The 288,358-nt window shown below is 36.3% G+C and overlaps 4 protein-coding genes across 4 annotated transcripts in view; 2 read left to right on the top strand and 2 right to left on the bottom strand.

Annotated features, from left to right (window-relative positions):
- Positions 1 to 94,204, bottom strand: part of ast (single-strand DNA endonuclease protein asteroid) — a 97,107-nt gene extending 2,903 nt beyond the window's left edge. The window contains exons 1-14 of the mRNA XM_090390156.1: positions 94,148 to 94,204; positions 85,069 to 85,244; positions 76,741 to 78,822; positions 40,942 to 41,005; positions 34,769 to 34,951; positions 32,883 to 33,056; positions 23,855 to 23,926; positions 20,577 to 20,654; positions 17,341 to 17,421; positions 9,723 to 9,818; positions 6,159 to 6,218; positions 4,064 to 4,197; positions 3,410 to 3,516; positions 2,643 to 2,776 (exon numbers count right to left, since the gene is read on the bottom strand). Coding sequence (XP_090246282.1) covers positions 2,643 to 2,776; positions 3,410 to 3,516; positions 4,064 to 4,197; positions 6,159 to 6,218; positions 9,723 to 9,818; positions 17,341 to 17,421; positions 20,577 to 20,654; positions 23,855 to 23,926; positions 32,883 to 33,056; positions 34,769 to 34,951; positions 40,942 to 41,005; positions 76,741 to 78,822; positions 85,069 to 85,229 — 3,426 coding nt within the window. The 5' untranslated portion in view covers positions 85,230 to 85,244; positions 94,148 to 94,204. The remainder of the gene's footprint in view (positions 1 to 2,642; positions 2,777 to 3,409; positions 3,517 to 4,063; positions 4,198 to 6,158; positions 6,219 to 9,722; positions 9,819 to 17,340; positions 17,422 to 20,576; positions 20,655 to 23,854; positions 23,927 to 32,882; positions 33,057 to 34,768; positions 34,952 to 40,941; positions 41,006 to 76,740; positions 78,823 to 85,068; positions 85,245 to 94,147) is intronic.
- Positions 89,268 to 89,717, top strand: LOC150090040 (zinc finger MYM-type protein 5-like). The gene has a single exon (XM_090390155.1). The coding sequence runs from the start codon at positions 89,268 to 89,270 to the stop codon at positions 89,715 to 89,717; it is 450 nt and encodes a 149-aa protein (XP_090246281.1).
- Positions 94,205 to 103,716: 9,512 nt separating the features above from the next.
- LOC150090038 (high mobility group protein 20A-like) lies at positions 103,717 to 104,906 on the top strand. Its single transcript, XM_090368948.1, has one exon. It carries the CDS (start codon positions 103,877 to 103,879, stop codon positions 104,837 to 104,839), a length of 963 nt encoding a protein of 320 aa, XP_090225074.1. The 5' UTR covers positions 103,717 to 103,876; the 3' UTR covers positions 104,840 to 104,906.
- Positions 104,907 to 143,138: 38,232 nt separating this feature from the next.
- LOC150090037 (snake venom 5'-nucleotidase-like) lies at positions 143,139 to 286,292 on the bottom strand. Its single transcript, XM_090390154.1, has 13 exons — positions 286,118 to 286,292; positions 270,569 to 270,655; positions 263,681 to 263,820; positions 256,643 to 256,768; positions 241,842 to 241,967; positions 226,293 to 226,458; positions 217,535 to 217,630; positions 208,393 to 208,560; positions 188,701 to 188,873; positions 172,217 to 172,294; positions 166,802 to 166,929; positions 155,777 to 155,942; positions 143,139 to 143,264 (listed from the first exon to the last, which is right to left on the bottom strand). The coding sequence occupies exons 1-13, from the start codon at positions 286,290 to 286,292 to the stop codon at positions 143,139 to 143,141; spliced, it is 1,755 nt and encodes a 584-aa protein (XP_090246280.1).
- Positions 286,293 to 288,358: the final 2,066 nt, after the last annotated feature.

Below are 288,358 nucleotides of genomic sequence, written 5' to 3'. Positions count from 1 at the left end.
TACTGATGGTAAATTACAATCTTCGATCTCCAATATGGAACCATAAACTGAACACAATGCTGTGAAGAAAAATAATAATAATAAAAATAAATAATTGCTCCGTTTAACAAAATTCTTATTAATGTGATCATAATATCAAAAATTATAAAATGAAAATGAATGACTGTTAAAATAACCTTTTTCACTTTATGGCAGAATTGCAATATGTGTCACAGTGGATGATAAAATTGCAGCAAATTGCGATTTCGTTATCTAATGTTACGCATATTAATAATGCAGTTCCATTCATCTCACTAAAGTGTTTCTTCAGCCTTTATGGTGATTGTTGATACGAAGCTTTCGAGGACACACACTGCGTTCAATCATACGTAAGTCATCTTCCTAAGCAAATGTGGTATTTGCCGAGGAAGAAGAGTAATCTTTCGAAGCTGGAGTAATTCTCAAGTGGCAGAATGCAATAATCTCCATCCAAAAGCAGCTTTTTCATATTAGTAATGCACTTGTTAGCGTATTTCTTGAGGAGAATAAGAAGTTAAGCTGACGTTGCGTGAAAAACTAATTGTTTATGAAAGTCCTTCATAAAATGAATACTCTTTTTGAAGAAAATACTTCCCTGTTACACTGTAAATATTCAACTATCTCATCTGTTTTGCGATGTAAGCAGATAACTAATTAGAAACAGAAATTGGCTTTCTGTTTCGAAAGCAATAATGTTCTAATGAATTCATTTTAATTACGTGTTTAATGCTGATAATCACAAATTATTAAGAAAACAAAAGAGTTCTTCGATGCTACCTAACAAAAACATTTTTAAGCAATTTAAACCTTTCTTGTAATACAAAAATGTTAGCCAACTACCCGAGACCATTATGGCCTGAAATAATTTACAAATTTTACAGTAATTAACTTTTTTTTTAAATTTAAAATGCAGAGGTAGTTTGTAATTATGTATAAAAAGTTTAAGATATATCTTCGAAGGTTTATTAAATTGTTATAAATCCAAAATTTCTACACAATTTGACTCTGTCAGCGTTTTTTATTTTGGAATTTTGACTGTCACTGCTTTAAACTGCTGGCGTTTTCGAATGTCTGTATTTTGATTTTCAGCAATTTGAAACTAAAATAATCTTTTCTTTTCAAAACTTAACTACTAAAAGGATATTGTGGAATGATAAGGTCATCCAATGTTGATCATAGTGGATGTGAAATTCAACAAACTAAACAAATTAGCGCGCCACCTCAGTACTATAGGCTGAAAAACGTACAATAAGTTGCTAAGCCCCTATACTCCCTCCGTTTGAGATATGCTAATTGCTCCCTAATTGAAAAAGGACCGGAAGAATTCTAACAGTTTTCGATAAGATTTGAACCAAGATCACTTAAATACAAAAAAAAAACAAAACAAACAGCTGATGAAATAAAAATTAAGCTGTATAGTATTTGCTGATTGCGATTGTTTTTAATGGTTTATTATGTTGTTAAAGTTCTGTTAAGCCTGTTTTGTAATTTTTTATTCACTACTGTAGTTAAACAGAAATAAAAGCAGAAAACGTTTTGGATAAAACTCCATACACAGAAAACAAATAATGGTATGCGACCACCCATACTATAATACCTTCAAGAACAAAGTTGAAGAATTACTCAGAAACACTGATAGTAACACGACAACCTACTTCAGATTTCGGCAAATTTCAGTAACGAAAAAGGTGTATGAAAGAACTGCTATCAATATTTCATATTTCATTAACTTAAGATAAAATTAGATTAAAATTAAATTAGTTCCATGGTATCGAGGGGTCATAACCCGGTCAACTGGCAGAACAATAATAAATATTATTACCATTTCACCTTACCCAAATCCGTATGTATATTTTGTCTGTAGAAGTGTGTGTTCGTGGACCACTTTGCATGTTGTGTAGCTTGAAACCAGGAAAAACAAAGAGAAAAAATCTTATCCCGCCCCGTCTGAGATCGGGAGCATCGATTTCAGATGACTTTAGAAATTACTCTAGTCGTAGTTAATATTTGAATCCAGACCTCTCCGGACCGTAAACTGGTAGAATATTGCCATTTAGCCTCAAGACTTGATATAACATTGAAAAGCATTTGATATCCTTTTTTCACAACTTGGTATAACATCACCAGCACTTGATGTCCTTATGTAGCAGTCTTAGTTTGATAGCCAAGCTTAATTTTAGGTAATGTCTTTTTATGACAGGATCCAGAGAGGAACCTGAAATGTCGCCTTTGAATAAAATTTAGGGTATTAGGCCACAGGTACTTAATAAACTAACTTTGAACTATTCACGAGGTATAAGAGTGTTTCGTTATATTTAATCCATTATATTATATACAGAAATAAATAATATGCTACACCATATGTTACAAAATTCAAGAAAAAAAACACAACTATCTTTAAAAACAGATTACAGGTGAGAGGACTGACCTGGGCTGAGATTAGTTTCCTTCAAGCCATAACCAATTCGTTGATGTTGCATGCGTATACCTTACCTACTCACGTTCATGTTATATTATTACTTACTTTATTAAAATAATGATTACTGTTATTTTAAAACAAACTTTAATAACTTAAATAAGTGACATTATTAATACATAAAGTTTGTCAAAACAATTTCACTTACATTTGCATTGTTTTCTTGTCGAGCCTTTTTAGCGATATTTGCTACATAGTTTATGACTGGGGCAATATCAGTTGGACCGTAAAGTTGTACTTGGCGCAAGCAACTTTTATATGCTGCTAATATGCCCTGAACACCTATATAAAATAATTTAAGCCTTCAGATAAATTCTGTTGGAACAATACAAAGAGTTAATAATATGCTAAAGATTTTACATTTCTAACTATATGGTGTTCCAAAAGTGCTGCTGCAGGTTTGAAATTGTAGTCATTTAATGTCCCTTTTGGAGACAAGCAACTACATAAATCAAATCTTTAAATATAACTTATGGTATATTAGAGTTTTTGTTGTAGGGTTTTAGGTTCATCAGCAATTTAGGCCATATTGCACAGTATATAATACGTCTGTAAATTGCGCGTACCCCTAATGAAATATTTAATAATATTTTGTTCATATACTGTATATATTGTACAGTACACAAAATATACAAATCGCACATTTTCCAATGGATTACCTTTATTTTCATTGGTAGTTCAAATTATTGTTTGAACTTGCCTTTTTTATTACGATTATAATGGATATAACTTTATGGGCCATAACCTAGTACAAATAACTTAATAAAAACAGTATGTTACGTAATTTCTAATACGCGTTTAAATGAAAATCGACATATGACTGCCTTTGATTGATTATCTTGTTAATATTTTAACTTTTTTGTCGATTTTATATAACTAGTTAATATTATCTTTTTAATACTTAAAACGACGTACCTGAACAGCAAGGGCTACCTGCATCCAAATTTAAAGGGAAGCTGTGCGAGAGCTCAAATGATGGTGGAATTCTGGCACCAAAACCAAGAGATGGAAACATCTTGTAGCTGGAGCAATAAAAACACACAAAAATTTTTTTATTAATTATGTTAATTTTAACTTGCATTTAAAAGTAACATAATGAAAAAATGCACTTGTTAACAGTGCATATGTAGACGAACACATTTATCTGTTTGCAACAGGTTGCAGTACTACTTGGTGATTTTTGGACGTTCGTACTTTCTGAATTCATCTTCTTATTTCAATATTTCTTCAAAGAATTTTTGAACCTGCTAAAGATGCTCACAGATGTAGATACAGTACTCAACAAAATTAACAGAAGATGTAGAAAACGTGGTGTAAGGTGGTAAATCGATTTCTATTGGATACTCGGAATTTGCATTCCAGCACGTCTATTATATCAAATATTTCACCAAAAAATATTCATGAATAACATTTTGTTCTGTTAATTTTGTCGAGCAGTGTATTTCTTAATTATTTTATAATTACATGTATGTTCTTACTACAAATAGCATTTAACAATTTATTCGCAATGTTACTTCCCTGTTGCTAATAAATTTAATGTCTATATTCTGTACATCTAGCTATGATTACCTGTCATAATCCTGAAGAATTTCTCCAAGGCTCTGTAAAATCTTTATGTAGTCATTTGGCTCGGAGCCATGAATATAATGCAATGAAGTTGGTAGCGATGGTTGACCATTAGATGCCGTAAAATCGATAGCGACCTGAATTAAAAAACAAAGCATATATAAAATGAAAACATGGGATTATCACAAGGAAATCATTCGAATTATTTCAAAAACGAAGTTCATATGATCCTCCAAACATTTTGATCTCTGTTTAACATAAACAAACTCAACATCCATAATTGGGAAACAAAAACCATTTTGAAAAGTGATTATTTACAAATAAACTTTTATAGAAGTATAGAAAAAGGGAGGCACACAGTTATATATAAGCATAGTACAAAGTAGGACCACGCATGGGGCCAAGGAGTATAATGTGAAGTGCTCGGGAATCAAACAGATTTTTTTTTTTTTTTTTGGTAGTTGTTGGCGCATCGGCTTCTGTGGCCATATTGCACCTCCCAAGGTTTTTGCAGTACTTTGATCCAAGCCCGAGGCGGGAATCGAACCCGCGACCTTTGGGTTGCCGGGCAGGTACTTTACCCACTCGGCTAGCCAGGTCGGCTTGTCAAACAGCAGGTTTCCAACAGTTTTAACATATCATTTGTCAATGTGAACTATACTTCCGGCCTGGAAGTGAGTATTTTAAGCACTTTTGAAATTTTGGGACTATTAGAAACACAATGCTAAATTTTTTGTAGTAAATAAAAAATAATTATGTGAGCAGTTCTTACGTGGTCAGCAATATTTAAAGGATCTTTATCTTGAAATAGAAACATTCTCTATTCCCAAACATGTTTAAGAAATCCTTTCTTTATTATTATTATTCTTCAACTCATTTTGGAAGAATCTGGTTTAATTTACTGGAGGAATTTCTTGTCCAGACCCTTTCTTACCCGAGGCTGTAGCCAGTTGATGTTAGACAGAGGTACAGAGTTTTCCCCTAAGAGATATTTAGGATTTTCATCCTGCAAATCAGCTGCTGAACACGGACATACGGTGATCATCGTAAGGGCATTCCTTTGCGGTCTGAGGAGATGAGACATATAATCTGCTAATTTATTTATTTTTATTAAATCTGTGTATTACACCATGTTAAACAAGTATGTACACTTTACACAACTAGTTGGCCAGGAGGTAACAAATATCGGATCCCCTTCATTTTCTATTATGGAATAAGAAGCCTTAATATGAAACTCTTTTACTGACTCTCCCGCAGAAATCTGTTATATAACATGTTAATAAGCTTTTTTAGTGTGTATCTCCTCTGCAAATTTTATTTTTCTGACAATAAAGATTTACTTATATACATGAATCAACATTGTTCATTATTAATATCGATTAGAATTCAGAGAAACGATCGAAAATTCCAAAAAAAAATTAATTATTAATCATTTAACTACAGAAATTCTATAAAGAAACAAATACATCACTGAAGTTACAATCTGATGCAGGTGATCCAGCTCCACATTACGCCTCCTCCGATCATTAGGTAAGGAAAAAGAAGTGCCTTGGGTTTAATGATATCAACAGCTGATTACAGACATCTTCATATTTTTTTGGTTCTTATCTGTGCATCACAAGTGAGGAAAACTTATTGTGCAGGGTTTTTATAATGTTGTAGCATCCTGTAGATAGAGATTAGTGTTAGTATGACCTTGGCGATCAGGAGTTCATCTCCCGGCACATTTGCCATAGCTAAGACTGTACGTTTCTGTAGCCTCTGGGTCCTGTATGTTTTCTGTTAGCCAGATTATTAACTGTCTCACAGCATTCGCAATATGGTTCCGAGCACTGTCTTATGAAAAGAAAGGGTTATGCAACCATTGAAGAGAAGAAAGGACAGGTAAATAATGGTTCAGAACGTAACGTCAACCCTTGAGGTTACGTTGAATAAAAACAAGTGGTGGTCAGTATTGACATCTTTCACTATGGAGTCGCCACATACAGATGTCTTTTTGTTATCCCAAAACTGAACTTTGAATCATTACTAAAGTAAAAAAGAAATATCCCAACGTTTTCACAGTTTACTCTAACTTTAAAAAAATGATAATACTCACCGAGAAATTAAGTTGAGTTCCTCCTAAGATGTAATCAAGAAAGCTGTAAAGTTTTGTAACCTGGAGTAAAATAAAAAAAGAATAAGCATTTTTATACCCGATAATAACCGGTTATTATATGGCGGAGAAAATACTGTGAATAACAACTAAATTAATAATTAATTAAGCTAAATTTGATGTCGCCCCCTCCAAAACAAAAACATAAAAATACCCCATTCCTCAATAACCCTTCTTAAGGACAAGCTTCGCCCCATCCTTATTACTAAATACTGCAATTCAAATCGATCTATATAGCAATGGTGGTGCAATTCTGAGAGTGCCCATTGTGATTTTCAAACTGTGAATCGCTACCACAGTTTGAGAATCTCTGCCATAAGACATGATGCTTTGCGGTAAAATTCCTCAATCTGTATGCAAAAACAGCTTGATGAAAGCAATGATATTGAAGAGGGAATAAAGGATACGATGTTGAAATTTGCTGATGATGTAAAGGTCGGAAGGATGGTTAATAACGAAGATCATCTTTAAATTGATTTGACCAGGCTTCATGGATGGTCGGAGAAATGTAAGTTACGTTTTAAATCTGCTAAATGCAAGAGGTTGTTTACATTTGGGAAACAGAAACCCAAGAGTAACTAGGTAGGGTAAAGCTGAAAACTCAACAAATGGTAACAGTTGTTGAGTTTTAGGAGCATCAGTGACTAAGGCCATATTGCTCCGTGTATAGTGTCTGTAAATTGCGTGTGTTCTGATGTCGATTTTCTGTTTGCTGGACGAAAAACTATGCTACGGTTGCCTGAGACCAACTGACTCAGCCACATTGTGAAAAATGCTCATAAAAATTCCTCACGTCATCGACGGGATTCGAACTGGGATCTTTTCCATCCGGTACAGGAACGACGGCGATCCTACCAACAGTGTTACACACAAGGGCGGGCTTACATGCTTTAGAAATAACTACGTTTATCACGATTCAACTTAAAGTTACTAATGAATAACAACTGCGCGGGTAGCAAGGGTGAGAGGAAAAAAGGGGTGCGCTTACGAAGAAGGTTTAAGTTCTGCAAGTTGCAGCATCTGGAGACTAGGCCCCTGCGAGGTGATCTGATCGAGGTGTATAAGGCCTTGAAGGTTTGAGTAGGCTCAATGCTGACGGGATACCTCCGCTTGCTCAGATTAAGAACCTGACGTGACACAGATTCAAATCGAGGAAAGACAGTTGTAGGATAGATGTGCGGAAGTTTGTCTTTAGCCAGCGGGTAGTTGATTGCTCGAACAGACTTCCATTTGCTGTTGTGGAAGTTGATAGCTTAAACAAATTTAAGGCTGAACTAGATAAACATTTGGAGTGACCGGACGAGTGAAATAGGAAGGGTTTTTTTTTTTTTTTGTGCTGATGCTGTGTGATGCCTGCTTTCTTGCATCACATGCCTGAACTAATGCTAATTAGGAGAAACCAGTGAGCGACTGCCACACCACAAATATTATCAAAAGCTCATCACATAATATATTACAAGTTTAATATCAGCAAATGTGCTGCTTTCATAATTGAGAACCTGGTTGTTCTACCATTCTACACTTATACTTTGCAACAGGATTTAAAGGTATCGACACTCTCTCTCTCGTTACCGGGCATAAAAGGCCCGGATTCGAATCCCGTCGATGACGCGAGGAACTTTTATGGGCTCTTTTCACTATGTGGCTGAGTTAGTCAGTCTCAGGAGTAGATAGCAAGGTTTCCCCCCCCCCCCCCCCGAAAATCTGGTTTTTCGTCCATCAAAGCAGTCAAATCGACCAGAGAACACACGCAATTTACAGACACAATACACATCGGTAATTGAAGTAACTTCCTGGGTGACCCTAATAAAGAGTTTTTTTTAATGAATAACAAGTGAATCTCTTGTTAATTTGAATTAGCAATCTTGTATTGAACGATAAATAAATGTATCGAACGTAAACGAGCAGCCAAAGCGGTGTGTGGAAGAAATGCGATTGAAAATGTAACTTTCGTTACGTATGTAAATAATACCTCTTATTGGGTGGCGTTGGTTCAATGCAGCAATTTATTAAACAAGCGGGGATATATCAACGAAGGTATTGATACAGTTTGGGAAAATAAAGTTACTCTGCGTTATGTTTTTGCTATCTGGAGACACTTTTGTCCCTCTAGTGCAAATGGTAACAGAGCTTTGGCTTAGATTCTTTGGAACTGAGTTACTATGATGGAGACAAATAGCTCAGAAAGCAGTAACAGCTTTGAGTTTGTAAAGAATAACAGTTTGCATGAATGATAAAATGCAGTAAAACCGTCAACGTAGACAGCATTGTTTACCGTGGGTTGGATGGAGTTCTGTGATGGAGTTTATTTTTACTGTGAAAAGCGTGACACAGAATGGATCCTTATGGAACTCCCTCCTACAGGAAAAACACTCGGGAGAGTGTAGATCCTAAACGGACTTGAAAATGGGATTAGAAGGAAAGTTTTAATAAAGAAAAGACGGTTACCCCTAAGACCAAAGTTATGAAGGTCTTGTAATATGTCAAATCGCTAGCATGTATCGTCTAAAGAGGGTAAGTCCAAGCTCTGTCACTCTCGCTGGAGAGTAAAGAAGAGTAACATAGGGTAGAGCATTATTTTCTGAAACTATTTCAATACCTGTGTTGAAATAGTACCACGCTTCTTTACTAAATTTATTCTTCTTTACGTTTGCACAGCTCTATGCAAGCATAATGTATGTTGTTGTTGTTTGGTTTTTAGGAGCATTAGCAACTAAGGCCATGTTGCTCCGGGAATATGCGGTAGTCATTCCCTGACTTTTCCGCATCCTCTGTATTTGGTGGTCACGGGCTCGAACCCTGGTCTAATCAAGAAGCGTGTGCTACGCACTGCTGCTCCTGCCCACCTGGCTACGCAGCCCCCAAACATAACGTATGCCATGTATCCCTATGGGAATTTTAAAAAATTCCCATAGGGATACTGTACATGGCATAATACAGCCCACAGGGAACGAAAGGGAACACATATTTCAAAATTTTATAGTTTCGTTTTTATAAGAAGAACTAACAAAACTTACTTTACAAGAAGTCAGAGTTATAATTCCAGAATTTTTGTAAAATCTACCTCTTTTCTCCTTTTTTTTATTGTTTATACATGGAAAGTTTACCTGAAATAGAAATGCAGTTATTTCTGTTTGTTTTATCCAAAGAGTTATAAAGAATACAACTTCATATGTTATGAACATTATTTATTACTGAGTGTAAGGTTATCGGGAAAGGGGAGGGAAGCATTGTGCAGCATCAAATGTAAAATTAATGAAGGGAAAAAAAATTTTGATTTTAAGAGATATCCAATGTCACAAATATGACCTTCAAGGAATTTTTGTGTTAACCCAAACAAGAATGTGTAATGAACGTACTATGAATAAGGCCACGAAAAAGAGGGTAGGGGAGGTATGCTGGATACGACACGGAATGGAGGACAAAGTGTTGGTATTATATTAAGGAACTTAAAAATTTACAAAACCCCAAAGATCATACGCAGTATACTATTTATAGTAAACTTACCTCTTTGTTTTGGGCTGCTATGATTTCATTTATACTCGTAGCACATTCGCCGATCAGATCATGAGCGGTAAAAGTATCATAATCGTAGCACGTTATCTGAAATTATATTCTTTCTTATTCAAATAAATGTTATGCATACAGAATAACACTAACAAAAGAATGATGCTATGCTTCGTTATAATATATCAAGAAAAGGTCTACATTCTACAACTATGTGTATCGTATCACAGTAAAGAAGGATTCATATATTTTTATCCATAATAATATTTTAATAAAATACTATTAAGTATTTAGTAAAACACAATTTACCCCAAGAGTTGTCAAAACTTGGTTTTTTTAGCGCTAACACCAAGGCAACTAACGTCAAGAGGCATCATTGTAGTCCACACAGGTTGCACAGTTGGTACAATCGCTATCCTCCTCACACGGGGTGGCAAAGACCTGAGTTCGAATCCCGTCGATGACGTGAGGAATTTTTATAGGCCTTTATCACAACATAGCTTGGTTAGTTGGTCTCAGGCGAAGTAGCATGGTTTTTTCTCCCGGAAATCCGAGTTTTCGTCCAGCAAACAGGCAAATATACCATAGAACACACGTAATTTACAGATATAATATATATATACGGCGCAATATGGCCGAAGTTGCTGATGCTCAACTCTACAACAAACAAACAAACAACGTCAATGTATCGTGTCAGTAAATTGCGTGCATTTTATAGTATATATATATATTTATATATATAGAATCCAAATATTCCAGAGTTAAATTGTAAAATATATAAAATTATTAAGTGTTACAAATATATAAAATTATAAAATTATTAAGTGCTACATATAGGATATATTTATATATATATATATAATCTTTATTGTCTACAAAAGGATGTATACAATGTACCCTTCACAGCAGGAATGCCAGGGGCTGGTGGACAAAGCCCTTGAGGACGGGGCCCACATCGAGATTCGGGTTCATCCCCCAGGGCCAACAATATAATAAGTTTCAGTTAAATTATTCACAATATATTCATAAAGATATACAGTATTTTTTACATTATATACAATATTATACAGACATATTTTTTAAATTTATTATACTGCCCACATAACTGTGCAGTTTACCTGGTTGAGTTTAGGCCATCAAGGATCTCTCTCTCCGGTATTTACGATTCTTAGGAAATTTGTAGAGATCGCCGTCGATTGCTTGGACTGTGATAAGCATCTGCATGGGGAGAAAACGGTCGCTAAGGGCTAGTCTATTATGGTTGGCTATAAGTGTGGGTTGAGGTCCGGGTTGAGGGATTCTCCAGCTGCACAGTTCCCATATGTTTGGCTCCGAGATTATTCCAGTGGTCATTTTGGCAGTTAGGATGAGGCGTCTTTCCATTATAAGATTTGGCAGTCTAGCAAAGTTTAGTGGAATTGCCATCGCAGTTGTTCTTTGCTGGGGTGGACGATGATGTTTATGTGTGATCGAACGAAGGAGCCAGTATTCGGAGGAGTACACGAGCTTGATATTCGTGGGGGCCGCAGATGCCTATATTTCTGAGGCGTATAACACGACGGAGTATACAGAGGTGTATACGTACCGCCGAGTCGCATCCAGATCCTTAACGTGGAGTAGTTGTTGTTTGGTAGTCCGGCGCATTTTGCAGAATTTTGTCATGAGCTTGTCAATGTGGGGGTTGAAGGTCAATTTGCAGTACCACTGGAAAGACAATGCCATCTAGAGAAGCTTGCACTTCAGTGGGTTGGTGCTGCAAAGAAAAGACAATTTGAGCTGATTTAGCAGGATTAATAAGTAGTCCAAATTGATGGAGTTAGGATCCTAAGTCGTGTAACTTTCAATTGATCTTTTCATTAATGTTTGAGATATGTTAGCCGGGGTTAATCTGGGTGTGTGGCTTAATATCGTTAGCATAGCAGATTATGTCTTATCTTTGTTGCACAAACGGAATAATGACTGCAGTAAATAATGCTCCGGAGAGGACTCGGCCTTGGAGAACTCCCGCAGTGATTTTTCTTCAGATTATATCTTGCTCCGTTGTAAGAAGAATGATTCTGTCAGAAAGCACGGTTGTGAAAAACCACAACATGTCACCTTTTATATGGAAATAATTTTCTAGGAGATGAACGAGCGAGAGAATGCTGATTGAGTCGAAGGCAGCTTCCAGGTCGACGTACGTGAAAAAAAACCGAGTTGTGGAAGGGGAAAAAACTGCGCAGCTCTCACCTGAAACCGAATAACTCTGCCAAAATGCCCAAAAGCCTATAAAAATTCCACCCGTCGAGATGAATTTCGAATCCAGGCCTTTTTCACACTATGCTGCTCGCGAGGTGGCAGTAATGAATTTTTAATTATTGTAAATTTGTAAATGGCTGATAAATGATTTATAACCACTGTTACTACATTCAGTGTATAGTTATTATGTATATTTCTTGTTATATTGTATTACAAAACATTTATTAAGAAAATACTAAAAAGATCTTGAAAAGTAAAGAATTTATTTTTATTTTTATTTTAATTGCTTACCAATAGTGGAACATCTGCATCACGTCTTACTGTCAATCTTATTTCAAATGGTCTCCACACTGGATTTTGATTACATTTTATAACCTACAAATTGTTATAATATTAATCAATAATAACAACTGTCCATAAATTGTACTCCTATGAAAATAGAGTTGAGAAATACAAGGTGTATGTCGTGATAATACTTGATATCAAAAAATGTTTTAAAAAGATGGTCAACAATAAATAGAGATTGAAATCAGTTTGGGTGTACCTTTTTCTGAATAATGAATTAGCTATAATATTATATACTTATTTTTTCAAAAATACTGGACGACTGGGGTATCGGGGAAAGCTGCGAGAGAGAAGAGAGAGAGAGAGAGAGAGAGAGAGAGAGAGAGAGAGAGAGAGAGAGAGAGAGAGAGAGAGAGAGAGATCTAAATTTTTTGGGACGGATGTTAAATATAAAACTTGTAAAGGTGGCTGAAACTTTTATTGCAATTTCAAATTACTTCAGCATTTCCTGAATGTTTACCTTTTGTGCCCCTCTAAAATAAATAGGACCCTTTGTTGACATACACGAGATGTGGCAATAAAGTTCCCAGACTGGCGCAATAAAAAGAACACAAAGTGAAGGAGCTCAAAAAATGGCTTTATTTTTATTCAAAATAATCATCACCTGCTTGAATGCACTTAATACACCGTTCTAAAAGTTTCTGAAGAGTCAGCGAAGGCGTTCAAAGAAATAATGTTCCGTTTTCCTTTATGACCTTAACATAAATAATTTGAAGGCAGTTTTCACCTTGAAAAAGTGAGGAAGTCCACTGTCCTAGATCAAAAGAGCAGGGTTTATCTGTACATATTTCGTCAGCAATATCTTCACAACAAGTGCAGAATGGACGAGGGCACTGTCGTGCAACAAGAACCAGATGCCTTTCTCTCAAAATTGCGGCCTCATCTAGGAAATGCGCTTCAATGGTGTTTGAAGCACATCTACGTAGAAAGTAGTATTGACTCTCTCTCTCCAGTTCAGGTAAAACTTTGTTGTGAATCATCATGTTTGTCGAAAAACATGATCCTGGACGAAACACTTTTTGGGCATTGGTGATGATTTTGAGACATCCAACACTCATTTCCAGTGACAAAATACAGTTGAGGAAATTAGGATTGTCTTCACAAGTCTGGATCAAGTCTTCGCATGATGACACTTCGTTACTTATGCTCATGAAGCTGTGTGGCACAAATTTTGCACACACCTTCCTTTTCCCTATGGTGGTACAGAGATGCTCCAGTAGGACAATCTCTGTACCACCAGCTGTTGGAGGAAGTTTGAACAACAACATACCACTTCCGTTTATTTTCAAACTCATTGAACATGACCGTAACAGCGCCAGTACTAGAATTATATTACCACACCCCGTTTATGAGTAATTATAGAATTAACACTTTAACCATTATTATAGGTGATATTGTGTCTTACTCTTACAGGACTTGAGACCTTGTTGATGTGTCACACGCTGCTTATCCGTTAGAGTTTTGTGAGATGGCAGACATTTCCTATTGTATCTATGGAAGTTACGGTAGCCTGTGGAATTTTATCATGATTTTACCCCGCAGTTACGTGAACTGTATTAATAGATAATTTGGTTGCTTTATTGAAACACCCCTTTTTATGTTTCAGAGTCAAGGCTAGGTTTGAGCTCTGAGAACAACAGATATGGCCTCTAGCTGTCCATGATATCATACAAGCATTTCAAGTATAGGTGGACTTAAATATAATTTTAATTTATGATAGTAAATATAAACGTATTACGACCACCAGTTTAAATGAAAAACCCCAGTTTGCGAGAAGAAAAACCATGCAACCCTCTCCCAAGGGAAAACAATTTCCCGTCATGACCGAGTCAGTTGGTTACAGCGTGAAAATTCTTTCTGTTGGTTGCCCATAAAAATTCTTTCTGTGTTGACGGAATTTGAACCCCACTTCTACACAGTTTAGAAGGTAGAGCGACTGTAACACCATGTACACCCGGCACAAACAGCTGCAACTTCTTGAATATCTGCCATGAATTCCTCAAATGCCAATCTCCGGGTAATTCACCAATATTATCTTCGATCCTTATAAAACTCAGTCCTGTCTTATTTTCACAAAACAGAGCCTACCGCTCCTAAGCTCATCTTCCATGACACTCAAATTTCTAGAAAAGATCACATATCTATATTGAGGATTGTCCTGACTTCTAGTCACTCTTAACATAAGCACATCACAAATGTTGCTTCCTATACATCCACATTGCCTGAAAAACTTTTCTCTCTCTCTCTCTCTCTCTCTCTCTCTCTCTCTCTCTCTCTCTCTCTCTCTCTCTCTCTTCATTTGTCCATTCTATTTCTGCTTATCCTTCACACGTTGCCCTCGTGGGTAGCACAGTTCGCACAATCTACATCCTCCCCACACCGGGTGGAAAAGACACCAGTTCGCGTCCCGTCGATAGCATGAGAAATTTTTATGGGTCTTTTTCACAATGTTGCTGAGTTACTTGGTCTCAGGTGAGGGTAGCATGATTTGTTTTTACTCGGGTTTTTTTTTTGTCCAGCAAACAGAAAAATCTACTACGAAATACACCTAATTTACAGACAGTATAATACGGAGCAATATGGCCTTAGTCGCTGATGCTCCTGAAACCCAACCACAACAATAACCTTCACACATATTTCCTGAACATTAAAATTTAAAGAAATTCGTACCTAATATCAAAAAGTATCTTCAGCCTTCGGCCCATACACAGTACTAATACATCGATGAGCTAAAATATTATAACCAGCGAGTCGTTATGCAAATCGAAGCTACTGCAGGTGAACTACGGTGCGTGCTCGGATCGGGATATGGTATAAAAGACACCTGATACTGAGCTCCGTTAATTAGTGTTACTCTTGTTATTCAGATGGGAAAGGCAGCGAACTTAAACGAGTTTGATAAAAGCCATATTGTAACGGCCAGACGACTGGGTCAGAGCATATCCGAAACAGCATGGCTGGTCGGTTGTTCACGGTCAGCCGTGGTTAATACCTACCGAAAGTGGTTCGAGGAGGGAAACCCACAAACCGCCGGGGAGGTGTTGGACGATCACAGGTCATCGATGCTCGAGGTGAGCGAAGGCTCTCCCGGATGGTACGTAGCAACGGAAGGGCGCCTGTGGCGCAACTCGCCGGTAATTGGAATGCTGGTGACGGGAGTAATGTGTCACAACACACAGTACATCGAACTCTGCTTAAAATGGGGCTGCGTAGCCGCAGGCCGCTAACCACAGTGCCCAGTGCCCGTGCTAACCACAGTTCACTGACGACAGCGCCTACAATGGGCACGCGTGCATCGAAACTGGACCTTGAGAGATTGGAAGAAGATCGTCTGGTCCGATGAATCACGTTTTCTGTTGCACCATATGGACGGCAGGGTACTGGGGAAGTGACGGCGCCTGGATGCACCATGGGACGAAAACAAGCCGGTAGCGGCGGTGGCATGCTTTGGGCGATGTTCTGCTGGGATACCCTGGGTAGGGCCAGTCATCCATGTGCCGGGCACTCTAACGTCTACCACCCCTAAACATCAAATACCAAATACTCCTAAACATCATTGTCTGCGTGGTAGCACAGTGGTATCGTTACCGTCCTCCCCACACTTGGTGGAAAAGGCCCGGGTTCGAATCCAGTCGATGATGCGAGGAACTTCAGTGGGCTGCTTTTTTCACTCCGTGGCTGAGTTAGTCGGTCTCAGGTTTTTTCTCTCAGAAACTGGGGTTTTTTCGTCCAGCAAACAGGCAAATCGACCAGAGAACACTCGCAATTTACAAACAAAATAAATATATGGGTAGATGTAATCATTTACGGGTGATCCTAACATCTTTTTTTTTTTTTTTTTTTTTTTTTTTACCTAAACATCATTGCTGACCAGGTACACCCTTTCATGGTAACAGTCTTCCCCTCTGGCGGTGCCGTCTTTCAGCAGGATAATGAGCCATGCCACACCGCCCGGATTGTTCGAGACTGGTTCGCGGAACATGAGGAAGACTTCAGGTATTGTTCTGGCCTCCAAATACCCCAGACGTCAATCCCATCGAGCATCTGTGGTTTGTGTTGAAACAGCAACTCCGATCTGCAGCGTCTCAACCACGGACTTTACAGGAGTTAAAGGATCTGCTGGTTACGTGTTGGTACCAGATACCATAAGACACATTTAGAAATCCTGTAGTGTCCATGCCTCGCCAGGTACGAACTGTTTTGGCTGGAAGCAGAGGACCAACATCATATTAGGTTAGGTGGTCATAATGTTTTGGCTCATCGGTGTAGATTCTAACACCTTTCGTGTTTGAAGTTTTCATCAAAATATATATATATATATATAATTTCATTTCTTATTTAATTCCAAGTTTATCGTATGTAGTGGTGAAAAGGTTTGTTTGTTTTTTTTTTAATGAATTATCTCATTCATAACAGAAACATGGCCAGTTTGCTATAGCACATTAAGCATCCTTTAGGCTTGATGAGAAGAGTTCCAAAACGTCGCTAATACACATGCATGGGTTATTAGCTATAATTATGTAGCAATGACACAGTTTTTTTTTTGGTGACTTAAGCATACGGCTCAATTATGTAACATTTATTATTTAGGTGTGTGTAAGCGTCAAAGCAAATAAGGCTATGAGGTATTAGTGACTATAATGGAGCGCATTCTTCGGCCAGCTTGTTATTTGCTTGATAAACTCGAGTTTTCTGGGAGAAAAAAAAAAAAAAAAACACGAAACCTTCGCCTAAAACTAAGTGACTTAGTTTTGTTGTGAAAAAATAAATAAATAAATAATATCCCATAAAATATTCCTCGCGCTTGTTTTGGTTGATTTTCGTTTTAAGTCTCGTGACTATTTAAAAAAAAAAAAAAATTAGCCGCACAGACAGTTATATTACTAGGAACTAATTACAAAACAAATGTAATTCTCAATCTTTGCATTTGGAGAAAATGTCTACCTACGTTACTGTCAAAAAAAAAAAAATGGATGATAAAACAAAAGTGCAGTACATACTAAAAAAAAAAAAAATCCTAGGCGTATTCACATACCTCACTCCGATATATTAGTTTCCATGAACCATCCACATACTTCCTTAGCTCCAGGAATGGATCGGACAGCCCAAAGAAATCCTGTAATAATCAAATAAGAAATTCACTTTTCATATAGTTTTCCCTATGTTAACTAAATTCATTTTTATTCAAGTGAAACGCTTACACATTTTTTAATACGTTATTTACAGAATTGTATTAATAAGTATAAATTGAATTAACACTAAATATTAGTATTAAAATTAATTAGAATTAAAGTAAAATTTTAATTAAATTAAATTAAAATTAAATTAATATCAACTAAGGAGCTTCGCCCCCTACTCCGTTGCCCTCGCTTCTTTTGGTAAAATAAAATACTTACCGAACTTTCGACTCTGTGTGTGTCTCTTCCTCAGCTACGAATACATAAATACGTTACTATATTTATATAATATCGGTGTAGATACACCATAAACAACTCTTAAAGAAAACTACGATCGTAGTGTGAAAGGCATCATTTCATCTGTATTGTGCTCATCCTTCAAAATGAGTTACCATGTATTGCACTACCACGAATAAGTAACGCTTCACTAATTGAGAAGACTATTGTCACTTATTCTCGGTGGGCACCACCACCCATACGGCACCGTTTCAAAGCTAGTTGGCGTTTCATCGGTGGGTGTCTATGGTGTATCTATACCTTTATTATATAGATATAGAATCTTAAACTCTTAAAATATTATGCCTTGTTCCATTTAGTTTATTTAAATAAATATGTTACATATGGAAATCAAGAATGGTACCGCCTGGCCAGGTTAGATAAAAATAGTGCGTGACCACGCTTAAACAGAAGCTTGTTTTACCACAGTAAAACAAGCTTCTGTTACGTAATTTTGTATTTACCACATAACCCGCATCTCTCTTCTCCCATTGGTTGAATAAATATTATTAGGAGGATTTGGTTGGTTGTTTAAGGATTTTATGGCGCATTAGCGTCTAAGGCTATAATGCGCCAAGTCAATCATTAGGAGGAAAATTATTTTAATACATATATAGAAAGGTATATTAGAAGAATTTACATTTACTAACAATTCTGATTAACTTTTTTTTTCTTTATTACTGTTATGTTTTTGTGTTTTTTTTTTTTTTTTTTTTTTTGGCTGGAAAATGTCAGTCTAATTAACATTTCAATTGACTGGAAAGATCACTTCAGACTGGAATCTACAGAGTGAAAAAATCTATCAAGTTGTGCTCCTCCCTAACCTTCCGTGGGCTACAATTATGGTTAAATGTGATAGTTATTTCAGTTAGTTGGGTAAGCATTCGCTGACAACTTCATGCTATCCACACCTAAAGTTATGCTGAATATAATCAGATATACACTGGTGGTTCGAAATGAGACAAGACAGTAGGTTCTACGGCAGTCTTACCTGCTTTCACTGTTTCTGCTTCTCTATCAAGAGAGTTCAGCAATTTCTCTGCAGAACGTTTTGCCATCTACTTAGCTCACCTAGATTCTCAAACCAGCGCACAGTATATCATCTATACCGATTCTTTAAGTTCTATCAACTCAATGTAGAATGAAACCCCTGCTGAAACAAATCAGATCTAAACTGATCCAGATACAAAACAAACAACATACAGTGATATTCTACTGTATCTCAGCTCAAGAAATTGTTCTCCATACTGGACACTTGTTATGACAAACCAGAGTTCCCGCTGTACAAGATGTCAATACATTTTTACTACACCACATTTCTGTTCTATCTCAGTTACGAGTACAACACCGCTGTGTTCTCGCTTTGTTTTATTTGTTCTTGTTTCCCCATATGAAAGCTGAACAAGAGGTTCTAGGACAGGAAATTTGAAACACTTTTACAGTGAATCAAAGCTACAGATGCGACACTAAGGGGCATTTCAAAAAATAAAAAACCCAAAGTTTGCAAGAGGTGCATCGAAGCAAATCCAAGGCATTCTGAAAGAAAATATCACCACAATGGCTCTCTGTTCAAGAGAATTCCAAAAATCCAGAGGAAAAAATGTACTTCATGGAATTCTGTGAAATATTCTCACCCATCTTGGAAGTGTATTATTATAAAACTCAATTATATTGAGTTTGAAATGTTCTTTTGTTGTTGTTGTTATTTGGTTTTTAGGAGCATTAGCAACTAAGGCCATATTGCTCCGGGGATAAGCGGTGGTCATTCCCTGACCTTTCCGCATCCTCCGTATTTGGTGGTCACGGGCGCGAACCCCGGTCTAATCAAGAAGCGTGTGCTACGCACTGCCACTCGTGCCCACCTGGCTACGGAGGCGCCAAATGTTCTTTTCTTTTCATGAATAAATGAAAAGAAAAGAACATTTCAAAAGAACATCATGACTACCCAAAATTGAGTCCAATTCTGCATAATTCAGGTTATTAATAAGGCGTATGGTTACCCCCAGTACTAACAGCCAAAGAACACTCACAATCAGTCCTCCACAAGAGCAAATCTTAGTGCGTGGATGGAAGGTTCTGAGAGGAGATCGACAATTTCGTCTCCATTTCGTTTCCCAAAACCATTCGAGATGTTTAATCTGATTCATATTCGGAGATCTCGTTGGCCATTCCATCCAAAGAATATCTTCATTTTGAAGGAATTCACCTACGACTGTAGTTCCTTTCCTGAAGAGGCGCCTCCGTAGCCAGGTGGGAAGGAGCAGCAGCGCGTAGCACACGATTCTTGATTAGACTGGGGTTCGAGCCCGTCACCACCAAATACGGAGGATGCGGAAAGGTCAGGGAATTACCACCGCATATTCCCGGAGCAATATGGCCTTAGTTGCTAATGCTCCTAAAAACCAAATAACAAACAAAGAAACAAACAAACCTTTTCTGAAGCTAGGGGGTTTTCTCGACGTTGTAGCCAGATGGTTCTTGGCCGATCTGGACCTCTTTTAGAGAAATATTTGTTTGATGTCGTTGGCATAACCTTGAAATTACCATTCTTGACATGTTTAAAGTCTAGTCATCTCAGCTTGCGACTGCCTTCCAATAGCTATTCACTACTCGGAATCTTCCAATCGTCTTGTACCGTTATATTGGGATTTATCGTGTTATATTTCATCAGTACGTCTCGAAATTCATGCAAAATTTTCCGCAGTTATGTATAAAAAAATAAATTTGATTGTAATTTTTAATTTTTGGACACCAGTGAGTTATTTTATTCATATTGCTTTTTTTCATATTGCTTTAAAAAATTTAGACTTTTTCATACCTTCTTATCCAGAGCTGCAGCTTTGAAGCTCAAGTTGATTACGAGATTCTCTTCATGAACAATTTCTTCTGCTGCGATCTTCAATGAAAAATCCCCAAAAAAAAAAATTGATGCGTGAAGACATTATTCATTCAAAAGCAACTAATATTCTGCCAAATGAAATAAAATATACAGTGGAATCATTGCTAACACTATCGATATTATCTCTAGTTCCGTTATTTGCCGCTATGCTCTGACAGCGCCCAATTTCACCTTTTCAAACGCGATACTGCAATTATTTATTTTTATTATACCCTTCTTATTAATTTATTATTTATTAGTATTTTTGGTTGCATTTATTTTGTCACGCATGCATGTATTTTTTATCTCATTTTGCACATATTGCATTTTATATAACCTTCTTGGTGTAAAACGTTCTTGTGCTTATGTGATGTATAATTCTGTATGTAGGAATCTAGGGGTGTGAAAGCTTTTTTTTGGCGGGGAGAAGGGATATGATAAAAATCTAATTCAGCGTTGGAGAGAGAGACTGGCTTCCCAATTAATAAAATTAAGATACCAATTAAACGCAGATTAATACGCAGTTACATGAGAACGCGACATATGTAATGCTTGGTTCCCCCTTATTCCTTTGAGACTATATTTTGTGTTTTAAAATTGTGAACCAATAATTGCGATCACCTAGAATTTGAAGACCCTCACAGGGAAGGTTGCGCCCAGGATTGCCATCTCACGAAAGCCTAGTCGCAGGGGGAAGAGGAGGGGAAGAATGAGGGCCATTTGACTTATGCCTCAAGCTAAAAAGGCCTCCAATGGTTTTTCAAATAGAAATTTGCTAGATGAAAAAAAAATTCCAACTTTTTATAGGAAACATATAAAGAATATTTGATCTTAATTTTTATTACAAGCATTTTTGTTATCTTACACTCTCCCGGTTCCATTTATATTCGGTTAGCCTAGACTGTACAGTGTACTACACTGGCATAAAGATTAAAAGTAAACTATACCACAAACATTGGCGAAACCACAAAGTATATGGAGGTAGCAAGATGTCACAAATCATAAAGCACTTTTGATGACCAATTAAACTCAATTCATCAGCAAACCCAAGAAAATTATACGTGTTTGTCGCTGTGATGTACAGTGTAATTTTTTAGTTCTCAGATAAAGATTTCTCTGGAAGTTTATTAAAAATGAAGCTGTTAATTAAAATGGCATTATTTATACCAATAACGTATCATCCTATGGGATGGGTGGTGTTCTGCAACAGGGCTTTAAACTCAGAGGGTGCTGAAAAGGAAACCTTCCTTTTGTTACACCAGAACAGCTGGTGCAATGAGTTTTCAGCTGGCACTGACTGTAACGTTCTGGTATGAGAAGTGTTCAAGGAAATACAATTATAAAGGATGAAGGGAAGGGTTTAATTTTTTTAAAGGAGATTATAATGGTCTTCGATACCATCAAATCAAGCGGAGTATCTGAAATTCCTAACGGATACATACACTAAATGGAGGACGTGTGAGAAAATAGTTCTACAGAGTGTCTCAAAAGTCTGGAACTATAGAAAGTCGGTTAAAATTAATACAGAATTAAAATTAATTGTCTGTTCTTTTAGTTTTGAGTTTCTGTAAATGATGATGTCAAGTTTACAAAGGTTTGTAGAGATTATTCTTACTTGATAGAAACCCAGTAACACAGAGCAGTTGAAAAATGAAAAGTGCCTCTCTAGCAAACAAACAATGTTCAGGTCGTCACAGAAACTCTGAAGAATCTTGGAATCGTAATGCCGAAATTTTATGCGAGTCCTAAAAAGTCACCGAGGCGTGCTAGTTCGGAACTTCGAATACCAGAAGTACTATCCAAGATGTCATTATTTCACATTCTGAAGAACAAAAAATTTAACCCATATAAACTGCAGATATTGCAAAACCTCGTGGAAAATGATCTTGACCGGCGATTGGAAATGTGTGAATGGTTTCGCGACAACTTTATTACATGGTGTGCTGTTTTCGGATGAAGCAAATTTGTATATAAATGAAAAAGCTACCAAACAGCCACAGAAACTGGTAGAGAAGATAACCTACATTGGTTTTCCGAAAACAAAAAGTAAGAAATCTTTTAGACATCACACCATTAGAGAATAATGGTGTGTTGTTGTGTAGCATTTGTGATACAAAAGGCATTGGTCCATTCACTTTACTGGCACTGCGTGAAGAAAGCAATTTATAAATGCTTGGAGACAAATTGATGCCAGAGGTTGACATCCTTGGAGGCAAACCAGAATGGTTCACGCAAGACGGTGCTCTACCACACTACACTCTAAATGGAATATTTTCAGGATGATAGATGGGTAGGAGGGGGACTAGTAGAGCGGGCTCCAAATCACCTGATTTAAATCCACTTCACTTGACTTTTTGTAGATACGCTCAGTTGCAAATTTACAAACTGAACATTTCTAATACAAATCATCTTCAAAAAAAAATTGAAGAAGTCTGCAAATCCATTACAGCCAACATGCTGCGAATGGTTCAAAGCAACATGAAGTTTCGAATGAAAACGTGTGTCGAGACAAAGGGCGGACATACAGAGCCAATTTTTGTCTTGCTGTATAAGCTTGCTGGTCTGCGTGCGTAGCACAGTGGTATCGTCACCACGTTACAATAAGCTTGCTTTCTTCCATCATATGCCACTACTAATACTAATACTAAGACTGCAAATAAACCTGGAATCCTAACGGTTCCAGACTTTTCGTATACCCTGTAGATGTTGCTCACCTTTTCAGTAAGGATATCGACTTCGTTGAAAGGACACAAAATGTGGGCAACAAGAGCTCTTGGTACTTCAAAAAAAAAGTACCAAGTTTGATAAACAGGCAAATTTTGGAAAATTTAATTTTCTCTTTCTAGAATGACGGAAATAAGGGGATATATTCAAATTAAGGAAAAATAATTGTAGACCGAATATGAGAAAATTTGGCTTTAGTTAAAGCGTAATCAACTGTTGGAACAAGTTACTAGCTAACCGTGCAGGGGAAGAGAATTTATATAATATATAAAGAGGAATAAAATAAATACAGAGGAGGTAGATAAAAAATGACACTAGGTGGATATTCTATTTCATATAATTTTTATTTTATGTATATATTTATTTAATTTTTTTATGGCAGATGACCTAAGGGGTATGGTTTTTTTTGCATTGTTCTGCCATTTTAATGTTAATATTAACACTAATCGGAGAATAATTATTTACATACATGACTGTAATGTATTTATACTTACTGAAATGGTGCTTTTTAAATTATCGTTGTTTTCTGAAATGAGGCAAGAAGTAAACGGTGAGCCAGACACTATCTAGAATAATACAAGAATCATTATATTAAAAAAATTCAATAAAAATAGCATAATAAGTTCTATTAGATGAATTGTATATTAGTTTCAAAAACAAAAGGAACAAGCATAACTTTCTGAAAGGAAAATAGATTGGTATATCAAGCTTTGACAAATACCATAATGCTATAACGCGAACGTAGTCAAAAGGACGTGATAATTCATTACAAAAATATTTTCTGAGACATTTGCTTAAGACATACCATATTGCTTCCAACTTTGTTATTATTATTTTTTTGTTTTTGTTTTTGATTTTCTTTGATGTTCTTATTAGTAAAATTCGTCAGAAGCTGGATAGTTCAGTTCCTCTTCAAAAGATGATTCCAGCGTCATCTTTTTGCTCTCTCAATTTTTTAAATCAATTTTATCGATGCTAAAACCTCTAAAATATATTAAGGGGCAAATTGTCATGAGCAACTGGATCAATTATACAGAATTAGAAATAAAACGATATAAATATCATTTTAGACGAATTGAATAATTATTTCCTAAACAGAAATCACACAGGTAAAAGTTGTACCTCTCACCTGCAACAGAATATAAAAGCTATCCAAAGCTCGAATTAATATAATTGAGTGAGTGCCAATATTGCAAATCATGGTTTATCTTGTGAAGTATATTCATTCTATAAGCTTTTCTGGTGGGGGAGAAGAGTTTTTCAACATCAATTTTTAATTAATTTAGAATGACTCTTGTTTTAGCTAGGAATATCCATTGTAGATAACTGAATTATTTATATTAAATTATAAAGGATAAGTAATGTCTCTACTGTCTTCGGAGTTGGCACAGTGATTATAATCGTTGTTTTCTTCCACATCGTTTATAAAAGCTTGGATTCGAATCTCATTTCGTGGGAAGACTTTATGGACTTTTACACTGTAGCGAGTTATTTGGTCTCGGGAGAGAGTTTTTGGTTTTTCATCCGGCAATTATAGATATGATATACTGATACCCCGTGGCCTTAATTTCACTCAGCACAAATTCCATGTCTTTACAATGGTATCTTCTACTGTGAGATTACACAATGATGCACCCTCACTGGTAGCAAGTGGTTGTGATCATCGTTGTTCCATACTGGGTGGAAAAGGCCTGGGTTCGAATTCAGTCAATGATGCGAAGAATTTTTATCGGCTTTTTTACAACGTGGCTCAATTAGTCGGTCTCAAGTGAGAATTGCATGGTTTTTCCTCCCGGAAACTCAGGCTCTTCGTCCAACAAATAGAAAACTGACCAAAGAATACACGTATAAGCAATTGCAGACTCAATATACTGAGGCCTCGTAGCCTTGGTTGCTTTGGCGCTTAACACACCACCACTGTACGTGATCCTAAGCTTCTGTTCTGGAAGTAAATATTCTTGATAAGAGTACAATGTTTATCCCAGGATAATCCTCCATGACTCTCAATCAAAAGTTTCATATAGGATTTCTTTTGATATTGTGTGCTGCTTTCCCAGGATTTTGTTTTGTTTACCATCACTATTATTTAAAAGTTATGTTGCAACAGATTAGTAACGCATATAAGTGCTACTGGTGCTATGCATCTGCAGATTTATCGCTAACTGGCATTAAATCCATGAATAAGTGAGGTCTTAACTAGTTCTGGTTGTCGGTAGGCCCGAAAGCATCTTCCTCTTTGAGTACCAAATGTTTTATAAGGTATGATTTTTATTTTTCTTCTCTGAGAAAGGGGTCTAGGTGATCAATTATTTTATTTATTTTTTTATATTAGAACTAGGACTATGAATAGGACTATTTTTCGTAGGAAACTTAAATTTGGGATGGTTTGACAATATAAAATTTCATGCAAATCCGTTCTTCAGGAGTCAAGTTATCACAAGCGGATGCACGGATACGACGGACGGACATGGGGAAACAATTGGTGCTTTATGCAAATATACGGTATGTAAACGGACTTAAAAATAGTTTTTGTTGTAATCCCAGTGTCCTAGATTCCTGTAATCCTCTCAACAATATAAAAAAGGAGATGAATACGATTTTGTTATTTTTGCAAAAAATGATTTTATATGGTCACTTTTTTCCTCAGTAATTTGTTTGTTTTGAATTAAAATTTAAGCGATGTTTGCATAATAAAACTTGTTTATTCATAAATTAAACACTATGAAAACAGTAAACAAATAAACATTTTTTTTTTTTTTTCAATTTTTGTTTTCGTATTAACCGAGGAAAACACTAAGATGCGGTTCAAACTTGAAGATCGTTCTTTCGGTAGGACTTAAAATAACATCAATTTTAAGTTGGTAATACGGCAGTATTATTTTATCAGTGCTAACTTATCAACATATAATTGACAAATCATGAAATTCATAAACGAGATACATCATTTATACGAAGAGAATTTGAAATGGCAGTGGTGTAGTGTTAAAATTTTCTGTATTTAATGTACAGTATAGCGTAGTCCTTGAGATTGTCACAGACATTCTCTCAGATTTGCCACACAAGCTGTACTTGCTATCTGGCAGTCTAAAACGCTAATGAAACTGATATTCGGGTGACACTCAAGTCAAGTGGACCCAATTTCGGAGACGTCAGGACGGTCTGTGACAGCCAAATCCTCTGCTTGCACCTTCACGATAGTGGGACTGTTAGCAATCCTGGGTATAACCTCCATGCTCAAGCACATGGTGGTGACCACCCAGGTGTGAACCAACGTAAGCAGGGGTCGAGGTGTGGCGCCCACACAACACCACACGGAAGAATGCTGCCCCTCTGTATTACATGGCAGTACTAGGTGGTAGATGACTCTCATCAACAGGTGCAATACCACCACTTTGCTTATTGGAGGGTTGAAGTGGTGGAACCCATATTTAGTCTCCAGAGCTAAGTTCTTGTCAACCCTTCCCCCATCTCTTCCCTCATGCAGTATGATTGATGACTTTTGAGGTTATGATGAACATCGTGGCGAGATCCAATCTTCCTTACATTTCGAGGGTACAGCTCTAAAACGGTGTTCGCAGGCCGGCCGCTAGTTAGTACACTGGACCGAACCTATTGGTAACTGTCTAGGAAGCTTCCGGATCAGCTAGTGTATAATCTTGCTAGTGTATAATCTATTTTGCCAGATAGTGAGTGGAGGGAGTCCGAGTAGTGCGTATGCGGGGGACATTGTCGAGGCCACGTTATGTCAAGGATCTGGGTATATTCTTACCACGTGTACGCCATATCCAAAAATTTCATTACTTCATACAGCATGTCCCACCCACTTTTTCTTACTATTGAATAACACTATGAATTGTCAAACTAATAAAGTAAGCTTATCTGCGAAAAGATCTAAACCTCCCAAACATTTCCTAATTCATTTCACAAATATACGTGGTCTGAATTCTAATCTCAACGATGTCCATTTCCACTTGCAGTCTGCCAAACCTCATGTACTTTTTCTGACAGAATCTCAGTTATCGGTTGATTCAACTACTGCTCATCTCATATGCCCAAATTATTCGCAGTATGATTCCTTTCGCCTCAAAGGTGGTACTTGTGCATATGTCCGTTCTGATATTCCCTGTCAGAGACTTGGTAAATTTGAATCTCCTCTTTTCGATCTTCTCTGGCTTAAAATCTCTCTACCTGATTGTGTAAAATTCATCTGTTGTCTCTCTACCATTCTCCCAACTGCACTAATCACTTGGAGCTCTTTGACTTCCTCTCTTTGCAACTTGACTTTCTCCAGGCCGACTTTCCTAACAGTGAGGTAATTTTCCTTGGTGATTTTAATGTTCACAACTCCAGCTGGCTTCCGTTTTCTAGTCACAGTGACCCAGCTGGTCGAGATGCTGAGCCTTTGGCAATTACTAATGACTTTGACAGATTGTTCATTTACCTACAAGAATACCGGACAATCCTAACCATACAGCCAACACACTTGATCTTTTTCTTACAAACAGCCCTTCTAAGTATACGGTCGAAGTGAGAGGTCCTTTAGGCACCTCAGATCACAACTTGGTGATTGTCTCTACTCCAATGAAGCCTTTATCTCATGGCTATTCCCAACATCGTGTTGTTTGGCATTACAAGAATGCAAAATGGGATTACCTGCGAGATTTCTTTTCTTCTTTTCCTTGGTCGGATTACTGTTTCAAAACTTCTGATGTCAACGTTTGCTCAGATCGTGTCAGTGAAATTATTCTTGCAGGAATGGAATCCTTTATCCCACACTCCACTTTAAAATCTCGCCTTTATCTAAACCTTGGTTTTCCAAAAAATATGCTAAGGCTGATCAAGAGAAGAACGTTGCATATCGTTATTGGTTTGTTTCTAATTCTTCAGTTTCATTTTCTGCCTACATCAAAGCTCGCAACAATTGTAAAGCAGTTATTAATCAGCCCAAACTAGAGTTTGAACAGGCTAAGAGTAGAAAACTTGCTTCTTGCCCTAATGGTAGCCGAGCATTCTGGTCTCTTGCCAGAGCTATTGGCCGCAACTTTTGCCCATCTCTGATCCCACCTCTGTCCAAACCAGATGGTTCTGTTGTCACTTCAGCCAAGGATAAAGGTGATCTGCTAGCATCCCATTTTTCTTCCGACTCATGTGTTAATAATCTTGGTAAAACACCTCCCACCGTTCCCAACACGCTCCATTCAATGCCTCCTGTGGTCTTCCGTCAAAAGGATGTCAGAAGGATTTTGACGAACCTTGATGCTAAGAATGCTCCAGGTCCTGATGGTATTTCTCCACTTGTTCTCAAAACCTGTGCTCCTGAATTTACTCTTATTCTTTGCCGCCTTTTTTCACTTTCTTATTCCAAAGGTGTTTTTACTTCTGCTTGGAAATTTGCTCATATCCAGCCAGTTCCTAAAAAGGGTGACAAATCCCTCCCATCCAATTATCGTCCCATTGCAATTACTTCTACTCTTTCTAAAGTAATGAAGAAATCAATTAACCGCCAACTCTTAAACTACCTAGAAACCTTCCGTCTGATCAACGATCGCCAGTATGGATTCCGTCGGTGTCGATCCACTGGTGATATTCTGGCTTATGTTACCCATTTATGGACTAATTCAATGGAAAAGTTCGGTGAAACCAAGCATTTGCTCTTGACATCTCAAAGGCTTTCGATTGTGTTTGGCATAAAGGTCTTCTAAACAGGCTTCCATCTTATGGTTTGTCAACTGTTTTTTTATAATTGGTTATCCAGTTTTGTCTCTGACTGCTCACTGAGGGTGATGGTAGATGGCTCTCTGTCTTCTAACTTCTCCACTAATGCCGGTTTCCCCAAGGTTCAGTTCTTTCCCCCACTCTTTTCCTCTTGTATATTAATGACCTTCTTCCATTGACTAGAAATCCTATCCATAGTTTTGCCGATGACTGCACATTGCATTTCACTTTCCATTTTGAGAAACCTCGCCCTGCTCAATCAGTTTCAACTTCTGGAATATCCGCTACCAATTCCTTAAATGCCGATCTCCCAGTAATTCTCCAGTGGGGCAAAGACAACTTAGTTGATTTCAATCCTTCTAAAACTCAGTCTTGTCTTGTATCTCGCAAAAAGGATTCTTCTGCTCCTATGCTTATCTTTGATGACACTCCAATTTCTAGGTAAAATGATATATCTCTTTTGGGGATTACCCTGACTTCTAACCTCTCTTGGCACAAGCACATTACAAATATTACTTCCTCTGCATCTAAAAAACTCGGTTTCTCTTACGCTCTCGGCGTTACTTTTCTGTCAAACAGCTGTTAACTCTGTATAAATCGCAAATCCGCCCTACCATGTACTATTGTTCCAACATCTGGTGTGATGTTCCCAAAACCTCTCTCAGGCTTCTAGATTCCGTTCAGAAGAGGGCAGTTAGGTTAATTAATGATTTATCTCTAACAGAGTCTCTCCAGTCGCTGTCTCATAGACGTACTGTTTCTGCTGCATACCAATGTGAACAAATATCTTCTTTCGTCTTCTCAACTTCCAACCCAAGCACGGTACTAAGTACTATAGGTTCTAATGCCTCTCGTGTTTGGGGTTTACATAAAAAATAATAATAAAATAAAAATAACACTTCAAATAGTAACCACCAAGTGTTTTGCAATTTCAGTAATGTCTTTTTTTTTTTAAATGACACGCCCTAAAGTAAATAATCAGTTGTGTGAATGAGGAAAGATGGACACGGTCACCGCGCAGTCATCCAATATTTGGGAGAAAAAAGGGACTACCGTCAACGGCAATTCATGAAGAAATGGTTACAACGTTAGGGGGAGGATGGCCCTTCCTCTTCCATGGTTAAAAAGTGATCAGCTGAATTTTAACGAGGAAGGGAGCGCCTGGAAGATGACCCACGCAGTGGAAGACCTGCAATGTTCATCACTCCAGAAGTTGTTGACAGTGTGCATGATCTGGCGATGAGTGATGAACGAGTGACAGTTCGGTACATTGCCATCGTCTTGGGCATCTCATCTACATACCACATAATAATAGGGGTGCTCGCTATGAAAAATATGTCAGCACGATGGGTCCCAAAGTTGTTGACAGCAGATCAAACATGCACAACAATTGTCAAGTAAAGTGAATATTTGCATCGTTTTCAAGCAGATGCAGAAAATTTCCTTGCAAGGTTTGTAACTATGGATGAGACGTGGGTCCATCGCTTTCACACAGACACAAAGGAGCGGCCGAAACACGGTTCTTCTCATTCCTCCAAATAAAGCCAAGTAGATTCTTTCTACAGGCAAGATATGGCATCGGTTTTTTTTGGATGTTGATGAAGTGTTGCTAGTGGATTACATTCAAAAAGGCCAGAGAGTGACAGGGGCATATTACGCAGACCTGTCAGGCGATTGCGTGAAAACATGAAAGACAAATGATAAGGAAAACTCAGCAAAGGGGCCTTGTTTCACCAGAACAACGCACCAGCTTATACAAGTCTGCCATTGCCATGGCTGCACTGCTTGAGTGAGGCTTTGAAATCTTGGACCATCCCCCATATTCATCAGATCTAGCATCATTAGGCTTTTACCTATTTACTAATTTGAAAAAATACCCGGCTGGCATCCAGTTTTCCTTAACAATGACATCACTGCTGCAGCGGAATCATTCCTGAAGGCCCAAGAGTAAACGTTCTTTGCAGTTAGAATCCTGGAATCTGGCGATGCGGTTCAAACTTAAAGATCGCATTGCAGCATCAGTGATAAAAGTGTATTGACTCCAAAGGGAACTATGTTGAAAAGTACCGTGTTACCAGACCTCTTAAATAAATATCCCGTTGTTTTTTACCATTTTTCAAAGGTACGCTATTTTTTTAAAAGTTTTTCGTAGATTCCGCAAATGATTCCGATGGACTGTTTCAACTGTTTCTTTAGATCCAGGAAGAGAAATGAACTGGAAAGACTGAAACCTTGAGCAATACGGAAAATCGAAGACTTTGACCGGCATACCCTTCCAGAAATTGCGTGGTCACATTATCGATTAGTCATCATGAGGCCACACCACATATTCAAGTATGCCAGATTTGCTACTGTAAATTTCCCACAACACTTAGTTTCCAAAACACACACACACACACACACACACACACACAATGGAAATGATGTAGGTTTTGTTCTGAAGGGAAGGAAGGGTATTGATGTACATCATTTTAGTGATGTCAAAGATCCGTGTTACTTTGCTGTTTAAGAGAAGAGGACAATAGCCTTAAAGACGACATCAAGTACAAATCGTTTGCAAACCTGAGATAGTCCTCACAATATAATAATATTAGAGTGAACTGTGGTATCTAAAATTTTCAAATCTCCAGCTCTAATCTGCACTACTCCAAAATATGTGGTGTGCGCTTCAGAGAGCGAACTACTTAAAGGTAAACTGCGGCTATTATCAATCCACTGCAGGATGGAAGCCTCCTCAACGATTCGTTTTGAGGGAAATGGACCATAATCTGCCACGCTGGTCCAGTGCGGATTAGCAGATCGACCGTATTTAGTAGTCAGGGACTTGAAGCCCGGTCTACTCAAAGAACGCGTGCTACTGCCCTCCCGCTCCTGATCACTTGACTTGGAGGCTTTGTCTTTCAAACTACTTAATAAGCCACAAATACACACACTGGCCCAAAAAAAAAATTAACCTTTGTATTAAGACAGTCACACACAGAACGAATGCAAATAGATGCAAACAAAACTGTGACGCGGTGTGATGACGAGTTGCCTCGTTGAGCATAAAGACTACACAGGCTGTTTGATTGCAGCAATCTGAAATCAGAATGGGAAAAAAAGGGGAGCTATCAGACTTTGAAAAAGGTCTTATCGTGGGTGCATTTTTAACAGGAGACACGACTCAAGAAACGAAAGACATAACTGGTTTCTCGAAAACATCCATTTGAAAGGTTTTTAATGATTGGAAAGCAAGTGGTTCTTCCGCATCTCAAAGGCGTAACTGTAGCAGAGAAAATAATACTTTAAGAGGCGAAGGCATCGTAATCTAAGGAGGACTGTACGGAAAAATAGGACATGCAGCAAATAACATCTGAATTTAACAAGCCCAGACCCGTATCATGTGCAAAGAATTAAAAAAAAATTGGGTATTGGCAGTTTTTGCCTGGTTATTCGAAGCCACTTGTTCCAGAGGAAAAAGAGAAAAATCTACTCGCAGTGGTGCCGACCGACAACGTCGTGATGGGACAGTGGAACAATGGAAGAAAATCATGTCGTCAGAAGAGTCATAATACAATTTGTTTTGCACTGATCGCAGGCAGAGAGTGTGGCGAAAACCTTACAAAGCGATGGAACCTGCTTGCCTTGTTAAGATGGTAATTCGTGACAAAGCAAAACTTCATATAAGAAATTTTGCTTTGTCATGAATTTCAAGTAACTGTGGAGAACACTTGATAACTCTCCCCAGTTGTGAATATTGTACACATAGAGGTGTAACTACAAATTCGATTTCAAAAATTTAATTTAACAATAAATTAAAATAAGTACCTGACCAAGTGTACACGTCATAAAACCAAATAAGATTCCGTTTGGTTCTTCATTGCTGTAGACATCATAGACCAAAAATTTCAATTTCTGCAGCTGTGCAAAATGATAATCTACTTGAAGTGGAGTAGAAAACTGTGGATCTAAAGAGGTTTTCATTTCTTCTGTACTTCCATCCTTAAAAAAAAAAAGTATCATCATATAAATGCACACAGAGAACACAAAATATCAATTAAACTTTTTTTTATATGAAAACCCAATGCACGAGAGAGCAGGTGGTGAAAAGGGTAGGTGTACTTAATAAAGTATTACTCGGTATATCCCCACGACCAAAAGGAAAAACGGGAAGGGATTCAATGTCATTTGTAAACAACTATAATCATGAAATTGCTACATCTATAATGGTTAATTGCAAATTTAGTGAAATATAATATCGTGATAGCATTTTTAAAAACGATATGAAAATAATCAACGTTTAACAGGAATCGTACTTACGTATGATTAGTAATCTTAAAAATAGAGATTATTCGATTGCATTTAATACAAGTTCATAAAATCAGTCAGACTGTTCATTACACTTTTAGAATACATTATCGGAGCTATCGGCAGTTGTCCAACCTTGAGATAGCACACATCGTTGGAATTTATGAAACTACAATATCAGACAGAGATGTGATAAATAAATGTTCAAATTATTTTTACGGCACCTAAGCTGTCATTCCTATCTGTATTGTGTATTTATCTGTTGAAGATTTATCGTATTTTGAGAAAATTTGCATATTTTGCTGGCTAAATAAACCGAAATAACTCATTGGGAAAAATCCTATTCGCTCCTATGTCTCATGAGATGTATGTTAAGTGCCAAAGAAACCAAGGTTACGAGGCATCAGTACATTGCATGGATTCTTCTGTCGGTTTGACTCTTTGCTCGAAAAACTTGTTTACCGGAGATAAAAACCATGCCGAGACCGACCATGTTGTGAAAAAAGCTCATAAAAATTCTTAGCGTCGTTGGCGGGATTCTGACTCAAGGCCTTTTTCCAGCTGGTTTTGGAGGATGGTGGTTGTAACCACTGTGTTACCAACTAGAACATATGCCTCACCATTTCTTCCCTCTGGTGGGGCATGGGCATGCCTCACTGAAAAATTGGGGGTCACCTACCCTATCGACCCTCTTCTTCCTATTTCACCCACCAGCCTTCATTCTCCCCTCCCAGCACTTTTTCTTGCACAGCGTATAGCCCTACACGTCCAAATTTAAAATACACCAAAAAAATTTCGCCCAACCTTTTAGGCACTTTAGAAACAGGCTTTCAGCGTCAAACCGCATATTAGTGCTTTAATGTAAGTGATTTAAAATCAACCGCGGTCGTTCCAATTTTATTTTAGGTCCTAGCCACTAAAATCCCAGGAAAGTAAGTGGCAGGACCTGCCAGAGTACAATTGACTCAATGGTAACACCCGGCTAGCCTCCACGTGGCGAGGTATGGACAACGTCTGGTCCCATTAGGGGCCTGGCGGCCAATAAGCCGGATAAACAATGGGCACAACATATAACACTACTCATGACCCACACACTTCTAAATCTCTGGCTTTGACAGGGTACTGTCACCGATACATAGAACATTCGCGGAGATGGGAGAAATCCCAGGAGCCGCTAGACCCTCAATATACCTCATACCTCATACCTCACACACAGCAACAACTATCCGAAGCTATCTGCAGAAAAAACAAAACAAAAAAAAAAGATTTTCATCCAGCCTTTTCTTGGGGAAACTACAATTAATTTCACGTATGTGCAATAAACAGTCATCTAGTCATTCACATAACTTGCACCTTTCAAAATCTTGCAATTTTTTTCCTATAATGTGATGTGCCAACCTGCTTACCTTCCATATCCCATTTTCTTCTACGCATAACACGACAAAAGGATCTGATTTTGATGTCCGATCCTCAGGAATACCATCGCACCATATTCTTAATTGAACCCGACTGAAGCTAACAAGCAGCGATTCTGTATTAGGAAGTGCATAAGCTGCATCAAAAGAAGTTCTCGCTTGTGCATCAGCCATCTATAAAAAAAAAAAAAAAAAAATAGGGTACTTAATTTAAATGTAATGCAGGTGTAAAATATAGATCTTACAAATAAAATAGAAATATTTGTTTTGCTAAAATAAATCCAGGAAGGGCGATGGAAAGGGAGTTATTAAATTTAACAATAGTAAGTATTAAGATTGGATATTTAATTTTAATGTAAATAAGGTTAAAGTTTGAAGAAACACTGGATTTGGGGATGGGAAAGTTATATACATATCTGTTAAAATAGCGGCTAAACGGAAACAAATAATTTCGAATAATATAAGAGAGCTAACAGGGACAGCAGCCAGGAATAGGAAGGGGTGCCATTTGCGAACGGGGCGAGTAAGGAGTTGTTGAGGGCAAGAACAATAGAACTGTGAAACTGGATTATGAAGCGTCTCTTTTGGTCTAAGACACTGTTAGGAAGTAAACAGGAAATTAGTGGATGTCCAGTGTTCGTGTCAAAATAAAACTGGCGTCAGGGTGACTGATATTTTGGAAAGTTCGCCATATTTAGCAGAGAAAGTGTGGTGAACACGAAACTATGTGTTTTGGAGAAGACCGGCAAACACGAGAAGATCATACTGCCATGTGAAAAACATTAAGAAATTTTTAGAGAAGGGTTGGCTTGTGCATAAGGGAGAGGATTGTGGTCAGATGTTTTAGCAAATAGAAAGGAATGAAAAATTAAACAGAGTATGGGGATTGGTTACGAGTCCTTGTGGGAGGCGTTCTAAACTTGAGGGAAAAAAAGAAAAGTTCTAAGGGAGATTTTGTCTAAGAGAAAAGTCGTGAGTTGTGGGTTGCAGTGGAAGTAGATCTTTTTTTGGTGATCGGAGTTCACAAATCGTGGTAGCAAGATGAAGAAGAAAACAGGGGGGGGGGGGTGAGAGAAAAGGGAAACATATGCGTTTAAAGTTTAAGGTTAAGGTAAATGTGCAAGAAAGGAAGCCTGTTCGCCCTGGAATGCAGTCATTGGGTTTCGTGCCCAGCAACGAAATCGCAAGCTGTACCTCCGAAGTTATGTCGTGTAAGAGACTACACTTGTGTCTAGGGTCCGGCCCATTGAGAAATAGCCAGTTGTGCAGATATGTGGGCCAAAAAAAGAAAGAAATCAAGTCTACCACTTAAGGAAAGCAGAGTGCCCAAGAAATAGAAGAAAGCCTGTCTGCCACGAAGGAAGCCTGAACGCGAGGAAATTGGAAGTAGCAGCCATTTCGGAACGTAAGTCTTTTCCTGTTTTTTTTTTTTTTTTTTTTTTTTTTATTGAACCCCGAGCTCATGGACTCATAATCTAAACTCTGTAAGAAATTGAGTGATAGTTCTTTATAAATAAAATTCCGTTTGTAATAGGCAAGTTAGTTACTAAGGTTGAGATAAACTGTAATAAATGTTAATGATTATGAAATAACTTAAGGGTGATACAGGGGTAATGAAAAGAGAGAAATAGTATAAAGGAATTAGTAAGAAAATATATAGATAGGGGTAGTACTCTGAGGATATGTTAACCTACATCATTAATTTATACCAGATGCCAACACATGATAACATAACAGGTGAGGTGTGGAGAGAAAGAAATTTTATTATTGAGAAACCTCTTGAGTAAAGGGGGTAACTAAGATGATAACTAGAGAGTAACAAAGGTAGAATGAGTGATCTATAGTGGATATTACTGATGTAAGAGGATACCTGTTGTAATACATGTCCTGTGTTAAAGGTTAGAAAAAATAATAAGAGTAATAAGAGAGGAAAAAAAGGGTTTACTGATGCAAATTATAAAAATTGGTAATGGAAAGGAATGATTAGGTAATCAGTGATGATTCATAATAAGTAAGATGTAACGGATACAAAGTTTTGTTGATAATTTGTAATTTGTAAATGGAGAATAGTTGATGAGGGAGAGACAGTGTATTGTACTAGTATGGTTCTTATATATGGAAATTGATATGCATGTATTTTTTTTTTTTTTTTTGTAAATGTTGTATATAATGTTCATTTAAGGTTTGAAATTTAAAAAAAAAAAGTGTCTTTAATGTTCTGCTAACACCCGCTTTACACACCCTAGAATCTAGAGATTTCTAAGAATATTTCTGAGAATTGCAGTAAATATTTGTGTTTTGTGGCCTCCTAACGACTTCAGTAGGGTGGAGGTCAAATCCAATCAAATCTCAATCAATCGAAAATTTAAAAAAAAAATAAAATAAATAAATAAAAGGGCACTCACACACCCCATCCCCATGCATGTATTATAGTAGAATCTCCTAAATTCGGTATTTTCTGGACATACCAGATTTTTTAAAACTTCTGGTATTTCGAAAGTTATACATATAGTTTAAGTATTCAGGGATAATTCGTATTAAGAATTCTATAGTCGGGTAGCTTTGGTGAGCAGATAGCATAATTTAATGCAGTCACATGATCCGACAAATTTTAATTTTATCCATGTGAATTTTGGAGGTGCTTTTGATTGCATAATAAAATAAGTATGCTTTTTTTTTTGCTAATTGAATAATCTAAGAATATTGTCGGAAATCATATTTCAATATTTTTATTAGCGATAATCCCAAGCAATATTGGTTGGTTGTTATAGGGTTTTAGTGATAGTTGTAGCGTTTTATAGGTGCATCGCATCAGTAATTTAGGCCATATTGTTGTTCCTGTTGGGTTTTAGGAGCATTAGCGACTAAGGCCATATTGCTCCGTACATGCTGGCTGTAAACTGCGTGTTCTGTGGCTGATTTTCTGTTTGCTGGACGAAAAACCCGAGTTCCGGGAAAAAAAAACCATGCTGCCCTCTCCTGAGACCGACTAACTCAGCAAGGAAATTGGAAGTAGCTACGTCGTGAAAAAGCCCCATAGAAATTCCTCACATCATTGATAGAGCTCGAACTGGAGTCTTTTCCACCCGGTGTGAAGAGGACGAGTCTACCACCTGTGCTACCTACGAGGGCAGGTCATGTTGCACCGTGTGTATTATGTCTGTAAATCGTGTGTGTGTGTTCTATGGTCGATTTGCTGTTTTCTAGTTTTTCCTCCCGGAAAATCCGATTTAAGAGAGAAAAAACCGCTACTCTCGCCTAATACCGACTAACTCAGCCACGTTGTTAAAAAGACCCATAAAAAAGTCCTCACGTCATTGACGGGATCTGAACTCAGGTCTTTTCCACTGGGTGAGGAGGACGGCGATTATAACAAGTACGCTACCCACGAAGGCGAAGCTGTGATACCACGCGCGATTGGTCAGGTGAACAGCATAGCATGCTTATATGAGAAATGAAGGTGTTGGTTGGGATCCCGGTTCTGGTATGGGTGTTGCGTTTGTTTAATTTTTTTTTCTTTCATTTTAATGTGAGGAATGAACAAATGTTGCGATATGATTTCAGCAATCGAATAGCCTTAAAAAGTAACCACATACTATTATACTTTGAACTAATATTGAAAATGTCTCGCAAAATGAATGATGTATACTGTATATATTGCAAACATAGTAACAATAATGTATAATTTAGGAAATACAGTGTTTTCAATTAAAAGGTACTAAGACCTACACATCTCGCCTATTTTATGGGCCATTTATCGTCTGAATTTTATTTTATTTATTTATTTATTATTATTATTAATTTGTTTATTTTTATTATTTATTATTATTATTTATTTTTATTTTTATTTTTATTTTTATTATTTATTTATAAGTCAAGGCAATCTATTTCCCCCTGTGCCCTTGTACAGCATGACTACCCCTAGAAAAATATTCAAAAAGTATCGGATTTATAAGGTTCCATTATAATTAGCACTAGTATTTACTAATTACATTGTTACAGTGTTAACTGAAATTACAAACCTTACTTCTTTGCCGTATCACATGAAGAAGAATGGTACTTTCTCAGTTCCGCGTGAGTAGCTCAGTGGCTGTATTTGCTCTTTTTCCAAATTTGGCAAAAAATATATAGGGCGAGTTGTCGGTTGTCATCTAAATGAGAGGAGTTTTCAGTTTTATTTCGGTTTTTTTTTTTTTTTCATACCAACAGTTTCCCTTTTGGGGTACTGCATTGTTTATTTCACGGAAACTCTAATTTATCATGATTTACCACCAAACAAGCAAACCAATAGTAGAATGAATGCAATTTGCACACATGATATATAGTATTATATGCAGGGGTGGTCCCAGGTGGGGACTAAAAGGACTATAGCTTCCCCTCATGATCAGAATAATGTGTATTTTTGTACTGATACATAATGATTAAAGCTTAATGAATGCTCGCAACACTACTTTATCCCCCCTCCTTTTAGAAAATCCTGGGACTGTCCTGATTATATCTCATCGGCTTCTTCAACTCTTATTCTAAACCAGCGTTCCTCAACTTTTACGTACCATGTGACCAGCGGCTCATTTAGATCAGTTGGGTTCCAAGGTGAGTTGGGATTCGGATGCCTGCTGTTACAAAATTTAGCGTACTGTATTTAAAACGTAAGTAACAATTATAATAATATGAAAAATAATAAAGTCGGCAACTTGGCCATATTGCGCGTCTTCACGGACCGATTTGGATGTTATGCGGGCTTAACCCCCCCCCCCCCTGGAATCAGCTAATTACAGCTTCGATTGAAGAAGACTTCAGAAATCTCTTCACTTTTCGCCGGGAATCGAACCCACATCTTCCCAAACGAGTAACAAGGGGCGAAACCGATATATTATCATGGACGACAGCATAAGAATAAGCAAACGTGCCTAGTATGAATAAAAATTTTACTAGGTATATGTCTGCTTATTTTCATTTATTGTTTTATTATTTTTAACCATTGATAACGCCAAAGCCAATTATTTATAGTCTTACAATAATAAGTAGCAGTCCGCACTGTGTATTCTCGATGTGATTCATATTCGACGACTATGCTGGTCATAGCAGAATGCTGAATATCACTGGACTCCTCTGTTTACTATTCCAGCACAATTAGCATGCTGACAACCGCGGCATTATCATCTTGGAAGAGTGAGTCGCTGTCCGGGTACATTATGGAACGAACTTGGTTCTTAAGGACGTCCTTAAACGTCCTTAAGAACCAAACTCCAAAATAAAGAAATTGTGTAAGCCATACTAAGGAAACTCCACTGCTGCCAGCGGCCTGTACAGAAAAGAACAAGAAGGATTTGGGATCTACTGCATGTCCGCCAGAGCTAAACAATGTGAACCGTATTTCGTCTGACCACATAACATTTTCCCAGTGCTGTATCAACCACTGCTGTCCTTCTCAGCACCATTACGAACGGATTCGTGTGTTCCGCTCACACACACACGAGAGGCTTGCGAATTGCCATAGAAAAGATTCCTGCTGCAGACATCTTGCGGTCGTGTGGGTTGAGTTGTGGGAGGGGGGGGGATATCTTCTAACTAAATTCTTCTCTTTACTGGTGTTGTTCCATAGTTGATACAGTGGAAGATTTCATAAACACCATTTGCGTCCATACATGGGCCAACTCAGATGTTCTTAGTAACGATGCTTCCACCGTTCGATTACCTATTGTCATTCCTCTCGTCAGGTCGATGTCGCTTGCCATGCCCATGGTACCCATTCAATGACACGCCAACATGACAGTGAAGCTCTTCTTACGGTCTGTCGTATCATAATATCCGCATCATGAGCGATTTCCTTTGACTACTAGGGTGGCATGACAAAATCCGAGAGTTATATTCTCCAGTAAATTGGTAGGGCATATTATATTATAAAACTTTGAATACAGAAAAATAATTTAAAAAACCTCTAAATTGAAATGAATTAATTCTGCAGATTTGCTGTGTATATTACGTGAAATTAATACGACCATTTAAATATTTAAATTTATCTTATATGCTGACAAAAGAGATCGTTGTTTAAGCACTATCGCACAATATGAAAAAAACGTTGATTAATTATTTAAGCAATGGATAACGAAAATTTTAGCGCAGTTCTTGCGACATTCTTTTATCATGCCTAAGTAACTTACGTTTGCTTCTGTTGTGGCTGTACAAGCGGCTGTTATGGCCTTTAATATTTCATTATATACATCACTGTAATTTTAATCAAATATTTTAATTTTACGTTTTATCGTAACTTTCGAACGCTGGCATGTTTTCATTTGTTTACAAAGTATTAAAGTGTTGGCGTGTTTTCATTTGTTTACGAAGTGCGAAAATGCAGTTATGATCATTCAGCGTGATCGCGTTGATTCGTTTGAATCAAATAAGGTGTAAATCAGGCGTAACGTAGCCCAATAGTCAACGAGAGTACAATAATACAGATGTTTAAACCTGGGTTCAAGCCCCCTACATCATAGTAATCTTGTAAACCCCAGAGAATAAACAGAAAATTTATTTAAATGTTAGTGGGTTTAAGCTTTTTGATATTTCGGACGATCATGTGTTTATACCAGTGTGCAAAATACAATAAAGTTAAGCAACAAATCGAAGTATACTTCACAAAAACTCCATTACGATGTAAAATAAATTATTAATAATAATATAAGAAATTTTGGAATATAAATAGAAATTTTGGTGGTCATAAATAAAAAAAGCTTAACATAAAAATATGTAAATGCTTTGAGGTAATCTACAATGCAAATAAGGAACATGCCTATCAATGCTTTTCCAAATTGATTTATACATATATGGCTCCTGCATCCCCAACTTACCAGTCAATATTCTTATTCCTGAAGTACTGTCTCTGAATGGCTAGATAGGCTAGTTTCAAATATAATCTGAAAATTCATCCTGCTGACTAATTTAACATGGTACCATTGCGCCATGGTGTCATTTCTGGGAAAATATTCATTCTTGAAATATCTGAAAAATCCTCTCCAGATATTTTTGTGTACCACACGTATCCATCAAACTTCATGCATACATTTAACATACACTGCTCGACAAATTGACAGAACACGTAGAAAACGTTGTGTAACCAGAGGCGGACTGGCCATCGTCATCATTAGCTATATGGTACAAGGAAGCCTGAGGCTTTTGCTGCATCAGCCAAAAAAAAAAAAAAAAAAAATTTCTGAGTTACCCTGAGAGAGAGAGAGAGAGAGAGAGAGAGAGAGAGAGAGAGAGAGAGAGAGAGAGAGAGAGAGAGAGAGTCAGAAGTAGAAGGGAATCACCAAGGATCTCCATATATACTCTGACCTCTAATATATTCTATTTGTTTTCCCCGGTAAGAATTTTTGACCTAGTCCGCCTCTGAGATGGAGCGGGAGAAAATTGGTATGGTGGTGCACCACAGAATAACGATGGAATGAGGAGACAGCTATAAACTTCTGACATTTATAAGGGTTGTATAAGAATTACCAAAAAAGGTCACATTACAGAAGTTGATACAAGATGACAATATGGTCACGGGACATCAGTATGGCATATAATTCCCTCCAACGGCTAAACAGGCCTGACAGCAGTGAACCATGCTCGATATAAGGGTGTCTATAAGATTCTGTGGCAACAAATCCCATTATTCCACCAGAGCAGACCTTAGCTCATCACGCGACTGAGGAGTTGGCTGTCGGCGTGCAATCGATCAAGGGCGTCTGACACATGTTCGATCGGATTTAAGCTGGTGATCGAGTTGACCACATCAGTCGTTGGATATCTTCAGTTTCAAGATATTCCTCCACTACTTGAGCTCTACGTGCAGTGGTGTTGTCCTGCATGAAAAGAAAATCTGGGCCATCTGCACTCTTTAAAAGTCGTACATAGGGTTCGAGAATTTGTTCTCGGTACCTCTGCGCAGTTACAGTACTCCTATCAAAAACATGAAGAATGGATGTCGAATAATATAAAGAATAATATAAACGACGATGACCTGCCATCGTGAGGTATGGTGTGGTGTGATGTGGTCACAACCCATATTTTTATAGTGATGAATAATTTACATAATATGCGGCTCTGTAAGGTGGCAGATCGAATTTCCGTTGACGGATTTACATTATGTGAAGTCTCTTGATGTCTTTGAAGTCCTTTTACTATTTTAGAGGACTTCATACGATTGGAAACACTAACAACAGCTCATCAGACCACTTTTCCAACTGATGGTTCAATGAAGCTGTAGACTTTAAAAAAACGTTGGTTAACAAAATTAGAAGTTCATGAAATAGAAATTTAGGAATTGATGTTGAAAAGCTCTGGGAGGGCAGGGAATATCTGGAACAGATACTGACCGAAATACAATTTTGAAAACATAGTCTTTGAAAACATATTTTTGAAAACGTCCCAAGGCCAATAAACAGGGTTACAAGAAGTCATTAGATTTGACTACCAATCCCTAGAACTCCCCAATTTTTATAATGTATCCTTGTTTAGGTGATTCATAAGAACTGTAAAGAAATTATCACGTTCCTGAGACTAGTTTTTCGAGATCAATATTTGCACATCATATAACGAGCTCTGTCCCAGCGATCACCGATGATATATTCACTTACTACTACTATGAGTTCATTAATGTGAACGTGAGTGGATTAAGTAGGGTACGACAAATATGGCTTGGAACAGCAGAACAAACTTTGCCTTCATAACGAGTTGCCCTGGTATTGTACTGGTTTCAAACAATTGTGTATAAACTAGCAGAGAGATTATCCTCTTGAATATTTTAAAAATTATCTTTTTTTTTTTATCGCTAAACGGTTAATTTGTTATTCAGCCATTCTCTCATCGTTTAAATAAATGGCAGATTAACCTTTTCGTGATGTCAGTTGTTCGAAAGAAATGCAATATCAGGGCAACTCGTTGTGAAGACAAAGTTTGTTCTGCAGTCAACATTAAGACCAATGCATTAACTAAAATTACTAAATAGTTCAAATCGTCCTGGCTGCAGAAGGATAGGATGTGTCCCCTATTTCTCTATATAATATAATAATAATTTTATTTGTATTTCATTTTTATTATCTATTTTATTATTATTTTATTAGTCGGCCTCAGGCGCAGATGCATGGTTTTATCTTCCGAAAAGTGAGTTTTCCCTCGAGTAAACAGGCAAATCGACCATAGATCATACGCAATTTACAGACACTATACTGATGCCTCATAGCCTCAGTTGCTTTGGTGCGCGCGCACACACACACACACACACACACACACACACACACACACACACACACACACACACACACACTGATGCCTCATAGCCTCAGTTGCTTTGGTGCGCACACACACACACACACACACACACACACTGATGCCTCATAGCCTCAGTTGCTTTGGTGCGCACACACACACACACACACACACACACACACACACACACACACACACACACTGATATTCTTTGTTAGATAATACAACTTTAATTGAGTTTGCTAACAAAAAAATCAGGTTTTCTCACCACTTGTGCTGTTGTATTAGAGGACTTCATTCACCCAACTGGAAAGACTAACAATAGCATTCTTTTATAAATATTGTAATTTTGGGGATCTCAGCAAAACAAGTCAAAATTGCTTTTCTTTACCCACTGCTGCTCCTGCCCACCTGGCTACAGAGGCGCCAGTTATCCTAAGAGAGAGAGAGAGAGAGAGAGAGAGAGAGAGAGACGATGATATCCAGCTAAGAACCGTGGGTGTGCCAAACCCATACTCACCAGATGTGAGCCCCTGGGGTTAAATATGCTGCACATATGTATCAACCTACATCAATAAATCCAGAAATCATTATACAATGACGTGCTAGGTGAAAGTGATTACCGGTATATGATGATTTTTTGAATAATCCTGCATCTAGAGGGAGGCAGGATACGACTTGTAATAGTTTAGATTTGAAAAATAAATAAACTCAGTCAGCAAAAAGACGCGACAAACTGGGCAGTTCCTCAACCGCAAAAATTATTGTTTGTATATTATTAAATTTTACATTATTACATTATTAAAAAATCATCTAGACAAGATTGCAGTAATAGTTAAGACACAGCATGGGTTTGTTAAAGGGAAGTCTTGTCTGACCAATTTGATTGGATACTATGATGTGGTCACAAAGGAACTGAATGCCAAAAATAATTTTGATATCATATACTTGAAATTCAGGAAAGCTTTTGATACTGTTAGACGTGGAAGACTGCTGTACAAATTGGAGAGTATGGCATTAAGGATAAGTTGCAACAATGGATAAAGGGATGGTTGAGTGAGAGACGACAGAGAGTGGTAATCAATGGACACTGCTCTTCGTGGAAAAATGTTATTAGTGTAGTACCCCGGGGTTCGGTGCTGGGCTCATTGTTGTTTTGTATATTTATCAATGATATTGATGAAGGTATATCAGATTTAATGTCCAAGTTTGAAGATGATACAAAGGTTGGCAGGGTTGTTAACGAAAGTAAAGACAGTATGCTGCTCCATCTGGATCTAGATAAGTTGGGCAAATGGGCTGAAAAGTGGCAACTGAAGTTTAACATTGACAAATGCCAAGTACTATATATGGGTAGAAATAACCGAAAAGAAACGTACCAACTGTGTGGTACTACACTCAGAAAGTGGAAAGTGAAAAAGACCTGGAGGTAATTGTGCAGTCAAACATGAAGTTTGCTGAGCAGTGCAGAGGGGCTGCCAGGGCAGGTCATGGAGTCTTATCAATGATACATAGGAATTTTGCTAGCAGATACAGGGAGGTGATTATCCCGTTATACAAGGCAATGGTCAGGCCACACCTAGAGTACTGTGTACACGTATGGAGGCCTCATTTTAGGAAGGATGTAGTTGCTAGAACGTACAAAGAAGGGCAACAAGATTGGTGAGGGGAACAAAGGGGTGCTCTTACCAAAAAAGGTTTAAGTTCTGCAAATTGCAGCGCCTGGAGAGTAGGCACCTGCGAGGTGATCTGATTGAGGCGTATAAAGCCTTGAATGGGTTGAGCAAGCTGAATGCTGATGGGATTCTTCCTCTTTCTCAGATTAAGAACCTGAGGGGGCACAGATTCAAATTAAGAAAAGACAGATGTAGAATAGATGTGCGGAAATTTGCCTTCAGCTAGCGGGTGATTAATTGCTGGAACAAACTTCCATCTGTCGTTGTGGAAGTTGATAGGTTGAATAAATTTAAGGAGGAACTGGACAGGCATTTGGAGGGAATGGTGTGATTTTTTTTTTTTTTTTTTTTTTGGCTGTGCTGCATAAGCTTGCTTTCTTGCATCGTATGTCTCTACTAATGCTAATGCTAAATAATTCTGAATAAGTTATTTGAAAAGCTCATTACATTATAACTTGTGGCCTCGCGAATTTTTATGCCCTTAGTCTCACAAAAGGTCATGCCTGCCCTGATTAACAATAAAATATACAGTACCAAACACTAATTTTATAAAACAAAACTGTACTTATTGTATATGCATATACAATTTATACTGCCTAGACACGTTATTGGGTCGATGAGCTAATCGCGTTCTCATCCCTGCCCCTTTGGCTTGAATCACAACTCCGATATGAATTGGCAAACAAGTTTGAAAAAGTGAAATAATGAGCATGAGGGACTTTCTGCTATTCATGTAACAAAACTGTATTGATTTCCTTGGGTAACTCATATCCTCATCTTCTTGAGTGAATTGAACAGAACATTGTACTGACAAACGTGTACTTTCAGGTCATCCCACAGATACTCAATGGAAATGAGGTTCGAGGATATAGCTGGTCAGAGCCATATGCTTGAAGTCTTTAATTATATGACTCTGCATATGTTTCTCAAATCACTCCTTCGCACATATTACATGGTAGATGCTTGCATTGCCATCTTGAAAATACCCCTATTTATGACCTCGCGGATAGCACAGTGGAAATGGCCGACTGAGCTAGCCAGGTAGGTAAAGTGCCTGCCAGGCAAACCAAAGGTCGCGGGTTCGAATCCCGCCTTGGATCAGAGTAAAATGCAGAAACTTTGGGGGGTGTATTATGGCCACAAAAGCCGATGCGCCAATAACTAACAAAAAAAAAAAAACAGTGGAAATAATCACCATCTTACTGACACGGAATGGAAACTGTCCGAGTTCGAATTCCGTCATTGGACTTTTTTCACAGCTATGCTGTGAAAAAAGTTTAGGAACAGGTGCATGTTCCGAAAAAAGAATAGGAACAGGTGCATGTGTACTTGCGTGTACACCAATGCTAGGAGTTTGGTAAATACATTTGATGAATTTGAGGTATTGCACAAAACATCAAAGGTAGATATTGTTGGGATTTCAGAGACATGGTGTCACACAGAAATAAGGAATGCAGAACTGGAATTTGGGGAGTACAACGTCTACAGAAAGGATAGACAGGATAGGAAGGGAGGAGGGTTATGCTATTAGTTAAGAAATACATAAAATCCAAGGAAGTGAAGCCAGCCGACATCGCTGGACAGGGCAGTGTCGAGTCAGTTTGGTGTGACATAAGCATTGGGAGATCAAAATTGAGAGTAGGAGTGTGCTACAGGCCTAATGACTCTGATGAGTATAATAAGAAACTGTACAGGGAAATAGAGTGGGCCAGTAAATCATAAAGTCTTATAATGGAGGATTTTAATTTCCCAGATATTGACTGGAATTTGTGGGTTGGTCACACAAACTAGCAAGGCTTTTGTGGATTTATTGGGTGATTGTTTTCTACATCAGCATGTTTGGGAGGTAACTAGAGGGAGTAATACTCTTGATCTGATTATCAGTAGTGATTCTTCATGCATTAAGAATCTGCAAATAAAGGAACCACTAGGTGGCAGTGATCACAGCGTGCTGAAGTGGGATTTACTCAAAGAGGTAACTACATCTACAGAAAGGATAGACAGGATAGGAAGGGAGGAGGGTTATGCTATTAGTTAAGAAATACATAAAATCCAAGGAAGTGAAGCCAGGGGAAAAGGGGAAAAGGGAAGGGTTTTTGCTTTAGTAAAGGCGACTACGATGGTCTGAGACAGTATTTAAATTCTATACAGTGGGACCAACTGATGATGTTACCAACAGCAAATTCAAAATGGGAAGCATTCAAAGAACTTATCTTGGAAGCTACTAGGCTTTACATACCAACTAAGAAATATTGTTCAAGGTTTACGCCTAAATGGATGTCACATGAACTAAAGACATATGACAGAGAAGAAAAATGCATGGGATACATATAAATTAACTAAATTAACATGGGACACAGAAGCCTATGATAGACATCAGCTGATCTGTAACCAAGTTACAAAGGAGGTTAGGCAGGCGAAGGCAGATTACAAGAAATCTTTGGCAAAGGATGCAAAGAAAAACAGCAAAGAGTTCTTTATTTATGTAAACCCTAGAAGGAAGGGGATGAATCAGATTGGTCCACTTGATATCGATGGTTCAACTGTTGATGATCCTGCTCAGGTAGCTAACAAACTAAATGAATATTTTGCATCTACATTCACACATGAGGAGTTATTCAGCGAGGGGAATGCCAGAGGTGTATTCAACTCTGGCAGTAAGCTAGAGAATCTTGTAATAACTGAGAGTAAAGTGGAGGAGAAATTGTTGAAGATAAACACAAGAAAGGCACCTGGGGTGGATGGGATCTATCCAGTTATATTAAAGGAGGCAGCAAAAGAAGTAAGCAAACCCTTAGCCATAATTATGAGAGCTTCTTTGGACTCAGGGGAAGTACCCATAGACTGGAGATGTGCAAATGTGACCCCAATTCACAAAGGAGGATAAAGACTGACACAAGTAAATATAGACCTGTGAGTTCAACTTCTGTTCCAGGAAACTTAATGCAGGCACTGGTTAAAGAAGCACTGCAAGATCATCTAGACAAGACTTCATTTATAGCTCGGACACAGTATGGTTTTGTTAAGGGAGTCTTGCCTGACCAATTTGATTGGATAACCATGATGCAGTCACAAAAGAACTGGATGCAGGGAATAACTTTGATACTATACATTTGGATCTTAGAAAGGCTTTTGATACTGTTGCACATGGAAGACTGCTTCACAAATTGGAGCAGTTGGCATTGGAGGCAAATTGCTGCTATGGAGAAAGGGGTGGTTGAGGGGGAGAAGACAGAGAGTGGTAATCAATGGGCACTGCTCATCGTGGACTAATGTTATTAGTGGAGTCCCTCAGGGCTCAGTGTTGGGTTCATTATTGTTTTCTGTATTTATAAATAATATTGATGATGGTATATCAAGCTTAATGTCCAAGTGTGCGGACGATACAAAGGTTGGCAGGGTTGTTAAGGACACTACTGACGATATCCTGCTGCAACAGGATCTGGATAGGTTGAGCAGATGGGCTGAGAGGTGGCAAATGAAGTTTAACATTGACAAATGTAAAGTACTACATATGGGAAACAGCAACCCCAGAGTAACGTATCAACTCTGTGGTACTACACTGACAGTGGTAGAGAATGAAAAGGACCTGGGGGTAATTGTGCTGGCAAATATGAAGTTCTCTGAGCAGTGCAGACGGGCTGCAAGAGTAGCTCATTGTGTCTTGTCAATGATATACAGGAATTTTTCTAGCAGAGAGAAGGAGGTGATTATTTCCTTGTATAAGGCAATGGTCAGGCCACTCTTTGAGTACTGTATACAGGTCTGGAGGCCTCATTTCAAGAAAGATGGAGAGCTGCTGGAACGAGTACAGAGAAGGGCAACAAGATTAGTGAATGGAACAAAGGGTTGCTCTTACGAAGAAAGGTTTAAGTTTTGCAAATTACAGTGTCTGGAGACTAGGCACCGGCGAGGTGGTCTGATAGAGGTGTATAAAGCCTTGAATGGTTTGAGCATGCTCAGTGCTAATGGGATTCGGCCTCTTGCTCAGAATAATCACCTGAGAGGACATAAATTCAAATTGAGGAAAGACAGATGTAGGACAGATGTGCGAAAATTTGCCTTTAGCCAGCATGTAGTTGGTTGGTGGAACAGACTTCCATCCCTTGTTGTGAAAATTGGTAGTGGAAATTGATAGCCTAAATAAATTTAAGGCTCAGCTGGACAGGTATTTCGAACGAACGGAGGGGTGAATTGGTAGTGTTTTTTTTTTTTTTTTTTTTTTTTTTGGCTGATGCTGCATAAGCTTGCTTTCATGCTTCTTATGCCTCTACTAATTCTAATGCTAAGTTAGTCAATCCCAGACGAATTTTAAATGCTTTTTCCTCCAATAAAATTGTCTTTTTCGTCCAGCACACAGGTAGCTCGACCGTAGAATACACTGATGCCTCTTAGACTTGGTTTCTTTGGCGCTTACGATAGACACACCTTGTTCATCGGGGTAAACATTACTGTGCATGCCTGATCTACGATATTGAAATATGTTGACAATAACGATGCCCTACAGTAGATTAGGAAACTAGATATACCCTGCACCCTTATATCTCTTCCAGGATTATGTACTGTCGCAATATAATAGGATAGTACTAGTGCGGTCTTTTCCATATGACTTCTTCCATCAGTGCTGAAAAGCATAAACCACATTTCTGCGATTTACCGTTTTAGCACAGCACAGTTGGTAGGATCGCTGTCCTCCCCACACGGGGTGGAAAAGACCCGAGTTCGAGTGCAGTAGAAGATAGGAGGAAATTTTATAAGCCTTTTTAACAACGTGGCTGCGTTAGTCGGTCTCATGTGAAGGTAGCTTGGTTTTCCCTCCAGAAAACTCGGTTTTTATTAGTCCAGAAAATCAACCTCAGCACACACACACACACAATTTACAGACAATATACACACGGAGCAATATGGCCTTAGTCGCTGATGCGCTTAAAACTCTCCAACAAACACATAATAATAATAATAGCATTAGCATTAGTAGAGGCATTTGATGCAAGAAAGCAAGCTTATGCAGCATCAGCCAAAAAAAAAAAAAAAAAAAAAAAAAAAAAGTAACATAAATAAATAAAAATAACCACTTCCACTTCACCCCTCTGTTCGTTCGAAATACCTGTCCAGCTGAGCCTTAAACTTATTTAGGCTATCAACTTCCACGACAAGGGATGGAAGTCTGTTCCACCCACCAACCACCCGCTGGCTAAAGGCAAATTTCCGCACATCTATCCTACATCTGTCTTTCCTCAATTTGAATTTATGCCCTCTCAGGTGATTTTTCTGAGCTAGAGGAAGAATCCCATCAGCATTGAGCATGCTCAAACCATTCAAGGCTTTGTACACCTCTATCAGATCACCCCGCTGGTGCCTAGTTTCCAGACACTGTAATTTGCAAAACTCAAGCCTTTCTTCGTAAGAGAACCCCTTTGTCCCATTCACCAATCTAGTTGCCCTTCTCTGTACTCTTTCCAGCAGCTCTACATCCTTCCTGAAATGAGGCCTCCAGGCCTGTATACAGTACTCTAGGTGTGGCCTGACCATTGCCTTATACAAGGGAATAATCACCTCCTTATCCCTGCTAGAAAAATTCCTATATATCATTGACAATACACCATGAGCTACTCTTGCAGCTCGTCTGCACTGCTCAGAGAACTTCATATCTGCCTGCACCACCACCCCCAGGTCCCTTTCATTCTCTACCACTGTCAGTGTAGTACCACAGAGTTGATACGCTGCTCTGGGGTTGCTGTTTCCCATATGTAGTACTTTACATTTGTCAATGTTAAACTTCATTTGCCACCTCGAAGCCCATCTGCTCAACCTTTCCAAATCCTGTTGCAGCAGCATAGTGTCAGTAGTGTCCTTGACAACCCTGCCAACCTTCGTATCGTCTGCAAACTTGGACATTAAGCCTGATATACCATCATCAATATCATTTATAAATACAGAAAACAATAAAGGCCCCAATACTGAACCCTGAGGGACTCCACTAATAACATTAGTCCACGATGAGCAGTGTCCATTGATTACCACTCTCTGTCTTCTCCCCCTCAACCACCCCTTTATCCATAGCAGCAACTTGCCTCCAATGCCACACTGCTCCAATTTGTGCAGCAGTCTTCCATGTGCAACAGTATCAAAAGCCTTTCTAAGATCCAAGTATATAATATCAAAGTTATTCCCTGCATCCAGTTCTTTTGTGACTGCATCATAGTATCCAATCAAATTGGTCAGGCAAGACTTCCCCTTAACAAAACCATGCTGTGTCCTAGCTATAACTGAAGTCTTGTCTAGATGATCCTGCAGTGCTTCTTTCAGCAGTGCCTCCATTAATTTTCCGGGAACAGAAGTTAAACTCACAGGTCTATAATTACTTGTGTCAGCCTTTGATCCCCCTTTGTGAATTGGGGTCACATTTGCACATCTCCAGTCAATGGGTACCTCCCCTGAGTCCAAGGAAGCTCTCATAATTATGGCTAAGGGTTTGCTTACCTCCTTTGCTGCCTCCTTTAATATAACTGGATAGATCCCATCCACCCCAGGTGCCTTTCTTGTGTTTATCTTCAACAATTTCTCCTCCACTTTGCTCTCAGTTATTACAAGATTCTCTAGCTTACTGCTAGAGTTGAATACACCTCTGGCATTCCCCTCGCTGAATAACTCCTCATGTGTGAATGTCGATGCAAAATATTCATTTAGTTTGTTAGCTACCCGAGCAGGGTCATCAACAGTTGACCCATCCATCTCAAGTGGACCAATCTGATTCATCCCCTTCCTTCTAGAGTTTACATAAGTAAAGAACTCTTTGCTGTTTTTCTTCGCATCCCTTGCCAAGGATCTCTCGTAATCTGCCTTCGCCTGCCTAACCTCCTTTGTAACTTGGTTACAGATCAACTTGTATCTATCATAGGCGTCCGTGTCACGTGTTAATTTGTATGTATCCCATGCATTTTTCTTCTCTGCCATATGCCTCATTAGTTCATCTGACAACCATTTAGGCCTAAACCTTGAACAATATTTCTTAGTTGGTATGTAAAGCCTAGTAGCTTCCACGATAAGTTCTTTGAATGCTTCCCATTTTGAATTTGCTGTTGGCAATATCATCAGTTGATCCCACTGTATAGAATTTAAATACTGTCTCAGTCCATTGTAGTCGCCTTTACGAAAGCAATAATCCTTCCCTTTACCCCTAATGGTAGTTACTTCTTTGAGTAACTCCCACTTCAGCACACTGTGATCACTGCCACCAAGTGGTTCATTTATCTGCAGATTCTTAATGCATGAAGAATCACTACTGATAATCAAATCAAGAGTATTACTCCCTCTAGTTGCCTCCCGAACATGCTGATGTAGAAAACAATCATCCAATAAATCCACAAAAGCCTTGCTTCTGTGTGAGTGACCAGCCCCCAAATTCCAGTCAATATCTGGGAAATTAAAATCCCCCATTATAAGACTCTCTGATTTACTGGCCCACTCTATTTCTCCGAACAGTTTCTTATTATACTCATCAGAGTCATTAGGCCTATAGCACACTCCTACTCTCAATTTTGATCGCCCAATGCTTATGTCACACCAAACTGACTCGACACTGCACTGTCCAGCGATGTCGACTGGCTTCACTTCCTTGGATTTTATGTGTTTTTTAACTAATAGCATAACCCCTCCTCCCTTCCTATCCTGTCTATCCTTTCTGTAGACATTGTACTCCCCAAATTCCAGTTCTGCATTTCTTATATCTGTGTGACACCACGTCTCTGAAATCCCCACAATATCTGCCTTTGATGTTTTGAGCAATACCTCAAATTCATCAAATTTATTTACTAAACTCCTAGCATTGGTGTACACACAAGTATACATGCACCTGTTCTTTTTCTTAGCTACCCTAACACAACCCATGTGTTTACTTGTACCCCAATGATTCCCAGCAGTCTCTGAAATATCCTGCATCTTATTTTCCAGGCTGCGGCTCATTCCAATAGAAGCAGTGCAAGAATCACTTTCACCTCTGCCAGTGGCTACTGTTAATCTATTAGTCCTTGTATCCCCCCAATCTAGCAGTTTTCCGACCCACCTAACATTGTCTCGACAGCATCAGCAAACATTCTTGCACCCTTTCTATTTAAGTGTATCCCATCCCTGTAGAAGCAGTCTCTCCTGTTAACAAGTACAGACCAGGCTGAAAAAAATTCTACCCCTTGAGCCCTGCACAATCTTTCCAGGGCCGAATTGATTGACAGGGCTCTCATCATATACTCCCTCCTATCGTGTCTGGGCAGAATTGCAGACACTTTCAATTTCAACCCTAATTCACGGCTTTTTTTCATCAGTGACCTGTACTTGTCAAGTAATTCCGCCGGTCTCCTACTCTTAATGTCATTAGTGCCAACGTGTACAACTATATCACCTTTTGTGCCCTTAAAAGATGATATCCGCTCTACAACGTCATCAACTTTTGCCCCTGGCAGACATACCCTGGTCCTATTCCACCTATCCTTTTTACAAAGCATGTTTCCCGTTTCCCTGACAATAGAGTCACCAACAACTACTAGTTCCTTTGGGACCAGCGCATTCTGCCTTGGGGGTTGCCGCTGTGTTCCGCGATGACCAAGTGCAAGCTCTGGCATTGGTGTGGGCAGCTGAGAGCTTGATGGGCCCATCATACTGAACTCATTCTGAATTAAGCCAATCCAGTTCTGAATTCTGCAAACCATTGCCCCCAGGGACTCACATCTGGTATGGGCTTGGCACACCCAGGGTCCTGAGCTGGAAATCATCATTATTCTCTTTCTTGGTGATTCCCTTCTACTTTTGACTCTCTAACTCGGGAATTTTTTTTTTTTTTTCGGCTGGTGTAACATAAGCCTCAGGCTTCCTTTCAATGTGTAGCTAATAATAATAATAAGGTAGCTTGGACGTTTAATTAAATAAAAATTAACTTATACAAATTATGTTATAATTTTCGGGAGACCATCACATATCGAGGGAGGGAGAGAAACAGAAAATCAACCTCAGAACACACGCAATTTACAGACAATATACACATGGAGCAATATGGCCTTAGTCGCTGATGTGCTTAAAACCCTCCAACAAAGACATACTGAACTCATTTTTGAATTAAGCTAATCCAGTTCTGAATTCTGCAAACCGTTGTCCTAGTTCAATGTGGCTTGAACGATTAATTAAATAAAAATTAACTGAATGCAAATTGTTATAATTCCGAGAGACCTCATTAGAACGACTTTATTTTAAAACTCTTAAATCATCTAAGTTTGGGTTTCCTACATGAAGCTTGGGTCTACGGAAGCTGATTCCCTCTTCCTCTTGACCCATATGGGCTTCTGCTCAGGGGTATAAAATTCCCCCTTGACGCCATTCATAATAAATAAACTGTATCTGCATGATTTATTTCCCCTCTCCCCCTTTTATTCATATAGTAGTCTTGAAAATTTGCATGTCTAGTGTCTAGTGCCGGCTCTGACTGGATAGGCAGTCAACTGAGATAAACTAATTTTTTTTTTTTTTTTACATAAAATATGTATTTAGTCCCTACCTACTAATTTTGATATTGCTACTGCAACAGATAAATTCATAACTTTTCTTAAAGAAAGAATGCTCTCAAGTTGTCCTTGAAAGCTCGCCCTTTTTGATTACTTGTGCCATCGTGTTAACCCTGACCTAATTAAGCCTTTAATACAAATTATCCTTGAAACGTATGTCTCTATTCGTGGTACAACTTATCAATTATGTAACAGAAATAACATTGCTCCAAATCCTTGGCAAAAAGACCGAGTGACAATCCATTTTAAATGAATGTGAATAACAGTTGAATAACAATCTAAATATGGAAAATAAGACAGTTTGGTACGCATACCAAAACTTTGTTAGATCTTATAATTTAATAAGGAAAAAAAAAAAAAAACAGCAAAAGAACGTTAATTGTTAATTATCCTGACAAAATGAAACTATAACAAGTATTTTCATTTGCATGACGACTGTTATTCGTTGGAATACAAATCGTGTTCCAGTAAATATTTTTGTTGATTTTGGCACACCCAGCATGTTCGACCAAAGTTGGCACTATTTCTGTGGGGAAGAGATAAAATAACAATCAATAAATAATGCATGGAGTTAATTTTAAATAACTGAATTGTGTGTTAATATTGACTATACGGTATGCAATGTAGTTCCTTTATTAATTAAGCACATTACACCAAATACTTGATACGTAAAATGATCGCATTTTAAAAGTTTTAAAGAAACAAATTATGTAATAATAGCTTGACGTTAGAATCAGTGACACTGGATGTACATTTGAAGTTTTTGAAAATCAATTTTTTTTTTTTAAATAATCATATAAGTTAGTAGCGCGTTGATAAATTTGCCTGTGGAAAATAAAATGGGCATACATGATCACTATTGATACCAGGAGAAACACGTAGAGAAAATTTTAAATAATGTTTGAAACACTTATTCGAACCTTTATTCTATTTAAAAAATGGTACAAATCACATGCACTATGTTCTGAAAGCTTGCACTATTTGTTTTATTTTAAAAAAGAATATTAATAAATGAACTATCAGTACATAAAAATAACCATTCTCCTTAAAAATGCGGTTGCCTTGGCTATACGCGTCCTGAATTAAGTTAGACTTACTAAGTTATAGTTATTTGGAGAATTTTTAGCAGTCTACTAGCTTTGCCAAAATGCACCAGTTGAATGATTTCTTGTGCAGTATGTCTCATATAAGTGTGTTCACAAGGTTAATGTTTCATTTATGAACCCAGCAATACTCTTGAGAAAAACCGTTCCCTCTGCCTGAGATTAGTTAACTATCCACCAGACTGGAGATACCTTTAAGAATTCTCCAGTCTTCAACTCCGCGACGTGGGCACCTGTACGTGGTGAGGGGACCTCCCAGTGATGCTGCTGGGCTTCCAGATTAGCTTCACTGGGATCTAACACCCATACCTTGGTTCCAGGGTTACATCTTTGGAATCCGGCGTGTGCAGACGTGCGCCGCAACCCGTGCAAACTCGGAAAGGGGATCCTGGTGGTTGAGGGGCCCAGCCTTGATACACCACATCGACAGGTCGTTCTTACTGCTTGGGTCAACTGCGTTCCAATGTCTCCCTCCCTTTAGTCCTGGGACGGGATCAAGGCTTATTGGATACGTGGGTATGGTGCTCCTAAGCGAACTTGGCGTCCCCTCGTAGGGCTCCGTGGTGGGTGAGGTACTTAGGACATCTGAAATTTCTTTCTTAGTCACATGAGTAATTTAAATTCTATTTCTTCTGGGGCCCCAACAAGGCCCCTACCTAACCGATCAGAAGATACCGATAACTGCAGCTCAAAAAGGCCCAGAACTGAGGAGAGACCACCATCTGTGACACCGTTTTTCCTCATTCTCCATTCCACTAGAGAGCAGGCACTCTGGAAAATGGCACCCTTTTTCATCCAGAAAGGATTAGAAGGGTTGACGGGATCTCCAAAATCTGTCAAAAGGCCATGTTCTGGAGACATTTTAGTTGAGGCTGCAAGCCAAAAACATGCACAGCAACTACTGAAAGCCACATCGTTAGGGGGATTACCCATCGTTACTCCCCATAAAACCTTGAATTTCTCATGCGGTGTCATATCAGAGTGGGATCTTCTTCTTGTTTCTGAAGAAGAGATCTGCTCTGAACTTAAAGACCAAGGAGTGACGGCTGTCAAAAGAATATCGATGCGAAAGGATGGGAATCTCATCCCTACCCAAGTTCTCATCGTAACGTTCAACACTCCACGGCCTCCAAGTTCCATAAAAGCAGGCTATTTAAACTGCCCAGTGAGGATTTATATCCCTAACCCACTGAGGTGTTTTAAATGCCAAAAGTATGGCCACTCTCAAACAGCTTGTCGTGGCACCCCTGTCTGTGCTCGCTGTGGCGCTTAAGACCACGAGAGCAAGGAATGTTTAGCTTCTAAGCCAAGTTGTACTAACTGCCAAGGAGAACACCCTGCATACTCTCGAGCATGCCAACGGTGGAAAGATGAGAAGGAAATTCAAAAACTAAAAACAGAGCTAAACATCTCCTATCAGGAGGCCAGAAGACGCATCCAACCTATAAAAAGCGCCAAGCTCTCATACGCCCAGAAAGCTTCTGGGAAAAGTACCATTGGTACTCAGACTGATATGAGTATTCCACCAAGGGAGTCATTTACCCCCATTGCACGCTATTTATTAAGTTCCCAAAAGCCCACCCAAAAATCACAGTCAGCCGCCACTGCTATATCTGTATCTCCTAGTGCTCCACAACTTCCAAAACAGAGTGCTAAAGAAACTCCGAAGAAAGGGGAACAGGTATCTACAATCCAAGAGACAATGGATGTCAAGGATAAGGAGGTACAGGATGTCTGTCCTGGAACTCTTTGCGAAAGAAGAAGAAATGGATACAGGCCAACGTCCAGTCTTTCCAAAGAGTGATAAACCCAGGACTGAGAAAATGAAGCCCTCAGCCCTTCGTAAGCCACCAGACGGACCCAATAAATCAAAATAATGGGTACATTTAAATTTCTCCAATGGAATTGCCGTGGATTTCTTGGAAATGGAGGCTCTCCTGAGTAAGCATGAACCAACTTGCTTTTGCTTACAGGAGACGTATTTAAAGGCAAATGAGGACCCTTACTTACGTAACTGCTGTTATTCACAGAGACAGAGATGGGGATGGACCTGCTCACGGAGGAGTCGCTATCCTTGTGGGTGACCACAACCCCTTTCAAGCTGTGCTTCTTGCCACTAATCTAGAGGCTGTAGCAGTTCGTCTTACAGTAGGGTTCTTTTTAACTGTTTGCTCCATTTATTTGTTATCTGGGAACGACATCGCCCAGGCAGACCTTGATCTCATTAAGCAACTGCCACCCCTTTTCTATTATTAGGGGATTTCAGTGGGCATAAGCCGCAGTGGGGTAGTTCTGACATCAATAGAAGAGGTCGGATTATCGAGCGATTGCTTGAAAACAATGATCTGGCCCTTCATGTAGGATCTAACACCTTTTTCCACACACCTGTACATTTACTGCCATTGATCTTTCCATCTACTCCCCTTCCCTTCTGCCTCTGAGTACATGGGAGGTTGAAGAAAACCTTTATGTTAGTGATCACTTCCCCGTATTATCCACCATTTCAAATGGGAAACGTCACCAGTCGAGGATACCACGTTGGAAGATAGATCACGCCGACTGGAATGCCTTTCGTCATCTGGCAATGTTCAATACCAATATAGCCGGCCAGGAGCCAATTAATGAATCAGTAAAACACATCACAGAAAGTATAGGCCAGGCAGCAGCAGTTGCAATTTCAAGGACATCGTCCTGCTTTCCACGTTTTCCAAAACCATGGTGGAATGGAGAATGCACAGCAGCCAGGAAAGCTCAAAACAAAGCATGGGGAATATTTCGTCGTTACCTCACCACAGATAATTTAATAGCCTTAAAACGTACACGTGCCAAAGCACGGTACATTAGACGTCAGAGCCAAAAGGAATCTTGGATCAAATTTTCATCTTCCCTTACACGGGCTGCCAATCCCAAAGCCATCTGGGACAAAGTTCGGAAAATGAAGGGCAAATACACCTCACACCCTTCATCGATCCAGGAACATAATAGATGTACAATTGCAGATCTAACTGCAATTGCAAATACTCTCGGGGGGACATTCGCTAAAGTGTCTTCAGAAACATCATACCCCCCCCCCCCACAGAGTTCCTTGCGATCAAACAAAGTCAGAAAAACATCACCTGAAGCTGTCCTCTAAAAACTGTGAGGAATACAATCAGCCCTTTAAATAGTGGGAGCTGAAAGCAGCACTCTCACTGTCCAAGGCGAGTGCCGTTGGGCCAAACATCCATTATGAGATGTTTAAACACCTTTCATCAGAATCCATGGATCGTTTGCTCCGTCTCTATAATAGAATCTACACTGAAGAGACATCTCCGGACTCATGGCATATGGCAACCGTCCTTCCCTTTCCAAAACCAGGAAAGGATCCAAAAATACCAAAAATTTACCATCCTATTGCTCTGACAAGCTGCTTGTGCAAGATCCTGGAAAGGATGATCAATGTTCGTCTTTTGTGGTATTTAGGAGCTAACGACCTCCTTTCCAGGATAGTGTAGCTTCCGAAGGAACACGTCAACACTTGACCATTAAATCCGCTTGGAAACATTTACACGTGATGCTTTGTCAGTAATTGTCTCTTCTCTCAGATACCACTGGCCCAGATCTAGTACCAAATTCTGTTATTAAAATGTACACTTCGTACCCTGAAACGTGAGCACCAGGTGTCGGTTTTATTTGATATGGAAAAAGCGTACGACACAGCTTGGAGATATGGAATTTTAAAAGACATATAACTTTGGTCTCAGGGGACACATTGCCCTCTTTATTAAAAACTTCCTTACAGACCGGTCTTTCCAAGTTTGTGTAGGATCCACCTTCTCCTGGCCATTCTGCCAAGAGGGAGTTCCACAAGGATCAGTTTTAAGCGTCACGCTTTTTGCTCTCAAAGTTAACTCTATAACTGAACAACTTCCTCCAACCGTAAACAGTGCCCTCTTTGTAGATTACTTTAGCATCTTTTTGCAGTCATGCAATATGAGGGTCATTGAAAGACAATTGCAGCATGCCATAGACCACGTCAACTCTTGGGAAGTGACTAATGGTTTTAGGTTCTCGGTACAGAAAACTGTCTGTGTACACTTTTGTCACAAAGGGAACCTTCACCCTGAACCAGAACTTAAACTCGGACATCATTCCAGTAGCACCCGAGACAAAATTCTTGGCACTCATTTTCGACAAGTTGACATTTTTACCTTATATTCGTCAACTGCGGACAAAGTGCACGAGGGTTGAATCTTCTACGCTCTATTTCCTCCAATAAATGAGGAGCAGACCGCTCCACTTTACTCAGCCTCTATCGTGCGCTTGTCCGTTCTAAACTAGACTATGGGTCCCAAGTGTACGCATCGGCTAGAAACAGCGTACTTAGATGGCTGAACCCAGTTCACCACCAAGCCATCCGTATTACTACTGGAGCATTTAGAACATCCCCTCTCCAGTTTATATGTTGAAACAACTGAACCACCACTGTCATTTCGACAAAAGCAATTCTTTAAAATAATATCCCTGCCAGACAATCCTACATGGACATCCGTTTTCAAGCCACGATGGGAAAACCTATATAACACTCGTCAGACTGCCAACCGGCCTTTTGGTATACATGTCCAAGAGCTGCTCAGAGAGCTCGACACCATGGTAGACAATGTTGCCCAGTCACCAAGGCAACCACTTCCACCCTGGCATGCTCGCTTACCATCATGCGACTTCTCCCTTAAAAATTGGGGTAAGTCAATAACTCCATCTTCTGTCTACCACCAACTCTACGCTGCCCACCGGGCCGAATATTCCGACTTCATGCCTATCTTCACTGATGGCTCGAAGTCGGAGTTGTCTGTTGGATCTGCTGCTATCTTTCCAGGTCATTCTATATCTGGAGATTCTCCAAGAATGCAGCATATATACAGCTGAGTTGTATGCTAGAGTTAGCCTTGGACCACATTAAAACCCACAGGTATCAAAGGTGTATGGTGTACACTGACTCTCTAAGCACACTGCAGGCTTTATCGGGTATGAGGTATAATCCACATCCATTTGTGACCCGGATTCAGCAGACGCTACTCTCTGAGTGTTCTTTCGACATTCGTTTCTGCTGGATTCCAAGCCACATTGGAATCGTGGGAAATGAACTGGCAGATGCTGTGGCCAGGTCACCAGAACCCCACACTTATTGCCTGTTATTATAATGATTTATGCACCAACATCGAGCCATGATGATGAAGAGGTTGAAGAAATGTACACTGAAATTGAGAGTCTTCTAGATGAGCAGAAAACCCACTACACTATTATTATGGGGGACTTCAATGCTAAGGTTGGAAAAAGGCAAAACAGTGCAGAAAGAGGAACTATAGGAAATTTTGGAATTGGTGAAAGAAATAAAAGAGGTGAAAGACTTGTGGAATTTGCAGAATCTCAAGGAATGTCAGTAATGAACACTTTTTTCAAGAAAAGGGTGAACAGAAAGTGGACATGGAAGAGTCAAAATGGATTAACAACTAATGAAATCGACTTCATCCTCACTAACAGAAGATATATTGAATGATGTTACCGTCCTGAATAAGGTAAATGTTGGAAGTGATCACAGAATGGTAAGATGTACACTTGATATAGATGTAGGAAAGGAAAGGAAAAAACTGACTCGAGTAAATAATACAAAGGTCTTTGAAATAGCAGAGGAGGAGAAAAAGCAGTATGTACTGGAACTTAAGAACAAGTTTGAGCTTCTGCAGACTGCTCAGGACCAAGATATCGACGAGGAATATTACAACTTTCTGAAAGTGATAAAGCCCAAGAAACCTATAGGGAAACAGAAATCCAAAGAAGAAAAAATTAGTCAAGAAACACTTGTCATGATGAACCAAAGACGACAAATGAAGAGCAAGAAAAACACTGACAGGGAGAAAATTGAGTATACTGAGTTATGCAAAGCCATTAGAAAGAGACTCAGAGAGGACATAAGAAGATTTAACTCAAGAAAAGTAGAACAAGCATTAAGGGAAAACAAAGGATTTAAATCAGCAGCCATGAGCAGTAATACAGAAAGACAAATGATACTGAAACTGAAGAATAGCGATGGTGTACTTATAAACAGCAGAGAAGGCATAATTCAAATAGCAGAAGACTACTATAGAGAATTATACAAGGAGCGAGGGAATGATACCAGCAGTGGGGAAGATGGATTGCAAAGTAGCAACACATACGACATACCCGATATTCTTCCTGATGAGGTAGAACATGCATTGAAGAAAATGAAGAATCTGAAAGCCCCGGGGGAAGATGAAGTTACTGTAGAGTTGTTAAAATTGGGAGGAAGAGACATAACACAAAAACTGGCAAGGCTCTTCACAAAGTGCATTAGAAAAGGTGTGATGCCTAAGCAGTGTGGAATAATGCAATCATAGTTTTGCTGCATAAGAAAGGAGATAAATCAGAAATTGGAAATTATAGACCAATTAGCTTGTTATCCCATATCTACAAGTTGTTCACAAGGGTCATTACTAACAGATTAGAAAGAATACTTGATGAGAATCAACCGAAAGAGCAAGCTGGCTTTAGGACAGGATTCTCAACTATGGATCACCTTCACGTAATATCACAGCTAATGGAGAAAGCAAATGAATATAAAACACCATTATGCCTGGCATTTGTGGATTATGAAAAGGCATTTGACTCCATACAGCATAAGGCAATGTTTCGGGCACTGGAAAGACAAGGCATAGATACTCCATATATTATGATTTTGAAGAAAATATATGAGAGTGCTACATCCTTTATTAGACTAGACAAAGACAGTAGCAAATTTAAAATCGAGAAAGGAATTCAACAAGGAGACACAATATCTCCGAAGCTGTTTACTGCTGCCCTTGAGGAAGCTTTCAGAAGATTAGACTGGTCGCAGAAAGGAGTCAATGTGAACGGAGAGTACCTAAACCATTTACGATTTGCAGATGACATTGTGGTCATAAGCCAAGATCCCAAAGAATTAGAGGGAAATCTTAATCAGTTATGCACAGTTAGTAAGGATTTTGGACTAAAGATGAATATGGCTAAAACAAAAGTAATGATGAACAAGTATGCCACGGAAAGGGAAATAATGATTGAAGGAGCAGTAATTGAAAAGGTGGAGTCATATACTTATCTGGGACAAGTTATTAGCTGTAATAATGATAAATGGCTGGAAGTCAAGAGAAGAATAAATTTTGGATGGATAGCATTCAGGAAATATAGTCACATACTGAAGAGCAATATCCCAGTTTGTCTGAAACGTAAAATAATGAACCAATGTATACTCCCCACCATGACTTATGGAAGTGAAACTTGGGCACTCACCAAAAGAATGGAAGAGAAGCTAAGAACTACACAGCGAAGAATGGAACGAATTATATTGGGAATCAGACTGTTAGATAAGAAGAGAAACACATGGATTAGGCAGCTAACTCAAGTAAAGGACATTCTTATCAAAACTAAAGAACTAAAATGGTCTTGGGCAGGACACATAGCTCGAAGACATGATGACAGATGGACTAAGAAAATAACAGAATGGTACCCAAGAGGAGCTAGAAGAAAACCTGGAAGACAAAGGCGGAGATGGATAGATGAAATTCATGAGTTTTTGAGTAGTAAATGGATGGCCAGTGCTCAAAACAGAACTGGAAAGTTGCTGGAGAGGCCTTCATCCTGCAGTGGATTGAAAATGGCTGATGATGATGATGATTCCCCTATACAGACTACAGGCAGCTAATACATGCTAAATTACTGTCTCAATGGCAACAATCTTGGCATGAGCAAGTCACAAACAAGCTCTATCAGATAAAGCCTGTAATCTGACATTGGCAGTCTAGTCTGCGTAGGAATCGCAGAGGGGAAGTTGTTTTAGCTCGCCTCCGCATAGGACAGTCATCTTACACATGCATTTCTGCTGAGGGCAGATGACTCTCCTATGTGTGAGAACTGCCACCTATTTAAGTATACGTCACATTTTAACCGAGTGCCCATGTTTTAGACATGAACGTGATTTTTATTTTACTGCTTTTAGTCATCTGGCTGAGCCTTATACACTCAGTCAGATTTTATCCGACAATGACCATGTGTCTGCTGTTTTTAGCTTTTTAAAATCAGTAAATGTTTTTACTCGTATTTAAAATTGAAATTGTATTGTTATTTCTTTGTTATATTTTTTACTTTTATACCTGTTATATCTCGACATGGTGGCCTAACTAATTAGGTCACTGAATGTTTAACTTTTTATATATGACCTGGATTTGCGCATTATAGCCTTGGTTGCTAATGCGCCAATAAAATCGAAATCAAATCCAGTCTTCAATGAGGTTTGAACCAACCTCTCTAAACACCTGAGCAAATCTTCTTCCATGAATACATGATGAGAGCCTTGTTGATCAATTTGGCACTGGAGAGATTGTGCAAGGCTTATGGTATAGAATTTTTTTCAACATAGACTGTGCTTGTTAACAGGAGAGACTGCTTTTACAGGGATGGGATACACTTAAATAGAAAAGGTGCAAGAGTATTTGCTGATGGTATCGAGGCACTGTTAGATGGGTTAGAAAACTGCTAGCTTGGGGGGAGGGATTCACAGACTAAAAGATTAACAGTAGCCACAGGCAGAGGTGAAAGTGATCCTTGCACTGCTTTGATTAGATTGAGCAGCAGCCTGGAAAGCAAGGTGCTGCGGATTTCAGACTAGTAGGAGTCATCAGGGAACAAGTAAATACATGGGCTGTGTTAGGGTAACTGAAAGTAAGAACAGGTGCATGTACACAAATGCTAGTATAGTAAATAAATATGAACTGCTGGTCAGGACATCAAAGGCAGTATTGTTGGGATATCAGAGACAGTGTGACAGATATAAGGAGTGCAGAATTGAAATATGGGAAGTATAATGTGTACAGAAAGAGAGAAGGGGTTATGCTGTTAAGAAACATAAAATCTAAGGAAGTGCATCCAGTTGATATAGACGGACAATGCAATGCTGAGTCAGTTTGGTGTGACACAAGCTCTGTGAAACAGAAAAAGAGAGTAGGAGTGTATTATAGGCCTAATGCATCTCATGAGTACATCAAACAATTGCACAGAAAAATAGAGTGGGCCAGTAAATCAGAATGTCTTATAATGGGGGATTTTAACTTCCCAGATATTGACTGGAACTCACAGGTTGGTCACTGGCACACTAGCAAGACTTTTGTGGATTTATTGGATGAGTTTTCTACAGCAGCATGTTCAAGAGGCAACCAGAGGAGTTATATTCTTGATCTGATTATCAGCAGTGATTATTCGTGCATAAGAATTTGCAGATAAAGGAACCACTAAGTGGCAGTGATCACAGCGTACTGATGTAGGATTTACTTAAAAACGTAACTACTATCAAGGGTAAAGGGAAGTGTTTTTGCTTTTGTTAAGGTGACTGCAGCGGTCTCAGTTTTTAAATTCTATACAGTGGGACCAACTGATGATGTTACCAACAGCAAATTCTAAATGGGAAGCATTCAAGGATTTAATCTTGGAAGCTACTAGAGTTTTCATACCAACTAAGAAATACTGTTCAAGCCTAAATGGAAGTCAGATGAACTAATGAGACTCATGGCAGAGAAGAAAAATGCATGGGATACATATAAATTATCAGGCAACACAGAAGCCTATGGTAGATATAAGCTAGTCTGTAATCGTCAAAAAGGTGGTTAGGCAAGAAAAGGCACTTTACGAGAAATCTTTGGAAAAGGAATCAAAGAAAATCAGCAAAGATTTCTTTACTTATTTGACATCTAGAAGGAAGGGGATGAATCAGGTTGGTCCACTTGATATGGATGGTTCGACTATTACTGATTCTGCTCAGATAGCTGACAAATTGAACAAGTAATTTGCATCTACATTCACACGAGGAATTCTGTAGAGAAGTGGAGGACAGCTTATTAAACTCTAATGGGGAGAGTAATGATTTTGTAATAACTGAGAGCAAAGTGGAGGAGAAATTGTTGAAGTTAAATTTAAGAAAGGCACCTGGGATCTATCCAATTATATTAAATGAGGTGGCAAAGGAAGTAAGCAAACCCTTGGCCATAATTATGAGGGAGTTCTTGGACTCAGAGGAGGTTTCCACAGACTAGAGATGTGCAAAAATCACAAAGGGGATCAAAGGGTGACACGAAAAATTACAGACCTGTTAGTTTAACTTCTGTTCCAGAGAAAATAATGAGTCACTGGTTAAAGAAGCATTGTAGGATCATCTAGACAAGACTGGAGTAATAATTCAGACACAGCATAGGTTTGTTAAGGTCTCTTCTTGTCTGACCAAACTGATTGGATACTATGATGTGGTTACAAGGGCACTGGTTGCAAAAAATAATTTTGATATATACTTGGATTGCAGGAAAGCTCTTGATACTGTTACACATGGAAGACTACTGTGCAAATTGGAGCAGTATGGCATTAATGGAAAGTTGCTAAAATGGATAAAAGGGTGGTTCAGTGGGAGAAAACAGAGTGGTAATTAATGGACACTGCCCTTCATGGAATAATGTTATTACTGCAGTTCCCCAGGGTTCGGTGTTGGGCTTGTTGTTTTAATAAGTTTATAAGTTTTGACATTATATCAGGCTAAATGTCAAGTTTGCAGATGATACAAGTCGGCAGGACTGTTAATTACAGTATGCTACTGCAGCAGGATCTAGAAAGTTGGCAGATGGGCTGAGAAGTGGCAACTGAAGTTTAAAATTGACAAATGCTAAGTACTGCATATTGGTAAAAGTAACCCCGGCAAAACGTATCAACTGTGTGATACAGAATGAAAAAGATCTGGGGGTAATTGACAGTATGGTACTGCAACAGGATCTAGAAAAGTTTGGCAGGTGGGCTGAGAAGTGGCAATTGAAGTTTAATATTGACAAATGCCAAGTACTGCTCATTGGTAGAAGTAACCCCGGCAAAACGTATCAACTGTGTGGTACTACACTCAGCATGGTAGAGAATGAAAGACTTGGGGATAATTGTGCATTTAGATATGAAGTTTTCTGAGCAGTGAAGGTCATGGAGTCTTGTCAATGATATACAGGATTTTGCTAGTAGGGAAGAGGTGAGCATTCCCTTTTATAAGGCAATGGTCAGGCCACGCCTTGAGTACTGCGTACAGGTCTGGAGGCTTGTTTGTTTGTTGTTGGGTTTTATTGGCGCATTAGCAACTAAGGCTATAATGTGCCAAAACAGGTCTGGAGGCCTCATTTTAGGAAGGATGTAGAGTTTCCAGAAAGAGTACAGAGAAGTGCAACAAGGTTGGTGAGCTGAATGATAGGGTGTTCTTACCAAGAAAGACTAATTCTGCAAATTCAGCATCTGGAGTCTAGGCAGCTGGAGAGGTGATCTGATTGAGGTATACAAGGTCTTGAATGGGTTGAGCAGCCTCAATGCTGATGGGATTCTTCCTCTTGCTGAGATACACTTGAGGGGGCATAAATTCAAACTGAGGAAGGACAGTTGTAGGGTACATGTTCGGAAATTTGCCTTTAGCCAGCGGGTGGTGGTTGACTGCTGAAACAAACTCCATCTGTCGTTGTGGAAGTTGATAGCTTAAATAAATTCAAGGAAGAACTGGACAAACTTTTAGGGCAAATGGATGTGTGAAATGGTAATTTTTTTCTTGGCTGTTGCTGTATAAGCTTGCTTTCTTGCATCATATGCCTCTACTGATGCTAATGCCACTCCATGACTGCCATGCTTTTCAGACACCAATGTAAAGAATCATGAACTCTGGTAAAATATAAGAATTATTTTTTTTATCAAATGAAAATCAAGGACTTGATCTGTAAAGGCACTACAGAAAATGTCAGGCTTGTAAAACTTAATTATGAGAAGGAAATTGTTGGCCAATGGTAAAGAAAATGGAAGTTTTTCATGAATGTGAATAGGGGTTCACATCTGGTGAGTATGGGCTTAGCACACCCAGGGTTCTGAGCTGGATATCATAATTCTTCTCTTTCTTGGTGATTTCCTTATACTTCTCTCTCTCTTCTGAGGGTAACTTGGAAATTTTTTTTTGGCTGGTGCAACATAAGCCTCAGGCTTCCTTGCACCATATGGCTAATAATAATAAGAAGAAAAGAATCAGGTCGGACCCTTGCATAATGAGTACAGAAAGACATAAAAATCTCAGCTGAAGTTGCAGATTGAATTGAACAGGATATTTACATACAGAAGACATTGAATGGTGAGGTGAAACTGAGATTGAAGCTGGTAAGCAACATTTTTTTTAACTTAAAAGTAAGGAAGGTTCCTGGAGTTTTTTAATATCATTAGTAGGGAAAATGATGCAAAAACACAAATTTATATATCAATGCAAAAAAAGAGAAAATTACAAATCTTTTCTGTACACCCCCTTTACCCTTCCATAAAACTACTTCCTACCCGCTTCCAGAACAACATATGGAAGTATGTTCCAAAAATCAATGATTCTCTGGTTGAAAGGCAAATTTTCACACATCTATCCTACGACCATCCTTTTTTCAATTTATATCCTCTTATGTATGATATATGAGAAAGAGTAAAGATGCCATCAGTATTTACATTGCTCAAGCTATTTAAAGCCTTAAACACTCCAATCGAGGGTTGCCTCATAGTTGTCTAGTTTTCAAGTGTTGCAATTTGCACAACTGAAATTTTTCTTTGTCTACGAGTATCCTTTTGTGCCCCTAATTAAGCTTGTTGCTCTTCTCTGCATACATTCCAACAGATCCATATCCTTCATAAAATCAGGCTTCCAGATGTATATGCAATACTCAAGATGCAGTCTAACATTGTTTTATACAATGAGATAATCACCATCTTGTCCCTGTTGGCAGAATTCCTTTATATCATTAAAACAGTCATTAAGTTGTCCTGGCAGTCTGTCTGCACTGATCAAAAACTTCATCAACTGTACCATTATCCATAGTTATTTTTTATACTCCACTACTTTGAGTGTGATCTCAACCACTTGATGTTATTCTGAGATTACTACTATATGTATTCTAGTTTCTTGTCTGTTTATTGTTGGGGTTTAGGCACATCAGTGACTTAGGCAATATTGCACTGTGTACATTATGTCTGCAAATTGTGTGGTCTGTCAACCTGCCTGTTTGTTGGAGAAAATCCCAGGTTTCAGGGAGAAAAACCATGTTACCCTTGCCTGAAACCAGCCATGCTGTGAAAGAGCCCTATACAAATTCGTCAATGGGATTCGAACTCTGGGTCTTTTCTATTCCATGTGGGAAGCATTGCGATTCTACTTACTGTGCTACCTGTGAAAGCATACATATGCAGTACCTTGCATTTATCAACACTACATCTTAATTGACACTTTTCAGCCTGTATGTCTGAATTTGACAGAATAAATTAAGTAATTTTGAGGGGGACGGTAAGCCATTGAACTGTAAGATTTATTATTGGGTCAATAATTATTGCATCATTGGACTCAAGAGAGAGATTCCTCTAGACTGGAGAAGTGCCAATGTACTACCAGTATACAAAGGTGGTTATAATAGCAAAGTGGGTAACTACTGAGTGGTCAGTCTGATTTCAGCTGTAGAGAAAATCGTGGAAACAATGGTTGTGTGTAGTACAGTCATCTAGATAGAAATAGAATTCTGAAGGAAACACAGTTTTGTAAAGGGTAAAGCAGTAACCAAGTGGTTAACTATTTTCCGTCACAAGCTGGATTTAGGAAATAATTTTGACATTTTTTGGATTTTAACCAAGCATTTTATCCCATCCAGCACAATAAGTTTTTACTGTTCACTGTTTAAGCTGAAATGTGTTCAGATTGCAGGAAAGGTATATGGGCTAACTTAAGAAACAGGATCCTTCAAGGATCACTAGTGGGGCTAATGTTGTTTCTGATTTTCCCAAACGAAACTAACTAATACAGTGTCAAAATTTTACAGATGATTTCAAGACTGAGAATAGCTAATAAACTGTGCAAAAAAAACCTGGAGAACAGCAATTCCAAAATAACATGCACTGAGTGGGTTGAATTTAAAAAGTAGATAAAGAAAGAGAAAGTGATTCAGAGGTTACATTACAAGTAGACAAAGTTCATCATTCAGTACAGACCAGTGACAAGGAGGTCATAATCCTATCAATCAATCCTTATCATCACTATAAAATCCCATTGTTAATAAAGGAGGTAGTAGCCTTTGTAAGTTTGTGTTATTTTATCACTTTGAATTTTATCAGTATATTTCATTTTATATTAAATATAGTTTTATCTTTTTTTTAACCTGTATCTTTTTTTTATTATTATTTTTTTTTTTATTAAAGCCTTTAGAGAAGTGCCTGTGTACTACCTGTGTAAATATACAGATGGGTTTATTTATTACATTTATTATGAGTGCCTATTTTCCAAACCCCCACAGCCTATTTGAAGTCCCTCTAACATGTTGGTGTAGGAAATGGTCATCCAGTAAATCCAGAAAGTTCTACTACTGTGTGAATGACTAACCCACAAGTTCCAGTCAATATTTGGATAGTTAAAATTCTCCATTATGGGCCATCCTATTTGACTGTATAGCTGTTCATCATACTCATCACAATCATTTGGTCTATAACATACTCCTAATATAATTTTTTATTTCTTAGTGCTTATTTCACACCAAACTGACTGAACATCATGGTGGCAACCTAATCAACTGAGTGCACTGCCTTCAATTGTGTTTCTTAACCAAAACACAATCCTCCCATCCTTCTGTCCTATCTGTCTTTTTTGTACACATTGTATTCATCACATTCAAATTCTGCATCTGCTTTGTCTGAGTGGCACCATTTCTGATACCCCATAATGTCTGCATTTCACGACTTAACTAATATTTCCTATTAATTGAATTTATGTACTATGCTCTGTTAACTTTAGTGTATAAGATATTAGTATATAAGTGTATTTTCTTGCTGCATGAGGACCCAAAGCAGGCTTTGTAATCCCTGGAATCTTGCCTTACAGGTTGCTGTATGTTCCAATAGAAGCTCTTCAAAACTGAGTGGCACTATAGTATAATACATAATATAAATATAATAGTAATAAAAAAAGAGGCACTGGCCTGGTATCTTGATGCAGAGTCAACAAGTATGATTTAGCTTTATATCTTAGATCTTAACTACTGATAAACACAAGATTTAATATCTCTCTCCAACTATTACTGTAAAGTTACAAAAAACAGAACACATACACAGCAAAAAATACAAAGAACAAACTAAGTAAGTACAGTATCTAGATATCTATAATGTTATATTATTGTATAATGCATTTATCTTAACCTATTTTTTATAGTTTTGGTAATGTTCTGCCTCCCATTGATCTGTCACCTAATTACTGTAAATGCCATGTGTTATATAATTTTTATATAACACATGGCATTTACAGTAATTAGGTGACAGATCAATAGGAGGCAGAACATTACCAAAACTATAAAAAATAGGTTAAGATAAATGCATTATACATGCCTTATAAATCATTTAACATCTCATTCAGCAGAAATGTTGAATGAAATTTTTCATTCAATATTTTTGCTCTACCAGTTTCATCAAAAATCTTGAAGACAATCACTGAAGATCAGTGCCAGATTAAGACACAGCTAGAAGAGCCCTTGCCTGGGGCACCAAAATTTACAAAATTGTGAAAAAAAAAAAAAAAAAAAATTTAATATACAGTAAACCCCCGCTATTCACAGGAGTTACATTCCTGCGAAATGTCGCGAATAACGAAAACGCGAATACTGAGTTATGGCTCCCATAGTAATAAAGGGGTTCCGTTCCAAAGTATGAAATATATAAGAAAAACTAGTCTAAAATTTTGTCTATGTACCTTCATATTATGACTATGTACATAGTGAAATGCAAGCATATATAATCGAAATGAAAATAAGAAACAATTTAATATTAAATGTAATATTTATTAGAAATTTCAAACAAATCTTTCAAACAAGTGCCTTTGCTAGCTAAAAAACTTATCCCGCCAGTGCTATCACCGGTTTCGTTAAAGTGTTGATAAAGGAGTTTTGCCTTTTCACGAATGATGAGTGAACTTAACGGAATTTTATTTTGAGTTCGGTCTTCTATCCACATTTAAAGATTTAAAGCTTTTTCCATTTTTTCTAATTTAACATCACGAGTTACAGAGCAAATTTTTGAAGCAATTATCGCGTTTTCACGGACACTACGGCAGATTTTTTCTTCCAATATTCTGATTGATCGTACCGTTGACTCATTGATTTTATAATGTTTTGCCACTGAGGAGACACTTTCACCATTAGAAATTTTGTCTAATAGCTCAATTTTATTCGCTAATGTCATCACCTTCTTTGATCTTTTCACATTTCCCTTGTTATTCGTAGCGATATTTTTGTAGGGGTTAGAAAGAACTTGTCCACAATAAAGTCACTTTCTTCCGTTAACACACTCGAAAAAGTCTGTTTTACACTGCAAAACGGTAGATTTATCATTTTTGTAAGCATATTAATTTATAAATTGATAAATTTATTCAATTTATAAGCATATAAATTAAAAGCAAACGACGAAACCTTCCATGACAAGCGCATAACACATACTGAACAAGGATTAGCGAGAAACATCCAGGCTTACGATTTTGTCACCCCTCTCCCCCCACCCACTGAGCTCTGTTTTGACTGGGAAAGATAATTTTAGCCACGCCCATGTTTTTTTATGGCGGAAAATATTCACGGCGCTTTAAAATTCACATTTTTTCAGGTTTCATTTTATATTAAATCGCAATCGCGAATACGTGAAACCGCGAATACAGATACTGCAGATAGTGGGGGTTTACTGTATATCCTTAGTAAAAGGGCGTAGAAAAATCTTTCTGGCTAGGGGTACAAAAAATACTGTGGTCTGGCACTGCTGAAGATGCTTTTTAAAAATGTGCAACTGAGCAAATGATTTCCTTGATGTGATCATAATGGATAAGGAATTTTGCTTACTTTTCAACTTATTAAAGAGAATTAATATGATGCCAACATTAACAATTTTATCTGCATGATACTTATATCTACTGGTACCATTAATTACTTTGATATTTTTTGTTCACCTTTCCTCCCCTAAACAATATATTCAAATATCAAAGCGAGCAACAAAATAAAAATACAGAGAGAAAAATACTATGCCTTTCTATGCATTTCGTTTTGAATGGATGGCAGCATAAATTATTTTGCATACAATGTTTGCCATTCTGTATGTTACATCACAAGTGTCAAATTCAGGAGGCTTGTGAATTGCAAAAACACTTCTTGAGGTTGGGACTAATGATGCATAAACAGTTCTTGTGGGGGCCTCACAGGCAGTGTGAGTATGCACACTGCATACCACTGGCATTACTGAGAAAAATATATTACATACTTTCACTTGCACAAAAAAATACACAATCTCACGACCATCAACATTTATTGGTGTTTGTATAAGTTAGGAATTTTATTTACATCTTATATTAGTGCAATGGCTTTATGTATCACTATTTATCATTATTTTCATAAGTTTAACTCTGTTAACCTGTAAAAGCTAGCAACATTTTGGGAGGGTGGCTTGGTTTGGTTTGGTTATGGTTTTTATTGGCACATTAGCTACTAAGGCTATAATGCGCCAAGACCAGGTCATTTATAAAAATTTTTAAATTTTCAGTGACCTAATTAGTTAGGTCACTATGTCAAAAGGTATAACAAATATATAAGAGAAAAATGTAAAAATTTTATATACGAGTAAAAATATTTATTGTTTTTAAAAAGCTAAAAACAGCAGACACATTGTCATTGTCAGATAAAATCTGACTGAGTGTATACGGCTCAGTCAGATGGTTAAAAGCGGTTAAATGGATATTGGTAAAATCTGGACATTCAATTAAAATGTGTCTAATTGATAAAATTGTGCCACAGGACTCACACATAGGAGGGTCATCAGCCCTCAGCAAAAAAGAATGAGTCAAATGACTATGTCCTATGCGGGTCCGGGCAAGAACAACTTTCTCCTTATGATTCCTGCGCAGACTAGACTGCCACGGTTCAATTACAGGCTTCATACGATACAGTTTATTCCCAGTCTGTCCATTCCACAAATCCTGCCATTGGGAATGTACCTTCTGCTGTATTGTTTGCCTGTAGTCTGTATAGGGGACTGACAGGCAGCGATTATTATTGGGGACTGCTGATTTGGCTGCAGTGTCAGCCAAATCATTTCCCCTGGGAGGGTGGCTGTACAAAAAATGTCAAGTGACACAAACAGCCTACCAGTTTGATATGTCTATTGTAGACCTTTACTGCCAAAAAATTAGTTTGACATAAAAACTAATGGAGTTGATGGAATATACCCTGTAATCTTAAGGGAGGCGGCAAGTGAGTGCATTGAACCATTGAGGCTAATTATGCGAGCATCACTAGACTCTGGGGAGATTCCCTTGGATTGGAAAAGTGCAAATGTATCTCCCATACATAAGGTTGGCTCTAAAAGTGAAGTTGGAAATTATCAACCTGTCAGTCTGACTTCAGTAGTAGGGAAAATCATGGAGGCAATGATCAAGGGTGGAATTCAGGATCATTTGGATCGAATTGAAATTCTCAAGGATACTCAGCATGGTTTTGAAAAGGGAAAATCATGTTTAACAAATCTGGTTCGCTATTTCGAAAGGGTCACTCACGTGCTGGATTTAGGGAATATTTTCGACATTGTTTATTTAGATTTCAGCAAAGCTTTTGACTTGGTCCCACATGAGCGGTTGCTTTATAAGCTGGAACAGGTTGGAATCACTGGGAAAATCCTTAGATGGATAGCAAGATGGCTTCAGGGCAGGAGGCAGATGGTTGTGATAAATGGTTATTCCTCAGATTGGGTTGATGTAAGAAGTGTGGTTCCCCAAGGATCAGTATTAGGACTACTGTTGTTTTTAATTTTCATAAACGACATCGACGAACGGATAGAGGGCGTGATGTCTAAATTTACGGATGCTGTTAAAATTGGTAGAGTAGTTAATGATCACTGTCAAGCTGAGCTTCTTCAGAGAGACCTAGATAGACTTCAGGAATGGTCAGAAAAATGGCAGCTATGCTTTAATCCAACAAAGTGTAAGGTATTACACCTGGGAAACAGTAATCCCAAAATAACTTATTCACTTGGTGGAGTTCAACTAAACCCAGTACTGGAGGAAAGGGACTTGGGTGTTACGATACGGTCAGACATGAAATTCTCTGAGCATTGTAAACAGGTTGCAAGGAAAGCCCATGGTGTCCTATTGATGATCTATCGAACTTTTGCAAGTAGAGATAGGGACGTGATAATCCCATTATATAAGGCTTAGGTTAGACCACACTTGGAATACTGTGTTCAAGTATGGAGACCGCACCTAAAGAAAGACATCGAGCTTCTTGAAAGGGTGCAAAGACGGGTAACTCGCCTGGTGAGATTGGCAAAAGGGCGTACTTATGAAGAAAGACTTCGAATATGTGGGTTGCAGAGTTTGGAAACTAGACACCTTAGAGGAGTTTTGATTGAGGTGTTTAAGGCTCTGAGAGGTATCAGTAAAATGAATGAGGATGAAATTTTCAAGATTATAAATGATGCTAGAACTAGGGGACATAAATTCAAGTTACGGGGGGGAAATGTTTAGATTGGACTGCAGGAAGTTTTATTTTAGCCAGCGAGTTATAAATTACTGGAATAAGTTGCCTTCGTGGGTGGTAGAGGCCGACAGTTTAGGAAAATTCAAAGGTCATCTGGATAGCACTTTCGGGTAAGGGAAGCGCATAGGATGATAGGTTTAATTTCCTTTTTTTTTATTAATTATTATTTTTTTTTAATTTATTTATTTTTATCATTGTTTTGCTCGGATTTTATTTTATTTTATTTTATTTTTTTGGCTGGTGCAGCATAAGCCATAGGCTTTCTTGCACCATGCGGCCATTAATAATACTAATAATTTGTTTTGAAAGGAATAAAAGCATGAATATTATTAAACATGAATGATTTTTTAGTTATGTATTGTATATTTTAGTTATATGTATAATTCTACAATTTATGTTGTTTTTTTTGCTGTATCCATGCTTGAGCCAAGCCCTAAAAATCTGTATGGATGGCAATAACTGGTGCAATGAGAGAGAGAGAGAGAGAGAACAATTTACTTCTCTCCAATAAATAATAAGCTGCACTTCTATAATATAAATGTGTAAGATATAAAAGCAAGTGAAGTTACAGCTTTAGTTTGTCAGTAATAAGTTATATACTATATAATTTTTTTTTACAAAATATATCTGAGTCATTTGTGTCAATATGTAGGCAATTAAATAAGAAACAGGATTGAGACAAAACATGTTAAAATTTGAAGCAAATGGTCAGTAATTTACATATCAAAAACTTACAGAAAAACAGTACTTTCATCAACTGAAGAAAGCATTTCGAACTGATTACACAACTGTGTCTCATCTTCAGAATTTGATAACTCTGTAGGCTTCTTTTGTTGTTTAAGTTTATTTTCTTTAGTTGTACTCCTGTTGGAACTATTTTTCTGTTTCTTTTTTTTCTGAAGAAACTGTCTGTCAGTCCTAACTAGGCAATTCTCCGGCAAGCCAAGAAGTAAATGAGATTGTAAACAAGAAAATAAAACAGCAAGAGAAGAATTTCGAACAAACAATTCTGATATGTACAGGTCGGGATAGGGCCTTAAAAGCAGTTCTTTTGTAAGATTATACATTATGGTCCCATTAAAACACTTATGTATCTTTGGGTTTGGAAATGGATTTTCAAGCAATTTATTTAAATACATAGTAAACAAAAGACAAGTTTGTAACTGGCTATAAGAGTGTACAACATTTAACAAGAGAGGTTTTGCATTATTATGCTGTGGTTTCTGGAAGAATTTCTGTAGGTTTTCATATGCTTTTCTTGCATCACTACAAGTAGTTTGACTTATTAATGTATCAATATGGAGTTTATCAACACTGTACTCCTTTTCAACAATCCCTGTTGCCACTGCATGACCACTATTGTTACACTGACAAAACATTGCATTTTTTAATTTTTCTTTCTTTATATTAGCTACTTCTGAATGGGAATATATCACTGTCAAAAGGATTATGCATATCACAAGTGCATTAAAAAAATCTTCAGTTGCTTTTGGAGAAGAGTTTTTCATCCAATAATGTATGGCAATAGCTAATAACTGTAGAATATCAGGAAATTGTGAAACATATTTATCATCTGTACCTAAAACAGCTAATAGCAACTGTCTCTTCAAATTTATTTTCATATTTGCAATGCTTTCTAAGTTTGGCAATTTTCCATACTGAGCAATGTTATGTACAGGCTCAATATGTTCCCTCTGAAAATCTTTATTTTTCCTATCATATTCCTCAATATAATTTAACCTAACTTTTTGTTGTTCATTTGAGATTCCATGTTTCTTCGCTTCTTTATCTTGTAATGTTAAAATTCCATATATTACTTTTCTAATAGGCAAAGAGCAAAAATAACTACTAGGAGCTGTAAAGTTTTCTACTTGGCTCAACAAAAATACACGATGTAGCCCTACAGCATTAAGTAGGAATGGAGGCAATAATGCACGATGAAAGTTCATAGAAAATGACTGTGCTAAAACTTCATCACCATAAGATAATAACTTTGAATTACCAAATGTGACTTGGTCATCATTTATTTTCTCATTAGTCAAGCAGTGGATTAAATTTGTGCTGCATCTATTATAATTATTTACGGTATCATAAATAAGTTTCTGAATATCATCTCTTTTACGTTTCTTTACATGATTAAGTACAAGTTCTACAGCATCTTGCAAACAATGATTCTGCAACCATGCTAATAGGCCAATCATTCTTGTATGTCTCTTGCTAATTTTCAGTTTTTTTGACTTCACTTTAGGAAGATGAATATTTGAGAAGAATGTTTCGAATGTAGAAATTTGAACAAAATCATTTCCAATAAGTGTTCCAAAGAGAGGCAATACTGATTTGTCAATGCCAGAAAAATAAGACAGAAAATTATCAATGAAATATATTTGACAATTAATATAGCTGAACTGCTTTCCTTCTACTTCATTCTGAATAGTAATTTCAACAAAATCTGACCTGATAAATCCGTGTTTAATATCAAATATATAAAAATCACTGTCTTGACTGATAACAGGACACTGAAAATAATTAGCCAATGCCACAATTTCATTATCTGCTTCATAGCTACACTGGGCATGTGAAATGCCCATCTCTTCTACGATGGCTTTAAAAACTTCATGAGCAAGAACTGGAAGCAATTTTTCAGAAGAATTTCCAAATTTTGATATCTGCTGACTAACTGAAAGTCGCTGCCTGTATCGTGCCTGTGTAGTATGAAGTTTTCTCTCTGAAACATCATGTCCACCATCATAAATAATAAATGGCTTAATATTGCATTCTACAAGAGCTGAGAAATATTCCTTGATAGTTGTGGCAAACCTGAAAAGTCAAGAAAACTTATAATTACTAATCACAAAATTGATTAGATAAAAACAACTTAAAATGCTTATTTATACCTACTATATAAATTTATATAGTTTTCAAAATATATAAGAGCAATAAAGCTCAATCCCTCCTACTTTAATACTATTTGTAAAATATAGAGATTAACTCATACCTTTTTATAGGAAATGCTTCGGCCCGACGCTCACATCAAATTAATCCAATTAATACATTATATAAAACTAAATTTATGACACGATATTATGGTTTTAAAATTGTTAATATATAGGGGTTTCTTAAAAATAATCATGTATTCCATTTCCATGATCTACTCACTGCCAAAAGGAAGAGCAAAGCAAAGCTGATGAACATCAACCCACTTAAAACTAAACCATCCAGCAATAACGTCAAATTTACTAAAATATTATAGACTAAACTTCTTAATAAGGGACAAAATTATTTTGGGATGGTCCGCGCTCACAAGAAGTAAAGTGACACTTAGCAATCTGCTTATACTAATAATAAGATTCAATTTAGCGTACCATGACGAGATTATTTTTATTAACCAATGCAAATAATGTTATTTACACATGCGCATAAATTTCGGACTTGTGGACCTTTATGTGCATGTATAAATAACATTATTTGCATTGGTTAATAAAAATAATCTCGTCATGGTACGCTAAATTGAATCTTATTATTAGCATAAAAAGAGAGTGGAGTTAAAAGAGCATGGAGTTAAGAGAGTAGAGAGAAGTTAAGTGTCACTTTACTTCTTGTGAGCACAGACCACCCCAAAATAACTTTGTCCCTCATTAAGAAGTTTAGTCTATAATATTTTAGTAAATTTGACAATTGTCTTCAATTTTCAGTCCATTATTGCTGGATGGTTTAGTTTTTAGTGGGTTGATGTGCATTGGCTTTGCTTTGTTCTGCCTTTTGACAGTGAGTAGATTATGGAAATTGAATACAGGATTATTTTTAAGAAACTCCTATATATTAACAATTTTTAAACCATAATACTGTGTCATAAATTTAGTTTTATATAATGTATTAATTGGATTAATTTGATGTGAGCATCGGGCCGAAGAATTTCCTATAAAAAAGGTATGAGTTAATCTCTATATTTTACAAATTTATATAGTATATAAATTTATAAAATTGTAAAATTTTATATAAATTTTATGACTATAAATTCATTGATTTAGATATCATAAAATATAAATAAATTGCAGTATCATAAAATTTAGATAAATTGTATGACTATAATTATTATAATGAAAGCACTCATCCACTATATCAACAATGAATCTCAAAAGAAACTATTAAATCACTACCATTTTTGTTTCCTATGGGACATCAATATACTGTGTGAAAGGCTATAAGTGGGATGAATAGTCAAATACAAAATTAGACACTTGATTCAAAATAACATGGAGGCAGTCTAATTTTTAAAAATTTTGACTAAAAACATGGCTATACAGGTGAAGGTAAAAAAAAAGTTTTACGTACTTTCCCATCGTGAAATAAATTTTCTGGCGATATGCAGTAAGTGTTTCAGAACAAGTCTGAGGATCAACATGAGTACAAAGTTCCAACTGTACACATGGGATAAAACATTACTGAAGTGTATGTACAAAAGAAAAGAATACAGATGGACTTGGGTGAATGATGAAACCGTAAAATGTGCTAGTCAAGCTTTTCTAAAAAGTCCAAAACAAGTAAACAAAAGGGTCATCCTGTAGATTAGTGTACTCCATCAACAGACAATAGAAAAAATTCTTTCAAAATTATGAGGCCCTACCATTTTGTCCATGTAATGGTCACATCCATCATAGATTTCTAGGAAGTAACCATAAGTGTAATAAGGCTTTGCCTTTTGAACGTAAAATGAGTAAGAATGAAATATTTTCAGCTTTCATGTACTGTATTTAACAATTTTGTACTGTATATGTAAAATGTAGCACATAAAGTATAAATTTAGTGACAGGTACTATCATGTACACATGGTAGAAATCACCTTTATCTAACAGGAGTGATTTCTGTTTAGAATAGCTTAATTAATTTATTTCTTGGAAGATATGATTTTCTTTTCTTTCCAGTTATTTCTAGTGACAAATAAGTAGCTTTCTGATAATTTTACTACAGCTGCATAAGGTTGCCCCAGTTGTCATAAATTTTTGAGATTGGACATTTTATTTTTTGGAACATATCCTCTTGTTATACATTACAGTTACAGCAAAATCACTCCAGATTTATGAACTTTTTCTTGATGAAGAGGTTTCTGCTTAGTTACAGTGCAAATTTACTTGTAGAAGACAAATGAGTGGAGGGGGGGAGAATAATGAATTCTAAGCATGAATTTTAAGTATTACTTCTGTGATTGTGTATTTTTATTTAAACTATATAATATATATATATATTTTTTTTTTTTTTTTAAATACACAATTTCAAAGCTGCTCTAGTCAACTGTAGTGCTATAATGATTTTTTCTCTCAAAAACATTCTTGTGTACTCATATATATTGGTGTCAGGACATACATCCTACACAAATCTTATAGTTACCCCATTTATCATGCTTTTTTTGGGATTGCACATTTAATTTTTTGAAATGCATCCTCTCATTATATCTACAGCAAATCACTCCTCATTTATGAACTTTTGCTCTAAACACAACTTTTCAGGAATGCATGATATTCAGATGTTTCTATAATATAATAAGGCATTCAAGAATATTTATATGTATCTGACTGCATATCTTAAAAGCAAAATATCTATTCACAGAGATTTTTCAGTTAGGTACACATGGTCCTATGTAATATGCAAATAAATTATATTCTTATTGTTTGTTTTAGCTATAAAGAAGAAAAGCTACCAATATATTTTGGTAACTTTTCAGAATTTTTTTGAATAATCATTAAATGAAGTATACTCCCTGTTATGCATGGTATACTTGGCACATTCAATAGCAATTACTAAAAACTGAATGTTCTGAAAATTGCAAAATTTTAACTGATAACAATTTCAGGTGAAGAAATTTAAAGGTGACATATTTGATATATAGGGTGTTTCAAAAGTGATGGTCAATAATTTAAAGGTGAACTGCACAGACTACAATATGCAAAAAAGCCTAGTAAACATAGGTCCTTAAGTGAATCATTTTCGAGATATTGCACATTTCTAGTTGGGATCCACCACTGACTTGTTTGTTTAGGTTAGTTTATGCTTATTCTTTCCCTTTTCCCTCTTTCAATGCTCTGAGATGTAGCAGGCATACTAGTACTTGTCAAAGGATAGTCAACATGGAAAAAGATTGCAGCAATGAAGAGTATGCGGACATGCACTTCATGTATGGTAAAGCCAACAGCAGTGCATTCGAGGCTGCACGTCTGTACCAAGAAGCATTTCCCCGTCGAAGACAGCCCAACAGGCTCACATTCATCAGGGTACATCAACACCTTAGAGAACATGGGCGCTTCGCACATGGAGTACGAGCAGTTAGGCCCAGAAGCATAACACCTGATGTTGAGGAAAGGGTGTTAGAAAGAATAGAACAAAATCCAGGAATTTCGACAAGGAGGGTTGCTTTGCAAGAGTGTGTACTGAGTCATAGCAGTGTGTGGCAAATTTTACATTGCCCTACCATATCCAGTGTGTACAAGGTCTCAGCAATACAGACTATCCTCCCAGAGTGAACTTCTGCCAGTAGATGCAACAACAGAGTGTCCTGAACCCCCAATTTCTAAACAACATTTTGTTCACTGACGAAGCTGGGTTTACTTGTGATGATATTTTTAATTTTCATAACTGTCACATTTGGTATAACGAAAATCCTAATGAAATTCACGGGTCACGACATCAGTAACGTTTCTTATTGAATGTCTGGGCAGGACTACTATGAAACTGTCTAACTGGACCACACTTTCTGCCAAACAGGTGATCTGTACCTTCAGTTCCTGCAGAATGTTCTTGATGATAATAATATTCCACTTCAGCAAAGCCAGAGCATGTGGTTTATGCATGGTGGTGCACTAGCACATTTTTCTGGAGTTGTGACTCTGTATCTAACTAGAAGGTATGGTCAATGGTGGATAGGTAGAGGTGGACCTGTAATGTGGCCTCCCAGATCACCAGACTTAAATCCTATGGATTTTTGTATCTGGGGCCATGTAAAAAGCTTGGTGTACACTTCTGACATTAATACAGTTGAAGAATTGCAGCGTCGGGTTGAAGGAGCCTTTCAGCAAATCAGAAATGACCCAGTAATGCCTGAGGATTCGCAACTCAATGCAGAGAAGACTACAAAGCTGTGTACAGATGCAAGGACAGCATTTTGAACTTTTGTAACATCCTGTAACATGTAACATCTGTAAAATCCTGTGGTGTTGAAACCAAAAATTAAAAATGTATTATCTTATGTTTAATAAAACCACCCTTAGCAAAGGATTCACAGCTTTTTGCTAAACAGAAAATGTGCATTATCTTGAAAACAGTTCACTGGGACTTTTGCTTATTTTAGTTTGCACTTTTCACCTTTAAATTATTGATCACCATTTTTGAAACACTGTATATAAAAAGAGTTGTGAATACCTAGAAAAAGGAGCTGAACCATTCAATAAATTCAAATTTATGGAATAGATGTTTTTAAAAAATACACCAGTTTGGGAGGAAATACCAAATATTACTGATCTCGCCTTATTATTTAGTCAGTTTTCTTTGCATAAAAATTTCATTTTAGAAGAGTTGAAAGATGAAAGCTTAAAGAACTTGTTATGGTTGGTAAGCATTAATTTTTCCAAAGCAGACATCAGAAATCAAAATATTATCTGGCTTCCTCTTTGCCATTCTGACACACAATGGAAATGTTGAAAGAATATATTTCAAATTTCACAAATAATCACATTCTTCTCAAATTACATCTGAGAAAAATCTATAATTCATTTATGATTTTATTTTATAATTTATAACCTACTATCAATCACACTGAAAAATATTTATATATATATTTTTGGGAAATTTATTTTCACTAAATATAGTTTTAACATATCACATTAAACTTACACATTACTAACACATTATACTTATTTTACTAACACATTATATTATTACTAACACAACACATTATACTTAAACGATGCCGTTCTCAGCTATTTTAGAGTTTGCTGCATACATGATGTTCTTGCACTAACTTGTATATTAGAAACTAACTTACATAAAAAATATCAAGCACAATAGTTATTTCTGAAGATCTTACTGCCATTATTAAACTTTTAAAATTATAAGTTGATATTTAAAAAAAAAAGTTTAAATATATTTAAAGTAATAAATAATGTATATTTAATTAATGTAACAGGTTAGCACATTAGCATAATTTTTGTATGTAAATGGATCACTGAAATGGTAAAAATGGCATCATTTTATTGTATCTCATATTGTGAATACCTTCACAACGAGTTACCTGATATTGCACTACCTCAAATAAGCAATGCTTCATCAGCGAAGACTATTGTTACTTATTCTCGGTGGATACCACCACCACCACCCAGATGGCCGTTTCAAGGCTTTTTGGCCTCTCATTAGCAGGTGGACAGGTACCCTGGTGTTGCAATAAGTGACACCCCAGTTACGAGTATAACTTCACGATATGAGAACACCAGATAGTGTGTAACAGTATAAACTGAAAGATATTTTTAGGGCCAAAGCCTCAACTCATGGAGAATTCACTTAACATAACAGGTTAGTGCATTAGCATAATTTTTGTAAGTGAATCACCAAAATGGTGAAAATGGCATCATTTTATTGTATTTCATATTGTGAATACCTTTACAACACATTGCCTAACATTGCACTACTTCACCAGTGGAGAAGAGAATAGTCTTCTCCACTGGTGAAGCGTTGCTTATTCGAGATAGTGCAATAACAGGCAAATCGTGAAGGTATTTACAATATGAGATACAATAAAACGATGCCATTTTCACCATTCTTGTGATTCACTTACGTACAAAAATGATGCTAATGCACTAACCTGTTATGTTAAGTGAATTCTCTGTGAGTTGAGGCTTTGGCCCTAAAAATTTTTTTCAGTTTATACACCACACCATCTGGCATCTCTTATATTGTGAAATTATACTTCAAAACTGGGAGAAGTGTTCTGAGGTTAAAAATTAATTTTAACTTCAGAGCACTTCAAAACAGCTTAAATTATAGCCGATAAATTAAGTTTCCTTCCTTTCTTATACAAACCTGTCATAATCTCCTCCATATCTGCAATCTATCTTAGAGGTGAAATACAGCATATGAATAAGATTATTTCCATCTATAACTACATTTGTATCATGTAGTTTGTGAGGAACCAAAAGTCCAGGATTCAAGTCAAAAAACGTACTCAATCCACGGATTCCCATGTTTAAAACATTTAGCTGAAAAAATAAAATAAAATAAATAATAAATTAACTCAATATAACATACTGATTTTATGTAGTAAGAATTCCTATAACAGAAATCTGCCATATCGCTCACCAGTGAAGAATTACTGAGCAATATGTCAGTGGTAAGTAAAAACAAAAATAACATGTTATTTTTGTTTTTAAACAGGCAATAAAAGAATAAACAGGTAAATAATAATAATAATCATTATCAAAACAAGAAGCTATTTTACATATATAATAATAGCAGAGAGATGTAATATTGGAGTTGAATGGCAATATTCCATATGCAGATAACATAATGTAGCAAGTATGAAGGTAGTGCACTATTGTGCTGGAATTTAAAGTAAAAAATTGACTAAATGGCAGTTGCTGCTCTTTGAAGTACAGGCCGAATGATAATATAAACCACATACTCAACAGTAAAAGACCAAAACAGAGTAATTAAAAATTGAATAGAGTAAGCAAGAAAATAAAGGGAGAGAAGGGAGATACCACCTTTAACAGTGGACTGTCGAGGTTTCAGTGTAGGGAAAAAATTGCATTGGATGTATTTACCTCCAGAGAGCAACTTGATAGCAGCAGCAACAAACAGGCTCCAGTGTTTCTGATGCTCTCAGTTCAATGTTATGCATGTATGGGTTAGAAAAGTTGTGCAGTGCAGGGAGCTGAATATCAGCTACTTTCACTTTTTTCATTATTTTGAATCCTAGAGTATCGCCTAGAATTGGGTACAAATGCTTCTGAAAAGCTCTATATACAGAAGGCATTTCAAAAGTATATGAAAAAAAAAAAAAAAATTTTTTTAAACCATATTCTATAGCCAAAAATGAGGGGAAGGGCACAAAAAGCCATACAAAAGAATACTATGCTTGTACAAACATGCATCCAATTTTGAAGGCTATGGAGCTATCTATGGCTTTATGAATTAAAAAAAAAAAAAAATGCATGAAATTTTGAATGTTAAAAATAAAACAAATAAAAATAAGCAGACATTTACCTAGTATGAATAAACATTTTATTAGGTATATGCTTATTCTTTCTTTAACTATTTTAATTGATTATTTACTTTTTAATTATTTTTATTATTTTTTACCATTCAAAATACCAGTCATGTTTTTAAAATTCAAAAAGCCATGGCTTCATAAATGCTTTGAATCAGATATATGTTTATATGATTTTTATTTTTCTTATTTTATAGCTTAATTTTTTGCATTTGATCAGAAAAACTGCATTTTTAGGAATACACAGACTGAGGCTATCAGCAGCTGCAAGCAGAGGTGAAAGTGATTCTTGCACTGCTTCTGTTGGGATATGGAGCAATCCAGAAAGCAAGGTGTCAGATTACAAAGCCTGCTGGAGGTCCCCCATGGAATTAGCAAATACATGGGACTGTGAGCAGACAATCCCATGTATTTGCATTATGTGGGAGTAGAAATGCATTATAAAGCAAACAACTGTAATAAGTATAAGGAAAAACTAAACAGAGTGGGTTAGTAAATCAAAATGTCTCTTAATGGAAGATTTTAACTTTCCAGATAATCACTGAAACTTGTGGGTTGGTAAGTCCCACAGCAGCAAGACATTTGTAGATTTATTTGATGATCTGTTTTCTACAGCAGCATTTTAGAGAGGCAATGAGACAGAGCAATATTCTTGATCTGATTATCAGCAGCAATTCTTCATGCATTAAGGATATCAGAAAAAAGAATCACTAGGTGGCAGTAATCACAGTGTACTGATGTAGAATTTACTTAAAGATGTAACTACCATCAAGGGCAAAAGGAAAGGCTTTTGCTTTCATGATGGTGACCATGATGGGCTCTAAGAGAGATTCTAAAATCATTCAGTGGGACCAACAGAGAATTCTAAATATAAAGCACTCAGGTAAGTAATCAAAGAAGCTGCTAGAATGTATCACAGAATAAAAATGCATGGGATGATTATAAATTAACAGGAAACACAAAACATGCAGTAAGTACACATTAGTCTGAAATCAAGTCACTAATGTGGTCTTATAATAATCTACCGTAGGCAAGCTAAGGCAGATAATGAAAAGTTAAAAATTCAAAAGAAAAGTAGCAGAGAATTGTTTGTTTATGTTAACTATAAGGAAAAGGATGAACCACATTGGTCCACTAGATATGAATGGAATAACTACTAATGACCATGTTTGGGATCCTGATGAGCTAAATAAATATAGGCATCTATATTCACCTATGAAAAGTTTTAAAGGATAAGAATACCAAAAGTACATTAAGTTATAACTGGGAGCTAAATGATTTTGTGATTATGAGAAGAAAGTGAATAAGCTAAAAAAGCTTGTTGAAGCTAAGAGAAGAAATAAGGCACCTGTAACAGATGGGCTCTACCCAATTATATTAAAAGCAGCAGCAAAGAGGTAAACCTTGCCCATAATTTTGAGGACATCCCTCAGGAGTCCTATGGATTGGAGATGTGCAAATGTCTCCCCAATTCACAAAGGGTGATCACAAGAAGTGAAGTAATTACAGATCAGTCAGCTTGACTCCTGTTTGTTTGTTTGTTGTTTTGGTTTTTAAGGAGCATTAGCAACTAAGGCCATATTGCTCCGGGTTATGCGGTGGTCATTCCCTGACCTTTCCGCATCCTCCGTATTTGGTGGTGACGGGCTCGAACCCCGGTTTAATCAAGAAGCGTGTGCTACGCACTGCAGCTCCTTCCCACCTGGCTACGGAGGCGCCTGCTTGACTCCTGTTTCAGGGAAAATAATGGCATCACTGGTTAAAGAAGTAATGCAGGAGCATCTAGACAGGATACAGTCATACAGACCTCACAGCATGGATTTGATAAGGTGTGATCTTCTCTGACCAATTTTATTGGATACTATGACACAGTAACAAAGGAACTAGATAAACAAAGAAACATCACTTAGATTTCAGAAAAGCTTTTGATAATATTCCACATAAAAAACTGCTGTACAAATTGCAGCAGTGTGGCATTAGGGGAAAGCTACTGCTATGGATAAAGGGATGGAATCAGTGGAAGAAGATAGATAGTGGTTACCAATGGGCACTACTCTTCTTAGACTAACATTATCAGTGATGGCCGCAGAATTCAGTGCTCAGCACATTGCTATTTATAATATTTATTAATGACAATGATGAAGGCACATGAGGCTTAACATTTAAGGTTGCTGATGACAAAGGTTAGCAGGGTGGTTAATGACAATAATCAAGGTATGCTACTCAGGGCCAGTTCTGGTAGGTGTGCAGTGCAGGCATGCATGCATGCAGGCGGCCAAATCCATAGGGTAGCCGATAGTGCACTTTAAAGAATAAAATTAAAATGCAATTTAATATTATTTTAATATAGTGGTCGGCGATGAAATAGCGAACGTGGCATTGTTAATAAATAATATTGTATTCTCTAAAGGCCCATTCACAATGAAAATTAAACATAAAAAAAAAACGTAACAAACGTAAACTTAAGAAGTCACACCAACATTCACAATGGGAGCATAAACATGACCGTAAACATATTTGGTAACCATGGAAACACAATGTGCTCTTCTTTCATACTTCAAAAAATTGATGTTTGCATGATAGAGCTGTGCAGGTTGTGGTTATAAATAATGATGAAGCATACATGTTAGGTGTTTTGTATCAGAAAACTTTAGAAGTGCAAGCACAGGCAATGCTGAGTGTAACATTAAACTTAATCATAAGATGATTAAGTTTAATCATAAAATGTTTAAATCATCAGTCTGGTGCTTTTTATCGCAAGCAGAAGAATGAAAGTGATAAGGGAAAGGAAAAATTACGAGGATCCACGCTGAAATTCGTAAAGTTGAACAAGGGTGACCCGACTGCATCACCGCAATTGCTTCGGAATTCATTTCAGACAGTAAGGACGAAATGGAAGGTGAAAAATCAAAGTGACAAGTTTGAAGTTCGTTTGAAATCGTGCCAAGAAATATCAGTGCCTTGATCAAGCTGTGGTGAGGATAATTTAGAAAATAATAATTGTGTTGAATTCATGGCCGAATATGATATAGGGGTTCCTTTTAGCTGGCCACCAATTTTTAATAATCAGTTATTAGAACTCATAATTCAGAAGGGACCTGTAATGACTCAAAATATGAAATTTCCTAAAGATTACAATGGAAGATCATTTTCTGCGTCGCGATATATGAGACTTTTACCTAATGGTGAAAAGGTTCAAAGAACTTGGTTAATCTATTCTGCAAAATCAAATAGTGTGTTTTGCTTTTGTTGCAAGTTGTTTGCTTTAAAGCAAAACAAAGTAACAGATAGTGAGGGGTTTTCAGATTGGCGACATTTAGTCACTCATTTATCACAGCATGAAACGAGCGTAGAACATATGCAAAATTGTAAAAAGTGGTATGAATTAAAAACACGCCTTGACAACAATTGTACAATCAAGAAAGAACAACAACGGTACTTTGAATCTGAAAAAAGACGATGACAAGTCATTATCGAAAGAATCATTGCAATTGTCCAGTTTTTAGCAGGGCAGTGTTTATCTTTCAGAGGTAAAAATGATAAATTTTATGAAACAAATAATGGAAATTTTTTAAAGACTATAGAAATGTTGGAAAAATTTGACCCCATTATCTCACAGCATGTCAATAACATAACACAATCTCAATCTGCTAAATGTCTTATACCTCATTACTTAAGCCATGCTTTTCAAAATGAAATCATATCTGTTTTAGCAAGTGGAATAAAGCCAACCGTGTGGGTAAAGTGCCTGCCCGACAACCCAAAGGTCGTGAGTTCGAATCCCGCCTCGGGCTTGGATATTATGATGGTGCTGTACTCTCCGGTTGGACTTCATGGCCATGATTATCCATGGATACTGGATGTCCAGTATCAGACACTACAGGGGAAGGTTTCTGTAATTATCTTTTAAGTGAACTCTTAACAGATTATGAATTAAATATTCAAGATATGCTTGGACAAGGGTATGATAACAGGCAAAATATGTGTGGTAAGCATAGTGGTTTGCAGAAAAAAAAAATTAGGAATATAAATCCCAGAGCCTTTTTTGTACCTTGTGCATCTCATTCATTGAATTTAGTTGTAAATGATGCTGCCAAAGTAACATTTGAAACAGTTAATTGTTTTAACATTGTTCAAGAAGTGTACATGTTTTTTTTTCTGCATCCCCTTACAGATGGGATATACTAAATCGTAATATCACTAGATTAACACTGAAATCTGTAAGTGATACAAGATGGGAGAGTAGAATAAAAGCAGTACAACCTCTCAGATTGCAATTAAATGAAGTCTTGAAAAGTTTAAATGACATAATAGATGATAGTTCCAGAGACATGAAAACAAAACATACAGCTCAATGTTTGTTAGATCAGGTTGCGTCTTTCAAGTTCATTTGCTCAGTCGTTATATGGAATGATATTCTGTCAAAAATTGATGTTGTTAGTAAAATGTTGAAGTGCCCTCAATCCAACATAAATGAATCTTTAATGTTTTGAATGAGCCTGTTAAATTTCTAAGTGCAGCCAGATCTAATGAGGCATTTAATAAATATATTAGGTATGCAAAAGTTTTAGCTGCAGAAGTAAATGTAGTGGTAGAATTTCCAGTTGTAAGAAGTAGAACTAAAGTTTGCCATTTTGATTATGAAAGTCCCAATGAACAAATCATAAATCCAAAAGAATTGTTTAGAATACAATTTTATCTAACAATTGTTGATACAGCCTTAAATTCCATTCAGGAAAGGTTTGAAAATCTAAATGAATGTAATAATGTATTTAAATTTCTTTGTGAATTTGGGAATTTTTCTTTGTGAATTTGGACTGAAGAGGAAATTAAAAAATCTTGTTTTGATTTAGATATTTCCCTTCAAATTAATAAAGGAAATACAAGTATTTAGGATATTGATGGTCTTCAGCTCTTCAATGAGCTGATAACATATAGAATTTTGAATTGCAGACCCATTAAAAAAAACTTAACATATATTACAAAACATAACTTGATGTCATCATTTCCTAATCTGTTTATAGCTTTGAGAATTTTTCTGACATTACCAGTTAGTGTAGCATCAAGTGAAAGGGGTTTTTCGAAACTCAAACTTATAAAAACATATATAAGAAGGTCAATGACTCAAGAAAGGTTTAATGATCTAGGACTCTAGGACTTTTATAGAAAAGGAATTGTGTGAAAGTTTAGAATTATCAGATGTTATTGATGAATTGGCAAATAAGAAAGCAAGAAGAATGCAGTTCTCACTTTATGGGTACATTTTGTTACTTCTGTTTTATATATCTTGTACATTTTTGATTTGAATAAAATTAAAATAAATATATAAAATATTTTTATGGATTTTTTTACCCCTGTCAACTATATGGAACTGTCATAATAACATACTAGTAGGCTCCCATGGGTTGGGTTAGATTATGAATCTACTTGCGATCCGTATTGATAGGGGTGGCCAAATATCTCAGCACACAGGCAGCTAACAGCCCAAAACCGGCCCTGATGCTACTACAACAAAATCTAGAAAAATTAGGTAGATGGGCTGAGACAGCAAATGAAGTTTAACACTGACAAATGCAAGGTACTGCCTATGGATAGTAGTAATCCCAGAATAATATATCAACTGTGTGGTACCACACTCAAGATAAAAGTAGAGAATGAAAAAGCACTAAGGATAATTTTGCAGTCAGACATGAAATTATTTGAACAGCACAGATATGCTGCTAGGACACTCGTGGGGTTTTGAAATGATATAAAGGAATTTTTCCAGCATAAATAAGGAAGTTATTATTCCACTGAATGAAGCTATTATAAAGCCATATCATGAATACTGCATACAGCTGTAGAAGCATCGTTTTAGGAAGAAGTTGAGGGAGGACGATTATAGGGTTGCTTGTTGGAACAAACTTAAATAAATTTTTTGTTTATACTCTGGGATCTCATATTCTCTATATCTTTCAAGAGATACAGAGAATCCTTCATTTTTCTCTTAATAGACTTGTTTGAACAGGTTCAGAGAAGAACAGTATTACTGAGGGAAACAAAAGGGAGCTCTTACCAAAGATTTCAGCTCTACAAATTGCACCATCTAAATATAAGGGATGCAGAAATTGTGCTTTTGGCACCTGACAGAGCTTATTGAGTTGTTCAAGCTTTAAATGGACTGAGTAAGTTAAATGCTGATGGCATCTTTACTCTTGCTGAGACGACACATGTAAAGAGAATTAAATTTAAAGTGAGGATTAAAGTTGGGGGAGGACGATTATAGGGTTGCTTGTTGGAACAAACTTAAATACATTTTTTGTTTATACTCCAGGATCTCATATTCTCTATATCTTTCAAGAGATACAGAGAGAACAGAGAATCCTTCATTTTTCTCTTGAAGCATGAAAATATTTTTCGAGATTTTTTAGAATTAGCAAATTTATTAAGAGTATCCAGCTTCTATTTCCATGCAATATAACTTTTTCCTCTTTTCACTTCATGTATCACCTACATATTATTGCTGTTGCTATTTCCTTCTTCCCACACTATATGATATCTAGTCTCATCAGGTGCTCACAGTTTCATCACCATATCCAGCATTATGAGGAGGGCACTTCTAGCACTAGCTGTTAATGGTTGTTTTTGCCCTCTGCAAAATTATACTTTGTGTGTACAAATTTTAATGAATCCTATCTTCAGATTTGCTGACACTTTTTAATAAGCTTCCAAAACCTGTAAGCTTAACTTTCCTAGTGTCTTGGTTCTATGACAGCTATCACCAGGCAAACTTACAAAGCTATTCCACCATTTGTTTCCACAGTTTAGCTCTCAAGTCTGTTTCTCTGATGCCAACTCAATAAGTTTTAATTATGAAGTATTTATCTCTTACCAGCTTTCTCTCATTGTTAATATGTGCCAACTGTGGTTATTCCATATTTTCTATGGAATTCAAAACCTACTGTGGCTTGTCAGCTAGTTTTTATAAATACTATGGCTCATCAATTTCCTGAGTGTCTGACTGGATTCTGAATTCTCTGTACTTTCAAATAATAAAAAAAAAAAAAAAAAAAATTACAGTGGCTTGAGTTCATAAAACTGTTAAAAAGAAGTTAGTTTATACTCCAACATGACCACTGGATCAGAGGAGTTTATAATTAATTATTTTGCCAATGCACACCATCATTAACTGTTTTTAGCAGTGAAGCATGTTTTTAAACTGGAATTTTTCATTCCTATACACCCCTTTTGTCTTGGCTACCTCAGAGTGCAAATATTTTTTGTGATATACTTTTATGTAATAATATTATTGTCTTCCTCTTTTCTAGCCCCATTTTTACATCCATAATTTAATTTAATTTAATACTTTTATAATTGAATACCCTTTTTGTCACTCTTCTGCAACATTCTAATACACTTCATCTCTTATTCCATTTAAATCATTAATTTCATCTTTGATTCCATTTAATTAAACCTGTCAATCCCACAAGTGCTCAACTCTCTCAAATTCCTAGAACCACGTCCGTGCTAATTCTGCCTCGTGACATGACATTATACTGTTCGAAGAGACCATTCACAGATGGATTTGCAGTAGCCACGAAGAAATGAAACTGTACCATTAAATTCTCATTTAGCACAAATCTCCATTTTCCATAAATAAAATACATACATAAAAAAGTGTGGGCTGAATTAGTAAGTTTCACTATAACTTGCTATGTATGTATCTAGTTCATACGTCCATATTTATCATACAAAGCAAACATCGGCTACACGAGAAATTACATTATATATGACAGTGCTTTCTTGCATCATTTGCCAATTAATACTAGAAACTTTCCTTTCTGTGTATACACAAAAAGGTTTAGAATTCATAAGAAAAACAAAATTCAGGTCAAATAAAAGATAAAAACTTACATCTTATATACTCACACTTTGTTACGACTGCTTGTGATGCCAAATACTTCTCATTTGGTAATACAACCACCGAATGACATGACAGCTAATAAAATACATAAATTGAAATTTATGTATTAAATATCGCAATTAATATTAGTCTGTAATAAATATCGGCCATTTTTAGAGTTTTTGAATATATATACGTATAGTTTAATATCAGCTATTCGTTTAAAAACTTCGGAAGCCAATGAATTGCTAAAAACACACTGGTTGAGCAGTTGAAATAGTGGAACTAAGATACATATACATCTTGCTACTCAGCATAAATAACATAAGACATTCGAGAAAACTGTTCCAACCGATTCAGGAAAATTAAAACTTAACCTTAGTGCAGTGCCCGATTGAGGTACGGGTTAGCAGGGCTTTCCCGGGCTCAATTCTTAAAGGGGCGCCAAAAACAGAAGAACAATGAGGGAAAAAAAATATATCCTTAGTAAATATGGGCTTGGCACACCCAGAGTCCTGAGCTGGATATCATAATTCTTCTTTTTCTTGGTGATTCCCTGCTACTTCTCTCTCTCTCTCTCTCTCTCTCTCTCTGGGTAATTGAAAAAAAAAATTTTTTTTGGCTGGTGCAGCATAAGCCTCAGTCTTCCTTGCACCATATGGTTAATATTAATAATAACAATGATAATAAAAATTATCCTTAAGGATAAAAAATATTAAAATTATTTTAAAAGTAAAAGTATCCTTAGTATTAAGTAAAATTTTTTTGCGCTAGGGCAGTGTCGAACCATTTTTCGGGGGCCGAAAAATCGTCCGGCACTAACCTAGTGAGAAAAAACTTGTGAAAAATTGCCTTTTACTGTGTATTACAACATTAGCACCGAAAAATACAACAGAAGGGCCACTCAAATTGTGGATAACATTAATTTCAATCAGCAGAAAATTGAAATTAAAAGTAAATCTAGTGAGTGAATAGCATCTGACCCACAGGGTAATAACATACTAGTATCTATTACTCTGTAGTTAAACTCATAAAAACAGCGAACTCTTTTCCGTTCAGTTAAATTGTACTCTCTCTTATTTCTTATATTTTTATTTTATTCTTCATAATAATGCCAAATACGAAAGGAACAGGTACCAGTAATATTCTGGACAACAGATGCCAAAAGTTTTAAAACTCTAAGAGACAGTTAAAGGATTTTGTAACGTAGTTAGGGAAGGAATCTGGATTTTGTAATATAGTTAGGGAAGGAATCTGTAATATCAAACTGCAACACGGTGCTTAATGATTTTGTAATAATTGAGAGCAAAGTGAAGGAGAACTTGTTGAAGTTAAAATAAGAAAGGCACCCGGCGTGAATGGGATCTATTCAGTTATATTAAAGGAGGCGGCAAAGGAAGTAAGCAAACCCTTAGTCGTAATTATAAAAGAATCCTTGGACTCGGGGGAAGTCCCCACGGACTGGAGATGTACAAATGTATCCCAAATTCACAAACGGATCCAGAAAAAAATGACAGGAGAAGCCCCATTTTTGAATGGGCTGCACCATTTTGTGCACTAGAATGTCGATCATATTAGCATGTGTTGCCAACTGTAGTCAGTTGAAAATAGCTGAGCCACAATGTAAAAATAGATAAATTCCTATGAAAAAAAAACTTTTTTTGTAGCTATAGGGAATTTAAACGATTGGTGTACATTTTCCGAAGAATAATAGGGGGGGGGGGGACGTGTCCTGGCGCCTTACCCCGAATCCACCACTGGGGATATCAAAGAGTGACACGAGTAATTACAGACTTGGTATTTTGACTTCTGTTCCAGAGAAAATAATGGACTCACTGGAAGCATTGCAGGATCAGCTAGACAAGATTGCATTAATAATTCAGGCACAGCATGGGTTTGTTAAGAGGAAGTCTTGTCTGACCAACCAATTTGATTGGATACTATGATGTGCTCACAAAATAATTGAATGCAAAAAAAATTGTTTTGATGTTATATACAGGATGATCCAAAAGTCAATAAACAATTAAAGAATCGGTTTTTCAGTGAATTTTTGACGTATGGTAACGAGATTAGCGCACAAATGCATAGAATTACGTGGGATTTTTTTTCCGAAGAATGTAAAAATTAGTTCCAAATATGTCCACCGGGTGGCGCTGTACCATGAATGAATTCGCGCAAGTGTCTGCTATAAAGGCACTGAAAGAACAACAGCTAAACATAGTGAATGTTTGGGAAAGAAAAAAGACAAAAAGCTAAGCGGTCATGTTATCATTACCGAATAAAGCACTGTTGGTGAAATGTTATCACAGCTGGTGAGATGGGCTGAGATGAGTCCTGCTTAGGGTCCTAAGCTGGACATCATCATTCTTCTCTTTCTTGGTGATTTCCCTCTAGTTTTGACACACACACACTCTCTCTTTCTCAGGGTAAAGTTGAGATTTATTTTCTTTTTTTTTTTTGGCTGGTGCAGCATAAGTCTCAGGCTTCCTTGCACCACATCGCTAATAAAAATAATAATAACTTAACGCTGAATCTGCAGCTTTGCGATCTTTCCGTCAGCTGAAGGATATGTGACGTGATAAAGGATCAATGGCTGTTGCAGGACCAAAGATGATAATTAAGAAATTTGAAACAAACGGTTCGTTGCAAGATCGTCCACGAAGTGGAAGACCATCAACATGTGCTACAACTGCGGCTGCAGTTGCGGTAGACATGGATACCCTAATGGCATCATCATCACATCGAGAAGCAAGCTCTCGTAAAGTTTCACATCGAACTGGCGTCTCATATGGAAGTGTGTGGAGAGCACTAAGAGTAGTCCTCCATAGATATCCGTACAAAATTCAACACCTTCAAGAACTTAGGCGTCCCGATTTTGCAAAGCGGGAAACGTTTGCGTTATGGTTCTTTCAGCGAATAGAAGAACGTGACAACTTGCTGTCAAATGTTTTGTAAACGAATGAAGCCCATTTCATTCTCAATGGCACTGTAAACACAAAAATTGCAGAATTTTGGCGACGAAAAACCCTCGAGCTTACTCCATTGCACCAGTCAAAAGTAACGGTGTGGTGTGGATTCACCTCTTCTTTTGTTATAGGGCCATTTCTCTTTCAGGAAATCAGTGGCTCTGGTTTTGAAACTGTCACTGTCACAGATCAGTGTTATACTGACCTGTTACGAAACTGCGTTATCTCTAACCTGGGGAAAGGCAAGATTTGGATGTTGTGCCATTCATGCAGGATGGAGCACCAACCCATATTGCTTCTCTTGTGAAACAACTGTTAGCATTAGCAAAGGCACATGATGCAAGAAAGCAAGCTTATACAGCATCAGCCAAAAAAACCCCTTATTTCACCCATCCACTCCTACCAAATTTTTGTCAAGTTCTGCTTTGAATCTATTTAAGCTACCAACTTCTACAACGACAGATGGAAGTTTATTCCAGTAATCAACCACCCGCTGGCTAGAGGCAAACTTCCGCACATCTATCCTATAACCGTCTTTCTTCAATTTGAATTTATGGCCTCACAGGCGATTATTCTGAGCAAGAGAAAGAATCCCATCCGCATTGAGCATGCTCAAACCATTCAAGCCTTTATACATCTCAGTCAGATCACCTTCCAGGTGCCTAGTCTCCAGACACTGTAATTTGCAAAACTTAAGCCTTTCTTCGTAAGAGCAACCCTTTGTTCCATTCACTAATCTTGTTGCACTTCTCTGTACTCGTTCCAAACAGCTCTACATCCTTCTTAAAATGAGGCCTCTAGACCTGTATACAGTACTCAAGGTGTGGCCTGACCATTGCCTTATATAAGGGGATAATCACCTCCTTATCCCTGCTAGAAAAATTCCTGTATATCGTTGACAAGACACCGTGAGCTAAACTTGCAGACCGTCTGTACTGCTCAGAAAATTTCATATCGGCCTGCACAATTACCCCCAGGTCCTTTTCATTCTCTACCACTGTCAGTGTGGTACCACAGAGTTGATACGTTACTCTGGGATTACTGCTTCCCATATGTAGTACTTTACATTTGTCAATGTTAAACTTCATTTGCCACCTCTAAGCCCATGTGCTCAACTTTTATAGATCCTGTTGCAGCAGTGTACTGTCATTAGTAACCCTGCCAACCTTCGTAACGCCTGCAAACTTGGACATTAAGCCTGATATATCATTATCAATATCATTTATAAATACAGAAAACAACAATGGACCCAACACTGAACCCTGAGGGTCTCCATTAATAACATTAGTCCACGAAGAGCAGTGTCCATTGATTACCACTCTCTCTCTCTTCTCCCACTCAACCATTTCTTTATCCAAAGCAGCAATTTGCCTCCAATGTCACACTGCTCCAATTTGTGCAGCAGTCTTCCATTTAGTATCAAAGGCTTTTCTAAGATCCTAACATATGAAATCAAAGTTATTCTTTGCATTCAGTTCCTTTGTGACTACATCATAGTACCAAATCAAATTAGTCAGACAACACTACCCCTTAACAAGCTTCCATCTTATGGTTTGCCAACTGTTTTTAGTAATTGGTTATCCAGTTTTCTCTCTGATCACTCACTGAGGGTGATGGTAGATGGTTCTCTGTCTTCTAACTTCTCCACTAATGCAGGTGTCCCCCAAGGTTCAGTTCTTTCCCCCACTCTTTTCCTCTTGTATATTAATGACCTTCTTCCATTGACTGGAAATCCTATCCATAGTTTTGCCGATGATAGCACATTGCATTCCACTTTCCATTTTGAGAAACCTTGTCCTGCTCAATCAGCTTCAACTTCTAGAAAATCTGCTACAAATTCCGTAAATGCCGATCTTCAGGTAATTCTCCAGTGGAGCAAAGACAACTTTGTTGATTTCAACCGTTCTAAAACTGTCTTGTCTTATATCTCGCAAAAAGGATTCTTCTGCTCCTATGCTTATATTTAGTGACATTCCGATTTCTAGGCAAAATGATGTATCTCTTTTGGGGGTTACCCTGACTTCTAATCTCTCTTGGCACAAGCACATTACAAATATTGCTTCCTCTGCATCTAAAAAACTTGGTTTTCTCTTTCGCTCTCGGCGTTACTTTTCTTCCAAACAGCTGCTCACTCTGTTTAAATAGCAAATCCGCCCTGCCATGGAATATTGTTCCCACATCTGGGGTAGTGCCCCCAAAACCTCTCTCAGGCTTCTTGATTCCATTCAGAAGAGGGCAGTTAGGTTAATTAATGATTCATCTCTAACAGAGTCTCTGCACTCGCTTTCTCATAGACGTACTGTTTCTGCTGCATGCCTCTTCTACAGATACTTCCATGGGCACTGTTCTTCTGAATTGATTTTTATAATTCCCGCTCTCTCTTTCAAAACAGTCTGAACACGTGCCGCCACCAGCCAACATCCATTTACTGTCCAACTTCAAACCCACAGAACCAACTTTTCAACTTTCTCATTTATTCATTCAACTGCCGTTTTCTGGAACAACCTTCCTTCATACGTATTTCCTGAAAATTACAATCTACAGAAGTTCAAGTCCAATGTCAACAAATATCTTCTTTCGTCTTCTCAACCTCCAACCCAATCTTCACTTCCTTGCAGAGTCTTTTAAGTCTTGAGTTAACTGACAAGGCTTTCAACATTTAATTCTTCCTATCATGCCTTGGAAGATTTTCAGACATATAGACATTCTGACCTAATTCGAGGCATTTGTTCAGCATGGTCCTATATTTGTCTAATAAATCGTCAGATCGTTTGTGCTTAATATCATTAGTCCCCACATGAATAATAATATTCTCCTTACCTCCCTTAAAATCCGACAATCTCTTGGTAACATCATTAATTGTTGCTCCCGGCAGATATACCCTGGTTCTAATCCACCTATCTTTATTACATAAAAAATTTCTCCTTTCCTTGACAATGCAGTCTCCTAATAGAACTAGACCAGTTTGCACTTGGTTATTCTGCTTTGTGGCCCGAATCGGGAGTGTTCACTTCGTAGCTTACCAGTCTTGAGTCTCTGATGAGCTCCCAATTACATTATTCTTGAAGGCAAGCAAAGAAAAGAATCGCCAGCAGATCTATGATTATCCACTAGGTCGACCTTGGAATACATGCCACAGGTCTGTAAACGATGAAATCGTGATACACCAGGAAATCACCCTCGATTATTTCTGAATGAGTCATGATACCCTGTGAAAGTGTTCAAGGTGGATATTGTCACAACCATTGTTAAATTACCAAATATCACAGTAAGTAGCTTCTAAAAATTTATATTTAAATTTTTAAAAGCTATAAATTTATAAACTGCTATAGCAAAAAAAACTTATATCAAAATAAACTTTACAATATATTAAAGAAATTAATTAAAAGCACTTATCTAACCTCTCTGAATTCTCCCTGCCTTTAAATCCAGGATTATAATGAAGATGCGTCTGCTCACTGCCAACACCTATGCACACCGTCTGCTCACCTATGCCAACACAAGAATGTGTATTCCACAATGAGCTCGGATCTAGCAGAATACCTGTGTATGTTGTTTGCCTTGTAGCTGGAACAGTTTGGATCTGATATGTTTCAGCAGGGGACAGTAATTGTTTACTTCATTCTGCATTGAGTTGATAAAGCTTAAAGAATTGGTATTAATATTTTGCTGTGTTCTGCTTTGAAAATCTAGGTGCTTACGAGCTAAGGGTAGATGGTAAAAAGTTCTGCTGAGAGATTGCTGATCTCTGTTCCGCAGGCTTTCCGGTTATAGTGTGCTTTCCGGATAACTTTCATCAGAGAATAATTTAGATAATCGACTCATGCTATTACTCGACATTCAAAGTGTATTAAATGGTTTCCGGACAAACTCATCACTAACATTAGCATTCCAGGAGACCTGGGTTTCGTATGATCGGCTAGCGATTTAGTTTAGGACAAGAATCTTGTGCCCTCAAGACTCGCTCAGAATTGACACTACGAGCAAGCTCGCAGCATCGAAGATTTGCATTGTGTTCTCACTGAAAAATCTATCTTTATAATGAGATTCAAGAGTGCCGCTTAAACTAGAGTTCTTAACTATTATAAAACGAATTTGTGCTATGAATAGTGTGTAGCAAGAGAATGACTAGGAGGCAGAAGTGAACAAACATAACAGTTTAATGGGCATAAACATCTATGATACAAATGGATGATACAAAAGAACCAAAGCAATGGCTGGTTGCATTCCAGTATTAAAGAGTATGACTCCGTACCTTATTCGCGATGTACTGGAGGTTGTACAATGATAGGCATCTTGCTGTCCGAATATTTAGGTAACTGTGTAAAGTTGGCTTGTATGTTTGCCAATGATTGATAATATTCCATTGAATAGTGACTAGTATCACTAATAGTCAAAGTGTTAGCATGTAAATCTGAGAGGAGGAATGTAAGTAATCATCGACAGTGTAGAGGGAGGGGTAGGTCTTAATGTTGGGTCGTTCCGTTTAATTTGCTATTAAAGTACAAGCAGACTTAACAGAGAACTTCTGCACTCCTCCAGAGTTTGAAGTCTCTATACAGTGTTCCATGTTATATTGCTTTTCTGACAACACTACATCAACATCGACCCTTCTACTGGATCTCTTTCACCGCTCCGCAACAATCAGTCACAACTCCAACAGAACGACGAACAAACTACGAACTACTCCCTAACCAAACAACAACACACTTTCTGCTCTCTCCCAAATATATATATCTCTCTCTCGCGCCCCCTAGGTTTGAATCCTTGTATTGATCAGAGATTAATTTTGTGTGGGGGAAAGAAAACGATTGTCCTGGAAATCTGACCCAATTAAAAATAGAATCTTATGAGTAGAAAGAGGGACTTCGCATCTGCATGCGGTGGCATATCTAGATTCTTCAGCATTAGTCGCTAAATCTCAAATCTCCTATTCGTACCAATCTCCAGATAACAATCACTTCGTAGTTAGGAGGTTCAGGTTTCACCTCAAAGGTATGTTCCTTACTGAGCGATACTCTAATTTCTCCTCCGAGAATCACATTCTTTCCCACCGTCTTTATGAAATCTAACCCTATGACGTTTGTTCGGCTTGATTGAGAGATAGCTTCTTGCTGGGAATAAGCCGAACTCATGACAGTAGGACACCGCTTCGATTGCCGCTTCCCTAGTGTGGCGTCAAGGGGTTCATGTTTGTTCGGATAAAATAGCTTTTGGTAAGGCGTAGTTACTACTCTTTATATATAGTCGTGACTAAAATATAGGGTGACTGTCCTTAAAGGCCTATAGAAGTAAAAATGAGGATATTTTTACAACTCTATTGGCAGAGGAGCAGAAACCGTGAAAGCAGGTGAGACTGCAGCTGCACCAAATCTCTTGTCTTTTGTTGTCTCATAACTTTGATTGTGGATAGAATGAAATTGTGTTATATTTTGGCTTGCTAGAGAATTATTATTCCACTGACCGAAATAACTATCACATTTAATCGTAATGCAGCCCATGGTGAGCTAGGGAGGAGAACATCTTGATAGATTAAAATGCAGCTTATTTTTATATTGAGCAGTTCATTGAGATTGGAAAAGGTATGGCCAAATAGGACGAATTGACAGGCTCCAAGGTTTGGATGGACAGATTATTGATAAAATTTTCCTTCTGAGATGTAATGGTGGTTTGCGAGCTTCTATATACATTTGTATAAGCTTTGAGATGGAGTGGTTCTCACGGCTCCCAACACAATTCTGAGAGCCATGCGCTGGATAGGTTCAAGCCATGCTAGTGCACTCTTCCTGGCAGAGTCATACACTGGAGACCCATAGTCTAGACGCGTTCTAATTAAAAAGCTCGACAGAGATTGAGAAGGCTAGCACGATCAGCAGCCTACTTTTTGGCAGACATTGGTCTAAGAATGCTCATTTTTTTAAGCAGTTGGTTCGGATTTGCTTTATATGTGCTACGAAGTGAAGTTTTTTGTTTAGTTTTAATCCAATGAAGCGCATGGTACTACTGAATGGGATGATATGGTCCTGTAAATATAATTGAGAATGCGGATGTGGATTTCGTTTTTTACAGACATGTATGCTACTTTTTTTTTTGATAGACGATAGCCATTGCAGTTTGCCCATGCAGTGGTTCCATTAATTGTCATTTGGAGTTGTCTTTTTATATATGCCACATCTGGAGAATGACATGATAATGATAGGTCTTCTTCAAAAAGATATCTTTGTACTGAATTCGCAAGGACATTAATTAGTTAATTAAGTCTGAGAGTAAAGTTTTCTCGTATGTCCGTCTAAACATTTTCTAAGATTAGCATTCCTCAGCGAATACCAGATAAGATTTATCACCACATGGAATCCAAGACTGAGTAACTCTGCCAAAATTTGATAAAGTCTGTAATAGTTCATACCCTGATGGTAACTGCCATTGGTGGTTATCCTTTCACTATTTGCAAGGACCAGTGTAATTATGCACATTATTTCAATACTGTATATCAAAATATAAAGTATGCTCCCGTGTTGACAAATCGTTTTTAAAATCTTTGAATTAGATCAGTTGATTCTTTACGTTAGATGGCGCTGGGTGCAGTTGTATAACTTTCTGGTGTTTGTGCTGGTTACGAAGTGAAATTTGCGGTTGAGTTTTGTTTTGATTTGTTAGTGTCTTGGTTTTCGTGTTATGTAATCTCAAATAATGAACGCACTTTTGACTTTAACGTAGTGAACACGGATTACATAATTATTTATTTTACAGATTTGTGCTGTGAAAAGTTACATTATGCAAAACGAAAGTCAGCTAGTTGGAAATGGTGAAGACAATTCTCAGTTAGTGATGACTGCTATGCCGCCACCAGATATGGGCCAGCAGATCCAACAGCTTGACAATAATCATGTGCAAGATGGTGAAACTCATGTTAGTGAAAAGCGTCGAGGTGGTTGGCCAAAAGGGAAGAAAAGAAAGCGGGGGCCTCGCGACATGAATGCACCGAAGCAGCCACTGACGGGATATGTGAGGTTTTTAAATGAAAACCGTGAAAAGGTTCGTGCTGAGCATCCCAGTGCAACGTTTTCTGAAGTGACGAAGCTGTTAGCTGTTGAGTGGAGTAAACTGCAAGTTCAGGAAAAGCAGAGGTATCTAGATGAAGCAGAAAAGGATAAAGAGCGTTATATGAAAGAACTGGAACAGTACCAACAAACGGAAGCGTACAAAATTTTCACTAAAAAACAGCTAGAAAAGAAACGAAAAGATATTGACGATCCAGATGGATCATTCTTCAACAGTGGAGGTTTGGAAATGATCAACGAAGAAGGAATGCGTGAGGATGATGTACCAGGATTCGACATTCCAATATTCACCGAGGAATTTCTTGATCACAATAAAGCACGGGAAGCAGAGCTTAGGCAATTGCGCAAATCCAATACAGAATATGAAGAGCAGAACGCAATTCTAACAAAACACATTGAAAACATGAGAGCTGCTATTGAAAAGCTTGAAGTAGAAACAGTTCAGCAGCGCAATAATAATATGGCACTTCAGCAACATTTAGATAATTTGAGAGCTACACTTACAGCTAGTTTTGCAGCTGTACCATTACCAAATACCAATGATGTACCAACAACAGACACTATTGATGCATATATGGCAAGACTACATAGTATAATTCTGGATTCCCCCCAGGAGAATGATGCACTTATTTCAACTGTAAGAGAAATTGTTAGCAGATTAAATTATCAAGGATAATACCAGTTTGACTTTTTATTATTATTATATCCTCATGTTGATAACATGAATGCATACCTACCCACACGTACATAATTATTTATTGATATTTAAGCATATCTCAAATAATATGACACAGTCATGTGTTAAATGATTGTAATTTTTTTTTTCTTTTGATAAATTGTAGCATTTATGTTAATGCTGCTGGGTGCACAAATGTTTATAAATTTTTTTAGAAACTGTAGTAAGAAAGTTACAGAATCCAAACTGTAATGATTAAAAAAAGAACAACAGAAAAACTGGTTTGAATTGAAATTACTTTGCTTCAGGTGTGAATATGTATTTAATAATAAATGTATTCAGTTTTTAAAGCAATTTTTATTTGTGATTAATATTATTCGGTTGTATATAAACTGTTTGCAGTTATAAACTTTGAGTGGGCACTAATATATAGGTGATCATCCCAGTTTAGCTTCAGCATAAAATATGGTGTGTTGAACATGTTAAAATTTAGTGAGATCTGGTTAAACAAAGACCAAAAATAACAGTTACGAAAGCTAAAATGAAAAATTAATAAAGAAATCGATTTAAAAATAAACACTTAAGTACACCAATTACAAGCAGTTTCAACAGTATTTAGTTCCTCTGGGAAGCTCAATCATGTATAATTAATTGAATTGAATGGTATATTGTTTTATAGTTAACTGTAGTTAGTGTATACACCTCATAAAACTAATTTCATAATAAGTTTTTCTGTTATATATGATTGTGATATTTAAGGAATATAGACAAAAGTTTGGAAATCCTTCAAATGCTTGTTGAAAAAAAATATATATTTATATTATTTATTTCCATTTAAAATTTTTATGGAACATATAGGGTAAATGATATTACACAATGATACCACTACATCGCACTTTTGATAGCTCTGGATGTTTTAGCAATTGCTGATAACTCAGGATAACGATATTTACTTTTACCATCATAAAAGTGTTGCAATGATCATTATTTCTTACCAAAGACAGCAAGTATTTATAATCATATGATCTTGTATATTCTGATATATATAAAATCATATGAACTAATTCAGTATGGCCAAACTATTCAGATATATATAAAATGGTATGAAGTAATGCAGTATGGCCAAAGTAGTAAAGCACTTAAGAAAAAAAAAAAAAATCGTAATATATATACACATTAGCATGTTTTCTGCACAGATGACTTTTCAACAGTGAAGCATAGTTGTAGTAAGAATTTAATTGCATGCAAATTAGTCAATATACACCTGGCCATGTAGAGTATGTGGCAGGGTATTTGACATTTAAGCATTCATGCAATATAATCAATCAATATAATGATGTTTGTAATCATCATATAAGGGAATGTATTTTTGGCAAGGTATATTGGCTGTTGCAGCAATCTCTTTTAGGAATAGGCTTTGGAGGTTGTTTATGGACATGCATGCCATTAGCCAAACAGAAAGTTATACAGTTTTATTTGATAATATATAATAATATATTATCAAATAAAATTATATAATATTTGATTGATAATATATAATAATATGTAATCAAATGTGAAAATATAACTAGTTATACACATTAATAGGTTACATTGTGCAAATTTGTGAAGAAAATAAGGGAAAAGTTCTTTTTTTCCTTCCACATAGATTGGAGGGGTTTGCAACTAGTCATTAAGCGAGAGTATCATCATGAACCATATTTTTTGGCCCCATGCATTGGAATCACCTGCAAGTGAAATGCAGGCACCACTGTCACCTGATTACCAAACTAGGGGACAGGCTGCTGATTGCAGCCCTCTCTCCCATAAGAGATGATTAAAAAAGAGAGAAAATTCCTCCCCCAACAAAAACTATATGCCTCTTACTAAGAATAGTAAGTATTCTTAGTAATGCCACTTGTTCCAGATATGGGTATGACATCACTATTACCTTTGAATAGCAGCTTTTCTCTCTGATTAAATATATAATATTACTACAGTTTATGTGACATAATCTAACCATTTTCATTGTGAGCATGTGATATTCATGTGTGTCAGTTCATGTACCTGTATTTATAGTGACATCAAAGCATGACTAGTCATAGTTAATAAATAAATAAATAAATAAATTTTCTGTTTATACTCCGGGACGACCAAACGGTCAGAGGAGTTCACAAGATATACAGAATACAAGAAACAGCACCGTATTCAGTAGTCACGGGCTTGAACCCCGGTCACTCAAGGCACGTGTACTTATGCACCCGCGCGCCTGACCACTAGGCTACGGCGGCCTCATAGATTAGATTGTGTAAATATTTTTATGTAAATCCCAAACAAGGAAGGTATTAGAATATATAATACTTAGTACCATGCATGGATTGAAGGTTGAGAAGACTGAATACAGTTGCTGGCAGTTGTACAATACATGTGTGTAAATTTACATTTAGCCAGCAGGTGGTTGATTGCTTCTACAAACTTCCATCTGTCTTTGTGGAAGTTTATAGCTAAAATAAATTCAAGGAAGAACTGGACAGGCTTTTGGAGAGAATGGATGGGTGAAAAGGGGATAAAAAAAAAAAAACTTCCCATTTCACCCATCTATTCCCTCCAAAAGCCTGTCTAGTTCTTCCTTGAATTTATTTAAGCTTGCTTTCTTGCATCATTTGCCTTTATTAATGGTAATGCTAACAACTCAGAGAGTCTATTTTATAAGGCACTGCCAGCAGCTCATACAAATATGATAGCTTTCTTGACATTTAAATATATAGGACTAAATCAATAGTTTTGTGAACATTTCTCAGTACACAGAACATCTTTTCACTGCATAACATATCAAATAAACATTTAATTACATGTACCATTGATCTCCCAAAATATACAGTTGCACAAGTTTTGAAATTTGTAGCTCCCCACTCCTTAATAATAGTTTTAGTTGTCCTGCGATATTACATCTTTTAGTGAACTATTTTCAGGGATTGATACTGAAGCACTTAGCCAGTAGTTACCTGAGCATTCAACTAGTTTAATGTTAAATTTAAACTTGAAGTTTGCTGATAATACACAGGCAAGTCAGCAGAGTGGTTAATGATGCAGTGTCCATGAGAGTGTATTCTATCAAGCTGTCAGTATTTGATATGTAAATTGCTCTCATACATTCATATCTGCTAGCCCACTTTATTTGTACTTGTAAATTATTACATTTAATTTGGTCTGCTTTTAAATTTTTTTTTGTAAACAAAATCAAATCCATGTAACTTTGCCCACCAATATTCTCTAACTGGTTATACAGTATTTTGTTTTCATTTCACAATATACTATGAATTATGCTGATGCTGCATAAGCTTGCTTTCTTGCATCATATGCCTCTACTAATGCTAATGAGACTTCATTTTTGTTTGCCATTTAACAGATTCCAGATGAGCAAAAGTGTCTACCGTTCTAGGCAAATCCCATTCCCAAGTGGCATCTGTGAGATAACAGCAATAGGGGTCTATCCTTGCCATAGCACTTTGATTTTTCTGGCAGTTTTTTGTCAGCTGTTCACATAAAGGTAAACAGCTGACAAAAATACAGACATTCATGTTGCATCTGGGTTTCAATAATCTTTTAATTCTAAAAAAGAAGATAAAAATTATTTTTATTATCATTGGTTTCTCTCATTTTTGTTTGATATTTTTTAATTGAGTTTAGCAAATCATAATTAAAAAGTAACTTTCAAAAACTGAAAATTAATTTTTTTTACAATTAAAACCAAAGAGGATCACACACCATGCTAGTGTTCTAGTTGAAACTGAGGGTGCAAGTGATGGAAGGTAAACAATCTCAAGAAGTGAAAAGATTTATGGTGCAATGCATTATATCTAAGCCATAAAAAAATATTGATAACTGAAAAGCTAGTAGTTGGCAACAAAAACAAGATTAAATAGACTTTTTTTTTTTCCAAAAGTTTATCCATCACAAGCAAATATTGGTTCTGGTATTTGGGTGCCACAATTATGAATTTGCTCATCACATGTAATCAGCAATGACCTTAACAATTTGGAAAACCTTTTTGGGAAGTTTTCTAACTTGTTTTTTGGGACTGAACTGATTTGAGCTTAATTTTAAAAAGTTAACTTATCAACTAGAATGGTGTTTCTGCCCATTTCAATTGATTTTATCACCATCTTCCAAGTTTTTGCTAAAATATGACCATGAAATGAGACTGAGTTTCATGTGGTTGGTGGAAGAGGAGGTATCACAGCAAGGATATGATGGCATGTTTATGTTTTTAGTTGCAGCACTTTAAAGGTTTTGTGCTAGCAGCTGTGGTGAATAGAAGTGTATATTATTTTGTATCTGTATAAAAGTAGCTAACCATTATTTAGAGTAAAGCATTAATATCTTAACTTTCTGTGATGGCCAAATCTGCAGGTGAGACACATTTAAAAGCTCACAGGGAAGAAGTAATGTGAAGAGCAAGAATTTCTGATGGCACTAAAGGTTTAAAGAAGATAGAAACAATGTCTATGATGAGCATGAAAGTAATTGTTCACTCACCCATCCTTATTTCTGATTTTCTAAAACAAAATCATGAACATGACAGCTTTTTCTAAAGGTTATGCCATGCATTTTTGTGTGATGAACAGGAAAAACAAAAACTGTTTTTTTCATATATTTCACATCTGTTATGTCAAGGCAAACTAGACAAAATAATGCAGTTTTAAGGAATAGTAACAAATGATGAAAGAGGTATCCGATATCAATGAAAAACAGAGTAAAAGACTAATGGAAAATTCCAATGTCTCTTCCCAAAACACAAAAAAGTATATGTCAAAATCACAGGTGAAGATACTGGTTTCGTTGATGACAACAGCATTATTCTAAAATTCATCTCACAAGGAGTCAACTAAGCTTATTAAACAGAATTCTGAAGTGGTCAAGAGATTTTGAATAATACAAAAAGAGGTGAATTGTGGTATAATGATGGGCTTCTTTCCCACAACAGCATTACAACTCAGAATGCAATTTCTGTGGTATTACTAGCTCAATCAGTCATATTAATCACTAGACTTAGCTTAAAATTACTGGACTGTTTTTAAAAATCAAATCACCCCTCAAAGGATGATAAAGAAGACTTTCAGAATAACGGCACCCTCGGGGATTCAAGGTGCTGAATTAATGAGGCTAAATAAGAAATAGAGAGATTAAGAATGCAATTTTATTAACTGCACATAAACATGTTGACAATCCAGTGTTATATTCTGCCATTAATGTGCTCTTGCTTAGGCCCATTCTATTTTCTTTATTATATCAAGTTTAGTCTGTGTGGGTAGCATAGAGGTATCATCACCATCCTCCCTACACCTGGTGGTAAAGGCCTGAGTTCGAATCCCGTCGATGGCGTAAGGAACTTTTATGGGCTTTTTTCACTCCACGGCTTAGTCAGTCTCAGGTATAGATAGCAAGGTTTTTACCCCAGAAACGGGTTTTTCATCCAGCAAAACAGGCAAATCGACCAGAGAACACACAATTTACAGACACAATACATGTGGGTATGTGAATTAACTTTCCAGGTGATCCTAATGTAATAGTGTGGATTATATCAACTTTTTCGCAAAGCTTTAATATTGTTCTTTTCTTCCCTGTATGAAGTTTATTAACTTTAGGAGCCATAGTGAGGGATTTTTAATTTAAAATAAATGCAAAACAGCTTATAATTCATGCTTTCAGCACTGAAAGACATCTGATCTCAATGTGCCATTAGCTTGAATGTGCTGTTATTTCGACAGTCTACTGTATGATGATTTGTAAGCATTTAAGAATGCAATGCAAGCTCTGGAAATAGATTCCAAAAGAGAAGCTTCAAAAATATTTTGAGCAAAGCCAGCATCATTGGAATAGGTGTACTAGCTTCCAAGATGATTTATTTTGAAGACAGTAATGCTCATTGGTTGCATACATTCATACCTGTTTATTAAAAAAAATTGGTCTCATTACTTTTCAAAGTCATATTTATGACCTTGAAAAGAAATGGCACTTAGTGACAAATAACTACTGTAATACTGTTAAGAAATGGCAAATGAAAATTTTAAATTTTTCTTTTTTCGTAAAAAAACAAGATCTATGTAGATTTTGCATTAGTCATATGGTGCAAGGAAGATCTAAGTTTTTGCTGCACCAGCCAAAAAAAATAAATAATAAATAATAAGTGAAATAGAGATAGAGCTTCTTGAAGTGTCCAAAGACAGGTAACTCATCTGATAAGATTGGCAAAAGGGCATCCATATGAAGAAAGACTTTGAATATGTGGGTTGCACAGCTTGGAAACTAGGTACCTTAGAGGAGACTTGATTGAAGTATTTAATGCTCTGAGAGGCAAAAGTAAAATGAATGAGGATGAAATTTTCACCATTATGAATGATTTGAAAACTAGTGGGGGGGGGCATAAACTGAAGTTACAGGGAGAGATGTTTAGACTGGATTGCAGGCAGTTTTATTTTAGCCAGTGAGTTATAAATTACTGGAATAAGTTACCTAACATGGGTAGTAGAGGCTGACAGTTTGGGAGAATTCAAAGGTCAGCTGGACAGTTAATTATGGGTTGAGGGAAATGTGTAGGTTGTCTGTTTCCTTTTTTTTATTATTTGTAATTTTTTTATTATTATTATTTTACTCTTTTTTTTTTTTTTGGCTGGTGCAGCATAAGCACCAGCTAGAGGCTTCCTTGCACCATATGGCCAATACTAAAGTACTTGTGTCATTCCCACCACCTCACATCAGTCTAGCTGATATTTGAATTTCACCAAGCTGTCAGCCTCAACCACCTATGGAGGCAACTAATTTCAGTAATTAACTTGCTGGTTAAAAAATACTGCCTGCAATCTGGTTTAAATCTCCTCCCACATAATATGAATTTATGGTCCCTAGTTCTAAAATCTACAATGGTGAAAAATTATCCCCCATTCATTTTACTTTCTCCTCCCGGTGCCTTATTGACCTCAGTTAAGTCCTCTCTAAAGTGTCTAGTTACCAACCTCTGTAGTTTACATATTTCAAGTCTTTTGATTGCCTTGTTGAGTGGGATTATGATTTCCCTATCTCCAAGCAAATGGTTGATAAATTATCAATAGGATACTATGGGCCCTCTTTGTCACTTGTCTGTATTACATGGAGAATTTCATGTCTGCCTATATTGTAACCTCCAAATCCTTTTCTTATTCCATTTTTTTTTAAAAATTCAATCCTACTAGTTATTTTGCAGATGCTATTTTCCAGTGTTAATTTAGATGCATTAAAACATAGCTGCCACTTTTCTGACCATTCCTGAAGCCTATCTGAGTTGTCCTGAAGAACTGTTGCTTGGTACCGATCAACTATACTTCTAATCTTTACATCATGCTCTGTATTCCTTCTTCAATGTCATTTAAGAACATTAGAAAACGATTGTTTGTTTGTTTGTTATTTGGTTTTTAGGAGCATTAACAACTAAGGCCATATTGCTCCGGGATATGCGGTGGTCATTCCCTGACCTTTCCGCATCCTCCATATTTGGTGGTGACGGCCTCGAACCCCGGTCTAATCAAGAAGCGTGTGCTATGCACTGCTGCTCCTTCCCACCTGGCTATGGAGGCACCTTTAGAAAACGACAGTGGTCCCCAACACTGCTTTCTGGGGGATCTACATTATAAGTAACCATTAATCACAACCCTCTGTCTCCTGTTTTGCAGCCACCCTGTGGTCATCTAAGGATTTTCTGTGATCCTCTACATGTACCAACTCATACAATAACCTCTCATGTGGAGCTAAGTCAAATGCTTTGCTAAAATCCAGATAAATAATTTAAAAATTTCTTACATCCAGCTCATGAGTTACTATCAAAATAGCTAACCAGGTTGTTTAAATGAGTTTCCCATGCTGCATTTCCTTCAAAATTCCATTTCTGTCTATATGACACTGTAATGCACTCTTGTTCACTGTCCCCACGATTTTCCTTACCACTGAAGTCAGACAGCTTGGCTGGTAGTTACCCATGTCATTCTTAGAACCACCTTTATGTATTGGTGACACATTGGTGCCTCTCTAATCAAAAGGGATCTGTCAAGTCTAGTGATGCCTTCATAATTAATCTTAATGGTTTTGATACACTCTTTGACAGCTTGGCTGGTAGTTACCCATGTCATTCTTAGAACCACCTTTATGTATTGGTGACACATTGGTGCCTCTCTAATCAAAAGGGATCTGTCAAGTCCAGTGATGCCTTCATAATTAATCTTAATGGTTTTGATACACTCTTTTTTTGCCTCCCTAAAAGTTATTGGTATATGTCATTGACTCCAGGAGCTCTGCTCGTGTTTAGGCTTGAACATTTTTCTAATAAACAGTCTTCTGTAATTTCAGTATTCCAATTTCATGCTTCCAAACTTAACTTGCACAGTTTCTCCTGACCATGAAGGGTCTTTCAACTGTAAATATTGATGCAAAGTACTCATTCAATTCATCTGCAATATCATTATGCAAGGGTCTGATCTGATTTGTTCTTTCCTTCTTTGTATTTATATAGGTCAAAAACTCCTTCAACCTGTAGCCAGCAATTTCTCAGTCTTTGTCACTAACCTTTTCTGTGGTGCTATTACAGATCAACTTGTTGCAGTTACAGGGCTTCAGGCACTTTCCACAGCTTTGTAACTTTCCTATGTCACCTTTTTCTGCTCTAAACTGGCTAGCTCATTAATCATCCATCTCAGCATCTGACTCATGATATATATTTTTAATGTTATATATGCAGTCATAGCTTCTATGACTATTGCTGTAAAGGCATGAAAAAATAATGTTAAAGTTCTCTCAAAAACTATATGATTTAATTTCATATCTCAGAGTCTATTAAAGGGCAATAAATAATGTCCTATATTAGGCTTAATATTCCATTGTTCATGTTTCTGCTATTTCACTTATCTGATACAAGTGAAATATAATTGTCATGTCACAAAATGAACAAACTTGCCGACAGAAGTGTCTGTTAAACTTCTGTAATTTTTATAATTTTGCTATTAAATCTAAAGTTGTATTTTTTAAATTTTGGACCACACTCACAAATAAATTCTTCAATGTTATTGCTATCTACTTCCTGCCTGCTAGCTCTGATGTAATTTATGAAATACCACATTAGATCCATCAGTCTTACTCACATTATAATCACTGGGAACTTTAGTCTTCCTTCTCCACAATTTAACAGATCTACCCCAAGTTCTCTAAAACAATTGGCAGTTTTATTTCCACTGGGATTACAAGAGAGTAGCAGTCATTGAACTTTATTTTGCCAATTCAATTTCCTTATTTGACATTTCCAGTGACTGAATTTATTTCAGACCACATTGCAAAAAAAAAAAAAAAAAAAAAAAACTTGCTTTCCCCATTTTCTATAAAAATCCCCTGATTTTTCCTTCTCAATAAATATAAAAATTAATTTCTCATGGATTTTTTAATCTAGCAGTCTGTGCCTTTCAATTAATGCTTTTTTCCTTTGCTCCTTTATTTTTACTTTTTGTAAAAAACTAACAGCAGTTTTTGGAATATGAAATGGAAAAATTACAGGAAATACTTTTATCAAAATGTATTGAATTTCAGCAGTGTGTGTTGAGTAGATGATAAATAAGACATCACTGAAGATCATGTGGATGTGGTGGTCTCAAAGACCTTGTGCATCCAGCTCAGGGTTAAGAAGCCAATGTGCACTAAACAAGCAAGCACGCATTATGTGGGTTAAACAGCACCAGCCGAGAGTGAGAGCAAGCTTTGTTTAGTAATACAACAAAAATTAATTTATGTGGCAGAAACTGCTATAGTTTATTGCAGTTGCAAGGAATTTCTACATCCTTCACATATAGGCCATCATATATTTCTTACTAGTGTGATGATATTTCTGGGGATGTTTTCTACTAATGGTGTGGGAAGAAGATCTTTGACAGTGTTATAGTATATAAATACACGGTCTTTGAGGCTGTCACAGACATTCTCTCAGTTATGCCACTCTGTGCTTGCTAAGTGGGAGTCTAAAATGTTGATTGAACTGATATTCGGGTGACAATCAAGTCAAGTGGACCTAATTTTGGTGAAATCCAGTCAGTTTGTGACAGCCAAATCCTCTGCTTGCACCTTCACGATGGTGGGACTGTTATTAACCCTGAGTATAACCTCCATGTGTAAGTCCTGAAATGGCACCTAGCATACTAGAGGTGACCCCAGGTGCAAACCAAAGTAAACAGGGGTTGGGGTGTGGTGCCCACACCACACGGAGGAATGCTGCCCCCTCTGTATTACCAGGCGATACTAGGTGGTAGATGACTCTCATCAACCGGTACAATACCACAACTTTGCTTATTGGAGGCTTGAAGTGGTGGAACCCATGTTTAGTCCCCAGAGAAAAGCTCTGGTAACCCCCTGCCATCTCTTCCATCATGCAGTATGATTGATACCTTTTGAAATTATGATGGACATCATGGCAAGATCAAATCTTTACATTTTGAAGGTACAGACTATCTAGTGGCCAGCCTGCAAAATGATGTTTGCACGCCAGCTGCTAGATAGTCCACTGGACTGAACCTATTGATAACTCTCTAGGAGGCTTTCAGATCAGCTAGTGTATAATCTCATTTTGTCTGCTCTGCTGGAGTGACTGGAGGGAGTCCAAGTAGTGTGTATGCGAGGGGCATTGCCGAGGCCAAATTATGTCAAGGAGCTGGGTATATTCTTGCCATGTGTATGCCATATCCAAAATTTTCATTACTCCATACAGCATGTCCTCGCCACCTTTTCTTACTTCTAAATACACCATGAATTGTCACACTAATAGAACAAACTTATCTGCAAAAAGATCTAAACCTAGCAAAAACTTCCTCATTCATTTCACAAATATATGTGGTCTCAGTTCTAATCTCAATGATGTCCATTTCCACTTTCAGTCTGCCAAACCCCATGTACTTTTTATGACAGAATTCCAGTTATTAGTTGATTCAACCACTGCTCATCTCAGTTGTCCAAATTATTCACTGTATGATTCCTTTTGCTTCAAAAGTGGTACTTGTGCATGTCAGCTCTGATATTCTGTCAAATACTTAGTAATATGGAGCCTCCTCTTTTCAATCTTGTTGGGTTTAAAATCTCTCTACCACATTCTGTCAAATTCATCTTTAGCCTCTATCATTCTCCCGACTCCATTAATCACTTGAAACTCTGACTTCCTCACTTGGAAACTTGACTTTCTCCAGAACAACTTTCCTAACAGTGAGGAAATTTTCCCTGGTGATTTTAATATTAACAACTCCAGCTGGTTCGCATTTTATAGTCACACGGACCCAGCTGGTCAAGAAGCTGAGGCTTCTGCAATTACTAATGGTCTCACAGATTGTTCATTTACCTACCAGAATACAAGACAATACTAACAGCGCAGACAACACGCTTGACCTAGTAAGTCGAGGTCAGTGGTAATCTAGGCACCTCAGATTACCACTGACTAATTAAGAATTTGGTAATGGTCTCTTATCAAATGGAGTCTTTCTCTCATGGCCATTCTCAACTTTTGTTGTTTGGCATTACAAGAATGCAAATTGGGATGATTTGCGAGATTTCTTTTCTTGGTCAGATTACTGTTTCAAATCTTCTGATGTCACTGTTAGCTCAGATCGTGCCAGTGAAATTATTCTTATAGGCATGAAATTCTCTCTTCTACACTCCACCTTAAAATCTCGTCCGTTATCTAAACTTTGGTTTTCCAATAAATGTGCTCAGGCTGTTCAAGAGAAGACTGACAACAATTCAACAATTGTAAAGCAGTTATTAATCAGTCCCAACTAGATTTTGGACAGGCTAAGAGTAGAAAACTTGCTTCTTATCCAATTGGTAGTCAAGCATTCTGGTCTCTTGCCAAAGCTATTGGTTGAAACTTTTGCCCATCTTGGTCAAAACCAGATGATTCTATTGCCACTTCAGCCAATGATTTATGCTGACCTGCTATCATCCTACTTTTCTTCCAATGTTTGTGTATTGATGATCATGGTAAACCTCCTCCTACCATTCCCAGTACACTGTATTCGACCTCCTAAGGTCTTCCATTAAAAGGATGTCAGGATTTTGAACAATCTTGATGCTAAGAAAGCTCCAGGTCCTGATAGTATTTCTCCAATTGTTCTAAAAACCTGCACTCCAGAACATTCTCCTAAAATGTGTCACCTTTTTTCACTTCCTTATTCCAAAGGTGTTTTCTCTTCTACTTGAAAATTTGTTCATATCCATCTAGTTCCTAAAAAGGGTGACAAATGCCTCCCATCCAATTATTATCCCATCACACTTACTTCTACCCTTTCTAAAGTAATGGAGAAATCAATTAACTGCCAACTCAAACTATCTAGAAAACTTCCATTTCATCAATGATCGTCGGTATGGATTCAGTTATTGTTGATCCACTGGTGATATTCTGGCTTATATTACTAATCTGTGGACAAATTTAATGGAAAAGTTTGGTGAAACTCAAGCAGTTGTTTTTGATTGTGTTTAGCATAAAGGTCTAAATAAGCTTCCATCTTATGGTTTTCCAGCTGTTTTTTTGTAATTGGGTATCGTTTTCCATCTGACTGCTCACTGCAGGTGATAGTAGATGGCTCTCTGCAGTCTAACTTCTCCACTAATTCTGGTGTTCCCCATGGTTCAGTTCTTTCTCCCACTTTTCCTCTTTCATTGACTGGAAACCCTACCTATCCAGAGTTTTGATGATGATAGCACATTGCATTCCACCTTACAGTTTAAGAAACCTTGTGCTGCAAAAACAGCTTCAGCTTCTTGAATATCCATTACCAATTCCTTAAATGCTGATCTCCAGGTAATTCTCCAGTGAGTCAAAGATAACTGTTTATTTCAATCCTTCTAAAACTCAATCCTGTCATAACTCGCAAAAAGAATTCTTCTACTCCTATGCTTATCTTTGATGACACTGATTTCTAGGCAAGATCATATATCTCTATTGGGGATTACCCTGACTTCTAATCTCTCTTGGCATTAGCCTATTACAAATATTGCTTCCTTTGCATCTAAAAAACTGGGTTTTCTCTTTTGCTCTTGGCGTTACTTTCCTTCCAAACAGCTGTTCACAAATTGTAAATCCACCCTACTACTATGGGGATTTACAATTTGTGAACTATGGGATATTATTCTTGCATCTGGGGCAGTACACCCAAAACCTCTCTCTCTCTCTGGCTTCTAGATTCCATTCAAAAGAGGACACTTTGGTTAATTAATGACTCAACTCTAACAGAATCTCTCCACTCTATTTCTCACAGATGTTCTGTTTCTGCTGCATACTTTTTCTATAGATACTTCCATGGGCACTGTTCTTCTGAATTGGCTTTTATAATTCTTGCCCTCTCTTCTAAAGCAGTCCAAACACATGCTACAACCAGTCAACATACTTCTACTGTCCAACTTCAAACTCACAGAATCAACTTTTCTTCTTTCTCATTTATTTATTCAACTTGTTTTCTGGAACAACCTTCCTTCACACGTATTTCCTGAAAATTACAATCTACAGAAGTTCAAGTCTAATGTCAACAAGTATCTACTTTCGTCTCAACCTTCAACCCACGAACGGTACCAAGTACTATAGGTTCTAATACCTCTTGTTTTTGATTTTCATAAAAAAAATAAAAAAGACGTTCTTTCTTCCCAAATGATACCATCAGTGAGAGAGCTGTTCAACAATGGAGTTTTCATTTTTCAAGATGACTGCTCCCTGTGTTACCAAGCAATGGATGATAAGAAGTGTTTTGTCATCCAGAAATGTTAGACACTATCTTGCCCTGGCAATTCACCTGATTTCAGTCTCACTGATAATCCGTGGAAGCAATTAAAAAAAAAAAAAAGTTAACCTAGAATACTCTAATACAAAACAAGAATCGATGGAGACAGTATGAGTACAAAATAAATCATGAAAAAATAATGAAAAAATGAAGACCAAAGATAGTCAAAAAAATTCTGAAAACTTAATTTTATCAACATTATTTATACACAACACAAATAAAGATGCTACTTTAATTTCTAAAATATTCTGCATTCACGGTTCATTCATTCATCTTTCCCACATCCTTCATCGGGCGTCTCCGTAGCCAGGTGGGAAGGAGCAGCAGTGCGTAGCACACGCTTCTTGATTAGACCGGGGTTCGAGCCCGTCACCACCAAATATGGAGGATGTGGAAAGGTCAGAGAATGACCACCGCATATCCCGGAGCAATATGGCCTTAGTTGCTAATGCGCCTAAAAACCAAATAACAACAACATCCTTCACCTACAGCGTTTTTCTTAGTGCTCTTTTTCTCATTACCGATCACTTTAAAGAATATTAATAAAAGTGGTTTGTATGCTAAGGAACATAAGGTTATTGGATTATAAGAGATCATTATATCAGTTAAGTGAAATAGCAGAAACAACAGCTTTCTCAATTGTGCTTCAATACAGTGTTAATGAATCCACTATTTGTTTTATTAAAAAGGGCTAATTTTCTTTAAAAATCAGTTCCCAGTCAGTTGATACCACGCAATATTCTTAGTCTTCCAGGAAGACTAAGAATTTGGGAAGACTCTTCCCAAAACCAAAGACCTCTCGAACCCAAGCAACTATTGTCCCATTTCTCTAAAATGATTAGGGTGTATTTGTTCTGCTGAACTTTCTAACATTTAAAGTTTTATGTTTAAGTAGCATGATATCTTCTTTGGATTACTGGTACGTTCAATGCTTCAAGAATTTTTATACATATAACTTGCATTACTAATTCTTTATTTCTACTGTTTCTATTCTTTAAAATGCAATAGACATCAGGAACTTAACTCACCAGGAATTGCTCATCAGAAACTCACCATTTCTCATCATTTTAAGTATTCAGCATTTGTGGTGAATACTCAAAATTCGTATACAGCAAGCACACTCCAAATTTGCAGATTATATAAAGATCAGAAGGATGGTAAGCGATCACAATCAAGCCATGCTACTTTAAAGTGATCTGGATGGATTACACAAAATGGTTGGTAAAATGAAAATTAGTTTAAATGCCACTAAATGTACCTGGGGAATAATAACTGAAGAAAAGCTGGTCAATGAAAAGAATGTCTTTAGGGTGATAATGATACAGGCAGATTATGAAACTCTCTATGTAGTGTAAACAGATGGCCAGGAAAGCACATTTCTATTATTGAACCTTTGCATATAGGGGAAATAAGGTTATTTGTGTATATAAACTGTGGAACTGCATCAGGAATACTATTCAGGTCTGGTAGGCACATCTGAAAAAAAGACATTGATCCCTTTATGTGAAGGGCAACTAGATTGATGAAACAATGTCCCTGTAAGAAAGGACACCAAGGATATGGTTTGTGGAGATTGCAAATGATACCTGAGGATGAGGATCTGATATGTATATAGGTATGGTCCTGAAGGGATGATTAAAATGAATAAGGGTGACACCTTTTTCCACCTGGGAGCATAAGTATTAACTGAAAGGATGTACCAACAGAATGGATCTCAGAAAGTTTCTTTAGTCAACAAATGGTTGGGTGTTGACAATAAATCAGTGTCAACAAATGGTTGGCTGTAAATTACCAACCAGGATTGATAAAATTGGAAGCTTGGAAACATTCAAAAATGGAATGGAATTGGTACTAATGGGCACTGGGTAGAGCATGGTGGGATAGGGGAAGCTTGTTTTTTTATAGTCGCAGTAAAAGCCCGGCTTCCTTACATCATTTGGCCACTTAAATACTTTCTGTTAGAATTTCTAATTCTTAGATAATTAAATGGCAATATTTCATTATGCTTAATTTTCCACATATAGTAGCAGTTTTGTAGTTGTACCTTTATAAAATAATGCCAGGTAATCATCATCTCAATCATAATAATTAACTACCCAATGTTATTTCAACTTCTAGGAGTGAAAACAATTCTTTGTAATAGGTGAGTAAATAAAAATTAAACATTGCTATTTTTTATTAAAATGTGCATTTATACAAGTAGAGTATTGCAGAGTAACCCCCTGTATAACACAGTACTTCTACAACACGGTTTGAGAATTCCGGCAATCCTGGCACAACACGATACTTATATAACACGGTTTGAGAATTGCGGGAAATCTTGCATAACGTGGTATTTTTGAGCTTTTGTGCTGGGAAAACCCTGCTATATTAGATGTAATTTTCGTTTCCATTCCTTTTTTGTGAATCCTCACTGTTGACTAGCTAGTCATTATTGCCTTCGTGATATTTTTCCAAAGCACATTTCTGGAGGCCAGTACCACAAAACAGTTTGCAGTTTATTGGTCTTTTCTGTTAGTGTAATCAATTATAAATGGGCAGCAAGCTCAATCTTCTTGCATTTGCTATAGTACCGACAGCTGGAATTGTGTGGGTTTCACATTATTGTGGTGAAATGTGTTTCCCCTTCCATGAAATAGTCAATCATATAAAAAAACAAATTTTCAAAAACTCATTACTCTGTATCTCACTTGTGTGTATCGCGTTTGTTGCAAGTTGTGTGTGCCGTGTTTTGTTATTAATTACTTATCATTTTTACTGTTTTAAATTTTACAACCAAAAAAAAAGTCAATGAACACAAATATCAATTAGTATGTACATATTACAATACGTATTAATTAAGCTATGTACGTAAGTGTAAATTTTATTTTTATTTTGCTAACTGGAAAATATTTTTCTGATTTTCATGTATCATTAAACTTTATTAATTGGTAAGGTAAAAGTTAAATTTGTGCTTTATATCTAAGTGGGAGTCCATTGTATTTTGTTAGGTTCTGTGCTATTGAACTTGTGCTTGTTTGAGACCATAAAAAATTGACTTCGAAGCATCCAGAAGGTCGAAATCTAGATGCTGCAGAAGAGATTGTGCTTAGCAATGATGAAGAAGAAAATTAAATGAAAGTGCATTATCTGACATTAAGTATCACAGTTTGTAAGGTAAGATGTTTGTTCAGTTATTACTATTTAAGTTACTACTATTATAAAAATCAAGTTAAAATATTAAGTTATTACTACTATAAAAATTACGTTTCTGATAGTTATAAAAAAAAAGGTGTATTTTTGTTAACTTTTGGAATGTAACCCTCCTTTTAGTAGTGGTCCTTAGTCCCTTATAACACGGTTTCGCATTACATGAGATTTTGTAGGAACCAAACTACCATTTTATACAAGGGTTACCTGTACTCTAAATAGCATTATCAATGTTGCACAGTATTTAATTTTAAGGAACCTCACTGTATATGTTTTAAAAAATATGCAAATGCCTTTGATGCTTTTTATTTCACATCTTGAGGATGTTTAGAGGTTGTGTCAGGTCAAGTTGTATTCCTGATCTGGAATTTCTCCTAGAGAATAGATTTGTGCAACAAAGCTCTGCACTACTATTACAGGCTATTCTGACTGAATATTCTCAAGAGTGTGTGTGTGTTTTGGGGGCAGGGAAAAGTTGTGCAGCCACTGGTTAATTTTTAATGACACTATGCCATTAAAGATTAACTAACGGAAGAAGATAAGCGGAAATTTTATCATCTTTAAAATGATCAGAAAAATCTTGCTGTATACTTGGATGCTGATTAAAGGCAAATCTGGTATCATATTACTTAGCTGGCCAAAGATAGGTTGACTCATTGTTGATCCTTAAATAAAATAATTACTTATAGAGAATTACTCACAGCAAATTATTACACTGATATTTTAAGAATATCTAAGTGATGTGCTGGTTGTTTTAAGGATTTATGGCAAGTGATAGTAACTATCATTACTTTTAAATATATTTCATTCCATATTCATTTGATAAGATGGTAGGCCATTCTTAAAAAAAGTGACCAAAAGAAAATCTCAATGATAAATGGTTATCAAAAGCAATGCACATCATATAACTGAATTAAAATAAGAAAAGTGGTATGTTCTAATAACTGCTCAGTTACTGATGTCTAATCTTCAGAATGAATTGTATCAATTTATTAGAACTAAAATCGAATTCAAACAATTATCTCAATTTCTCTTTACAAGATGCATCCAAGGTATAAGGTCTCCTAATTTATATTTTACAAATATGAATGGCATCATTTATATAATGTGTATTGGTTGTTTGATATGTATTTCATAATAGCACTACGCACACAACAGAAAACTGTTAGTAGCATTCCAAGTGGGGGCATATATGAATAAAGTGAAAATGGAATCAGGTGTTATCATTAGATTTTTGCAATTGAGGTGGATTAGCCCTATTAGTATTCACTGTCAGAAGTGTGAGAATGACACATCAATCAAAACTGAAAATCAGTAATTCTGAGGACATATGTTCTTATGTTGAAGCAGAGTTATGGAGGGGAAGACGATATTTTATGAACTTGAAATATTTGTTAATAAGTATATTTGTGGGATCTGTGCATACGGTTTTGTATGAAAATTTCAAAATGAGCAGTTCCAGTCAGGTGGGTACCCAGGTTCAAAAAGCTAATTATTTCATGTGCCAAGTGATGCTACAATAAATAATGCTTTCACTCTCTTTCCCACAATTGTCATCATGGATGAGACATGGACTATTCAAATGGGAGACTAAGCACATTGATTCATCAAGGCTGACAAATTTCATATTGTTAAAAGTAGAGAGAAAATGGTTAGAATTTTCTGGAATGTTAGTATATCTTTATGCAGTTACAGGAATACAGCAGAAATACTCATATCCTACAAATCATCTTCACTTCCATCACAAAATTATGTGATAAGGTCTGCTTATTTATTAGCAGAAATAATATGGAGCATATATATGAGAGCAAAATAACATAGTCCCAAAGAAGTTCCACATATTTTGCATTTTTTTTTTTTTCCAAAAAAGAAATTTCAATTTTTCTTTCCAACAGCCAGCAGCCAGTGTGAAATCTAGTGAATATGAGATGAGCTCACTTGTTTTCCCTAAAAAATTCTTAGACCTGGGCAGCATAATAGGAGGAAGTGTGCTGCCTATGTCTATGAATTTTTTTTGGGAAAACAAATATGAGCTCTTCTCACACCCGGTGACTTTTGCTTGTTTCTGATGATGTCTCCCTTTGTGGCAGGCATTTACAAGCTGATCAGCAGCATCTAATTACCATTTACCAGTGGACTAAACATATCCCCAAATAATGCTTCCCTACAGCCTTCATGCTTTCAGAGAAAAAGATGCAAAAAATATTTGGAACTTCTCTGGTACAATTTTGCAAACTATGTAAATTTCATTCACTCACATATTATTTCTGTTGAAGAAAATTAAGAGACCATATCACTTGAATGCACCTGTATAGCAGAAACTATAAATCTTAATATTCAGATGTTGTTTTAATTAATACAAAGACAAAAACTAGTACAGAGAAGGATTTTTATTAAACAAGTATTAATATAAAGGAAAACAATCCCTTTGACAGGAAGAAAGATTAACTTATAACACTGTTAAAGTTGCTATATATATATACATTCACATAGTATTACTAAATTAGACAATGAAAAGAAATTCACAATATGTATATTTTCCCTGGCATTAATTCAACATCTATAAACTTAATAATATGAAGTAAAACTATTTCGATGTATATGAATTCAAAACTTTCTAATTTAAAAACACAAATTTGCAAGCCACTATCAGATGGAGTATTAGCACCATAATTGAGTTATATTGTATTTTCATCCTTTGCCAACAGTAAGAATACTGTTCATATTAAACAATCTCAAATTATTAATATCACAATTATAATTTGAATAAAGCACTTCATTTTCATTTTTTCTCTTAACTATTTAAAACAATCATTCAGTAAGAGCTCAGTAATCACAATTTCACTTATTATATACATTTTAATAATTTTTCTGTATTAACAAGTAGATTGTGCAGTAGCATAGATAAAGATGGAAAAGTTATACTGCTATTTTATAATATTATATTATGCAATATCCCATAATTAGAAAACAACTTTGTGTATTATTGCATTTCCTGGATAGTTTTATTGTAATTACATAATTGACATCTGTATATCAGATAAGTATTATTATAAATTATAAAGAGGGGAAAAAAGTGGCCTTAAAATGTAAGTTCACCATGACTTTTATGTCATGACTGGAGTCCAGAAATAAAGACTATTTATCATTTATTATGGAAAAAATAAAACCTGGGAGAAAATGAATATTACTTTTAATAAAGATATTAAAGGGAGAAAAACTGTTATTTGGTTTCTGGAAACAACTTATAGCAACATTTAGAAAGAGATTATTAATGTATATCAAGGTTATAACTTTATATCAGCATAGCTTGTTAATTTAATTACATGCATTTCATTAAGACTAATAAAATCAAGAACCTTTACAGTAATATATACACATATATATACTGTTACTGTAAAAGCCTTGAAATCTGGCAAATCCTACCATTTACCAATTTATCCTACTATTTACCTTGGAATATGATAAATCCTACTATTTACCATTTGCCTTGGTAAAAGCCCAAAATTCAGTTTTGCATCAATGCTATTTGGTAAAAGTCCAAAATATTAATGTTTTACTTTATTTCAGACTATTACTGCTCTGATACACTATCATTTAACAGTTCACATTGATCAAAGCCTGTTTAATAATTGCATTCACAAATTCTATTCCACTAAGACTGAAGTACTGTAAATTAGGGGCTCTGAATATAGTGAATATGTTATACAGGGATAGGAAATATATGCCCCTTATGTCCTTGTTTAAAAATCTGAAAAGTGAATTAAGCAGGAAATTATAATTTCTTCCCTCTTTGCACTGTCTGATTATCTCTTTGCTGATTTTAAAACAGAGGCATGCATAGGAAGGATATGCATTATATTCAGAATACAGCAAATATGTTACCCAGACAACCTTGCAGGGATAGCACATATATTCTCCTATGCCCTTGTTTAAAAATTGGAAAAGAGATGATCGAGCAATGCAAAAAGGAAAGCAATGATAATTTTCTGCTCATTTTTTTTTTTTTTTTTTTACTTTTTAAACAAGGGCAGATATATCTCCTTAAATATTTAAAAAATATTAAGATATATTTGCTATTCCACAGTTGCATGGATAACATATTCACTATATACAGAATAAATGAATACGGTATTCAGTCATTCTATTTATTGTTCATAAATTTATGATTTCTGTTTTTGTTCTACTAGAATTTGTGAAGAAAACTTTCCTAAAAATAAATAACGTTACTTGTTTTGAATTGTTGGTTTTTACAAATCACCTTCTTCATCCTTTTACCAAAATGGACCAGAAATTGCAAGGATTTATCATATGAGAGTGGTAAAAGTCAGAGTGAAAACACTGTGTGTGTGTGTGGGTGGGTGGGTCTGATAACAGTGCAAGGATGGAAGTGGAGTTTACACAAAATGCCAAAAACTAATAGGGGAAGGATAGTTGAAATTGGAAAAGATGGTAGTGAAAGAGAAGGAAAGAATGTAAATATCCTATATGTTACAATGAATTAAGAGAATTAAAGGCTCAATTTAAAAGACAATTAAAGAGGATGGAGCTGTAAAGTACAAAAATTAATGCAAAATAATTAAACCAACAAAAGGAGAACTAGCCAGCATCAGAAATGGGTAGATAAATTTAGCTATAAGTAAAAAAAAAAAAAAAAAAAAAAAGGAAGCAAATATGCAAAAATCTGTTAGCTAAAGTGAATATTATTGATAAATGTCAGGTATTTCATCAGGGGACTACACCTGACCATGTATCAGGAAGTGCATTTTTATATTTGTACATATAAGTGGAGGAGAAGCAAATTAACCCCTTCATGGATTATACCGAGATATCTCGTTTTTAGTTTAAAAAACTATTTGGAACACAAAATATCTCGTGATACACTAATACCCGAAGCAAACGATAATACCTCCAAATTTAAGACTAAAACGCATTATCTCGGGTATTTATCTGGCTAATTTTGCATTAGCCAGGTAAAAATCCCGAGATTTCTCAGGATTTTCTTATGCCTGGCAGCAGACGACTGGCTTTTGTTTTACTTATATTGTACACCAATGGAAGAACAGTAGGGCACGTTCCTGTGCCGCCAGTAAGCAAAATATAATTTACCATCCTAAATGCAGAATACTGAACCCATGAAAATAATTCACAAAAACAATATCGAAAAATATTTCGGTGCCCTCTTGAACTGCCACATGTAAGCAACACTTACCCACCTATCCACTTAGGGTGGCCATGTGTCAGAATGTAGTTAGTTTGCAATTATTGCTTGTGGTGGGAGGTCACTTGATTTTTTAAATTTATTTATATAATGAGTGATGGAGTTTTTCTATTCCTTTATTTTTTAGCTCAAGCGCTAATTTATTTTAAAAATCTGTATAATTTGCACACTTTTTGGCATACACAAGATAACTCGGGATAGCCCAAATGGGTTAATTACTCCCATGTATTTTCTATGAAAAAATTAATAAAAAACACAAAAAACTACACAATGAGTATTTGCATGATGCATACTTTTAATCTGTAAAATAAAAAAAAGTCGATCTGTTACGGCACATTTTCCAGAAAAAAAAAAAACGTTCCCGGAAGGGGTTAAAGAATAAAACAAGGTGAGATAAAGCAGCATTACTCTTTCAGAATATGGTGTCATCATGCAGTGTAAGTAATATAAAAATAAGGATAAAACTAAATTAAAATATGAATAGGTGTTTTCAGAGTATTAAATTGAAGATGGGAAAGGGATAAAGGAGTAACTCTTTTACCCCTTAAAAAAATATAAATAAGTGTTTTTAGAGTATTAAATTTGAGGATGGGGAAGGGATAAAGGAGTAACTCCTTTATCCCTTCCCCATCGTCAATTTAATACATTGACGTATACCATTTGCTTGTTCTAAATTTAATTCAAATTTATATACTTTTTCCACCAAAATTCCAACACCAATATTTTTTTCCAAAATTGCATAAAGTTCTAATTTTTTTTTTACTCTGAAAACACTTATTTTATTTTAGCTTTATCCTTATTTTTTTTACCTTATTTTTATATTACTGACACTGCATAATGACATATTCTGAAAGAGTAATGCTGCTTTATCCCACCTAGTTTTATTCTTTAATTTGCTTCTCTACCACTTATATGGACAAATATAGAAACACAGTTCCTGATACATGGTCAGGTGCAGTCCCCTGATGTATCAATACCTGACCATGTATCAATATTCACTTTAGCTAACATCAGATTTTTGCATTCCCCCTTTTTTTTCGACTTATAACTAAATTTATCCACCCATTTCTGATGCTGGCTAGTTCTCCTTTTGTTGGTTTAATTACTTTACATTAATTATTTTACTTTATAGCTCCCTCCTCTTTAATTGGCTTTTCAATTAAGCTTTTAATTCATTATAACATATAGGATATTCACATTCTTTTCTTCTTTTTCACTACTACTACATCTTTTCTGATTTCTACTATCCTCCAATCAGTTTTTGGCATTTTCTGTAAATTTCACTTCCATCCTTGCACTATTATCAGGCCTGTTAATTCCTACATGCATATATATACTTTTGCATCCTTTACTGCTGCTTTGCACATTCAGGTGCATCTGTCATGTCATCCTTATTTTTATCTATCAACTATCACTTCTTGTTTAAACTCAGTTCTATATTAGGCATTTCATATATATATATTAGTAAATTAATAAGAGGAGTTTACCTCAATATAGTACGTGGAACACTTCCGTATGATACCCTCCAGAAATTAAAACGGAAAAAACGAAAAAATCGACAACTTACCGGTACATTAAAGTAAAATATAAATAATTAAAGTAAAATATAAATAATTAAATAATCAATTTAACACAATTCAAAATCAATTCAAAACAATTAAAATTCAAATTAACGCAATTAAAAGAATCTAACGAATAATTGCGTTAATTTGAATTTTAATTGTTTTGAATTGATTTTGAATTGTGTTAAATTGATTATTTAATTATTTATATTTTACTTTAATTATTTATATTTTACTTTAATGTACCGGTAAGTTGTCGATTTTTTCGTTTTTTCCGTTTTAATTTCTGGAGGGTATCATACGGAAGTGTTCCACGTACTATATTGAGGTAAACTCCTCTTATTAATTTACTAATATTATTATCAACGTAGAACATATTGAGTATTACAGCTCTGATTCATACTATATATATATATATATATACACTGGTGTTCAAAGAAAGTGCATCACCCCTTAAAATTGTAATTGTTGTCCGAATAACGTAAGTATATGGCAATATTTCTTACAGATTGCATCAGATAAGATTGACATGTGTAGGTGATGATTTAATATTGCATGTTGTTACTTTCACCTATATGAGCACGCTCTGCAAGAGTTGGTCATTCCCTGTTTGTCAGGATGGCGAGTAACGTGCAGTTGACACCACAAAGAAAGAGTGCTATTTTTGCTTTATGTGAGGATGTTCTTCCCGTCATATTGCTTGTAGAGTGTCTCATAATCAGTCGACAGTGAGTAGATTTCTTTCCAAATCTCAAGAATACTGGTTCTGCTGATAGGAAAAAAGGAACCAGATGCAAACGAGTCTCTATGCCAAAACAGGACCGCGTTTTGAAGCACTTCCTTAAAAACCGTAAAACTTCTTCGTCTCAGCTGAAAAGAGAATGGGAAGAACATACAGGGGTGGTAGCAAGTGCAGTAACAGTCAGAAGACACCTTTTCAAAAATGGACTTGTAGCCCATTGTCCTAAGAAGCCACTCCTCACACAAAAATAAAAAAGGCCCGATTAATTTGGTGTAAGAAGCATTTCAAATGGACCCCCCGAGCAGTGGAAGTCAGTTATTTTCTCGAATGAGAAGAAATTCAACCTGCATGGCTCTGATGGGAGACAAACAATTCGCCATAGATGTGGTGAAGAATACTATTCAGACTGTATGGTGTCTACAGCAAAATTCCCTACCAGCCAAATGATATGAGGGTGGATTTTGTATTGCAGAGTAGGTCACCTGCAGTTTATAAAAGGTTCCATAAATGCCAATGGGTATCTGGCTATATTTGAAGGCAAATTGCTGCCACCCATTAGAGACCATTTCAACCTGCCAAGTAACTGCATCTTTCAGGATGACTCTGCTCCTTGTCATTGGGTGAAAAGTGTAAGCAGGCACTTGTGTAGTTACTTTAGCTTAATTTCTGTGTTAGACGTTCGACAGTAATGTGTTTAAATTTGTTACAGGAGAAAAATGTTTAAAAGAACGGTCCATTACAACTCTTAGCTGGACAGGAAATAGCCCGGACCTGAATCCTATAGAGAACTGTTGGCATAGTGTGGAATCTGCAGTTGCCAGAAAGAAACCAAAGACTCTTCATGAACTTCAGGAAGCCATAATTCATGTTTGGAACCACAAACTATCAGTTGATTATCTTCAGAAATTGAGGGCTTCTGATCACATTTCAGCCATAATTGTCGTGTTTACCAAAACTGTTGTATAAAGGTTGCAAATACTCATTTTGGAATATTTTGAGAGCACCTGTCAAATATTACTTAGTTTTTGCCTTAACTATTAATAAATATCTTTTGTTTATATTTCCATTTGTAGCATACCATCACAAAAGAGTTAGAAATGTGAAATTCCTAGGTGATGCACCTAGGAATTTGAACACCTGTGTGTGTGTATGTATGTATGTATGTATGTATATATATTGAATATATATATCCAATATATATATAATTCCAATTATATATAAATATACCTTTCATTACAACAATAGGAAATCTGAATTGTTATAATTATTTTAATATTATAAAGAAAACTGCTCATGTAAATAAAAAATATTTACAAACATATATTTTAAATAACCAAATGAGGTAGTTTATCAAAATTACTTTACACTGATGACAAAAAAAAAAAAGTGTGCACAGACCACAGTGATGCTAAACATATGCTCATTATAGCTGAAAAGGTTACAATTTCAAATTGCCACAGTTTATTTACTTCCTGGATGATTTTATATAATTGAATAAGAAACATAAATAACAGAATTTATTACGAAATATACAACTGTTAACCCTGGTATTTGCATTAATCATTTTTTAATGCCAGATGAATTTTGTTCTGAATAATAATGGATAACTATTTTAATTACTCTTTCTAAATGATTTTATACAATTGAATAAGAAACAAATAACAGAATTTATTACAAAATATACATACTGTTAACCCTGGTATTTGCATTAATCATTTTTTAATGCCAGATGAATTTGGTTCTGAATAATAACGGATAACTATTTTAATTGCTCTTTCTAAATGCCAGTTGTGTGCTTATTCCTTTTTTTTTTTTTTTTTTTTTAACATTCATTCATCAAAAGTGGACTACACTTAGAAGTATATTCAGTGATATGATAATTTTTCTTGTGACTAGACTTACTACATCACTTCCAACTTTAACAACAGAAATATATACTAATAGACTATTTCTGAAACAGCAGATAGATAATGGTATAACAGTTTAACAATGTAAGCATAAAAAAATAACAGTTTTATAAAAAAAAAAAAAAAACAACACTACATATCAAAAACTAGAAAAACCACAAACAACAATAAACCTGAGTTTCAAAACCAGCACTGCATGTAAATAGTTAAGTCTGCATAAAATAAATATGTTCATATACAAACTATGGCTAACACTAGATTCATTTTACAGTTTTTGCAACTCACAGTATATTTCTTATCGTATGCAATTAACAATTTTTTAAAAATCCTATAAAAGTTTCATAACTGCCAGGAGCAAAGACTAGCTAGTTAGTGGAATGTTTCCTAACATTAAACTACTGGTAACATGAATCACTTTTTTACAAGTATTAAACTGAAAATTGGCTGCTCTATTCATACCTGATTCAAAGGCATCTCATTTTATATAATTATGTATTAAAAATGCAAAACACATATTAGTTCATAGCAAAATATGTTTCACATTTTATATTATAAACTCGCATTCTACTCTAATAATGATATACATCTTTAATAAGTTTTATTCACCATTCAGGATCACAGTTAATTATTAAGTACAATCTCTCCATTGTGTTTATCTTATGCACAGAACTGTCTTAGTTGCAGATGTTTATTACATCTTTGTTTCAAAGCTATCAAGAAGCATATTTTTAATACTTAAATTACTATCACAGAAAATGTCCTGTAATAACAATACACTTTTATATAATCACAGAATACCTCCTAAGTACTTCAGAAGTTTTCTCAATCAAAAATGAATTCTCAATGGTTTTGTATTCATATTTTTTCCATTTTTTTAAAAAAACATTTTATAGTTTTAACTTGCTTAATTAAGATGAATTCTGATATACAGTATACTTCCATTACAGTGCTTTCTAGGAAACTAGTCCTAAAAAGCACTATAAGGAAGAAAGTGTTATAAAGTGGGACCCTTTTTTTTCTAATATTTTTTAGATAATGATTTTTTCAGTTTTTTTTTTTTTTTGCAACATTTATGATGCAATGGTTTATGCATCAGTTGAAAACATGCACAGTTCATGTATTACTGGCACCTTCAACCTTTTTTTTTTTGCATTCTATTAAAAAAGAATGACAAATGTTTAAGATTTTATTAAGCTAAACTTACTTGAGCATTGTAAACACAATAAATGTAACATTACCATAATAATAATAATAATGGTGTCATTAATGAAATTTATTTATGCCATGTTGAACACACCCACAACCAAAAAAAAGATATTGATTGTACTGTACAAGCAAAGAGTTTTTTCAAAATTTATTCACTGTTTTTTGAAGAAAATGAACATTTATGTATCAAATATAGAAACTAGCAATGAGAAGCAAAGTGGAGAGGTAGAGTACAGTTCTGAATATATCAACAAAACATAGAATAAATGTTCTGCCAAACTGAACTTGCAAAAGTAACACACGATAATACTTGGTTAGACTTAGTGATTTGTTATCTGAGGCTCTTAAGTCTTTAGGTGTTTCTGATTTTGGGACTTAGCAGTCAACATATTAATTTGATAATTTTAAGTTGCAAAATATATAGAGACAAACTGTCTGTCTTGATAAACTGTGTTTAGTTTAACCATTTATTATGGAGAATGAAAAAATGAGTAAATTGTTTCAAATTAAATTTTTAAAAACATTTAAACCATGAAAAAACACAGAAAAACAATTAATGCTGTTGATAGGGTTATATGTAAGACAAGGTACTATTTTGCTCCTATGAATGGACTTCACCACCTCTATACCAAAACAAAAAATAAAATAACATACAAAATCTAAAGAAAACGAACCAAAGCACCACTCACCCATCGGAGTGGGGAGGATGCATGACTTCTCACCTAAAAAGACATGCTCATACCTCAAAAAACAAGAGCTACTAAAAGAAAACCACAGATCCAAAGAATCCCAAGCACTATCTGTATTCAGTTTACCAAGGTGGCATTCTATCTGCATTCATTAAACTGAAAGGGTTAAAACATTATCTTTATGAATACAACAATACCAAAAGGTTGTTATGAATCAGAAAAATGCCAGATTATGGATGCTTGACTGTACATACGTCGAAGCCTAAACAAAATATCAGTTAGTCTAATTGTCTGAAAGGATGACAAAAAGTGCTTTGCTATTAATAGATGTTAAATGAAAATAAAAGACATGTCACATGAGAATTTAAGATGTTTATTAGAGTGTTAACTACATTAAGGTACACTTAATACAGGTCGGCTAAGTTTCAAGGTTCTGGGGGGGGGGGGGAGATAGTTGTTACTGTACGGTTTTAGGTGCATCAACAACTTAAACCATATTGTGCCATGTGTTCATGGGCCAATTTGCATGTTGTACAGGATGAAAAACCAAGAATAACTCACAGGTGAAAATTCTACTCCCTCTGCCTGAGGTCAGCTATAATAGCTTTAACTGAAGAGGACTTTGAAAATTCTTCCAGCCATGGACAGGACTTGAACCCTAACCTCTTCAAATGAATGATAAGTGGCAAAATTACAGACAGAGGACTAGAGATGACAGAGAAAGAAAGGAAAGAAATTACAAGAATTCATGGTGATATAAAAGGTAAAGTTGATATGTCAGTGTCAACTGATATGTGATTTAATAGCAGAAACAAGTTCAAAGAAGCTTTTACAACTTAGGTCTTGGAAGAGAACCAAGAATGTAATGTTCATTCACAGCCCTTTTCTAAAGAATACTATTAGTATGGAGTTAAAATAAGTTTTATTTTAATAGGAAATTTCATCTCCAAACTAATAAGTTTTAATTAGTAATATTACTCTCCTGAAAAAGGATTGTGAATGAGTATTATATTCTCAATTCTTTTTGTTACTGTTGTTAAATCACATATCAATGTAGTAATAGTAACAGTTTTTGACATATAGTTCAAGGAAGTCACAGGCTTTTGCTGCATTGGCTAAAAAAAGAAAGAAAAAACACCACCCAACCAAGTAAATAATAAAACGCAAATTATATACTTTCCTCCTCACACAGTAACTATCCAGTTGACCTTTGAATTTATTCAAACTGTCAGCCTCAACTACTTATGAGGGCAACTTGTTCCAGCTTTCAACGATTCACTGGCTAAAAGAAAACTTCCTACAATCTAATCCAAACCTCAAGCCCTATCACCTGAAATTATAACCCCTAGTTCTGGACGTTTTAGAACAGTGAGAATTCCACCTTCATTCATTTTACTAATCCCTCTCAGAGCCTTGTGAACCTTAATCAGGTCACCTCTGAGGTACCGGGTTGCCAAGCTCTATATCCTACATAATTAGAATCTTTCCTATTTGTAGGCTGAATAGCAATTTTACCTTTTATATTACCATGAAATGTTTTGTAATTTGTTCCTTTCTTTATTTCCTTTCTTTATGTTCTAAGATGGTATTCAGCAGAACCTTGAAACATAGCCACACTGTATTAAGCGTAGATTGATATAGTAACACTTCAATGAACACCTTAAAATAAATTTTCACATCGTATTATAGGGGCTTCTGTTTTCATGTAACTTCTAATCACTTATTCTGACACCATGATGGACTGTTACAACTCTGATATATTATGAAAAAAAAAAAAATTAACATAAAATATAGGAAATTATAGATGTTTGGAACTTCTTGTTACATCAGAATTTAATTTAACCTCTTCTAGTATATATATATATATATAATATATATTCTTACTGTAAATAATGTATGCTTTGTCTTAAAATTTTCCTGCATGCTTCCATCTCTTCCTAACTAATAGTAAATAGAATTTTAATAGATGGCAGCCCATAGCATCAAATAATGGAGGAAGTCAACTGTTGGTCATTGTGGTCCAATTTGGGTTTAAAAAACAAATTTTTTTAACATAACCTGGAATTTAGATCCAGAAGTTTATGAAACTGAATTGAGTGATAAATAAACAGATATAGGGGAAGGTACTACTACTACCAATAAAAATAATATTAAACAATCACAAATTCTTACAAAGCTCCCATGTTTTTTAAAAAATTTGAACTGATTTTTGCAATAATTTTGTCCTAATGCCAGACAACTGAGTCAAAATAAGAACAAATTATTTAAAAGCATTTATTTTTTATTTTTATTTTTTGAAAATTCCATCAAAAAATTTGCTCCACAGAGCCAGCTGGTAGTGGAAAACTTACTGCCATGAGCCCATACACATTTTTGTCAAATTCACTCATGAAAGGATTAAATGAAATTAGACCAAAAGAAATGGGTGTTATACGGACCTCACTTAGTATGACAATTTAGTAGACAAAAAAAAAAATTAAATTAATATAGTCATGTTTTTGACTGTTATAATGCTGAACAAGTGTTTTTCTCTTAATGGCATAAACCACTTGTTCAGTGTTATATATTTAGTCATTTTAATATTTAATCATGTAAGTTTTGTGTGCAGTTATACTGAAATTTGTTAAATACTGTAGACCAGTTTTTTCTAAGAATGGGAAAGAAAAGAAGAAGTGTGTTGTGGTCTTTAAAAATGAAATTAACAAACTAAAAATATTAGAAAGACCAAAATGGAGCGAACTATTGAAAAAAAAGTTGAATGTAATTGGGGTCCACTATACTTGTATTGAAGCATTCATTTTATATTTATCATATTCTAAATTCTTAAAGACTGAAATTCACAAAGCATGCTTTTTCTCATAAGTAGATCCTCTAAGATGACAATATCTTTTTAGATGAAGTGCCATGCATAATGGAACTGTCAAGTGTAAAAAAGCATAACAGATGTAGAAAATGCATTACAGTTATAGAAAAATATCCAATTATTTTTAATGATTAGAAGTAATTTTAGAGATGTCTTGTGAGATGTTTAATGATTAGAAGTAATTTTAGAGATGTCTTAGAGGTGTCTTGCTATCCTAAAGATATAATGTCAAAATTTTAAGGAACAGAAGAGATCATAGCATTTAAACAAAATCAAGGCCTAAAAATACTTGGATGAAAGTAGAATTTACAGAATGAGTACCAAAAAATCACAATAAATAAATAAATTACTAAATGCAATCTCACTAATTAAGAATGTAACTTATAGAACAGTCAGAACCTCTTTTACACAGAAATTTAGTTTTGATTTCTTTTTGCATAGATTACTTCGCGTTATTTCACAACATGCACTTATTAGAAATCACATCTAAAAGAAATCACATGACTGTGTGTGATTATATATATATATTGCAAAAACAGTACAAAAATCACAATCAACAGGCATATATTGTGTATAATTTAGATATTTACACATGAAAAATAACTATGAGGTTATGTATATGAACTCAAAAACAGACCACAAAACTATTTATTTGCCAGTGATTCACAACATTACTTTTATAACTATTGTTCTGTATAATTTTTGTTTGCTTTCATTCTAATTTATATCAGATACTTATCAAGAAAAGCAAATTCACTGTTGTTATTTCATTCATATATTTAGCTATTATACATTATTGGTTATTATGAATAAGTATACTGATGAAGTTAAAAAACTTCAAAAGGAAACAATGAAAGATTTTAGTGATGTATATCAACTACATATACAATCAACACTACTTTATATGTATATAATCACTATGTTATAGTATATCCCACATATTAATTTGAATTAAAAGATCACTTATTCAACCAAATATATAAAATTTTAAATACAATTAAAAAAAATTAAGCACTTATAGATTTTTTTCCCCCTTTTAAGTTGACATGTAATTGTCAACAACAAGGTAATTCACAAAATAAATTATAAACAAGATGACAACAAAATAGCGGGAAATTTTTCTTCCAAGGTACTAATGTTGGGGCAGAGGCATAATAATAAAATTTCCCCATGAAATTTTTAAATGTCTGCCCTGTTATTTAACAACTATATCATACCAAACCATTATCACGACTGCAGTGGAGGAACTAGCAGAAAGGTAATTTCACCTATATGTTGGAGTACACCTTTATATACTATATATAGCTATGAAATTATTACATGCTTTACTAAGCTAACCACTCGCCCAACAAGGAATAAATGTTACAAGTTAACTATATACATTACATACATAAAATTAACAGTAGTGTTCTTGCTTATATATATATATATATATTCTTCTAATGAGCATTTGAAGTGAGTGAAGAGCATAAGCTCATATGTAAAAAAAATGCATACTGTAAAATTTATTACAAAAACGAAACAAGTGTTATTATAATTCATTAAGCAAAAGCGACCTTCAATTCGAGATTTATCTATTCAAGTGGTGAGAAAAATGCATTCTTTGACAACTTAAATAAACAGATTGCAAATAATTGCAAGCTTAAGGATTGTCAAGACAATGTAAGTGAGCTATTATTATTATTATAAAATTTAAGTTGGAGAGTGGTGAAAGGCAAATTTGGCCAAGGAAAGTGAATTAATAAAGTGATTATTAAGAATGTAGGGTTTTAAGAACATAATGCTGGTAGTCAGATTACTAAGAATAATGCCAACACTGGACACTAAATTTAAAATAAGGTTTTTTTAAATGCAGTGTTCAGTGTTGTTCTCATTCCTTGTAATAACAATAAATTCCTTTCAGGAGTTTTTTTTATTATTATACTACCATGCTAATAGTGGATATATCAACATGAAAAGGTATATACTATAGATCTTAAAGATGTGTTTAGATATATAAGCATATTTATCTGATTTTGCACAGCAAAATATTTTTACATTACCATCATACATATCAGAAAATAAGATTATCCTTCATATCCCTTGTTAGAATTGGTTTGACTTGGTATGATGAAAGAAAGAAATGATCCTTATGATGCAATTAATTTAAGCAGAGAAAATTATACAATGACACTAATTAAAAATGTGCCTTGAATGTTTATTACAAATGTTGAGTAGCAAGATATCCAAATTCAATGAAAGGTACTACCTTGAAAGTCAGGTAACTAAAAAGTTGTTTTTAAACTGTGAAAGACAGCATATAAAATAAGTGTGTTTTTCATAGTGTTCATGCATTATCATTAACAGAGAACATAAACTTGGTGAGTAACAAGCAAGAAATAACAGAGGCATTGATAACTGCAGGAAACCCAAAATGTGACACTGTTTACATTCTGGAACTTTGGTTTAAACCTTTTGTGAACATGCACATAAATTTGTAGTTTCAAGGTTCTGTCGATGCAGTATCAGTGTATATGTACAGATTCTCTTGAAGTACTACAAAGACATGATGTCATGTATCAAATGTCTCATAAATATAAAAACAGTAGCTGTTTTTATATTTATGATAGTTTTAAAAATTGAAGCAGGAAAGGGGGTCCCAGAGACAATGTACACTTACACAAGCCAAAATTGAAGAAATTCTCTGGAATTTGTATCTAGAAGTTGAAGAAATAATTAAATAATACACATATAAATGTAAATTGTTGTTGTTGTTGTTGTTATTATTTGGTTTTTAGGAGCATTAGCAACTAAGGCCATATTGCTCCGGGAATATGCGGTGGTCATTCCCTGACCTTTCCGCATCCTCCGTATTTGGTGGTGACGGGCTCGAACCCCGGTCTAATCAAGAAGCATGTGCTACGCACTGCTGCTCCTTCCCACCTGGCTACGGAGGCGCTCCTATAAATGTAGAGGATAATGTTGCTAAGAAAAAATTAATGGCAATGTTAACACTTTCATGATGAGTTCTTATATTTTTATACTTTCTGTATGAAATTTTGATTAATTTTATTTCAAAGCATTTATGTACGTAGTTTTTACAGACTTTTAAATTCCTCAAAAAAAAAAAAAAAAAAAAAAAGCATTCACGAAAGAGTTACCAGAACTTAAGAAAAATAGTTCTCTTGGTTATTAGAATGTAACAGTCAACTAGTATAACATAACAGCCTGTCCATTTTGGAATAGTACTGATGCAACAGACAGAATAGAAAAGAATATCACTAAATTTTGGCATCTGATAAAGTTTTAATATTGAAAAAATATTGATTTTTATTCCTATTCCATAATAAGAATTAAAATCCGATGGCAGCTATTTGAAAAACATTAGTTTTTTTTCACTTCTAACCCTTATTCTATCTATTTAAACTGTGAATAAAAAAATAAAAAACTAATAATTTTAATGATGCAAGATGTTTTCGATATCACTTTTAATTCTACCTCAAAGTTTGATGGCTTTTTGGTGTTTTAAACAAAATATTAATTAATTGTAATTAATTGCCAAAAGTATCCAGACTGGCTGTGTGGGGTACTACCCACATGTAGTATATCAGTGTGTCATTAGATACTGTTAATTCATTGTGAGTTAGTTGGTGAGTTTTGTGCTAATAGGATATTATGCTTTTGGTATTTAAGTGTTTCTGTTCAGTGTGTCTTGCAATTTTTGTAGCCAAGTAAGATGGTGGATGTTAAAGGACAGTGAAATGGCATAAAATCGTATCATAAACTTGGGAAAACAGTTTTGGAGACTTACAAAATGCTTAAAGAAATGTTTGGCAATGAATCTATGGGTAGAATACCAACTTTTCATGGTATTCATGTTTCCAAGGTGGCCAAACTTGTGGTTGCAGATTTTGAGTGCTCAGGCCCATTATCAAGTCAGACTGATGAAAATGTTAAAAGCAGTGCATACAACAATCCATGAGATTAATGATACTTGTGCCATTCTAGGCCTATCGTACAGTACATGGCAATGCATTTTAACTGAAAATTTAAACATGAGGCAGATCTGCAAAATTTGTGCTCCATTTTCTGAGTAATGGACATAAAGAATCAGCTTTCTGCATGCAAGACCTGCATGCACAGGCCAGAAACTTCATATCTAAGGTTATATAACAAATAAGGTTATAAAAGCTTATGGTTATGACCTAGAAACAAAACACCAGTCTTCCCAGTAGGAAAGTACATCATCTCCACGTCTAAAAAAGGCAAGGCAGTTCATATCACACATCAAGAGCATGCTGATTGTTTCTTCAACAATGAGGGAAATATTCATCAGTAGTTTCTTTTGCAAGGCCAACTGTAAATCACCAGTTCTACATTGAGGCCCTAAAGGCATTCAAGGAGGATGTCAGAAGAAAATGCTGAGGCAAGTGGCACACTCAGGATTGGCTTTGTTGGTTCAGCAGTTTTTAGCCAAGAACAAAATGATGATAGTTCGACACCCTTCCTATTCAGGGGGGGAACCCCTGGTGCCATCAGACAACTAACAATAACTGTCCTTATTCTTCTGACCTGGTCTTCATGACTTCTTCCTGTTCCCCAAAGTGAAAATTTAATTAAAAGGATGAAGGTTCAAAGACATTGTGGAGATTGAAGCTGAATCACAGAAAGTATTGGACGGCATCATTAAATAGGAGTTCAGAGATGCTTCATACACTGAGAAGCACTGGGATTGGCATACAAATGCTGAAGGGAACAACACCAACATGTAACTAACATAAGTCTAAATTAATTTTATTGTCCCAGTCCGGAAACTTTTGGTTCGCACCTGGTATATATTCTAAAAGCCATAAGAAGCTGAATTAGATGACACATAAATCACATATAGGTGATTCACAATACCTAGAAATAGAAATTACATTATACTGAATTTAGAAAGTTTTTCTTAGCAAGTAAAAACATATAAAAAAATCTACATTATTAAAGCATATATCTATAATGGCTTTCTGTGAGAACATTTATCCAATTAAACAATTTGCAATAAATCACTTGCTTTTAGTTCATTCAAAATGTATATATGCACAGAAATGACCAAAGTTGAAGTCTGAGGTATTTCATCATGATGTTAAAGAACAGATCCTATCCATTAAATTCTATTTTAACCTAAGCATCTTGAAGAAGAAAAATAAAAAAAAAAACTAAGATTTTGCCAAAAAAAAAAAAAAAAAACCTGAATAATATAGATTTTGTAGATTCCTCTAAAGACAAATCCAGTCTTACTCTTGTGCTGAACAGCTTCAGAGAATGAAATTTCATGCAATACTTTCATGATTTGGTATTCTGATAGATAAAAGCATTAAGTTTATTATATTTATAAATTTTGTAAAAAGAAAGTGCCAAATTCTCATTCTTTCATTCTATTTGAATAATAAAAAAACAGTAAAGTGCAGCCATTATCAACCCACTGCAGGATGGAAGCCTCCTCAACAATTCATGCTGAGGGAAATGGACCATAATCTGCCACGCTGGTCCAGTGCAGGTTGGCAGATCGACCATATTCAGCAGTCAGGGGATTGAACCCCGGTCTACTCAAAGAGCGTGTACTACTGCACTCCCGCTCCTGACCACTCGGCTACGGAGGCCGTATTTGAATAATAAATAACACTAATTACAAACGAATCAATAAAAACTACTATGTGATATGAATTTTGCTATTCAGAAACACTACAAATCTAGAGCACAACTGGCTATTCTTGTGTTTAAGTTTCCTTTCCCTACCCCGGAGAATTTTTCTGTCATGTTTTCTATAAAGTGAAAGAGAGGAAATAAAAGAAAAGGAAATGTAAAAAAAAAAAAAAAAATATGCCTGTTTATGAAATTTAACACAAAAATATTCAGCATGATTACAAAAAAAAAAAAAAAAGTCTAGAATATCTTCAAAAGCTGCAGATCAGCTTATTACTTGTTATTAATGACAGAACATGTACTGGTAACAAAACCCAATCACTGCTCCTTTGGATATTTTATTAAGGTTAATCTGAGCATATGATTCAAGGATAAGACATATATGATTCAAGGATACACATGTAAATAACTGGATTTAGACTAAATAAATAAGACCATAACTTAATAAATAATTGGATGTGCAAAGATAAAACTATTTATGATGATCACTGTAGTCAACTTCAAACATGTCTAAATTTCTTTGTAATACTAGATTTTTTAACAAAAAACAATAAAATAAAGTATAAATTTCAAATCGTGTAGTTCAATATTTCACACAAACAGTGAACTACAGTAGATAGTTAAAATATAAATTTCCTTGATTCTGCACAAATAAATACATTACATTCATAAAATAAATATACATATATATACACACACATAATCTTAGATGAACATTATAAAACTATATAATGTGATTATTCTTATTAATGAAAAACAGATATTTTTTACAGAAATAATTTAATTCGAAAAATACTAGCAAACCACATTCTGTTTTTCTGTTTTAGTAAGACATCAGTCTTGCTATTTTCTGTCTTTCAACTGTACTTTTCTCTCTTTGAATGCCCAAAAGTAATATTGCCTTTAATGCAAAGGAAATTTCTTAAAAGGAAAGAAATTATACTAGTGAGAGATTATAATAGTAATTAGTATTCATATGAACACTAAATAGTGCTACCCAATCAGATGAAGTTTCATTAAAAACCACATTCAAGATTATTCATTACTTTATGATCAAGTACCTTAAGAGTGTATAGTGCTTGGCTATTTTATACTAATGAAAGTATGCTCAATTATGCATGTCTTAGAGCAAACCAGTTTTTTTTAACATTCTTAAATAAATCCTAGTGAAATAATTATGCTGCAGAAAAGATGTGCAGATTTTATCTAAGATTTTAAGATGATTATAAATTTACCTCCAATAATCATTAGTGAGAGAAAAGTTTCACCATTAATATTTAAAAGTGGTGCCAGTTTTTCTCTTTTGTAAAAATTTTAATGAAATACCTGGCCACAAACATATATAATGCAGTTCAGGAAAAATCTTTGCAGGTATGACTAAATTGGATTACCTAAATGCATTTATCTTTGAATTGGCTTTTACAAGATACATTACAAATGGTTGGAATTTATTAGTCATGGTTTTCTGCTGCAGTTTCATTTTGTTCAGTGCTTGATAAAGATAGGTCCTCAAATTCTTCAATTTCTTCAATATCAGAAATCTTTAATTGTCTTTCCTTTTCAAGACGTGCTAAAACCTAGAACAAAAGAATAGAATGTTTCATGAAATAATGCATTAATATCTATAATCTAAGGCAAAACTGCTCATATATTTAAAAAATTATACTTGGTATATTTCTGACTACAGTACACTTAGTACATTTATATATGCAATAAAAATGAGATAAATAATCAAAATGTTTTTTTTTTTTAACTGAAAATTTTTAGTTTTTTCTGAAGAACAATTATATACTTGTCAGTTATTATATTTATGTGTTTTTTAATTGTGATTACATAATACAGTGCAGGACAAATGAAACTCGGCACAAATTTGCTTGTCACTCATTTGGAGAGGGTGTGGATATGAATCCCAGTGGAGACTGGAGGAATTCTTAAGGTTTCTTCAATTGTTATAGTGAGCCAATCTCTGGTGGATGGAGTAACTTTCCCACATCAGTTATTCTGGCTTTTTGAAAATGTGTAGAGACATACTACACTGGCATAATATGGCCTATAACATTGGTGCACCATAGAGCCAATAAGAACAGCAAATCAGCTTTTATTTTCTGAAGGAGAGAGTTAAAAATTTGTCATATACTAAATTTGCATAGAAAATATAAGTTGAAGTTTCAGGAAAATATATTATTTCCCCATCTTCTGAAGATGGGGAAACAGTGATGTTCCAATTGTTCATATTGTAGCATTTCAATAATAAATTACTTAAAATCTACCATATGATATAATAGTGTAATAATATAATAGTGTGATATAATAGTGTAAATATAATTAATTATCTCACGATATCTCATCTTTTAAAATAAATAGCAGATCAACCTTTGGTGATCCCATTTCTTTGAAAGTGGTGCAATACAAAGATAATTAACAGTTAAGGCGAAAAAAGTCAGGTCTGTTGTGAATATTAGGAGTTTGTTCATACTAATATTTGTTCATCAGTATCAATTACTGTTAAAATAGCTGTAGATAGTGCTTAATTACTAAGCATTCTTTAGTGCATTATCTTCTATCCCATGTTCGGAACGCTCAAACAGCAAGCAATTTGTTTGAACTTCACTATCATTTTTATGACACCATTTGCAGTCTCTGTAATCCCTTCATCTGAACAAAACTGTTGTAATGCTACTGGTGTAATACTGTTATTTTAGTTCCACAGTTTTAAGAGTATTACATGGTCATTTGTTAGAATCAGTCATACATGATTATGAAAAGAGTTCCTAGTCCCCACACCAGCAAACTAATCTCATTTGTGTGCAAATGACCATGTGTGTTTGTGTATCCCCCCCAAGCTAGCAGTTTTTCAATCCACTCTACCTTTCTAGAGAGATGGGATATATCTGAACAGAAAGGGTGCAAGAATATTTGCCAATGTTATTAAGGCAGTGTTAGATGGGTAAGAAATTACCAGTTGGGGGGGACAGAGACAGCCATAAGTAGAGGTGGAATTGATTCTTACATTGCATCTATTATGATATGCAGCAGCCTAGAAAGTGTACGGGGGCCCAGGATTACAAGCCTGGGACTACAACTTGCTACTTTCTCACCTTTAAATATAAGCATTTAAAAGTGAGAAATATAGCAGCAGAAAAAAAAAGGCAAAATAACAGATTACTATTCTCCTGGTGGTAAAGATGTCTGGCACAGAGAAATATCCTCTCTTAATCATTGGGAAAGCCCAGAAGCCTTGATGCTATAAAGGTTTTAAGATATTGCCAACTATGTACAGAAAACCAAAAGGCTTGGATGTCATTAAAAATCTACAAGATCAGAGACTTAGATTGCAAGATGAGCAGGGAGAACAGAAAAATTTTGGTGTTTGTAGACAATTGCACTTTTCATTGCCAAGTGAATGGCTTATGTGCAATCACTGTTGAGTACCCTCTGCCTAATATGACAAGTTCTTCAACAACTTGATCAAGGTGTAATCCAATGTTTTAAGAAAACTATCAAAGAATTCTTTAAACAAAATTGTGATATGTCTTGAATACAAAACATAATGTGAAATCAACATGCTGCAGGCAATGCATTTATGTGTTTCAGCATGGGATAAGTTTGATGAAAAAGTGATCAATGCTTCAAACATGCTGGATTTGTCCAACGAATGGAACTTTGGATTCTTCTTCCTCTATTAATTGTGAAGAGCAGTCTGAATAGTGAAGATATTTTTGAGGATGTAAATTATCACCTAAACCTACAGGGAAACATATTCTGGGGACCACACTGAAGGGGATGATGAGAATATTGTGTATTTCAGGATATGCATAAATTTCAGGTTCCAGTACAATTGCAGATGTAATGGAACCTGAAATTTGTAGTGATGAATAGGAGTTGATAAAGGATATTCATCAAGGATTAGAACTTGTAGGTTATTTCTGAAAGTGAATAAATTGCTATTATGCACCTTCATAATTCTCTTTTAAAACATGCTCTGCCATTAAAACAGCACATTACTTTGACAGATCATTTTAAAGTCTGAAACCCATTCCCCTGTCTATGGTTAAGTTTTGATATATATGTATATATACATATACACATGTGCTACTGTAGTAATTACTGTATGTATGTAATTTATAAATTAATCTTACTACACTGTACAACAATCAAGACAATCTTCATTTTCTTGTTTAATACTGTAATACATATTCTGAATTATATTAGACTATATTGTAATAGTAGAATTACATTAAATTTTCAAACTTTTCTTTGTCCTTTTACTGATTTTATGAACTATCAATGTATTTCCCCATGTATAAGACGCACCTTAATTTTGGGGCCGGAAATTTGAAAAAAAAACAAATGTATTACATAAAGCTATTGAACCCAAGTTTTATTCATCATAAAATTCATACAACTCCTCATCACTGTCAAAACTCCCATCCATTAGCTTGTCCTCATCTGTGTCTGATGACGAATCACTGTCTTCATATATTGCCTCGTCCTCAGTTCCATCTATGGCATTTGAAATGCCACACTTATTAAATGACTTGACAACGATCTCAATCTTGATATTATCCCAGGATCTTTTCACCCAGGTACAAACTTCTCCCATAGTTGGTTTCTTCACTCTTCCTGCTGGTGTCAAATTGTCCCCAGAAGACTTCATCCATTGGTTCCATTCATCTCTCATGGCAGCTTTGAAGCATTTGTTAATGCAGACATCAAGTTGTTGGAGCTGGGATGTCAAGCCTCCAGGTATGATGGCAAGTTTTGTTTTTTGCTCTGCAGCAATCTTCTTTGTGTTTTTTGTTGTGTGCCCTGAACTGATCAAGCACCAATAGGGCAGGTTTGCGTAAGAGCCCACCTGGTCTCCTGCTCCAAACTTTCTCAAACCAGATCTTCATCCCATCCTGATCCATCCAACCCTTGTCATGAACGTGGACAATCCCTCCTCGAGGAATGTCTTCTTTTGGCATTGTTTTGCGTTTGAAAATCAGCATAGGAGGCAGCTTGGCTCCGTAGGCACAACAAGCTAGAACAACTGTATAATGGCTCTTTTCATGTCCACTTGCCTTCACAGTTAGTTTTCACCCCCTTCTTATCAACAGTTCTGTTACTTGGGACATCAAATTGAAAGGGGACTTCATCCATATTTGCAATCTGTCCCAACTCAAACTGATGTGTCTTCCGACACTGAATGACAAAACAATGAAATTCAAGGACCTTCTGCTCATAGCTTTCAGGCATCTTTTGGGCAAGTATATCTGGTGCGTGTACACATGCTTAGTCCATTCCGTTTCATGAACCTGAAGCACCAATTGTGTCCTCCTTTGAAATCAGTAACTTCTTTTTCATCAGCAATTCTTCTTGCCTCATGCTGAACCATCTTTGTGGACACAGGAATTCCAATTGCCCTTTGCTCTTCAATCCATATCTTCAATTCCTTCTCTAAATCAGGCCATTTTGCTGACTTGCCTCTCGTGGCCTTCTGCCGTGGCGTTTTCAGTAGGGTTTCTTCTTCCCGTAGCCAGTCTCGGATTGTTTTCTCAGTTGGAGGAGGACCAAACTTACATTCAGCAGCACAATTTCCATTCACTTTTGCAAACTGGATCACTTTTAACTTGAATTCAGCACTGTACGAAAATCTTTTCTGAGCCATTTCTGGGCAGAACATGGCAAAAGATAACCTAATATATCGGTAACAAGTGCAAAACAATGAGCACAAAGACAACAAGCACGAAAAAGCGGGAAATGCAAGTAAAAAAAAAATCTACAACCACTGAATAAGATGCACCCAGGTTTTAGACCCCAAGTTTTTCGAAAAAAGGTGCGTCTTATACATGGGGAAATACGGTAATATCCTTTCAACATAATAGCCATTTTTCTCATTTCTCTGGGAGGTCTCTATAAGGAGTTTCAACTGTGTAAACAAGCACACATTTACTTGCTTATACATGAATTCTAGGAGTATAGAAAATAAATATGAAGAGTTGGTTAAGTCATCAAATGCTGATATTACAGAAATATCAGAAACATGGTGTCACTTTGATACTGGGGATGTAGAATTTGGATAGTGAATACAATGTATATGGAAAAAGCAGACATGACAGGAGGGGCATACTTTTGATTAAGAAGCATACAGATTCAAAAACAGCACAACCAGTAGATAAAACTCAGTCAGCCTAGTGTGACAGAAACAGTAGGCAATTAAAAGGAGAATGCTGTAGGCCAAATTACTGTGGTGAGTATAATGAACAACCATACACAGAAATAGAGTGGACTAGCAAATCAGAAAGCCATTTAATGGGAGATTTTAACTTTCTAGACATTAATTGGAACTTATGAACTGGCAACTCAATCAGTAGCAGAGCATTTCTGGATTTTCTACATGATTACTTTCTACACCAACACATCTTAAAGAGATGACAAAAGAAAGCAATATTCTTAATCTGATTATCAGCAGTAATTCATGATATATCAAGAATAGTAAAGGTGGCAGTAACCATTGCACATTCACGTGGCATTTACTCAAAGAAATAACTACTGATAAGGGTAAAAAGAAGGAAATATGTTATTATTATTAGCCATATGGTGCAAGAAAGCCCGAGGCTTATGCCGCACCAGCCAAATTTCCGCATTACCCTGAGAGAGAATCAGAAATAGAAAGGAATCACCAAGAAAGCAAGGAAGAGAAAAATTATGATATCCAGCTCAGGACCCTGGGTTTGCCAAGCCCATACTCACTGGATGTGAGCCGTTGCAAAGGTGATCATAATGGGCTCAGACTCTTTTCAGTGGAACCAGTTGATATTAAAAAAGGTAAATCCCAAATGAGGAGTGTTCAGGGAAGAAATCATAGAGGCTACTCATAGAAGCATTTTATACCAAATAAGAGAGATTTAATATTTAGGCCAAAATGAATTAAGATGAACTGATGAATTTAGAAGTAGAAAAGAACAATTACATGGGATGATTATAAATTGACATGGTGGGGGAGTAGAAAGTTCTAAACTAGGTACAAACTAATCTGTAATCAAGTTGCTCAAGGGGTTAGGCAAGATAAAGCAGATTATAAGAATTCTAGCTAAGAGCACAAAGAAAAGTAATGAGAAATTCTTTGCTTATGTTAATCCTAGATGGAAAGGGATGATGAATCACACTGGTTTGCTGGATAGGAATGGAATAACTACTGATATCCTGTACAGACCGCTTACACAAATTAAATAAATATTTTGCATTTACATTCATATACAAAGAAGTTTTTAGAGATGAGAATTAGTAGACAGTCTAAAACTGAACAAAGCACCTGCTGCTAGCCAATGGAATCTATACAATTATATTTAAAAAAGCTCCAAAAGAGTAATAACAGTTAGCTATAATAAGGAGAGCACCCTCAGATTCAGAAGAGGTCACTACAGATTGGAAATGTGCAAAAATATTTTCTATGAAGTTTGGTTCCAAGGAGATGAAATGAGTAATTACAGACTTGAAATTCAGACTTCTGTATCAAGGAAAATAATGGAATAATGGCGTCAACAGTTAAAGTAATGCAAGTTTATCTTGGCCAATCTGATTAGCTGCTGAGGTTGTCACAAGGGAATTGGGAAATGTAAAGAATAATTTTAGATCTCATAAAGTCATTGAAATCTACTGTAACCAGTGCAGAGAATTGAAACATGGTTAGTCAGAAGCACGAGAGAGAGAGAGAGAGACTTGAGTCTGCAAATTGCAGCATTCAGAAACAAGGCACCTGTGAAAAGACTTGACTGAAGTGTTTAAAGCATTAAATGGATTGGATAAACTACATCCTCAGGCTTTCTAGGATGATGTGCATATTTTTAATCGAGGACAAAGTTTTAATTGGAAAAAGAGTTTCAAGATAGAGGTGTTAATTGCTTTTAGCCAGAAAGTAATTGGTTGTCGAAACAAACTTCCATCTGGTGTTGTGTAAGTGGGCAGTACAAATAAATTTAAGAAAGGTGTAAACAAATTATTAGAAGAGATGGACCAAAATGTGAATAGCTGTTTTTTTTTTTGGTTAGTTTACTTGCATAATTTTTCACTACTAATGGTACTTTCAAATTGACCTTGTTTCAAATTGAGTTATAGCCTTGCCTTGACTACACTATGTGCTGCAATAGGTTTCTAAACTTTAGCTAGTAAATGTTCTGATCCAGGATATAAATGTAACCTCCAATTTAAGCCAAGTTGTTTTCAGATTACTTTCATAGAAAAATATATCAACTAGTTCATATTCAGCAAGCATAACTATCTGCCTAATATTATCAGAGCCATTATATGTAAATTTAAGAAAGGAATAATTACACTTGCTCCATTTCTTTCTTTGTAAATTTACATAAGGAAGCTCATGACATCCACCATATTTTCTTTTAGAGTCAGAGAGTTGTTGATTGCTGGAACAAGTTGCCATTGCAGGTAGTTGAGGCTGACAGTTTGAATAAATTCAAAGGTCAAATGGATAGTTATCTCTGTGAGGAGGAACACCTAATTTGCATTTTCTTATCTACTTGTTTATTTATTTATTTTTTGCCAGTGCAGCAAAAGCCTGTGGCTTCTTTGCACTAAACAGTGGTGCCTCGCAATTCGACTATAATCTGTCGCCGAATTAGAGTCGAATTGCGGGTCAATATTTTCCATATAAGTTTATGGAAAATTGATTAATTCGTTGTCGGAGAGAAATACACAGTATTATTGACTTTACTATATTCTACCATATAACAAACGAAATTACAAAATACATAATGAGTACATACATTTCATTGAGCCTTAGATGTTGGAAGGATGTTTTATTTATCTTGTTCTACCCTTTTTCTTCTCCTCTTGGCTTGAATGGGGATGAGGAATTGATCAAGGGTGGACTGTCTCTCCCTCTTTTTCAAGATAGCCTTGAAGTGATGCATAGTAGTGTTGTTAAACAAGTCTGTCATTCTAGTTATAACAGTAGTGTTGGGGTGCCATTTTAAACAAGCAGACTGCACCTTCCCCCAATGGAATAAAATTTCTTTAATGACAGCTGTTGGCATCGGCCCTTTTTCCCTGTCTTCTTCTTCTTCAAGTGAAATTTCCTTTTCTCTCTCTTTTGCTTCCTGTTTGCTGAGTGTTTTGAGTTCTTCCACGGTTGGTTCCTCATCGTGATCCTCCACAAGCTCTTCCACATCAGCCTCATCAACTTCTCCTATGTCGAGGTTCTCCGTCGTCGAAATGATTTCTCGCATGGCTGCAGTTGCTTCTGATTCCTCAGCGGCTTGGACTGCATTGCTGTCATCCCGAAAAAAGGAAGGAACGAGTTTCTTCCATGATGCACGAAGGGTCCTCTGTGTCTCTCCCTCCCAGGCAGTTTTAATAAAGGAAATGTCGTGAAGAATATTGAACTCAGCCTTCCAGAACTCCTTCAGTGTCTTATCAGAAGAATGAGTCACGTCAAAAAGCTGTGAAAACAAAGCCTTGGTGTAAAGTTTTTTAAAACAGGCAATTACTTCTTGATCCATGGGTTGGATCAGTGATGTGGTGTTTGGAGGCAAAAACTGGACTTTGATGAAATAGTAATAGTAGTGGCATGTGATGCAAGAAAGCAAGTGTATGAGCTTATGCAGCATCAGCCAAAAAAAAAAAAAAAAAAAAAAAAAAAAATCACACCATTCACTCCAAATGCCTGTCCAGTTCCTCCTTAAATTTATTCAACCTATTAACTTCCACAACGACAGATGGAAGTTTGTTCCAGCAATTAACCACCCGCTGGCTAAAGGCAAATTTCCGCACATCTATTCTACATTTGTCCTTTCTTAATTTGAATTTATGCCCCCTTAGGTTCGTAATCTGAACAAGTGGAAGGATCCCATCAGAATTCAGCGTGCTGAACCCATTCAAGGCCTTATACACCTCAATCAGATCACCGTGCAGGTGCCTAGTCTCCAGCCACTGCAATTTGCAGAACTTAAGCCTCTCTTGATAAGAGGATCCCTTCATTCCCCTCACCAATCTTGTTGCCCTTCTCTGTACATGCTCAAGTAAATCTACATCCTTCCTAAAATGAGGCCTCCAGACCTGTACGCAGTACTCAAGGCGTGGCCTGACCATTGCCTTATACAGAGGTATAATCCCCTCCTTCTCCCTGCTAGCAAAATTCCTATATATCATTGACAAAACCCCATGACCTGCCATGGCAGCCTGTCTGCATTGCTCAGAAAACTTCATATCTGCCTGCACAATTACTCCCAGGTCTTTTTCATTTTCTACCACCTTAAGTGTAGTACCACACAGTTGGTACGTTTCTCTGGGATTACTTCTACCCATATGCAGTACTTTGCATTTGTCAAGGTTAAACTTCAGTTCCCACTTCTTAGCCCATCTGCCCAAATTATCCAGACCCTGTTGCAGTAGCACACTGCCATTACTGTCATTAACAACCCTGTCAACCTTTGTATCATCTGCAAACTTCGACATTAAGCCTGATATACCTTCATCAATATCATTGATAAATATACAAAACAACAGTGGACCTAACACCGAACCCTGTGGGACACCACTAATAACATTAGTCCAAGAAGAGCAGCACCCATTCATTACCACCCTCTGTCTTCTCCCACTTAACCATCCTTTTATCCATTGTAGCAACTTACCCTTAATACCATTCTGCTCCAATTTGTACAATAGTCTTCCATGCGCAACAGTGTCAAAAGCTTTCCTGAAATCCAAATATATGATATCAAAATTATTTTTTGCATCCAGTTCCTTTGTAACCACATCATAATATCCTATCAAATTTGTCAGACAAGACTTTCCCTTAACAAACCCATGCTGTGTCTGAATTATTGCTGCAGTCTTGTCTAGATGATCCTGCAATGCATCTTTAACCAGTTAACCAGTAACTCCATTATTTTACCAGGAACAGAAGTTAAACTAACTGGTCTATAATTACTCGTGTCACCCTTCGATCCCCCTTTGTGGATTGGGGATACATTTGCACATCTTCAGTCCGTGGGAACCTCCCCTGAGTCCAAGGACGCTTTCATAATTATGGCTAAGGGTTTGCTTAGTTGCTTTGCCGCCTCCTTTAATTTAACTGGATAGATCCCATCCACCCCAGGTGCTTTTCTTACGTTTAACTTCAACAATTTCTCTTCCACTTTGCTCTCAGTTAATCCAAAATCATTAAGTATCCTGCTACAATTTGATAACCTTCTGCCATTTTCAAACCTTAATAATTCCTCATGTGTGAATTTAGATGCAAAATACTCATTCAGTTTGTTTGCTATCTGCGCAGGATCATCAACAGTCGAACCATCGATGTCAAGTGGACCAATCTGATTCATCCCCTTCCTTCTAGAGTTTATATAAGTAAAGAAATCCTTGCTGTTTTTCTTAGCATCTTTTGCCAAGGATTTCTCGTAATCTGCCTTCGCCTGCCGAACCTCCTTTGTGACCTGATTACAGATTAACTTATATCTGCCATAGGCTTCTGAGTCGCTTGATAATTTATATGCATCCCATGCATTTTTCTTCTCTGTTACGAGTCTCATTAGTTCATTTGACAACCATTTAGGCCTAAACCTTGAACAATATTTCTTAATAGGTATGAACCTTTTAGTAGCTTCCATGATTAATTCCTTGAATGCTTCCCACTTAGAATTTACTGTTGGTAACATCGTCAGTTGATCCCACTGTACAGAATTTAAAAACTGTCGGAGACCACTGTACTCGCCTTTACGGAAGCAAAAACCCTTTCCTTTACTCCTGATGGTAATTAAATCTTTAAGTAAATCCCACATCAGTACACTGTGATCACTGCCACCTAGTGGTTCTTTTATCTGCAAATTCCTAATACATGAATGATCACTGCTGATAACCAGATCAAGAGTATTTCTTTCTCTGGTTGCCTCTCGAACATGCTGCTGTAAAAAACAATCATCCAATAAATCCACAAAAGTCTGACTAGTGTGTGAGTGACCAACCCACAAGTTCTAGTCACTCAGGAAGTTAAAATCCCCCATTATAAGACATTCCGATTTACTAGCCCACTCTATTTCTCTGTACAATTGTTCATTGTACTCATTCAAGTCATTAGGCCTATAACACACTCCTACTGTTATTTTTGCTTTTGCAGTGCTTATGTCACACCAAACTGACTCAACAGTGCACTGTACATCTATATCAACTGGATGCACTTCTTTTGATTTGAAATCAAAGTCAATTTCAAGAATGTTTGCCAAGTCTTGGGGGTGGGCACTAGCATTGTTAAGAATCAGCAGTGCTTTCAAAGGTAAATTGTTGTCAATGAGGAATTTTTTTACGCTCGGGGCAAACTCCTCAAAAATCCAATCTTTGAAGACTTTCTGGTCTACCCAGGCTTTTGCATTGGATCTCCACATCACTGGCAGTTTGGACTTGATGATTTTCTTCCCAAAGCAGTGAGGATTTTTAGAGTGGTAAACGAGAAGTGGCTTTACTTTAAAGTCTATGCTTGCATTTGCTGCCAATAACATGGTAAGCCTATCTTTCATAGGCTTATGTCCTGGGAGCGTCACTTCTTGCGTGATGTATGTTCGATTTGGTAAGCGCTTCCAAAATAACCCAGTTTCATCCCCGTTAAAAATTTGCTGCGGCAAGTAGCATTCCTTCATGACTAAATCTTCAAATTTTTTCACAAACTCTTCTGCAGCCTTTTTATCTGCACTAGCGCTTCCCCATGTCTGAGAACACTATGGATACCTGTTCTACCTTTGAATCTGTGAAACCACCCGCGACTTGCCTTGAATTCATCAGTTTGATCTGAGATACGTCCTGGAATTTTCTTCTGCAATTCTTCAAAAATTAACCTAGCCTTCTCACAGATCATTGCCTGAGTTACTGGATCTCCTTTCATCTGTCTTTCTCTAATCCAGGTAAGAAGCAGCTTTTCCATTTCTTCATTGATTAAAGATCTGTTTCTGTCAGAAATTTTCATTGCTCCAATGAACACCCTAGCACCTATAATCTTGTCTCTTTGTTGCCAAAAAGTTGACACGGTTGACCTAGGGATGCTATACTCTTGAGCTACATCTGTAATTGTTCTACCTTTCTGCACTTTTTCTATAATTTCTTTCTTCTTTTCTATGCTCAACCAAGTGTGTTTCTTTCCTGAATTATTCCACTGTTCACTTCTCTTTGGACCCATTATCAAATTTCACTCAAAAAATAAATAACTGCCAAAGCATAAAATTTTTTACTTTATGAGAAATGCAGAATTATAAATTAGCACAAACAACTCGAGCAAACGTGAACTCAGACTACGATTATTAACGAGATAATGTTGTCTCATAACTGAGGAAGAACTGACGGCATACCTGTGGCTATCTTTGAGGGCGGCTAACGTAGCTGAACGATTGAGGGATCTATTCCCGCTTTATCTATCATTGGTTAAATGTTACTCCCGCTCTTTAATACCATTGGTTAAAATGTATGAAGCAGCCGTCACTATTTAGTGCTATTTAGTAACGTTAAACGCAGTTACGTAGTCCAGCAAAGAATTCTATTGTGCAATATCATGTAGCGTTTTCGCCGTCCCGCGAAATCCGACTGTCGAATAGCGGTACGTAAAATTGCGAGACTGTCGAATTGTGAGGCACCACCTGTATCACAAATACCATATCAACTTCATTAGAAATATTACATATTATGACACTGAATTTATGTGATAAAGCACAATAAAAGAATAGACATAGTACAAAATTTTGGAAGACTGCTTCATCTGACACTTGCAAAATTCTACCTTAGGCTCAAGTTTGCACTATTCATATTCTACCTCATCAACTACATGTAGATGAGTCTGACAAGATTATGCATCTAAACTTGTTCCCCGACTTAAAGGATATATATATCTTTTTTTTAATGTAAACCCCAAACATGAGAGGTATTGGAACCTATAGTACTTAGTTCCGTGATTGGGTTAGATTAAAGTGATCTTCTTTAATGATACTATGCCCTTAATGGCTAATCCTATTACTACATCAACTTCATTAGAAATATTACACATTATATTGAATTTGTTATATGATAAAGCACAATAAAAGAATAGACATAGTACATTTTGGAAGATTACCTCATCTGACACTTGCAAAATTCTTCCTTCTACCTTAGGCTCAAGTTTGCACTGTTCATATTCTACCTCATCAACTACATGTAGATGAGTCTGACAAGACGATGCATCTAAACTTGTTCCCCGACTTAAAGGATACTTAAAGTGACCCTCTTTAATGATACTATGCCTTTAATGAAAAAATAAAATAAAAAATACATAAATAATAAATGAAAAGTACAAAATATTAAATTCTAGTACATAATTCCTGAATATCACAACAGGATATCAAGAGAATTTAATTTATATGTTGTTCATTTAACAGTTTTAATTTAACAATCTTAAAATGATACAGTAATTTCAGTGTGTTATTTTTAATAAGCTTATATTTATGGTCAGGATAATTAACTGTTTTCAGTGTATGGATTTGGTTGTTTTATAGAAAAGCCTAAGCATCGAGTACTGAAATGCTGATCTTCCCTTGTGATATGAGGCTTTAATCCAACATGCCATACACAACTATAAACATATATCTGTATTAAATTCATATTAATATTTTGATCCCTTCAGTGACAGAGAGTGACTTTCGGCCTTCAAAGATTGAGGTTATGCTCAAATTAGATGCAGCACTGTGATCCATGATTCAATCTAAACAGTTATAACATTTTATTACAAATAGCATAACCACCACTTGCCAGCTCATCACTTAGACTTAGTAATAGTATTCGCCATATAGTGCAAAGAAACCACAGGCTTTTGCTGCACTGGCAAAAAAAAAAAAAAAAAAAAAAAAAAAACAAGCAGATAAGAAAATGCAAGTTATATGCTTCCCTCCTCACACAGGTAATTATCCAGTTGACCTTTAAATTTATTCAAACAGTCAGCCTCAACTACCTGCAATGGCAACTAGTTCCAACAATCAACAACTCACTAGCTAAAAAAAAATTTCTACAATCTAATCTAAACTTCAACTCCAGCAATTTGAATTTATGGCCACTAGTTCTGGAATTCTTTTAACTGAGAATTCCATCATTCATTTTACTAATCCCTCCCAGAGCCTTATAAACCTCAATCAGGTCACCTCTGAGGTGCCTGGTTGCCAAGCTCAGTAAGCCCACATAATCTGAGTCTTTCCTCATATGCTCGCCCTTTGGCCAATCTCACAATGCAAGCTGCCCATCATTGGACCCTTTCAAGAAGCTCAATGTCTTTTATCAGATGAGGTCTCCATATCTGAGCACAGTATTCCAAATGTGGTCTTACAATTGCCTTACACAGTGGGATTATGACCTCCAATCTCTATAGGATAATGTTTGATAAATCATCAATAGGACACCATGGGCTTTCCTGGCTGTCTGTTTACACTGTTCAGAAAACTTCATATTTACCAGTATTGTAACTCCCAGATCCCTTTCCTCCTCCACTGCTTTTAATTCAACCACACCAAGTTTATAATTTTTTGTGGGTTGAAGTGTAAGACCTTGCATTCAGCAGCATTAAAACATAGTTGCCACTTCTCTAACCATCCTTGAAGTCTGTTCAAGTCATCCTGAAGGAGTGCTACTTTGCACAGATCATTAACGACTCTGCCAATCTTTATGTCATCTGCAAATTTTGACACCACACACCTATCCCTTCATTGATGTGATTCAGGAAAATGAGAAACAACAGTGGCTCAAGAACCAATCTTAAAGGGACCCCACTCCTGATGTTACATCAATCTGAAGAATATCCATTAATCATAACCCTCTGCTTTCTGCCCTGCAGCCCCAGCCTGCATCTTAGAATCTTACCAGTAATCCCAACCTGTTCAAGCTTATACAGTAACATCTCATGAGGGACTGAGTCAAATGCTTTACTAAAATCCAAATAAACTATGTTGAAATTATTCCCTAAATCCAACTCATGAGTAGCTATGTCAAAATAGCCTACTAAGTTAGTTAAGCATGATTTACCCTTAACAAAGCCATGTTGTGTGTCCTTCAGAATGCCATATCCCTAATGCCTAAAAGTCCCTGGATTGCACTCTTAATCACTGCCTCTAAAATTTTTCCTAGCACTATCAGACTAACCAGTCTGTAGTTACCCACTTCACTCCTAGAACCACTTTTATGTATTGGTGATACACTGGCACTTCTCCAATCCAGAGGAATCTCAGCTGAATCCAAAGATGCCTCATAATTAACCTCAATGGTTCAATATACTCCCTTATACTCTCCCTCAAAACTACAGGGTACATGCCATCACTCCAGGAGCCTTACTTGCCTTATGCTTAAAAGTTTTTCTGATAAACAATCATCTGTAATTATGACATCACTAATTTCATAGGGCTCAGCCTCACTTGCACACCATCTTCTCAGCATGAAGAGTCTTTCGTCAGTAAAGACCAATGCAAAGTACTTATTCAATTCATCTGCATCATCAGCTGGGTTATCTATGACTTTCCCATACCCAGTCACAACGGTCCGATCTGATTAGCTTTCTTCTTCTTCTTCCTTGTATTCACATAAATGAAAAATTCCTTGTCCCCATTCTTTGCTTTCTTAGCCAATGTTTTCTGATACACAGCCTTGGCCCCCTTAACCTTATTTGTGGTAATATTATAGATCAATTTGTACCTGTTGTAGGTTTCTGTACTTTTTTCATCGCTCTGTAACTGTCCCGTGCTATCTTTTTCTGCTCTATTTGACCAGTCATCCATTTCGGCATCTTCCTCCTGCAATAATTTCTTAAAGATATGTATGAGTTCATGGTTTCAGCGATTTTTGTTTAAAAGAATGACAATTAAAATGTATTAACTATCCCTCGGCAATCCACCCAATTCACAGAGGCCATACAGCACCTTAAACTGTCAAAGTTCCCTCTTCTGAAGTTAAAACCCATGCCTTTACCTTTAACTACTGCAACATCTTTCTTCATCTTCCAACTGACAATTGCACGATCACTTCCTTACAATGATTCTCGTACTTTAAGCCCCATCATGTAATCTGATTCATTAGTAATGATGAGGTCAAGAATATTTTCACCCCTAGTATTTTCTCTAACGTGCTGGTACAAATAATAATTATTTAGTTTATTTAAAAGTTTTTTCCCACGGTGAGTTTCCTTCTCACTTATTCCAATCAATCTGGGGCAGATTAAAGTCACCCATAATATGACATTTACACTTGTCTGCCCATTCCATCTGCATATAAAGACTTGTTGTATTCTTCACATACTACCCACTCTCATTGTTCCTTTGCTTCCAACTAATTCACATCACACAATTTCTATGCTGGCAGACGTAACTTCAGGCTCACCAAAAGCTTTTTTTGCACTCAGGCTGCTTTTGATAAGAAGCATGATCCCTCCACCTCTTCTATCTTCCTTAAATACATTATACGTACTGTAGTGGAACCCATCATCACCAATTTCTGGGTAGCATCACGTTTCTGTTAGCCTTATTATATCAGCATTAGTAGTCCCAATCAGGAATTCAAATTCAGCCATTTTATTGACAACACTCTTTATGGACTTTTTTTCACTTTGTGGCTGAGTTAGTTGGTCTCAGGCACAGATAGCAGGGTTCCCCCCCCCCCTGGAACCCAGGGTTTTTTTGTCCGGCAAGGCAGGCAAATCGACCAGAGAACACATGCTTACAGACACAATACACATGGGTAGATGAATTAACTTTCTTGATAAAGTGACATTACTGTAGACACAGTTGAGACTAAGTAATCTTCTACAGTTTACTACCCAAACCCCCACCCAAAGTTATTTAAGTTTGTATCCCAAGCTTTACCCCCCACCCCACATTTGAAACGTTGCTACCCTCAGAACATCTTATTAACATTGGCTGTTGTGGCAACAAACAAGAATCCATGAGGTTAGTGTAAGCATTACTTTGACCCATATCATCAGATAAACATGGATACTTGATACATTATTCAATGGTCAACCTAGGTTTCTAACAGAGGCCAACATGAAAAAAAATATATATTCACAGTTCCTGTGGTTAGTAAACAAAATAAATGATTTGACATCAAACTCAGTTTATAAGGAAGTTAATATAATTCATTCTTACACTTAGCATTGCCAGGAAAGCCCATGGTGTCCTATCAATGATTTATCAAACAATATCCAGTAGATATAGGGGCGCCTCCGTAGCCAGGTGGGAAGGAGCAGCGGTGCGTTAGCACACGCTTCTTGATTAGACCGGGGTTCGAGCCCGTCACCACCAAATATGGAGGATGCGGAAAGGTCAGGGAATGACCACCGCATATCCCGGAGCAATATGGCCTTAGTTGCTAATGCTCCTAAAAACCAAATAACAACAACAACAACAACAACAGTAGATATAGGGAGATCATAATCCCACTATACAAGCTATTTGTAAGACTGCATCTGGACTATTGTCTTTTTTTCAGATAAGATCTCCATACTTGGACACAATGAGTTAGTAAAATGAAAGTGGAATTTTCACTGTTATAAAGAATTCCAGAACAAGGGGCCATATATTCAATTTACAGGGTAAGTGGTTTAGACTAAACTGTAGGAAGTTTTCTTTTAGCCAGTGAGTTGTTGATTACTGGAACAAGTTGCTTCCACAGGTAGTTGAGCTGACAGTTTGAAGGAATTCAAAGGTCAGCTGGATAGTTACCTACATGAGGAAGGAAGCACAATTTATATTTTCTTATCTACTTTTCTTCTTTTTTTTTTTGGCCACTACAGCTAAAGCCTGTTGCTTCATTGCACTATATGGCTAATACTAATGCTAATATGGTAAATCAACTACTTACCTAAAAACTCAAGGTGCTATCATAACAGCTGGTTTCAGACTTACCGGTCTATTCATATGATAGGTCATCTCTATTAGAAAACTTATGCCCATCAGTGAATAAAATATCAAGTATATGCAAGTGGCAAAGCGATATATGGAAGAAAAACTTTCAATTTAAACATACTAAAAAAAAGTTGTATACTTTTATAACCCATAATATTTTACTGCATTTATCTTACACAGCAAAGTAACGAAGGTTGTGGGCTATATTTAAACACAAGCATTCAAATAATTTTAAGAACTGTATGTATTAAGAAAATTGTGTGTGTGTGTGTGTGTGTGTGTGTGTGTGTGTGTGTGTGTGTGTGTGTGTGTGTGTGTGTGCGCGCGCGTGCGCTCGCTCGCTCAAGTTTATGCTTTAATATGAGCATAAGTCCAAGTCTCAAAGAACAAAATTCACTCTTTCACTTGAAGGACCAAAGGCAGCAAATGAATTTAAAATATGAGAATGCAAATAATGAAGAAAATGGACATCAACAAGGCTGTTGATCTTCATCTCCAATTTTTTTATTTATCTCCACTTCATTTGTAGGAGCAAAATGCCCCCAAGGCAGAAAATGAATGCAAAGATGTATACAATTTTCAAAGTATATCAATAACTGCTTTGAAATATAACTACGTCTTTTTTTTTTTTTTTTTTTTTTTTTTTTTTGTTAGTTGTTGGTGCATCGGCTTCTGTGGCCATAATGCACCTCCCAAAGTTTTTGCATTTTACTGTGATCCAAGCCTGAGGCGGGATTCGAACTCGCGACGTTTGGGTTGCCAGGCAGGCACTTTACCCACCTGGCTAGCCCAGTCTGCCTAACCACATGTCTATTACTTTGCTGTGTAGGGCAAACACAGCCAAGTATTATGGGTTAAAAGTACACAATTTTTATTATTTTTTTCATACCACTTGCCTATTCAGACATGATACATTATTCAGTGGTCAGCCTTGTTTTCTGACAGAGACTCCCACTGGATGATGAGCGGCCAGTGTGAAAAAAATACATATTCACAGATTTACGTAATAAGGTTTCTTGCTTTCTCTACACAAAACCAGGGACTCTTATGGCTCTGTATTAATTTAATGAATATTAAATTTTTATGTGATGATGCTCTAATTTGATATCTTGTAGTTAGTAAATAAACACAAAATAAATGACTTGATACTAAACTCAGTTTGTAAGAAAATTAATATAATTCATCCTTAAACTTAGTGTCAACATTACAGTAAACAAACAAACTAAAATCAACAAACCTTTTGCTTCTGCAGAGTTCAAAATCGCAATTCAAAGAAAGATCCTTAACAACCTAGTGGCAACATGAATATCCAATGCCTCTCCAGTGTTCTTTAATAGTTTCAAAGAAAAAACCCATTTGGCAACAGAAGTTCATTTACGATATGAGTAACATGGGCAATAAACACCTTCAGTAGCCAGACGATTTTCCATCAGACACAATTTCAAATAATAATAATGCGAGATTGAATCTCCCTGCAGATACTCTAAGCACCTATCATGATGTAGCACTCATAGTAATCAATAGCAAAACACTGGCACTTTCCATGGTTGGGATAATTTTTTCCTCCCAATGTTTGTCGCTTGATATCTAAACAGAATAAGAACCACTAATATTCACTGCAGTTTATTCTGGTAGCAGCAGTAGTAGTAGTAACGGAGGTATGAGTGCTAGAAAGCAAGTGTATGAGCTTATGTAGCAACAGCCAAAAAAAAAAAAAAAAAAAAAATGTTCACACATCCATTCCCTCTAGTCTGTCTTCCCTCAATCCATTCCCTCAAGTTTGTCTAGTTCCTCCTTGAATTTATTCAAGCTATCGACTTCCACAACAACAGATGGAAGTTTATTCCAACAATTAACCACCTGGTGGCTAAAGGCAAATTTCTGCACATCTATTCTACAACTGTCTTTCCTCAATTAGAATTTACGACCCCTCAGGTTCATAATCTGAGAAAGCGGAAGAATTCCATCAGAATTCAGCGTGCTCAACCATTCAAGGCCTTATACACCTTAATCAGATCACCTCACAGGTGCCTAGTCTCCAGATGCTGCAATCTGCAGAACTTAAGCCTTTCCTGGTAAGAGGACCTCTTCGTTCCCCTTCCCTGTACACGCTCAAGCAACTCTACATCCTTCCTAAAATGAGGCCTCCAGACCTGTACACAGTACTCAAGCCGTGGCCTGACCATTGCCTTATACAAGGGGACAATCTCCCCTTATCTAGAGTAGGAGTGTGTTATAGGCCTAATGACTTGAATGAGTACAATGAACAATTGTACAGAGAAATAGTGGGCTAGAAAATCAGAATGTCTTATAATGGGGGATTTTAACTTCCCAAATATTGACTGGAACTTGTGGGCTGGTCACTCACACACTAGTCAGACTTTTGTGGATTTATTGGATGATTGTTTTCTGCAGCAGCATGTTTGAGAGGCAACTAGAGAGAGTAATACCCTTGATCCGGTTATCAGCAGTGATCATTCGGGTATTAAGAATTTGCAAATAAAGGAACCACTAGGTGGCAGTGATCACAGTGTACTGATGTGGGATTTACTTAAAGATTTAATTACCATCAGGGGTAAAGGAAATGGTTTTTGCTTCCGTAAAGGTGAGTACAGTGGTCTCAGAAAGTTTTTAAATTTTTGTACTGTGGGATCAACTGACGATGTTACCAACAGTAAATTCTAAGCGGGAAGCATTCAAGGAATTAATCGTGGATGCTACTAAAAGTTTCATACCTATTAAGAAATATTGTTCAAGGTTTAAGCCTAAATGGTTATCAAATGAACTAATGAGACTCGTAACAGGGAAAAAAAAATGCATGGGATGCACATAAATTATCAAGCGACTGAGAAGCCTATGGCAGATATAAGCTAGTCTGTAATCAGGTCACAAAGGAGGTTAGGAAGGCAAAGGCAGATTACGAGAAATCCTTGGCAAAAGATGCTAAGAAAAACAGCAAGGATTTCTTTACTTATATAAACTCTAAAAGGAAGGGGATGAATCTGATTGGTCCACTTGACATCGATGGTTCGACTGTTGATGATCCTGCTCAGATAGCAAACAAACTGAATGAGTATTTTGCATCTACATTCACACATGAGGAATTATTAAGGTTTGAAAATGGCAGAAGGTTATCAAATTGTAGCAGGATACTTAATGATTTTGTAATAACTGAGAGCAAAGTGGAGGAGAAATTGTTGAAGTTAAACATAAGAAAAGCACCTGGGGTGGATGGGATCTATCCAGTTATATTAAAGGAGGCGCAAAGCAACTAAGCAAACCCTTAGCCATAATTATGAGCATCCTTGGACTCAGGGGAGGTTCCCACAGACTGGAGATGTGGAAATGTATCCCAAATTCACAAAGGGGGATCGAAGGGTGACACGAGTAATTACAGACCAGTTAGTTTAACTTCTGTTCCAGGTAAAATAATGGAGTCACTGGTTAAAGATGCATTGCAGGATCATCTAGACAAGACTGCAGCAATAATTCAGACACAGTATGGATTTGTTAAGGGAAAGCTTTGTCTGACAAATTTGATTGGTTATTATGATGTGGTTACAAAGGAACTGGAAGCAAAATATAATTTTGATATCATATACTTGGATTTCAGGAAAGCTTTTGACACTGTTGCGCATGGAAGACTATTGTACAAATTGGAGCAGAATGGTTGAGTGGGAGAAGACAAAGGTTAGTAATCAATGGGTGCTGCTCTTCTTGGACTAATGGTATTAGTGGAGTCCCACAGGGTTCAGTGTTGGGTCCACTGTTGTTTTGTATATTTATCAATGATATTGAAGGTATATCAGGCTTAATGTCGAAGTTTGCAGACGATACAAAGGTTGGCAGGGTTGTAAATGACAGTAATGGCAGTGTGCTACTGCAACAGGATCTGGATAATTTGGGCAGATGGGCTAAGAAGTGGCAACTGAAGTTTAACCTTGACAAATGCAAAGTACTGCATATGGGTAGAAGTAACCCCAGAGAAATGTACCAACTGTGTGGTACTACACTTAAGGTGGTAGAAAATGAAAAAGACCTGGGAGTAATTGTGCAGTGAGATATGAAGTTTTCTGAGCAATGCAGACAGGCTGCAAGGGCAGGTCATGGGGTTTTGTCAAAGATATATAGGAATTTTGCTAGCAGGGAAAAGGAGGTGATTATCCCTCTGTATAAGGCAATGGTCAGGCCACGCCTTGAGTACTGCGTACAGGTCTGGAGGCCTCATTTTAGGAAGGATGTAGATTTACTTGAGCGTGTACAGAGAAGGGCAACAAGATTGGTGAGGGGAATGAAGGGATCCTCTTATCAAGAGAGGCTTAAGTTCTGCAAATTGCAGTGGCTGGAGACTAGGCACCTGCGGGGTGATCTGATTGAGGTGTATAAGGCCCTGAATGGGTTGAGCAAGCTGAATTCTGATGGGATCCTTCCACTTGTTCAGATTACGAACCTAAGGGGGCATAAATTCAAATTAAGAAAGGACAGATGTAAAACAGATGTGCGTAAATTTGCGTTTAGCCAGCAGGTGGTTAATTGCTGGAACAAACTTCCATCTGTCGTTGTGGAAGTTGATAGGTTGAATAAATTTAAGGAGGAACTGGACAGGCATTTGGAGGGAATGGTGTGATTTTTTTTTTTTTTTTGGCTGATCCTGCATAAGCTCATACACTTGCTTTCTTGCATCACATGCCACTACTACTACTATCCCTTTAACAAAATTCCTGTATATCACTGACAAGATACCATGAGCTAATCTTGCAGCCTGTCTACATTGCTTAAAAAAAATTCATATTTGACTGCACAATTACTCCCAGACCTTTTTTATTTTCTACCATCCTAAGTGTAGTACCACATAATTGGTACATTTCTCTGGGGTTATTTCTACTCATATGCAGTACTTTGAATTTGTAAATGCTAAAACTTCAGTTGCCACTTCTCAATCCATCTGCTCAAATTTTCTAGATCCTGTTGCAGTAGCATACTGCCATTACTATCATTAACAACCCTGCCAACCTTTGTATCATCTGCAAACTTTGACAATAAGCCTGATATACCTTCATCAATATCATTGATAAATATACAAAACAACAGTGGGCCCAACACCGAACCTTGGGGGACTCCACTAATAACAGTCCATGAAGAGCAGCGTCCACTGATTACCATTCTGTCTTCTTCCACTCAACCACCCTTTTATCCATTGTAGCAACTTGCCCTTAATGCTATACTGTTCCAATTTATACAGTAGTCTTCCATGCGCAACAGTGTCAAAAGCTTTTCTGAAATCCAAATATATGATATCAAAATTATTTTTTGCACCCAGTTCCTTTGCAACCACACTATTGTGCAGTACTGAAATGCTGCATATAGTGGTCATTAGTGAGTGCACAAATTGCATATTTGTGGCCATGTCCTTTTGGCCATCCATGAGATGAGGATCAGTGGTAATTATTATTATTTTTTTTTTGTTTTCCTATTTTAATTTCTGTTTAATGCAAACTTCACATCCTCCTTCACACATTATACAAACATAGAACACAGATAATAACTTGTGCAGCCACTTTCCACACAGATTATAATGTGTACAACCACTTTCGGCTACTTCTGATATGTGATATCAAAAGTAGCTGATAGTGATATCAAAGGAAGCTTCCTTGCTTTGATATGGTACAGTGTGCCATTTTAGATAGTAATTTTTTTTTTTTTTTTTTTTTATTATTAGTACTACTATTTAAGTAATTCTGCAGGGAATCCTCATTTAAATTAATCATCACACAACAGAGTTAGGATTCTTATCTTAATTTTAACATATTTATTTATTTTTTAATGTTATTTTTTGTAAGCAGATATTGGTAAGATTCAATTTATTCTTTGATACATTTGTGGGCAATGTATATATACCCTTTAGGGTGGGGTTTATATACATTATAAACTCAAGAAACAGTGCTGTTTCTTGAGTTTGGTTTCATTTTACTATGTCTAATTCCATTTTTACCCCTCATTTGATGTCATTACTTATTTCAGTCTAAGTGTCTGGATTTCTTCCGGGGAAGGGTCAATACCATAGACAAATTTATTAATTGTTCTGTTTGCAGAAAGGTGTATATATTTTAAACAATAATTATTGTTCTTTGCATCTTCAATTACAGATTGTTTTCAATATTGAAAACAGAGCCATTTTGATAAAAATGCTTCATAAATATGCTTACATAAATAAATAAAGGTCATACCTCCTAGAAAGGCATACTAAGCTCTGTCGATGCTTTGAACGAGGATGAATAGCTCCTGTTAAAATATGAATTGCATGAAAATGATTCTGTACTGCGGTACATAATTCTGGACTTTCCTCTTCTGTTAGCTATTAAGAATAAATAAAGCTCTGCATGAGACAGCTATTATTTCATAGGCTGTAATTTATGATAAATAAGATATAAACTTCATCAGGATCAACTGTTTAATTACACATCTTAATTAATATGCATCACATATTTCAGATAATATAGCTTCTTCCTTTAGAATGCAACACACCACACCACAATAGGTCAAAGTTTTGCTCTGTTTGTCTCACACAGTCTTGAACTAACCCTTGTATCCTATGATATCCCCAACTTATGATATCATCTCCTATTTCTGGAAAGAGAGCTTACCTGTGTTAAACTACTTTTATTTTATTATCAAATCTATGGGACCAAATATATTGTCAGTGTGCAATCCAAAAATTTATTTAAATTAACATGGGAAATTTTTTTTTGATAGCTATCTAGGATGAAATGTGATTACAGATGCTTGCCAAATTAGTAACCTTGTAATTTATATGATAGCATGCCTACCAACTTTTAGAAATCAGAATTCAGAAAACTTTTAATACAGATCCATATTAAATTAAAAATAATAATAATGAATAGTTAATACATGCCATTATGAAATGCAATCAATTTATAATGATTCTATTCATTTATGTTCTAAAAGTACTTTAGAATTTTTAAAAAATTCTATTATTTTTTTTTCTTTTTTGTTGCATTTTTTTTTCTTTTTAGGTGCATTTCCATTTATCTATGCACATAAGCACCTACTGTCTTCACCATGTCCATTCAACTCTCTGTTTATCTGCAAGTAACAACTCGACTCTCAGTGGATGGATTTTCATGGAATTTTTTACATTTAGTTCTTTTAAAATTTTTTATATTTAGTTCTTTTAGTTCTGGGACGGCCATGCCCAGATCGAAAAGCTAATAGTAATCATTGCTTTGGACAGCAACAAAACTAAGCACAGAATGCACACTGTATTTCTTGTAATCATCTAACATTACAGAAGATATTAGTATTCTTTTAAAGTTATAGTAAACTCTTGATTTACTGGACTTCAGATCCACTAAATCAGGAGTAACTGGCCTCAGAGAACAACTATATTACATGGCCATGGTAAATTATCTTCTACTAACTGTACTATGTAAAAACCAATAAAGTCAAGTAAATAAAAGCCTGTTTTTTTATTGTTTAACTTTATTTCAGCATTTATAATACACAGTAACTGTTTAAATTTTAATACTGACAGCTAATACAGTATCTATAAATTGAATGCATTCTTTTTACAAGAATGTGGGATAGAAGACCCAAGTTTTGATAGAAACCCTAATCCTCAATCTGAGGTAGACTAGCTGCAGTTTCAAGCAAAAAGTGTCTTTTTTTTTTTTTTTTTTCTTTTTTATGAAAACCCCAAACACGAGAGGTATTAGAACCTATAGTACTTAGTACCATGCTTGGGTTGGAGGTTGAGAAGATGAGAAGATATTTGCTGACATTAGACTTGAACTTCTGTAGACTGTATTTTTTAGGAAAGACATATGAAGGAATATTGTTCCAGAAAACAGCAGATGAATGAATAAACGAGCAAGATGAAAAGTTGGTTCTGTGAGTTTGAAGTTGGACAGTAAATGAATGTTGGCAGCATGTGTTCGGACTGCTTTGAAAGAGACAGCGGGAATTATATAAGCCAATTCAGAAGAACAACATCCACGGAAGTATCGGTAGAAAAGGTATGCAGCAGAAACAGTACGTCTATGAGACAGCGAGTCAAGAGACTCAGTTAGAGATGAGTCATTAATTAACCCAATTGCCCTCTTCTGAATGGAATCTAGAAGCCTGAGAGAGGTTTTGGAGGCACTGCCCCAAATGTGGAAACAATATTCCATGGCAGGACAGATTTGAGATTTCTACAGAGTCAACAGCTGTTTGAAAGAAAAGTAAAGCAGAGAGTGAAAGGGAAAACCTTTTTAGATGCAGAGGAAGCAATATTTGTAATGTGCTTGTGCCAACAGAGATTAGAAGTCAGGGTAATCCCCAAAAGAGATATATCATTTTGCCTAGAAATCGGAGTGTCACTAAAGATAAGCATAGGAGCAGAAGAATCCTTTTTGCGAGATATAAGACAAGACTGAGTTTTAGAAGGGTTGAAATAAACTAAACTGTCCTTGCCCCACTGGAGAATTACCTGGAGATCGGCATTTAAGGAATTGGTAGCAGATATTCGAGAAGTTTAAGATGATTCAGCAGGGCAAGGTTTCTCAAAATGGAAAGTGGAATGCAATATGCTATCATTGGCAAAACTATGGATAGGATTTCCAGTCAATGGAAGAAGGTCATTAATATAAAAGAGGAAAAGAGTGTGGAAAAGAACTGAACCTTGGGGGACACCAGCATTAGTGGAGAAGTTAGAAGACAGAGAGCTATTTACCATTACCCTCAGTGAGCGATCAGAGAAAACTGGATAACCAATTACAAAAAAACAGTTGGCAAATCATAAGGTGGAAGCTTGTTTAGAAGACCTTTATGACAAACACAATTGAAAGTCTTTGCGAAGTCAAGAGCAACTGCTTGTGTTTCACTGAACTTTTCCACTGAATTTGTCCATAAATGGGTAACATAAGCCAGAATATCACCAGTGGAAAGAAACTGACAGAATACATACTGGCGATCGTTGATCAGATGGAAGGTTTCTAGGTGGTTTAAGAGTTGGCGATTAATTGATTTCTCCATTACTTTAGAAAGAGTAGAAGTAATTGCAACGAGACGATAATTGGATGGGAGGCAATTTGACACCCTTTTTAGGAACTGGCTGGAGACGAGCAAATTTCCAAGCAGAAGGAAAACCACTTTTGGAATAAGAAAGTGAAAAAAGGCAGCAAAGAACAGGAGTAAGTTTAGGAGCACAGGTTTTGAGAACAAGTGGAGAAATACCATCAGAACCTGGAGCTTAAGCATCAAGATTAGACAAAATCCTTCTGACATCCTTTTGATTGAAGACCACAGGAGGCATTGAATGGAGTGTGTTGGGAATGGTGGGAGGTGTTTTACCAAGATCGTTAATACATGAGTTGGAAGAAAAATGGGATGCCAGCAGGTCAACTTTATCCTTGGCCGAAGTGAAAACAGAACCATCTGGTTTTGACAGAGGTGGGAGCAGAGATGGGCAAAAGTTGCAGCCAATAGCTTTGGCAAGAGACCAGAATGCTTGGCTACCATTAATGCAAGAAGCAAGTTTTCTACTCTTAGCCTGTTCAAAATCTATTTTGGACAGGCTAATAACTGCTTTACAATTATTGCGAGCTTTGGTGTAGGCAGAAAATGAAATTAAAGAATTGGAAACAAGCCAATTACAATATGCAACATTCTTCTCCTGAACGGCCTTAGCACATTTATTGGAAAACCAAGGTTTAGATAAAGGACGAGATTTTAAAGTGGAGTGTGGGATAAAGGATTCCATTCCTACAAGAATAATTTCACTGACACGAGCTGAGCAAACGTTGACATCAGAAGTTTTGAAACAGTAGTCTGACCAAGGAAAAGAAGAAAAGAAGTCTCGCAGGTCATCCCATTTTGCATTCTTGTAATGCCAAACAACATGGGGTTGGGAATAGCCATGAAATAAAGGCTCCATTGAAGAAGAGACAAATCACCAAGTTGTGATCTGAGGTGCCTAAAGGACCACTCACTTCAACCGTGTACTTAGGTTTGTTTGTGAGAAAAAGATTAAGCGTGTTGGCTGTATGGTTAGGATTGTCCGTATTCTTGTAGGTAAATGAACAATCTGTGCAAGGTCATTAGTAATTGCAAAGCCTCAGCATCTCGACCAGCTGGGTCGCTGTGACTAGAAAATGGAAGCCAGCTGGAGTTGTGAACATTAAAATCACCCACTGTTAGGAAAGGTGGACTGGAGAAAGTCAAGTTACAAAGAGAGGAAGTCAAAGAGCTTCAAGTGATTAGTAGAGTTAGGAGAACGGTGGAGACAACAGATGAATTGACACAATGAGATAGAGCGATTTTAAGACAGAGAAGATCGAAAAGAGGAGATTCCAAATTATCAAGTCTCTGACATGGAATATCGGAACAGACGTGTGCACAATTACCACCTTTGAGGCGAAAGGAATCATACAGCGAATAGTTTGGGCAACTGAGATGAGCAGTAGTTAAACCAACTGATAACTGAGATTCTGTCAGGAAAAGGACATGGGGTTTGGCAGACTGCAAGTGGAAATGGACATCACAGATTAGAATTGAGACCACGTATATTTGTGAAATGAACTAGGAAGCTGGGAGGTTCAGATCTTTTCGCAGATAAGCTTACTCTATTAGTTTGACAATTCATGGTGTATTCAATAGTAAGAAAAAAGTGGGGGGAGAGGAGAGCCAAAAATGAAATTTTTGGATATGGTGTATACATGGTAAGAATATACCCAGATCCTTGACATAACGTGGCCTTGACAATGCTCCCCCCCATACACACTACTCGGACTCCCTCCAGTCACTATCTGGCAGAGTAGAGGTAGCAAAATTATACACTAGCTGATCCAGAAGTCTCCTAAAGAGTTATCAATAGGTTCGGTCCGGTTTACTAACTAGCGGCTGGCCTCCGAACACCATTTTAGAGCTGTACCCTTGAAATGTAAGGAAGATTGGATCTCGCCATGATGTACATCATAACCTCAAAAGTCATCAGTTATACTGCATGATGGAAGAGATGGGGAAGGGTTGACTGCAACTTACCTCAGGAGACTAAACATGGGTTCCACCATTTCGAGCCTCCAATAAGCAAAGTGGTGGTATTGCACTGGTTGATGAGAGTCATCTACCACCTAGTATTGCCTGGTAGCACAGAGGGGCGGCATTCCTCCATGCGGTGTGGGTGCCACACCTCGACCCCTGCTTACATTGGTTCACACCTGGGTGGTCACCCACAATGCGCTTGTGCATGGGGGTTATACCCAGGATTACTAACAGTCCCAACATCGTGAAGGTGCAAGCAGAGGATTTGGCTGTCACAGACCATCCAGACTTCACCAAAATTGGGTACACTTGACTTGAGTGTCACCCGAATATCAGTTCCATCAGCGTTTTAGACTCCCAGGTAGCAAGTACAGCTTGTCTGGCATATCTGAGAGAATGTCTGTGACAACCTCAAGGACCAAAGAGAATTCCAAGGACCGACATTATAGAGAATTCCTCCAGTATGTAATCCACATGCTACTATGGATACTCAATAAATAGGTAAATAACAATGGTAAATAAATAGGTAAATTAACAAATTTTACCACAAGTTGAATGAAATATTAAAGTTTCTATTATGTAAGAAAAGTAATAAAATTTACCAAAATTTCACAGTCCTGCAGTGCAGTATATCCATCTTTTCCTTGATGCACATAATTCTTTGTCACCAGTCTATACTTCTAAAAAATAAATTCAAAAATGAATAAATAAACATAATAATTTTTAACTTAAACAGCAATCTAGAGAATCTCACAATTGATCCTGAAAAGCATACATACACAGACAGTGGTGCATCAACTTATGATGACATTGACATATGATATTCTCAGGAACCAATATACCTTCCATATGATCGTTTATTTTAAGGACTGATGGCTTTAAGATATAGCTGTAATGATACATGGGTGAAATTTTTCAGACGAGTGGAGCACAGAACATCACTCGTAAGATTGTTCTCAACCAATTAGTGTCTTTTTTATTGTTGAACACATGGCGTGTGGAACATCACTCGTATGATTGTTTCAGATCTATGATGATCTGAAACTTAAAGCTCCATCAACCAGAGACAGTACTGTGTGCTTTGAAGACTTTAAAGCCAGCAGAGGCTGGTTTGAGTGCTTCAAAAAAAAGGGTGAATATCAAAAGTGTTGAAAGACATGGGGAGGCATCCAGTGCTGATAAAAAAGCAGCTGAGACCTTTAAAATTGAATTCCAAGAGTTTTTTGATCAGGAGGATTATCTTCCCCAGCAGGTTTTTAACATTGACGAAACCAGCTTCTTCTGGAAGCGAATGCCCAAGAGAACGTACGTCACCAAGGATGAGATTAGTTTACCTGGGCATAAGCCTATGAAAGATAGGTTCACTCTCTTGTTGGGTGCCAATGCCTCTGGAGATTTTAAGCTGAAGCCTTTGGCTGTGTATCACTAACACCCCAAGAGTATTTAAACAACAAAGGCATGTTGGGAGTGTTTTGGTGCAGTAACAAGAAGGCCTGGGCTACAAGATATGTCTTCAATGAATGGGAGTTTGAAGTTTTCTGTCCTTCAGTGAAGAGTTATCTTGAGAAACATAAGCTTCCTGTGAAGGCCCTGCTCTGCTGGATAATGCACCAGACCATGATCCCAACCTTGTCCGATCTCTTGAGGCACAATTTGACTTTATTCAAGTCAAATTTTCGGCCACCCAACACCACTCCTCTTCTTCAACCAATGGACCAGCAAGTGATTGCAAACTTCAAGAAAATCTATACCACGAAAATGTTTGCAAGTTGCTTTGCGAAGATTTTTGGAGGTCGAAGTTCAACATGCTGGATTGTGTAAGGCTGATTGTAAGTTCTTGGAATGATGTTTCCACCAGGTGCTTAAATTCAACATTGAAAAACATCTAGCCTTTAATTATCCATAACACTGACAGATTTGAAGATGATGGTGCTTTGACAAATGAGACTGTCACTCTTGGTAAATCAATGAGTCTGGAGGTTAGTGAAGAGGATGTGGAGGACCTTACTGATGCTCATGGGTGTGAGCTAACAACTGAGGAGCTAAAAGAGTTGGAGAGTGACACTAGAATGGAAGAGGAAGAAAAAGACACCCAAAAAAGTGTCAGGCGAAGACTGTCATTTCTTGTTGGGAGCATTTAAGAGAAGTGGTAAAAAAACATCCCGACATTGAAAACACTGAACTCACGATGTGCAAAATGAAAGATGAAGTCATTTCTTACTTCAGGAAGCTACAAAAAAGTCATAAAAAACTCCACTTTGGACAGTTTCTTTGCCAGTAGCAACAAAAGACTGAAAAGACACCTGACACTTGATATAGTCCAACCACTCCTACGCCACCATTGATTTCATCAGCTGTACACTTCAAGTCAAAAGTAAATGCGAATTTATTGTTTGTTTTTTTTATTTTAAGATGTTTTATGACTATTTATTAAATAATCTTTATCAAACACAAATTTTTAATGTAAAAATGAAGTATAACATGTAAGAAATATCTATTTCATATGTTGTTGGGGAAGGAATTACAGGAAATCAATGTATTATTGCTTTCAACTTACAATATTTTCAACATACAAAGGTTTTGTGGAACAAATTACCACTGGATGTCGGGACCCCACTGTACATGTAAAATCTTTTACTGCCATGGAAAAAAAAAATAATAATAATAAATAAATAAATTAAAAAAAAATTGTATAGATATAAATACAAGTCAGTAACCCAGGACAGTAATACTACGAGTAGGGTTTTACATTAAAATGAGTAAATGATCAAATCAAGGCAGCCAAGAGTTATTATCATTATTTATAAGCACATTAGCATTTAAAGCCATATTGTGCTGTGTGTATATAATTTCTGCACAAATGTGAGTTCATAGACTAATCTGAATGTTGTGCAAGTTGAAAACCTCATTCTGTAACCAATTTATGCCATTTTAGTTTGTACATAAAGAAACTTAATGAATTACAGTCTTGGCATTTAGAGAGAAATATCAGCAAATCCTCCTTGGAGGTAGAGAGCTCTGTTTCCACTGAAAACTCATCTTTATTTCTGGCTTGTGATTATCATACCATACTTTAGTAATAGCAACAATCTGCAGTAGGAAGTCAACTAATCCTGCTAGTAATGCTTAAGATGTTAGAAGCAGAGTCACATGCACATCTTCTGATCATTGCAGGGCATCTGGGATAATCCATGTTGTTCTTTATAGGATTTACAATACCAATATCATCACACAAAGCCTTACATGAGGTGATTCAAAAGATGCCCAACCATTCAATTTTATTTTAATTATTATTATAAATATAATTATAATAGAATTGCAGTAAATGTTGAAGGCGTCCTCCTTCCTAAATATAAGCACAAACTACCATCTTCTCACTGTAATGTTTAAAAGTCAATACTTTTAATCCTTCCAATATGTGTGAAGGTTGTTAATGTATACTACTGGTATAAGTAGTCTGTAAGATAAAAATTTGGTGATCATGGATATTCAGTTATGAACATGTGCTGTGCCTGGGAAAATTTAATTAAAAAAACATTGGTGACTAAAAGTTAATATATAAACTTTAACTGTTGGACATCAGAATGTGATAAGTGCTGCTACTGTAGCAGTCAAAATCAAATTCCATCAAGTTGTCAAATTTACACTTCAATTTGGGTTAAATGAATTTTCAATGATACAACCCAACGGTGATATGAATTTTAAATCGTATCACCCTGTCCAATGATCTGCTACCTACTTGTCTGCCCTACATCATTCATTTCCACACTAGCTGCATCCTCAGTGACATGATGTGCTATTCCAGGCTGGGGAGAACTGATGACTGTCCTCATCCTTTTTATTATTTTTTTTTTTTATAATTATGAAAACTCAAAACACAAAAGGTATCAGAGAATAATTATGAAAACTACAAAATAAAATGTATTAGTACCATACAGAGGCTAAATGTTGAAAACACAAGTTACTTGCTGACATTGGACTTGAATTTCTGTAGACTGTATTTTTCAGGAAATACGTGTGAAAGAAGGTTGTTCCACAGAGCAGAAGTTGAACGGATAAACGAGGAAAAGTTATTTCTGTTTGAAGGTGGACAATGAATTGATGTTGACTGATTGAGGCATGTGTTTGGACTGGTTTGGAAGAGAATGATAGAATTACAGATGCTAATTCAGAAGAACAGTACCCATAGAAGTATCTACATAAAAAGCATACAGCAAAATCTGAATTTCTATGAAACACAGAGTGGAGAAAGTTCATTTGCATCGCAATCACACAATTCATCACATCAGAAAATGTTCCCTTTGAACAACCTCCCTGAAGATGCTCCTTCTGCAGTTAAAAATTTCATTATGCTGCTCATTTTGATAAATCTATCATGTGAACCTCAAAATACATATAGTATATGCTTTATGAGGTACAATTCACACACTTAGTAATGCAGGTTCCTTTTTTTTTTTTTTTTTTTTTTTTTTTTTTTAATGATAACTTGTTATACCCTCTGTATTTCGCTTTAGTGCTGGGTATGAGTTGAAGGCTGAGAAGATGAAAGATACTTGTTTACATCAATCTTGAATTTCTGTAGGTTGTAATTTTTGGAAAATACATGTACATTGTTCCAAAGAACAGAAGTAGGAGTATAAATGAGAAGGTTGAAAAGTTAGTTCTGTGAGTTACAGCTTGATAGCAAATGGATATTGACTAGTTGATGCACATGTTCAAACTGGTTTGGAAGAAAGTGGTAATATTACAGATTGCAATTCAAAAGGCCAGCAACCATGGAAATACTATATAACAGGAATGCAGCAGACACTAAACATTCGTGAGACATAGTGGAGAGAGTTTGTAAGAGATGAGCCATTAATTTGATTAGCCTGGCTGTTCTCTTTTGGACCGAGTCGAGAAGCTTTAAGGACACCTTTCTCAGTTTGGGAACAATATTCCATGGTAAGGCAGATTTGAGATTTATATTAAGTCATTAACTGTTTACAAGAAAAGCAGTATGAAGAGGGAAAAAAAGAAAACAGTTTTTTGATGTGGAGGAAGCAATATTTGTGGTGTGCTTATGCTAAGAGAAATTAGAAGCCAGGGTTTCCTCATTTATAACCAATAAATATGTGCAATCTGAGTGTCATTAAAGATGAGCATAGGAGCAGCAGACTTTTTTTGCAAGAAATGACACAGGACTAAGTTTTAGATAGATTGAAGTTAAGTATTCTTTGTCAAATTAAGTATCACCTGGAAACTGGCATTTGAGGGATTTGGGGGTGAATATTCGAAAAGTTTAAGTTGTTTGTACAGAGCAAGGTTTCTTAAACTGGAAAGTAGTGTGTTATTGTCAGCAAAACTATGGATAGGATTTGTAGTCAGTGGAAAGTTATTAATATACAATAGGAAAAGAGTGGGAGAAAAAAAGTGAATCTTGGGAACACCAGCATTAGTTAATTGGTTAACACCTTATCTTTCAGGTATCCCCATGCAAAAATATCTTAAGGAATGAGGTCTGGAGACCTTGGAGAGTATTCAAAAGCACTCCTCCTGCAACCCATCCATTGTTCATGAAATTTCTTATCCAGAGAGTTATGGACAGCAGTATGAAAATGTGCAGGTGCACCATCCCATTGGAAAAAAAAAACACCATCATATCTAAAAACATGTTTCTGATATTGGGTATGCATAATTCCTTAACATTTCAAGATAACTTTCCCCAGTAACATTGCCACTGGACTGGTTTAGAAGGTTTTGGACACTTCTTGTGTCATTTTCCTCCCATTGCTTGTCTTGCTGATAGCGTATACAGTTACATATTCCTCAAATTTATCACACAGATGGATTATTGCCAGACAAGTACGCAACCTCGTTCCATATTGTCTTTCCCATGCATGCTGAATCTCCATGACATTTTGAAATTTCCAGTACCACCTAAGAATCTTCTTTCTCTAATCAAAACTTCCATGTTCGCCATCATTTCTATGGGTTTCAGCCAATCTGAAAAAAGAAATAATGAATTATGGATTGTTAAAGCGTGCATACAGCAGGCCCTCGTTATAATGCGGTTCGCTATAATGCTGTTCTTATATTATAACCCGTATCTGACTATAACGCTGTCACAAATCACTATAACGCTCTTTTACATACTGCATTTTTGACATATTTAACGAAATCGTTTCATTTGATAGAGTTGACATCTTGAAAATGAATAGCAAAACAGCATTAAAACGTTTCCCACACTGACTTGAGAAATTTTCCCATGCTCAGTGAAATTTTCTCTCACGCTAATTTAATTGCAGTACAGTGACTTGTTACGTAGTTCTGAGATCTACATTTTAAAAAATGATCAAGTATATTGCTTGTAATATTTGCATTATGTGCATTTATCCAAAGTCTAGTCATCACAGAATTAGACATTGTGCGTAACGGACAGTTTACTCGAACATCATATCATAATTAATGCAACCAACGCAGTTACATTTTCGAAGAGTTACTAATGGTAGATAAGAATGAAAAAGCAACGTCTGGACACAGTACGAAGACTATAAATGTAAGAAAAAGACTGAATTTGAAAATTGTTTGTTTGTTATTTGGTTTTTAGGAGCATTAGCAACTAAGGCCATATCGCTCCGGGGATATGCGGTGGTCATTCCCTGACCTTTCCACATCCTCCGTATTTGGTGGTCACGGGCTTGAACCCCAGTCTAATCAAGAAGTGTGTGCTACGCACTGCTGCTTCTGCCCACCTGGCTATGGAGGCGTCAATTTGAAATTTGAAAATTAAATTAGACGTTTTGAAGTGAATCGATTCCAGTCAACGACAAGCAGATGTGTGCCATAATTTAGGACTGGCAAGTTTAACTGTAAGAACAATTATAAAAACTAAAGAATTAATTTTAGCAGCAGGAAAGACAGCTGTTCCACTGCAAGCAACTAGGACTAGGCTGGCTATTAGGATTGAAATGGGGAGACTAACTAATTTTATTGAAGATAATATCCAATGCAGAATTCAGTTAAGTTAAATATTATAAAAAAAAAAAAAAAGACAGAGAGATTAGCCTATATGATGATCTGAAGAAAACTCACCTAAAAAAAAAAAAATGTGGAACCACTTAAAACTAGTAAAGGCTGGTCGAATAGATTTAAAACCCAGGGAGAAGCCGGAAGTGCAGATCAAGTTGCCGAAACTTTCAAAAAAGAACTTTTTAAAATTATTGAAGAGGGGTATTATGTGTTATACTTCTCAACAAGTTTTTAACATAGATGAAGCAGAACTTTTTTGGAAACTAATGCCTAAAACAAGTTTCATATTGAAAGAAGAAAAAAAAAACATGTCAGGATCAGTTGACTTTATTGTTGGGTGGTAACGCTGTGGGGGATTTAAAATTAAAACCCCTTTTATTTTACCAGGAAGAGGGACAAAGTACAACCCAAAATCGACACATTTTTCACGATTAAATTCATCAATTAAATTAAATCAATTTAGATCAATTAAATTCATTATTTTAATTGGAATTTTAAGTTTAATTTTGAAACTTAAGTAGTTACCGCATAATTATATAAGTATGTAATGCAGAATATTTTATATGTATTATTTTTTTATTCTTTCAAATCTTATGAAATTTTTACTTACATATGTTTTAATGAACTGCACTTTCCCTTGTGACGTCTGTTTCTTCCAGTTCTCAGATACTGGTGTATTACATTACTGGTCAGTTATCGCTCTTTCTTATAAGATGTATTTGATGAAATGCCGGATGCATTAATAAATTGGTAATTGCATTTGCATATAATTTTTATATTTACCAATGGAATCGATTAACATTAGAAAAGTGGCATTATTGCTTTAAGCGCTAGTTCCACTTATTACATTTTCTCTTTATTTTGCTTTATTCGTTATTATTTTTTTAAATAAAGAATAACACAATGTTCTTTTCATCTAAAAAAAAAACCCACAGATTAGGTTATTTCAAGGATGAAATGAGAAAAAAGCCATTTTAGTGTTAGATGTCATATTGCAGATCACAATGGTTAAAAAAACTGCATACAAGGCACTTCCATAAATAAGTGGTAAATTAGTTAATTTTGCTTTATATATTAGTGTGCCATTATTACCTGTATGTGTGACCATGTGATTTGTTATATATATATGTAAACACTGCCAGCCGATTTTTATAAAAATCGGATCAGAAAAGAAAAGAAAATATAAAAGGAAAACAGTCCAAATATCAGTACCAAATGGTATTAATATTTATAAATAAGGTAAATTAATCATTGCATTTTTATAAATACAATACAAGTAATATAGTCGATTTAGCTGTTATGGAAGTTTCACTCTTACAGTTAAATATTTTATAGTTGATCCTTATTTTAATGCACTTCTCTCTTACAGAGAGGTCTGTGAACTGACTGCAAAAGGCAGATATTTTCAAATTCAAATCCTAACTTGTGCTTTTTTCACCCAACATCGCCCTGTACTTGTCAAATAAGTCTGCAGATTTCCTACTCTTAATGCCATTAGTGCTTATGTGTACAACAATAACACCTTTCATCCCCTTAAAGATATCTGCTCAACAATGTCATCAACTTTTTATTCCTGGCAGACACACCCTTGTCCTGCTCCACCTATCCTTTCTGCATGTTATATTTCCCATTTCCACGACAATAGTCACTGACAACTAGCTCCTCTGGGACCAGTACATTCTGTCTTGGGGGTTGCCACTATGTTGCCTCATGCTCAATTGAAAGCTCTGGTGTTGAAGTAGGCAGATGAGAGCTTGTTGGCCCCCCCCCCTCCCCAAATATAAATCCTTTGTAAGAATCTATTCTGTTCTTCAAGCTTTCATAAAGGCACATAACAATACTGAGTCGCATGCAATATCCTTGCACTCTTTACATTGCGTGCGTGCACGCGCACGCACACACACACACACACACACACACACACACACACACACACACACACACACACACACACACACACACACACACACACACACAGTATCATGCAATATCAAATTGAGGAAGGATGGTTGCAGGATAGATGTGTTGAAATTTGCTTTCAGCTTGTGGGTAGTTGATTGTCAGAATAAACTTCCATCTAGTATTTTAGAAGTTTTTTTTTGGCTGGTACAGCATAAGCCTCAGGCTTCCTTGCACTATATGGCTAATAATTATGATAATAAGTGAACAGTTAATAAATTTAAGAACTAGACAAATTAGTAGAGTGGATGGACAGTATTTTTTTATTTATTTATTTATTTTTGACTGATGCTGTGTAAGCTTGCATCATGTGCTACGGCCAAACTAATAATAAATTATTATTGTAGTGTTACACTACAATATATACATAAGTGCATCTGAACAGTTTTATATTACATGTTTTACTGGAATGGTAAAAAGAAATGAAAAGCAAAATTAAGATTTAGCATTTCCTAAAGAAAACCTTTTCATAAGTAACTGCAATTAAAATGCCAACTTTAGATTAGTGATGAAGAACATACTGCACTTTATAGTATTTAATTTGTTGCTCAAGCATCTCTCAGAATGTAATTTTTTTGTTATCCTGTGCAGTAATTTCTTATGCTTCAGTGTTGACTTGATATTGCTTTTTATTAATTATTTAAGGATGGAGTAACTATGTATAATAGATTGAAGAAAACCATATTTTTATTTCTATTTTAGCATAGACTATAACTTGAGTGTGGAAGACTCATACTGTTGTAGTTATTGAGGGCTTTACTAACTTTTGTGTTTGTAAGAATTATAAATATTGTCTTTACATTATCTCTGAAATTTGCTCTGTTGTGTTCTATTTATGATCCATTGAAAAGATCCAAGTTAATTTCACTTTGTTACACAGAATTTGTTGTTTTTGAATTAAGTTTTTACGGTGCCCAAATCTCTCTTATGTTGACTGAATTCAGATTGTTTGTTTGTTTCGGGATTTATTGGGCGCATCGGCAACTATGGCCATAGTGCGCCATGCATATGGTAATCATTTCTTCTCGAATAGAGAAAATGGAAAAAAGGAACCAGAAAGTAATTTTTTTAACTAACTAAAGGAGGTGATATACTTTAATCATCTTGAGAAAGTTATAAATGCTTGAGACATTTGTTTCATTATTTAAAAGTGAAGATTCTGGCGTTCTCTTGTATATTTTGTGCATTCAACCAGAATGTGTTTCACTGAGAGCATTGTATTACAGTGAGAGGGTATCTCTCCTCTTAAAAGATAACCATGAGTGATATTTGTGTGACCTATTCGCAGACGAGCCAATATTACCTCCTGATGTCGCGTTGAACTGAAGCTGGAAGGCCATTGCTCAAGGTTTGGCTTGATACTTTGAAGCTTATTGTTAGGTTGATTTTCCCATGATAACTGCCATTGACATATGCATTTTTCCTGGATTATTGGCCAATAGTCTCGATGAGGCACTTTCCACTTGTTCTAGGGTGGTAGGTGAGCTAATTTGGCAACATTGCCCGCTAGTTCATTTCCAGGAATTGCCATATGTCCTGGGACCCAGCAGAAGGCTGAATTCAGAAGTTTTCGGTGTTTTGTGGTGCATTCAGGGCTGGGAATGATGTATTATGCGTGTCATGGTGATGGGCCCTGAAAATCACTTTTCAGTTAGTTTTTCACTCTGTATTCCGAATGCTTTTGATTGGTGTTCGAAATTTTAGGGATATATTTTTTCTGAAAGTTTCTCACTTTAAGTTTCAATAAACAGTTGTTAAAACAAATTCATATGAAATATTGAGCATTTCAGTTGCCTTTTGTAGTCTGGTTTGATGATCAGAAGTATCTTATGCACTTGATTGATGCTTTCTAGTAATGGAAATGAACTTTTCATGATCCTCAGCATCAGTGTTTCCTTTTAAATTGGACACAATAGTATTTTATGATTGTATAAGGACCGAGTTGTTTCACTGTTTTTAGCATTTCATTTTTTGCTTGTATTTCTTTTGTAGCAAAGTTTATTTATTATTATTTAAAAAAAATTATTTTTTTGGCCTAGGGCTTCTTTGCACCTTATGGCTAATACCGATACTGATATATATAGTGCATTTTCTATTTTTCATTCTATTGATGCAACAGAGAAAAATCAACTATAGATCTGGAATCAGCACCTAAAAATTGTATGATTTTGCCAGTTTACATTAAAAAGCCAAATTTTTTTTAAAAAAGTGTATCCAAAATATCTCCATCTGTTCCAATATTTGGGGAACAGATGAAGATATTCCAATATTTAGTGTTTTCAAATGTGGGAGGAATGTAAGTCCTGAGTCCAGGATTATTCCTAGATATTTCAGTGTAGCGGGGTTGGAGGCTAGCTGGTCGGACGTGTTTGCCTTAGCTCTGCAGGCTGTTGATTGCCGTGTTAATTTAGTGAGTTTAATCCCATCGTCATCGTTTATTTTGTGTTCAATTGTGTTTTCAAAGTTATATTAATATTTAATCAGAGTTATTTGCTAATCAAATAGTTATTTCCTTAACCTGGTGAAAGTGCAATCTAATTACAGTGAAAAAAAGAAAAAAGCAATAACGCAGTATCAAGTTACTGACAACTGATTTGTAGTTAGTGTTTATTGCTAAAGTTGATAAGTTAATAGAATCGATCTACTTGCCTACATTATATGCGATTACTTCGGATATTATTTTTCCCTACACTGCAGCATGGAGGGGAAATTGACGAGAAAATCATTACAAACTGGGGGAAGGGGGATGATGAGGCTTCTGCTTTTTCCTCTCTACCCTCTACAGTTCCCAGGTTGAATTCAGAACAAATTAAGAAGTTAGAAGGTAAATATCTCAAGGGAAAAAGAAAGTTGTGAATACAGTGTTAAATTTGGATAGTTTGCAAGGAACAAGTGATGTTGCCCAGCAAAATACTGATCAAGTAGAAGTAGTTGGAGAAATTACGTGTGACAACTGAACAGGGGGGTGCAAATAAGTGATGAACTAGATGTTGATATTCAAGGTTTGGCGATTTTACAGATCTTAATGTAGATGGTGATTTTGATAGTTTATATGGAGATTTGCAAGAAGAAGTACAGGAACCAATGTTCATGAAAGTGACATCATTATGTCAAATATTCAAGAACAGAGGTTATGTTATGACGTGTCAACTGTGTATGAGTTAATCACCAAGTTAAAGAAACAAGTAGTAAACTACACTACAAGTGAGTTGAGCAAAATAACAAAGACGGCATAAAACTTTATATTAGATAAGTGGGTTGACATTGAAGTTATTGCAACAGCTGTGCTGATTGATAATGAAAGACTAAAAGCAAAATTAGAAGAGATGGAAATTAGAGTTGCTCTTTTTGATGAAATTGTGAGGGGCCAACCATTTCCTCCTGCTCAGGAAGAACAGCAAATTTGCGTTGATAAGGTTAAAACATATAGTAGTGTAGTTAAGGAAAATATAAGTGATGGTAATGAAGACAGTAAAATTGGTAATAGATGTGGGGGGAGGAAGTAACAAGCAGAAACAGGTGAACACTTTAATATTAAGGGCAGATGTTAATGCACAGTTTACGAGTAGTCAGGAGGTCAAAGAAGTGGTATTAAATGCCTTAAAGGATGATTTTAAGGAAATTAAAGTGAGAAACCTGCGAACAATACAAAATAAAGGTGTTTTGATAGAAACAGACAATAAAGACGATTTGAACAAAATAATAGGTTCAGAGACTTTAGTTAGTAAGGGTATTAATTATGATAAGTTGAAAACAAATAATCCTTCCATACTGGTGTATGATATACCCAAGGATATTACGAGGGATGAAATAGTTGAGGACTTATATGTAAAGAATTTGAAGGACTATGGTTACGATCTCGAAGAGGTAAAGAATGGAGGTTGTATTTAGATTTAATAGTGGAAACAAGTTAAATTTGACTAACTGGGTTATTAGGGTGGTCCCAGAGTTGTTAAAATGTTTGTTTCTGAGAGAGAGAATATTTTTGGGGTTTTTCTCCTATAAGTTTAGAAAATTCACAGTTGTGACCAAATGTTTTAAATGTTTGGGATATGGCCACTCTGCCCAGTACTGTAGTCATAAAACAATGTCATGTGGTCACTGCGCTGAGGGGGGGGCCATGTTTATACTGACTGTCAGCACAGGGACCAACATCCAAATTGCGTTAACTGTAAGTGTAGAGGTCGTGACTATAAACACTCTGTAAAAGATGTAAAATGTCCAGAATATGTTAAAGCCCTTGAATTAGCAAGTAAGCGCATAAATTATGGATAATGATAATAACGATTGTATTAAACAGTTTTGGTAATAGTGATAATAATCAGATATTAAACATAGTTCAATTGAATGGACAAAGGTCTCGCATGGTAATGAATGAAATTAGAATATATGCAATGGAAAACCGGTGTGACATACTTTGTTTGCAGGAGCCATATGCATTACAGCATGAGCAGAGTTATAGATTGGTAGGTTTTCCTGTAACTGCTAAGTCAGTTTATGTCACTAGAGTGACGCCAAGCGTAGCAATTGTTATTTTTAATAGGAATTTAAATATAACTGTGGTATCAGGGTTGTGCAATCAAGACATTGTTTGCATTCATGTTGTTATGCCTGACATTTCATTTTATTTATTGTCATTGTATTGTTCTCCAACAGATATTATTAAATATTTCATTTCATGTATGGAAGGTGCATTGGCACAAATAGGTTATGGCAATGTATTATTAGCTTTTGACATAAATGCTAAATCCAGTATGTGGTTCAGTGGTATGACTGATAACAGGGGAATGTGTATGGAGGATTTTATAATATCAAATAATTTAGTTGTACTTAATGAATCACAACAACTGTATACTTTTAACAATGTAAATGGACAATCAAACATTGATTTGACACTGGCTTCACCAGATGTTGTAAAGAGGGTGTGTCACTGGGTTGTTGATGAGAATGCAACAAACAGTGACCATCAGGCTATATTATTTCATGTAAATGTGGGGGTATATAGTAAGACTTATTATATTAAAATCAATGAGCAGATGAGGTTTGCATATAAAAAGATAAATTGGGAAAAATTTAATGATTCCTTGCAATTGGTTTTTGGTAATGATAAATATCTGGCTCTGAACACTATGAATGCCACAGAATATGCATTTTATATTCAAAGTGTACTTTTTGAAGTATGCAGCTAGGATTAGGAAAGCCACAGATAAGCAAGTACCGTGGTGGTCTGAACAACTGAAAATTTTAAGGCGAGATGTTTTTTCAGCCAGGAAGCAATTTCAAAGATATAGGTCTCGTGATATAGAAGAAGCTAACTATTATAAGGAAATATATAGGTGTAAAAGGAGGGAATATCATAGGGCTATTTATCAGCATAAGTTAAGATCATGGCAGAATTTGGTAAGAACTGCAGGAAACAGTAACCCTTGGGGACTACTGTATAAGTTGACCATTACTAAAAAGATAGAGCAGGATGTATTTCATACAGTAATAGTAGATGGTAGGGAAACAGTTAGTTGGGAGACAACTATTAAATCTGTCATAAACAAACTGTTTCCCGAGGACTGAACAGTGTGAGATAAGAGCAGATAATAGAGATTATGTCAATGATGAGAATATCTCTCTTTTTACAGCAGAGGAGTTACTTGTAGTCAGTAAACAGATAAATGTTGATAAGACTCCGGGGATTGATTTAATTGAGAACAACAGTATCAGTAAGTTATTAGAGATATACCCTCCAGTTCTGCTTAATATGTATAACAAATGTCTATTGGAAGGCACATTTCCTGTTTTCTGGATGTGCTCTTCTGAAATTGTTGCCAAAACCAGGTAAAAAAAAAAAAAACAAGCCCCAGGAGCTTTCAACCAATATTGCTGTTACCTAAACCTAGGCAAGTTGTTTGAGAGATCGATTTTCCAGCGATTAAGTGAATATATGAATTTACACCACATTGAGTTGCCATTTCAGTATGGTTTTAGAAAATCCAAATCTACTGAGGACGCGATTAATGATTTAGTGCTTTACGTTAAAAATGCAGACAGTAAATATGTTCTTGCTCTGTTCATTGACTTTGCAGGAGCTTTTGATTCAGTCTGGCACGAGAGTATTCTTTACTCGTTAAGACAGCTCCATTGTCCAGGGAAAATATACCGGGTTGTAACAAGCTATTTAACTTCAAGGCAGATAATTGTAAGGGCACAGCATGTAACTTATAGGAAATTAGTGTCTAGGGAATGCCCACAAGGATCTGTGTTGGGTCCCCTATTTTGGAATTTGGTTCTGAACCAATGGCTTAAATTGAGACAAACAGTTTGCCATAAAATAGCATTTGCGGATGATCTGCTTATCTGTGTGCCTGGTAACTCAAGAAGGGATATTGAAGAGAAGGCTGCAATGGTTCTTCAGAGTCTAACATCATGGGCTACTGTAAATAAATTAACAGTTTCAGAAGAAAAAACAGTCATGATGTTAAAGGTCACCTTGATATCAATCGACCACCAAAAATTTTGTTAAATTGTAAGCAAATTAAATTTGTTACCCAAACTAAGTATCTAGGTGTTTTATTAGATGCTAGGTTAACTTTAGTTCCACATCTGAATTATTTGATGAACAAAATTAAGCGTTTTAGTGCAGCAGTAATACAGATTTCTAGATCAGAGTGGGGTTATGTAGATCAGTTTTAAATCTTTATTATACGGCAGTTTTTCTGCCAATAGTGACTTATGTATCATCAGTGTTGGTATCTTGTGTGAATAAGATTAAGTTTAAAGCCAAGTTAAATTCTGTGCAAAGAACAATGCTGTTGGCAATTCAGAGGGCTTGCAGAACAGTGTCAACAAATGCCCTGCAGGTATTAGCGGGCCACATGCCGTTAGATCTTTTTATAATATATAGAGCTTTCTATTACCATATTAGGAAGCATAATAATTTCACGTGCTTAAACATTGTGTGTGACCTTAACATTCACCCTAAGGTTGAAAAGAAAAGAATATATGCGAAGTTAATGGAAATCTGGCAAGCCAGATGGACGGATAGTATTACTGGTGCGGTCACCAGACATTTTATTCCAAATGTTTCTTTTTCATGTTTTAAACTGAAAAAGTGGTTTTTTCTTAATATGGAGACTTCTTTTTTGTTAACAGGGCATGGTTCTTTGAATAGTAAATTATATTATTTTGGATTAAAGTCAAACCCTTACTGTATATGTGGTGTTGAAGAAACTTGGTGCCATGTATTGTATGATTGTTTGTTGTATGAGAATTACAGAGCTCAATTAAAGAATTGTAATTAGTGATTTGAGATATGGAAATGAAAATAACTACTTGTCAGATTATAATAAGTTTGTTGCTTTGCTATTTCTGTATTTCTAAAAAGAAGACAGTTATCAGCCTGGATATTTGTAAACTAATAGATGTTTACTGTATAGATTTGTTCCCCCCCCCTCTCCTGCCATCCTATTATCCTGTTTTTTTTTTGGTTTTTTTTTATTTATTTATTTAGTTTATTATTACTTTTTTTTTTTTTTTGTTTGCTGGCACTGTGGAAATTAACAGTGTGGGATAAATTGCCAGGGTGAGATTTGGGTGGGGGTAGAGGGTTTTTTTTTTTTTGCTCCCAGGCTTGGGCGGCTTGGGGGTGGGATTGCTGGTGCCCTCTGGTCTAGCACTTCCACCAGAGGGTGCGGGAATTTTGTGCAGTCAGCACAGACAGTACAGTAGACCTAGGCCCAGCTCCACGTTCATAAGGACGAGCATCAGGTAGCAGTTATCCTAGGTGATGACTGCTTTCTGGTGGCTAGGTATCCTGTATAAGGATAATAAAATCAAGTATATTAGGTGGATTTGGACAAATGTCTAGGGGCCACCAAAGACAATAATAAATAAATATTGATGCGACAGAGTAAAATCAATTATAGATCTGAAATCAGCACCTAAAAATTGTATGATTTTGTCAGTTTACATTAAAAAGCCAAAATTTTTTTAAAAAAGTGTATCCAAAATAACTCCATCTGTTCCAATATTTGGGGATAATTTTATTTTACTATATTAGTTGCATTTATTCACATTAAAAATTATGCTTAATTTACTTAAATTTTTATATAGTAATATGTCTGACCTGTTGCAAGTCAAGATATTCATCTCCAATTGTGATGTATTTTGGATCCACCCTATCACCTGGTGGCTTTTTAGGATCAAAGACAAATTTAATACCAGAAACTTGAGGAAACCTTCCTTCTAATTTGGGATACTGATATACACCATTTTCCAGAGCTTTCCATACTTGCTCTCCTATTTCAAGTAATAATAATTTTGTTGCATTAATGAAACAGCAAAAAAGATTTTTTTCACAAAATGAAAGGTAAATATTTATTTTGTCACCTGTTGTTCAAAACTTAAACTAAATTAGAACTAATAATTAAGTAATTTAATTTATAATTATTCTAATAAGTAGTGTGATAAATTCAACTATTTATTTGGTTTCTGTAACATTGCTTGCATAATTTCTATATTCCAACTTAACAGAAAATACTTCAATTCAGATATATTTGCTTATGGAATTTCTGCATCTAGTAATAACAGAAGTGATTCCATATTTGTTTCTGAAATAATCAGACATCAAACATATGCACCTATCAAATTGAAAGGTAGTTCAAGCTTTGTAATTTATTTCAGTATTGTACAATATACAAAACTTCCAAAAAAAAAAAAAAAAAAAAAAAAGAGATGAAATTAAACTATAATTGGACATTTCAGTGAGATATGGTACAGTTGGGCAGACAGTTTCGAGACTGTAGGACCTCCACATATTTTTTTTACTCTATGAGATATGGTACCTACTTTTCTCAATGGATACAACAGCAAGGAAGTGACATGAAACAAAAAAAAAAAAAAAAAAAAAACAGTCAAAAAAATAATAATAAATAAACTTTGCTACAAAAGAAATACAAGCAAATGAAATGCTTTTGAGCGGGAAGCACATGTTCACAGTGGGATCCTAAATGACTGAGTTTGTGATTTACATATAATTTAATTAACTGAACAAATTTTTTTCCCCTTATCTTTCACTGCTTGGGTTTCCTAGTTTTTCCCTAGATTTGCCTTTAATATTCATTTTTCATTTGGTCATTAAATTTATAATTATCTTGATTCTCTTCAAGTTGTAAAAAACTTTTTCTTTTGGCCTCTACATTAATCCCACAAAATAAACTCATTGTACTATTACAAAAATACTCATCTATTTCAACTTTCCACATTTCTTGATTGATAACCCTTTTAAGAAAATTAGGAACAACAGTGATCACCACTTTCACTTTGATACAAAATTTAGATCACACATTCAAAATAAAAAAAAAAAATCTTTTATAAAAATATGGCATCAAGGCATCTTCCATTTCTGATAAGAGCATTCTGATGAAATATTAATATCAGTAGTGGAAAATGATGCAAGAAAGCAAGCTTACAGAGCGCCAGCCAAAAAAGAAAAACAAAACTTCCCATATAGGTGGTAGATGACATTCATCAACCGGTAAAATACCACCACTTTGCTTATTGGAGGCTTGAAGTGGTGAAACCCATGTTTAGTCTCTAGAGCAAAGTTTCCAGCATCCCCCTCCCCCCATACTTCTCCTTCAACCCATGCACGGTATTAAGTACTATAGGTTTTGATACCTTTCGTGTTGGGGTTTTCATAAAAAAAAAAAAAAAAAATCACCTGTCCATCCCCTGTAACAGTTTGACTAGTACTTCCCTTGAACTTATTCAAAACTACCCACTTCTACAATACTAAATGGAAGTTTGTTCTAGCAATCAACTACCCACTGGCCAAAAACAAATTTCCACAGATCTATGCTACAACTATCCTTCCTCAATTTGAATTTATGATCCCCATTTTTTTTTGCTGATGGCATCATTTGCCAATAGTAATACTAAATCAGAAACATTTCTATATTGATTTTGAAATTGGAACTGCTCAGGGTTAGGAATTTTCTAATTGTTTACCATAGCGTTCTAATGAACTAAACTAATCTTTACATGGAAAGTGTGAATATTTCATGTACTTATTAGAATATATTTACCATGTAAAACCCTTTCCAAATCACATTAATCATAGCTGCCAACTTCTGAGTTTCAAAAAGCTGGAGATCCAGCTGATGTGGACAGGATGAAAACAGGAGATTTTTGGGCCAAAACAAGGAAAGCAGAAGTCCTTTGCAAAAAAAAAAAAAAAAAAAACATGAAAAGAAATTATTTGCAAAAAAATAAACAAAAACAAGAAAAGCATGAGTCGACAAACTCCTGCTTTTCAAACAAAATTTAAACTCCACACTAGAAATTAAATTTCACTGACAACATACACATTTTATATTAAAATACAAGGCACAGAATTGTTTACCAGTACGGTATGCTCTCAAATATCAGCTTAATTTAGAAAATTTCTATTAAAATCATCTGATTTTAATAGCAGACATTATTCTCTTCAAAAATGCTCAGTGAAGTTCATAATAATGGCCCTGCTGTCTAGACTCTGATGTCAAGAGCATTTTCAAAGCTTTACCAGAAAGAGATGTGAACTCAGTCTTTATGTTTTCCACCTGACTGAATATTTCTTCACATTAAGCAGTGCTATGAGGAATTGTTAAGATGTGAAACATGACCTGAAATAATCTGTTATATTTCAAGCTTCTTTGTGCAATTGACAGTCTGCCATTCAAGGGGCCACTGTACATCAATTCTTTCTTCTTTCATGATAGCATCTGGTAGGTTCCCACACTGAAACTGACAGAACTAATACTGCAGAACATTTATTACTTCATCTATTTCATCTTTCATTATTCCAAGACGTATTAGTAACTTGTCCACAACAAATTTCAAAATGAAAATGATGGGAACTTATGCACCAACAAAAAATGGGAATTTGTGCATGAATAATCACATACATCAATAAAGTACTTCCTCACCGAATAAAAGAGCAGAATCTTTTCCTGTTGTTTTACACTTTGCATGACTTCTGTGAAGAAATGCCTATAATCAAGTCAGAAACATCCTTCTGGTTCAAACTGTTAACACATTCACTGCTTCCTGAACACAAATAGGAAGCTTCAGATTTTAATCCAATTGGAGGAAAGCACCCTACTTTTAGAACATTTTCTTTCAATTTGACAGAAGAAAAACCAGATATTTTTGTCAAGCAACCTTCAACTGTGGACTGATTAATTCAGTCATAGTTAGAGGAAAGCCCAAAAATGTTTCTGTCCTTTTCAATTCAGAATGACTGTGTGTGAGAAAGAGATTGGGGGGGGGGGGGAGCATGCGCGTGTACCAGCCAATCAATCATAATCTACCCACTGCTACCTAAAAAGTAACTAACCAAATTTTATCATTAGCTATCTCAGTTACCTTGGAAGGCAACTTATTCCAGTGGATAAGTTGCCTTCCAATACACTACTCAAAGGTGAACTATAATAAATTCTGGGCTAAAGACTAAGATAGGATTCATGTACAAACAAGTTAGTGCAAATGTATCACTTTTGTACATAGTCGAATCCTGAAGTAGGTAAATTGGCATCATTTTAGTTGTCTCATATTATAAAAACCTTCTCAACAAGTTGCCATGATATTGAACTATCTTGAGTAAGTAACGCTTCACCAATGGAGAAGACTAATGTTACTTATTCTCATTACGAATAAGCAACTAATGGTACTTATTTTAAGTAACTAATTAATTGACTAATGTTACTTATTTTAAACTTATAAGTAAAATTAGTCTTTTTCATTGGTGAAGCGTTACTTATTCGAGGTAATTCAATGTAATGAAACTCTGTGAAGGTTTTCACAATATGAGATATAACTAAAACAATGCCAATTTACCAACTTCAGGATTCACTATGTACAAAAATGATGCATTTGCACTAACTCAATCATACTCAAAGGTGAACTTTGAAAGCCAATCTTCATTGATTTCCAAATTTTTTTTATTTCTGTCCCCTCATTCTAGTTTCACCTGACAGCATGAATATATTTCCTTCATGTCACTCCTAAGGTGTCTAGTCTCCAAACTCTGCAGTTTAAATCTTCTTAGAAGCTCCTTGTAAGACCAACTCTTAGCACTGCTAACCAGTCTAGATGGTCTTTGAACCTTCTCTAGAAGTTCTATGTCTATTTTTAAGCGAGGCTGCCATACCTGGATACAATATTGTAAATGTGATTTCACCATAATTTATAAATAGGAATAACATCTTTCTTCCTGTTAACAAAGGTCCTATATATCGCTGATAGTGATATATAGGATCACTCTAAGAATTCCTGGCTGCTTGCATATAATCCAAGGAAAATTCCACATTTGCTTATAGTATAGTCCATAAATCTTCCTCAGCCTGAAACATCTTTAACATCTTGCTCACCAGGCTGTAATTTACCCCTGTGTTTTCTTTCACCAAATGCAAGACTTTTCATTTAGCAGGAATTAAATTTCTACAGCCATCTTTGAGACCATATTGGTATACTGAAGTCTTGCACACATGCTCAAGTAAAGTTCAAGTGTAACCTTGATGAATTCTACTAATAATTAAGTCTGCAATGGATCTGCATTCTTCCCTCCCAGTTATTCATTTCCCTGAATGTTTAATATCTCCTCTAACTTCAGAAATGACTTTGCACCTCCACCTCTGTTCAACTGAATACCACCTTTATTAATTTTTTACCACCAATTAGGGCAAGCCTACTTAGAAACATTTCCTCCATAAGCTATGCAGAGTCCCTCATGTATGAAATTAATAACTGATAAGGTGCTCATCATAAGATCCTCTTACTGTATAAGGGCAGAATTGTAGACACAAGAACCTTTTTGAACCGACTAACAGAATGGCCTCATTTTTTTAAATCAAACACTTGTTTATGCTTAAGTCATTAGTACATGTACAATCAGTTATTTTAATGCCCTGATGAACTGACAATTGGTTTGTAATTTCCATCAATTGGAGATGAGATATATGTTGTCACAGAATGAGTGTTAGATTCCTTTGCCAATAACTTTTTGATGAATGGCCCAATGGAAATACCCCACTTATGAAAATAAAAGTTACTCAAGTAAAGAAATTTAAGAGACTTCCATTTTTGCTCCTAAATGCTGGCTATCCTTTTGGGTTGTTTGTAAAAATTTTCTACGGTTTGCTTTCATTTTCTTGATTGAGAGCTAATTATTTCTGCTATACCAAAAGCCTGATTTTGACAATGGTCTAAAAGAATATACAACATTAAGGAACAAAAATTAAAGGCTTTTAAATTTCTTTGAGATGAATTTCTGTTCCTGCATATGGCACATCCCCTTAGACCAGAGTTTTTCTACCTTTTTTTTTTTTAATAATGGCACCCTTAAGTAATTTATTTTATTTTGTGGCACCCCTACTCAAATTTTCTGCCTGTTAGATCAGATTCTGTATGTGTGTGTGATTAAAAAAAATTGTTGTATGATAGTTATTATAATAATATAACTAAAAACAAAATTAAAATTCATAACACAAATTATGTAAGTATACATAATTCAGAGACTCTTGCAGCAACTACAAGGTAGGATCTCACCTATAATATTTTCTAACCTCATTCATACTATCTGTCGCCAAACTAACCATATCTCTGATGCTTACCGTTCGCGACAACAGCGGAAATTTGTTAATTTAAGCAGAGAAGCCCACTCCTTAAGAATAAACACCCGTTCAACTAATACCGCTTCCTTCATTCTAAATTTGAGCAGCAAGCAATTAACCACCGAGCAGCTCAACATTTTGACCGCTGGAATGAAGTTCGCTGCCGTGCTGTCAAAGCCACCGATCACACAGCTTGTTATGGGAATAGAAGCAAGCATTACCAACCTCCCTGAAGAAGCTGCTAATGAAATCAGCTTCAAAACTGCCTCCATCCTCCGATGCACACGGCCCACCTGCTCCAACCTTAATCACCGACAGCGCACCACTCTTTCCTCTATAAGAAAGAACAACTCCATCACCGTGCTTCGCGCTGACAAAGGATGTCGCACTGTCATATTAGACTGGTCGGCCTACCTAGAGATAGCCCTGGTCCTCCTACAAGACTTTAACGTCTACAAACCCGTAACGGGTCCACCCATCAAAGTCTTAGGACATCTGGAGTCATACATTAATAAACTTGTCTATGCATGGTTTAAAGTTAAGAAAATTTCTACTCCGACTCGGTGGCTTCTTCATGCCTTAGGCTGCCAACTAACCCAGTTTTATGGCCTACCTAAAATCCATAAGGCAGGCGTTCCTCTCTGGCCCACAGTGTCCTGCTGCAATGCACCTACATATGAACTATCCAAATATATTGCACGACTCCTTACACCTCTTGTAGGAAATACTACCTACACTGTCACTAACAGCAGTGAGTTCATTCACCTTATTAAAGAGCTCTCAATTTCTGACGAGGTTATGGCGTCATTCGATGTAGTGTCCCTGTTTACATCAATCTCAGTCCAACAGGCCGTAAACTGCACCAAGAAGCTTCTAGAAAATGACCCAAACCTACCAAACAGAACATCACTGTCCACTGACAACATCCATACTGCCCTTAACCTGTGCTTGTCAGGCAGCGTCTTTATCTTTGAGGATTCCTTATACTAGCAGGTACATGGCACTGCCATGGGTGCCCCTATTGGAAGAACAGATATTCCTGAACCCAGCACCTATTACAACATGGTGAAGATATGTCGATGACATCTTCACCATCATCCCATGTGGCTCTGAAGCAACATTGCTAGAATATCTCAATCCCTTGTCAACGTTCATCCAGTTCACTCTAGAGTTAGAAGTAGACTGATCTCTCCCATTTTTGGATGTGCTGGTAAAACGCGTGGGCCCACATCTAGAAACTTCAGTATACCGTAAGCCAACGTGGTGCAGACAGTTCACACACACTACAGATCCGGCCATGCCCCTAGCCATCTCAACAGCACTGCCCGCACTCTATTCTAAAGGGCTTGGAGCCACTCCAGCACAGATGAAGCTAGGCACAATGAGATTTCCAGTGAGGACAGACTTGATCAATTGTGATTACCCAACCCACATATTGGACAAGTGCTTATTACAAGTGCAGGAGCTCACAGTCCACCCGAGACCGCCATCAACTCAGGACAATGTGCCTACTGCCTACATTCCTTACTATCCAGGCATGTCGGGCCAGATCTCAAAAATCCTCTGAGAATACCACATAAAATGCGTGCAGCTGCCTGGTAGAAACTTTTTCCAACGTAGACTCTGGTCACCCCTCTCTTACGTAGCGGTGTAGTATACCACAAAGATTGTGGCAGCTGCTACATAGGAGAGACCTCGATACTTCTTCAAGACCACCTCGCAGAACACGACAGATCGATTCGCCTTGCTGAGACCGACCAATCCGCAATCGCAGACCATTACTGGTCGACCCACCACGACCTCAATCCCAAGTGGGAATATGAAGTAATTGACCAGTCCCAACACTTTTGCCACTGCCTCTAGTTAGAGTCACTTAATATATTGTGTAACTCGAGAGCCATGAACCGCTGCAAAGGTACGAGACTACACCCCATCTTAGAGGCAACTGTTTTAAGTCTAGATAAGCACTGGAAGCAAAACTACGCACGTCCATGCAGCAACAATGAATACCAGTTTAATAGTTGAATGGCCTACCTCATGCACAACTCTGTGTCTGTTAAAATAATTTTTATCTCTAAATGTTTCCATTCTATTTGTTGATAAAGAGGCACATTCAGCCTTGAAAGCTCCAAAGTATTTATTTATAATTAAAGATATTTTTCTGGATATATACATTATTATTTCATATCAGTTTAAGTAACTTAAACCCAAATTATGTGGCACCACTGGAATGTTGTTGCGGAACCCTAAGGTGCCGTGGCATCCTGGTTGAAAACCACTGGAATGTGGTTTTCAAATTTACTAGTCATATGGACAAAGCTTGTCTGATTTTGACCCATAGTCTAAGGCAGCCTGATTTGGCTGCCTTAGACTATGGGTCAAAATCAGGTTTGCGACATGGAGAAACTATAAACTTGCAACTGAAATATACACATGTAACAAAGTTGCCAAAATGACTAACAGCATCACATTCCAATCTTTAAGTTAAAAAACAAAACAAAAAAAAAAAAAAATGCTGCTCATTTTAAGTTTATGAGGAACACATATGTTAGTCTGATTACACTGTACAACAAAAAAATACTTTTCATCCTCCAGAACAAAAGTTACAGATTCTAAATGAAATCGATCTGCTGATTCCAAAAATACCAGAATTGTCTCCAATGTATCTCCATTTGAAAGACACCAAAATTTTAGTAACTTAATGAACAACCAATTTCAAATATCATACAATAATACATATGCTATCTTAAAAATGAGTCTTATTCATTTTAAAATATTTAAAATTTTCTAGTTGCTAGTCTGAATTGTTGAAGCAGACAATCCAACAGTCTGCATCACAAAAATCTTTGCTATATTCATCACTGCTTTCTTATCTGATTTTGGTATTGGTATGATTGTTTGTGGGCACAAGGGCAACTGGGGCCAATATGTGCCTATTCTTTTATTATAATTTTATGTATTTAACTGGTCCAATTTTCGCATCATAGGAATTCATATATTCATATTTGCTTGAGAAAGCTAAAAAGCTCATTTAGATTTGCATTGTTTCCAATAATATGGACAAGTGATATAGGTTCTTGTAATCTTGACAGTGAATGGAAAGCACTTTTTCCTGATACGAGCATAATGCGTACAATATAAGAGTATATGTTTGACAGTAAGTGGCAATGAACAGTGCATGCATAGCGGTGGGTTATCCCCCATGAGCAGGTACATATGGGTTGGGGGTGTATGCCCTATGCGTAATCTCGCTAGTACAACCTCTTTCTGTCTGTTTTGCCTGTAGCTAGAATTCCATAATTCTGGTTTCTCTTTGATTTGGAGCAATTTGTTGTTTAATTGTGACTTCCAAGTTTCGGACCACTGCAAAATACAGATTTTTTTAATATGTTTAAATAGTCTATATATGGTACTTGGTATTTTGCTGGTGTTGTACTACTGTTCAGTTGTTTGGCTGCCTGATCTGCTCTCTCATTACCTGTGATACCAGAATGTCCTGGAATCCAGCAAAATTTCACTGAGTGATTTTTACTTCGTAGATGATTTAAACGGGATAAGATTTGTTTTATGATGGGATGCGATATTGAAGACTTATTATGGATTCCATGCACCGATTGCATGCACTCATGGAATCGGTGTATATTACACTGCTAGCATTGTAGAAAGTGTTAATATCCTCTAAGGCTAATTTTATTTCGTATAGTTTTGCAGTATAACTGCTACATTCAACCGGTAGTGATATGGAAACTGTAAAGGAAGTAAAGACTGCTGTGGCACCAATGGTAGAATGTTTTTGAACCATCTGTATATATTAGATGATTTTGGTGGATCTGGTACCAGCAGATTTTCATTATATGAAAGAGGTCTTATTGCAGAGGATGTGTTAGAATATTTGATAGTTTGCATGCTTATTCTGGACATTCTTCATATTTTTGACTTGCAGAAAGAATAGTTGGGAATGTGATTGCACAGTTCTTGCTACATCATAGGAAGCAAAGGTATATTTTTAATTTTCCCAGTTAGCCACACCCTCAGATTTGTGGTCAGGTAACACATCACATATCTGGAGCCCAAGTTTTTGTCCTGATCACTAATCTTGCAACCAAAGTACAAAAAATATGCATATTTAGCAATATTGTAGATTTTTTTCCCCAGAGATTTTTGTTGTAAACCATCCATACACATAGTAGAAATTGTCAGGGTGATTCAGACACTTCCTTTGCTTGTGATTAAACATTTTAGCAATACAATGCTAAGCAAAACAAACAAAATATATAATAGATAAGCATATAAAGTTTACAAGTATTCATGCTACTACTATTATTGCATGACTGGAAAAGAGAGGTAGGAAGCAAGATTGAACATGTTAATCCTTCCCAAAATTAGTGCCATCTATGAGCACATACAAACATTATTTGCAACGTAATACAACAGTTCAGTGTTGTATTCCCTAAATTATTAAGATACTCGTATTATGGGTAAACATAAAAATCTGTATATTGAGACACTGTGATGTGACTTGAAATTTTAAAAAATATTTTTGAAATCTACACAAAAACTGACTGCAATCATCTGATATAATTAGTGAAGGTAAAAATTATATTGGTCTGTGTAATCAAAGAATTGTCCAATCACAGTACGAGTTTAAGTGATAATGGAAAATGCACTACTTCAGTAAGCTTTGCACCTTCACAGCGATGGGACTGTTAATAACCTTGAGTATAATCCCCATGTGCAAGTCCTGAAATACAGCACCTAGTATACTGGAGGTGATCACTCAGGTGCAAGCCAACAGGGGGTTGATGTGTGACATCCACACCACACAGAGGAATGTTGCTCCTGTGTTAGCAGGCAATACCAGGTGGTAGATGATTCTCAACAACTGGTGCAATACCACCACTTGCTTACTAGTGGCTTGAAGTGGTGAAAACCATGTTTAGTTTACAGAGCAAAGCTCTGGCAACTTCCCATCTCTTCCATCGTGCAGTATGATTGATGTCTTTTGAGGTTAAGGGCATGATAGCAAGAGACAATCTTCCTTACATTTCAAGGATACAGCTCTAAAACAGTGTTCATAGGCTGGTCGTTAAATAGTCCACCAGACAATCTATAGGTAACTCTCTAAGAGCATCTGGCTCAGCTAGTGTATAACCTCGCAGCCTATACTCTGCCAGATAGTGAGTGGAGGTGGTCTGAGAGCTGCATATATGGGGGCATTGTCGAGGCCATGTTACATCAAGCAGCTGGGTATATTCTTGCTGTGTCTATACCACATCCAAAAATTTCAATACTTCATACAACATGTCCTCCTCACCTTTTCTTATAACTAAATACATCATATGTATCACAGAACAAACTTATCTGTGAAAGATCTAAACCTCCAAACACTTCCGCATTCATTTCACAAATATACGTGAGCTCAGTTCCAATCTCAATGATGTCCATTTCCACTTAAAATCTGCCTGCCATGTCCAGTGCACTTTTTCTAACAGAATTCCAATTATCAGTTAATTCAACCACTGCTCATCTCAGTTGTCTTATTTATTCATTGTGTGATTCATTTTGCTTCAAAGGTAGTACTTGTTCATATGTCAGCACTTACATTCCTTGTCAGAGACAGCAATTTGGAATCTCCTCTTTTCAATTTTCTCTGGCTTAAAATCTCTCTACTACATTCTATTAAATTCATCTGTTGCCTCTATTGTTCTTCCAACTCCACTAATCACTTGCAACTCTCTGACTCTTTCTTTGAAACTTGATTTTCTCCAGTACAACTTTCCTTATAGTGAGGTCATATTACTTGATAATTTTAATGTTCACAACTCCAGCTGGCTTCCATTTACTAGTCATATGGACAAAGCTTGTCAAGATGCTGAGGCTTTTGCAGTTACTAATGATTTCACATAGATTGTTCATTTACCTACCAGAATACCAGATAAGGCTAACTACACAGCCAACGCTCTTAATCTCTTTCTTACAAACAACCTTCCAACCTCAGATCAGAACTTGGAGGTGGTTGCTTCTCCAATGGTGCCTTTCTCTTATGGCCATTCTCAACCTCATGTTGTTTGGCATTACAAGAATGCAAAATGAAATGATCTGTGAGATTCTTATTCTTCTTTTCTTTGACTGGATCACTGTTTTAAATCTTCTGATGTCAATGTTTGCTCAGATCATGTCACTGAAATTATTATTGTAGGGATGAAATCCTTTATTCCATACCTCATCTTAAAATCTCATTCTTTATCTAAACCTTGGTTTTCTAATAAATGAATTAAGGCTGTTAAACACAAGAATGCTACATATTGCAACTGACTTACATCCAAATACCCACATTCATTTTTTGCCAACACCATAGCTTGAATGTCCAAATGGTAGTAGAGCATTCAGATTTCTTGCCAAAACTATTGGCCACAACAACTTTTACTCATCTCTACTCTCACCTCCATTAAAACCTGATGGTTCTACTGCCACCTCAGCTAAAGATAAAGTTTACTTGTTAGCATCCTACTTTTCTTCTAACTCTTGCATTGATGATTTTGGTTAAACCTCTTCATACCATTCCCAGTACACTCCATTCAATGCTGCCTGTGATCTTCTGTCAAAAGGATGTCAGAAGAACTTTGAACAGTCTTTGAACAGTCTTGATGCCAAAAAAAGGTGCCAGGCCCTGATAGTATTTCCCCACTTGTTCTCAAAAGCTGTGTTTCTGAGCTTCCTCCTGTTCTGGGCTGCCTTTTTTTACACTTTCTTGTTCCACTGGTGTTTTTCCCTCTGCTTGGAAATTTGCTCCTATCTAGCCGGTTCCTACAAAAGGTGACAAATTCCTTATATCCAATTATTGTTCACTTTGATGACACTCAGACGTCTAGACAAGATCACATATCTCTATTAGGGATTACCTTGACTTCTAATCTCTCTTGGCATAAGTGTATCACAAATATTGCTCCCTGTGCAGCTAAAAAATTGGATTTTCTCTTTTGCTCAGCATTACTTTTCTTCTAAACAGCTGCGCTCGCATTTTACAAATCTCAATTCTTCCTTACCATGGGATATTGTTCCCACATCTGGAGCGGGGCCCCCATAACCTCCCTCAGGCTCCTAGACTCCATTCAAAAGAGGGCAGTTAGGTTAATGACCCATTTCTTACAAAGTCTCTTCACTCTGTCTCATAGACATTCTTTTTCTGCTGCATGCCATTTCTATAGATACTTCCATGGATACTGTTCTTCTGAATTGCCTTCTGTAATTCCCCCTTTGTCTCTTTCAAAACAGTCTGAACGTGTGCTGCAACCAGTCAGCATCCATTTATTTCCAACTTCAAACTCACAGAACCAACTTTTCTTAAGCATACCCTAAACTAATATATACAATAGTGTGACGTTTCGGGAATCTTGCTGATACCCATCATCAGACCGTGCTGTTTGGGAATAGAGATAAAAAAAAAGGTGAAGGTTACTAATTAGATTTACATTGAGCAGTTCTAAATTACAATCATAATTTTTAAGCAAAGGATCAGTTATAAGATGAATTAACAACTGGTCATTTCTAATTTTCAATAATAATGGCAGTGAGTAGATAAATAATTCTAAGGTATAATAACAAATTGAGCATCTCTAAGATTACAGTTACAACATAAAGGAGCAATTCTATGTTTTTTTTTTTTTTTATGTGAACCCCAAACACGAGAGGTGTTAGAACCTATAGTACTTAGTACCGTGCTTGGATTGGAGGAGGAGAAGACGAAAGAAGATATTTGTTGACATTGGACTTGAACTTCTGTAGATTGTAATATTCAGGAAATACGTATGAAGGAAGGTTGTTCCAGAAAACGGCAGTTGAATGAATAAACGAGGAAGATGAAAAGTTGGTTCTGTGGGTTTGAAGTTGGACAGTAAATGGATGTTGGCTGGTGGCGGCACATGTTCGGACTGTTTTGAAAGAGAGAGAGCGGGAATTATAGAAGCCAATTCAGAAGAACAGTGCCCATGGAAGTATCTGTAGAAGAGGCATGCAGCAGAAACAGTACGTCTATGAGAAAGTGAATGGAGAAACTCTGTTAGAGATGAATCATTAATTAACCTAACTGCCCTCTTCTGAATGGAATCTAGAAGCCTGAGAGAGGTTTTGGGGGCACCACCCCAGATGTGGGAACAATATTCCATGGCAGGGCAGATTTGCAATTTATACAGAGTGAGCAGCTGTTTGGAAGAAAAGTAACGCCGAGAGCGAAAGAGAAAACCAAGTTTTTTAGATGCAGAGGAAGCAATATTTGTAATGTGCTTGTGCCAACAGAGATTAGAAGTCAGGGTAATCCCCAAAAGAGATATATCATTTTGCCTAGAAATCACAGTGTCACTAAAGATAAGCATAGGAGCAGAAGAATCCTTTTTGCGAGATATAAGACAAGACTGAGTTTTAGAAGGGTTGAAATCAACTAAACTGTCTTTGCCCCACTGGAGAATTACCTGAAGATCGGCATATAAGGAATTGGTAGCAGATTTTCGAGAAGTTGAAGCTGAATGGGCAGGACAAGGTTTCTCAAAATGGAAAGTGGAATGCAATGTGCTATCATCAGCAAAACTATGGATAGGATTTCCAGTCAATGGAAGAAGGTCATTAACATACAAGATGAAAAGAGTGGGGGAAAGATCTGAACCTTGGGGGACACCGGCATTAGTGGAGAAGTTAGAAGACAGAGAGCCATCTACCATTACCCTCAGTGAGTGATCAGAGAGAAAACTGGATAACCAATTACTAAAAACAGTTGGCATACCATAAGATGGAAGCTTGTTTAGAAGACCTTTATGCCAAACATGATCAAAAGCCTTTGAGATGTCAAGAGCAACTACTTGTGTTTCACCGAACCTTTCCATTGAATTAGTCCATAAATGGGTAACATAAGCCAGAATATCACCAGTGGATTGACATTTACAGAATCCATACTGGGGATCGTTGATCAGACAGAAGGTTTCTAGGTAGTTTAAGAGTTGGCAGTTAATTGATTTCTCCATTACTTTAGAAAGAGTAGATGTAATTGTAATGGGACAATAATTGGATGGGAGGGATTTGTCACCCTTTTTAGGGACTGGCTGGATATGAGCAAATTTCCAAGCAGAAGGAAAAACACCTTTGGAATAAGACAGTGAAAAAAGGCGGCAAAGAATAGGAGTAAGTTCAAGAGCACAGGTATTGAGAACAAGTGGAGAAATACCATCAGGACCTGGAGCTTTCTTAGCATCAAGATTCATCAAAATCCTTCTCATATCCTTTTGACCGAAGACCACAGGAGGCATTGAATGGAGCGTGTTGGGAATAGTGAGAGGTGTTTTACCAAGATCATCAATACATGAGCTGGAAGAAAAATGGGATGCTAGCAGGTCAGCTTTATCCTTGACTGAAGTGACAATAGAACCATCTGGTTTGAACAGAGGTGGGAGCAGAGATGGGCAAAAGTTGCGACCAATAGCTTTGGCAAGAGACCAGAATGCTCGGCTACCATTAGGGCAAGAAGCAAGTTTTCTACTCTTAGCCTGTTCAAACTTTAGTTTGGACTGATTAATAACTGCTTTACAATTGTTGCGAGCTTTGGTGTAGGCAGAAAATGAAACTGAAGAATTAGAAACAAGCCAATTACGATATGCAACATTCTTCTCTTGAACAGCCTTAGCACATTTATTGGAAAACCAAGGTTTAGATAAAGGACGAGATTTTAAAGTGGAGTGTTGGATAAAGGATTCCATTCGTGCAAGAATAATTTCGCTGACACGATCTGAGCAAACGTTGACATCAGAAGTTTTGAAACAGTAATCTGACCAAGGAAAAGAAGAAAAGAAGTCTTGCAGGTCATCCCATTTTGCATTCTTGTAATGCCAAACAACACGAGGTTGGGAATAGCCATGAGATAAAGGTTCCATTGGAGAAGAGCCAATCACCAAGTTGTGGTCTGAAGTGCCTAAAGGACCTCTCACTTCGACCGTGTACTTAGAAGGGTTGTTTGTGAGAAAAAGATCAAGTGCATTGGCTGTATGAATAGGATTGTCCGGTATTCTTGTAGGTAAATGAACAATCTGTGCAAGGGCATTAGTAATTGCAAAAGCCTCAGCATCTCGACCTGCTGGGTCGGTGTGACTAGAAAACAGAAGCCAGCTGGAGTTGTGAACATTAAATTCACCCACTGTTAGGAAAGGTGGACTGGAGAAAGTCAAGTTACAAAGAGAGGAAGTCAAAGAGCTTCAAGTGATTAGTGGAGTTGGGAAAACGGTAGAGACAACAGATGAATTTGACACAATGAGGTAGAGAGATTTTAAGCCAGAGAAGATCAAAGAGAGGAGATTCCAAATTGCCAAGTCTCTGACAGGGAATATCACAACGGACATATGCACAAGTACTACCTTTGAGGCAAAAGTAATCATACAGCACATAATTTGGGCATCTGAGATGAGCAGTAGTTGAATCAACCGATAACTGAGATTCTGTCAGAAAAAGTACATGGGGTTTGGCAGACTGCAAGTGGAAATGGACATCGTTGAGATTAGAATTGAGACCACGTATATTTGTGAAATGAATTAGGAAGTGCTTGGGAGGTTTAGATCTTTTCGCAGATAAGCTTGCTCTATTAGTTTGACAATTTATGGTGTATTCAATAGTAAGAAAAGTGGGTGGGACATGCTGTATGAAGTAATGAAATTTTTGGATATGGCATACACACGGTAAGAATATACCCAGATCCTTGACATAACGTGGCCTCGACAATGCTCCCCGCATACACACTACTCGGACTCCCTCCAGTCACCATCTGGCAGAGTAGAGGTAGCAAGATTATACACTAACTGATCCAGAAGCCTCCTAGAGAGTTACTAATAGGTTTGGTCCGGTGTACTAACTAGCGGCCGGCCTGCGAAAACCGTTTTAGAGCTGTACCCTCGAAATGTAAGGAATATTGGATCTCGCCACGACGTTCATCATAACCTGAAAAGTTATCAATCATACTGCATGGTGGAAGAGATATGGAAGGGTTGACTGGAACTTAGCTCTAGAGACTAAACATGGGTTCCACCACTTCAAGCCTCCAATAAGCAAAGTGGTGGTATTTCACCGGTTGATGAGAGTCATCTACCACCTAGTACTGCCTGGTAACATAGAGGGGCGGCGTTCCTCCATGTAGTGTGGGCGCCACAGCCCGACCCCTGCTTACGTTGGTTCACACCTGTGTGGTCACCCACCATGTACTTGTGCATGGAGGTTATACCCAGGATTACTAACAGTCCCACCATTGTGAAGGTGCAAGCAGAGGATTTGGCTGTCACTGACCGTCCGGACTTTGCCGAAATTGGGTCCACTTGACTTGAGTGTCACCTGAATATCAGTTCCATCAGCGTTTTAGACTCCCAGTAGCAAAGTACAGCTTGTCTGGCATATCTGAGAGAATGTCTGTGACAACCTCAAGGACCAAATATGTTACTATTACACAATTATATGAGCAGAACTTGGTTGCACTGAGCAATTTTTTATGTTACTTTACTTTTAGCCTATTTTATAAGATGAATTAAGACAAACAAAACAAATCTTACCTGCTGACCACCCTCAAAACCTGAAGAGAAAGGGGAAAGGGGATGATCAGTCAGCAGTGCCTTTTATAGGCCATGGATTCTTATAATTAGCCAATAGGAATAGTGTTAGCTTATACTAGATCCAGGGAGCTTGAAAGCTGACGTTTGACCTCCTGCTCTGGTTCCAGGTTGCTGTTGACCTTTGATCATCCGTTATGGTGTGCGGGCTGGTTCTGGGGGTCTGTATGTGATCTGCACCTCTGAATGCCTTGTTTCTTTTTCTTTCCTGGGTCCTTATTTCTTCACTTATTTTCTCATTGAAGAGATGAAAATAATGTGGGTTGAACTCAACCTTCTGTTTTCTATTGATCATTGAAGATCCAAATAATTTGATAAGAAATGCTTCTTTGAATTTTCTTCTGTTGTACTGACTATCTGTGGAAATAATACTTGTGTTATGGAAGTTCCAGGTGTCCCCACATTGGAAGGCGTGAGAGCTGTATCAGACTGATTGATTCTGCCATACTCTACATCTTTTTTGTGCTCTTTTATTCTGCATTGTAGGAGTCTATAGGATTCCCCTATATATACATACACACACACCCACAATCTATCTTATAGATTGGACCTCTGGGATTGTCAGGGTTGTTGTTTTATGATCTATTTTATGGAGGCTGAACTTTTGTAAAAGGTGAATATACCAAATTTCTTGGCTTCTTTTGCTATTCTGGTGCTAATTGATGGTATGTATGGTATACATATGGAGGTTCTTCTTCTGTCAATGTTAGGTTGGGGTTGTGTGATGGACTTGGAGGTGTCTATGATGGCTTTTTTGATGATAATGTGCATTGGATATCCATTCTTTATGGCAAGCCTAGTTATTGTTCATTTTGTATGTTATCTTTTTTGCAAATTCTGTAAGCTCTTCTGATATTAGAACATCTATTTTAGTGGAGAAAGGATGAGAGGATTTATAGTTTAGTATGATGCTGGTATCTGTGGGTTTTCTGAAAACTTCCATATGTAGTTCTTTGGGTTTTCTTGAAAAAAGTATGTCTAGGAAAGGAAGTTGGCCGTTGTCCTCTATTTTCATTTTGAAATTGATATTTTGGTGGTGATTGTTGAGAACTTCAAAGAATTTTTGTAACTTATCTGTAACATGATTCCAGATGGCTATGATGTCATCTACGTATCTACACCAGAATTTAGGTTCTATCTGTTGGTTTTCCAAGGAATTTTCTTCAAATTTAGACATAAAAATTTCTGCCAGGAGAAGAGATAGGGTGTTTCCCATGCTGAGACCAGAAATCTGCATGTAGAATTTTCCATTGAAGGTGAAGTAAGGTTTACCTATGGAGAGATCTATGAGGTCTATTTCTGTGGATGGAAGGCGTCTTGGGTATCCCATGGTGATATGGCTGTCTATCGTTTGGAGGAGACATGTTTTTGCTTCTTCTAAGGGAATGGTAGTGAACATGGAGTCCACATCAAATGATACTAGCATATCTGCTTTGTTGATTTCGACACTCTTTATCCTGGATATTAAATCCTGGATATTTTTTAATGAGCTTTGATTCTTCGGAAATATCTAGGAGATGAGTTGTGTCAGCCATTTTGATATCTTCTGTCCTGGGTGATGTCTAACTAATAATGGGTCTGGCAGGGAATCCTGGTTTATGCACTTTAATGTTGGAAAACATGTACGGTGCTTCTGAATTGTTAGGGTTCAACTTCCTGTGGAGCTCTTCATCAATAAATTTTTTTTTATCTCTATTCCCAAACAGCACGGTCTGATGATGGGTATCGGCAAGATACCTGAAATGTCGCACTACTGTATATATTAGTTTAGGCTATGCTTAATGTTTAATAATATATTAAAAACTCCACGTGGTAAGAGTAGTTAATTATATATATTAATAATTCTTAATAGATAACAACCATGTAACGTCCTTCCCTATATTACAACTTTTATTTTTTCTCATTTATTTCTTCAACTTCTGTTTTCTGGAACTTCTCTCTTCTCACTTTTCTGGAACTTCTCTCTTCACACATATTTCCTGAAAATTTCAATCTACAGAAATTCAAGTCTAATGCCAACAAGTATCTTCTTTCACCTTCTCAGCCTTCAACTCATCATGGTGCTAAGTACTATAGGTTCTAATACGTTTCGTGTTTTGGTCATAAAAAAAAAAAACTTATGCCAAAGTTTCCCACGGGTATATATATATAACTGACAACTGCTGTTGTGACAATTTATTTCGCTGCTTGTTATTTCTGCAATTTAAAGAAGTGCTAATAATACTTAAACTGATTAACTGTTATAGCTTACTTTTTTTTTTAAATGGTCACATCTCAAATTTTGATTTGTTGCTAGCAAGTATTCCATTAAACAATAAATAAGTGCTATAAGTAATAATTTAGTCTGCATTTTTCACAAGGTTCCTGGATTTCATTATAACCAAATTTGATATTACCACTAGTATTATCCAAATTATAACATGAGTTTTAAGGGATCACTCATTTGAATGAAAAAAAAAAAGAAACCTTATGTTAAGCATATAATATTATCATAATACAATAATAATTGAAATGTACATAGCTAAATATGAATACCTGTAGCAGAGATTACAATAAGAGGATCCATCATTGGTAATATTGTAACTAAATCTCTCATTCTGAATGGGCCTTTTGGGTGTATCTGATCAGATCTGAGTGTGCCTGAATTTAAAATTGCCAAATCAGAATGTGTAGCAGAAAGCATCACATCGCACACAAAATTCCCTAAAAGAAGTAATTAATATAATTAAAAATTAAAACATTAGTGGTTATACAACTTGTAATAGATATTTTAAATATTAATACACATATATTAACATATATTGTCCAAAAAAATTAGCACGTATGCTTCAGTAAAAATTTGGATGTTCTTGCACATTGACAGCATTGTATCTACCAGCATCCAAAGGTATTGTAATGGTTGCATCACAGTTAGCAGTTACACTGTACCAAATCCTTGGTACAATAAATAAATTAATCCTTTATTGTAACCAAAAGCAGGTATACAAAATGCCATCATGGCAAGTTGCCATGGGTTTACACAGAGAATGATAAAACTATAAATCAAATTACAGTCAATATAATTTTGTTGCTAATTATGCATTAAATAATAAATATAGCACAAGTATAGTTCAGAGGACAACTCCAAAAGAAATGAAACAGTGTACACTGGCTGATTGGTCCTCCAGCTGCCAGTGAGTATGTCTAGAATGCAGTGCTTGTACTTCCAACCTTCATAACTTATGCAGATCTACATTGAGACAGTCAATGTTTCAGGAGAGAGAGAGAGAGAGAGAGAGAGAGAGAGAGAGAGAGAGAGAGAGAGAGAGAGAGAAACCTAACCAAACATCAAAAGAGTGGGCAGGTATGAATGTTCACATAAGGGTAGCTATGTGAGATGGGATTTCTGTAGAAGTTAATGGGGGAGGAAAAATATAGGAAAAATGGACTACCAATCAACATTTTTTAGTAAATTTGGTAGAAAGGACCCTAAGAATATTCTAAATAAGTTCTGATATTTTGGAAATGATCCGAGTCATTACAAATCTACAGCAAAGCTTCTGTGGGATAACTATGGCATTAGAACTGGAGAAAAAACCTTCATAAAACACAGCTTAACCCAACTTTTCATTGTTGGAGTATTGCACAAACATTCAAAACATTAATTTCATTTACATATATAGAATTAAGAGATTTCTGTGGTAGAATGAGGGGGGGGGAGGAACTAATGTTCCACAAAACCAGAATTTACTAAAAAAAAAAAAAAAGTGTACAGGAGCTGGCAGGTCCCTATTTTATTTATTTATTTTTTTTTTTCCTGGTAAACTTTTGTTTTTGTAAAATGATGATTGCAACATCAGCATTAGTAGAGGCATTTGATGCAAGAAAGCAAGCTTATACAGCATCAGCCAAAAAAAAAAATAAATAAATAAATAAAATAAAATAAATAAATAAATAATAACCACTTCACCCCTCTGTTCATTCGAAATACCTGTCCAGCTGAGCCTTAAACTTATTTAGGCTATCAACTTCCACGACAAGGGATGGAAGTCTGTTCCACCAACCAACCAACCAACCACCCGCTGGCTAATGGCAAATTTCTGCACGTCTATCCTACATCTGTCTTTCCTCAATTTGATTTATGCCCTCTCAGGTGATTATTCTGAGCAAGAGGAAGAATCCCATCAGCATTGAGCATGCTCAAACCATTCAAGGCTTTATACACCTCTATCAGATCACCTCGCTGGTGCCTAGTCTCCAGACACTGTAATTTGCAAACCTTAAGCCTTTCTTCGTAAGAGCAACCCTTTATTCCATTCGCTAATCTTGTTGAACTTCTCTGTACTCGTTCCAGCAGCTCTACATCCTTCTTGAAATGAGGACTCCAGGCCTGTATACAGTACTCTAGGTGTGGCCTGACCATTGCCTTATACAAGGGAATAATCTCCTCCTTATCCAAAAAAAAAAATTCCTATATATCATTGACAATACTCCATGAGCTACTCTTGCAGCCCGTCTGCACTGCTCAGAGAACTTCATATCTGCCTACACAACCACCCCCAGGTCCCTTTCATTCTCTAACACTGTCAGTGTAGTACCACAGAGTTGATACGTTGCTCTGGGGTTGCTGTTTCCCATATGTAGTACTTTACATTTGTCAATGTTAAATTTCATTTGCCACCTCTCAGCCCATCTGCTCAACCTTTCCAGATCCTATTGCAGGAAAACAATAATACAGAAAACAATAATGGACCCAATACTGAACCCTGAGGGACTCCACTAAAAACATTAGTCCACGATGAGCAGTGTCCGTTGATTACCACTCTCTGTCTTCTCCCCCTCAACCACCCCTTTATCCGTAGCGGCAATTTGCCTCCAATTTGTGCAGCAGTCTTCCATGTACAACAGTATCAAAAGCCTTTCTAAGATCCAAGTATATAATATCAAAGTTATTCCCTGCATCCAGTTCTTTTGTGACTGCATCATAGTATCCAATCAAATTGGTCAGGCAAGACTTCCCCTTGTCAAAACCATGCTGTCCGAGCTATAACCGAAGTCTAGTCTAGATGATCCTGCAGCGCTTCTTTAACCAGTGCCTCCATTAATTTTCCGGGAACAGAAGTTAAACTCACAGGTCTATAATTACTTGTGTCAGCCTTTGATCCTCCTTTGTGAATTGGGGTCACATTTGCACATCTCCAGTCCATGGGTACCTCCCCTGAGTCCAAGGAAGCTCTCATAATTATGGCTAAGGGTTTGCTTACTTTCTTTGCTGCCTCCTTTAATATAACTGGATAGATCCCATCCACCCGAGGTGGCTTTCTTGTGTTTATCTTCAACAATTTCTCCTCCACTTTACTCTCAGTTATTACAAGATTCTCTAGCTTACTGCCAGAGTTGAATACACCTCTGGCATTCCCCTCGCTGAATAACTCCTCATGTGTGAATGTCGATGCAAAATATTCATTTAGTTTGTTAGCTACCTGAGCAGGATCATCAACAGTTGACCCATCGATATCAAGTGGACCAATCTGATTCATCCCCCTTCCTTCTAGAGTTTACATAAGTAAAGAACTCTTTGCTGTTTTTCTTTGCATCCCTTGCCAAAGATTTCTCGTAATCTGCCTTCACCTGCCTAACCTCCTTTGTAACTTGGTTACAGATCAACTTGTATCTATCATAGGCTTCTGTGTCACGTGTTAATTTGTATGTATCCCATGCATTTTCGTTCTCTGCCATATGTCTCATTAGTTCATCTGACATCCATTTAGGCCTAAATCTTGAACAATATTTCTTAGTTGGTATGTAAAGCCTAGTAGCTTCCAAGATAAGTTCTTTGAATGCTTCCCATTTTGAATTTGCTGTTGGTAACATCATCAGTTGGTCCCACTGTATAGAATTTAAATACTGTCTCAGTCCATCGTAGTCGCCTTTACGAAAGCAATAACCCTTCCCTTTACCCCTAATGGTAGTTACCTCTTTGAGTAAATCCCACTTCAGCACACTGTGATCACTCCCACCTAGTGGTTCATTTATCTGCAGATTCTTAATGCCTGAAGAATGACTACTGATAATCAAATCAAGAGTATTACTCCCTCTAGTTGCCTCCCGAACATGCTGATGTAGAAAACAATCATCCAATAAATCCACAAAAGCCTTGCTAGTGTGTGAGTGACCATCCCCCAAATTCCAGTCAATATCTGGAAAATTAAAATCCCCCATTATAAGACTCTCTGATTTACTGGCCCACTCTATTTCCCTGTACAGTTTCTTATTATACTCATCAGAGTCATTAGGCCTATAGCACACTCCTACTCTCAATTTTGATCTCCCAATGTTTATGTCACACCAAACTGACTTGACACTGCACTGTCAAGCGATGTCGACTGGCTTCACTTCCTTGGATTTTATGTATTTCTTAACTAATAGCATAACCCCTCCTCCCTTTCTATCCTGTCTATCCTTTCTGTAGACATTGTACTCCCCAACTTCCAGTTCTGTATTCCTTATATCTGTGTGACACCACGTCTCTGAAATCCCAACAATATCTGCCTTTGATGTTTTGAGCAATACCTCAAATTCATCAAATTTATTTACTAAACTCCTAGCATTGGTGTACACGCAAGTATACATGCACCTGTTCTTTTTCTTAGCTACCCTAACACAACCCATGTGTTTACTTGTACTCCCAGCAGTCTCTGAAATATCCTGCATCTTATTTTCCAGGCTGCTGCTCATTCCAATAGAAGCAGTGCAAGAATCACTTTCACCTCTGCCAGTGGCTACTGTTAATATATTAGTCCTTGTATCCCCCAATCTAACAGTTTTCCGTCCCACCTAACACTGCCTCGATAGCATCAGCAAACATTTTTGCACCCTATCTATTTAAGTGTATCCCATCCCTGTAGAAGCAGTCTCTCCTGTTAACAAGTACAGACCAGGCTGAAAAAAATTCTGAAAATAATTACCCCTTGAGCCTTGCACAATCTTTCCAGGGCCGAGTTGATCGACAGGGCTCTCATCATATACTCCCTCCTATCGTGTCTGGGCAGAATTGCAGACACTTTCAAATTCAACCCTAATTCACGGCTTTTTTTCAACAGTACTTGTTAAGTAATTCCGCCGGTCTCCTACTCTTAATATCATTAGTGCCAACGTGTACAACTATATCACCTTTTGTGCCCTTAAAAGATGACATACCAAGGTTTGACCTTTTTTGTGAATTGATTACATTATTCATTATATGTGACCTTTCATTTTTTAATTAAAATTTTTTAAATTTAAAATCTGGTATTTTTTAAACATTTTCAATGATACAATACTTTTTTACTTCTACCTTTATATTAAAAAGGAAATAAGGAAAAATCTCATAAACATAAATTATGGGCATGAAAGTATTAGTTGCTACCATTTTCCAGTTCATAAAATTGATAAAGGCACAGAATTTAAAAATTGAATTTTGTGCATCATTTCTCCCTATATATTATGTGTATAATATATATAGGAAGAAATATGTAAAAACTTTTACTGATTCAGCAGGAAAAAAATAATAATAAATCCATAAATATAAGATATAAACATGAACTACTGGGCACTTCTATTTTCAGTTGATAAAATTATTGTTAAGTGCATTAAGTTTCAAAATTATGCATGCACATACACTGATGTGCAAAAACAGTATGACCACCTACCTAATATGATGTTGGTCCTCCACATGCAGCCAAAACAGCTCATACCCGGCGAGGCATGGATGCTACAAGATTTCTAAATGTGTCTTGTGGTATCTGGTACCAATATGTAACCAGCAGATCCTTTAACTCCTGTAAGATCCTTGGTTGAGACGTTGCAGATCGGAGTTGCTGTTCCAACACAAATCACAGATGCTCGATGGGATTGATGTCTGGGGAATTTGGAGGCCAGGATAATACCTGGAAGTCTTCCTCATGTTCTGCGAACCAGTCTCGAACAATCCGGGCAGTGTAGCATGCGGCATTATTCTGCTGAAAGACAGCACCACCAGAGGGGAAGACCATTGCCATGAAAGGGTGTACCTGGTCAGTAATGATGTTTAGGTAGGTGGTAGATGTCAGAGTGCCTGGCACATGGATGACTGGACCTAGGGTATCCCAACAGAACATCACCCAAAGCATGACACTGCTACCACCAGCTTGTTTTCATCCCACAGTGCATCCAGGTGCCATCACTTCCCCAGATAAACGATACACACATACCTGGCTATTCACATGGTGCAACAAGAAACGCAATTCATCGGACCAGACAACCTTCTTCCAATTACTTAAGGTCCAGTTTTGATGCTCGCGTGCCCATTGTAGGAACTGTCACTAGTGAAATGTGGTTAGCATGGGCACTTGGAGTGGCCTGTGGCTATGCAGCTCCATTTTCAACAGGGTTTGATGTACTGTGTGTTGTGACCCATTACTCTTGTCACCAGCATTCCGATTACCAGCGGGTTGCGCCACAGTTGCCTTCTGTTGCCACATACCATCCGGCAGAGCCTTCGCTCACCTCGAGCATCGATGAGTCGTGGTTGTCCAACACCTTGACGGCGGTTCGTGAGTTTCCCCTCCTTGGACCACTTTCGGTAGGTACTAACTACGGCTGACCGTGAGCACTCCACCAGCTGTGCTGTTTTGGATATGCTTTGACCCAGCCATCTGGCCATTACAATTTGGCCGTTGTCAAACTCACTTAAGTCTGTTGCCTTTCCCATCTGAAGAACAAGAGTAACACTGATTAATGGAGCTCAGTATCAGGTGAATTTTATACCGTGTCTCGACCCGTACACGCACCATAGTACACCTGCAGTTTTTCGATTTGCATAATAACGACTCTCTGATCATAATGTTTTGGCTCATTGGTGTATATTTCTGCTCATACATTAGTTATTAGTAGTGGCAAATGATGTAAGGAAGCAAGTGTATACAGCAAAAGCCAAAAAAGAAAAAAAAAATTCCAAAATGCCTGTCTATATTCCTACAAATAGTTTGTCTTGTCTAGTTCTCTGATGAATTTATTCAAACAATCCACTTCAGCAAACACGAAATGGAAGATTGTTCCAACAATCATCTACCTGCCGGCTGAAGGCAAACTTCTGCACATCTATCCTGCAATCAATCCTTCCTCAATATGAATATATGCTCCCTCGTTTGTAGTCTGAGCAAGAGGAAGAATTCCATTAGCATTTAGCCTGTTCAATCCATTCAAAACTTTAAATGCCTTAATCAGATCACCTTGCAGGTATCTAGTCTCCAGAACTGAAGCTTTTCTTGGTAAGAGCACACTTTTGTTCCTCTCACCAAACTGGTTGCCCTTCTCTGCACCCATTCCATTCCAGCAGACTCACACCCTTTCTAAAATGAGGCCTCCAGACCTGTATACAGTACTCAAGATGTGGCCTAACCATTGCCTTATACAATGGTGTAATCAGCTCCTTATCCCTGGTAACAAAATTCCTATATATATATATTATTGACAAAATCCGATATGTTGTCCTGGCAGCCTGTTAGCACTGCTCAGAGAACTTCATATCTGACTGCACAATTACCCTCAGTTATTTTTCCTTTTCACTGCCCATACAACACAATTCTTATGGTAATCTGGGATTACTGCTACCTATATGCAGTACCTTACATTTATCCATGTTAAACTTCAAATGCTCTTCTCAGCCCTTCTCCCTAATTTTTCTAGATCTTGTTGCAGCATACCTTGATTACTGCAATTCACCACCTTACCAACCTTTGAATCATCTGCACACTTAGACATTAATAAATATAGAAAACAAATGGGCTCAGAAACAAAATCTGGGGGACTACAATAACAACATTAATCGAAGAAAACCACTGTCACCTTCCCTCTCAGAGATAACCATTTTCTGTCTTCTCCCACTCGATCTTTCCTTTATCCATAGTAGTAAGTTGCCCTTAATATCACACTGCTCCAATTTTTACAGACAGTCTTATGTATAATAGTATCAAAAGAAGAAGAGTTGAAGGGAACAAATCCTATCAAGGGTTCTCACATGTTTTCAGCTGATTACTCTCCCTTAATGTTCCTTCCAAGGCTGAGATAATGCTATATTTATAAAGTCAGATGTAGGATAGACGTGCGGAAATTTGCCTTTAGCCAGCGGGTGGTTGGTTGGTGGAACAGACTTCCATCCCTTGTGGTGGAGGTTGATAGCCTAAATAAGTTTAAGGCTCAGCTGGACAGGTATTTTGAACGAACGGAGGGGTGAAGTGGAAGTGGTTTTTTTTTTTTTTTTTGGCTGATGCTGCATAAGCTTGCTTTCTTGCATCAAATGCCTCTACTAATGCTAATGCTAAGTCAGAGAGCACAACTGGTGGTCATCCTTGAACTAGAACAGCAATTGTCCAACATGCAAATGAAATATAAGCATGAAACACAAAAGGGCCCTGTCAGGTGCTGCACACCTAAGGAGCACAAAAAGATACAAAGATGGTTGCCCAGGACTTTTCAGGTTCTTTAACACCATAACTCTGTGAAAAACAAAAATATTACTTCAAAAACAACTTGACTAAAACCAGGTCTATATTTTGAAAGACAGAGTTTCATAAAGTTTAAGCCATTAATCTCAAACCAATAATCAATGCATAAAACTTTTATCATGAAGCACTTGACAGGTCGTGTGCACTTATCATTAATAAAATTTGCCTTTAGCCAGCAGGTGGTTGGTTGGTGGAACAGACTGCCATCCCTTGTGGTGGAGGTTGATAGCCTAAATAAGTTTAAGGCTCAGCTGAACAGGTATTTTGAACGAACAGAGGAGTGAAGTGGAAGTGGTGTTTTTTTTTTTTTTTTTTGGCTGATGCTGCATAAGCTTGCTTTCTTGCATCAAATGCCTCTACTAATGCTAATGCTAATGCTAAACCAGGTCAACTAAATTTGGGATGAATTTTATTATAAAATTTCATGAAAATTGGTCCACTGGGAGTGAAGTTATTAGATGTGAACCACACATTGTAAAGACAATAGGCAATGTACACCCATTGCCTTCACAGTCATCAAAAAAACCCACAAGTCAATTCTTTAACCCCTTCAGTGGTATGCAAAGCAAAGTTCCACGATTTGCTACATTTCAACCTTGTGTATCTTGAAACAGTTCTGTACCAGTGTGGTGCTCAAAATATTATATTTTAAGAATTTCTGTGCTGTGTTACAGCATTTAAAAATGGCTCTTATTATTGTTGGATGATGGCAGACACTAGTTTTTTTCACTTGTTTATCATTAAATTATGTGAAAATTGTATTCTTTGGATAAAAAACAACCCTACATATGGCACATATAGTGACTCTGAAGTCACCACTGAAGGAGTATATATCATTAATTAACATCTGAGCACTTTAAACTCCTATTATGCTTACCACAAAGGAGACATATACAATTAGTGAAATTACTGACATCACTCTGTAAGCAAGTAAAGTCAGTCAGTAACACTTTTACTTACTTCAGGATAAGAACTATGCTATCCAATGCTATTTGTTTAATGACTTTATATAATTTCTAATTGCTTTTTTGAATGATTATTCTACAGAATATCATATGATATTTTAAAAATAACATTTGGTTATCAGAATAACAAAATCCAAGAAACATAATAAATTTTACTAATCCATGGAATTTTTATACTCATTTTAAAATAGCTGATATAATTCTTACCAAGATTAGTTTCAGAGGTTCTTATGCTTGTGAACCGACCATCTAAATCAACACCAAAATGACCTAGTATTTCATCCATCCTTTCATCCATTAGTGCTATTATTAAATAAAGAAAAACTTGTAACCAAGTTTTATTCATAAAATTAATTTCAAGTGAGAATGAATAAAAGAGAATAAAACAGAGTTTCTAAATCATATACTATATAAAACTGCATAAAAAACCATTGTTAAATTCAAAGGCAGCATTTCCAAAAACTGAAAATTAACGATCCTTCCAGGGTGGAGTCACCTATTCCCTGCCCGAGGGGAGGAGAAGTCGCTATTGCAGATTAATAATATTTATTTTTTGTAAATAAACAGAATTAAGTATATGTGAAAAAGACAGTTAACTAGAAAGGAGAAACTACAAGACATTCATAAACTTTCTTTACAACCTCAAACATAAATTTAAAAAAAAAATAATAAAAAAAGAGCTTTTAATAATGCTGGTAACTAAGATAACTTTGAAAACAGATATATTAAATTACATTAAAAGAAATAACTTTAATCAGAATGGAACACAGAATGCAACTGTTCCCAACCTGGATAAACAAACATTCTTTGAGTATTGTTAGTGTAGTTTAGCTTGTCTGAATCTAAATAAACTTATTTGATATCTAAATTTAATAAAATAAACTAAATAAAACCAAGATTAATCGTTTGTCTTTTATAAAAAGACAAATGATTACACAATTTATTGCATCACAAAGTTATTATCAAATTACAAACGATTACACAATTTATTGCATCACAAAGTTTTTATCTAATTACACTACTCTGCATTTTCAAAATACTTCACTGACATTTTCTGAGAAAAGGGCGTTTCGGAATCATTTTCTTATGCTGATTTCAAAAATGACTTGTTTGTTTCCATCATGTCAGGTTTCTTCAAAAATCACGAAAGAAAAGTTGTTTTTCACAAATTTTTATTAATTTTGACAGAATTTGTGCACTGAAATTATAACAAAATGCCACTTTCACCAGACTTTTATATTTAAATACATGTTGAAAACACTATTAAAAAGGGCAGTGTGGTAAAAAGTCCACTAAACACTCACCTAGCATTTTAAAAACTATCTATGAGGAGTCAAATATTCATTTCTTTGATTTTATTGTAGATTCTTCGACTTTACAGTACCTCTTCAGCATCCAGTAATAGCCATCACGTTGACTTTCCACCTCCTCTGGTACCCCATCTCCACATCTTAAATGTCCTTGTGAAATCTCTTGCCCTTTGTTTCTTCACTAACACTTCCTAGATTTTCTGGGAAATAGTTGATGTGGGAGTGTACAAAATGTACCTTTACACCCATGTTGTAGCCCAGCTTCTTGAAGATTGCCAACATATTTTCAACTATATTCTTGTCTGGATCCTTGTTCCCTAAGTTCTCAACAACAGACTTAAAGGTAATCCATGTCCGTTTTTCTCTTTTATTCATAGTTCCCTCAAAATCTCGGTTCCTCAGCAGTTTGTAAATTTGAGGTCCAACAAAAATATCTTGTTTTAGCTTCTCTTGGGTGATCGATGGGACTCAGTGTCATCAGGCGTGTAGACTTTAGTTTCATCTTCAGAAGCTTCACTTTCAGCATTCACTGCTGCTACATTCTCCAATATAAGTGGAGGGCATGGAATCAGTAGGTTATCTCCGTGTGGGACTGGTCTATGGCAGGTGGAATATTAGGATACACAATACCTTTCTTTGCATTGTATCCCCCTACATTAACTAAGCAAAAGTAACAATCATCAGTGGTTTGCAGGCTCCCACCAAATGGGAATTTCAAATGGCCCAACCTTCTTTTTGCCATTTTCCCACAATCTCAATGTTTCAACAAAGTTTATTTATTGTCTCAGTGTTTCAGCAAAGTTTGTGTGGAGCCCACTGTTTATCTTAGTCATTGAGTTTCACTCCACAAAAGCAAAATACGCATATTTTGCAAATTCTGCAATACCTTGTCTTTGCTTGAGGATTATATTTTCACAAATATAACAAAATAAGTTCAGATTGTGCAAACAGTTGTGTGAGGGCATTTTAATCACTTTTCAGCACAAGTTTGACCTAATAACTCAAAAATAAACTGAGTTCACACTGATAAACATTGCTGCATGGAGCTCTCAAGGTCAAGGAACAAATCACCAAAGGCAGTGTTGCCAACATGCAAAGATTTAGTTTAGAATTTACTCCTAATTTAATACATTCAATAATACAACTCATGACATCAACTTAAGTGATTTGAGAAAATATGGTATGTGATAGAAAAAAACGAATAACATTTCTGGAATCAGCATCAAAAACTGAGAGAAAAAAAAATAACATATCTGCAATCAGGGTAAAAAAACTGAGTTAAAAACAGCTATTACTTTGCACACATCAAAAACCATGTAGGGTGATGTTATTTACTTCACTTGTTTTATTTTCTTTTTATATAAAAGCATATTTTCTGGTTGGTGAAATGAGATCCCATACACAACCTATGCAAGAGTAAGAAAATTTATTACTGGTACACATATACTAGAAATACACTGTTGGAGAAATGGTCAGGCAGACTCAAACATGAGCGATGAGGATTTGAACATGTGCAACAATCCTTTTTGTACAGCCTTACAAAGTCCTTTCAAACCATTGCTAAAGACAATTACAACTACCCTATTCAGTGATACCCAAGAAATATTTATTTATTTATTTATTTGTTTCTAAGTTTTGGAATGCTGAATGGCATTCCTTTTGGTTATTTGGCCAAAATGAAGTTTTGGCCAAATAACCAAAAAATAAATAACAAAGACAGAAGAGGGAAAAATGGAAGAAATGTGGTAGGAACATGTGTCAAAAAATTTTTTTGAAAAATATTAAGTATTGGGCAAATATAGCCAAAATTATAAGCCAACAAATAATAAATTTAGACCAACACCCACTTGATAATGCCAATAACACATATTCCTACCACTTTCATCATTTCCACTACTGTCTTCGTTATTTATTTATTTGTTTCTTCACTCATTTTCCACTTTTTTATATATGTGTGTGTGTGTGTGTGTGTGTGTGTGTGTGTGTGTGTGTGTGTGTGTGTGTGTGTGTATATATATATATTTTTTTTTAATATAGTCTAAGTATTATATCTGTTTAAGTTGTTAGTAATGGTGGTAGAGGCTAAAGTTGCAAAATACAGGATCTACTTTGAGGTGTAGTTACAAATATTGCGGGATATGGTGCAGACCGAGAACGACCTGTGCGACGCAACATACCGGGAAACATACAATGACCAATACACGTGCCAATGGTATACTGGAAAAAAAAAAATATATATATATATATATATGCAATACAAAGTAAGGTAGATCTTACATATAAAATTAGCATTCAAATTAAAATTAAATATTAAAACTAAAATTAAAATTATAGATATATAGATACGTTGAAAGGGACTTTTCGAGGGCTAACCCTCTCAATGTATCAACCATAATTAACGCAGCTATCCGTTTCTGTTGTCATCGTCCAGCATAACCATTTCCAAATAAGTTAAGATATATATGAGAACATTATATTATATTAATTAGGGTGAAAATTGCACCAAAGTAAATCACAATTTAGTTGTTAACTGACTAGATGACTGTTAGCCCAACGGATAGCTTAATTTCAAAAGAGAATGACCATGTAGAAAGAGATCCATCCATCCACTGTTATTCATATAGGTATGTAGTATAGTTTATCATATTGGTATCAAAAGCAGCATAAGCTGAGAGAAGGTGAATGGAAGCAGGGTAAAGTATAGCTATAGTACCTCGATCCCCCTCGAATTGCTCTAATAGTTCATGAGGTATGAAAAGTAGGGTTATATAGTAGAAAGTAAAAAGTATAGAAAAAGACTAAGCATAATATTACATGGGATAAAACCGGGAGCGTAACATCCTGTCCCTTATAGTAAGGGATCCTGGTTTTTAAAGAATAACAAGAGGAGTTAGCATATAATTATAAGTATAAACATGCTTACCACTTACATATATATATATATATATGTGTGTGTGTGTGTGTGTGTGTGTGTGTAGAAGCAATATATATTTCTTCAAATGGGTGTAATGAGCACTAGTTGCTTTGCACTGCTCATACTGCCCTCTATAATCTGCTTATAATCTGTTTTATTTTCTTCTATCCACTTCATTTCTTTTTCTTTTTGGTAGCTTGGTCTAGCGGTGAGTTCTTAAGCTTTTCTGTTCTTACTGCTACTGCATTTGGTACTCTGTGATGTGATTTTATTGTTTTGGCAGGCTGGCATTTCAGTTAATGTCTGTCTCCTTCTGTTACAGCATTTTGCATTACATTGAAAATGCAGTACTGTTCACAGCTGTTGTATCCAGAGGCACCTCTGACAAGATTGGTTGCAATGTTAGTCTATTCTTGCTTCTTGTTTTGTTTGTCTTATATCTATTTTTCTTTTGTGCTTGGTTTATCATGTCATTTTAGTGATAATTCATTTTTTTTTGGCTTCAGTGTTATTAAGAGGGTAGCAGTCTAAATTTATTATTTATTGGCTTATAATTTTGGCTATATCTACCAAATACTTAATATTTTTCTAAAATCTTTTTTGACACATTCCTACCACTGGTGAGGCATGAGCCTGCCTCACTGACTCTTGGGTTCGCCTTACCTATCGTCCCCATATTTGTCCTTTTGCTCATCTTCAGTCTCCCCCCCCCACTGTCTACGCCCGTGTACGCCCCACACAATTAATCAAAATTAGCAATATTTTAAAAAATTAGACCAAACTGTATAAATCTCATTTGTCCTTTCCTATTCCTAGAGTTTAACTCCCCCCCACCCCCTCTTAAAGCCCTAGCCACTGAAATCTGAGGAAATTATGTGGCAGGGCCCGCAACTTCAAACTACTGGGGTCTGCCTCCATAGGGAAAGTGTGGAAACAGTGGCTCCCATTAGGAGCCCAACAGCTAAATGGCCAGATGAACAACGGTACACAACACTACACATATACAAAGCCCATACACTTTTAAACCTCTGGCCTTGACAGAGTACTGTGTTACACTTGCAATGAAGACTATGCGGAGATGGGGGGAAATGCCTGGTGCTGTGAGACCCTAAACACACTACACACATTCCTACCATTTATCTTCAATTTCCACTTCTGTCTTCATTATTTATTTGTTTCTTTAATCATTTTCTGCTGTTTATATATACAGGCAGTTCTCGCTTTACAAGTTTTTTTTTTTGAGGTATCAAATATCAACAAAATCAAAAATATGAACATTAATTGCAAAAAATGAATGTTAAACATTCATAAATACAGCATTTCAAACCACACGTGTATCTATACAATACAGTATCCTAGCTTTGTGATAATTATCCTTTCCATTGACACCATCGTATCATGAAAATATCGTAATGTGAACCCAATAACATTGTTTTTTGGTAATTCATTCCATGACCTCAGAAGTTGAAATTTTTGCTATATAACTCTCTAAAAGGTCATTTTTATAGTGTAAATTGTATTCGTTACCAAATCAAATCACTGAAATGCACTACACTTTCATCGTTATCATATGCTCTGTTATAAGAACCACTTTTGAATGCCTTTGTGACATTTTTCTAAAGCACATTTCTGGAGGTCATGACCATAAAAAAATAAAAATAATATGCACTTTCCAGTTTATTGGGCTTTCCTATTACTGCAAGCAATTATAAACGGGTAGTAAACTTAATGTTATTGCATTTGCGAAAATATTGATAACTGGAATTTTGTGTTTCCCCTTTACTGAAATCTTCAATCGCATAAAAAACGTAAATAAATTTTCAGAATCTTTTCGTTATTCTTTTTTTTTTAAGCTTCGTAAACTTGTCACTCCACGCAAATCATGTTAGTTGCAATTTGTGCGTTCTGTTAAAAAATGCTTATGCATGCTATTGAAATTTATAAAGAAAATAGAATATAATCTTGGAAACAAATGCCTCTTAAAGCATTTCTGAAGAAGACGACTCCATGTGCAACAAACCAACGAGTGCTGAGCAAATAATGAGTAATTAACGAGTGTGCATTTAGTCGATGATGAAGAATAACCATTCTTTAAAATTTGTAAGTCATAAATAATTTGTTTATTATAATTTGCTTGATTTTACAGGCTACGTTTTACTTTCTTTGGATAAATCAATCATTGTTTAAACAAACTAATTAGCTAACTAATTTCATTGTTGAGAACGTAACCCCTATTTTTAACATTAGGTCTATGGGATATAATTCCTGCTTAAGAGCACGCGCTAGGAACGAATTAACTCAAAGTCGAGAACTACCTGTGTATATATATATATATATATGATAATTAAAATAAATATGATATTTAAAATAAAAAACATCAGCCAGTAGTACAGCAAAAATGCAGAGCAAAACGAAACGCAAAATAATATAAAATAAACAAACAGGGAAGGGAAAGTAGAGATAAGACAAAAAGGTAGTCGATAATCCCCTATATAATTTAGTAATTAAACCCAATTAATAATTAATAAGGTTTAATTACTAAATTATATAGGGGATTATCGACTACCTTTTTGTCTTATCTCTACTTTCCCTTCCCTGTTTGTTTATTTTATATTATTTTGCGTTTCGTTTTGCTCTGCATTTTTGCTGTACTACTGGCTGATGTTTTTTATTTTAAATATCATATTTATTTTAATTATCAGATATAATTAGGCATCAAGAGGAGGATGTGCATTTGCTGCCTCTAATGATAGCTTCATATTCATATTTATTTATTTTTATTGCTTTTGCCTAACTTTTACATCACATTATATATATATATATATATATATATATATATATATATATATATATATATATATATTGCTTACATGTTACATGACATGTTATTGGATATTGCTTATGCAGCTACTTATGTTCATGATCATCTTATTCCTTTTCTTTCTTCCTTTTTGTGTTTCCTTCTTTCTCCTAACCTATTATTTTTACAGTTTTATATATATATATATATATATAAAACAGTGAGACACTGTTTTGATTCCAAGTTTAACAATTGGTAACTGGATTGAGGATTACTCATGAAGAATGTCAGTGCCACTGTAGAGCCACTCAAGTTTGAGCAAACTGCCAGCAGATGACAGGAGAGTGTATGTACAAGAATATGCTGACGCAGTTCCAAGCTGTGAAATGTCTGGTAGGAGCAAAGTGGCTTTAAGTATAAAACAACAATTAGGCCACATCTTGAGTATTGCACAAAGGTCTGGAGTCCTCATTTTAAGAAGGATGTGTAACTGTTGGAATCGTTACAGGGAAATGCAATAAGATTAGTGAAGGACACAAAAGTGTATTCCTATTGTGAGAGTCTTCAGAATTGCATATGGCAGTGCTTGGAAACCAGGCACCTGAGAGGAGACCTAATTGAAGTGTTTAAGGCTTTAAAGAGATTGAGTTAGCTAAATGCTGAATGGCATTCCTTACTCTTTCTGAGAGAAAGCACATAAGGTGACAAACTTAAATTGAAAAAGGATGGCTGCAGGATAGATATAAGAAAGATTTGCTTTTAGCCTGAGAGAAATTGATTGTTGGAATAAACTTCCATCTGGTGTTGTAGAAGTGAACAGTCCGAATAAATGTAAGGAAGTATTAGAAAAATTAACAGAGGAAATTGGCAGATGAGGCGAGTAGGTTTTTTTTTTTTTTTTTTTTCCGTTTATAAGCTTGCTTCCTTACATCATTTTCCATTGTTAATACTAACACTAAATTATATACACTGTGAACCATGTTTTTTGATCTGCATAATGAAAGGTTTGAAGACAGCAATATTTTGTTATGCTATTGTGTTTGATGTGGTATGATAGAAATGTGAGGGTTTACAGAGACAAGTGTTTGAAGAAAACTGCAATTTTCAAGTGACAGGTGCATTAAAGTAGGTTGAGAATGTGGCCATAAAGCTTCTGAGAGAGTATGTCTATGAGTGGGTTCATCAATGGCACAAGTGGAAAGAGGTTATTTCAAAAAAAAAAAAAAAAACACACTAACAGACCTCAACAACAAAGATTAAAATTAAGGTAGGTCCATTCCACAAATTAAATGGTTAACTTATATATAGACTGCTAATAAGACTAGGATTAATTATGCACGTAGTCAACTCCCAACTCCCCAATGGTTTCAACTTATTAAGCTCCTGTTTTCAAAATGCACAACTGGATAGGTTATCAATAAACAAGTTTGTTTCTGTAGCAAATGTTTTCAATTTGCAGCATTTATTTATGATAAACAGACAAAAATAATTTCATGTAATTTTTCTAGAAAGATAATGTATTCAAATTCTGAATTAGCCCCCTCCCCCACTATTAATTTCATTTAATGAATCTTCGAATGACTGGTATAATATTAGTGAATCTCAGAAGGACTGGTATAATATTAGTGAATCTCAGAATGACTGGTTCATATCTGTCACTACAATATAGTGATGAAATTCATTACATTATAGCAAAACTAATTATTATCTTTGATCAGTTTATTTACAACAGAGAACAATGTAAAGTTTTATTTCCAAAGGATGACTGATGAATTTTGACAGGAAAATGTTTAGCAGTAAACAGCCAAAGAAACTTTGAATACCACTGTTATTCTAAACCATTCTTTTTGATGTAAAGATCAAAATCAGAATTAACAAGACCCACTTTGATTAAAATCTGAAGAAAATTATGTTTAATCCAATACAAAAATAGAAAATTACCTTGATATTGCATAAGCTCTTGTTTCAAATCTGGATCTTCAGAAAATTCACTAGTTACATTTATTTCTTGAACAGTAATATTTAAAGATGACATCTCAAATGTAACAGTTATCTTTGAAAACTGCCTAAAATCAGTTCCACTTTTTATAATGTATTTTCCATTTACCTGCATTAAAATGTTTGTATTTAGTTGTTGTAACTTGAGAATCAAAATTTACATATTAACTGAAGCAGTTCACAGTTCAATGTAATATTTTTTTATATATATAATAAATGAGAACCTATAAAGTCATTGAAAAAGGCTAAAACATATCAGTTAAATATTACTTATTCAATTTACAGTTTTGTAAAATGAAATGCACACACTAGCTGCTAAAATCTGCATAACTGAGAATAAAAAAATCAAATACACAATAATAAAGCTCTATAGGATTATGGGGTGTTGCAATAAATGTGTAACATATTTTCATTTTCATTCAACATTACTTTTCTTCTGAACAATTATTAAATTCTGTACAAATTCCAAATCCAACCAACTTTTCAATACTGCTCCCACAACTGGGATGTGCTATACCTCTCTAGTCTTTGTCTAATTTAGTCAAGTCATTTCTACAGACAATTTCGTGTGAATTGATTTTCCTATCATTTGTAATTTTGTCATTCTTCTAAATCACTAAACTGGCACACACACAGTATCCGCATGAAACAGTCAGATACCAACTCTCCGTACAAACTTTTCTTCACTCATTTTCTCCATTTCTATTCTTTGAAATGGCTTTCCTTCATATGTATTTTCTAAAAATTATAATCTACAAAGATTCAAGTTCAAGCTTCTGATTTTTTAACTCTCAAACAATCACATTATTAGAGTACTATCGGTTCAACTAACTTTAAAACTTTGAGGTTACCGTTAAAAAAATTATTATATGTTTTTAAAAAATGGGTGATCAAAACTGAATAACTAAAGACTGAAAAGCAAGTAAATCTTATAACAGATAACGCTTCTTGAAAGTTACTATATAAGACAGGTGATACTGAAAAAAGCAACCTTTTGATGAAAATATGTGCATGTAGGGACAAATTATCCATTCTTTTACATATACAAACCGTAAATAAATAAATAAAATAAAAATAATAATAATGCTAATTCTAGTTATAAATATACAATGGTTAAGAAAGATAAAAGTTGTGCCTTAGTTATGCTTGAAAAGCAATCTGGGGAATAATCTGAGGGGAGTCTGTTGACGAGGCTAGTGGGAGCCAGACGTGTTCAAAGCCGCTAAGTGGATTTTCTTATTTATTGATTTGAAATTATTATTTTTCAAAAACTTTTGATTTAAATTTAGTGGTATAGCATTATTTTGTAATTTTCTGATTAATCTGGTGTATTTATTCTTTACTTGGCCTTGTAATTGCATAAAAGTATTGGTAAGGGTATCAAATCCACGTGTTACAAGTTGCAACTCCACTGAACGAGACGTTTTTTAGCCATATTTAGCCGCTTTATTGACCAATTGTTACATCAAATTATTTTCAATAAGTAGCTTATAGACCTAATCAGGATCTTTAGTTATTCTGAACTGAGACAGCGAGATTTGGAAGTTAATTAATACTTAAGTGTCCGTAGATTTACTATTCGTAACTTGCCGCCTTTGTTACACGATATGTTATATCCCAAACTAGATAGCGTTAGTATATTATAATATTGTCAATTAATCAGTAAAATCTATTAATTCTGTTAAACTTCGTTGTCAATTAAACTGTACTTTTAACTAAATACATATAACGTTTTAGATTACAAACGTAACATAATTAATAGATAACTTGATACGGAAGTTATATAAAGGGAACTCGTAGATAATACTTGATACTGAAAAATATATATAGCTTTATAACTGTGTTGGGATACAAGTTTAGGGTTATAAATTTGTACTGAAATTGAGATTTTATTGAAATTAAATCGAAATCATCACTCAGACCAGAGCAGCAAAGCAAAAGGCTCAAGCTAATGGGAGTGCTGTGGCTCAGAGGAGAACTGAGGGGTGCAGTTGCCCTCTTAATCACAGCCTTTTAAAATGCACTGCTTGCATGATGTTTGTGGGGCAATCGGGTACGGGACTTGATATTGCCATGGGGGGATGTCTTTGTGTGTGCGCGATAAAAGGAGTGTAACGAAATCAGGCGACAACTCAGCGTTGTTATGGGCCTATATGAGAGCTTGAAGGACAGGGTGGATGCCTGCGAAGGATCTAAATTGAGGGGCCCATCAAGCTCTCATCTGCACATATCGAATGCCAGAGCTTGCACTTGGTCATCACGCAACACAACGGCAACCCCCAAGACAGAATGTGCTGGTCCCACAGGAACTAGTAGTTGTTGGTGACTCTATTGTCAGGGAAACAGGGAACATGCTTTGTAAAAAGGATAGGTGGAACAGGACCAGGGTATGTCTGCCCCTGGCAGACATACCCTGGTCCTGTTCCACCTATCCGCTCTACAACGTCATCAGTTGATGACATTGTAGAGCGGATATCATCTTTTAAGGGCGCAAAAGGTGATATAGTTGTACACGTTGGCACTAATGATATTAAGAGTAGGAGACCGGCAGAATTACTTAACAAGTACAGGGTCACTGTTGAAAAAAAGCCGTGATTTAGGTTGAATTTGAAAGTGTCTGCAATTCTGCCCAGACACGATAGGAGGGAGTATATGATGAGAGCCTTGTCGATCAATTAGGCCCTGGAGAGATTGTGCAAGGCTCAAGGGGTAGAATTTTTTTCAGCCTGGTCTGTACTTGTTAACAGGAAAGACTGCTTCTACAGGGATGGGATAAGCTTAAATAGAAAGGGTGCAAGAATATTTGCTGATGCTATCGAAGCAGTGTTAGGTGGGTCGGAAAACTGCTAGATTGGGGGGATACAATGACTAATAGATTAACAGTAGCCACTGGCAGAGGTGAAAGTGATTCTTGCACTGCTTCTATTGGAATGAGCAGCAGCCTGAAAAATAAGATGCAGGATATTTCAGAGACTGCTGGGAGTCATTGCGGTACACGTAAACACATGGGTTGTGTTAGGGTAGCTAAGAATAGAAACAGGTGCATGTATACTTGCGTGTACACCAATGCTAGGAGTTTGGTAAATAAATTTGATGAATTTCAATAATTGCTCAAAGCATCAAAGGCGGATATTGTTGGGATATCAGAGACGTGGTGTCACACAGATATAAGGAATGCAGAACAACCGGAATTTGGGGAGTACAATGTGTAAAGGATGGATAGACAGGATAGGAAGGGAGGAGGGGTTATGCTATTAGTTAAGAAACACATAAAATCCAAGGAAGTGAAGCCAGTCGACATCACTGGACAGTGCAGTGTCAAGTCAGTTTGGTGTGACATAAGCATTGGGAGATCAAAATTGAGAGTAGGAGTGTGCTATAGGCTTAATGACGCTGATGAGTATAATAAGAAACTGTACAGGGAAATAGAGTGGGCCAGTAAATAAGAGAGTCTTATAATGGGGGATTTTAATTTCCCAGATATTCACTGGAATTTGTGGGTTGGTCACTCACACACTAGCAAGGCTTTTGTGGATTTATTGGATGACTGTTTTCTACATCAGCATGTTTGGGAGGCAACTAGAGGGAGTAATACTCTTGATTTGATTATCAGTAGTCATTCTTCAAGCATTAAGAATCTGCAGATAAAGGAACCACTAGGTGGCACTGATCACAGTGTGCTGAAATGGGATTTACTCAAAGAGGTAACTACCATCAGGGGTAAAGGGAAGGGTTATTGCTTTTGTAAAGGCGACTGCGATGGTCGAAGTATTTAAATTCTATACAGTGGGACCAACTGATGATGTTACTGACAGCAAATTCAAAATGGAAAGCATTCAAAAACTTATCTTGGAAGCTACTAGGCTTTACATACCAACTAAGAAATATTGTTCAAAGTTTAGGCCTAAATAGATGTCAGATGAACTAATGAGACATATGGCAGAGAAGAAAAATGCATGGGATACATATAAATTAACACGTGACACAGAAGCCTATGATAGATACAAGTTGATCTGTAACCAAGTTACAAAGGAGGTTAGGTAGGCGAAGGCATATTACGAGAAATCTTTGGCAAGGGATGCAAAGAAAAACAGCAAAGAGTTCTTTACTTACGTAAACTCTAGAAGGAAGGGGATGAATCAGATTGGTCCACTTGGTATCGATGGTTCAACTGTTGATCCTGCTCAGGTAGCTAACAAACTAGACCTGTGAGTTTAACTTTTGTTCCATAACAGAAAAACTTCAGTTATAGCTTGGACAGCATGGTTTTGTTAAGGGGAAGTCTTGCTTGACCAATTTGATTGGATAGTATGATGCAGTCACAAAAGAACTGGATGCAGAGAATAACTTTGATATTATATACTTGGATCTTAGAAAGGCTTTTGATACTGATGCACATGGAAGACTGCTGCACAAGTTGGAGCAGTGTGGCATTGGAGACAAATTGCTGCTATGGATAAAGGGATGGTTGAGTGGGAGAAGACAGAGAATGGTAATCAATGGAGACTACTCTTTGTGGACTAATATTATTAGCAGAGTCCCTCAGGGTTCAGTGTTGGCCCCATTGTTGTTTTGTATATTTATAAATGATATTGATGATGGTATATCAAGCTTAATGTCCAAGTTTGCAGACGACACAAAGGTTGGAAGGTTGTTAAGGACATTACTGATGAGATGCTGCTGCAACAGGATCTGGAAAGGTTGAGCAGATAGGCTGAGAGGTGGCAAATGAAGTTTAACATTGACAAATATAAAGTACTACACATGGGAAACAGCAACCCCAGAGCAACGTATCAACTCTGTGGTTTGTTATTTGTTTGTTGTTTGGTTTTTAGAAGCATTAGCAACTAAGGCGATATTGTTCTGGGGATATGCAGTGGTCATTCCCTGACCTTTCCGCATCCTCCATATTTGGTGGTCACGGGCTTGAACCCCGGTCTAATCAAGAAGCATGTACTACGCACTGCCGCTCCTGCCCACCTGGCTATGGAGGCGCCAACTCTGTGGTACTACACTGACAGTGGTAGAGAATTAAAAGGATCTGGGAGTAATTGTGCAGGCAGATATGAAGTTCTCTGAGCAGTGCAGATGGGCTGCAAGAGTAGCTCATGGTGTCTTGTTAATGATATACAGGAATTTTTCTAGCAGGGATAAGGAGGTGATTATTCCCTTGTATAAGGCAATGCTCAGGCCACACCTTGAGTACTGTATACAGGCCTGGAGGCCTCATTTCAAGAAGGATGTAGAGATGCTGGAACAAGTACAGAGAAGGGCAACAAGATTAGTGAATGGAACAAACGGGTGCTCTTACAAAGAAAGGCTTAAGTTTTGCAAATTACAGTGTCTGGAGACTAGGCACCAGCGAGGTGATTTGATAGAGGTGTATAAAGCCTTGAATGGTTTGAGCATGCTCAATGCCGATGGGATTCTTCCTCTGGCTCAGAATAATCACCTGAGAGGACATAAATTCAAATCGAGGAAAGACAGATGTAGGATAGATGTGTGGAAATTTGCCTTTAGCCAGCGGGTAGTTGGTTGGTGGAACAGACTTCCATCCCTTGTTGTGGAGGAAGTTGATAGCCTAAATAAATTTAAGGCTCAGCTGGACAGGTATTTCGAACAAACGGAGGGGTGAAGTGGAAGTGGTTTTTTTTTTTTTTTTGGCTGATGCTGCATAAGTGCTGCATATTTTTGCATCATATGCCTCTACTAATGCTAATATTTCTTCAGTAGGTATTATATATGGCAATAGATAGATAAAGTGGTCAACCATGGCTTGACCAAATCTTTAAATACCCATCCTTAGCCAGGGCCCCATTTTGAATATAATGTTTTTCAAACTCATGTATATATCTGCTTTTGCAGCCACATTGTCTGGAACTACAGACATTTTTTATCTCTATATCTGTAAATGACATGCTTTTGTGTGGTTATGTTTCGACAATATTAATAATAGCTGTCTTGACTATTTCATTGTTGTGTATATAATTTGTTAAAAAATGGTTAACAAAATTCAAAAATTCATTCCAAAGCTACAGTGCCCTATGGACCATTCTCTTAATGGAAGTGTCCACAAATGCATTAACGTAATATACTTCAGTTACAGATCTAAAAAAAAAAAAAAAAAAAAAAAAAAAAGTGGAAATCTTAATTTTCATTGACATAACACAATATAACCCTGATTATATGAATAAAAATTGCGTTGGGGATAATATGAATAAATTTTAAAAAAATTACTGGTACAGTAAAAGATTATATTTATACATCTCAGCCTGGTAAATAGAAAAAAATATTTCTTTTTCAAACTATATAAAATTATTAAAATACAGTTCTTATTGCATATGCTTAGTATAATAAAATTTATACTGAATTAAATAAATTTAAGAATAAGCTTTTCCTTTGTATATAACTAGAATTACTTTGCCATATGATTAATTAACCATTTTATGATCAAGGATTCAGATGGTAATAAATACTCTAGTTGATAAAACTAGTATTTTTTTATGTTTTATTATCACTTCTCTGTTTTATTGTGACTGTTAACTGAATTTCCTGAACACTCTTCTTTTTATGAACAATTTACATTAAATATAATAACTACATAATTTCATATCTAACACCATCATCATTACTATAATGAATATCTTAATATAATTCTCTCTATAATAGAGTATAGTATATTCTCCTTTGCAGAATGTTGTCATTCTCTTCTACAGTACAGTACAGTGCTGTTATTATTTGGTTTTTAGGAGCATTAGCAACAAAGGCCATATTGCTCCGGGGATATGCGGTGGTCATTCCCTGACTTTTCCGCATCCTCCGTATTTGGTGGTCATGGGCTTGAACCCCGACAGTACAGTGCAGTAAAGTAAAGTAGACATCTATCAACTTCCCTATCCGTCACTAGTTCTCATAAGCATGTCATGTTGCCGCTCATACTGTTATGTACGTCTGTCTTTAGTTCAAATTAATGGTTCCCAACTTTTTATCACTTTAATTAAAGTGATACTTTAATTAAATACTTTAATTAAAAAAATGCTATATCTGGATCAAAAACACTGGTTTAAATAACAAAAGAGAGAGCCTTCACTGTTTTACATAATGGTGAATAAAACATTAGTTTCACAAAATAATATGTTAACATAAAAATATGAAACAGCAAAAGATAATTTTGGCACTTGTATGTACCAAAATTAATTTTTGAAATTGTAAATATTTATAAAACACTTCCAAATAAGACACTGCTTATGAGGAAATCAATGATCAGGATAGTTTTATAAACAGGCAACACGAAACAATCAAAGCCTCATGTGTTGGCATATAAATTATAAATTCTGCTGACAATGTTACTTCATCACACACACTCCAGTTAAACAATTGCAGTATTGGTGGAATTCATTTAGTTGTGAGACAGTGAGTCGGCCAGTGCTGATATACTAGTGGCAGAGAATTATGTTAGTGAGTTTGCTCAAATTGAAGAACATAGATACAGTCCTAAACAAATCTTCAACATTGACAAAATGGGACTGTTTCAGAAGATGTCTAATAGGGCTTTCATTACAGAAAAGGAGGAGAAGGAGAGCATGCCAGGTTAAAAGCCATTTATAGATCACACTTCTTCTGTCTTCTGGGAGGTAATGACACTGGGAAGTTCTTGTTTATACTCCGGCACGACCACCAGGTCAGTGGAATTTACAATAAATAAATCAACACAAATTTTAATCGTATTTAGTAGTCATGGGCTTGAACCCCGGTCTACTCAAAGAGCATGTGCTACTGCACTCATGCTCCTGACCACTCAGCTACATCACTTCAAACTGGAACTGACATTTGTTTACCACTTTGAGAACCTGACAGCTTTGAAAGGCTTTGTAAAAGCTAAGTTTCCTGTAATTTGGAAGTCAAATCACAGGAAGCTTGGATTACCAGGACCTTGTTCTAGGAGTGGTTCTGCCATCATTTCTGCCCTGAAGTCAAGGTTTACTTCAGTAAGAACAGATTGGCATAGAAGACATTGCTGATTGTTGAAAATGCTCCAGTCATCCAGATACCCTTGATGAGTTGGCTGATGGATGGTAGACAATCTTCTTGCCTCTCAATCCATGACAATGTAAACTAAGCGGAGATGGGGGAAACCCCTGGTGCTGTTAAACCCTAAACACACTTTACCACATCCATTTTACAGCCCATGGACCAGAATGTGATTGCTAATTTCAAGGTGTTTAGTATCATATGATTACATTCACTAATTGTCACCAAGCATTTCCTGACCGAGAAAACACGCCCACTTTAAGAGAATTCTGGAAAAGTTGCAATGTCAGGAATGTAAACCAGCAATACTGAACTGTCTGGGATAAAGTCAGCTTGCACTATGAATGCTGTTTGGAGGAAGCTGTTGTCTGATTATTTCCAAAATTTTAAAAGGAAACACCTGAAAAAAATGCAAGGAAAGTGCATCATCCTTCTAGATGTACAGTAAATTGATACATATATCATATGTTGAAATCAATAAAAAGTAATGTTACTCTAAGTCTTCATTAGGTTTTATTTACTTAAATAAGTAAGTAGGGTGTGCAGGTTTATAGCTTTCTGGGAATGAATTACCATTATAATATGCAATTATATCTCCTTATCCATTGTTTCCTGACTTTTATGGAACTAATTAACACCAGATAATGAGGGTCCAGTGTACATTCTCCTCTATACAAACAATATCATTCTCCTCCTCAACACAAGGTTAATATCATTCTCTTCTGCAGTATCCCAGCGAATAAAATGAATATCATACCATGTATCTGTATGCACAGAATAAATAATTAATTTTCATCTGAGGATTACTTCAATTAACATGTAATAATTTCCAACGCAGAAATTGTTACACTTGTCATTACAAAACATTGCCTCATATATATTACTGCAATACTTCAAACTTTTATTTAAAATTATTTGTTCTTCAGGTTCTGTGTTCAATTTGAATGTTGGAGACCAACATTTTCCAGCCAAATCTGTCTCTTGCTTTGTGAAAACGTTCTTGTGTTGTAAGACACCCATCCATTCTTTGATGTTATTTGAGCCATTTTTTTCTGTCTTCCTTTTGCTCTTTTGCCTTAAATCTTCCCTTGTAGGATTAGTCTCTGCAGGTCATATTGAGAGCCACTTATAATATGCCCAAGGTAGGCAGTCTTTCTCCTCAAAAAATTATTTGAAACAAATCAAATGGCAAAGCTAGCCAAAGAGTTCTAGTAAGGGAAAGATCACTTAATATAATTAAATATACTCTACAGAATTACATAAAAGAATACTAAACAATTGTAATTGTATAATAAACACGACGGTGGAAAAATTCTCTCTTACCAGACAAGACATCTTTATCCAAACAATAGGTCACTGACACCTGAGAAGTAGGATGGATTTAAAATACTGAATGAAAGTAAACGTTATGTAAAGGGCATTAAGAGTCTCAGCATTGATTAGTCACACCGTTTTTGATTATTTAGTTTTACAGACAAATGAACCAGATCTACAGACACCACATTAGTCACTTTGAGAATATCACAATACACTTTAGGTTTGCAGTGCCACCGAGGACATGTGCCATTTTAAAAATATATCTTGAGACACTAATAGAAGGTAAATTTACAGACTGCATTTTGACAGCCCTCCTTCAACATGGATGGTTGCAGGATAAATGTGTGAAAATTTGATTTCATCCAGAGAGTAACTGATTGATGGAACAAACTTTCATCATCTGGTGTTGTGGAAGTGAATTAGATAAACTGTTAGAGACAAACTGTACAGATGAGGTGTTTTTTTTTTATTTATTTGTTGATGCTTTACAAACCTGCTTTCTTGCATCATTTGCTACTACTAAGATTTCCACCACCATTTTTAATATATATATGAATGGAAATATTTCCGCATTTTGTCATCAAAACAAATTTTGACTGAACAAGTGATGCTGGACTCCATGGATGAGCCCTCAGTTTTTCCATTTCATCCCACAATAATTCTATAGTGGTACAAATCAAGATGAGGGGACCAATTCAGAGTCATGTTTTTCATTTTGGACACAATGGTGGCAAAATTTTCTCCTGCAACACAAGAGATCTTTATCCAAACAATACGTCATTGACAAAAACTACACCTGAGAAGTAGGATTCAAAATACTGAATTATAGTTTACATTATGTAAAAGGCATTAAAAGTCTCAGCATTGATTAGTCAATCCATGGCTTCAATTCAACACATATACACATTGAAGTCTGAATGTGGAACACTGTCTTGTTAAAAATGTAAGTTCTTGAACCATAAAACTGCATCAGTCTTTTAAGAAAAAGAATTACCTAGTGTCACAGTACTGCTCCTTCTGCAAAGTACCACTCATAAAAAGCATTAGTCTAATATATACCATGAAAAACTAGCATTTACATGTTAACACAACGTACTGGGGTCCACGGAAAATAAAAAACAGCGTTTATCAAATAAGCATACCAGCCAATAAAATTATGTGAAAAACTGGATGTTGGTCAACTATGATTTGATGGACAAGCAAGTACAATAACGAAAGTCACTCTGTCCGATGAACATGTAATAGGAAATCAAGTTGTTTTTTTTTTTTTTTTTTTTTTTTGTAGTTGTTGGCGCATAGGCTTCTGTGGCCATAATGCACCTCCCAAGGTTTTTGCAGTACTTTGATCCAAGCCCGAGGCGGGAATCGAACCCGCGACCTTTGGGTTGCCACGCAGGCACCTTACCTACCTGGCTAGCCCGGTCGGCCAGGAAATCAAGTTACTGAGCACATTACAGCAAAGACATTTTCCAATTTTACTGCCCATGTATAACTAACTTATGCATTATACCATGTACACTTGTAGAGAAACAAATCATGAAAGCTATTAAGTTCTTATATGACATTGTGCACTCAGGTTTGGGTCTTCATTTGATGTCTCACTTATATAGATCTACTATTCACAGTAACAGAAACACTGATTTTTCACTGAATAACTTCTTTTCCCAATTTGAAACTACCTACTGGCGTTGGTTCTTTGCAAAGATTTTTTTTTTTTTTTTGCTTTGTCAGTTGGATGTAAAGGAGCTTTGCTTTTATTGAGATCAAGTAGTCTTTGAATGGAGTATTTTGTACTGCAACCCTGCAGCAACTATGAGTTGACAATTTCCTGTTCTAAAATGAAAACCTCTTCGACATTATTTTCCTATCTCTAACGATTTGTCAACGCGATCTTCCTGGTTATTATCTATATATATAAAATGCTTTGGTAAGCTGCCCAAATTTTCCAACTGCTAATTGCTGCCAGCACCTGTTCACACAGTTCACCTCGCATGATCACCATACCGGGCATTCTTTATTAATTTTTGCACTAATGTTTTTCAACTGAAGAAAGGCAACCTATGCCTGAAAGCTATCGATGTTATGTTTATTTTATCTGTCTTCAATTTTAATAAACTGTCCTAAGTTTTAAGTGTAAAAATGGCTGAACAGTGTGTAAGAACTTTGAGAAAATGTAGAAGAAATGCTAATGAAACATTAGAGAAGAGATCTAATAGACTAAGAGACTGAAACGAGACTCTACGACTATGGAGATGGACAGAAAACATTGAAGAAAGAGAAGCAAGGTTGTAAATGAGAAGATGGGGGAAATGCCATAGGACTAATCAAATAGAAGTACTGGATGTGAATAATTAACAAGCTGTAATTAATGTGGAAGAGCATGATATAGGAAATGTGTTATAACTATGAGTATTGCAAGATATTGGGGACATGAGTTAAACACATCAAATAAATACACTAAATGCTGTCTTGATGGAAAGGTTTCACTCGAACCAATGTCTAAGACACCTATTGTATTACAAGAGCTGCTTATGAGGGATACATGTGAAACAAATAACTACAGAGAACATATAAGAGAGTACAACTCAGCAATGGCATTCGCATCAATGAGTGCAGAGATTAAATCACCACCTCAAAATGGTCCATACTGTTTTAGAATACATGGCTAGATTTACCATTTGGTCTCACCACTATATTCAAACCAGGCAAATAAGCAAGGATATGGGCAACTTTATATTTTCAATTCTGTTGTATTACTTCGGCCATACACCCTTGTGTATGGCCGAAGTGATACAACTGGATGAGATGCTGCGATAAATTAACCCATTCGCTGAGTCATATAAACAAATGCATCAAATAACCCAAGCCAATCCAACAATGAATGTGCACATGGCATTTATAGAAGACCAGGACTTAGATAAGAGATGATATAATGCACCTAAATCCAAAAACAGAGGTTGCTGCAATATTTGTTGGAGGGGGAACCACCTGCAAATAGAGACATATGCATATATCCTACAGGTGACTGCTGTAGAATTATATCACTGCTAAATAAGAATGGAGACCCTATGTTGTATCTGTTGCTATTCCTGCGCAGAGAGGGTGGTTGGCACGAGGAACTACAACACGCAGAAGACAGAAGAACCGCAAAATGTATTAGAGTAACACAGTTACAATTCTTTGCTTATATACTTGTGTCGAGACGTGGATTTGAGAAACAGCATCATACGCCATATATTAATTCCAAATTTCCCCTAATCTCCAGATGCTGATACACCGCATATCTTCATTTCAATGCAATTATTAAAATGACAGTATAGTGTTTTGCTACTTGTCACTGATTTAGAGATCTGGATTAGAATCCTGTCAGACAGTAGAAATTCTTCAATTCCTCTTGGATCAGGCTGTAGTTAGCTGATCTCAGGCAGAGGGAGTAGAGCCTTTCTCCCATGTTTCTGATGCGTGGTGTAAGATCCTGAGTGGATCTTACACCACGAATCAGAAACATGGATTTGTCTCAAGCTAGATTTAAACAAACTTGAGGTATTCCAAATGCGATGCCTGTGGCAGATCTTGGGCATCTCACTTCGCAACCGCATCACTAATGATACCATCCGCGCCAGATGCCAACAGCAACCAACCATTGCTGACCAAATCCAGAAGCGAAGGCTTAGATGGTTTGGCCACGTATGTAGAATGGGCGCAAATAGAATACCATCCACACTCCTTTGGAGACAACGAACCATCCAATGGAGCATCCAACAGACTGGGCCTAGGAAAATGTGGGCCAAGCAAGTGGAAAATGACTTGAAAAGCCAACGTCTTGACCTTAACCAGGCCAGGACCGACGCCATGGATCGTAAAGCATGGAAGAACATCACAGAGCAAGTCCGAAACCCTGCGGCACCTACAGCAGCGTACTGGTTGCATGGCCAACCGTCTCCCCCAGCCGCCAGCTAAGGACCAAAGAAGAAGAAGAAGATCCTGATATACCATACAGAAAAGGAAAAGAATAATTTATAGTCAGTTTCAGCTCTTGTTGCATTAGTGTCAAAATTATCCATAGCAGGCAATGTACTATTCTTACTACTTTCCAAATTATTGCACATCCAAATAAGGCATTTGCAGCAAGTCTTCTTTTAAGCTTGGTAAAATGGCTCAGAAACATGACAAGTTATGAATAGCCTTTAACTATTGCTATTGTGTGTCAAGTGCCAAAGCAACTAAGCCTATGTGGCATCATATACTGTGATGTAATTCGAATTACATCACAATATATGATGTAATTCGAACTCAGGCCTTTTCCACCTAGAGTGGGAAGAAGAGTGAAAAATGTGCCACAGTGCTACCCACAAGGACAACAGCCATTGGAGAAGTTTTTTTACTGAAATCACAAACATTCAAGTAGTTTAAGATTCAAAGGTAAAAAAAAAACTGGTTTATCTGTCCAACAGTTTATGGTCAAATACCAGATGTGTGAGGTTCCAATCCCAAGCCTGACTTTTCAAATCTTAGTTTTCAATAATGAAATCTTGAACCTTAAAGGAAAGAGAAAAAAAAAAGGTCTTTGAAATTCTGCAAAAACCACACGAGATACTTGACAGAATAATAATAATTAATAAAATAAAATAAATTAGACAAGATTTCAATTATAGCAGAATTGCTGGGTTTGATGAAGTACAGTAAGTTCCAAGGAGAGTACTCTGAAGGACATATGTTGCAAAATTAGGTAATTTAAATGAATCTTTTGGTAGCACAGGTAGCAAAATGTATTATTATTGTACCTACATTATTGCTTTTATGAGTTACACTTTATCATCAAGTTATTAGGATATTACAAATCAGTCCTTTCAGTTACATTTTAAGTCACATTTTATGATACTAAAAAATGTGTACAAATGTGAAAAATTTGTTAAATACACTATTGATATATGAATTATGGATGTTTCAGTAGGTATTATAAGTATTCAGAATTGAATGGTATATATAAATATTTACAGGATTAGAAAGATGAATGTAGTATTGCAAATAGGCTTAAGAACCTTATGAGAGCAGTCCAACTTAATCCACATTTTTCTTAAGGATGGATAATGTTTCATTTTAACATAAAGGTCAACCATAGTAATTGTTGTTGTTATTATTATTATTATTAACCAGAGTAATTCACTATTAGTATTGGCAAAAGAAAATTTGATTTATATCATTAGCCACAAAAAAAAAAAAAAAAAATTATCAATTTCATCTGCCCAATCCTAAAAATCTGTTCAATCCTTCTTTAAATTTACTCAAGACTACCCACTCTCACAACACTTGGCAGAAGTTTATTCCAACAATCAATTGCTCTCTGACTGAAAGAAAATTTTTGTATATCTATTGTGCAGTCATCCTTTTTCAATTTATGTCCCCTTGTATGTGTGTCATCTAAGAAAGTGTAAAGATGCCATTAGAATTTAGTTTACTTAACTCTTTTAAAATCATATACACTTTGATTAGGTCAGCAAGGCAAATGCCTGGGTTCCACAGAATGTAATTTATAGAAACTGGTAAGAATATCCTTTTGTGCCTCGAACTAAACTTGTTAATTTTATCTGCACCCTCTACAACAGATCTACGTTCTTCCTAAAATAAGGTTTACAAACTTGTATGCAGTATTCAAGATGTGGCCTCACCGTTATGCTATATTTAGATGACCGAATAAATACCTCTTCATCCCTGTTGGAAAACTGACTATATAAATTTTACGTACTGGTCTGAAAGCAATCATAATTTTAGAAATATTAGAATAATTTATAATAATGGCTTTAAAAATAAAAATACATCATTAACAACTGTAGCCAAGCCCAAACAAATTAACAAATATTGTATATACAATAATCATTTTATAAATTTCCAAACTGAAGTACTGTCATTGTTCCTAAGTTCTAGGAATATCTGCATCATACTGTAATTTTCTTTTCAAAAGAATCAATACACACATCTAACATAAACATCTAGTAACTATTGTATGCAAAAACAATTTTAAGTAATTTTTTTTAAATACTTTTAAAATTTAATGAGCATCTTAAATTTAGGGTAATTCTGTTTTTGGCTTTAGATATGTTTAAATACAGCACACAAAAATTTTAACTGCAAAGTTAATGTTACCTCAATAATTTCAAAAACATGGTCATGCCCGCCTAATATGAGATCAACTTCATCTACTTTTTCTGCTAATCGACGATCATTAGGCATTCTCATGTGAGTCAAGGCAATAACATAATCCACACCATCCTGTAAAATCAAAGGTGAATCATGAAATAAATACAACAGATACATGGCTGCAGGAACATATCCAAATATACTGCAAAAAATGCTTTCACATATAAAATATAATTAAACATTAACAACACAAAACCAACTGACTATGGAAATTAGATACTGAAAATACTTTATCTTATAAATTTCTGTACTGTAATTTATAGTAAAGAGTGACCCAAACAGCTTATGAGTTCATAAATGATTACACACAGAAATTAATGTTCTACATTGTTCTCTCTTCTCTGGGTGCTATCTCCTAACGGAGGTCGGTGACCACCATGGCAAATGTCTCTCTGTCTCTGGTAGCTGTGAACAGCTGCTTGGTGTTCAGTCCTGCCCAATTATTAATGTTATTGAGCCACATTAGAGAGAGGGTATTGACTCTCTTTAAAAATTACAGCTGTGAATTACAGGCTCCAAAAAAGCAATAAGCATTTGCCTTTTTATTTACCTAATTGTTATTTTATATTGTACTTTATACGTAGTCTTATAGTTATTGTTACGCTGGTTATTTTTATTTTAAATTAGATAAAGAGCTTTTGTAGATTACTACTTAATATACGTAAAATCGTTATTTCATTCGAATCTTGCAGCCATTGTTTTTGTATAGAGTAGTAGGGAATTCAAATTTTTAATTGTGGTAACTAGGCAGCTCTAACGTATAATTATATAGCGTAATACGCATCACTGCATTTAGGATTCTATTAAATAGCGTAGTGTTGACAATTATTTAATTAAATTTATTGATCTTATTAATTAAAAATATCATGCCCCAGACTAGAGCAGCAAAGCAACGGGCACAAAGTGGCAGGAGTGCTGTGACTCGGGGGAGAACTGAGGGGGACAATTCTCCAATGCATCACAGCCTAAAAAAATGTGCTACTTGTGAAATGTTTGCCGAACTCTCTGGAACAGAATATGATCTAGCACAGGAGGATGTCTTTGTGTGTGCCAGGTGCAGAGTGTCTAGAAATTAGGCATCAACTCAGCATTCTACTGAGCTTCTATGAGAGCTTCAGGTGTAGGGTAGATGCCCTCGAAGAAATTAATACGAGGGACCCGTCAAGCTCTCTGCTGCCAAACTCAACGCCAGAGCTCACTCCTGGGCATCAGGCAACACAGCGGCAATCTCCAAGGCAGAATGTGCTGGTCCCAAAGGAACTAGTTATTGTTGGTGACTCTATTGTCAGGGAGATGGGGAATATATTGTGTAAAACGGATAGATGGAACAAAACCAGGGTATGTCTGCCAGGGGCAAAAGTTGATGATGTAAAGCATATGTCATCTTTTAAGGGCACAAAAGGTGATATTGTTGTACTTGTTGGCACCAATGACATTAAGAGTAGGAGATCTGCAGATTTACTTAACAAGTACAAGTCAATGTTGCAAAAAAGTCTTCAATTAGAGTTAAATTCGAAAGTGTCTGCAATTCTGCCCAGACACGATAGGAGGGAGTACATGATGAGAGCCTTGTCAATCAATTTGGCCCTGGAGGAAATGTGCAAGGCTCAAGGGGTAAAATTTTTTTCAGCCTGGTCTGTGCTTGTTAACAGGAGAGACTGCTTCTACAGGGATGGTATACTCTTAAATAGAAAGGGTGCATGAATATTTGCTGATGCTATTGAGGCAGTGTTAGGTGGGTCGGAAAACTGCTAGCTTGGGGGGGGGGGATTCACACACTAAAAGGTTAAAAGTAGCTGCAGGCAGAGGTGAAGGTGATTCTTGCACAACTTCTATTAAAATAAGTTGCGACCTGGAGTGAGGGGTGCTGGGGGTTTCAGGGACTGATGGCAATCATCGTGAAACAGGTGGGAATATGGGATGTGTTAGGGTAACTAATAATAAGAATAGGAACATGTATACTTGCATGTATACCAATGCTGGAAGTATAGTAAATAAATTTGATGAATTTGAAGTGTTGGTCAACACATCAAAGGTGGATATTGTTGGGATAGCAGAGACGTGGTGTCACACAGATATAAGGAATGCAGAACTGGAATTTGGGGAGTACAATGTGTACAGAAAGGATAGACAGGATAGGAAGGGAGGAGGTCTTATTTTTTTTTATTTTTTTTTTTTTTGATTTGGTAGTTGTTGGCACATCGGCTTCTGTGGCCATATTGCACCGCCCAAGGTTTTTTGCAGTACTTTGATCCAAGCCCAAGGCGGGAATCGAACCCGCGACCTTTGGGTTGCCGGGCAGGTACTTGGGAGGAGGTCTTATGCTGTTAATTAAGAAAAACATAAAATCAAAAGAAGTGCATCCAGTTGATATAGATGAAGAGTGCACTGTTGAGTCAGTTTGGTTGACATAAGCACTGCAAAAGCAAAAATAAGAGTAGGAGTGTGTTATAGGCCTAATGACTCGAATGAGTACAATGAACAATTGTACAGAGAAATAGAGTGGGCTAGCAAATCAGAATGTCTTATAATGGGGGATTTTAACTTCCCAGATATTGACTGGAACTTGTGGGTTGGTCACTAACACACTAGTAAGACTTTTGTGGATTTATTGGATGATTGTATTCTGCAGCAACATATTCAAGAGGCAACCAGAGAGGGTAATACTCTTGATCTGGTTATCAGCAGTGATCATTCGGGTATTAAGAATTTGAAGATAAAAGAACCACTAGGTGGCAGTGATCACAGTGTACTGATGTGGTATTTACTTAAAAATATAATTACCATCAGGGGTAAAGGAAAGGGTTTTTGCTTTCGTAAAGGTGAGTACAGTGGTCTCTGACAGTTTTTAAATTCTGTACAGTGGGATCAACTGACTATGTTACCAACAGTAAATTCTAAGTGGGAAGCATTCAAGGAATTAATCGTGGATGCTACTAAAAGTTTCATACCTATTAAGAAATACTGTTCAAGGTTTACGCCTAAATGGTTATCAAATGAACTAATGAGACTCGTGACAGAGAAGAAAAATGCATGGGATGCATATAAATTATCAAGCGACTCAGAAGCCTATGGCAGATATAAACTAGTCTGTAATCAGGTCACAAAGGAGGTTAGGCAGGCGAAGGCAGATTACGAGAAATCTTTGGCAAAAGATGCTAAGAAAAACAACAAGGATTTCTTTACTTATATAAACTCTAAAAGGAACGGGATGAATCTGATTGGTCCACTGGATATCGATGGTTCAGCTGTTGATGATCCTGCTCAGATAGCAAACAAACTGAATGAGTATTTTGCATCTACATTGACACATGAGGAGTTATTAAGGTTTGAAAATGGCAGAAGGTTATCGAATTGTAGCAGGGTGCTTAATGATTTTGTAATAACTGAGAGCAAAGAGGTGAGAAATTGTTGAAGTTAACATAAGAAAGGCACCTGGAGTGGATGGGATCTATCCAGTTATATTAAAGGAGGCGGCAAAGCAACTAAGCAAACCCTTAGCCATAATTATGAGAGCATCCTTGGACTCGGGGGAGGTCCTCACGGATTGGAGATGTGCAAATGTATCCCCAATTCACAAAAGAGGTTCGAAGGGTGACACGAGTAATTACAGACCAGTAAATTTAACTTCTGTTCAGGGTAAAATAATGGAGTCACCGGTTAAAGATGCATTGCAGGATCATCTAGACAAAACTGCAGCAATAATTCAGACACAGCATGGGTTTGTTAAGGGAAAGTCTTGTCTGACAAATTTGATAGGATAATATTATGATGTGGTTACAAAGGAACTGGATGCAAAAAATAATTGTGATATCATATATTTGGATTTCAGGAATGCTTTTGACACTGTTGCACATGGAAGCCTATTGTACAAATTGGAGCAAAATGGTATTAAGGGTAAATTGCTGCAATGGATAAAAGGATGGTTGAGTGGGAGAAGACAAAGGGTGGTAATTAATGGGTGCTGCTCTTCGTGGACTAATGTTATTAGTGGAGTCCCACAGGGTTCGGTATTGGGTCCACTGTTGTTTTGTATATTTATCAATGATACTGATGAAGGTATATCAGGCTTAGTGTCGAAGTTTGCAGATGATACAAAGGTTGGCAGGGTTGTTAATGACAGTAATGGCAGTGTGCTACTGCAACAGGATCTAGAAATTTTGGGCAGATGGGCTGAGAAGTGGCAACTGAAGTTTAACATTGAAAAATACAAAGTACTGCATATGAGTAGAAGTAACCCCAGAGAAACGTACCAACTGTGTGGTACTACACTTAAGGAGGTAGAAAATGAAAAAGACCTGGGAGTAATTGTGCAGTCAGATATGAAGTTTTCTGAACAATGCAGACAGGATGCCAGGGCAGGTCATGGGGTTTTGTCAATGATATATTGCTAGCAGGGAGAAGGAGGTGATTGTCCTTCTGTATAAGGAAATGGTCAGGCCGCACCTTGAATACTGCGTACAGGTCTGGAGGCTTCATTTTAGGAAGGATGTAGATTTGCTTGAGCGTGTACAGGAAAGAGCAACAAGATTGGTGAGGGGAATGAAGGGGTCCTCTTACCAAGAGAGGCTTAAATTCTGCAAATTGCAGTGGCTGGAGACTAGGCACCTGCGCGGTGATCTGATTGAGGTGTATAAAGCCTTGAATGGGTTGAGTAACTGAATTCTGATGGAATCCTTCCACTTGTTCAGTTTACAAACCTAAGGGGGCATAAATTCAAATGAAGAAAAGACAGATTTAGAATAGATGTGCGGAAATTTGCCTTTAGCAAGTGGATGGCTAATTGCTGGAACAAACTTCCATCTGTCGTTGTGGAAGTTGATAGGTTAAATAAATTTAAGGAGGAACTGGACAGGCATTTGGAGGGAATGGTGTGATTGTTTTTTGGCTGATGCTGCATAAGCTCATACACTTGCTTTCTTGCATCACATGCCACTACTACTACTACAATGTATGCCTTCTCCCAGGCTTTCTTCCATTCTCCCCTCAATAATTAGCTGTGGAATTGCATTATACGAACTATATTATTAAATAGTTATATGAACTACTATTATTATATAGTTATATGAACTACTATTATTATATAGTTACATGAACTATTATTATATAGTTACATGAACTATATTGTTCATATAATAACAACTCATCTAACAAGAGTGACAGGTATAATAGTTTCATTCAAGAGCAATACTATGGATGAAATGCATGAAGTTTATGGATATATCTATAACCATAAACTTTCATGTATTTTTCAAAATATTATTTTCAATAAAAAAATTATCTTTTATTTGATTTCCTATTTAGAAATTTGTTTAAATTTAATGAATCTGCACTTTTTTTGTAGCAGCCATAAAGAAAATTCTTATTTTTATAGCTACTACTTTATATCTTCCAGAAAAAAAATAATTATTTTTCATATTAAATGCATAGCTTACAATTTTCAAAAAGCTGGAGATTAGGTAACTATAAGCAGATCAAGGAAAATGAGATCTTTTTTTTTTGACCAAAACAGGCAGAAAAGAGACCTTTTTTGGCAAAAAAAAATTTCTTTTATTCCATCAGTGTTTTAGAATCTTTTTTTTGTAAAAAGATTCTAAAACATTGAACTGATAGTCAGGTCTCACTTCTGAATCAAGTGGACCAAATTTCAGTGAAGTTAGGTCTTTTTTGTGATACCAGATCCATTGCTTGCACCTTCACAATGGTGAGACTATTAGAAAACTTGGGTGTCCCCCCCCCTCCATGTGAGGCCTGAAATACTACACCCAGTATACTGGTGGTGCCCATCTATGTGTGAACCAATGTAAGCAGGGATAGAGGCATGGCATCCACATCAAAGAGGCAATGCCATCTCTCTCTCTCTATGTCACCAAGCAATGCTAGGTGGCAGATGGCTCTCAGCACCTGGTGCGATACTGCTACTTTGCTCATTGGAGGCTTGAAGTGGGAAAACACATTGTCTCCAGAGAAAAGCTCGGGCAAACCCCACCTCTTCTATCATGCAGTATAAGCGATGTGTTTTGAAGTTATGATGGGTATCTAGTGAGATCCAATATTCCTTACATTTTAGGGATATAGCTCTAAAATGGTTTTCACAGGCCAACCAACAGATAATCCATCAAACTGAACCAATTGGCAATTCTTTATAGGAGCCATTCAGACCAGATAATGTATAATCTTCCTGCCTTTACTCTGCCATCTAGTTACTGGAGGAAGTTTGTGTGGTGTACATAAAGGAGGCATTACTAAGGACACATTATGTGAAGGAGATGGGTATTTAAATATGTCACATCCAAAAATTTCAATAATTCATTCAAGTCCTTCACTTCAATGAAGGCATCACAAATAGTCAAACTAAAAGAAACTTATATGTGGAAAGATCTAAACCTCCCACAAACTTCCTCATTCGATTCATAAATACACATGGTCTCAATTCTAATCTCAGTGGTATCCACTTTCATCAACAGTCTGCAAAGTCCCACTTACATTTTCTAATAGAATTTCCCAGTCACCAGGTGCTGCCTTGATATTGCATTTGAACTTAAAAAAAAAAAGTGTACTTCTTAGGAAGTAGTTTTTGGATGTTTTTATTTAAAAATACAGATACAATACCAAGGCAGTTCATTGTGAATTGCTTTGCACTATAAAATCAATGCATTTTTAGCAAACTTAATTTGCTCATTGACATGCGCATAACAGAATCTTTAAAACCATTGCACAGTACTTTTTAATGAAATTAAAAACTTCAAGAAATTTCTTGTAGTCTATCTATAAATCATATATCCGTGTATGATATATGATTTACAGTTAGGCCAAAAGAAAAATCTCACATGGGGAGGTTTGTGTAAGCCCCTTGTTAAATTTTTGGTGACTATCTGAGCCCCTTTATTAAAAAAAAAAAAAAAAAAAAAAAATTGTTTGACAAAATGTCACATTATTTTACCTGGGATAACCCTTAGCTGAAATTCTTCTCAAGGAGCTACCCCCCCCTTGCTAACAGACTGGCAGCACACTCTTGAACATATCCCTTCATCACTGAAGTGCATTCACCTGAAAACAGATTCTTCCTACAGGATAATGCAGCATGTCACAAGGTCATAAATGTGCAGAAATGGTTTCAGGAAAATGAGAGTGAATTCAGTCTACAATGGTCTCCGCAGTCACCAATTCTCAATCCAAGTGAGCATCTGTCAGATAAGATGGAACAAGCTCTTTGGAATAGAGATCTGCAACCAACAAATTCACAATAACCATGGAAAGCAACTAAGTCAACATGGACTAGCATGGGACACTATCAACACTTGTTTTTGAGTTTGTGCCATAATGAATCCAGGGCTACATCTACCTAATAGCAAAGATATTCTTGCTGTTGTGTAGGTGGAACAAACAAAGTGGAATACTCGTTTTAGAATTTAGAATACTGGTTAGTCAGACAGTTAAGCGAAAAAGTTGGATTTCTTCATATTTTCCTTGAGATTGACTATTTATAGTAATCTTCATCACCAGCTTTTAAATCATAGAATCTCATTTTTAGGATTTAATTCATAGAACCTCATCCTCCTCATAATTTAATTCATTTTAGTTCATAGAATCTCACCCTCCTCCTATGCTCTGGGGTAGATGTTTCTCAACATCTTCCTCACAGAATATGATTTCTTGGAAACCTGGTAGTTTTCTGGCCCTTGTCTGTCAACTGAAACAATGAGATTGAAAAAATTAGATTGCTTTTTCCCACATTCTGGAATATCCTTGTGGAGTGGTACATTAATGACTCAGCTTACTTTTCCATGGTTAAGGTAAACATGTTAGCATATAAATTCAAAAACTGTAACCGGTATGTAAAATTATTGTGGATTATTGTGTGACACAGAGCGAAACGGAAGACAGAATAAATAATGACAAGTTTAATACTAATTGTAAAACACATATATTAAATATTGAATACATACAAAAGGTTTCGGTTATTATGGTAACCTTCATCAGTCAAACTGACAGTTAACAGCATGGAAACGAGGGCATGTACTGCCAGTCATGTATACGAAACTGCGTGGTTAAATGTTTGATGTTGAAGCCTGTGGCTGTGACGTATGTGAACGTTGCCAATGTTTGTCATTCATCAAAATGGTTGCTTCAATAATAGGGTGGACAAGATGTCCACTGCTTCTGTTGACTGAGGTATTACAGCATGTGATGTTCAATGACTCCAACCCAGGCGCGTTGCCAGTAGTGGCGGGACCTATCTACAATGACGACATCACGATGCAGGTCAATGTCATGGCGGGTTGACCAGAGATGGCTGAGCACGTGTGCTGACCGAAAGTTGGTAAATTGGCCAGCACAGATTGGCACGTGCTTGAAGACAACTGTCTTCAAGCACGTGCTTGAAGACAGTTGTCTTCAAGCACGTGCCTTCGCTTCGGACAAGGGTCTCTTAAGTATGGTAGAATATTGTCTGATTCTAGTTCGATGCTGAATTTTATGAAAGACAACAGAGAATTGCCGTGGTCTAAGAGCCAGTCACCCAAATCTCTGGAGATAACCACAAACACATCATCCACGTAGCGACATCAAAAGGTGATGGGATCTAATACATTTGTAACTGCACAACCCTGTAATTCTTCCGTTGCGATATTTGCCGTGACTGAACTAACTGGGGAACCTGTGGCTGCGCCATTGATCATAATTGCGCCACCTGTTAAGCAAAGTCTGAGGGCGGTGGAGATATCGTCTGGCGTTAGTTCGATCCTGCTGCCAAGGGTCTGGCCATTATCCAAGAGTTCCTTTGCACATGTGATGGCAAGTTCCACTGGGATGGAGGTGAAAAGCGGCACTACATCAAATGATGCCATGATTTGATCTTCTGAGAGGATAGGGTTTTGATCCGTTCTATAAATTCACTACTGTTGGAGATGGTGTTGTGGTCTTGCCTACTAGGGGAGAAAGGAGCCCCGAGACAAACTTTGCCAACTCATAACTCGGCGAGTCACAACAGGAGACAACGGGTCTCCTGTTGGTCTCCAGCTGTCCAGCATGTGCATGGCACAGTCATGGGTTCCCCAGTTAGTTCAGTCACGGTAAATATTGTGATAGAAGAATTAGAGGGTCATGCATTTACAAATGTACCAGATCCCATCACCTTTTGGTGTCGCTACATGGATGATGTGTTTGTGGTTATCTCCAGAGATTTGGGTGACTGGCTCTTAGACCACGTCAATTCTCTGTAGCCTTTCATAAAATTCTGCATCGAACTAGAATCAGACAATACTTTACCATTAGACACCCTTGTCCGACGCAAAGACATGCGCTTGAAGACAACTGTCTACCATAAACCAATCTGTGCTGGCCAATTTACCAAATTTTGGCCAGCACACGTGCGCAGCCATCTTCTTGGCACTGCACGGACCTTGTTAACCTGTGCCCGAACCCACTCTAGTTTTGTAGATGAGAGGCGCACCGAGATTGCTAAAGTCAAGGCAGATCTTGCAAGGTGTGGCTATCCCACCAGTACCCTTGACAGGTGTGACCTACAGACATATTACCATGTAGTGACCAACAGGAACATCCAAAGTAATGACTCAACCACAAGCACCTTTATCCCATACTACCCAAACCTATCACAACAGGTTTCTAGGGTGCTAAAATCGCATGGGATAAACAGCGTACAGCTCCCAGGCAGAAAGTTACGATCCTTCATCTCTGGAGTGAAAACACTGGTTCCCGCCTTACTACAAAGTTGTCTAGTTTACTGCATCTCTTGCCGTGACTGCACTAGCTGCGACATCGGGAAAACTGGGAGACAGCTTGGCAAATGTCTTTCGGAACATGAAAAAGCCATCCGCTTAGCAGACATAGAACACTTCTGGTCAACTTGCCACAACATTGACCCGCACCATGATGTCGTGACTGTAGACAGGTCCTGCCACTGTGCCTGGTTGGAGTCATTGAACATCACATGCTGTAATACCTCAGTCAACAGAAGCAGTGGATGTCATGTCCACCCTATTATTGAAGCAACCATTTTGATATATGACGAACGTTGGCAACATTCACATATACGTCACAGCTACAGGCTTCCACATCAAAAAATTAACCACGCAGTTTCATATACATGACTGGCAGTACATGCCAGTCATGTTCCACACTCTTAACTGTCAGTTTGACTAATGAAGGTTACCATAAAAACCGAAAGCTTTTGTATGTATTTTATATACGTGTGTTTTACAATTAGTATTAAACTAGTCATTATTTATTCTGTCTTCTGTTTCGCTCTGTGTCCCACAATAATCCACAATTATAATGAATCCAGAGTGCACAAGCCTCTGTAAGCAGTATGTAGAAGTTTTTAACTGGAATTTTTCATCCTTGTAAGAGGGTTTCCCCCTCTTACCCTTGCTGTCTTTGGAAACAAATATTTGTTATATGCACTCTATATATTTTATGTAATTAATCTTATTTGCAAATAAATGCATATTATTATTATTATTATAAAAAAAAATACCATATCTGCAGAATACATTTGGATGTTCACAAAACAAATAATACTTATTGGCTTGTAATATAAAAAAGGTTGGCAACCACTGCTCTAATTGCCATAGATAAAATAACATACATCCATATGATAGCATTTATATTATATACACTGTCCAATTAAAACATTATAACCACCTACCTAATAGTGGTTATGTTTACCTCTTGTTGGCAGTACTGCTGCCATATGGCAAAGCATTGACTCTACATTCATTTTATTTTTTTATTATTATTTTTTTTTTTATGAAAATCCCAAACAAGAGGTATTAGAACCATTAGTACTGTGTATGGATTGAAGGGTGAGAAGATGAAATAAGATATTTGTTGACATTAGTCTTGAACTTCTGTAGATTGTAATTTTCGGAAAATATGTATGAAGGAAGGTTGTTCCAGAGAACAGAAGTTGAATGAATAAATGAAGAAGAAAAGTTGGCTCTGAGTTTGAAGTTGGATATTAAAAGAATGTCGACTGGTTGCAGCATGTGTTTGGACTGTTTTGAAAGAGAACGGGAATTATAGAAGCCAATTCAGAAGAACGGTGCCCATGGAAGTATTCTATAGAAAAGGCATACAGCAAAGAGAGAGAGAGAGAGAGAGAGAGAGAAAGAGAGAGAGAGAGAGAGAGAGAGAGAGAGAGAGAGAGAGAGAGAGAGAGAGGAGATGCTCTGTTAGAGATGAGTCATTAATTAACCTAATGTCCTCTTTTGAATGGAACCTAGAAGCTTAAGAGAGGGAAAAACGTAGTTTTAAGTTTTTTTAGATGTAGGGTAAGCAATATTGTAATGTGCTTATGCCAAGAGAGATTAGAAGTTAGGGTAATCGCAACAGAGACATATGATTTTTCATAGAAATCGGGGTGTCACTGAAGATAAGCATAGGAGTAGAAGAATCCTTTTTGCGAGATATAAGATAGAACTGAGTTTTAGAAGGATTGAAATCAACTAAGTTATCTTTGCCCCACCTGGAGATTAACATTTAAGGAATTGATAGTAGATATTTGTGAATTTGAAGCCATTTGTGAAGGGCAAAGTTTCTCAAACTGGAAGCTGGAATGCAATGTATTATCATCAACAAAACTATGGATAGGATTTCCAGTCAATGGAAAATTGTCATTAATATATAAGAGGAAAAGAGTGGGAGAAAGAACTTGACCTTGGGGACCACCAACATTAGTGGAGAAATCAGAAGACAGAGCTATCTACTATCACCTGCAGTGAACAGTCTGAGAGAAAACTGGACATCCAATTACAAAACACAGTTGGCAAACCATAAGATGGAAACTTATTTAGAAGACCTTTATGCCAAATATGATCAGAAACCTTTGAAATGTCAACAGCAACTGTTTGAGTTTCACCACACTTTTCCATTGAATTTGTCCATAGATGAGTAACATAAGCCAGAATATCACCAGTGGACCTACACTGACAGAATCTACACTGGCAATCATTGATCAGATGGAAGTTTTCTAGATAGTTTAAAAGTTGGTGGTTAATTGATTTCTCCATTACTTTAGGAGTAGAAGTAAGTGCAATGGGTCAGTAATTGGAGGGGAAGGATTTGTCACCATTTTTAGGAACTGGATGGATATGAGCAAATTTCCAAGTAGAAGGCAAAACACCTTTGGAATAAGAAAATGAAAAAAAGGCAACACAGAACAGCAGTAAGTCCAGGAGGATGGGTTTAGAGAACAAGTGGAGAAATACCATCAGGACCTGGAGCTTTCTTAGCATCAAGATTGATCAAAATCCTTCTGACATACTTTTGACGGAAGACCACAGGAGGCATTGAATGGAGTGTACTGGGAATGATGGGAGGTGGTTTACCAAGATGATTATCAATATACAAGTTGGAAGGAAAACAGGATGCTAGCAGGTCAGCTTTATCTTTGGCTGAAGTGGCAATAGAACCATCTGGTTTTGACAGAGGTGGGGACAGAGATGGGCAAAAGCAGAGGCAAGAGACCAGAATGCTCGACTACCATTTGGGCAAGAAGCAAGTTTTCTACTCTTATTAGCCTGTTCGAAAGCTAGTTTGGACTGATTAATAACTGCTTCACAATTGTTGTGAGCTTTGGTGTAGGCAGAAAATGAACCTGGAAATTTGGAAAGAAGTCACATTATGCAAGATTCTTCTCTTGGTTTAGATAAAGGACATGGCATCTGAACATTGCAGGAAATATGTTGTATCATGTTGCCAGGATTGCAACCTGCAGATTTGGTGGAGGATCCAAATGCTGGATCTGCTGATCCATGTAATCCAAGTTTTTTTTTATAGAGTTCTGGGTGCATCAGTGACTAAGAAAATATTGTGCCACATATATTATGTCTGTAAACTGTATGTGTTCTGTGGTCGATTTGCTGTTTGTTGGATGAAAAAAACCCAAGTTTCTGGGAGAAAATATCACTATCTGAGGATAGGATGATTTTTTCTTCTCGATTCTTTCTCAGTCACTCTTGTACGAGCTAGAGACTGACTCAGCCACATTGTGAAAAAAGACCCATAAAAATTCCTTGCGTCACTGACAGGATTAAAAAATCAGGTCTTTTCCATCAGGTGTGGGGATGATACAGTGATTTTACTAACCGTGCTATCAATGAGGGTCTGTAATTCCAGAGATGTTTCAGGGCGGTTTCCGAAATCATGTTCTGTGGAGCCCTGGGATTCTGCAAAATGAAAGTGTGAGTTCCACTGGAAAATAGGGGGGGGGGGGGGGACCATTAGAATAACATGTCAAGAATTTAAAAAAATTCTAATAATGTTTCTCAAAAATAATTAAATATCTCTTATAATAATTTCAATTTAAGAAATCGCAGCATATTCATATGTTAATCAAATGAATGTATAAATATATATGTAATTTGAAATGATAAACATAATATTGTTTAAATAAGAGAAGATACAAACTTTTGGTGGTGGTGCCATACTATGCTGTACCAATTGGGCAGTCTATAGTGGGAGGGATATTGATTTTGGGGGTTCTGTAACTTTTTAATTGGGATTGCATAATTTTTTAAAGATTATGAAAGGGTTCCGTGGCCAAATTAAATTGGGGAACTGTTCAAGGGAAGTCATATCCGGTGAATTTGATAACCAAAGGTAGCACCAGGAAGTCACTTTCATGTTCAGTGAATATCCAGGAATATTCAGTACCATCCAGGAAGACAGTCACCATTAAGGGGTATACCAGCTTATACACAATAGATAGGTTGTTTTAGCATTTAGAGTGCAGTCTAGGGCTATGAGGGGCTCCAAGACATTGCCAAGAAAACATCCTCTATACCAAAACCCTGCCACCATCTGCCTACTTCTCTTAGTGCAAGGCGTAGTGATTTCTCTGCAGTTTGCTACTGTACTCTCCATCTACCACCCATATGTCATAACAGGAAGCATGATTTGTCAAAAAAGGAACTTTTTCCCACTAATCAACAGTTCAATGAATTCATTCAGATGCAAACTTTTAGGTACTACTGGTAATTAGTGGTCATAAGCACGGGGTACCTTGACCAGGCACTCCAGAGGTCTGTACACAGGACAGTTCATTGGACTGTGGTATTGGAAACACTTCTGGTATTCCCCTGGTTAAAGTCCATGGTCAGCCATTCCATTGTTTTCTATCAGCTTGCACAAGGCAGGATAGCCTATGTTTACCACTACTGACGAGGGTGTGGGCATCCACCACTGGCCTGGCAACTGCTACTCTGACCACTATCCATCCACTCTTGGAACACCTTAACTATAGCACTCTGAACATTCCACAAGTCACAGTTTCCATAATACTGCCCCTTCAATTTGCACCCAATAATCATCCATTTTTTGTTGTCTGTCAGATCATGTCCCTTGCCCATGTTAATCAAGTGCCTTGTGTGGTACTTCACATTTACCAGTTCTCACCACAACACACTGTCACGTGTTAGTGTGCTGCCACGTGGGGGGTGAATGGCTGATTACTAAAACATGAAGGTGGTCATAATGTTTTGAATGGACAGTGTACATACCCTGCCCAATTTGCTACTGTACCCTCCATCTACAACCCACATGTCATAACATGAAGTATGATTTGTCAAAAAAAGGAACTTTTCTCACTAATCAACAGTTCAATGATTTCATTGAACTGTTGATTAGTGGGAAAAAGTTCATAACTAAAAAGCACATAACTAAATACTGTGAAATAACATGAAAATATTTTTATATGAAAAGGCATCAAAGTTGATTGACTCAACCTTATCTTTCAAGTTCTTGGCAAGTTTGCGTCCTTCAGTTACAAAATCTAAATAAGTTACTTCGCAGCGATCAATTGTGGATAATGTACAAAGCCATTCTTCTTCCACTAGACCTATAATTCCAAACTGAAAATATTAAAAATATGAACTCTTAAATTACAGATGCTAAACATACAAATATGGTATAGCTAATCATTTGCTTATATATTAATAGTGGTATACCAAACTGAGTACAAAATATTCCAGGACTTATGAAAAAACAAATTTCAAAAAAATCTAAAATAAAAAATTTATAATTTTATTATTATTGCTAACATTACTGAAATTTTGCTGGACAGAATTAATAATGTCGAAAATAATATTAAAATTCATTTCTTGTGTTTAAGTGTTTAAGGCTTTAAATGGAACGAATAAACTAAATGTTGATGGTCTCCTTACTCATTCTTGGATGACACACAAACAGACAAATTTAAATTATAAAAGGATGGCTTCTGTGTGAAAATTTGCTTTCAGCCAGATAGTAATTCATTTGGAACAAACTTCCATGTGGTGTTGTGGAACTGGGTAATTTGAATAAATTTAAAGAAGGATCAGACAAATTATTAGAAAATGACAAATAAAGTGAGTAGTTTTTTTTTGGCTGATGCTGTATAAGTTTGCTTCCTTGCTCATTTTGCTGCTACTGCTAATACACTAATTTTCTTTGAGAGACTGTCAGTTATAAAAATAATAAGCTAATTTAGTAACTAACAAATTCCATCATTTTAGTTACTGTTTTTGATGCTGTACTAATAAAACACAAGTTGAGGAATCATTAAAAAAAAAAGTTCTTGTATTTTGTATATTTTTTCACAACACTAAGATCAGTCTAAAAAAGGTTGAATCTTGAAGGTGAAACTAATGAATAGCATAAAAATTCATTGAATTTCTTCCAAGTTAAAGATGAACAGAAGTTTTTACTCATCTGCAAAGGTCTGTTAAACACGAAGTAAGGAATGAAAGTTTGTACTGGATTTTTAAACTAAAGGTGCGATCAAAAAGTTTGGGGCTAAACTAATATTTGGGTAATGATGAAGCTTACCAGCTATTAAGATAGATCTCTTTTGAAGTAGTCCCCTTGACAGTGTATACACCAATTGCAATGCTTCTGCAACTCCAGAAGCATTCCTGATAGGCTTCTTTTAGAATTGCTAATAATTCTTGTCACATTCTTCAATAATTTTCTCAGTCACTTCAAATCTGTGATCTTTCAAGACAGCACAAAAGCTTGGGAAAAAATCCCAAGCTTTTGTCCCTTTCCATCTTCTTCTTGATCTTCCTTTACTTTGTTTGCCTATGGATTTTCAGTTCTTTAATATTTTTTCCACCTGTCATTCTCCATCTCATCTATATGTTTTTCCTATTATATATCCGTCCACTCATTAATAGATCGTATTTTAACACTATTTCCTAATTTTCTTGCTTTTAACTTTATCTCTTAATATTTTATTAGTTATTTCATTTAATGTTTTCATTTCTAGAGTTTCATTTATTTATTTTATTTTTACTGTTTTTCTTCTTGTCTCATCTGCATATGTCTTACCACAGTTTTATATATTTTAACTTTAGTGTCCTGATCAACCTTTGTATTGTTCCAAATTATATTATTTAACCTTTTCAACATTCTATTTGATTTTAATGCTTGTTCTTCTTCTACTTCTGCATGAGTTATTCCTGAACTATTTATTTCTATTCTTAGATAGTTTAACTTCATTACTTCTATCATTTTCCCTTCTAATTCAGATCTCAGTAGTTCTTTTGATATTGTTTTCCCTATAGATATTTCCATATTATCCCATTCTTTCTTATTGAAATTATGCAGCATTCTTTACAAATCATTTTCAACTTTTGCCATTAGTATCATAATAGCAGATTATATTTAATTTTTAATTTTATTCTAATTACTTTATTTACTTCATTAATTAATTAATCCATTATCAGGGAAAAGAGACCACCAAATATGGAGGATGCAGAAAGGTCAGGGAATGACCACCGCATATCCCTGGAGCAATATGGCCTTAGTTGCTAATGCTCCTAAAAACCAAATAACAAACAAACAAACAGGGTAAAGAGAGTAGAATTCAATGAATCTCATTCCTATTTCTTTTGTACATCTTCAGGCTGTTTTAAGTACGAACTTGTTGTTTGTGTGTGTATGCAAGCACACACACACACGCATGCACAGTAAATCAGATCTCTCTCTCTCTCTCTCTCTCTCTCTCTCTGATTATGCTGGCATTATTGAGCCTGCAACCTTCCCCCCCCAAAACAGTCCTTTCCTTGTAGTCAAATTTGGTTATAATGAACATGGACATAATGAGCAAATGCTGTTCCCAAGTTAGGTTTACAGCATTTATGCACAAAAATTTCAGCCTAATCGACATATCCTTGACACAGCCTAATGACTGTGTCAAGGATATGTCGAGCAAACTTGGTACACACATTTCCAAGGTACAGACCACTTAGCCACTGTGTTCTCTTACTGCATTATATTTCTTCAATTGAGACCATTAAATTTTATAAACAACAGGATTTATTGGAGAGTAATTACTATAGATGTTCAATGCAATTCAGTTATAATTTTTTGTAAACAACAGCATTTACTATCCTTTTCAATAGTATCAGGAGCAGCAAAAGCCACAGGTCCAATAAACACCAAGCAGGAATTGAACTTGCCATAGTGATTAGTGGCATCACATATAGTACTCTATTTGAGTTTTACCAAAAATTTGTAGTGTTGGTGACAAAAATTATGGAGATTTTTTCCCTACAACAAGTATCAAGTCCATATGTAAAAGAAAGTGTCTATCTATCTGCAATTGTCATAAGGTGCATAATGGCCTTTGTTAATCTGCCAAAAAAAAAAAAAAAAAACTGTAAACCTAAACGTCTATCCACAGAAATATTGAGATCATTTCAGAGTTAGAAAGTGTAAAAAAAATGCTGAAGTGCAAAAAATTTAATTTATCATCAACTACAGTTTCAACTTTATGGAAAAACAAAGATCCAACTTTATGGAAAAACAAAGATTTTATTCATACTAGAAAAGAACCTCACTAAAAACAAGAAAATGTGACTTGGGTGATGTTGATTAAGCAGTGCTGGAATTTGGTTGGGAAACCAGCAAATGAATGCCGGTTTCCCAACCAAAAGCCCTATTTTAAAGGTACAAGCAGAAAAACATGTAAAAAAAAATTAAGAGCACACAAATTACAGGTGTAACAGGTGGTTTGATTGATTTAAAAATCAGCATAACATTGTTTATGCAACAGTCAGTGAAGAAGCCCTCTCAGTAGATTATAAAACAGCAAGTGAATTGATGAAAAATGTTTGAGTAGGCATAAAAAATGTTACAAGGAGAAAGACAAGCAGATGAAACTGGAGTGTTTTATAACATGAAATTCAATGCAACAAATGTAAAGAAGCTTTCCATTGAATACGCAGCTAATAAGAAAGTATGGATGACTTCTAATATTTTTCAACAATACATAATCAAGTGGAACAAAAAGTTAAGGGGAAGAAAATAGAAAAATTTTACCACTGGTAGACAACTGTCCAGTGCACCTGTGAGGATTTATCAGGTGCACTGATCTGATGCAGCCAAGTAATCAGGAGCAAGAAGAATGTAGTAGTATGTGCTCTTCGAGTGACTGTGGTTCAAGCCAGTGTGAACTGCTAAATATGAATAATGAATGTAATTCATGATTAATTGTAAATTCCTCTGACTTGTCGGTTATGCCAGGGTATAAACAAGAACATTTATCCACCATAAAGGTGGTGTTCTTGCCTCCAAATGCAAGCTATTTTACAGCCAATGTACATAGGCATTATTAAATTGCTTCAAGGGTTATTTCAAGTGATCCTTGTTTCTCCAACTGATTCACCAACAAGAAACAAGATTACATGATAGTGTTTCTGTATTGAATTCAATATATGTGATGAAAGATGCATATGACACTGTTATACCTGCAATGATGACTGTTTCCAAAACTTGGTTTATTATCAGAACTTTCCAGTAGTGATGAAAATGTTAGTGAAGACAAGCTACTGCCTCTATCAGAATGGATGAAACAAAATGGACGTACGAGTTTCGACCATTTAAATGACATTGCCAATTTCTTTTATGTATATGATAATTTGATACCTTCTGAAATTTCCATGGAAGGTGATATAATAGACTCTACTAAACAAAGAAGATAGTGACAAAGATAACACTGAATTCGTTGAAGATGCAGTCTTGGCATGGGGTTTGCAGTCACACTGCAAACCCCATGCCAACGTACAAGTTCAGGATGCAGTAGAGACATTGTTTGAAAGCAGTGACACTTCCAGTAGTGTTTCTATGCACTAGGTGCAATAAAAGGAACCCTAATAGATCTCAAATTGAAATCTTCTAATTGAAATCTTCTAAATCATCTTTGTAAAAATGGGAGTGATTAATAATGCATAATTTGCTTATTTAATTTTTTTTATTTATATACATTTTTATGTTGTTTTCATATGTTAAATATATATAGTCTTTATTTATTTACTTATCTGTATTTTCACTTTTACGCTTCTGGGTCTGCTACTGTTTTTCAACAGGACAGGGAGACCCTAAATTTCGTTGGCTATCCCAGTAAGTCACTTAATTCAGCAGAGATTTATCACTCCACAGACCTGATTTTGACTGCTCTATGGACCAATTATGGTGTTTGTTGCACCATGAAAGACAAAACTGCTGATTGCTGTCAATGATGTTTTGCTTATGTACTGCCACTCTCCTGTAAAATAGAAACTGAGGAACTGTACAGACACATAGTATGTTTGTACAACTCAGCTCCACAGCTTTGGTTTGCACATTTCTGATACCTTAAACTCCTGGTTGACATTTTCCGGAGATGTCTGACAACTGTTATACACTGAGTGATCACTGAATTATGACCACTCCTATGAAAACTGAATGTGACCCACATGAGGTATGAGAATGCGGAGTTAGTCGACCTACATAGCATAGATAAGATGTCAGTGGTTCAGTAGGTAGTAAAATTCTGAGTGTGATGGCTAAAAGGAAGGATTTATTGGACTTTAGTAAAAGACAGATTGTGGATGCTCGACGAGCTGGTGCCTAGATTTCCCAAACAGCTAAACTGGTGGGGTGTTCTAGAGCTGCTGTAGTTAAAAGTGTATCAGGACTGGCGTCAAAATGGTTGACGGCAAAACTGCAAAAGTCAGCAAAAGATTGAAGTTAGAGATGAGTGATGGGTCCGACGACTCGTACAAGCACAGCACCGTTCAAGAACGGACTACCCAATACCACATGGGCCAACCCAGAACAATATCTGTCCTGACCATGCATCGCACACTCGCACGTATGGGCTATACCAGCAGACGACCCCCTACGGCATCCTCTCCTAACCAAGGTTCATCGGTGTAAAAGACTCGCCTGGTGCAAAGAGCATGCAAGTTGGACGTTAGAAGACCGGAAGAAGGTGCTGGTCGGATGAGTCACGTTATTTACTCCACACCGTGGATGGTCGTGTACAGATTTGGCATCAACAACATGAGGCTCTTGATCCATCATACATGGTATCAAAAGTGCAGGCCGGTGGAGGCAGTTGTATGGTGTTGGGCATGTTACACTGGCAGGAACGTGGACCCCTGGTGTATGTGGAACAACGTATCAGTGGTCTCCGCTATCATCATTTGTTTGCTGACTGTATACATCCCGCTATGTTACACTTTTTTCCCGAATGGCGATGGTGTCTTCCAAGATGACAATCAATGTGCCGAGCCACTGGGCACATGATGTGCAGGAATGGTTTGAGGAACATAGTTCTGACTTCCAGCATATCAATTGGCCTCCGAACTTCCCCCGATATCAATCCCATAGAACACTTGTGGGACACCATGGAAAGGCATATCAGGTGTCTGGATACACCAATCACCTCCATACCTGCACTGCTGGCTGCATTACACACAGCTTGGTTGGCCATACCTTCCGAACACTTCCAACATCTTGTTGAATCAATGCCACGTTGGACAGCTGCTGTACTGAGGGCAAAAGGAGGACCTATGAAGTATTAGGTAGGTGGTCATAATTCAGTGATCACTCAGTGTATACTACCCTTCCATATATCCTTTAGTCACATGGAGTGAGCTGCTATGGTATTCCTGATCATTGCTGGACAGTGGTGGTACTGTCATATTTCCATTAATAATGTCACCAACAGTCAACTGTGAATGGGGTCGGATGTCAGCATTGCACGAATCAATGTCAGCAATGTGACATCCAAAAATAACACCCACTTGAAATCATTTAGCCCAGTTCTACATGCCATGACCAGAACAACTAACTTGTGTGACTTATGTGCCTTCCTTCTATATTGGTTTGAGTCTCTTGTTTATCTGGGATGATCCAATGGATTATGAAAACAGGGGATGTCCATATTCTTTTTTGGAGGATAATGTAAGCATGTCTGCATAGCATGCTGGGTTTTCTAGCAAATATAAAATGTGTTTAATCATAATAACCTGAATATTTTTAAAACTGATTGCTAAATACAACTGTAAAATACATCCATGCACACAGTAGAGCCTGGTCCACATAGCAAAAGAAAAAGAAATTTACCTGTGCATTTCACAAGCTATGCACCTACTGCACATGCCTCACACTAAATTTTGGAAGTCACTACTTACTGATTCAGCATGTTTTAAGAGCTCTTAGACAGAAACCAACGAATAAAATTTTTAAAATAATAAAAAAAAAAAATTTAAAAAAATCACAAGATCCTTTCTAAAAATGCTTTTTAAGAAATACTAAATATGCATTGATAAATATTTATATATTTCATGCATGGTCAGACATTTAGTTAATTCAAAGAACAAAATTAAACTGTAAAAATAAAAATAAATAATGAAGAAAAATACTGTCAGATAAAAAAAATTGACAAAAAAATCTATGAAATAAATGAACATGTTACATTAGTCCAAACATTAAGGCATTTTTAATCAGCATACCTTTTTCCCCCCCTTCTCCAAAATGTAGGTTATATCTCCATCTGCTAATGGCTTATCTGTTTCAATATCAACGACATTGCTTATTAGCCATGGAAATGTCATCTGCTGTACAGTGTCCATAAGTATGTCAACACCAAAATCTAATTTTTAAAGATAGAAAAGTAAAATAAATAAAAGAATTTCAATTAAAAAACACAAAATGCAAAATATTTCTCATTAGATATGATATATTCTTTGATCTGCCTCTTTGTAAGTCACTTCACCATGATACTCATGTTGTACGCAAAGTAGTTAAAGCACATACAATTGTTAATGACTAAAGAAATTAATATAGGATCACTTCAGTGGCAGGTCCAGACTGTTTTTCTAGAGTAAACATAGCAATGATGTTCGATGTAACACATGTAACATAGCAATGATACATGTGGTTTACAATAACCAAAAATTAAGTTCACAATATTTGCACCAACTTATTATGCTCTGAGGAGGTGTTCACCCTGACTACATAGCCTGGATCTGCCACTAGGTCACTTCTTAACCTTTCTGTGGTGAATGTGCTGAATATGTGTGGGCTTAAATTTGAAAGTTTTCTCTTAGATCAGCTCTGTGGCGTGAATTTTTATTTTTCAAGAAATTTTGAAAAATTGTAAAAGTAAACACTTTGTACATATACGCCTTTATATATTAATCTGTTCATTTTTTTGACTTGATTGCCCAAATGTTAGAGTAAAATTACTGACAAAAATTATATTATAATTATTTAAAAAATGAGAAAATAATAAAATAAATTAACAAAATAGAAAAAAATTAATAAAAATAATAAATTTTATATAAATGTTTTAAAAATTTAAATAATTAAGAAATTGTAAAAAAATTATTAAAAACATTATTTTTGGTGCAATAATATCCTCTATATCTGTTTATTTATCAATTTAATTTCATCAATTTTTGGATTTGAAATCCAGAGTTTTTTTTTTTTACCACATTGGCTAATAACTACGATCTCTTCACTATGATTTTCCAAGCTATTTTTGTCCTGGCATCTATTAAAATTGTGTTTGTTATTGTATGGAAAAGTAAATAAAAAATGATATCATGCACTGGAAGATATCAGAACACTTTGCATATTAAACAAATTAAGCAAGACTTTTGTGGATTTATTGGATGATTATTTTCTACAGCAGCATGTTCAAAAGGCAACCAGAGAGAGAGAGAGAGAGAGAGAGAGAGAGAGAGAGAGAAATACTTTTGATCTGGTTATAAGCAGTGATTATTCATGCATTAAGAATCTGTAGATAAAGGAACCACTTGGTGGCAATGATCACAGTGTACTGATATGGGATTTACTTAAAGATGTAACTACCATTAAGGGTAAAGGGAAGGATTTTTGCTGTCGTAGAGGCAACTAATTGGTCTTAGAGAGTTTTTAAATTCTATACAGTGGGACCAACTGATGATGTTACCGGCAGCAAATTTTAAATAGAAAACATTAAAGGAATTAATTGTGGAAGCTACTAGAAATACTATTCAAGGTAAAATGGATGTCAGATGAACTAATGAGATTTGTGGCAGAGAAGAAAAATGCATGGGATGCATATAAATTATCAGGCAACACAGAAGCCTATGGTAGATATAAGCTAGTCTGTAATTAAGTCACAAAGAAGGTTATGGCAAGTGAAGGCATATTACGAGAAATGTTTTGACAAGGGATGCAAAGAAAAACAGCAAAGACATGTAAACTCAGAAGGAAGGGGATTAATCAGATTGGCTCCCTTGATATTGATGGTTCAACAGTTCATGATCCTGCTCGGGCAGCTGAAAACAATGAGTATTTTGCATCTACATTCGCACATGAGGAATTCTGTAGAGAAGTGTTGGTCAGAAGTTTATCAAACTGTAACAGAGAGCTAATTGATTTTGTAATAAACTGAGAGCAAAGTGCAGGAGAAACTGTTGAAGATAAACATCAGAAAGGTACCTGGAGTGGATGGGATCTATCCAGTTATATTAAAGGAGGCAGCAAAGGAAGTAAGCAAACTGTTAGCCATAATTATGAAAGCATCCTTGGATTCAGCAGAGATCCCCACGGACTGAAGATATGCAAATGTATCCCCAATTCACAAAGGGGATCAAAGGGTGACACAAGTAATTATACATTTATCAGTTTAACTTCTGTTCTGCAGAAAATAATGGAGTTGCTAGTTAAAGTAGCATTACAGGATCATCTAGACAAGACAGCAGTCATAGTTCAGACACAGCATGGGTTTGTTAAGGGAAAGACTTGCCTGACCAATTTGATTGGATGCTATGATGTAACTAGAAATGGATGCAAAAAATAATTTTGGTATCATATACTTGGATTTCAGGAGAGCTTTTGATACTGTTGCACATGGAAGACTGCTGTACAAATTGGAGCAGCACTGCATTAATTGCAAGTTGCTGCTATGGATAAAGGGATGTTTTACTGGGAGAAGACAGTGAGTGATAATCAATGGACACTGCTCTTCGTGGACTAACGTTATTAGTGGAGTTCCCAAGGGTTCGTTGTTGGGCCTACTGCTGTCTTCCGTATTTATCAAAGATATTGATGAAGGTATACAGGCTTAATGTCCAAGCTAGAAGACAATACAAAGGTTGGCAGGGTTGTTAATGACAGTAATGGCAGTACGCTACTGCAACAAGATCTAGAAAAGTTTGGCAGATGGGCTGACAGGTAGCAACTGAAGTTTAACATTGACAAATGCAAAGTACTGCATATGGGTAGCAGTAACCCTAGAGCAGCGTTTCTCAAACTTTTTTTTTAGTCACGGAACACTTTTCATCTCACAACATATTCACGGAACACTTACGAAACACAAGTTTAGCAGGAGCCAAAGAACTGTTGCTAATATTTTATTACATATGATGCACTGTGCATCAGGAGTACCTTTATTTCCAACACATGAAAAGCCGAAATTCAAATAACTGTCATATTTTCGTTTTGGTTTTTCACTTTAGATTTCTGGGGAACAAAAGGCTGCAATTGTTCGTCCTCACTTTGAAGTGTGACAATATTGTGTTCGTTTTCATCTACCACAGTTGCACTACTAGAAGTACTTTGCTTCTCGTTTTAAAGTTCCTTTTTTTAACCACAAATCTATGGTCACATATTTTAATAATGATATTTCGAAATATTAATAATTATCAAAAAAAAACTATACAAGGGAAGTGAGTTTAGTTATGATATCGGTTCGCTTCCTCCTCTCCTTCAACTTGTGTACTCCAGGATAAATTGCATATGAATGGCATACTAGATCACCACATTGCTACTTTTTCGTAGATATCATTACATCTACGCATACTTCTCTATGCAAAGCTTGCCAAAATAAAGTGTTCCGCAGTCTATTTGATTATTAGTGTCCATAAGTATGTCAACACCAAAATCTAATTCCATGTCAGTATATTAATAACTGAAAAAAAATCATGTTAAATATTATAATGATACAAAAGTGGTGTACACTACAAATATGCAAAAAAAAATTTTTTTTTTTTTTTAATTATTAATTATGATTTTTCGTGGAGCACTTGACATCTCACAGAACACAGTTTGAGAACCGCTGCCCTAGAGTATCGTACCAACTGTTCATACTACATTCAGGGTAGTAGAGAATGAAAAGACCTGGGGGTAATTAATTGTGCAGTAAGATATGAAGTTTTCTGAGCAGTGCAAACAGGCTGTAAGAGTAGCCTGTTTGCTACTTTCGTGGGGGGCTTGTCAATGATATAGAGGAATTTTGCAATATATTATAATAAAGCAATGGTCAGGCCACACCTTGAGTCCTGCATACAGCTCTGGAGTGAATAGAGTGAATAAAACAATTCAAGAACCTCGAACTGAGTTATGCGTAATTGTGAAATTATATGATGCACTTCTGGATTATTTGATTGATGTTCGAGATGAAGACAAATGAAAGACGACGGAAAAAGAATTCGTTCCAAATTCTGATTACAGACAATATGAAGACTGAAAGCGGAAAAAGAAAAAACCGCTTGATGAAACACTAGAGGAATTAGTACCAGCAGAACTAAGTGCAAAAGATACATTTCGAATTCAAGTTTATCATATTGTAGATGTACTGTTTATTGTCTGTTTGTTATTTTTAGGAGCATTAGCAACTAAGGCCATATTGCTATGGGGATATGCGGTGGTCATTCCCTGATCTTTCCGCATCCTCTGTATTTGGTGAGCACGGGCTCGAACCCCGGTCTAATCAAGAAGCGTGTGCTATGCACTGCAGCTCCTGCCCACGGAGGCGCCGTAGACGTACTAGTCACAGAAATAACAAAACTACATGCTACATACAGCACATTGCATGATACCTTCAGTTTTCTTATAGATGAATCTATGTCAAAAGAAGAAATTCGATCCAAAGCCACAGCATTAGTCAACACCTACTCGTCCGACTTACAAGTAGACTTCATTGATGAATTCCTATTGTTTTTGGCACTATACAAGGACAAAACGTCTGTGGCAGAATTAATAAAGGCACAAATAAAAGATTACTAGTTTCCCAAAAGTACACATAGCTTTAAGAATTTACCTATCCATAATTGGATCAAATGCTGAAGGAGAGCACTCGATTTTGAAACTTAAGTAGTCAAGAACTGTGTACATTCAACTGTGAGCCGAGATCGCTTATCGTTGTTACCACTTCTATGTATCAAGAACGATATTACTCAACTCGTCATATAGACTTCAAGGACGTTATTAAAGATTTTGCTACAACGAGAAGCCGAAGCAAGAAACTTTTGTAATCTTAAGAAATGTTACAAGTAATCTAGATATTGACGATTTTTGTTTCTTTTTAATTTCAAGTATAATGCTGAAGTTTTATACAGGAACTCCCCGACTTACGTAATACTTGACTTTACTTAAGTTTTTGCTGGCTGGTGTACACTTAAAAAAATTTGTGGAAACGTATTCCTGATCCTGTAGGAATAAATGGAGGTATCATGAAAATATCATAATGTGAACCCTATAACACTTGGTTTTTTTTTGTAATTTGTTCCAAGTCCTTGGAAGTTGAAAATTTCGCTATATTACTAAGCTATTTATCTCTCTAAAAGGTCATATTTATAATGGAAATTGCACTACCCTTTCATCATTATCATACGTTCTCGTTATAAGAATAAATTTTAAATGCCTGATATTGGTGATATATTTTTATAAAGCACGTTTCTGGATGTCACGACCAAAAAACAATTTGCACTTTCCAATTTATTGGGATTTTCTGTTAGCGCATCTAATTATAAATGGGTAGTAAACTCGATCTTATTGTTTGCGATAATCCCGATAACTGCAATTGTGTGGGTTTTTACACTATTATGGTGAAATCTTCAATCATATAAAAAACAAATTTTCGAAACTTCTCTCCATTCCTATTACATATTACAATGATGAAGGGAAAGCAACCAATGAAAACTGCAAGTGGTGGTAGTGCCAGGAAACGAAACAAAATTGATTTAGAAATGAAGATAAATGATTAAGAAGTACGAAGCAGGACAAAGTTTGTCATCTATTGCAAGGGAATTAGGTCTCCTGCTTCAACAGTGAATACTATTTTATAGGACAGTGCACATATAAAAGAACATGTCAAAGGATCAATGCACTTAAGATCAACACTGATCACAAAACAGCATTCAGGTGCTATATCGAAGATGGAACAGCTGTTAATAATATGGATGGAAGTAGCATTATATACTAATATACAAAGTTCAGAAGTGAATGCCCCTGAGTCTAATGACCATTCAAGCAAAAGCAACAAGCATTTATAAAGATATTAATGACAAGTACGGCAAACCCAAGTTCGTGGCAAGCAACAAGTGGTTTAATACGTTCAAGCATCATGCTGGTTTCCACAATGTTAAAGTATGCAGTGAAGTCGCCAGTACAGATTCTGAAACTGCAGAGGAATTTTGTGATGTGTCGGAAAAAATTATTGATGAGGGTGGCTATTTAACACAGCAAATTTTTAACATATGCCAGATGTTGTTGTTGTTATTTGGTTTTTAGGAGCATTAGCAACTAAGGCCATATTGCTCCGGGGATATGCGGTGGTCATTCCCTGACCTTTCCACATCCTCCGTATTTGGTGGTCATGGGCCCGAACCCCGGTCTAATCAAGAAGCATGTGCTACGCACTGCCACTCCTGCCCACCTGGCTACGGAGGCGGCATATGCCAGAGGCTTTTACAACATATGCCAGATGTTTGATGTAGTGGTGTTCTTAGGTCATGGAACATTGGAAAAAAAGCCTCGGCAGAATGAGTGGCATTAAACATTCTTAAGATCGGATGGTCATCAGGTGTGGGTGTGGAGAATGCCTTTGGAACATCATCTGCTGCAATGTATTAAATCTATGTGGAATTTTGGAGGAGAAGAAGTGATGGTACAGACATTTGGACTATTGGTTGTAGTGCCAAAAACCATCAATGAAATCATTCACTGATATCTTGTGCAAAAACTTGGTCTTGGAAAGAACAAAATAACTTTCCTGTCCAGCTTCAAGTCCAAAACCAAATCTAATTGCATGCCATTAGGATAAATTGAACGTTAGATCAGGGTCACAGCCAATATGCACTCTCTTCTACAGCTAAACTGGCAACTGTACTGAAAAGGGATGTTTAAGTTTTCACTTCAATGAGTTGTGAATGTTCCAGTGGAGTGCTGTGATTGGGACAAAATGGGCCTACACCTTCTTAATTTGTTCATTAAAACTAATGCTTTTCTAAACATGGTGTCCAAATACTTTTGGTAGTGTATTATATACATATGAGAGAGAGAGAGAGAGAGAGAGAGAGAGAGAGAGAGAGAGAGAGATTATCTTAATATTAATAACAGTATCATACCAAAATCATGATTTCCAAATACTGCACAGTGTACTCCACAACTATTCAGGACAGGAATCATTTGTGCACCCTTCGTAAAAGTACTCACTGAAAAAAAACATGATTTTGCATAACTAGCTGCCCGATACAAAGACAGAGAACTTTTATTAATGTATCTAGTATCATAAAAATAATATTATAACAATGTTGATTACTAAATTCTTGGTGCTCAGGAACCAAAAACTCAAAAAATCAGAGACAAATAGGCAAATTAAGAATTCAAAATAGGCTCTAAAACTTTAGAAAACATTTTATTTGATCATTACAGAAGGTTTGCCAATTAAGTTCCAGATATTTCTGTTTCATTTGAAAAGTGCACGAGCGCGCACGCACACACACACACACACACACACACACACACACACACACACACACACACACACACACACACACACACACACACACACACACACTTCTTCTACAACAACAGTAATAATAACAAGTTAAAATTTAACTCAGGATAATATCAAACATTGTTTTATATGTCCATGCATGCACTGGTACAATGTAAAGACAATACAGCAGCTCCACTGTTAAAGATTTTTAATGTTGTTTATCTTGTTTTAACATGTTGTAAATGTATGGACAAAATGACCCATATAGGTTCATTATGTTCTCAGAGTAATAAATTACTCCAGAGAGCCTAACGAACCCAAACAGGTCAGACATAAACAACCACCAAAATATTAAGACTAATTGTAACATTAAACATGAAATATAATACAAACGTATTCAAGTGCACAGCTTTACTAATATACAAATTTCAGTAAAAGCACAGATTAATGACACAATCATCAGGAAGAATTACTAAAATCACAGTTAAGTTTCTATACCCACATGGCCTAAACTATAAACAATAAATTTCACCAATAATTTATTATAAACCATGGTATTATTAATTATCCTGCAGCCAGTGTAAGTTACAAGTAAGTCTAATCTAATATAATCTAGCTTAGCCTAGCCTAGCCAGTGTATATTTAATTATATTTATTTATATACATAAATATACATTGGTCAGGTTATGTTAGACAATTGTAGCTTACACTAGTGGAAGGATAATTAACAAGTACCGAAACCACATAAAAGATGTGTATATAACATATTCCAGTTGGCCAATAAATTAACAAAACCAAAAGGCCTTATAAAAACTAAAAAAAAATAAATAAATAACAACATTGGAAAATTTAATGACATTCTTAGGGATTGGGACAAAGATCACATTAAAGTAGTAGTAGTAGTGGCATGTGATGCAAAAAAGCAAGCGTATAAGCTTATGCAGCATCAGCCAAAAAAAAAAAAAAAAAAAAATTTTACAAAAGAATCCCCTCTAAATATTTGCCCAGTTCCTCCATAAATTTATTTAACCTATCAACTTCCACAATGACAAATGGAAGTTTGTTCCAGCAATTAACCACCTGTTGGCCAAAGGTAAATTTCCGCACATCTATTCTACATCTGTCCTTCCTCAATTTCAATTTATGCTCCCTTAGGTTCGTAATCTGAACAAGTGGAAGAATTCCATCAGAATTCAGCATGCTCAACCCATTCAAGGCCTTATAGACCGCAATCAGATCACCTCGCAGGTGCCTAGTCTCCAGGTGCTGCAATTTGCAGAACTTTAGCCTCTCCTGGTAAGAGGATCCCTTCATCCCCCTCACCAATCTTGTGGCCCTTCTCTGTACACGCTCAAGCAAATCTACAATCTTTCTTAAAATGAGGCCTCTAGACCTGCACACAGTACTCAAGGCATGGCCTGACCATTGCCTTATACAGAGGGACAATCACCTCCTTTTCTCTGCTAACAAAATTCCTGTATATCATTGACAACACCCCATGACCTGCCCTGGAAACCTGTCTGCATTGGTCAGAAAACTTCATATCTGACTGCACAATTACTCCCAGGTCTATTTCATTTTCTACCTCCTTAAGTGTAGTACCACACAGTTGGTACGTTTCTCTGGGGTTACTTCTACCCATATGCAGTACTTTGCATTTTTTAATGTTAAACTTCAGTTGCCACTTCTCAGCCCATCTGCCCAAATTTTCTAGATCCTGTTACAGTAACACACTTCCATTACTGTCATTAACAACCCTGCCAACCTTTGTATCATCTGCAAACTTCGATACTAAGCCTGATATACCTTCATCAATATCATTGATAAATATACAAAACAACAGTGGACCCAACACTGAACCCTGTGGGACTCCACTAGTAACATTAGTCCACAAAGAGCAGCACCCATTGATTACCACCCTCTGTCTTCTCCTACTCAACCATCCTTTTATCCATTGTAGCAACTTACCCTTAATACCATTCTGCTCCAATTTGTACAATAGTCTTCCATGCGCAACAGTGTCAAAAGCTTTCCTGAAATCCAAGTATATGATATCAAAATTATTTTTTACATCCAGTTCCTTTGTAACCACATCATAATAACCAATCAAATTTGTCAGACAAGGCTTTCCCTTAACTAACCCATGCTGTGTCTGAATTATAGCTGCAGTCTTGTCTAGATGATCCTGCAATGCATCTTTAACCAGTGACTCCATTATTTTACCCGGAACAGAAGTTAAACTAACTGGTCTGTAATTACTCGTGTCACCCTTTGATCCCCCTTTGTGAATTGGTCATTTGCACATCTCCACATCTTGCACATTTGCACATCTCCAGTCTGTGGGGACCTCCCCTGAGTTCAAGGATGCTCTCATAATTATGGCTATGGGTTTGCTTACTTTCTTTGCTGCCTCCTTTAATATAACTGGATAGATCCCATCCACCCCAGGTGCCTTTCTTATGTTTCACTTCAACAATTTCTTCCCCAATTTGTTCTCAGTTATTACAAAATCATTAAGCACCCTGTTACAATTTGATAACCTTGTGGCATTTTCAAACCTTAATAACTTTTCATGTGTGAATGTAGATGCAAAATACTTATTCAGTTTGTCTGCTATCTGAGCAGGATCATCAACAGTTGAACCATCGATATCAAGTGGACCAATCAGATTCATCCTCTTCCTTTTAGAAGTGTACAGAGTTTATATAAGTAAAGAAATCCTTGCTGTTTTTCTTAGCATCCTTTGCCAAAGATTTCTCGTAATCTGCCTTCGCCTGCCTAACCTCCTTTGTGACTTGATTACAGACAAGCTTATATATACCATAGGCTTCTGTGTCGCCTGATAATTTATATGCATCACATGCATTTTTCTTCTCTGCCACGAGTCTCATTAGTTCATTTGACAACCATTTAGGCCTAAACCTTGAACAATATTTCTTAATAGGTATGAAACGTTTAGTAGCTTCCACTATTAATTCCTTGAATGCTTCACACTTAGAATTTGCTGTATTAACATCATCAGTTGGTCCCACTGTACAGAATTTAAAAACTGTGAGATCACTATAGTCACCTTTACGGAAGCAAAAACCCCTTCCTTTACCCCTGATGGTAATTATATATTTAAATAAATACCACATCAGTACACTGTGATCACTGCCACCTAATGGTTCCTTTATCTGCAAATTCTTAATACACAAATGATCACTGCTGATAACCAGATCAAGAGTATTACCCTCTCTGGTTGCCTCACGAACATGCTGCTGCAGAAAACAATCATCCAATAAATCCACAAAAGTCTTACTAGTGTGTGAGTACCCAATCCACAAGTTCCAGTCAATATCTGGGAAGTTAAAATTCCCCATTATAAGATATTCTGATTTACTAACCCACTATTTCTGTGTACAACTGTTCATTGTACTCATTCGAGTCATTAGGCCTATAACACACTCCTACTCTTATTTTTGCTTTCGTAGTGCTTATGTCACACCAAACTGACTCAACAGTGCACTGTTCATCTATATCAAATGGATGCACTTCTTTTGATTTTATATTTTTCTTAATTAACAGCATAACACCTCCTCCCTTCCTATCCTGTCTATCCTTTCTGTACACATTGTACCCTCCAAATTCCAGTTCTGCATTCCTTATATCTGTGTGACACCACGTCCGTCTCTGCTATCCCAACAATATCCACATTTGATGTCTTGACCAACACTTCAAATTCATCAAATTTATTTACTATACTTCTAGCATTGATATACATGCAAGTATACATGTACCTATTCTTATTATTAGTTACCCTAACACATCCCATATACCCATCTGTTTCACGATGACTGCCATCAGTCCCTGAAACCCCCAACACCCCTCGCTGCTGCTTATTCTAATAGAAGTAGTGCAGGAATAACCTTCACCTCTGCCTGCTGCTACTTTTAACCTTTTAGTCTGTGAATCCCCCCCCCCAAGCCTCGATAGCATCAGCAAATATTCTTGCACCCTTTCTATTTAAGTGTATCCCATCCCTGTAGAAGCAGTCTCTCCTGTTAACAAGCACAGACCAGGCTGAAAAAAATTTTACCCCTCGAGCCTTACACATTTCCTCCAGGGCCAAATTGATTGACAAGCAATTGAATTGCTTGTCAATCAAATTTGAATTGCAAATTTGAATTGCAGCTTTCAAATTTAACCCTAATTCACGACTTTTGTGACCTGTACTTGTTAAGTAAATCTGCAGATCTCCTACTCTTAATGTCATTGGTGCCAACGTGCACAACAATATCACCCTTTGTGCCCTTAAAAGATGATATATGCTTTACAATGTCATCAAACATAATCCATTCAGTTTTCGGCACAGTGCGCTCAAAGTTCTATACAAGACTGTGAGAACTTATGATTGAATAACATCTCACAGATGTTATTCAATGATATTTGTAAATTTAGGCTTAATATCCAAAACCCTAATTTTAAATTTGAGCAATCTCTCTATGCTTATCTTAAAATTTCACCATAATTTAATGGATAAAATTAGCATCAATAAATATATTAATTTACTTAATAATCAGTTACCACTAACATCAATTAATTTCTGCATAAAAATTAGATTCGAATATACTAAACACCTTTCAATTTAACAGTATGTAATTATAAAAGTAGAGTATATCATAGTGAAAGTGTTGATCTACAATACTGTAACTGCATGCAACCTGATGTGCACACACGGAGAGATTTCTGGAGACAAAATATATGAGGCAAAATCTGACCGAAACATATACACTTGTTGAAATCTAGAATTGATGTTTTTCCTCTAGCCATTGTTACCTGTGGTTAACTACCTACTAAAATAGTTTGATTTTGATTAGGTATGAACTTTACATGTTGAGATTAACTTCAATGTAATTATGAATCTTCAATTTATTGTTTGTAACAAATCATTCAAAGGCTATGTAAATTTTGTAAATAATGTTATGAATCTGTATTTAATGTGCCTCTTTAATGTACACCTTCTATCCATGTGGATGTTTAGGGGTGCAACTGCTAGTAATTAAACTGATATAAATAAATAAATAGTGACCCAAACCATGGGCACAAAATTACAGGAAATTTAGGAAAAATAAGACACTGGGAACTCAGAAAAACCCTCTTGGATGAGCACAAATTTAGAATGAACAAAAAAAAATTAGTACTACATCTTTAAATAGGCAAAAATATCAAGACCTACAATCCTGTATACAATCAGCACAGAAGTATAACAACCCAATGGAATCCTACCACGTGTGGATTAACACCATATTCTCAGTAATAAGTAAAATATACTTTTATTACATCATGCAGCAATTAAAAAATTACCTGACAAAAACCTTTAAACAAACGTTTCTGTCAGGTAGTTTGCTTTGAACAAATGCTAAATTCACTTGTGAACCAGATCACCAACAGCAAAATTATACTTAACAATAGACCAGTTATAGATGCATTACAAAATAACAGCATAAACCATACCCCAACTTTCAAAGTGTGTTTACCAGCATTAATCTTAAGAATTTAAAGTTAGTACTTAGCAACATATAAAATATATATAGGTTTGTTAAATACTAATTTAACCATGTTAGAGCACATACCAAACAATATTTTACAACTCTGGAACAATATCACACAACTTTGTCTCAGATGGAATTGAACTATACCAGCAAATCAAAGGAACGCTTATGGTTAGCCCAACATCCTGTTATTGCAAACCTGTACCTACACCGGCCAGAAATTTCTTTTCCACACGATTTGTTAGTTTTAGGTCCAAGAATGATATATGTGTTTTAAACTGTCCAAATTTCATCCAAGAATTCAGCCACATGCATCCTAAAGAACTTACCTTAAAAAAAAAAAAAAAAAAACCAGTCTGTCAACTATTTAGACTTGTTAATCTAAACTGGCCATGAAAAATATAAAAATTTACCTTTACAATAAAAGCAAGACATTTAACTTCCAGATTGTCAACCTATCTTGTTAGCTAACTAAAAGCTCAAAATCAGTTCATTCTAATGTTATTCCTTCTCAATGCATCCATATGTAATAATATTAGATTCAGAATCTCTAACATTAAAGAATTATACAAAAAATTAATGAACAACAAATTTCCTGTGCCTTTCCATAACTACCATTTTAAAAGGGCAACATAAATCATTAATCATAAAGGACTACTACGAAGTATATATGCTACAACCAAAGTCCCAACTAACTCCATTGAAAATTCTCAGGCTATGTATATATTGTCATAACATAGACTTACCATTTAGGTGTTTTACTGTCTGAAAAGTTAGTAGCCATTAAATGGCATATATACAGTGTATTAACTATCTGTGTATTAGATGATGAAATGCACAAGGCATAATTTCTTATGGGTTTAGGTAATTAACTATGTAATATCGGTGTAGATACACCATAGTTTACCCATAAATTTGAACTACCTATATAGTGTAAAGGCATTGTTTTTATTTATAGTGGGGACTCAGGGGAGGTACCCACAGACTGGAGATGTGCAAATGTCACCCCAATTCACAAAGGAGGATCAAAGGCTGACACAAGTAAGTATAGACCTGTGAGTTTAACTTCTGTTCCAGGAAAATTAATGGAGGAAACTAGTTAAAGAAGCACTGCAGGATCATTTAGACAAGACTTCAGCTATAGCTCGGACAGAGCATGGTTTTGTTAAGGGGAAGTCTTGCCTGACCAATTTGATTGGATACTATGATGCAGTCACAAAGGAACTGGATGCTGGGAATAACTTTGATATTATATACTTGGATCTTAGAAAGGCTTTTGATACTGTTGCACATGGAAGACTGCTACACAAATTGGAGCAGTGTGGCATTGGAGGCAAATTGCTGCTGTGGATAAAGGGGTGGCTGAGGGGGTTTTTTTTTTTTTTTTTTTGATTTGGTAGTTGTTGGCGCATCGGCTTCTGTGGCCATATTGCACCTCCCAAGGTTTTTTTTTTGCAGTACTTTGATCCAAGCCCGAGGCGGGAATCGAACCCGCGACCTTTGGGTTGCCGGGCAGGTACTTTACCCACTCGGCTAGCCCGGTCGGCGGCTGAGGGGGAGAAGACAGAGAGTGGTAATCAATGGACACTGCTCGTCGTGGACTAATGTTATTAGTGGAGTCCCTCAGGGCTCAGTGTTGGGTCCATTATTGTTTTCTGTATTCATAAATGATATTGATGAGGGTATATCAAGCTTAATGTCGAAGTTTGAAGACGATACAAAGGTAGGCAGGGTTGTCAAGGACACTACTGACACTATGCTGCTGCAAGAGGATCTGGAAAGGTTGAGCAGATGGGCTGAGAGGTGGCAAATGAAGTTTAACATTGACAAATGTAAAGTACTACACATGGGAAACAGCAACCCCAGAGCAACGTATCAACTCTGTGGTACTACACTGACAGTGGTAGAGAATGAAAGGGACCTGGGGGTGGTTGTGCAGGCAAATATGAAGTTCTCTGAGCAGTGCAGACGGGCTGCAAGAGTAGCTCATGGTGTATTGTCAACGATATATAGGAATTTTTCTAGCAGGGATAAGGAGGTGATTATTCCCTTGTATAAGGCAATGGTCAGGCCACACCTAGAGTACTGTATACAGGTCTGGAGGCCTCATTTCAAGAAGGATGTAGAGCTGCTGGAATGAGTACAGAGAAGGGCAACAAGATTAGTGAATGGAACAAAGGGGTGCTCTTATGAAGAAAGGCTTAAGTTTTGCAAATTACAGTGTCTGGAGACTAGGCACCAGCGAGGTGATCTGATAGAGGTGTATAAAGCCTTGAATGGTTTGAGCATGCTCAATGCTGATGGGATTCTTCCTCTCACTTAGAATAATCACCTGAGAGGGCATAAATTCAAATTGAGGAAAGACAGATGTAGGATAGACGTGCGGAAATTTGCCTTTAGCCAGCGGGTGGTTGGTTGGTGGAACAGACTTCCATCCCTTGTCGTGGAAGTTGATAGCCTAAACAAGTTTAAGGCTCAGCTGGACAGATATTTTGAACGAACAGAGGGGAAGTGGAAGTGGGTTTTTTTTTTTTTTTTTGGCTGATGCTGCATAAGCTTGCTTTCTTGCATCAAATGCCTCTACTAATGCTAATGCTAATTTGTATTTCATATTATGGGTGCCTTCACAGCAAGATAGCTGGTATTGCACCACTTCAAATAAATAATGCTTCTCTAGTAGAGAAGACTACTGTTATTTATTTTCAGTGGATACCAACACACAGACAATCATTTTGAAGCTAGTTTGTATATGTGTAGGATAATAACTCAACTATCCACTTGTCCCTATTAGACTTAGAAAAGCAAAAAAATAGAGGGAAAGTAATAGTAGGAGTGGAAGAGGAAAAGAAACGGTGTAGAAGAAGAAAGGGACAGTAACTCCTTCACTCACACCACTCAAAAACTCAAACTCCTCAAATAGGCAACACTTCCCCAGTGGAGAAGGCTGTTGTTACCTATTCTTGGAAACTCCGGACATCATCAGGCACCATTTCGAAGCTAGTTGGCTTCATCATCAGTGGGTGGACAGGTACCCTGGTAATGCAACATGCCATCACAGTTGAAGTTATTTCCACAATGTGAGAGATGCCAAATGGTGTATAAATAATAATGTATTAGAAGATGAAATGCACAAGGCATAATTTCTGATGGGTTTAGGTAATTAACTATATAATATCGGTGTAGATACACCAGAGTTTGCCCATAAATTTGAACTATGTATGTAGTGTAAAGGCATCGTTTCTATTTGTATCTCATATTGTGGATGCCTTCAGAACGAGATAGCTGGTATTGCACTACTTCAAATAAATAACGCTTCTCTAGTAGAGAAGACTACTGTTATTTATTTTCAGTGGATACCACCACCCAGATGATCGTTTCGAAGCTAGTTGGGGCTTCATCATCAGTGAATGGAGTTATTACCACAGATGCCAAAAAGTCTTCTCTATTAGAGAAGTGTTATTTATTTGAAGTAGTGCAATACCAGCTATCTCATTGTGAAGGCACCTACAATATGAGATACAAATAAAAATGATGAGATATTATATAATTAACTATCTGTGTATATACAGGTCCTCAGTGTTTGTTATAGTTACATTAACAACTGCAATGATGTTGTTGTTGTTGTTTTGGTTTTAAGGAGCATTAGCAACTAAGGCCATATTGCTCCGAGAATATGCGGTGGTCATTCCCTTGACCTTTCCGCATCCTCTGTATTTGGTGGTGACAGGCTCGAACCCCAGTCTAATCAAGAAGCATGTGCTACGCACTGCTGCTCCTTCCCACCTGGCTACGGAGGCGCCTAACTGCAATGAACAATGAACAACAGGGTCAATCCACCTCTGTATGTATTAACTTCTATATGGCATGTATTGCATGAAAGATATGTTCTACAGGGGAAAAAAATTATTTATGCACATAAAAAGCATATGTATGCTTTAAGTTCATGTTTATAACTTTTAAAATGTTAACACCCTCCTCATTCTGTGTATGTACTGTCCTCCCATATAATTTGGGTTCTTCAGATGCTAACTGTTTTTCTCCTTAGCTTTTTTAACTTTTTTTGGTTAACTTTTAACCAAACTTTTTTTGGTTAAAACTTTTTTTAACTTTAACTTTTTTTGGTAGCATTAGCAGAGGCATATAAGGCAAGAAAGCAAGTTTATACAGCATCAGCCAAAAAAAATAAAAAAAAAAAAAAAACCTTCCCATTTCACCCATCCATTCATTCCAAATGTTTGTCTCATTCTGCCTTGAATTTATTTAAGCTATCAACTTCCACAACGACAGATGGAAGTTTGTTCCAGCAATCAACTGCCCGCTGGCTAAAGGAAAATTTCCGCACATCTATTCGACAACTGTCTTTCCTCAATTTCAGTTTATGCCCACTCAGGTTTGTAATCTGAGCAAGAGGAAGAATCCCATCAGCATTGAGTCTGCCCAATCCATTCAAGGCCTTATACACCTCAATCAGATCACCTCGCAGGTGCCTAGTCTCCAGGCGCTGCAATTTGTAGAACTTAAGCCTTTCTTCGTAAGTGCACCCCTTTGTTCCCCTCACCAGTCTTGTTGTCCTCTGTACTCGTTCTACGAACTCTACATCCTTCCTAAAATGCGGCTTCCAGACCTGTATGCAGTACTCAAGGTGTGGCCCGACCATTGCCTTATACAAGGGGACAACTTCATATAATATAAAGTATAAATAAACAAAAAAGTCAGCAGTTTATTTCTGCAAGGTCTCAGGGAATGCACCTCAGTTTTGTTAAAGAAAGATTTTTTTGGTTGTTTTCTTTCTCTTTGTAAAGTTCTTTGCAACAGGAAATTGCATTTAAAGCATCTAAATCATCGACGACTAACATCAAAAGCTTCTTCATTCACATTTTTGCAAAATTCTTGCTTTACGTGTATATATAAACTCTGTGCCTTTTCCATAATTAGCCACATACTAATATGAATATACGTTGTTGATTCATATCCCCAATTCAGATGGCTAAAAGTTTTCGGGTAACAAGAAATTACCATTTTTATTTTGAAAATTTTCCACTATAGAGATCTATATTCAATTTGAAAGCAACCAGGTAAACCAGAGCACACGTATAGCACAGTGCTGCACTTGATAGTATACAATGCCTGTGCATTTTGGAACTTCATAGCAGGTAAGTTTTTGGAATAATTTTGATTTTTTTTTTTATTATTTAATATACTAAACAGTAGTGAATATAAAGTTTGAAGTCATATAGTCACATAGGTTAGTTTATTTTTTTTGCATTTAGTTAGTTTATCTTCTGAATATCGAGTGTTGCTTTATGCAACACTCGATATTCAGAAGGCCTTTGTTATCGATATTTTCCTGGGAACTTCATAACTTCCATTCAGTAGCTTAAATTTAACTTCACTAGTGGTTAAAGTATAGTTAACATTTTAATTTCTGTAATAGTTTAACTTTTGTTAAATTAAATTTAACTTCACTAATTTGTTCGGTAGTTTAAATTTAACTTCTTTAGTGGTTAAAGTCTTGTCAGCAGTTTCATTTCTGTAATATTTTGGTAATTTTAATTTTGTAACACAGGGTGTCCATAAATGTTTCCGATTTTGATATTTTTTTTTATTCAGAATTACTTCAAGCTATACTCAAGAAACACATACCAGCTGAGAGATCAATTCAATAAGTTTTTTTTTAAATTGGCACTCGACCCGCTAAGCAGTGTTACATCCGCCAGAATGGCAAGATGGCAGCAGGGCGGGATAAAGTGTTCTGTGTGTTAGCATTTCATGGAACAAATTCTGGATTTCTTTTTGTGGAGTTATGTGTAGGACAATGTGTACATTCCTCCACTACCAATGGCAATGAAGGAGATGAAGGCATGGATCATAGAAGCCTTTGGTAAAATTGATCGCGAAATGAAGCAAAGTATGGGGCATGAGATTGAATATCGCTATGATATTGTTCAAGTTACTCATGGTGCCCACATTGAACTTTACAAATGACTTTAAGTACCTTCATAAAACTTATTGAATTGATCTTTCTGTGTTTCATGAGTGTAGCTTGAAGTAATTCTGAATAAAAAAAATATCAAAATCAGAAACATCATTTACGGACACCCTGTATTGCAAATTTAAATTTTGTAATCTTTCTAAAGTCCAAATTTTACCTTACAAGATCCACTTATAATACAAAGTCTTAGGATATTGTGACCCAGACAGAAATGCCATAAGCATTTCTGATGTAAGTTATGTGTTTGTCATTTGTAGAGCCTATGATATGTATTGTAAGGTTGGTCCAGTGGACAAACCTAGCTCAACTGATGATTCTTTTCTTTGCACCTGACATAAGGAATGTACCAATCTCAAATTAGAATTTGGTGCATTATAAGAATTTGAGTCACTAAAGAAACAAATGTAACTGGAAGCTCGCCGGGGACTCAAGTATCTTGTGACCTGTCAAATGATGCATCCCCAATTCAAGTCCTACACAAGAATAGTTAAGTGCATGCTGCTCTGGATGAAGGTGATCTAGTTTTATTGCAGACAGGGATAAAGACATGTGTAATAAAGACAGGTGGACCAGAACCAGGGGGTGTTTGATGGAAGCAACAATTGATGATATTACCAAAAGACTGTCAGATTTTAATGGGGGTAAAGAGAGCATTATTATTCATGTGGGGACTAACAATATTAAAAGAACATGACCTGACCATTTGTTGGATAAATATAGGACCGTGCTGAAAATATTTCATGAGTTATGTCAGAATGCGTATGTGTCTGCAATTCTCCCCAGACATCATAGGTGGGATTATATGATGAGAGAGCCTCATGAATTAACTCAAGCCTTGAGGGAATCTGCAAGACTCTAGGGGAGGGTTATCAGTGTGGCCTGTACTTGTTGGCAGAAAGGAAACTATTTTGTAGAGATGGTATTCATTTCAACAAAGGTGATTTTGACAGTATCATTGAGGATACCTTAAGAGTTCAGTGAAACTGCTAGTTAGGTGGGAGATGGGTAATACAGATCCATGTTTATCTGATAATATAGGTCAAAGTAATGCTTACCTTAGGAATCCTTGTTTACTGCCACAAGAGCAAATGTTGGCAAAATGTTCTGAGGGTAGTAAAGTTTCAAATGAGTGTGTTGAAAAAGCCAAAGAAATTAGTCATCTGTAATTTTGAAATACTAATTTCAAAATTACAGATGACTGTTTGTTAGAAACATTTTTGGGCATAAAAGAAAGTAAAGCTCCTGGAGTTGATGGCATATACCCAGTAATTTTGAGGAGGCCACAAATGAATGTATTGAACCACTGAAGTTAATTATGAGGGCATCTCTGGCCTCTGAAGAGACCACTTTGGATTGGAGAAGTGCCAACATATCACCAATACATAAAGACAGTTCTAAGAACAAAGTTGGTAACCACAGACCACTTAATCTGACTTCAGTGGTAGGGAAAATCTTGGAAGCAATGATCAGGAGTGCAATCTAGAGACATTTAGATAGATATGAATAACAAACAACATGGGCTTCTTACGGGGAAAATCGTGTTTAACTAACTTAGTAGGCTATTTTGACATAGTGATTTACAGTTACTCATGAGCTGGATGTAGGGAACAATTTCGATAGTTTGAATTTTAGCAAGGCATTTGACTCAGTCCCTCATAAGAAATTATTGCATAAGCTGGAACATGTAGGGATTACTGGAAAAATCCTAAGATTGATTGCTGGGTGGCTGCAGGACAGAAGGCAGAGGGTTATGATTAATGGATATTCTTCAGATTGGTGCAAAGTCAGAAGTGGGTTCCTCAAGGACTGGTTCTTGGACCACTGTTGTTTCTGATTCTGTTTCTGACCACACGAGGAAAGACTGATTGTGTAGGCTACAGAGTTTGGCAACCAAGCACCGTAGAAGGGACCTGATTGACGTTTATAAGGCTCTGAGTGGAGTTAGTAAAATGAATGAAGGCACAATTTTTGCTGTTACAGAGAATTACAGAACTCAGATGCATAAATTCGAAGGTCAACACTGGATAGTATGTGAAGAGAGCAACAAATTTCATGGCATCAATGATGGGACAGAAGGCTTGATGTCAAAATTTGCAGACAATGTAAAAATTGGTAGAGTAGTTAATGATCAGTATCAAGAAGCACTTATTCAGGATGACTTGAACAGGCTGCAAGAATAGTCAGAAAAGTGGCAGCTATGTTTTGGTGAGCAAAATGAAAGGTCTTCCAGGAAAGCCCATGGTGTCCTAGTGATGATTTATAGAACATCATCTGGTGGAGATAGGGAGATCATAATCCCACTATATAAAGCAACTCCCAAAATAAATTATACACTTGGTGGGGTTGAATTAACAGTAGAGAAAGAAAGGGATCTGGGAGTTATAATACAAGAAGATATGAAGTTTTCTGGGCAGTGTATAAAGTAATTGTTTTTTTTTTTTTTTTTTGATTTGGTAGTTGTTGGCGCATCGGCTTCTGTGGCCATATTGCACCTCCCAAGTTTTTTTTAGCAGTACTTTGATCCAAGCCCGAGGCGGGAATCGAACCCGCGACCTTTGGGTTGCCGGGCAGGTACTTTACCCACTCGGCTAGCCCGGTCGGCATAAAGTAATTGTAAGACCACATTTGGAATACTGTGTCCAAATATGGAGACCTCATCTGAAAAAAAGACGTTGAGCTTCTTGAAACGGTTCAAAGTTAGACAACTCACGTGGTGATACTGACAAAAGGGTGACCACACGAGGAAAGACTGATTATGTGGGCTACACAGCTTGGCAACCAAGCATCTTAGAAGTGACCTGATTGAGGTTTATAAGGCTCTGAGTGGAGTTAGTAAAGTGAATGAAGGCAGAATTTTTGCTGTTACAGAAAATTACAGAACTCAGGTGCATAAATTCAAAGGTCAATGCTGGATAGTTACCTATGTGAAAAGGGAAACAAATAATTTGTATTTTCTTATCTACTTATTTTTTTTGTTCTGTTTTGTTCTTTTTTTTTGTCGGTCAGTGCAGCAAAAATTTGTGGCTTCTTTGCACTATATGGCTATTACTATAAATATTTTTTTTAAATTCAAAAATTTTCTCTTGTTATATGAATATTTGTATCTATTTTAATTGCTATGCTGTATTATACTTGCATTACTGCATTTTTCTAACCTTTCATATAGATCTTCCTCTCGAATAAAATAAATGCAACACTAAAAGGGATGTTCAACAAATCATAAAATTATCTACTGGATAGTTTCAGGCAACTGCAGTGTTACCCGATTCATATTCAGCTAATACATCTACTTGAAATGTTCTTATCATAAAATGCACAGTGAAAACTGTCTCAGAGAGTTTGAATGAATAAACATCTTGTGACATGACAGGTGTTCTCATGGTCTGTTAATCAAAAATGCTGGGATACAACTGTTGTGTCTCATAGTTAATGTGTTAAACAATATATACTTTTGTAGATAAAGTCATTAATAAGTCTTTAAACAAGCCTGACTTGAGCCTGATAACCAATGAATCCAAATAAATAAAATGAAACTTCATTTTAAATAATTGATATTTTTTAAAAATTTATTTTCTCTGTAAAAAAGTAAATCAAAATAAATGACATATAACATACAAATTACTGCTGAAAAAAAGTAAGTATACTTTACTTATTGATGGTCCTAAAACATCACCACTGAAGAAAACTAGAGGATCCAAATGGCTAAAACTTTTGATAGCTGTACAAAAGCGAGCTGCACCCCCAAGTGGTTCCCTTGTTCGAGGTTCAACATTGTAACAGTCATTAAAATGAAGTATAGTAATTTCTCCCACTTGATCTGGCATATTCATTTTCTTTTTTTGAATAAAAACGGTAGATATTTGGTCACAAAGAACTTTTTAAAGCAGATATCTAATAACGAAAGAGATATGAAACTCTTAGGTATGTAAATTATATTTTATCATAACAATATTTCAAAAGAATCTATATTACCAATAAATTTTATATGAACCTGCATGTGTTGAGTTATTAAAAAAGATCTTTATAACTTCAAAAAATTTGCTATAAGACATCAAGCAGCAGCACATTTCTGTTTTTTTTTTTTTCACTGCAGTAAAGAAAATCTCCCAGTTTCACATACATCATATAAATGTTTAATATATATTCTATACATAACTCTGTAGATGTCCAAGTAATATTCTAACTTCTGCCACATTCTGTTGAATGTTTTTCCTTCAACCATAGAAAATGGCTCATAAATGCACTAATATATAGAAGAGAAGAATAAAATCTCATTCTTGCACAGTTCTAACATCCTTGAGAAATTGATGGCAACCAGCCTGTTTAACAGATGTGCTACTCCACTTCTGCACTAACAACTCAGCTATCATTACAGAAAAAATTTTGTAATGAGTTATACATTTTGTAATTATCTTAGAAATGTTTCCACATTAATTCACTGTAACTCCACTACCCTTATCTAACAAATGCAAGTAAATGACATTAGTAACTATGTATTCTGCAAAAGAGTAAACAGTGTATATCTAACACAATTAAATAGTAAAAAACATGTTGCCAACATAAAACTAAAATTTTATGTTGGCAACATGTTTGCCAACATAAAATTTTCGGGCTTCAATGAAAGCTTATAAATTTCCATAATTGATTGTGAGACACCTATTTTGTCTGTTAGCTTTTTTGTTTTGTTACCTCACCTCTTTAGCTCACTTTACATTTTAGATCACATTGTTAGATTTTAATTCCTGGCATGTCTAGCCAAGCAATGATTCCATAACTTATTTAATAGCTTGCTAAATGTAAATTCCCACACTGATAAAGACAACATATAATACTGTAGAAAAAAAAATAATACTAATTGCATCACAAAACAAATGCAGAAAAAAAAAAAAAAAAAAAATGCAAAAACCAGGGTTAATCTTGGCAAGAAGCAATTTTGCTACCTGTACTAAGGTACTCTAACAATCAAATTAACTAAGTCTAATAATCAATCAACATTTCCATTCCTTTCATAAAATGGTAGGTGCAATGAATATATTAAAACATATTGAAGTCCATCTCGCTAGTAACTGTCCCTTCAGAAAATTATGGTTCAACAAGTTGAACCCTGCCAAGAACTCTAATTGTTGCATTTGGAGAGAGGGGGGGGGTTCTTTGTTGCAGTTTCAGAACACAAAGATGCCAAAAACTGTATATAGACTATTTCAAAAAGATGTTCCTATATTTTAGGAAATAAAATTAATTATAAACCTCAGAAACTATTATAATTAGGTGTGTACAGAAGCAACAGTTGGTGCTACTATAGTGTGTGGTCTACCATGTCTACCGCAAGCTAGTGTGAGAATACACTACTGGCACTATAGTGTGCAGTCTACCAAATGCTATAGTGGATGTAAAAATATGATATATGAATAAATATGAATGTGATAAAAACACAAAATTATGTGCTAAATGATTTTTAATAAAGACTAAATATTAGCTTAAATATTAACTACTCTAATTTTATATAGTGAAGTATTATGATAAAAACACAAAGCTATGTGCTGAATGCATTTATATGTGAACACCATCTTCTGGACATACCCCAAGACGTAGGGCCTTGTCATCGATGTGGTAGTGTCGTGAAAGAAAAAAGAAAACATGACAGAGATGGAGAATATAGGCCTATACTTTGTTGTCCACATAAAGGGTGCCAAACTTCATGTTATTAGCATTAGCATATGATGCAAGAAAGCAAGCTTATGCAGTATCAGCCAGAAAAAAAAAAAAAAAAAAAAAATTAATTATAAACCTCAGAAACTATTATAATTAGGTGTGTACAGAAGCAACAGTTGGTGCTACTATAGTGTGTGGTCTACCATGTCTACTGGAAGCTAGTGTAAGACTAGCTTCC

The sequence above is a fragment of the Mastigoproctus giganteus genome, chromosome 2 (assembly GCF_048544385.1).
Source record: "Mastigoproctus giganteus isolate SK-2022 chromosome 2, ASM4854438v1, whole genome shotgun sequence".
NCBI classification, from domain to species: Eukaryota; Metazoa; Arthropoda; class Arachnida; order Uropygi; family Thelyphonidae; genus Mastigoproctus; species Mastigoproctus giganteus.
Note: the sequence above shows the minus strand (reverse complement) of the source record. Positions and strands in the feature narration are given on the sequence as shown.

Coding starts and splice junctions, on each gene's coding strand:
- LOC150090040 (XM_090390155.1), top strand. CDS start 89,268: ATGGCCGAATATGATATAGGGGTTCCTTTTAGCTGGCCACCAATTTTT.
- LOC150090038 (XM_090368948.1), top strand. CDS start 103,877: ATGCAAAACGAAAGTCAGCTAGTTGGAAATGGTGAAGACAATTCTCAG.
- LOC150090037 (XM_090390154.1), bottom strand. CDS start 286,292: ATGCCAGATCAAGTGGGAGAAATTACTATACTTCATTTTAATGACTGT. Junction 241,968..256,642: donor CCAAGAACTTGAAAGATAAG/GTTGAGTCAATC, acceptor TTGATTTTACAG/GATGGTGTGGATTATGTTAT. Junction 217,631..226,292: donor AGAGCTTATGCAATATCAAG/GTAATTTTCTAT, acceptor ATTTAATAATAG/CACTAATGGATGAAAGGATG.